At 32.9% G+C, this 243,793-nt stretch overlaps 4 protein-coding genes and 13 long non-coding RNA genes across 42 annotated transcripts; 11 read left to right on the top strand and 6 right to left on the bottom strand.

Moving 5' to 3' along the window:
- The first annotated feature begins 1,433 nt into the window (after positions 1 to 1,433).
- On the top strand, positions 1,434 to 4,688 carry LOC100646849 (glucose dehydrogenase [FAD, quinone]-like). Its single transcript, XM_012318216.3, has 3 exons — positions 1,434 to 1,704; positions 2,080 to 2,250; positions 2,643 to 4,688. Exons 1-3 carry the CDS (start codon positions 1,521 to 1,523, stop codon positions 4,136 to 4,138), a joined length of 1,851 nt encoding a protein of 616 aa, XP_012173606.3. The 5' UTR covers positions 1,434 to 1,520; the 3' UTR covers positions 4,139 to 4,688.
- Positions 4,689 to 11,354: 6,666 nt separating this feature from the next.
- LOC100646970 (glucose dehydrogenase [FAD, quinone]-like) lies at positions 11,355 to 16,215 on the bottom strand. 2 transcript variants are annotated; one of them, XM_003402019.3, is made up of 4 exons: positions 15,904 to 16,215; positions 15,227 to 15,397; positions 13,325 to 14,822; positions 11,355 to 13,073 (listed from the first exon to the last, which is right to left on the bottom strand). In XM_003402019.3, exons 1-4 carry the CDS (start codon positions 16,085 to 16,087, stop codon positions 13,064 to 13,066), a joined length of 1,863 nt encoding a protein of 620 aa, XP_003402067.2. In that variant the 5' UTR covers positions 16,088 to 16,215; the 3' UTR covers positions 11,355 to 13,063. The 2 variants fall into 2 exon arrangements, with proteins under 2 accessions (XP_003402067.2, XP_048269622.1); XM_048413665.1 differs by having other exon boundaries at positions 16,034 to 16,117.
- Positions 16,216 to 16,462: 247 nt separating this feature from the next.
- On the top strand, positions 16,463 to 17,172 carry LOC125386664. The gene is made up of 2 exons (XR_007227012.1): positions 16,463 to 17,046; positions 17,107 to 17,172. It is a non-coding gene; the product is annotated as an uncharacterized LOC125386664 (long non-coding RNA).
- A 200-nt stretch (positions 17,173 to 17,372) lies between these two features.
- LOC125386663 lies at positions 17,373 to 19,797 on the bottom strand. The gene is made up of 5 exons (XR_007227011.1): positions 19,648 to 19,797; positions 18,216 to 18,337; positions 18,069 to 18,138; positions 17,693 to 17,991; positions 17,373 to 17,591 (listed from the first exon to the last, which is right to left on the bottom strand). It is a non-coding gene; the product is annotated as an uncharacterized LOC125386663 (long non-coding RNA).
- Positions 19,798 to 43,161: 23,364 nt separating this feature from the next.
- On the top strand, positions 43,162 to 49,516 carry LOC125386687. Of its 5 annotated transcripts, XR_007227049.1 has the most exons (4): positions 43,626 to 43,789; positions 47,634 to 47,845; positions 48,229 to 48,988; positions 49,404 to 49,516. It is a non-coding gene; the product is annotated as an uncharacterized LOC125386687 (long non-coding RNA). The 5 variants fall into 5 exon arrangements; XR_007227052.1 differs by lacking the exons at positions 43,626 to 43,789; positions 48,229 to 48,988; positions 49,404 to 49,516 and adding an exon at positions 43,162 to 43,555 and having other exon boundaries at positions 47,634 to 47,849; XR_007227050.1 differs by lacking the exons at positions 48,229 to 48,988; positions 49,404 to 49,516 and having other exon boundaries at positions 43,565 to 43,785; positions 47,634 to 47,849.
- Positions 44,728 to 129,686, bottom strand: LOC100647086 (trafficking kinesin-binding protein milt). Of its 8 annotated transcripts, XM_012318190.3 has the most exons (12): positions 129,479 to 129,686; positions 112,703 to 112,807; positions 104,037 to 104,141; positions 54,713 to 54,789; positions 51,526 to 51,901; positions 51,168 to 51,403; positions 50,793 to 50,983; positions 50,474 to 50,698; positions 50,011 to 50,348; positions 49,167 to 49,520; positions 48,807 to 49,006; positions 44,728 to 47,895 (listed from the first exon to the last, which is right to left on the bottom strand). In XM_012318190.3, the coding sequence occupies exons 4-12, from the start codon at positions 54,761 to 54,763 to the stop codon at positions 47,416 to 47,418; spliced, it is 2,451 nt and encodes an 816-aa protein (XP_012173580.2). In that variant the 5' UTR covers positions 54,764 to 54,789; positions 104,037 to 104,141; positions 112,703 to 112,807; positions 129,479 to 129,686; the 3' UTR covers positions 44,728 to 47,415. The 8 variants fall into 8 exon arrangements, with proteins under 8 accessions (XP_012173580.2, XP_012173577.1, XP_012173576.1 ...); XM_012318187.3 differs by lacking the exons at positions 104,037 to 104,141; positions 112,703 to 112,807; positions 129,479 to 129,686 and adding exons at positions 86,913 to 88,071; positions 97,863 to 98,119; XM_012318186.3 differs by lacking the exons at positions 104,037 to 104,141; positions 112,703 to 112,807; positions 129,479 to 129,686 and adding exons at positions 86,913 to 88,071; positions 97,928 to 98,119.
- On the top strand, positions 52,522 to 53,233 carry LOC110120019. Its single transcript, XR_007227060.1, has 2 exons — positions 52,522 to 52,600; positions 52,688 to 53,233. It is a non-coding gene; the product is annotated as an uncharacterized LOC110120019 (long non-coding RNA).
- On the top strand, positions 60,462 to 61,567 carry LOC125386691. The gene is made up of 2 exons (XR_007227059.1): positions 60,462 to 60,600; positions 60,729 to 61,567. It is a non-coding gene; the product is annotated as an uncharacterized LOC125386691 (long non-coding RNA).
- On the top strand, positions 68,184 to 70,313 carry LOC125386693. The gene is made up of 2 exons (XR_007227061.1): positions 68,184 to 68,845; positions 68,919 to 70,313. It is a non-coding gene; the product is annotated as an uncharacterized LOC125386693 (long non-coding RNA).
- On the top strand, positions 71,734 to 73,587 carry LOC125386695. The gene is made up of 2 exons (XR_007227063.1): positions 71,734 to 73,434; positions 73,543 to 73,587. It is a non-coding gene; the product is annotated as an uncharacterized LOC125386695 (long non-coding RNA).
- LOC125386694 lies at positions 75,913 to 77,703 on the bottom strand. Its single transcript, XR_007227062.1, has 2 exons — positions 77,020 to 77,703; positions 75,913 to 76,937 (listed from the first exon to the last, which is right to left on the bottom strand). It is a non-coding gene; the product is annotated as an uncharacterized LOC125386694 (long non-coding RNA).
- Positions 78,947 to 86,323, top strand: LOC105666662. Of its 3 annotated transcripts, none has more exons than XR_001099481.3 (4): positions 78,947 to 79,105; positions 79,200 to 79,405; positions 79,467 to 80,357; positions 80,519 to 86,323. It is a non-coding gene; the product is annotated as an uncharacterized LOC105666662 (long non-coding RNA). The 3 variants fall into 3 exon arrangements; XR_007227053.1 differs by having other exon boundaries at positions 79,200 to 79,746; positions 80,076 to 80,357; XR_002308555.2 differs by having other exon boundaries at positions 79,200 to 80,357.
- Positions 100,636 to 101,973, top strand: LOC110120018. Of its 3 annotated transcripts, none has more exons than XR_002308560.2 (3): positions 100,636 to 100,802; positions 100,952 to 101,117; positions 101,445 to 101,973. It is a non-coding gene; the product is annotated as an uncharacterized LOC110120018 (long non-coding RNA). The 3 variants fall into 3 exon arrangements; XR_002308561.2 differs by having other exon boundaries at positions 100,926 to 101,117; XR_002308559.2 differs by lacking the exon at positions 100,636 to 100,802 and having other exon boundaries at positions 100,816 to 101,117.
- Positions 124,538 to 231,925, top strand: LOC100651778 (zinc finger and BTB domain-containing protein 12). 3 transcript variants are annotated; one of them, XM_048413712.1, is made up of 12 exons: positions 124,549 to 124,966; positions 145,701 to 145,876; positions 147,725 to 147,825; positions 148,850 to 149,391; positions 151,031 to 151,225; positions 151,848 to 152,102; positions 152,376 to 152,511; positions 152,665 to 152,778; positions 185,720 to 185,898; positions 190,727 to 190,946; positions 206,737 to 206,851; positions 207,368 to 208,956. In XM_048413712.1, the coding sequence occupies exons 4-12, from the start codon at positions 149,203 to 149,205 to the stop codon at positions 207,456 to 207,458; spliced, it is 1,494 nt and encodes a 497-aa protein (XP_048269669.1). In that variant the 5' UTR covers positions 124,549 to 124,966; positions 145,701 to 145,876; positions 147,725 to 147,825; positions 148,850 to 149,202; the 3' UTR covers positions 207,459 to 208,956. The 3 variants fall into 3 exon arrangements, with proteins under 3 accessions (XP_003402024.1, XP_048269669.1, XP_020723032.1); XM_020867373.2 differs by lacking the exon at positions 207,368 to 208,956 and adding an exon at positions 214,328 to 231,925 and having other exon boundaries at positions 124,556 to 124,966; XM_003401976.4 differs by lacking the exons at positions 185,720 to 185,898; positions 190,727 to 190,946; positions 206,737 to 206,851; positions 207,368 to 208,956 and adding an exon at positions 155,152 to 158,528 and having other exon boundaries at positions 124,538 to 124,966.
- Positions 171,798 to 173,043, bottom strand: LOC125386689. Its single transcript, XR_007227054.1, has 2 exons — positions 172,941 to 173,043; positions 171,798 to 172,837 (listed from the first exon to the last, which is right to left on the bottom strand). It is a non-coding gene; the product is annotated as an uncharacterized LOC125386689 (long non-coding RNA).
- On the bottom strand, positions 185,613 to 209,025 carry LOC125386690. 3 transcript variants are annotated; one of them, XR_007227057.1, is made up of 5 exons: positions 208,942 to 209,025; positions 208,663 to 208,867; positions 188,448 to 190,608; positions 187,960 to 188,325; positions 185,613 to 186,015 (listed from the first exon to the last, which is right to left on the bottom strand). It is a non-coding gene; the product is annotated as an uncharacterized LOC125386690 (long non-coding RNA). The 3 variants fall into 3 exon arrangements; XR_007227058.1 differs by lacking the exons at positions 208,663 to 208,867; positions 208,942 to 209,025 and having other exon boundaries at positions 188,448 to 188,926; positions 189,100 to 190,733; XR_007227056.1 differs by lacking the exons at positions 208,663 to 208,867; positions 208,942 to 209,025 and having other exon boundaries at positions 188,448 to 190,733.
- On the top strand, positions 192,396 to 206,729 carry LOC100652096. 6 transcript variants are annotated; one of them, XR_007227046.1, is made up of 3 exons: positions 192,396 to 192,724; positions 194,328 to 194,478; positions 206,559 to 206,729. It is a non-coding gene; the product is annotated as an uncharacterized LOC100652096 (long non-coding RNA). The 6 variants fall into 6 exon arrangements; XR_007227047.1 differs by lacking the exons at positions 192,396 to 192,724; positions 206,559 to 206,729 and adding exons at positions 193,642 to 194,174; positions 194,910 to 199,292 and having other exon boundaries at positions 194,328 to 194,831; XR_002308558.2 differs by lacking the exons at positions 192,396 to 192,724; positions 206,559 to 206,729 and adding exons at positions 194,173 to 194,254; positions 194,910 to 199,292 and having other exon boundaries at positions 194,328 to 194,831.
- Positions 231,926 to 243,793: the final 11,868 nt, after the last annotated feature.

The following is a 243,793-nucleotide window of genomic DNA, read 5'->3' as shown; positions in this document are numbered from 1 at the left end:
TAAGACATTCACGTGTATGTTTGCCAATACCCGATAGTTTTATTCGCTATTTGTATACATGTCAAATAGAGAATTGTTTAGAATAGGATACAACTCATCAATTTGGATGATACCGAAACATTTCATCGAAACAAACATTCTGGACAACTATTTACTGCATCTACATACACTGGTCACTAGACATTAATTTTCAAGGTAGAAAGAAATTTATGTTTCGTACGTATTATATAGCAGTTCACTTTACAAATGTTTCTTCTGTAAACAATTTTTCAGTGACGGTAGAATTATTTGTTACATTGTTGACCAATTGAAGATCGGTGAAAGATACAAGAGTCCATATGTCAATAAATTTATCGAGTATTACTTTATGCCAATGGTCATAAATTCAGCCGGAAATATGACCCATTTTTTGTGGTTGTATACAATTAAAAATTGCTATCTCCGCACTAGTGAGTTAAGCTTTTGTCGAAAGATTTGGCCACCTGCCCTAGGACGAATTATAATCGTAATGAAAATTTAATTGAAGTCTTTTGCGACTATCTCGGAAACTACAACCGAGCGGCGTCTATAGGTATAGGAAAGGATTCTTCAGAATGTCAACCTTGATAAAGTGTTTCAAGGTCATCCAAATTGGTGAGGTGTACGTTTTTCTAATTAATTGCCAAAGAGATATTTATTGCACTGTTATTTGTTAGAGATAAGTTGATCAAGAATGTAACAATGAAAACTCCAAAGCTGTCCGAAGGGACAAATGAGGTATCAGTAAATAAGTAAAATATATAAATATACAAATAATTTAAAGAATAGATCTTTTGAGATAAATAGACGTAGAAAATGTAACACGAATGGTTGGGGATTTCCGTATCATTACATGAATATTTACTGAATGTTTGACATGTTCCATATCGATGCTGTTTAAAGAATTTTTTCAGATACGTTCTGATTTAATGGTCGTTTCTAGCACGTTGCGGTATGCTTCTACCTGACGATATCATGATCTCTCTGTGGAAGAGATATAGTGACAGCAACAAAATTTACTGCTCTAATATTCAGCATCGTACGATACCTGTAAATGTCGATTATGTTCAAACTTTTATTCAAATTAGACTGTGTAACGAAAACTGTAGCATGGTTCAAAGGTACAGGTTCCCGTTTTGTTTTTTTTTGTAAGCAAGAATTATAATAGTTTCGCTTGTTAAACATACATGCTTTTATTAATGTTTTGTCAAGAACAAATTTACAAGAACAAATATTTATTCATTTATTTTATTTATCAAGGACGGAATACGAACTAGATAAAATCGTAATACGCGTAAAAATTGAGTACTGTTGTGGAAATTGTCTCGAAATACTTTTCCTAAGTGTCCGTATTAATTGAAAGACGCATTAACATTACCAAATTGTGTTTATTACTTATTATTAATTGCCTGTTATTTCGTCTTATCATGCGAATTAAGATTATTAGAAAGCTATCAATACTTATTATTACAGGTTGATAAGGGAAACCGGAGAAGTACAAAATGGATGTCGTAAACAATATTCTCGGAGGATTGCAATCAAAAACGACCGCATCGGTGCTTTCGGCGCTCGTGAGCGTGTCGTTATATATCGTGTACTTGTTTGTTAATTACTCCGCGAAGAATGTTCCCTCTAAATTATTAATGCCGTCTTACGATTTCATAGTTGTAGGTGCCGGTTCTGCGGGTATGCTTTTTTGATGCTATCGACACAAATTCCATGATAAACCTAATAAAAGTGTGACAGAGACAAACATAACTGTGAGTTTGCGTGGCAGAAAAAATGATTATATCTGTTACATAGTATAGTAATGACGTTGTGCGATCTTGTGCAAATTGGCGTACAAATTTTAACTTCCTATTGCCTACATATAATGACTTTCAAGTATATTTTGTAAACATATTTTAGGTTTATCATAAAATCCGATTTGAAGTATCGACAAATTTTGAATTTGAACTACCAACTTTTGATATAAAAATATTTCACGCATTTAAATAAATTAACCTTTTCTTATGAGGAATGTTGTATAATGTTCCAATCTACCAATTTACGTGATTATAGGAGCTGTCTTGGCGAGTCGTTTGTCCGAGATAGAAGACTGGAACGTACTCCTCTTGGAAGCAGGTGGCGATGGAAGCATAATATATGATGTTCCTATTACTGCCGCCAATCTGCAGCTCTCCGAGATCGACTGGAAATACACAACGGAACCCGGTACAAATTATTGTAGAGGTAATTAATATCTAATAATACTCGTGCATGCATAACATTACATCCTAATAATTATTAATACCAAAATTATCCAATACCTTTATATAAGTGAGGAGAAATTTTCGTTTTCAATATTAATAGAAATATGCATAAATCTTTAGCAAGAATAATACAGATTTTTGCTTAAATAGTTAAATCATTGTATAGATCTATTTAGTTTAACTAATATTGTTTGAATTATACTCATCTATATATGTACATTTACGTAGTAACCCACAAACGTTAACCGGCAAATGACCTTATCGTCGAACGCGAAGAGATATAAACGCAAATTAATCACTATCCAACATTAATAATCGATTACGAATTATTCGCATCGCTTTCATGTACTTAATCGCAAATTCTGTCTATAGCGATGGAGGAGGGTCGTTGCCTGTGGCCACGTGGCAAAGCGATCGGAGGCAGTAGCGTGATAAATTACATGCTCTATATTCGTGGTAACAAAAAAGATTACGACATCTGGGAACAACTAGGCAATCCAGGATGGTCCTACAAGGACGTCTTAACCTATTTCAAAAAATCGGAAGACAATCGGAATCAGAACTACACCAATACTCCGTATCATTCGACGGGAGGTTATCTAACTGTCGACGAATCACAATGGCACACACCATTGGCCGTTGCGTTCCTTCAAGCAGGACGCGAAATGGGTTACGAGAATAGAGACATTAATGGAGAACGGCAAACTGGCTTTATGACTCCTCAGGGAACCATTAGACAAGGAAGCCGGTGCTCCACGGGGAAGGCCTTCCTGCGGCCGGCTAGCGCGCGTACGAATTTACACGTAGCTATGCAAGCACATGTTACGAAAATTTTAATCAATCCGTTGTCAAAGAGAGCTTACGGTGTAGAGTTCTTTAGAGACGGAAGGATGCTGCGCATTCGTGCCAACAAGGAGGTGATAGTTTCCGCAGGAACTATCAACAGTCCTCAGTTACTGATGTTGTCCGGAATAGGACCTGGAGAACACTTAGCGGAACACGGCATACCAGTGGTACAGAATTTAAGTGTAGGTCATAATCTTCAAGACCATGTGATTGTGGGTGGCATTACGTTCTCGATTAATAAAGAAGTATCGTTGGTAGAGAGCAGCTTGTATGATATTCGACATGTGCTGGAATACGCCATATTTGGAGCCGGTCCTTTTACCGCCTTAGGAGGTGTCGAAGGACTAGCTTTTATCAATACTAAATACGCGAATGCCTCCGACGATTTCCCAGATGTGCAACTGCATTTTGCGCCATGGAGTCTGAGCACTAAGGGCACTTTTAGAAAGATTTACGGTCTGAAAAGAGAATACTACGATGCTGTATTTGGTGAGGTTCTTAATAAGGACTCATGGACTGTGTTTCCTACACTTTTAAGACCAAAAAGCAAAGGTATCATAAAGCTTCGAAGCAGCAATCCCTTCGATCATCCGTTGATTTATCCCAACTACTTCGAAAACCCAGAAGATGTGGCGACAATGGTAGAAGGAATTAAGTTTGCAATCGATATGGGTAGAACTGCATCATTCAGACGTTATGGAAGCAAATTATTACGAAAACCATTTCCTAACTGCGTGAATATTCCTATGTATACCGATCCATACTGGGAGTGCATCATCAGATTCCTTACCACGACTCTATTTCATCAGGTGGGTACTTGCAAGATGGGGCCTAATTCGGATCCAACAGCTGTAGTAGACCCTCGGCTTCGAGTTCACGGAGTCACCGGACTTCGAGTCATAGACGGCTCGATTATGCCAAACATAGTCAGTGGTAATCCCAATGCCCCGATTATCATGATCGCAGAGAAGGGTTCCGATATGATAAAAGAGGAATGGCTTAAGAAACGGAGCTCACAGTGAATAATTTTTTTTAAATATTTTAAATAAGTGAGCAGTTTTCACAAATTAGTTTACAGCGACTGCTATTGTTTATCACATAATAGAAATGTATAATTATGAACTCGGAATATATTTTCATGATATATTGCAAATAGCGGAATTCGAGTCAAAATGTAATCATGCTTAATCGAATGAATACCAGGTAAATTATGTTTTAACAAATACAAATTAGTCCGGTAGAATTCTGTTTATCCGAACATATCGAGGAACAAATAGTTAGTAATGTAGCGGTTTAGCAATTTTTGCTGCTACATTCCTTTGATGTTGATATATTGCATTGCAATTGAAACGTATGGTGTGAGAAAAGCATAGCGTCGATGAAGAAAAATTGTTACAGACGTTAAGTACTATATTTTGTAATTTCTTTCCTTCTTCCTTTGGATATGGTTTGTACATACATATTTGATAGAATGCAGTCAATTTTCTGCATAACGCAACAATGTGAATTTACAATATCTGTATGTATGTTTATTACATTGGTACAGACAAAGCAAATCGAATCACTCTGTCTACTTTTATAAATATTAAATTACAGAATGAATTAGAATAAAGTTAGATATGTATTAGAATCGAATTATTATTTACTATAATTCTATTTGTGGTCAACTCTTACATACATTAAACTTATGGCTGATGAAAATGCTGGCAGCATTTTTGTTGATCCCAGAGATTGTTGGTTCTTTTCGACATCTGCATACAAACAGTTGGACCATAGATGTTACAAAATTTCGGCAATTCAACTAGTCGAAAATGAAGAATGAGGAAATTACATTGAAAACTTTGTTCATCAATTATTAGGGCATGTACACATTGTTGTCGATCATACGCTTGCAACCGGCAGCTATTGAATCATTGCTGTATTTGAGCACTCGGTTTCGGCGAACAACGAAGCGCACTGAATCAAATGGAAACGTTGAAAGAACAGGTAATTTTTCTATGGACCAGATATCGTTTAACATTAATATTAGTTGCTCATTAATCAACGAGATAGACACTTCTTTACGGTAAGTGTAGAGTTACATAAGTACAATTCCGCGCGATATTACTGCGACCATATGTCTGTCTTCGTTACTCTTAATTGAGAAAACAGAGAAAGACGCATGATCACAGTGATATCGCGCGGAAAAAGGTTGCTCGTATACAAGGAACTCAACATAATATAGAATTAACTATACAAATCAAAAACAGAAACGATTGATTTATTGCGAAATTATGCAAACGACCGTAGAGTGTCCAAAAGACAATTAATAGATGACATAAAAAAATTAGTTTGTTACAGAAATTAACGATTAAGGCAATGATATTGGCTATAATGCGTGCGATGGATTTTAAGTTAGTCAATAAAAACTTTATTACAAACAGAAAACTGAAAGCTATAATAAACAGAATAATAACAAGGTTTTGCTATAGCATATACGTACACGTATATTTATTTTTATATTAAATTATTTATTTGTAGATGTTATCGTATGAAAACTAATATTTTATTAAAAAATTTTGGCGTCTCGCAGGTTGGAAAGTAATGTAATGCTGCGTAGTCCTGCTTAGTCATCTTAGATTTTTATATATTCGTATCTTTCGTTTTAATTTTATGAACTAATGAAGAAATCAATTTTGAAACGTTTACGTATTTTCTCTTTTCACTGCTAAATTCAATAACTACATTTCTTTTTTTCTCTTCTAAAAAAAAATCACAAAAAGTTATTTTAAAACATTCTAATTCAGGACACCCCCTGAAGTAAGCGGACGATGATTTGAGATTTACTGTATATTATTAATCTTCCGAGCTACACAAGTTGGAATTAAAAATAGCAACAAGAGCTAACATTTCGTATTTCGATAAACAAAACACACATTTCCTCACAAAAGATAAAAAAACACGAGGACTGTCATGTGGTCTTGATGTTAATGTAATCAAATAGCCAAGTTAATTGAAACTCATTTCTGAATCCAATTGAACATTTGTGAGACTATGTTAAACGTCAATTATCAAAACGTTATTTTATAAAGAAAATTCAATTACTACGACAAATTATAAAATATAGTCTGAAATATCGGCTAAGTTTCGCACGTGTTTACCCTTACCAAAGCTATGTAGCATAGGTGACTGTTCACGGAAGTTGCGTCACTCATGTTGCTTCATGTCGTCATATAACGTATATCACCTGTCATATAATGATATTTGCTACTTTAGCAGTCTTGTTAACACATCACCATTAGACTTCACGTTTAGTAATACAAAACCGGTAAAAGTCAAAATTGACGGATTTCAAACTCCGAAATGAAATACCTCAAAAACCATAGCATTAATTTTAGTCATTTTGCATCGTAAATTAATCATTTCATCCAAAGAAATTATGCATAAAATTACATTCTCCTAAGCTTTCTGATTTTTGCAATCTGTATATAGTATGTCTATCTCTACGGAAACCGTCAAATTAATGACTTTGCCGATTTCATAAACAATCCGTATATGTTTGCTTTGTTTGTAAAAGTTTCAGTTATTGTAAACAGTCTCCGCTTACTGTAAGTATTTATAATAGCATAACCGAATTTGGGAACAATATTTTTTTATATTGATCAATCCCCTTTTTCTAGTAATCATACTAGTAAATCTGAGAGATTCAATCAGATATTGATCAAAACTGTTAACATCCATGAAGATTGTTCCAGAGATACCGCCGAAGAAGACCAGTATGATAATAAAGATGATACTAATTCATTTAAACCAAGGTGAAACTGACAGTGAAAGTTCCGGAATACACTAAATGTGGGGAAATACGCTCCTGATCAAAAAGATAGTCCAAGTGGGCTATCTTTGATTTCTCAATAACACGATTTCTCAATAACATGTTTCTCATCTGTAACGTAGAATAAAAAAAACCAACGTGTAGTGAAAAAAGCAAATTCTTGAACTAAAGCAGCAACAGTTATCAGTGGGAAAAAGAAAATAGACGACGTCAGTGATTCGACGACAAATGGGAGGATGAAGCGTGATGGTTTTTACCAGGATTGACAAGTGTCAAGTTCATCAATGGGAGAATGAATAGTGTTCGATACATAAATTTAATCAAAGAACAAATAAATAATCATGTAGTACGCATTTCTGAATCCGATTACATCTTTTAACAAGATAATGCATCTGTACACACATCAAAATTGTTCCAATCATATTTTAATGAAAATAATATATCTGTTTTGCCATGGCCTGCACGTTCCCGGGACCATAATATTATTGAAAATTGCTGGGCAGATTTTACGGCGTATACGCGAATGGAAAGCAGTATCACACATACAAGAATTTGAGGTGTATAGCTCGTAATAGGTACCGCTTGTGTATAAGATTTCTATCTTCATTTGGGTTGGGAGAATGTTCTTCCAACCATCCGGACCACTCCCTTCTATTCCTCTAGAAATCGTGGAAACAGGAATATGAATGCCGGGATTTGAGCCTGAGGCTGGAATGTTCGCAATCAACTACGCTACTCATAACGAATCAATTTTGAAACGTTTAGATAATCTCTTTTTTCTCTGCAGTCTTCAAGATGGCTAAGATAAATTCGAAAAATTCTGAAATACTGAAATACATTAACAACATCTTGTTTATTAATTTTTCATTTAAATCTGTCACAAATGCAACATACTTGATGTCATAATTAATTATGTGAGTCTTGATTGCTAGTGCGTAAAGTAGTAACCGACTTTAAGAAATTTAAGGAGTTAAAAAGTGGCCCATTAAACGCCAGTCTTTTAATTATACCTTGAAGGCGAACCAATAACATTTTTGACGATTAAAAAAATCTCTAATCTTTCGCATGTTTTTAAAGTTTTAGCTGTACTATTTCTTAACTTGATGATAATATCTGTGGCATGAGCACCGACATAAATTATATTTTACATATTAAGTTTTACACATTAATTGTAATTAAATTATATAAATCATATATAAGCACCAATATAACTTCAGAAGGGGTAAATCACTTTGATTGAAAGCATCTACTTCATGCAAATTTTTATTTTCAATCATAACAGTATCATACTAAAAAAATTACCAGCTGTTGACCGCAAAACTCTATGATATTCCATTATCAAACAATGAATTAAAATTTTGCAACTCTGAAACAATGTGCTAATGCATCTAAATATCTGTAACAGAAAATCTAAAAATGCTAGATATGCTTCAGTATACAAACAGTATCTAAACAATTTAAGATCATATTGATTGCCATTAGCAATGACGGAGTGAACTTCATCTACAACAACTTTCACGGCAAATATTCCACATAATGTTCACCATTTTTTCTATATTCATTTGATGCATTCGGCGAATGTTAGCCAACTTGTTCTCGATGATTGAACCGCCTTTTGTCCAGCCATGCCCATCCATTTTTCAGCTTCTTGGGAAACCTGTTACTTCTTTTTACTTCTTGAGAATTATGGAACACTTCTTAAGCAATTTCAGGTTCGATGCAGCGACGATTTGTATTGCGTGAATATTTTTCAGGTGCATCAGTCATATGTATGTGTGTATATTGAATTACACATGGTGAGGTTAACTGATAGAGAAACCAGTGGATTGTAATAGAAAGATGTATTGAAATAAGTATAGTATATGGTAAGTGTAAGTATAAGTACAAAAATGATAAATGAGCGAAATGCAGTACTCAGACAACAAACACAACAAATTACAATTATGCTGCAACTACTTACGAACATGTTAAGTAAAAAATAGAAATGGACACGCTGTAAGTAGCAGCTTAGAACTGCAATGATATAGAACAACAGATCCTCGAAACTAGAACATTTCTGTATGACAATAATATCGTGAGAAAAGTATATAAAATATGTAAAGTATCTTGTATAAGTATACAAGAATATCTCCCCACGTGTTACCCAGCTCTAAAACGAAAGTCGGTTCTCTAGCTATCTGCAATTCTACGGGTGCCGAACATGTTCTGAACGCGTTCGTAGCTTCGACGATCGACATACCACGCAGTCTACGTCTACAAGCTTGAATGAGCTCTTCAGCGATTCAAAACTACTTCGATTTGGCTGCTACGTCATTTGCATTCATCTTCGAAATCACGCTCGAAGATACGAAGGAACCTTTCGACTTTCCATCATCGCATCTTTCTGACGTACTCGTGTTAGGTCTTGTTTGTTCTCTGTAAATGTTTGATACTCTGTAAATCCTACGAAAGCCTCATCGCATCCGTCCGTGTTGTCTCCATCCGACGCTACCACGGTTAATATGGACGCTCCAATTTTCACATTCTGGTCCGCTCGCGTTAAAGTTATGAGATGGATAGGACGTGATAGGTATCAAAGAAACATTCGGAAATGTTTAAACAGTATGTTTATTAACAATGCTCGCTTTCGACACTCTACGTAGAGGTCCCGACTACAATTGACGATTCGCGCTTCTCGGTTACATCTCGAACGATACCGATCGAGTTAAGATAGCGACTAAACAGAGTGCGCGCTACAAGTTAAGATGATGACTGCTCAAGATACGTCGAGGAACTGTGTTTTCTGTGACGATGATGCTGCGAAGGAAAACTGTGATTGGTGTATCTGAGGATACGAGATGACAAGATTCGTTACGGAAAGATTTCGTTCGGAAAGTGAGGGAAATGGTCGTCGTTGTTAATGGGATAATCTACTAGGTTGGTACGTAAGGAAGGATGCTAACCGCTCTGGAGTAAGTTACTAGCAAACATCACATACATAGTCAAATTAGTCAGGAACACGTTCAAGCAACCATCGTTACGATACAAACTAATAGCAATTACTTCCAGATGTCAGCAGTACATGCACCACTGCAACACAAAATGACATTACAAAAATAGAAAGACTATTTTCAATCCTTAGGTGACATATACATTGCACGGGGAGACTTCAATGCAAATCACGCGCTATGGGGCTCAAAAATTAACATATCTTGAGGTAGAATACTAAAAATATATTTAGTAATCTCAACATATTATCCACAGGGAGACCAACATATTGGTCGACAGATCTAAACCAAATACCTGATTTGTTTGATTTTTCAGTTATAAAGAGGCTAAACAATTTAAAAATAACACCCAGTCTTGAGCTTAGTTGATCGTACACTGATATTAATAGAATACATAAGTAAGCCAATACTTTACAGTAATCCAGAGTCGCTTTGCAATTAAACCACCAAATGGTAAATATTTGAAGAACTAATTGAGAGCAAAGTCAACTGCAGTATTGCACTAAAAACAATAGCAACAACAGTAAAACGTAATGTGATTCAGACGAAGATGCGTAAAATACTAGTACTCCAACTAACAAACATTACACCATACCTAATACAACACCACAAGAAATTAGAATCATAATCGATTTTACCATTCTAATCAATGGTAAAATCTTCCCCCAAAAACAATACGTTTAATCACAATAATATTCAATACAATTTTAATCATCCAATACTTCACTAATCTATGGAAGCTGGCACAGATCATAATGTTACCTATGCTAGGCAAAGGCCCACACCAAACTGCATCTTACAGACCAATATCACTATTTCCTATGTTTTCCAAAATTCTAGAGAAAATAATATACGATCGCCAAAAATCAACAATAAAAAAATATATTATATTATTATAACAATAAAGAAAGAAGAATCAATGCCAGATTACCAATTTGGATTCAGAAACAAACACTCCACGATAGAGCAATGCAGAGAAATTTTACTAGCAATAGAAAAGGAACAATACTGTACAGCACATTGAGATTGCATTTCATGGACATTGAGAAAGCATTTGACAAAGTGAACCATGAAAGTTATAAACAATCAAAAAACACTTCCCGGAACAGATCCATCACTTACTCAAATCATACCTAAGCAACAGAACCTTTGTAGTAAAAACAAAGGATGTATTCTCAAGTAAAAGATATCAAGGCAGGAGTACCGCAAGGAAGCGTTTTAGGACCAATATTATACACACTATGCACGGCCGGCATACCAACAGCAAAATAGTAACATTACTACAAGTAACATTACTACTAGTATCAAACAGCAGTAACAATATTACAAGGGCATATCACAAAAATAGAAAAATGGCTACAAGATAAACAAATAAAAGCAAACCTCAATAAATGCAACCATATTACATTTACACTAAGGCAAGTTATATACCTAGGACTCCACTTAAACACACAACTGACATGGAAACAACATACTAAATCGATTATAGACAAAATACGGATAAGAAGAGAACAGATGTACTGGCCGACTAGTCGAAACTGGAAAATAAACAGAGCATAAAATATAAACTAAAAATCTACAAAACTATAATAAAATCAATACGGACGTACCGCTATGGAGGACAGCAGCAATGAGCCACATAAATAAACTAGAGTCGTTACAATCGATGATACTGAGAACAATAGTCAAAAATGAAATCGACAGGTACAGAGAAAAATACAAGGAAAGAACGGCAACACATCCAAATCGAAATTCTCAAAAAAAAGAAAACTAAAGAGAAAACATCCCACTAACCTTGCTAAAGAAATAAAATAGTCATACTCGAAGATGGTATCCCGCTGGGGATAGCCAACCACATGTTATTTAGTAATTAAGTTAGAAAAATTTACCAAATGTCCAGTTGGGCAAATTGTAAAATACAAATTAAAAACAATCTGTACTCTTTATCACCGCAATTATAACACCTTTTATCCTTCACTACATTTTCAGATGGTCTGTATTTCTTGTTGTTTCCGGTTTTGACCGGCTTCGCAGTCGACTTTTGTTCATTGTAAATAACTAATCTTTTCCTTAGCCCCTTGACTGACGTAGTGCCGTATAGTATAGACTTGTTACTCTATTTGTCTATTATTATTTATTATTAGTTTATGATATATTCTACCGCATGACTAGCTATTTCGAGCATGCGGTACATGTAAACCAGGTATGCTTCATCGTTTCTCTTGTTTGTTTTCTCGAGTCTCTGGTGTACTTGCCAACTATTAATTTTCTTTGAGAATTCTTTGGTGGTGGATATTAAACGTGTTGTTTCAAACGATGAAACGAGTTAATACTTGATATGGTCAGATGTATTTAAAATCGTCATAAGTATTGAATACAGAGTTGGTCGTCGTTCGCTCAATGTTACTTGATATACGGATACTATGTAATGATGAATACTCACTATTGAATACTGATTACTAAATACTCGCTATTGTATACTGATTACTGAATACTCACTACTGAATACCGATTATTGATTCTACTAGAGAGCGTATTTCGTTTATTTATACTGGTCGGGGGAGTACCGTCGAGGGATGACTCATGTGCCGCTACACTTTTATTAGTCCTCGCTTCAACTCATGCCAAGCCCTAGGATGGCAGTCGAAACTCGAAAATATTCTTGCTGATCCTTTCAATAGTTTTCTCGCAGAAATTACCTTCTGTGCTTCTGGCCACATGCACGTGTTTGCAATTTCTTCGAACGACTCGAATCATCGATCGACTTTTGTCACCACTAAATGCTTTTAATGCGTCCTCGACGTCCTGAAAACTAAATATTGAACCAACATGTGCTTTTTGATAGTATTTGTCACGATGCTGCTGCGAATCTCGCATGTTTCTCTTGCATTCTCTTACGCGCGGACCATCCTCTTCGACAATCCTGACAACACTCCTTCTCAACTAGCGACTGCCTGTTAATTCCTCTTTCTCCCTTAAGCATCCCTTTGTCTTTCCTCATAGCTCCACCACGTACATGTTCCGCAACCGTCCGCATCCATGGTTACATAAGCCTTTCTTCCGCGTAACTAGTCGATTGAAGGATCAACGACGCATTGATAGGCCGCTCGGCCCATTGAAGTTTCCAGACCCTTTTGACCTGTCGGCACTTAAGCTTTCCTGCAACATGGTTTACCGTTCAACGATATTTCATAGGCAATCTGTCCATGATACTACACTTAGGTTCAGAATTCCAACGACAATGTAAGAAATGAACCAGAAGACATAAAAGTATGTAACAGGTAAAGTCGTACAACTCCTACTTCCTGAAGTGTTTGTTCCTTGATAAGTTCGTAACGCAATATAGAATGTCCACTATGTAATAATCAGTAGCAGCAGCTTTAAGTTAATTTACAAGAACAGCTACTCACTCTGTATCCTTTTTCATCAACCATTCCTCTTTTATCATATCGGAACCCTTCTCTGCGATCATGATAATCGGGGCATTGGGATTACCACTGACTATGTTTGGCATAATCGAGCCGTCTATGACTCGAAGTCCGGTGACTCCGTGAACTCGAAGCCGAGGGTCTACTACAGCTGTTGGATCCGAATTAGGCCCCATCTTGCAAGTACCCACTGGATGATATAGAGACGTGGCATAGAATCTGATCGCGCACTTCCAGTATGGATCGGTATACATAGGAATATTTTTGCAGCCAGGAAATGGATCCGGTATAAATTTGCTTCCATAACGTTTAAATGATGCAGTTTTACTCATCTCGACCGCAAATTTAATTCCTTCTACCAATGTCGCCACATCTTCCGGGTTTTCGAAGTAGTTGGGATAAATTAGCGGATAATGGAAGGGATTGTTGCTTTGAAGTTTGATAACACCTCTACTTTTCGGTCTCACAAGCGTAGGAAGCACGGTCCACAACTCGCTACCGACGTACTTCGCATATAGAGTTTCGAAGAATTCTGAGGACAGACCGTGAAGACTTTTAAAAATTTTGCCGCCGTCGGTGTTCTGACCCAATGACGCAAAATGCAGTTGTATGTCTGGGAAATCGTCCGAGGCATTCGCGTATTTAGTATTGATAAAAGCTAGGCCTTCGACTCCTCCTAAGAGAGTAAATGGACCGGTTCCGAATAAGGCGTATTCTATCAGATATCGAATATCATACAACTGGCTCTGTACCAACGATATTTCTTCATTCAGCAAGAATAGATTGCCTCCCGCAAATACGTGATCTTGAAGATTATGACCCACACTTAAATTTTGAATCACTGGTATGTCGTGTTCCGCTAAGTGTTCTCCAGGTCCTATTCCGGACAACATCATTAACTGAGGACTGTTGATAGATCCTGCGGAAACTATCACCTCCTTGTTGGCAAGAACGCGCTGCGCCCTTTCGTCCTTAATGAACTCTACACCGTAAGCCCTCTTTGATGACGGATCTATTAAAATTTTCGTAACATGTGCGTACATAGCGACGTGTAAATTCTTACGCGCGCTTGCCGGACGCAGGAAGGCCATCCCCGTGGAACACCGCCTCCCCTGTCTAACGGTCCCTTGAGGAAACATAAAGCCAGTTTGCCGTTCTCCATTAACGTCTCTATTCTCGTAACCCATTTCTCGTCCTGCTTGAAGGAACGTCTCGCCCAGTGGACTGTGCCATTGTGATTCGTCGACAGTTAGGTAACCTCCCGTCGAATGATACGGAGTATTGGAGTAGTTCTGATTCCGATTGTCTTCCGATTTTTTGAAATAGGTTAAGACGTCCTTGTAGGACCATCCTGGATTGCCTAGTTGTTCCCAGATGTCGTAATCTTTTTTGTTACCACGAATATAGAGCATGTAATTTATCACGCTACTGCCTCCGATCACTTTGCCACGTGGCCACAAGCAACGACCCTCCTCCATCGCTATAGACAGAATTTGCTATTAAGTACATGAAAGGCGATGTGAATAATTCGTAATCGATTATTAATGTTGGTTGCTGATTGATTTGCGTTTATATCCCTTCGCGTTCGACGATAAGATCATTTGTCGGTTAACGTTTGTGGATTACTACGTAAATGTACATAAACATTCTATATATACATCAGTATAATTCAAACAATATTAGTTAAACTAAATAGATCTATACAATTATTTAACTATTTAAGCAAAAATCTGTATTAATCTTGCTAACGATATATGTATGTTTCTATTAATATTGAAAACGAAAATTTCTCCTCACTCATATAGACGTATTGGGTAATTCTGGTATTAATATTTACTAGGATGTAAAGTTATGCATGCGCTAGTATCATTAGATATTAATCACCTCTACAGTACTTTGTACCGGGTTCCGTTGTGTATTTCCAGTCGATCTCTGTGAGCTGCAGATTGGGGGCAGTAATCGGAATATCATATATAAAGCTTCCATCGCCACCTGCTTCCAAGAGGAGTACGTTCCAGTCTTCTATTTCGGACAACCGACTCGCTACCACGGCTCCTAAAATCGTGTAAATTGGCAGAACATTATGGAACATAAGTAGGGAAACATCATTTTACTTAAATATTAGAAATACTTTTATTTCAAAAATTTGTGTTTAATATCAAATCATCGAGGAAGGAAAAATATTTAGTCCATACCACAAAATGGATTTCGTGATAAACTTAAAATATGTTGCAATAATATATAGTTTATACGATATTTATAATATAATACATATTTAAAACGTATTACAAAATAAACTTAAATTACGTTTATATGCAACAACATAATACGTCATTAATATACTATACAAGAGATAGAGCGACTAAAGGAAAGGTGCATTGATTAGTCATTGATTAGTTATGCATTGCTTCAGATATGTGTATTATTAGATTTATGTGTTACTCTATTATATGGATACTAAAGAGCTCTTTCTTGCGCGCAAACTCACAAGTACGCGCTTTTTTCTCCTTTTTTATTTCATTTATGGTGTAATGTTCTATTGATATTATGAAAAAAGGTACCTGCAGAGCCACCGCCTATGACTATGAAATCGTAAGACGACGATAGTGATTCGGAAGAAAGATTCTCCGAGGAATAATTAACAATCGAAGATATGCAGTATATCGACATGCTTAGAAGAAAGGAAATCACCGATCTGGCTAGGTGTGATTGAATTCCTCCCAGAATATTGCAGATGACATCCATTTTATACGTCTCCGATCTTCTTTACGAAACTGTAACATTAAGATATGATAGGTTACCAATTATCTTTGATAAACTTCTGCCAGTACCCACTTGCGGTAATTTCGCGTGTATACCCACTGACACACAATAAATTCTCTTCAAATGCGTAACAATATATACTACTATGTTTGGGATAGTTCTCGCATATAATGTCATCAGTACTAGAAAGTTAGAATTTCTTAGACTTATAAACGTATCAAGCTATAAATGTATAAAGATATAAATAATTAAAAGAGGCAAAAGCATAAAGAGAAATAGAATTTTATATGTAATAAAACGTGCATGATATCTGTGCGTAACAAACAATTAGTAATATGCACATTTGGGTGATGTTAGCGCATCTTTACATTAGTATCTATAGGATATATATAAGAAAAATATATCGAGACGATTTCGATTCAACTTATATTTAGTTCTCCAAAAAATTGTTCCTGCAAAATTGATCCCCTTCCTTATAAAGAGAAATATCATGATTTTGACAAGTAGAAATGTACTATAGCTGGTAAGTCATGGAAATTAGATCTATAAATATCTACAATTTAATACGAAAGCAGTGAATGTATCGAAGAAACTCGTTGGGCAGCATCCATATGGAAGCTGCTAAGCATTCGGTAATATCGAACATAATGATACGTAAATCTTTACCCGGGCATGATACATTTTTTACGCTAATTTAATTTGAAAGATATATTTATTAATTTATTTATTTGTTTATTATAGTTATTTACTGATATCTAGTTGTTATTTATCGGTTTACCTTTCTCCAACACATAGTAGCAGAATAAATATTCTTTTATGGTAATTATTCCGTAACAGGTACACATCACCGATTTGAATAACATTGAAACACAGTTTCAAGGTGGACATTCTAACCAATATTTTTCTATACCTGTTAACGCCGCTTGGCCTTGGTTTCCAAGGTATTGACAAAAATAGTCAATTACATTTAAGTTATGATAATACTTCCTACTTCCTTCCAGGTGAGCACATTTTCAAATAGACCGAATTAAACAGAACTCACTAGTGTGAGAGATAACTATTTTTAATATTATACGAATACGAAAAAGAAGTTGATTACTGGCTTATGGATTGGGCAATATTAATAACGGATGCCATAAAATAATATTCGATAAACTGACTGATGAATGGAATGCTGCACTTAATACCGACCTTCAATTAGTCGAAAGTGTCGCATATATACCTTTATTTATTGAGAAATTGTTTACAGAGTAAAAGCCTGTAAAATGAATTATTAAATAAAACATATTAAACATAAATTTCTTTGTACCTTGAAAACTAATGTCGAGTGACCGGTGTATGTAGATGCAGTAAAAAGTTGTCCAGAACGTTTGTTTTGATGAAATGTTTCGGTATCATCCAAATTGATGAGTAGTATCCTATTCTAAACAATTCTCTATTTGACATGCACACAAATGGCCAATAAAACTATCAGATATTAGAAAACCTATAACATATACGTGAATGTTATATCTTACGATATAGAAGATCAGAAATAATGGAAAAATCGAATCTTAGCGAAAATGCTGAGATTTTGAGAATACGTACGTGGATTGAACCTCAAACGTAAGAGAGTACACCGACCAAAGGCAAAGCAAGGAGACAAATGCTGCTTTGCCAGCGATCCCTTGAATTCTCAATTCTAATTAACTATTCTGTTTTTATTCATCATTTATCTTATTATCATCTGTTTTATTTATAATTTATATGTAATAAAGGACATATAAATATGCATCAACTAAATATATGCGTGCTTCTTATTTAGGATATATATGCGTTGGAAGTGATTCACATGGAAATAAATCAGTCAAGTATGCGCTAAGAAATATACTGCTCACAAATATCAGCTACAAAATACAACTATTAGTTAAAATAACTCTACATAACGGTTGTATTAAAGAATGTGTTGAATAAATTATGTTACATTTTGAGGAATTCTCCGGATGTGTACTATTTAATTTTGCTATACCTCATAATGTTGCAAATACTTGTACCTGAAAATCAGACAAAGTATGGAGTATAATTGTATCACTTGCTTTTAATGTTTCTGTCTACAGTTTTCGTCACTTACTTTTAACTGTGTTCTCGAGTTCATCAGTGGAAATCGTTCGCGTTCTAGCTTCTGTTAAGTAAATACAAATTGACCGTATCGGCGGAGAGTTGTTTCCAAAATACTTTTATGATGGTAATTGCCTGTGAATACGAAATGAGCACAGCTATAACATAGCTGTCATAAATGTTATTTTTTACAAATTGGCCATGTTGAGATATTATTAGATACCGTAATAATTCTTATAATTTTAACAATCTTTCGGCAAGAGTAAGAGATTTCAAGATTAACTTAATTTTTAGGGTGCAGTACTGTAGCATTTTATTTCAAATACACTTAATAAAAAAGATTAAGGGAGTATCCTGAATTAGAATTTTCTAAAACAGCGTCCTTTTATGATTTTTTTTTTTTTTTTTTTTTAGAAGGAAAAGAAAGAAATAAAGTTATTGAATTTTGAGATATGGTTTTATATATATTTAAGGAATACAAACAAATTTTCTTTAAAGTAAAAAGATATTATAACAGATTTCTAAGCCTATTTTATGGGATGCAGTTTTCAATCGGTGGGAAAGATCCACCTCCTAATTGTTGACTGAAACAAAAAACCAAAAAAGGATTAAATTATTATATATTTTTCTTCTCGATGAACTAAAAAAGTTCGTTAAAAAGTTTATTTAAATAATTGTAATAGCTCCTTAAAGTTTATTTTTTCTTTTTATAAAACACATTTTTTCTATAACCTGCCAAAATTTATAATTTCACACTATTTTTCGCCTTTTTTGTTAGTTCATCGAGAAGAAAAATATATAATAATTTAAGCCTCCTTTGGTTTTTTGTCTTTGTCAAGACTTACGAGGTGGATCTTTCCCAATGATTGAAAACTGCAGCCCATGAAAGAGGCTTAGGAATCTGTTATATTTTTGTTACTTCAAAAAAATCTTTTTTGTATTCGTTAAATATATACAAAATCATACCTCAAAATTCAATAACTTCATTTCTTTCTTTCCCTTCTAAAAAAAATCACAAAAAGACGCTGTTTTAGAACATTCTATTTAAGGACACCCCCTGAAGTAATAGGGCGGTCGTTTGAGAATTACTGTATATTACTAATTTTCCGAGCTACACAAATTGGAATTAAAAATAACAGAAAGAGCTAACATTTCATGCTTCGATAAACAATCACAATATACATACACAATACGCAATATACATCGATAAACAAAACACAAGTTTCCTCACAAAACTTAAAAAACACGAGGACTGTCATGTGACCTCGATGTTAATGTAATCAAGTAGGCAAGTCAATTCAAATTCATTCCAGAATCTAATTGAACGTTTGTGAGACTATGTTAAACGTCAATTATAAAGAAGTTATTTTATAAAGAAAATGCAATTACTACGACAAATTAAAAAATATAGTCTGAAATGTCGGCTGAGTTTCGCACTTGTTTACCATTAATCGCATCAATGCCGCGCTGATTCAATGTAGTCGTTCCGAACGCAAAATTATGTAGTACATCTGTGAAAGGCAGTAATGTGACTGTTTGCTTCACGCAAGTTGCGTCGCTCAACTTGCTTCGTGTCGTCATGTGACGTATATCACCTGCCACATAATGATATTTGCTACTTTAGCAGTCTTGCTAACACATCACCATTAGACTTCACGTTTAGTAATACAAAACCGGTAAAAGTCAAAATTGACGGATTTCAAACTCCGAAATGAAATACCTCAAAAACCATAGCATTAATTTTAGTCATTTTGCATCGTAAATTAATCATTTCATCCAAAGAAATTATGCATAAAATTACATTCTCCTAAGCTTTCTGATTTTTGCAATCTGTATATAGTATGTCTATCTCTACGGAAACCGTCAAATTAATGACTTTGCCGATTTCATAAACAATCCGTATATGTTTGCTTTGTTTGTAAAAGTTTCAGTTATTGTAAACAGTCTCCGCTTACTGTAAGTATTTATAATAGCATAACTGAATTTGGGAACAATATTTTTTTATATTGATCAATCCCCTTTTTCTAGTAATCATACTAGTAAATCTGAGAGATTTAATCAGATATTGATCAAAACTGTTAACATCCATGAAGATTGTTCCAGAGATACCGCCGAAGAAGACCAGTATGATAACAAAGATGATACTAATTCATTTAAACCAAGGTGAAACTGACAGTGAAAGTTCCGGAATACACTGAATGTGGGGAAATACGCTCCTGATCAAAAAGATAGTCCAAGTGGGCTATCTTTGATTTCTCAATAACACGTGTAATGTTTCTCGTCTGTAACGTATAATAAAAAAAAACCAACGTGTAGTGAAAAAAGCAAATTCTTGAACTAAAGCAGCAACAGTTATCAGTGGGAAAAAGAAAATAGACAACGTCAGTGATTCGACGACAAATGGGAGGATGAAGCGTGATGGTTTTTACCAGGATTGACAAGTGTCAAGTTCATCAATGGGAGAATGAATAATGTTCGATACATCAATTTAATCAAAGAACAAATAAATAATCATGTAGTACGCATTTCTGAATCCGATTACATCTTTTAACAAGATAATGCATCTGTACACACATCAAAATTGTTCCAATCATATTTTAATGAAAATAATATATATGTTTTGTCATGGCCTGCACGTTCCCGGGTCTATAATATTATTGAAAATTGCTGGGCAGAACTTGTTTACGGCGTATACGCGAATGGAAAGCAGTATCACATATACAAGAATTTGAGGTGTATAGCTCGTAATAGGTGCCGCTTGTGTATAAGATTTCTATCTTCATTTGGGTTGGGAGAATGTTCTTCCAACCATCCGGACCACTCCCTTCTATTCCTCTAGAAATCGTGAAAACACGACTATGAATGCCGGGATTCGAACCTGGGACTGGAATGTTCGCAAACAACTACGCTACTCATAGCGAATCAATTTTGAAACGTTTAGATATTCTCTTTTTTCTCTGCCGTCTTCAAAATGGCTAAGATAAATTCTAAAAATTCTGAAATACTGAAATACATTAACAATATCTTGTTTATTAATTTTTCATTTAAATCTGTCACAAATGCAACATACTTGATGTCATAATTAATTATGTGAGTCTTGATTGCTATTGTGTAAAGTAGTAAGCGAATTGAAGTATTGCGTGAATATTTTTCAGGTGCATCAGTTATATGTATGTGTATATATTGAATTACACATGGTGAGGTTAACTGATAGAGAAACCAGTGGATTGTAATAGAAAGATGTATTGAAATAAGTGTAGTATATGGTAAGTGTAAGTATAAGTACAAAAATGATAAATGAGCGAAACGCAATACTCAGGCAACAACTACAACAAATTACAATTATGCTACAACTACTTACAAACATGTTAAGTAAAAAATAGAAATGGACACGCTGAAAGTAGCAGCTTAGAACTGCAATGATATAGAACAACAGACCCTCGAAACTAAAACATTTCTGTATGACAATAATATCGTGAGGAAAGTATATAAAATATGTACAGTATCTTGTATAAATATACAAGAATATCTCCCCACGTGTTACCTAGCTCTTCGTCTAAAACGAAAGTCGGTTCTCTAGCTATCTGCAATTCTACGGGTGCCGAACATGTTCTGAACGCGTTCGTAGCTTCGACGATCGACATACCACGCAGTCTACGTCTACAAGCTTGAATGAGCTCTTCAGCAATTCAAAACTACTTCGATTTGACTGCTACACCATTTGCATTCATCTTCGAAATCACGCTCGAAGATACGAAGGAACCTTTCGACGTTTCACCGTCGCCTTTCTGACGTACTCGTGTTAGGTCTTGTTTGTCCGCCTGTTCGCACGATACTCTGTAAATCCTACGAAAACCTCATCGCATCCGTTCGTGTTGTCTCCATCCGACGCTACCGCGATTAATATGGGCGCTCCAATTTTCACATTCCGATCCGCTCGCATTAAAGTTATGAGATGGATAGGAAGTGATAGGTACCAAAGAAACACTCAGAAATGTTTAAACAATATGTTTATATATAATGCTCGCTTTCGACACTCTACGTAGAGGTCCCGACTACAATTGACGATTCGCGCTTCTCGGTTACATCTCGAACGATACCGATCGAGTTAAGATAGCGACTGAGCAGAGTGCGCGCTATAAGTTAAGATAATGACTGCTCAAGGTACGTCGAGAAATTGTGTTTTCTCTGACGATGATGCTGCGGAGGAAAACTGTGATTGGTGTATCTGAGGATACGAGATCGCAGGATTCGTTACAGAAAGTTTTCGTTCGGAAAGTGAGGGAAATGGTCGTCGCTGTTAATGGGATAAATACTAGGTTGATACGTAAGGAAGGATGCTAACTGCCCTGGAGTAAGTTACTAGCAAACATCACATACATAGTCAAATTAGTCAGGAACACGTTCAAGCAACCATCGTTACGATACAAACTAATAGCAATTACTTCCAGATGTCAGCAGTACATGCACCACTGCAACACAAAATGACATTACAAAAATAGGAAGACTATTTTCAATCCTTAGGTGACATATACATTGCACGGGGAGACTTCAATGCAAATCACGCGCTATGGGGCTCAAAAATTAACATATCTTGAGGTAGAATACTAAAAATATATTTAGTAATCTCAACATATTATCCACAGGGAGACCAACATATTGGTCGACAGATCTAAACCAAATACCTGATTTGTTTGATTTTTCAGTTATAAAGAGGCTAAACAATTTAAAAATAACACCCAGTCTTGAGCTTAGTTGATCATACACTGATATTAATAGAATATATAAGTAAGCCAATACTCTACAATAATCCAGAGTCGCTTTGCAATAAAACCACCAAATGGTAAAGATTTAAAGAACTAATTGAGAGCAAAATCAACTGCAGTATTGCACTAAAAACAATAGTAACAACAGTAAAACGTAATGTCATTCGGGCGAAGATGCGTAAAATACTAGTAATCCAACTAACAAACATTACACCATACCTGATACAATACCACAAGAAATTAGAATCATAATCGATTTTACCATTCTAATCAATGGTAAGCTCTTCCCTTAAAAACAATACGTTTAATCACAATGATATTCAATACAATTGTAAGAATGCATAAGTTCCAACTTCCTCTACTCCCTACTCACTCTGTATCCTATTTCATCAACCATTCCTCTTTTATCATATCGGAACCCTTCTCCGCGATCATGATAATCGGGGCATTGGGATTACCATTGACTATGCCTGGCATAATCGAGCCGTGTATGATTCGAAGTCCGGTGACTCCGTAAACTCGAAGCCGAGGGTCTACTACAGCTGTTGGATCCGAATTAGGCCCCATCTTGCAAGCACCCACTGGACTCTGCCATTGTGATTCGTCGACAGTTAAGTAACCTCTCGTCGAATGATACGGAGTCTTGGTATAGTTCTGATTCCGATTGTCTTCCGATTTTTTGAAATAAGTTAAGACGTCCTTGTAGGACCATCCTGGATTGCCTAGTTGTTCCCAGATGTTGTAATCTTTTTTGTTACCACGAATATATAGCATGTGATTTATTACGCTACTGCCTCCGATCTCTTTGCTACGTGGCCATAGGCAACGACCATCCTCCATCGCTGTAGATAAAAATTGGGGTTAAAGTTCATGGAAGACGATGCGAATAGTTCCTAATCGATTATTAATGTTGGTTGGTGATTGATCTAAGTTTATATCTCTTTGCATTCGATGATGAGATCATTTGCCGGTTAACGTCCGTGAGTTACTACGTAAATTTACATAAATACTCTATATATAGATCAGTATAATTCAAACAATATTAGTTAATCTAAATAGGTCTGTACAATTATTTAACTATTTAAGCAAAAATCTGTATTAATCTTGCTAACAATATATGTATGTTTCTATTAATATTGAAAACGAAAATTTCCCCTCACTCATATAGACGTATTGGGTAATTCTAGTATTAATATTTATTAGGATGTAAAGTTATGCATACGCTAGAATCATTAGATATGAATCACCTCTACAGTACTTTGTACCGGGTTCCGTCTTGTATTTTCAGTAAATCGCTATGAGCTTCAAATTGGCGGCAGTAACAGGAAAATCATATATAATGCTTCTATCGCCACCTGCTTCCAAGAAGAGTACATTCCAGTCTTCTATGTCGGACAACCGGCTCGCTACCACGGCTCCTATGATCATGTAAATTGATAGGAAATTATAGAACATAAGTAAGAATACGTCAATCCACTTAAATGTTAGAAGTCCTTTTATTTCAAAAATTTGTCGTTTAGTATCAAATCATCGAGAAACGAAAAATATTTAGTCCATACTAAAAAACGGATTTCGTGATAAACCTAAAATATGTTGCAATAACATATAATTTATACGATATTTATAATGTAAAAAATAATTAGAACGTATTACAAAATAAACGTTAAATTATGTTTACATGCAACAACGTACCACGTCATTAATATACTGTACAAGAGATGGAGTAGCTAAAGGAAAGGTACATTGGATAGTCATTGAATAGTTATGCATTGGTCGAGATATGTGTATTATTAGATTTCTGTGTGCATACGATATAACGTATAACGTTGTATAGTATTACGAAATACCGTATAACGTTATATACAATAACGAAATAACGTATAGCGTGATACACTATTACAAAATAACGTACAACGATATATAGCCTTACGATATAACGCATAACGTTGTATAGTATCACGATATACCGTATAACGTTATATAATATTACGAAATAACCTATAACGTTATATAGCATTACGATATAACGCATATCGCAGTATACTATAACGATATAACGTATAACGTTATATACTATTACAATATAACGTCTAAAGTTATGTAGTATTACGATATAACGTACAACGTTGTATACTATTACGATATAACGTATAACGTAAAGTAGTATACCGTTACAACGTATAACGTTATATACTGTTAGGACATAACGTATAACGTTGTATAGTAATACGATATAACGTATAACGTTATATACCATAACGATATAACGTATAACGTTATGTACAATTACAAAATAACGTATAACGTTGTATACAATTACGATATAACGTATAACGTTCTATACAATTACGATATAACGTATAACGTTATGTGGTATACCGTTACAACGTATAACGTTATATACTATTGCGATACAACGTATAACGTTATATACTATTACGATATAACGTATAACGTTGTAGACTATTACGATATAACGTATAACGTCATGTAGTATACCGTTACAACGTATAACGTAGTATACTATTACGATATAACGTATAACGTTATGTAGTATCCCGTTACAGCGTATAACGATATATACTACTACGATATAACGTATAACGTTATATACTATTACGATATAACGTATAACGTTATATACTAATACAAAATAACGTATAACGTTATATAGCATTATGATACAACGTATAACGTTATATACTATCACGATATAACGTGTAACGTTATATACCATAACGATATAACGTATAACGTTATATACTATTACAAAATAACGTATAACGTTATATAGCATTACGATACAACGTATAACGTTGTATACTATTACGATATAACGTATAACGTTGTAAACTATTACGATAAAACGTATAACGCTGTATTCTATTACGATATAACGTATAACCTTATGTAGTATACCGTTACAACGTATAACGTTATATACTATTATGATATAACGTATAACGTTGTATAGTATTACGATATAACGTATAACGTTGCATACTATTACGATATAACGTATTCCGTTACAACGTATAACGTTATATACTATTACGATATATCGTATAACGTTATGTGCTATTACGATATAACGTATAACGTTGTATACTATTACGATATAACGTATAACGCTATGTAGTACACCGTTACAACGTATAACGTTATGTACTATTACGATATAACGTATAACGTTGTATATTATTGCGATATAACGTATAACGTTATATAATAATACAAAATAACGCGTAACGATATATAGCATTACGATATAACGTATAACGTCATATAATACAGCGATATACCGTGTAACGTTATATACTATTACGAAGTAAAGTATAACGTTATATAGCATTACGATATAACGTATAACGTTATATACTATTACGATATAACGTATATCGCTGTATACAATTACGATGTAACATATAACGTTATGTAGTATAAGGATACAACATATAACATTATACTATTAGGATATAACGTATAACGTTGTATGGTATTGCTATATACCGTATAACGTTATATAATATTACGATATAACGAATTACGTTGTATACTATTACGATATAACGCATAGCGTTATGTAGTATACCGTTACAACGTATAACGTTATGTAGTATATCGTTACAACGTATAACGTTATATACAATTAGGATATAACTTATAACGCTGTATAGTATTTCGATATAGCGTATTACGTTATATACTATAACGACATAACGTATAACGTTATGTACTATTTCAAAATAACGTATAACGTTATACAGCATAACGATATAATGTATAACGTTGTATACTATTACGATATAACGTATAACGTTATATACTATTAGGATATAACGCATAACGTTGTATAGTATTACGATATAACGTATAACGTTGTATACTGTTACGATATAACGTATAAGGATATATAGCATACCGTTACAACGTATAACGTTATATACTATTACGATATAACGTATAACGTTGTATACTATTACGATATTACGTATAACGTTATGTAGTATACCGTTAGAACGTATAACGTTATATACTATTACGATATAACGTATATACTATTATATACTATTACGATATAACGTATAGCGTTGTATACTATTACGATGTAACGTATAACGTTATGTAGTATACCGTTACAGCGTATACTGTTATATACTATTAGGATATAACGTATAACGTCGTATAGTATTACGATATAACTTATAACGCTGTATACTACTACGATATAACGTATAACGATATGCAGTATACCGTTACAACTTATAACGTTATTTACTATTACGATAGAAGGCATAACGTTATATACTATTACGATACACCGTATAACGTTATATAGTATTATTATATAACGTATAACGTTGTGTAGTATTCCGTTACAACGTATAACGTTGTATAGTATTACGATATACCGTATAACGTTATTTAGTATAACGATATAGCGTATATCGTTATATACTATTACAAAATTACGTATAACGTTGTATAGCATTACGATAAAACGTATAACGTAGTATACTATTACGATATAACGTATAACGTTATGTAGTATGCCGTTACAACGTATAACGTTGTATACTATTACGATGTAACGTATAACGTTATGTAGTATACCGTTACAGCGTATACTGTTATATACTATTAGGATATAACGTATAACGTTGTATAGTATTACGATATAACTTATAACGCTGTATACTACTACGATATAACGTATAACGATATGCAGTATACCGTTACAACTTATAACGTTATTTACTATTACGATAGAAGGCATAACGTTATATACTATTACGATATAACGTATAACGTTATATAATATTACGATTTAACGTACATCGTTATATACTATTACGATGTAACGTATAACGTTATGTAGAATACTGTTACAACGTATAACGTTATGTACTATTAGAATATAACGTATAACGTTGTATAGTATTACGATATACCGTATAACGTTATATAGTATAACGATATAGCGTATATCGTTATATACTATTACAAAATTACGTATAACGTTGTATAGCATTACGATAAAACGTGTAACGTAGTATACTATTACGATATAACGTATAACGTTATGTAGTATGCCGTTACAACGTATAACGTTGTATACTATTACGATATAACGTATAACGTTATATACTATTACGATATAACGCATAACGTTGTATAGTATTACGATATTCCGTATAACATTATATACTATAACGATATAACGTATAACGTTATATACTATTAGGATGTAACGTGTAACCTTATATAGTATTATTATATAACGTGTAACGGTATATACTATTAAGATATAACGTATGCCGTTGTATACTATTACGTATAACGTTATGTAGTATACCGTTACAACCTATAACGTTATATACTATTACGATGTAATCTGTAACCTTATATAGTATTATTATATAACGTGTAACGTTATATACTATTACGATATAACGTATGCCGTTGTATACTATTACGATATAACGTATAACGTTATATACTATTACGAAATAACGCATAACGTTATATAGCATTACGATATAACGTATAACGTTGTATACTATTACGATATAACATATAACGTTAAGTAGTATACCGTTACAACATATAACGTTACATACTATTACGATGTAACGTGTAACCTTATATAGTATTATTATATAACGTGTAACGTTATATACTATTACGATATAACGTATATCGTTATATAGTATTACGATATAACGTATAACGTTATGAAGTATACCGTTACAACGTACAATGTTATATACTATTACGATACACCGTATAACGTTATATAGTATTATTATATAACGTATAACGTTGTGTAGTATTCCGTTACAACGTATAACGTTGTATAGTATTACGATATACCGTATAACGTTATATAGTATAACGATATAGCGTATATCGTTATATACTATTACAAAATTACGTATAACGTTGTATAGCATTACGATAAAACGTATAACGTAGTATACTATTACGATATAACGTATAACGTTATGTAGTATGCCGTTACAACGTATAACGTTGTATACTATTACGATGTAACGTATAACGTTATGTAGTATACCGTTACAGCGTATACTGTTATATACTATTAGGATATAACGTACAACGTTGTATAGTATTACGATATAACTTATAACGCTGTATACTACTACGATATAACGTATAACGATATGCAGTATACCGTTACAACTTAAAACGTTATTTACTATTACGATAGAAGGCATAACGTTATATACTATTACGATATAACGTATAACGTTATACAATATTACGATTTAACGTACATCGTTATATACTATTACGATGTAACGTATAACGTTGTGTAGAATACTGTTACAACGTATAACGTTATATACTATTAGAATATAACGTATAACGTTGTATAGTATTACGATATACCGTATAACGTTATATAGTATAACGATATAGCGTATATCGTTATATACTATTACAAAATTACGTATAACGTTGTATAGCATTACGATAAAACGTATAACGTAGTATACTATTACGATATAACGTATAACGTTATGTAGTATGCCGTTACAACGTATAACGTTGTATACTATTACGATATAACGTATAACGTTATATACTATTACGATATAACGCATAACGTTGTATAGAATTACGATATTCCGTATAACATTATATACTATAACGATATAACGTATAACGTTATATACTATTAGGATGTAACGTGTAACCTTATATAGTATTATTACATAACGTGTAACGGTATATACTATTATGATATAACGTATGCCGTTGTATACTATTACGATATAACGTATAACGTTATGTAGTATACCGTTACAACCTATAACGTTATATACTATTACGATGTAATCTGTAACCTTATATAGCATTATAATACAACGTACAACGTTGTATACTATTACGATATAACGTATAACGTTATATACCATAACGATATAGCGTATAACGTTATATACTATTACAAAATAACGTATAACGTTATATAGCATTACGATACAACGTATAACGTTGTATACTATTACGATATAACGTATAACGTTGTAAACTATTACGATAAAACGTATAACGCTGTATTCTATTACGATATAACGTATAACGTTATGAAGTATACCGTTACAACGTACAACGTTATATACTATTACGATACACCCTATAACGTTATATAGTATTATTATATAACGTATAACGTTGTGTAGTATTCCGTTACAACGTATAATGTTGTATAGTATTACGATATACCGTATAACGTTATATAGTATAACGATATAGCGTATATCGTTATATACTATTACCAAATTACGTATAACGTTGTATAGCATTACGATAAAACGTATAACGTAGTATACTATTACGATATAACGTATAACGTTATGTAGTATGCCGTTACAACGTATAACGTTGTATACTATTACGATATAACGTATAACGTTGTATATTATTGTGATATAACGTATAACGTTATATAATAATACAAAATAACGCGTAACGATATATAGCATTACGATATAACGTATAACGTCATATAATACAGCGATATACCGTGTAACGTTATATACTATTACGAAGTAACGTATAACGTTATATAGCATTACGATATAACGTATAACGTTATATACTATTACGATATAACGTATATCGCTGTATACAATTACGATGTAACATATAACGTTATGTAGTATAAGGTAACAACATATAACATTATACTATTAGGATATAACGTATAACGTTGTATGGTATTGCTATATACCGTATAACGTTATACAATATTACGATATAACGAATTACGTTGTATACTATTACGATATAACGCATAGCGTTATGTAGTATACCGTTACAACGTATAACGTTATGTAGTATATCGTTACAACGTATAACGTTATATACAATTAGGATATAACTTATAACGCTGTATAGTATTTCGATATAGCGTATTACGTTATATACTATAACGACATAACGTATAAGGTTATGTACTATTTCAAAATAACGTATAACGTTATACAGCATAACGATATAATGTATAACGTTGTATACTATTACGATATAACGTATAACGTTATATACTATTAGGATATAACGCATAACGTTGTATAGTATTACGATATAACGTATAATATTATATACTATAACGATATAACGTATGACGTTATATACTATTGCAATATAACGTATAACGTTATATAGCATTACGATATAACGTATAACGTTGTATACTATTACGATATAACTTATAACGTTATATACTATAACGATATAACGTATAACGTTATATACTATAACAAAATAACATATACCGTTATGTAGTATTACGATAAAACGTATAACGATGTATACTATTACGATACAACGTGTAACGTTATGTAGTATACCGTTACAACGTATAACGTTATATACTACTACGATATAACGTATATACTATTATATACTATTACGATATAACGTATAGCGTTGTATACTATTACGATGTAACGTATAACGTTATGTAGTATACAGTTACAGCGTATACTGTTATATACTATTAGGATATAACGTATAACATTGTATAGTATTACGATATAACTTATAACGCTGTATACTACTACGATATAACGCATAGCGTTATGTAGTATACCGTTACAACGTATAACGTTATGTAGTATATCGTTACAACGTATAACGTTATATACAATTAGGATATAACTTATAACGCTGTATAGTATTTCGATATAGCGTATTACGTTATATACTATAACGACATAACGTATAAGGTTATGTACTATTTCAAAATAACGTATAACGTTATACAGCATAACGATATAATGTATAACGTTGTATACTATTACGATATAACGTATAACGTTATATACTATTAGGATATAACGCATAACGTTGTATAGTATTACGATATAACGTATAATATTATATACTATAACGATATAACGTATGACGTTATATACTATTGCAATATAACGTATAACGTTATATAGCATTACGATATAACGTATAACGTTGTATACTATTACGATATAACGTATAACGTTATATACTATAACGATATAACGTATAACGTTATATACTATAACAAAATAACATATACCGTTATGTAGTATTACGATAAAACGTATAACGATGTATACTATTACGATACAACGTGTAACGTTATGTAGTATACCGTTACAACGTATAACGTTATATACTACTACGATATAACGTATATACTATTATATACTATTACGATATAACGTATAGCGTTGTATACTATTACGATGTAACGTATAACGTTATGTAGTATACCGTTACAGCGTATACTGATATATACTATTAGGATATAACGTATAACGTTGTATAGTATTACGATATAACTTATAACGCTGTATACTACTACGATATAACGTATAACGATATGCAGTATACCGTTACAACTTATAACGTTATTTACTATTACGATAGAAGGCATAACGTTATATACTATTACGATATAACGTATAACGTTATATAATATTACGATATAACGTACATCGTTATATACTATTACGATGTAACGTATAACGTTATGTAGAATACTGTTACAACGTATAACGTTATATACTATTAGAATATAACGTATAACGTTGTATAGTATTACGATATACCGTATAACGTTATATAGTATAACGATATAGCGTATATCGTTATATACTATTACAAAATTACGTATAACGTTGTGTAGCATTACGATAAAACGTATAACGTAGTATACTATTACGATATAACATATAACGTTAAGTAGTATACCGTTACAACATATAACGTTACATACTATTACGATGTAACGTGTAACCTTATACAGTATTATTATATAACGTGTAACGTTATATACTATTACGATATAACGTATATCGTTATATACTATAGCGATATAACGTATAACGTTATATACTATTAGGATGTAACGTGTAACCTTATATAGTATTATTATATAACGTGTAACGTTATATACTATTACGATATAACGTATGCCGTTGTATACTATTACGATATAACGTATAACGTTATATACTATTACGAAATAACGCATAACGTTATATAGCATTACGATATAACGTATAACGTTGTATACTATTACGATATAACATATAACGTTAAGTAGTATACCGTTACAACATATAACGTTACATACTATTACGATGTAACGTGTAACCTTATACAGTATTATTATATAACGTGTAACGTTATATACTATTACGATATAACGTATATCGTTATATAGTATTACGATATAACGTATAACGTTATGAAATATACCATTACAACGTACAACGTTATATACTATTACGATACACCGTATAACGTTATATAGTATTATTATATAACGTATAACGTTGTGTAGTATTCCGTTACAACGTATAACGTTATATACTATTAGGATATAACATATAACGTTATATAGCGTTACGATATAACGTATAACGTTATATACTATTACGATATAACGTATATTGTTATATATCATTACGATATAACGTATAACGTTATATACTATTACGATATAACGTATAACGCTTTATAGTATTACGATATAACGTATAACGTTATATACTATCACGATATAACGTGTAACGTTATATAGTATTACGATATAACGTATAACGTTATACACTATTTCGTTATAACGTATAACGTTATATACTATTACGATATAACTTATAACGTTATATAGTATTACGCTTATAACGTATATCTTTATATAGTATTACGATATAACGTATAACGTTATTTAGCATTACGATATAACGTATAACGTTGTATACTGTTACGATATAACGTATAAGGATATATAGCATACCGTTACAACGTATAACGTTATATACTATTACGATATAACGTATAACGTTATATAGCATTACGATATAACGTATAACGTTGTATAATATTACGATATTACGTATAACGTTATGTAGTATACCGTTACAACGTATAACGTTATATACTATTACGATATTACGTATAACGTAATTTTTTTTTTGCGTGGGGAGGGGAAAATGCTATTACGCATGCCCAGTGACCCGCATCACTGGGTTATGTGGGAGTCGGTCGGATGTCGTTGCCATACCCACTAAAAACCCCTCCTCCTTCTTCCTCCGCTTAGAGGGCAGACAACCCCGGTAAAACCTGTCGACAGTCATCAGGGTTGTCCTTTCGTGCCCCGTTGTATCTACTTCTTCGGGCAGTTACTGCTCATGTCGTCCTCTCAGCCAGTTCAGAATACTGGGCTGGTCTCCTTCTGCGGTTTTTCGTTGTTTCATATTCTTGCCCTCATTGCTCCGCGTAGTTGTTGTTTCGCTCGTTCTCCTCCTTGCCTCTTCCCAGGCCCTCGCTGTCACCCTCATGTGACACATGACGGTCTTGCAGAATTGCCTGAATTTATTCCAGCTCTCGTCCTTGGCGGTCACCGTGGCGATCAGATTGCCCACGTCTATCTTCCCGCCCAGAGCGTTCTCCAGCTCGATCCTTCTGTCCGTCCACTTCGGGCACGCGAAGAGGGCGTGCTGTGCATCGTCATTCGGGTCTCCACAGTCGAGACAGTTGCTGTCGCTGTCCCTGCCAATCCTTTTCCTATAGACACCGAAGCTCCCATGCCCGGTTAGCAGCTGCATGGTGTGGTGATCGATGTCCATCTTCTTTTTGGTAAATAGCAGCGCACTCGGTATTAGCTTCTTTGTGGTATTTTCTTTTTTGTAGTTGTTCCACTCCTTCTGCCAGTCCTCTTGGGCCTTCTTGCGAATCGCCTCCAGTTCCTCCTTCAGCTTGGAGCCGTCGTCCGTGCCAATCCTGGACCCATGGATCTTGTTCCTCTCGTAGGTCTCTCCGAGCATCTTTATCTTTATGTAAATCGGGAGATTCCCGGTCAACACGCAAAGTGCCGCGTGGGAGACGGTAAGGTATGCCGTCGTTGTTATGCACAGGGCCGTTCGTTGTGCTCGATTCAGCTTTTTCCTGTTCTTATCGGTATTCGCTGCTCTAGCCCACACCTGGTGCTCCGTATGTTACGATGGACTCCCACACATTGTAGTAGAGCCTACGATCCAGGCTGGGCGGCCCGTTGATGTTGGGTAGAATTCCCCTAAGGGCTCCTATTAACTTGTCGGCTCTGTTACACACCATCTCGATATGCGCACCGAACCTCCGACTGGAGTCGATGACGACTCCGAGATATGCGATCGACCGTTTCGATGTCCGAGGAGCCGAACCTGAGTTTCACCACTCTCGGCACTCGCAAGCTTGTGATGAGCATGACCTCCGTCTTTTCCCTCGCCAGGGTGAGCCCGACACTCGTGCACCAATCGTTGGCGATCCTTAGCATCGTGTTGACCTTGACGGAGGCATCTTCGCTCCTCCCGACGGAACATGTGATGGCCAGATCATCCGCGAAGGCGGTTGCTCTGACCATTGGCATGTTGTCGAGTCTCCCGAGCAACCGGTCGTATACCAAGTTCCACAGGAATGGTCCGAGGATGGATCCCTGCGGAACTCCAGCCGCCACCTCGTGCTCCACCGTGCCGTGCTGGTTGCTCACGATGATCCTCCTTCCGGATAGGTAACTGCCGATTAGCCTTTTGACCTTCCATGGCAGCTTCCTCTTGTCAAATTCCTCGTATATGCTCTTCCAGCTGAGCGAACGTATAACGTTATGTAGTATACCGTTACAACGTATAACGTTATATAGTATTACGATATAACGTATAACGTTATGTAGTATACCGTTACAACGTATAACGTTATATACTATTACGATATAACGTATAACGTTGTATAGTATTACGATATAACGCATAACGTTATATACTATTACGATAGAACATGTAACGTTATATAGTGTTACGATATAACGTATAACGTTATATGCTATTACGATATAACGTATAACCTTATATAGTATTATTATATAACGTATAACGTTATATACTATTACGATATAACGTATAACGTTATATACTATTATGCAATAACCTATAACGTTATATAGTATTACGATAAAACGTATAACGTTGTATACTATTACGATATAACGTATAACGTTATGTAGTATACCGTTATAACGTATAACGTTATATACTATTACGATATAACGTATAACGTTGTATAGTATTACGATATAACGTATAACGTTATGTAGCATACCGTTACAACGTATAACGTTATATAATATTGTGATATAACGTATAACGTTTTATACTATTGCGATGTAACGTATAACGTTATATACTATAACGATATAACGTATAACGTTGTATAGTTTTATTATATAATACATAACGTTATATACTATTACGATATAACGTATAACGTTATATACTATTACGAAATAACGTATAACGTTATATAGCATTACGATATAACGTAAAACGTTGTATACTATTAAGATATAACGTATAACGTTATGTAGTATACCGTTATAACGTATAACGTTATATACTATTACGATATAACGATATAACGTCTAACGTTATGAAGTATACCGTTACAACGTATAACGTTATATACTATTACTATATAACGTATAACGTTATATAGTATTATTATATAACGTATTAAGTTGTGTAATATACCGTTACAACGTATAACGTTATATACTATTACGAAATAACGTATATCGTTATATACTATTACGATATAACGTATAACGTTATGTAGTATACCGTTACAACGTCTAACGTTATATACTATTACGATATAACGTATAACGTTATGTAGTATACCGTTACAACGTACAACGTTATATACTATTACGATACAACGTATAACGTTATATAGTATTACGATATAAAGTATAACGTTATGAAGTATACCGTTACAACGTATAACGTTATATAGTATTACGATATACCGTATAACGTTATATAGCGTTACGATATAACGTATAACGTTATATACTATTACGATATAACGTATAACGTTATATACTATTATGCAATAACCTATAACGTTATATAGTATTACGATAAAACGTATAACGTTGTATACTATTACGATATAACGTATAACGTTATGTAGTATACCGTTATAACGTATAACGTTATATACTATTACGAAATAACGTATATCGTTATATACTATTACGATATAACGTATAACGTTATGTAGTATACCGTTACAACGTCTAACGTTATATACTATTACGATATAACGTATAACGTTATGTAGTATACCGTTACAACGTACAACGTTATATACTATTACGATACAACGTATAACGTTATATAGTATTACGATATAAAGTATAACGTTATGAAGTATACCGTTACAACGTATAACGTTATATAGTATTACGATATACCGTATAACGTTATATAGCGTTACGATATAACGTATAACGTTATATACTATTACGATATAACGTATATTGTTATATATCATTACGATATAACGTATAACGTTATATGCTATTACGATATAACGTATAACGTTATATACTATTACGATATAACGTATAACGTTATATGATATTACGATATATCGTATAATGTTATGTAGTATACCGTTACAACGTATAACGTTATTTAGTATACCGTTTCAATGTATAACGTTATCTACTATTACGATATTACGTATAACGTTGTATAGTATTACGATATAACGTATATCGTTATATACGGTTGCGATATAACGTATAACGTTATATACGATTACGATATAACGTATAACGTTATATACTATTACGATAGAACATGTAACGTTATATAGTGTTACGATATAACGTATAACGTTATATACTATTACGATATAACGTATAACGCTTTATAGTATTACGATATAACGTATAACGTTATATACTATCACGATATAACGTGTAACGTTATATAGTATTACGATATAACGTATAACGTTATATAGTATTACGATATAACGTATAACGTTATATACTATTTCGTTATAACGTATAACGTTATATACTATTACGATATAACTTATAACGTTATATAGTATTACGCTTATAACGTATAACGTTATATACTATTACGATATAACGTTATATAATATTATGATATAACGTATAACGTTATGTAGTTTACCGTTACAAAGTATAACGTTGTAATTTCTCAATAACATATGTAATGTTTTTCGTCTGTGACGTATAATAAAAGAAAACAACGTATAGTTAAAAAAAGCAAATTCTTGTACTAAAGCAGCAACAGTTTTCAATGGGAAAAAAAGGGTGACAACGTCTCTTCACATTCGAGCAAGACTGGCTTTGGTAATTAGTACACGCTGGTGAACACGACAAGCCTACTCTTCTACATCCACATTTAATACTACAACCTTTTTTACAATTGCAAAAAATAGTGTTTAGGAGTTTTTCCGGGGCGGGTGGGAGGGTAGTTTGAATCGGTTCAAAGTATTGTCTGTTTACTGTATTGTCTGTATTGGGGTTTAGTTGATTTGCCTAGCCATGTCTGAACTTGATAGAATGCTCGATACAAGTGTTGATGAGCAGAATCCGATGTTGGAGGAAGACAAGATAGTTGTACTTATTTCTTGTTCCGTGTATTTTTTACAAAAGTTAAATATCTATACTCGTCTATACAATCAATTTTCTTTGGAGCTCCATAAACAGCAAGGAGAAAGCGAATTCCTTTTGTGATTATCGTTTGAGGAGAAGAGTCGATTTCTTCAAATACTTTAGCGCAATCAATTAAATCCTTTTTTTCAAATAATTGTAATACTGATGTTTTACCCGTTCTGAACATTGTCTTGGTAATTGTCGACGAAACATATTAATGTTAATTTTCCTGGCTTTTCTGTAATAATAATTCTACTACCATACTTTGCTTCCAGTCGTATTTTTATAGTTCTGTTATCTAAAGCTACATTTTTACTAACATTCTTTAGTTCGTCCAATGTAAACTGCCAATCATCACTACCTTTCTATTGTTGAGGTGGCCGTGAGTGAGTTATAGTTGTTGGGCCTGGTCCGCTGTAATTGTCACTGGGGGTTGTAGATGTCGCTGCCCGGGGTACTGCTGATTTTCCTCCGTTTTTGGTGCGTGGGAGTAAAATCGGACTCCGGTCGCCGGGATTCGAACCCGGGTTCCGAACGTTCGCAACCTAAGACGTTAACCACTGCTTTTTTTTTAACTTTGTTTATTAATTCCAGGATTTTTACATATTTGTTTTTACATGGTTTTTTTCAGAATAAACGCTGAATTCTAATTGTAGGGTGGTACAGGCAAAAGTACCGATACGCGACGGTACGACGTAGCCATGCATTATTACATTTTTTTTTTTTTTTTTTTTACGCCTATTATTGTAAGTTAAATTTAAGCCGCTGTTGCGCTGAGCTTATGTGCGATGTTTTAATTTATGTCCTGAAAGCCTGGACGCAAAAACAGGACAGTTCGCTAGCCTATTAGGGGAGGGATGGGAGGTGATGGACTGGGAGGGAGGGGAGGGGTGTTCTGTGGGATTAGTATAATATTTGTATATCTATTTACATATTTACATATTTACACTTAATTCAGTGAGCGTTGCCGTTCTGTGGGTCTTTATCTTGTTGTTTTTTGTTATGGGTTCCGTATCCACCAATATTTTTTTGTGTTTTTTCTGTGTTTGTCTTCTGTATCCTTTTGGGGGAGGGCCATGTTGTATCTCCACCTAGTGTCTGCAGTACGGCCATCTAGGTTTTCCTCGTATTGAATAGATTTCACTCCTATTTTCCTTTGCATATGATAAATTATGGGTATGTTGTTTTGGTCTTGGAGATAGTTTCTTTCGTCTAGGTATAGAAAGGCTTTGGGGGGGATGTAGCCTGTTAACAGAGTGTTTTTGAAGTATGCGTCGTTTGGGTATAAGCAGCCGAAGATTAGGCTGTTTTCTTTGATCTTCGCGGCTTGCGCGAAGTGGTTTCTTGTTAGTTTTAGGATGTGACAGTCGATGCGGTGGATGTTGGCTAAGTCGTATATTTTTTTGTTTTTTACGTATTTTCTGTATCCGCTGTGTTCTGATCTGTAAATGCTCAGGCAAGCTCTGATGCATTTTCTTTCAAATATGCGAATTTTTTCCATTACTGACGCTGGTATGTTGTACCATATTGGACAGCCGTAGGTTATAATGGGTCTTATTAGCGTTTGGTAGCACATGATTTTTACTTTGCTATCGAGAAGTCTGGAATAAAACAGCCTTTTTGTATTCCAAAAAGCTTTGCTGGCTTTGGAGAGTTGGATTTCGATGTGTTGCTTGTAGTTTAGTTTTTCATCTATATTTACTCCTAGGTATTTTACGCAAGACGTTAACCACTGCGCTGCCGTCGTCCAACACTAGTTAGTGTTGAGTGGTGGTATTTGGCTTGTCGAGTGCCGCCACACTATAAACTTATAAATTTCTTCTATCGCAGAATTTGCTGCTTCATTTTCAGGACGGCCTACTCTATCGCCAGTATTAGGTCTCAGGTAAGATTTGTAACAATTGTCATGATACTTAACCTCAACAGCAACTAAATCATACTCAAAATTAATGCGTGCAGTAACAGCTTTTGATACGTCATCAGAACGGCCCTAAGCTACTGTAAAAGTATTTCACTTAAGCCATTTCATATCTTAGTAATTGTGATTCTTAGGGAGAAAAATATGAGGAACGTTTTTGTAGACAATTTTATGATCTACAACTTTTGTCTGGGCTATATTTTCGATAAAACTTACCGTTTTCAAGAAAAATTCAAAAAATCCGAAAATTTTGACTTTTACCTTGAATAACTTTTTTAGCACGCATGGTATCGATAGGGATTTTTGGTTTTTTTTTTGGTCTCTACCAAAATTTAGCTCCGTTGGAATTTTTGTTCTTTGATCACTATTTTTATGTCTATTTTGACCGGACTATAATGGGTGAAATTGAAATTGCAATTGACGGGACACAGTGGATAAAACTGAAAGCAGGCGGATCTAGGGGTAGGACATCCGTTCGTATGATATTCAAGGATATCGCAGGACCTACTGGCTATGCTAAGAGAAATATTGTCAGGTTATCTGACTAGTGCTTTTGTATTGATAATTGCCAGACATATAATGGAAGACATAAAATATTGCACTGAAACCGAGACATGTCGAGTTTTAAAAAAGACTGGATAATCACAATTGCTAAGTTACGTAATTTTCTAAACAGTATATATGCCTGGGGCACATATGAAGCAAGATCATTGGAAGCTTCCAAAAGATTACATAAATTTATTTACATAAATTCACGTTGTTATCCGAAATATGGAACAGATTTATAAATGATAACCAGGCTTGTTATAATCTATATGAAAATATCTTGATAAATGAATTATTTTCAACGAAAGCCCGATACAGGTTTACGAAATATATGCTTAATAAGCTACATAAATTTGGTCCAAACAAAACATGTTTTGAATGGTTTCCGTTATATGGGGAAAAAGTGAAATTCGGTGGTCAAGGAAAAAAAAACACAAAATGACTTTGTGTTTTCTCCTCACATTTATATAAATCAGAAAACTGCACGCTTCCTGTGTATAAAAGTAAACCTAACGTAAGAGTTCTCCTTCTAAGCACCAAACATACAGATGTACAAGTAGAAGACAATTATAAACGTGTTCCAGAAACCATCACTTTTTATAATAGAACAAAGTTTGGTGTGGACGTGGTCGACCAGATGGCACGCAAATATAATGTAAAAGCAGGGAATTTGGAATGGCCTCTTCAAGTATTTTTCAATATTTTAGATTTGGCAGCAATAAGCGTCTGGATATTATGTAAATATATTATGTAAAAACAAAAAAAAACATTTGCCAAAAATTAAACGCATCATTTCATTTCAACTTTCATTTTCTCATTTCAATGTCAGAAATGCAAAAACATTGCCAAGTGGGCAACTGCAAAGGAAAGAACCAATAATTGTTGTATATATTGCAATAACATCGTATGGGGAAAATGTACAAATAAAATTCAGTATATTTGTAAAAAATACGCTCAATAAATATGATTACCCTATACCGTTAATATTATTGTTATCATTTCCATGATAATTTTAAAAAAAGACTTTTTACTTATTAATAATTTATTTAAATGTAAAGCCTAATATTATTCAATTTAAACTTAATTTGAATAAATCGATTTTTTAAAAAAATTCGTATTTGTGTTTACCCGTCAATTTGACGGGTGCTCGTAAAGATAAGTATGTAAGAAACGCCCGTAAACCTAGCTTCACTGTCCACATGTGCTGAAGTTGCTCTTTGATAGTATCGAAACATGTTCAGAGAATAAGAGATTCATGTTAGCGTTGACGACTGTAATGATACCCGCAGTAAGTTTACATTTCGAATCAGACGCTCAACTACAATTTGTGAGGCAGCCTCTCAGTAACTGTCGCATTTTCTGAATTCATAAAAAACGATCACTGGTTTAAAAAATATTATTTTCTACTGTACTATGCCATTAAACACGAAGAGTTTGTTTTCGTATCCAACTATGATGAATTTATTAAAATGTAATTAAAGAAAATGATATAGACTAGTATAAACTAACCTCTCTATTAGTATATCTGTAACTAGTATTAAGAATTCGACATGTATCATTAAAAAATTTTTTAAAGCTCAATATCTCATTATAATATACAACATATATTCCAATAATTTATAAGAAATACAAGAACACTAATGGATAGGAGAAATTATAAACCACAGACGAGGTTCTGTACCTCAACACAATGCATAAACACGGCATATTGAATTGAAATATATTTTTATCAAATACTTATAATTATAATGTATGTTTTACAATTATAATCGTAAAACATGGTAGATCGAAATAGATCGAAGAAACACTCTTCTTCGTCTTCCTTCTTGCATATCCTTTTTTCTCTCACCCCTATTTCAAAATCTCACAAGAATTCCTATTAACTGAATGACAACTCATAGATACTGGAGACAAACACATGAACTGCTATTACAAAAACGACTTGGCTGTATGAACCAACTTGTCCTCCAACAGATTCATATAAATGAAGTTCTACTGTATTGTAAAATTACTTATTAAGTACGAAAAAAACATTTCATATAAAATTCTAATGTATTATGTGTTACGTCCCATCTTTAACCTCTTGGCCTACACGCCATCTGCCGATCGGCCGCTGTACCATTCATCTGTTCAGCCGCATGCCCGCAAGATGTATACTTCTTATGACATGTATATTTAGGAGCTACAAAAGGAATTGTGAAATAATAAACAACGTTTGAGGACAAATAGTGTTTTTAAGACGTGCTTTAATAATGTTTTTAGACTCGTGGTTTTCATTTATGGCACAAATCCCTTACCACGAGTCTCGCTCGTGGTTATAGGTCAAGGGGTTAAATATTGGTGATCAGTTTTGGAGCCTCCGACCTCGCAGAAGATAATCGACACACGACCTTCAGCAACAGTACAGCATGGCAATTTCTGCTCATAGATTAAAATACGCACATTTTTGCACGTGTGCCTTGAGTGGCATAATGGTTAGGTGAAGTGCAGTGAGCGCACTGTCACCTGTTTCGTCCTCGACTTGCCCGTCCAGGAATGTACAAATTCGACAATTACAGATATCGTAACGCGGTTGCGAGGCAAGTCTGGTAGGTTTTAAAGAGGGGATTTTCCGATGCGTCCAGTAGATAGGTAGATAGGAGAGCAATTAAGGAGAAAAGTGTCGGTAAATTCATTAAGTCGTGACCGTCGGTAACGTGAATTCACAAGTTTCTTGCTACGAGTTGCGCACGTTTCGAATAAGTTGCGCGTGTACGGCAGATATCTGTAAAAAGTAGAAAGATAATAGGTCGGAATTCGTGATTATAAACCTCGAGCAGTACGTAAGTACATTGTGCTTTAACTTAGGACGCGGGTTGAGACAGTAGTCTTTTAACGTAACGATATTACGAGACCGAAAGGAGTGTGTGAATGTGAGTGCATAGCACAGTAACAATGAACGAACGAGCGTCTAGAGTGAGTCGTGCATACCAATTATTATATTTCTTCTTTCTTTCCTTTGGTATCAAAAATAAAAGTGTATTATTGTTCGTCGAATTCAATATCGGATTCATGTTAAAAATGAAGCTCGGTGCCTCTCGTTCGAGTATTCACCCGTGTGGCGTGCTCGCTACCATAATTGTTCGTGCTCGCATGTCACATTAAAGGGCATATAAAGGACATATCTCTAACTCGGTGATAAAAATTTTGGACCAAACATGAGCATCAGAATTCTTACTCGTGGAATCTAATTCAGTAATTAAGATTGGGCCAAAATTGTATATATTAGTTTGTCCGAAAAGTGTCTTTCTTTTACAGACTCCTCTTTTACAACGATGCATCTTTATACAAGAAACCTAATCTGTCGAACGTTGTGATCTTTATTTTGATAGAATAAAATGGATCATACGTAATTCGATAAAATAATATAAAACGGAAAATGTTGTGCATCCGTTATTTTCTTATAAAATGAAAAAAACTTTTCGGACGAGCTAATATCAAAACAGTGTAAGACTTTTTTTTCAATTTAATTTATTAATCTGTATTCCTCTATGTACAAGACTGCGCCTGCTAAATAATCCTTCCTATGATACAAGATAGAGGTCCATTTACTAGTAAAATTGCATTTCACCATCAAACTCACTCAATACATTGCAATCAATTTTTTTAACCATAATAGATTAAAAAAAGAGAGACAAAACGAAAGAACAATTCAGATTATTATTTACAAAAATAATTGATCAATTATCGATCGATTAATCATTGGACAATTCATCTCTGCATTTTTACAAAGGGAAAGAAATACAAATTCAAGATAATCATTCTTTCTTTGTACTGTTTTTAATCAATATAATGAACACAACCTGTGAATTAGGCAATAGATAATTCATTATTAATTATGTACAAGTAATTATTATCGAATAAAGAATTAATGAAGGGACACAAAAATTTTTCGTGGTTATTTCATAATGACAACCCATCAATCAATCGACAAATACGGAATGACTAATTAATTAATCATCGGTACTAATTGTAAGGTCTTTTTGTTAAAGACCGACAGTAGTGACACAATTAACTAATTAATCTTAGATATAATTGATCAATTAACGATAAAATTTCTTAAGCTAATTAAACGAAATTGATACTATTTAAAGCACCTGAAAAATTCTGCTCTTAAAAATTGTGCTCTGCTTAGAAAATTCACTGCGACTTTTACCCTTCTTTTTAAATAGTAATTAGTGTGATCATATTTACTTGTCGCAATCTGAATCATTATGTTATAAATTAATTTTGTTTTATCATGTTATTATATATGAAGTCATTTATATCCATTTACGTGCATTATTGACCTTGCATTTTTTTGGTAACTGTCTCGTTTTTTCTCTTTTTTTGGACACTTTGGCATAAAAGATAAATAAATATATCAAAGTGACGCGGCTGAAACGAATCAATTTTGATTCAAGTAATCTTTAAAATGAAGAATATTGCTCTAACTAAAAAAAAATAATGCACAATATTAAAAAAGATTTCACATAAAAAATATGTTTCGACTATTTCAATGGTAACAAGAAATGTCATTACTGATAAAAATTGCATTGAGTAATGTAACATTTCGTATTACATGATTGCAACGTTCTAAGTCATTTTAAGTATTAACTATAATATGCTATTATTCTCTATACAATGTAAATTAATTCACATAATACACCTTTCTAATACCCATTTGGTTTTCATATACGTGTAAATTATTAATTTCAAATTACTTTTTTTCGCACGCGCCTCTACATTGATATTCACATAACAATGGATACCAAAAATAATCATTTACAAGTTTTTGGTTTGTTCTTCGATTAAGTAACATTTTTCTTTTCCACATATGAATTAGTTATGTACAACAACTCATTTAAAAATTAATCTAATCAACGTAAAATGGCTGCTGTGTAAAATTAAAATATGGAGGTTCTCAATTATTTTCGTAATTACAATATGTCGAAGCGTTGATAAAACGATCATTTAAAAGCTTTAAATTAAACATTTATATAATCGAATGTAATACTGTAATTTTAGGAATACATTACATCATTTTTCATGTAATACCTTTCCATGCAAATATTTAAAAATATTGAGTTATAAATTTATAGTCTAAACAAATAATATTTCAAATATTTCTCAATATTCACGCAGAAGAAGGATTTAGTATCAAAAGTGAAATTTAAAAAGAAAAGCGAAAAAAAAATAGCTAATGTAGGAATGTTAATTTAAATAGTACTGCCCAGCTTCTTCACAATATTTGATACTTCACAATATTTGACAGAAATTATAAATAAGGATACTGTCAATTAGTGTCCAACAATAACATTATAGCACGTACAAAAGGAAAATAACATTAAGTAACATCAGATTCTCAAGCTTGGTACTAAATATGTATCTTTATAATATAAACGGACGTATCATTCTGTTCTTTATAAAATAGTACTATAAAATAAAAGCATATTCAATTTACTTCCAATTTTAATCCTTTGCGCTCGAGAGGCGACTTTCGGTCTCTGCGGAGTTTCGTGCGGCAACTCGAGTGACGAGTGAGAGGCGACAATACCTATTTATGCTAGATTTCGACATATCCAATTAATGAAGGCGCAGTATTAGTTCGTAAATAGGTTCTTTAGCTCTTTATATTTTTTGCTAGGAAGTGTAAAGTATTACACTTTAAAATGGGGATAAAATATTTAATCCCAAATCCTTTCGAAACTATGATTCTATCAATGTCTCCGATTCGGATTCGACGATCATGGCAAAAGTATTATAGTTTCGAAGTCCTAAAAAATGGTTTTCAGAAGTGAAATTAGCTCAAATGAAGATGAACTTGATTTTGAGCTATTGAGAAATGAGATCAATTGTATTCAAGAATGCACCTTGGTGAATACTTCATAAATTACGATACAAAGAAATACAGAAATTAATTATTACAAAATCATATTTTCAAAGATGTAAATATATATATATATTATTAGAATATAATGTTTTTGTACGTCAATTAGTGTATAAAATCATTTTACACTAGCAGTACACTAGCACGTGTCACGTATGCGCTAAATCATCTCGAATTGCTACTTCGCCCGACTGCAAAGTCCTTGAGCGCAAAGAGTTAATATTAGAACGCATAATTAATAGTACATAAGCACGTATATGATACTTAACTTCGTTCCTTTTTCTTCTTTTTTCTTCTTTTTTTTTTTTTTTTTTTGATACATTAAAAATTAAATTTTGTGTTCTCTTTAGCTACATCGTAAAATGTCTGTGAATAAAATTGAGATTTTTATCGACATTTTTTGATAAAACAACTGTGATACAGATGAAATGAAGTAAATTGTTCATTTTATCACCGCTCCGACAATCGTATATTATGTTCTGTTAAAAACTTATCTGGCTTTCCCTTTATAATTTAGTCAATACTCAATAAACAATGGTTTCAAAGTAATCCACCCTTTCGTCCAAACAGCAGCGAGCTAATACTTCCCAAAGCGGATTGCGCAGGAGATTCTTTTGCAGCCGTAACAGGGACTGCAGCAGATGTAACCTGTCCGAGATCAGATCTCATGGCCTTAGCACAAGTTCTTCTTTGTCTAGATTCCCTGTTTGGTATAGACTCATCTTGTTTTTTGTCAATTATGTTTCGTTTTGTTGTAGAGGAATCACTAGCAGTGGAAGAAGGTGAAAGTTTCTCTTGATTCCCACTCATGGAGTTTCTCAGGAAAGTTAACTGAGCCATGGGGCTTACAGTACCATGCCTGGCATATAAAGAACCTTGTAACACTAATGGGGAGAAAGATGAACCATACGTTGAAGCCATTATTGTGTCAATGCCTATTCTTTCAAGTTTCTCAACTAAACGGATACTGGTAAGAGCTTTTTTATCTGATCTGGATAATTCGGGTCGTTTTCTCTTTGCCTGTTGGAAAATACAAGAAATATTAGAATAAATCAAATTCATAAAATAATATATAATGAAGATAAAACAATAATTACAGAGAATAAAATGTATTTGATATAAAGAAATAGTAACAATTTCCCGTTCTACTACCTTATTTTTTTAAGGTTAAATACTTCTAAAACTATTTGATTAAGAAATAAGTCATTTTTAAGTGTTAAATTAATTCATCTTATATGTTATAGAAACAATTCTCTTAAAGGTTTCTAATTCCTTCTTTCAATATTTAATCATTCATCAAATTTAAAATAAATTAATAATGCCCTTTCTAATGTAAATTCCTTTTATTTTCAGGAAACAATCTACTATAATAATTTGTTACGCTTTTGTATTTAAATACCTAATTTTTAATTAGCAAATGATTGTTAACGATCAATTAAAGATCTGAATTTGAATTATAAATAAGAGAACTATCATTTATATATTGATAAACAGAATATGCTTTCTATCCTTAACAACAAAACAGTAATATTATTTTTAATAATATAATCAAACTAATAATTCCTCATTTTTATGACAATTGTTCATCAATATGTGGAGGAAAATTTATTTAGTTAAATATCGAGAAAATTTTATTGACATTCCACGCTTTTCAATATTCACATAAATATGTGAAATGATGTCATGATTAAGATCAAAGTTCTTCAACTAATTAGAATATTTTACAATGCTTATCAAAATTAGAAAAAGTCAATTAAATGTATTTTATAAAATTAATATTTTTTATGTATTTTATAGAAATATATGTTGTGCGTAAATGCGAGCTGCCAATACAATATATCCGAACTTCATTATCAAATCATATTGAATATAACTGTAATTTTGTCACATTAAAACTCCAGATGTTTTTGTTTCTAAATGTTTATACATACCTGAGTTTCTCCACCGAATGTTCTCTTTAACAATTCAGCTCCACTGGATAATAACCCTAAAGAAAGTCTACCTTCTGGAGTTGGTGTACTAGATCGACTATCTGGAGGACTAGCATCAGGACTATTACAAGGTGTTGCAGTGGGCGTATAATTCCTCTCTCCACTCGGCGTTAATGAAGAAGGTGATACAGCTTTTATACCTATTTGAAAATATTGATTAAATTTATTAAATTTTTTTACTAACGAGTTTTTCTAATAACTGAATTAGATTCTAGTAGTAGTAGAAAATGTAACTTGTATAACTCTTGTATTATTTTTATAAATTAGATAAAATATTTTCAATGTCAAAACAGAAAGTACCTCTTTCGTTTAACATTTTTGCAAGTCCAAGGGTTGTTGAAAATGTTGAAGTTGAAGTTGAATTTTTTCTGCTTAACGTGCTTGGAGTACTCATACCAGAATTTAAAGCACTACTAGGTGCTGTTTCAACAGTACTATCCACAATACTTGGAGTGACATTTCTGTGATCATCAGGATGAAGAACAGTACTATTGGTAAACGTATATATGGAACCTGTATCTTGAAAAATTTTTCCAGGGTTAGTGTATTCTTCATCTTCTTCAAGATCGCTTAAAGTGAAAGTAACTAGGCCTAAATCCTCCAGGCCTCGACCTCCTCTTGTTTTTACTCCTGGCCGTTCTTCTAAAAGACCACCTAAAAATAAAACAGTGATTTAATTAAATATGTTTATATTCACATTCTGTGATATTAGGTCATCCCATAAGTTCATGCCGACTTTTGTGTATACATTTCATGTGTCGATTTATAAACATACGGCGATAAAGGACCATTGCACTTGAAAAATGGGAAGAAGTTGTACAACGAGAGGGGGATTACATTTTTTCATGAAACTGAAAGGTATGTAAACAATCTTAACATATACAACCGCTCGAAAAATGGAACGAACTTATGGGATGACCTAATAATTTTATTTCTCAAGAAGTGTAATTTAATTATATACAATAACGTGGTAAATAAAATACTGGTAAATATAATATTTCTCATTGTATTCTTGCAAGAGGCAAGGCTATTGTATGTATATTATCTATAACTGTTATAATATATTATACATATACTGTTATTAAAATATATTACTAAAATATATTTTCTTAAATAATTTTAATAAAGGATCATACAAAATTACCTAGTGTAGGTGTAGCTAATCGAGTCCAATGATGTAAAGTTTGAGAACCTTCAATAGGTTTCACTATTTGTAACTTTTCAGGAACTCTCCAAGTATTTCCACCATAGCCACTTAAATTTCCACTACTTCCCGTAGACATAATACTGTCTGGAGTTCTACAACCATGAGGTACGGAAGTGGAAGGTGAATGCATTCCAGCATCATAGTCATAACTATATCCTGTTCCAGTGCTGAGACAAGCACGCCTTGTAAGAACTTCTGCAGGTGTTAATCTACGGAGTGCTACTTCCAAATCTGCTGCACCAGGAGCACCTGGCACTCCTATTTTTTGTGGACCTCTAAAATTTTTAGAACATATTTACTGATTTGTTTTATAAATCAGTATTCAAGGAAATGACTATTAGCCAAATTGAAAACTTCTTATTTTATATATTGTCAAAAAGGCTAATAAATATAAACTTACGGATAATCTTCAAACTCTTCTGAATCGCTATGTGCAGTGGAATCCACACCAGGAATTGATGCCACAGGTCGAGGCTGACCACAACTCATTCGTGGTCCAGTAGAACTGCTTGATAGAGTTGATACTGTCATTGAACCTATTCGTGGGAATTGATTTGCATCAGCTGGATAAGATGTATTTCTTGATGCACTCCTCACTGTTTCAAAAACTTTCTTATATGTTGGTCTGTGTCCAATATCAAGAATATAAATTAATACTTTTCTTCAATGAATGATAGCAAAATGAAAAATGTGAATGTGAAATGAAACAAAACACATACATCCTATCTGCAATGATGCCAGAATCCAAACTGAATTCAGAATAAAGCGATGATTCCAATTCTGAAGCAATGGAGTCTGCTTGTGGAACAGCACCCATCGAAGGGAACAAAGAGCCTCCCCTAACAGTTGGCATACCTCTGTGTCTTTGTTTTCGTAATTGTTCTTGAGTTTCCGTCAATAAATTTATCACCTTATAGCATAAAATATTTTGAAAAAATGTATTATTGCTTAAAATACTTTAATATAATTTAAGATTATCATCTAGCCTAGTTCTATTTAGCATAAAAATATTTTTTAAACTTATTCTCCTAGTATAAAAAAAAAGATAGTTAGTGAACAGTAGTATGGTAACATAGAACTGTCTGAGAATATACCTCAGCATATCGTTCTTTGAATTCAGCCAACTCGTTCGCCAGAGTGTTTTGATTATCCTTGGTGATGTGCAAAGTAGCGCTCATTTCATCATGCTCAGCCATCAACTGCGCCAATCTCAGTTCTGTTTCAGCCAGTTTTGCTGTCAAATTGACAATTTGTTCGTGTTGCAATCGATTTTCATCCTTCTGTTTATCAAGCTCTTCCGACATTCCTTGTACCATCATATTTGCACTTGCTACATACAAAATAATCTATTTACTAATAGAATTTTAAACTTCAATTAATACGAACTTTAAACATTCTTATGGAATTCACAAGTTTTTATTTAAAAATTTTAACAAACATTCATCGACTAACCGAGTTGAGCAGTAATATCTTTGACAAGTTCTGCTTCTTGTTCTTCCGAATTCTCGGCATCGTGCATCAATTTCGCGAATTCAGTTCTTAATTGCTTATTTTCATCCTCGAGGCAGCTGATCTTTTTCTGCATCATGTCAAGGTTGATACTGCGAAGTCCGGTGGGCGAACCGGCTTCGGAACTTGATTCTTCAACATCATTTGTTAATATTTGGATTAATTCTGTCTTTTTTGCGAGTTCGTGCGTGAGTTGGGTAATTTTTTCATTGGCTTCCTTTAAATCGGTCTCTAAACTGGTAACTGTGACTTCGAGTTTTTGATTGTGCGATAGAAGTTCTTTACCGATACGTGCGGTTAGTTCCAAGTCCTTTTCTTTCTACAAATTAATTATTCACTTAACATTTAACGAACACGACAAATAATAATTCAATAATTTACAAAGTGTGATTAACAAATACCCCGATTGATTGTGTTAAAAGCAGTCTTTATTAGATATTGATACAAGCAATTAATTCCTTTCAAAATATTCCCTTTTTGAGGTTATACACTTATGACAACGTTTCTGTCATTGATTTTCCAAACGAATCTTTCGAAATACGTCTCAGACGCGTTATTATATTCCTTCAATATATTTAAACATCGTACATTGCTTACTCCGTGAGGAGTGTTCTTTTAGCAACGTTTTTTTTTAGCGAAACGTAGTTCTATAGTTAAACAGTTATCTTATTCATCTGACATGACTTCCTGCAGTTTCTGGCTCTTTCCACAATTGAAAGTATTACCAAAAGAACGAAGATTGGACGACATTGAGACAATAAAGGCGAATACAATGAAATATCTGAACAGTATTCCGAAAGATTAGAAAATCATCAATGGGAGAATTTGGCATAAATATCTAACAAAGTTTGCCTTTAACATAACAAGTTCGGATATTTTTTTCATCACATCTTAAATTGTAGCATAATAAGCTTTATTTTAATTTTGTTCTATTTTCTACAGAGAAATTTTTGCGAGTAAGAATAAATTATACATCGTTAGAGGCGTGCGGAATCGTGTCGAGACTTAGCTGAAACAAGTTATATCTCTATTCTTTTAATATCCTATCTAGCATTTTTTTATTTTTTCAGTTATGTTGAAATATTTCTACGTGTTTACGTTTTAGGTAAAGTTATACACGCTGATAGGAAATACTGAGGAGGTATTTTAAATTGAGTGAAGACCAGGATGACACAAACAAAATGATAAAACTTTAATTTTCTTCAGTGTCTGATAAAAAAGCGAATGGTATGTGTCAGTATCTTTTGCAGCAACCGTGCAAGGTGATTCATAAATGTATGTCCATACTTCAGGTGATGAATCTACACATTAAAATAAATTTTTAAAAAAAGGGCGTATGAACGTATGTCCTATGTAAGTACTTTTAGTTTTCGAGATATGGATTCCTCATGTTTTAACATACGTTACTGCACTTTTACCTTTCAGCATCTAGAAAATTGTAACGAGCTAGCTAGAATAGAATACTGGCTACCTAAAATTTTATTTTATTTATATCAATTGATATTGTTTCGCACATGTTGCACTCTGGCTGAACAGCTTGCAAGTTGGTTACAATATAAACTTTGAATTTACTCACAAGACAACTAACAAAGTTAACTTCGACGAATATGTTATCTGTTTTGCTTTTATAATAAACAACAGATTTACTGGATGACAACCTTGATATTTGTTAGATTCCCAACGAATAGATTTGATACTTGCTAGAGTGATAGATGCTAAATGTAGCAGTTAGCATAACAGATGACGGACCAAACTATACTGTAGATATTGTGGAGTGACGAATCTCAGGGAGGTTTTTTTCAAGATTCGCAAAAATTTGAAGAATAGGCAATGCTGTTGGGAGTAACACGTAGGTTGGAGAATTTTCAAGTTACTCGAACTTAAAGAGGTGGCGGAAAAGGACGATGATTGGTTACAGGAAAGTTGGTGAAAATGAACTCTGTCTACTGGTCATCCTCAGTTAGCGATTGACGTGGGTCGACGTGCGTGACGTCCGTGTAATCAGTTAACGGTTCACAAGTGATGAAGTCATAAAGCGTGTGGGTCTCGAAAACATATTGATTTGTAGAATATATTTTCTATAAATTTTTAGTCATCGGGGCCACAGCTGCAGAAGACAAACCCATTGGATTTATAATCCTATTATTGCACAGCAACAGCACACTTGAGACGAAAATGACTCGACTTGAAAAAGAATGTTTCCCAGAAGAAAGGCTACTTTTCTACATAATTAAATCAAATTTATGAAAAAGAAGAATAATGCTTATAAAACAGTTTTAAATGTATTTTTCCCTCATTTTTAGATTCTGACCCTGGAAAACTATCAAACTACTACTAACCATCATTGTAAGCAGAACGTAACTTATAATGAGACGCATTTATAGAATAACGTCATCTTTACGAATACAGTCATTTTTTCAATTTTTATAAAAAAGAGTCAATGACGAAAAAGGAATTTGTTAAAACATTCTGATTATGAATAACTGTTATAAATGATCGAAATATTTGTAGTTACTGATAATCATAGGTGATCAATCAATCAAATTAAAATCATTATAGGTGAGACTATTTTTTTCTTTCTTTTCTTTCGTTTATCTACCATTATCCATAACGGAATGTTTGTTGAATGACCATTATCGATGACAGGAAAAAATTCTGTCATGGAAAATGATTAGCGACAACAAGCAACAAATTCTTTTATATATAATAACTATGACTATGTGCAAACAAAAAAAGATTCTCTTATCGATATTGATCACCAGTAACTAAAAAAAAATTCTCTTACACACAATGGTTATCGGTAATCAAAAACATTCTGTTCATTTATTTTATACTAATTCTTATGCTGCAACTTTTAGTCATTTTGGTTACAACTGTTAGAGTCTTTGAACATTTTGTTTAGCTATTCCATATCTTGGAAATTAAAGTACGTAGGACATATGTTTACATAACGTTTTTTACTTATTTTAATATGTAGATCCATTTCCTGAAGTATGAACATGCATTTCTGAATCACCTTGTATATTTATATGCCGAATTGAGTCTCGAGATCCCATTACGAATACGAGTTCGTAATCCCTGGATCCTGCACACCCCTATATATATATTGCATATCAGCAGTCATATTTACCTCCTCCAGAAGCCTTGTAACTGCTTCTATGTCATTATAGGTCTTGGTCATTTGGCTCACCCGGTTGCTACATAAAACTGAAATGAGAAATAATCGTCTCTGTAATAATTTATAAAAGAAATAGCATTTAAGAGTAAATGATTAGAAAAAATAGTACAATCTAATGTGATATAATAGTACAACCAGCATATTATATAATAAAGAAGCAATAACTAAACAATGAAATAGAATAATTGTACAAGCAATGCGAGTAATAAATCATAAGGCAATAATAAGAAATTAATATATATATAATATTCTAGAAAAGCTAAATGCATTTGTAATGATACATTCGTTGTTTAAGTCATACATGGTATAAAGAGAAATTTAAATTTTGTGTATACCAAATACTTCCTGTTTATGAGTCAGTAAGAACCTGTTATATGAGTTAATGTTTCTATAAACATTTGCAATGATATTCATTGTCTAATTTTATACACAGTGTGAACAAACATTAATATTTTGTGTACATCAAATTCTCCCTATTTATGAATCAATAAAAGCCTGTTACACGAGTTAGAATTTCTTTGATCAATATTTTGTATATGAGATATAAATAACACTGCTATTTAAAATGCTATGTCACGAACAATAAGATTAATTATATCACAAAAAGTGATTCCTAAAATTTAGTTTAGAATTTTAGATACATGGCTGGCTATCCGCACATGTATTTAAATATTGAGTTTATATTTATTGTTTTTGTTATTGGTGAATATACAAATGTTTTATACGTATTCGACAATGCAAATGAATGAAAAATATATTATGTTGTTCGTAATAACTTTTTAATTACCCAAATATCTCCATTATTTTTAATAACACATAAAATGTAATTAAAGAAAGCGTAGAGTTTGTAGAAAACATTTTATGGTCAACAGTTTTCACAACTCTATTCTTTCTTCACTTTTTAATAAAACTGTAGATTTAATTATACGCTTTTAATTACCAGTTTCTATGAAATTTTATTTCGCTGGTATGTGAACTCCTTTATTACCTCTAATTCTTTCTTCTCCTCCCATTTCCAACTCATTTCCTTTGCTCTGCCACTTTCATTTTAAAAGATCATGATCGCTTTTAATTACCCAGATGACAATTTACTTTTCTTTTCTTTGATTTACTAAAATTTCTGTATTCAACATATATTTTTTATTAGACAATATAAATTAGACAATATCATCAATATTTGCAATTTGCACAGCTTCTACATAATAAATAGCATTTTTCATTGAATCTCCTAGATTTTAAGCAAATAGTAAATCTTTTATTTTCGCTAGCCTGAAGTTCTTTTTCGTTGTTTTCAGTATAATGAACCTATTTAGTACAACTTTCCTTTTTTTGTTTCAGCGAAAGTACTTTACATATCGTTATACACGTAGAAAACATAATACAGTAGATTCAATCTGTGCAAAAAAGAAACAGAAAAAGAGAAAAAGAGTATACATTTTTCATAAGAAAATGAAGAAAAGGTGTTTGGCGTCAAGTTATTCAACGAGCTTACAAGGATAAACCGAATATCGAACGATCGGAATGCTGACGTTCAGACGTGCTATTTTTGGAAATAGCTTCAGTTAAAAATGCTGGAATCAATTATTCTAAGAGTCAAGAAGTAGAATCTATTCTACCACAGCAACTTCTGTATCTCTGTAGAGCACGTGTACTGCTAGCGTCTTCGTTCTTTATATTTTATATTTTCACCTAAATCTTTCTTTGATTCGATGCAGAATTTTGACTTATTTTTGACTTATTTAATTACTATGTTACGAACAATAGGATTAATTGTACCACAAAAAATAATTCCTAAAATCTCTTTTTGCATTTTCCTAGAAGAAGATTTTCTTTTCTAACATAGTATCCTAACATAGTAGATCTTAAAATCTACTCGACCAATTGGTTTAAAATTTGATGTGCACTTTCAGCCCGCGTATCACTGTAGCTTGAATTAGAATAAATTTAGTACTTTTCCTTCTTCTTCTTCTTTTTTTTTTTTTTACCCCCAAAAGTTGAAAAGATATGAGAAAAATTAATAATCAAACTTCATAGGATTGAGTTAACAGAAATATCATGTAACATGCTTTTTGTGTTTGTCGGAATATCCACTACAATCTCGTGAAAAAGACATATGATCCTATTTATGTTACCCAAGGTGACCTTGGTTTCGATATAGAAAGAAAGTATTTTCGCAATTTTTTTATTGTCGTTTATAGTACACTCGACATCGGTAAAGTACGTAATAAAAATTAATGTTTATTTAAATGGAAACCAGTTATCAATAAATGTCAAAGAAATTTCTCAAAAAGTGAAGTGATTAAAAAAAATTTTTTTTCTATCAGTAACTATTATCAGTAACCATACATAACCATAAAAAATATTTTTAACTATCGCCAACCAATGTCCACGACAAACATTGTTCTGCTCATATTCGACTACTGTCTATTGTTATAATATTAATTAATATTAATAATAAAATTAATATTGATGACGATTAGTATATTGATACTACAATATATTTTATTATCGCTATTATAAATATCTAATATACATATAAATATCTGTTATATACAAGTGTATATAATAATATGTGTAATAAATATCTATTTCTTGTTGCATATTTTTCATATCACTTTTCGAATTAATAACACATGTGCAAGTTCCATAATTCATTCACTTATGTTATCAATGAATATGTAAAATTAATATCAGTAATGCTGATAATAATTGACGGTAGTTGAATGTAACCAGAAATTATTTTTGTATATTTCGATAATGGTTATCGATAATGATCATTGGTAATCAAGAACATTTCCAGTCATTTATATTGATATACTCGTAACCACAATTACATTTCCGCCATTGATAATGATTACCGACAATCAAGACAAAAATTTTCCGTTTATAATGATTATTCGTAACCACAATTATTTCATTAAAGATATTAACTTTTACACCACAACCTTTCAAATTTGTCTTATAACATTTACGATGTCTGATCATGAGTGTTATTCCTATTCACACCAATTTAGCACCTGGTATTGTGTGATAAGAGAGCATGATCTTATCGAAAACAAATGGATTGGATCGATTTAAGAAAACTTTTAAAGAAATGGGTTCACAATAACAACGATAGCACGATATCGCGAGGAGAGGAGTTGCAATGATGCATTGTCTTCTCTGTAGCAAGTTGCTTTCATCACTTGAGAAATGAGAACACAAACACGATATTATAAAATTTAATGTAGTTACATAGCAGCGAATTGTTGTTATTTCTGTATTTAGAGGTAGCATCATAATAGTTATTATTTTATTCTTTGGATAAATCTATCACACCGTTCTGAGCTGAAAAACCTTTGTTGCACTTTCTTACATGAACTAGGGATAAAAACAAAAGAACATCTTAAACCTATCGATTAAATCTATCGATTGTATCTAGAACTATCTTCTAGTTACTATTTATTGTAACTAGCGCATCTGCCTATGGATGGCGAGCGCGAACTCCCGTCATTTTCAACGCGAATATATTTACAAGAATATGAGTAATTATAAAATAATGGAAATATTGATTTTAGAGCCAATTTGTCATTAAAAATATATATTTTTTTCTTTCTAAATAAATAATTTTTCTTTTTAGACATCTACGAAGAATGTGTTCGTAATTGGTTTTATAGAGCTTTTATGAACGCAAGGAGAAAGCAAATGAATAAAAAATTACCGAATTACACTTGAATTTTTTCTATGAATCAGTTAACAGAAGAATTATGCTTTTCATTCTACTCTTATTTTACTTTCGAATAGCAAATTTCATTCAGTTGCATTAATTAGTCGGAAACATTCGTATCAAGTTTGAAATAATATACTGTTTCAAAGTTTAAGCTATACAGTGAACAGATAATTAAGGCCGTCAATGAATTTCTTTTTCAAGTTACAAAATATAATCATCAACATAAGAACCGATATATAGGGTGTCTCATTTTAACACCATTTCATTCTCTATGTTTTTCTATCCGAAAATTTCATCGCGAATCTTCTTTTGTTTCTTTCTATAATATGCATTACACAGAGAGTATCAAATAATAGGTAAGCTGTTGTTTTTAGAAAGTGACGCATCATATTATTTATGTAACTGGTAATAAACAGTTTACGAACGCTAAACTGTCACGTCACCAATATGTAGTGATAAAATGATACAGTTAACGAGATGTAACATGTGTAAGAGAATATTGTATTACTCTACTCCCTATATTGCGTGTTATAAGTACAGATATACTCGTATAATATTACAATGTATATGACGACGTATTATACGATACAAGAAACAGTACAACAAACGACAACAAAAAATATCAACGGTGGATTAAATGATTTCCAGGGGAGGTGTAAATAAATTTCACAGTGGTTATTTATTATTATATATAATTGTTACATACTCTTCGTATTTATTGACAAAATATAATTTACAACTGAAGGGTCAATGGAAGAAAGGAGGAATGTCAAATCTAACGAATTTTGGGTTTAACATTTTTTGTTGCTATGTGTGCACTTTATTTGTGTCGCATTATGAATAAAAATTTTCCCAGTTTTATAGTAGTTTTAAGAAATTCACTTGTACAGCCAGAAATGAATACTTTTCATTTCTTATAGTTTAACGTGTTACATATTACTCAAAGTTACAAGTAAAAGTTGCAAAAGATGTAGAATAAAATGAAAAATAAAAAGATATAGTGATTTTGATGTGTGAGAATATAAGGGCTGACGGAAATATGGGAAAAGATTGAAAGAATGTAGAAAGCAGGCACATCAAAATGGACCCACATAGAGCACCCCTAACTATATTTTGCGATCGCGTAATTATGCAGAAAAGGGAGCCTAAATTACAATTTGTCGTTATATTATATATTAGAATTTTTTCGAATATATTGTAGAAGGTCCCGAGTAACGTGTATTATACTTTGTCGAGACATGCGATGATCGTGGTTCAAAAGTTATGGCAAAAAAAAATGGCAATTGTTAGGTTACGTTGACTCCAATATAAATGATTAAAAATTAAATTATAGCCATATGCATTCGCATAGGGTTGCGATCCTAATAGTGGTAAGGTATATAGTTAGGCTAGGTTAGGTTAAATTAGATTCCATTGGCGGCTGGGGCCGAGTCACTTAGACGTATCACAGAATCTGACCTAACCTAACATTTAAACCACGATCGTTGCACGCACGGTGTAATATATGAAGTATTCTTTCTGGTGGTTTGTGATTATTTTCTAATAGTTCTCTGACTAGATTGCATCAAAGCAGAAAGGACATATATATATGCTAATACCAACTTTAAAAGTTGTATTATTACTACAATCTCGTTAACGCAAAAGTACATACCTTTCTGACAAAGATGTCTCTAGCTACAGTCAGAGGAACTACCAACTGACCGTCACAAAACACCGACAGGATGGAAGTGCTTCGTCGGAACACCTTATATATTACACGGTCTTATGCCTCGGACAAAGTGCATATTACTCAAGACTAAGGATGCCACACGATTCCCTTAATTCGGCGATAACATGATATCACGTTATCCCTACTGCCATTCTACAGCTACGTCGCTTGTGTCACATGACATGAATATCATCTCACGTTTCTCAGCGTCGCGTGTACCAATATTGTCCCCCACTCTTCCATTTATCTACGGCATGAGTCACGACGTCACTAGTTCACCGACTATACTACTTCCCCCACTACCTGAGGGACTTTTTCCCTTAATTCCCTTGATCTGGTAACGCTGCTCAGGACCAGGGTTTCCGGAGGGGTTCCTCGCACAAGCAGAGGTCGTCAACCGCCACTTTCGATACAACCATAAAGGTAAAAACTCGCGTATTGGTTGAGAAGTCACATATACAAAGAAGATCATATTGCTATGTAACAGTGGCAGTAGTAGTAGAGGGATTAAGTGGTATAAGTGAGGAATTTTACCTGGTTACTTTGCTTAGGACGGTCTCCTCTACAAAATATTCGAAATTCGACAAAATCAAAGTTAAGGCTTCCTTCTCTGCATAATTACCGGGGATTGGAATCGAGCAGAACGAAACTGGGAATGTTAGCCAGAAAAAGTACCAGAATATACATCTTGGCAATTGAAAGGATCGAGGAAGGCAGATGCCCTAACATCTGCTCAACAAAGAAAAAAAAATATTCGGAATGGTTGACCCTCGGAATGGGACAAGCAACTGCTTGGAGCCCTCAACGAAGTAGGGGATGGGGAGATGGGCAAGCTGCCATCGCCTGAGCAGGAGTACAAAGAGCTGGGAAATAAAAGATGAATTATGCAAGAGGATAGAGCGTGTTATTCGAGAAGATTGAAGCAGAGTCGACATACTACAGTGAATACCGGTTAAGAAAGAAAAAAGTGGCGGTCGAAAAATACTGAATGAAAAATGGAGTCGTAGGGGCAGTGGACAAAGACTTAGAGGCCAGGGCTACACGAGCGTTGAGCCGGTGCTGTGTTGCGTAGCTACATACATGCACGCTAAATGTTCTACAAGGCTCACGCGTGTGTGCGTGCGGTTCTACAACGCAGGGTCGATCTAACACTCGTGTAGCCCCGATCTTAGGTGCGAAAACGTTGGGGGGACAAGACGGTATGCTGAGTAAAAGAACCTAAAGCATAGGTTGTGGGAGCTGGAGGAAGAGAGTTTTCGTCACATGTAACTATGCAACGGAATGCAGGGAAGCGGGGCAAGGAGGCAGAGATTTGGATGCGGGACATGATGGGAAATGACGAATGAAAGGAGGATATGAATGATGTATTACAAGGAAGATTGGTGAGAGAGTTGAATATGTAGTATATATATATAGGATGTGTAGTGTATAGTAGAATATTTGAACAATTAGCAAGAGAATTGATTACCACTACAGATTAGTTGTAGATATAGGTTTTACATTTATGATGTAAAAGTAACATAGATTATTATCCAGAAATTATAATGTATGGGTGGAGAAATGAATATACCATACACATGTATATGAGCAAATATATGAAGTTATAACATTATACGTATATTAAAAAATAAATCTTCGTTTTCTGAGAAATGCTAAAACTTGACATTCCCCCTTCTCCTTGTCGATCCTTTATTTTTAATGCACAAGAACTGTTATATATTAAATTCCTATTTAATGTAAATATATCTGATTTGTAGATTATATGTAAACGTTGCTAATAAATAATAACTATATTAAGATTGTATACTAGTATAGAATATTATTTGTATTATAGGTAGTAGTTTTAAGCTTGGTTCAGTTCCCTGTTTAGTGTAGTTTAATTTTAGTTTTCTAAGCAAGACAAAATAAGCTTCTTCTTCAAGGTCCTTGGGGCGAAAATTAAAGTATAATAATAACGATAATAGGATAGTTGTTTACTAATAATTTCCAGAGCCTCTGAGAGATAAGTAAATTAATTGTTTATCGCATTAAAGATATTAACGAATTAATAATACATCTTATGCATACAGAACAAAATTTGAGCTAAGAATTAAATAGAGATTTTGAACTATTCTTACAGTTATACTGTATTTAGCAAGAAAATAACATACTTCTGTTAGATTTATGTAAGTGTATTTTGTAAAAGCCAGAAACAAATGTTCAACTTTTTGAAGTGTTTTAAAGTGCTCGGCTTATTATAAAAATTAAACGATTAATTATAAGAAAAAACCAACAATCCTTGCTATATATATACTAGTGCTTCAATCAAACAGCGTGCAATAAATTCGTGTTAATCAGCACTGCCTGTGATTTAAAGATTTGCGAATAGAATAATGAAACTGAAAAGTCGTATGGACTGATGAATATTTATAATACAATAATTACAATTAAGATTATGATACTCATAACTAGGAAACGTTACTGTTTCGGTACTAAAATTTCAAAACGCAAATAGACACAAAGATCTTACGATAAACAGAAATTGCATAATTAATACTGACATAAATTTGATTCGCCAACGAAAAGAAAGATAAGAATAAAACAAAAGCTTGCTTTTTAAACTTTCAAATAATATGAAATCGATAAATAATACACGATAAATAATTGGCATATTCGATTAAATTCAAATCTAATTCTAATATTCCTTTAACAAATGTTCCTCGTAGTTGAAAATAAAACATTGAATAATTAGAAGGATTTACATTCGAATGAATAATTAAACAAATTGTAATATACATACATATGTTATGCTTCTAAGATAATACAAATATTAGATGTTTTAATGTTCTACACGTTCCTAGCCATTTTTAATAATGTAACAAAACAGTTGTTAAACCAATTTATCGCACTGACTATACAACATAAAATAATAAAAAGCGCATCGACAATAATATTCTCCAATATATAATCCGATGTATATTAAATTTTTCAAACGAAATTATAATACATTTTTTCGGTAAATATTCACAGAAACAGAGTCACCTCCGATTTACATAATTTTTTAATATGTTATCAAGATCATCGATCAACTTTAGTAGTATGGTGAAGATCTTAGTCAATTATCAAAAAAAGTTTGCATAAAAGTACAATAACTTTCCGGACACCATATACGTTTAATGGAATGTAAATAACCGAGACCTTTTTCTTAGATAACCCAAACCTCACTCAAACTTGTTTGTGATGAACTTTCTACCTTGAGCGCCACCTAGATTTACTCGAAAACTGGATCACCATGTGGAAAATTGAAATCAATGAGGTTAGGTTAAACCCTAACAGTTTCTCCTCAAGGAAAGGGTAATGGCCACTCTTTGTTAATAGCATAAAAATACCGGAACTATCATCAGTACAATATTTAGATCTTCACTTGGACAATAAATTCAATTGGAAGCAACATATAATCGTGAAAGGAAAGCAAGTAGATCTTAAGATGCAAAAATACATACTGGATACTTGGCAGAAAGTCGAGATTATCACTGGAAGATAAAATACTTAATTATAGAACAATAACAAGTCCGCGTATGGACTTCTGGTATCGAGCTACCAAGTCAGGGTTAGGTTATCGGTAATCGAAAGCATTTGGTCGGTTTATAACGGTTGTTCGTAACCAGAATATTTAAAAATTATTTTTTCTTTTCAATCACTTCCTTTTATTTCTCTAGAAATTTTTTTAAAAATTCATTGATTTTCCATTTGGTTTTCTATTTAAACGAAAATTACTCCTCTGTCAATGACTTTTTTCAGAAAAATTCTAAGGATAACTGTTACTTTTGACTGGAAAAGCAGTGGCCAGTTGACCTGAAATGAGGTATAGGTATGTTAGGATGGAGAGATAGGTTATCATGGACCTAAGGCTCTAACCCACCAAACCAGTCTATGCAATAGAAGCCTATAGAATTCTAAAGGAGTGGAACAAAAATTCTGATGGGTTTCTAATCTGATCTAACTCAAATCTATTTTTAAGTCCATCAGAATTTTGTCTTCCTTCCTTCAGAATTTTTCTCAGAGTGTAGATACAAGCTTTTACTTACTGATACTACTACATCAAAATACAACATAATTTATAAACATTTTCTGATAATAGCTTTTAATATACAGCGACCTTAACTAAAACCTTCACAACGCTACTTAGAGTGACGATTTTGACAAATCAAACTAAAAAATCATCGGAATTGGGGAGCCCTTTTCGTAAATATTTATCTTTTTTTTATAATATAGAGAGAATTAAGACAGACTATGGTATATATAAAATATCGTATTCTCATTTACAGAATATATCGTTTATGAAGGAAACAACTAAAGTTTGTAAATTATACGTACTATAAAACCACAGAAAGTACAAAATAATTCAGCACTGTGATTCTTACAAACGTTCACAGAGTACACGAAATATGTTGTGATCTATGAGCTTTTTACACTTTCTTCGATCCTCTGGCATTGTACTTCATAGTAGCATATTCGCTACTAAGAAAGAAACTGACATAGCAATTACATTTTATTCAGTTAAATTCATTTTCAATGTTTTCTTCTAATATTGTACAAATTTCTTAGCTACCACTTTGTGTTCCCGCACGAACACAAATTTTTTACTGATTATTCTTTATCACGATAAAATAATCACAATATCAGAATAAAAATAAAACATGGTAAAGGATTAAAAACTCGTCCAGATCGTTAAAAATAACGTCCAGTACATATGTGTATATAATATAACGTATAACTAAATATAAATACATACAAAACGTGATAAAATTTGTGATACAAACGACAACAGAATACATGTATCTTCCTCATACAAAGCTTTCGCTTTCAAACGAATAGCAAAGGCTATCGAGTGTGAAATTTGATCCGGTACGTCTACCTGAACGCCATCAGTATGATTGCGAACTAACTAGTCTTCTATTGGTATTTATGGACTCTACGACTTTACTGTATGACTCGACCGTTCAATTAAAAATACAAGGTGAAGTCGTACAGAACACATGTCCCAACCATACGTGCTTACATATTCATTCATTGATTATTCATGTGCGGTTCGACATTTCTAACCGTGTAAAGTTAGAACATGCGTAAGATAAAGTACGTGTCACGGCATTTGGAACTGAATGGTTATCAATTGTGTAAAATCTTATACGTTTCTTTTTATTTTATTTATTTAAACGATTATCGTCGCATCGACATCTCAATCATTAGCGACGTGTCCTCTTGTTTAGCTTACGCTTAGATGAAATCGTAGATAAGTTTGAGAAGGTCTCAACTTTCTTTGTATTATGGAAGGAATCGTTTGACGATTTGCGAAGTTTCATCTGATTTCGTGAGATATCAGTTTCTTAAAAAAAAAAAGTCAATAAGCGCCAAGGGTCAGAAAGCATTGGTACGTGTTGCAGTGAGGTGTTCTTTTTAGGAGGAATTGGCGAGCAAGTCTCGCGTGACCAACACATCTTTTAAAACGATTTGGTTTGTTCTATCCAAGGATCTTCCCACCATGTTGGGAAGAAGTCGTTTGAATTATCGCTCGGTTTAGTTGTAGTTTCAGTTTACAAAATGATTGTGTAAAGTCTTTTAATAAGGTGATTACGAAGCAAAATCTCTTCCTCCTCTAATCCTCTAAACCTCTAATCAGATAATATAGAAAATTGTAGAACAAATCCGCAAATATCAAATCTTTTATTTCACCAGAATTTTGTTGATAAAAGATTGCGCCAAAAATTGTTTATGTGATATCGCAGTTGTTGACGATTATAAATGTTATGAAATTTCAAGCGTAGTACTTTTTTTATTTATCAATGTATAAACTATTTAGTGTGAAAGTGCAAACTAAAGATCCTCTGGACATCTGATATTTGTACAATGATGAGATAGATGATACGCAAGTGTGCTTTGTCTTGCAAGTATGAATAGAAACCTATGTATATGTTTATAGATAGATAAGTCGAATCGAGGTAAATGCGCATTTATTGAATCAAATTTCTAAGTTATTCTTCTTGAAGAGGGAAGAAGCTTTGTACGTAAACAAAATTTCTTTTACTAATTCTACTTATCTCTTCCTGAGAAACCATTGGTCTCGTTCATATCACAAATATCCCTTTATATATACGTACATGAAGAACTTAGAATTCAAAAGATACACGAACATGTGCACGTACAATAAATAATATTAAATAAACAAAATACAATAAATAAATAACGCGAAATAAGACAAAAGACACAGAGAATATGAAATACAAAAATTCTCAGAGAGTAATATTTTCCAAAGAAAAGATCTCGGCTTTAGTGTGGTGTCCGAACTGCAAAATATTCAGCGTGAAGTCGTTGAAGCTGAAGATGAGGGTCGTTTTTATGCAAATAAAGTGTACAAAATTTCGGCCAAATCTGTTGGTGCGTCAAATTCTGGCGGATTTTGGCGAGAGCTTCCTTAAAATTTTCTCTTAACTGCAGAATTTAGTTTTAAAAGTCCCTTACAGTGTGCGTAATTAACAGAAATCTAAAATTGTGCACTGTTATTTCTTTTGTTCACCCAACTTTATGTACATTCTTATATCATCTGATTAATCAATTTCTCAAGTTTTATTCTTTTAATTATATACTCAAAAATATGAATTTCCATAAAATTTCTCAGCCTAATGATCGGGGTCCTATGTGGATTTCTAAAGTTGAGACCTCTGTCGGTGAAACGTTCACAACACTGGAACCTACCACAGCAGTCGAAATGGCTGCTTCTACAATTCTATTTTAAAATTCCTACTTTACGTTACATCCCCCCCCCCCTGCAACGATGTAACGACTTTTGTAGTCATAACTAAAGGAATAATATAATGATCTTTTTTTATATATTCAAAATGTTACTTATACCAATACCAGCGAAAATGACTAGTTCTACAATTTTATAAACGTGGCAACCCTCGTTTAGGGATTATAGTCCTAGATGGATTAATAATAAATACCAAAGAGTATACTACATAAAGTGGAACTCTTCCTATAAGAGAATGAAAAATCACTAAATCTAAAAATATTCTATTATTACGTATTTTTTAAAGACCAGTCGTTTGGTTTTGGTAGAAATAGCTTCGTCTTAATTGTAGATGGCTCTAACGATAAAGACGACTTAGCCAATGGCGCGCGCCACAGCGAGCTATATGCTTCCATCGCGCATTTTTCCAAGTATCCAGGACTAATATTCATTTACTTAAAAAACAAAGAAGTCTAAAAATTATTTAAGTGGTCAATTATATTTTGCGGTAATGATTTTATTTAACGATTTCATATATTGTTCATACGAAACGTCCAATTGAACTGTACTTTATAAAAGTAGAAAAGGTGGCGCAATTAATTGGCAACAATACCAGGTAAACAATAACTGATAATAACAACAAAAAAAAAAAGAAAAAGAAAACCTGTTGCTAAAGTGAAAAAGGGAGATCTCCTCGTTCAGTCACGCAGCGGTGTTTTTCAAAGAGGGGAGGAGATCTCCTTATTGGGTTGGCCAAGTGTTAACTGTCGGTGGCTCTAACGATAAAGACAACTTGTTAAGACGATGAAAAACGACCCTCGCTTTCGGCTTTAGCGGCACAAAGTACCCTCGTAAAGAGACACGTTCGGACCGATAAACTTTACGGTCCGGACACTATACTAAGCCCAAGGTCTCGAAGGAAGTGTAAAATTAGAAGCTTTTGAATGCTTTGGTACCGCGAGTCCTGCTACAGTGAGATTGCTCTTTCACCCCTTTCATCCTGGGGTATAAGTACACAAGGTCATGAGCAAAGGGCAAAGAAACAAATAGGAAATGTGAAATGTGACCGTGGCACGCGAATGAGTCACGAACGTTCGAGAGGAGGAGAGGCCGTGGTGACGCGCCTTCTCGTCATCTCGGTCTTCGACCAACCGGATGCTGCGCATTCACCGTCAATTTCTCATTCAGCGTTTCTAATATACTGTTCAAAATAACGGAAAAACCTTATGATCCAGTCGCTTTATATCCTAAGTGTGCACAGTTTTATACTATAACAGGAAACTGTGGCGCATTGATAAGATAATTTACATATTACGACATTTCTGTTACGGCCAAGAAATTTTTTCCTGTAGCAAGAATCTCAAACACGCGCGGATAATACGAGTTTCGAGTGTCAGCGTGTTTTACTTCTGACGAATATTGTCGCGTTACGAGTACAGTAAATAGCTTCCTGATTCGTTGCAGTTCGAGCAACGCGTATGAAACGTTTGGATAATAATACGTTGAGACAGCAGGTCTTTGGATACTGCAGTTTTTGCTATACCAAAGTTTCCTAACCCTCGGTTGTCGTCATGGGTCATAGTGATCCACAGTTTTACTTTGGGCAAAGATATCTTCAAAGCGTAGCTTATGTGTATTATTAAATGTATTATCTATTACTAATTTGTAGTGTTCTTTTATAACATCTGATGATCATGTTGCAAAGAATCCCATTAGCTTGTGTCTGGCGATTCTCTAAAGTTTGTAATGGGATAGGCTGACCCAAGTGTGATAAAAGCATATTTTTTGCTGCAATCAAACAGATTTTATTTCTGTGCAAACTTTTCATAGAAATTCTCGTGCATGAACTACAGGAGGAATTGAGTGACATGGCTATTATATCTTCGTAATACCTAAATCTGTGTGCGTATAATTAAAATATAAAATTTTGGTATGTTTTGTGCAGGAATGAATTGACTTTTTTATATAATTGCAGCAGATTCTTTCTATTTACAAACAGCTCGTCCTCAACGTGTCAGATAATGTAAATGTCATTTTTGAAACGTGCACTAGAAAAATATTTTTTCCCACGTCTTTAGCATAAGGATAGAAAAGGTACAGTATTTCATCACAAAAATGTTTTTTTTTCTAAACTTAATGTTAGAGATCTTTTTCTCGAAAATAATGTCACTTCGTTAACCTTCTTTTGTTATTTAAACACATATTCTAGAATGTTCAAACTATATTCCCAAATTTGTTCGATTCAATATCATTACTATTCTTCGAACAGCAGCTGCTCGAAGATTGATCCGGGTCTGACTGACCTAATGTGACAAGCGCGTTTCATGAGCCAATGTGACACCGAGGGTTCAACTACGACAATCCTCTACGAAGAAAATATACAATAAGATTTGTTCATTTCCGGTTTAGTTTTCGAGAAAAACGAGTTTGGAAATAAATTAAATTTGACCAATTCCGGACTAGATGGGACTAAATAATTGATATTCTACGTCATTCTATGCGCGGAAATAAGTCGATAACTTAGAACAAAATATCCCTCTGTTCCCGAGAAAAAATTAAATTAAAAGGTTATATAATTAAATTAAAAGATTATATTAAAAGCCTCAAACCGAATATCATCTGATTAATTAGTTCCTCGATTTTTGTTAATATAAGAATTCATGTAAAGTTGAACGAACAAAAGAAATAACGACGAGTGTACAATTTTAAATTATTTTTATATTGGGTTGGCAACTAAGTTGCCTAAGTTGCAACTAACCCAACCTAACCTCAATACATTTTGAAACCGGTCACCCGACCGGACCTGTTACTGTAAATTAAACACGTTCAAACCTTATTTTCTTGAGAACGAAGCCTCAAATAGAAGAATTTTATTCTACGTTTTAGACTAATTTTCACAAGTAGAACCAGCTGTCGATTGTTTAGTGGTCGTCTAACCCGCAATAAGCCACGTTTTAACTATTGGGTTGGCAACTAAGTGATTGCGGATTTTGTCAATGCCACCTAATGGCAACATCCGCAATCACTTAGTTGCTAACCCAATAGCTAACTCGATAAATTTTCGAACTCGAATTTTTCGAGAACTGAGCCGAGAACGAACAAATTTGTAAAATCTGTAAAATCTGATTCCACGTGTTCCATTCGTGCGAATTCTGTATCAAAGCACCGGCGCATCACACACTGATTAATTTCGTATTTTGAACAGTGTATCAGCTACTTACGTTACAGGCGAGGATTTGCGAAACTCGAAGGGAAGTGTAATGCAAGAACTGAAAAGGAAAAAGAAGCTCAAGCCATTTCAACTGATCCCGGCAATTTGAGAATTACTGACAGGAAACGCAGGTGCAAGATGGCTCCGTCGGCGAGGAAGCCAACAGGAAAATTGGTGTATGCAATCCGGTGCAATCGGAACATCCCCAGCAAGGCGCGGGTATCCTAGAGGAGCTGGGACAGTTTCCATCCAGGAAACCTTCGTTTTCCAACAAATCCTCGTTCGACGGTCTGATGTCTTCGTCGTATTCGTAAGGGTCATCCTCTTGGGGATCCTGTAGCTCCTGGTCGGAAGATTCTTCCGGTTCCAGGAGCGTATTGTTCGAAATGCTTCTCTCTTCCTCCGCCAGGATCGGCCAGGAACCCAGGGAGGATCGGGAGCAATGGCTGATTCGTTAGCTGTATTTATTAATTAATGCAATTTTCCTCCAGGACCTTCTCTCTTTCTACTTTCTTATTCTTTTCGAAACGTCTATCTTAACTACGTCTTGCTGCCTCATACAATTCTCGCTTCTATTCTGAACGTTACAAAGTCTGTACATAAATTTGAATTTCGCATCTGTGTTCGCTGTTAACGTTCAACGCCGGACTGTATCATTTTACGATCATGTTTCGAAAGAAGTTCGCGACTGTGCGTCGATAAGCAAGTGTCCTTTTAAGTTTGTTATCGCCATTGGTAAAAAAGACAGTGGAAACAGATCTGCATTTTGAAGTGAATTTTTATTAAAGTTGGGGTTATTATGTTACATTCGCTAAAATGAAATCAATGTCGTAATTACGACAATTTATTCTATTTAACATTTGCATTGTAAATGCTCTTTTTTTCTTCCGTTTAATAAGCCTTGTGAGATATGTACAGCTTACATGCGCAATTAGCGTACATTGCTAATTGGACAGCGTTGTGAACACTTGTCGATATTCCAATTGCTGGATTACGTAACATAGCGAGAAAAGTTTCGTGAGATAAATAGGAACTGTAGAGTGCAATTTGATCACCGTGTGACTGTCTGAGGGTTCGCTGGAAGTTGTAAACACTTTCGGCTAAGAAATATACGTGTTTTACTTATTGACCTAAGCTTCATTTTTTCCCTTTCTACGAAATCTTACAAAATATTGAGAATGTCACAATATTTCCTTCGATATCGTCGTAACAAAAGGTTGGACTTCAGAATAAGGTACAATGTGTACGATGCTGTACACAATTTAATAATCTTCATTATAACTAGTTTTTCAATCACTTTTTATTCCTCGTTGTTTGTAATGGTAACGATCGTTTAAAGTTCACGAGCAATGCTTGTCATAGAAATAAAGAAAACAAATATATGCTTTAACATTCTATGTTTAATTAGTTTCCTATCAAATATTTATATATGTATATACGCACATACATTGTAAATATTTGTTTCTATAGAAATAATTAAATTTGAAATGTGGGAGCAAAATTATTATTATTATTAATATATATATAATATATATAATTTATATAAAATACAGTATATATATAGATGTATATTTTATGTTTATATTATGTTACATATACATATATATATATTGTATTTTATATAAAAAATATTGATTGATCGAGTGATAATATTATACATTAACTTTTTCCCTGTCAATTGCCACCAGCTATCTGCTATATTACTGAACGATAACAATAAACAATTAAAGAAGAAACTTGCCGCAACGCGCGAGTATCGAACGTTAGTGAACTTTATGATGGAAATATTCAAATCTTGATATCAGCTATCGTCGATAACTGTAACAAGTTCTGAGAAGAAAAAAATGTACGCGAATATAAATTTTGCATACGCAAACGGTTACATAAATGTTGTAAGAGTTCAACAGTTTATTCGTAAGATTGGTAATATTTCATTGCGAAGCAAAAAGACGGAGAATGTCATCAACGGAAATAACATTCCAAGAACTATTACTGCTGCTACTGACAATAATCCAACGTGGATAGAAAAACAAATATCGCATAATTCAGCAAGTGCAATTGTCTTCGGGGTCTACGCTGTACACCTGATGCACTGCCGACATGCTGACCAGCTACTGCAACTACTTGATGAACATCCACAGATGATGCAGCAATTCTAGTCACCGATAAATATCCTAAGGTTGGATCGACATCATTGTAGCAACACAAACCAAGTCAGTGGAAAACAGAAGTAAATACTGACAAATAGGCAGGTCACGTTTACCTTGAATTTACCATAATCACGTTGCACTTATATCCGAAAATCAACTGGTTGACTATTTTGGGTCACATCTTGACCGCAAAGTAACATGGAACCAGCAAACGACAAAGAGACCCAGCAAATTCGATTCAGGAGGAAAGCAATGTTCTAGTTAACCGGTGGACGTTCTAAGTTCAGCATAGAGGCATAGTTACTTGTACATAAGCGCATTATGAAATCAATCCTGGCAGTCAATCATAGAGCACGAAAGCGAAAAGCCTATACAGCAAAGTTTGAAGCTCTTCAGCCAGGACCAAGCCAAGAGAAACGATAGAATTCGTGAAAATCTGTAGACAAACTGTGTTACAGTTTGCAGGTAGCGTGCCTGTGCAGCCAGTACAGTTCAAGACTAAAGGACCATCCCATCTTGGTAGCCAGAGATCTATGCTCACGCAATCAGCCTCGCAAAGTCCGGAGAGAACATCTTGGTGGCTTTCTACATCGACCAGTTACAACGACAACAAATTGTAGGTGAGAAACAGTTACGTATTGACACGAATGAAATATAATTTCGTACGGACGCCATCCAAAGGGATAGCTGTACACTTCCCGAATGTCTGTGTCGTGAATGAGTTTTGAACAGACTGTGAAGACTCTAGGATACTAGAAAAAGAAAAAGGAGGAGATTCAACAAGTCATTCTAATCGTGACCACGTTACTTGATTCAAATGAAAAAAAAATGGCAAAGGAGGTAGATGCAAACCATTTTGAAATCTTATGGTCATTGGTGACCCAAAAACAAACGATGATCGAGAGACCTCGTGATATTGCTTCTGACGTTGGTTTGGAAAAAAATCGAACATGCAAAACACGTGTCGAAGGAAAGAACGAGATGTAAAAGACGAAATGACGCTGACCCTTCGATGGTCATCTGCAAGACTCGCTCCTTATTATTCCGTGCAAGCTAACGATGTGTTAGTGCAAGATGAAGTTGACGTGGAATTACCAAGGAAACTACGAGAGTTGGCGAACGGATGCAAGGTGAATTTTGACACGGTACCAATAGTTGCGGTCAGCTTATTGCGTTCATACGCGACTTTTCTATTTCCTAACCCCAACTATTTTTTTCTTTTCTTTTTTTTAACGTAGAGAAATCCTCATGGACACTCTGCTGCTGCGACGACAGCAGAGTAGTGTCCGACAAAAAAGTTACGAGTCGAGTCATATTGACCAGGCTGTCACTGCAATCCCACTCCTAGGCACGACCCCACTACTGCCCGCCATAGAGACAACCTAACCTCAACATAACTCCAACCTAACCTCAACGATCGTCATCTTTTGAACGTTATTAGGCGAGTGATTATTCTCGATCGTATTATATCTGGAATATTATCATCTGGCCAATCTCTTAATTAGTCCCGATGTAACATTTGGGACAAGATGGGACATTTCGGTGGACGCTAACTTTTAGATAAAATGGACGTACGAATGGAGGACAGAGCGACAATGTTGGATTGGAGAATGAACGCGGATGGCTGTTGAAGTAACTGCACGGAAGCAATGGGCTGTCGTAAAGCAGTTGCAGCTTTTAATGTCCTGAAAACTGCATTGGACAGGAAGGTGGGTTCCTGTCGAGCAAGTCCTCGACAGTTGTTGAGGACTAGTTTAGAACCTTCCCAAAGTGTATTTTCACTGGAGGAGGAGGAAGCATTAGTATTTCATTTGAGAGAAATGGAGGATCTATTATTTGGTTAACAACAATTAACAGCAATTTGTGCACCCCATTGTGCATTTTCTCTTTTTCATGTCAAGTTTTGAAAGTTTATTTTAAGATATTTCTATATTGGTGCTAGACACAACATTTTTTGTGAATACAACACCAGTGGTGCATATAGTATTTTAGAATAATTCTTTCTGTAGCGTTCTCATCTTGTCTTTCCTCTGAATTTCCTGGATTGAAACATGAAACTTCTGCAAATGTTCACTTTTCAAACACTAGGACAATTTTATGACAGCAAGTTATTTCATAGAGTCACGAAAAACCAGTTTAAGAGTGCACTTACAAGTTTATTAATTTTGAAGTCTGCGACAATGTTGAAAATTGCTTAAGCAATTGGGAAAATGCAGAGAATTAGAAAATACGTAGACAGAAATTATTTTGTCTAAATACGAGACATTTTAAAGAAACCATGTTTGATCAAAATTTTATTGTCAAAAATGAACCACCAATTGAGCGATATAAAAATTGTGTAAAAATAAAAAATTTCTATTCTCTTATCAAAAATGTCCCTTCTAATAACACTTATTCTCCTTGTAATTCGATGTCCAACATTCAAAGTCATTTGTCATGAACAAGCTAAACCATATATTATCATTCATAAATTGCGGTTAGCACACGAAGATTTATTCCTCTTACCATTGTCAATATTTCAAGAGTAATTTCTTTTAAAAAGTGTAAAAATCGTGACTCTTCTTAATAAGACTTGAAAATTGCTTGCAAATTTTCCGAGTGCAGAAACGAGTGACGATGAGAACACACGAGACATATCTACACGATGTGTTGCTGTTTATAAATTATAAATAAGCATTGTTGAAAGTCAACAGAATAATAATCCGTTTGTTCTGTCCTCCGCTGAAAAGAATACAAATATAAATACTGTTGCGTAAGAATGCAATAAGAAATATTGCAATTTGACTTTTCATCAATAGGATTTTATCAAAAATGAAATCTTGGATATCCTCATTTCGTGTTTGATGAGTCATTAATAACACAATAATAGTCTTCTACAAGCTTTCGTTTATCGCAGTCTTATCTAGGTACCCTCAGAGATTTTCCTCATTTTAGATTCTCATTTAAGTTTACTTAAGCAGAAGACTTTTAGTTTTAGCATTATTTGTGTAAAGTAATACGTATATTGATTTCACTTGTTCTTCTTTGGTTATTAATAGTACTCCGGCATATTCCGTTATAATGTGCAATCTGCACGTTCAGCACTGTGGAAATTTGTATAATAGGTACTGTTTGCTTTCTAGTTGGCAATTACCGCATATCGTACATTTTGCTGTTTCTATAATCCTATGAAACATGTTATATTTACCGACATTTACCGGTTAAGCTAATTTCTTCCTATCCAATTAGCCTAAGCTGCTCTATATTATTTATACGTGTTGGTAACTGTAACTGGATATAATCTTCACGTTTGCGTGTCCGCAGCTACTTCGATTCTCTTGTACATCGGATCGAATTTCAAGATTCTGTGTTTGTCCTCTGGTATAAGCTTCTCTCTTATCTCCTCTGGAATGTTTGGTGTGGTTTGGTGGGAGGGGTTACTAACTTCAAACAATTCTCTAAATCATAGCAAGCGAACGTCTTTCGAAACATTATCGTAAAAAATTGCATTACGTAATAGAGAACTTTGCATAATATATACTCTGTCGATAAGGAATCGAGCAGCTTTTCTTTACCTGTATCGTTTGAAACGTTTCCATATTTCCCAATGTTAATTATTTTCTATAAACTTAAGCTTGAGAGCAACAAAAAGTACGCACTGTCTGAGCTTTTTAAACTGTTAAATTTTTAGTAAAATTGTGACATAAACTACTGGCATTTATTTCGGACATGAAACTCGATACTATGTTTTAAACACGATAGTGGCAAGCTTTATGAAGGCCCTGGAAGTGTTATAAAATATACTTGGACGTTTTACATTCTTGTTAAAAAAATATTCTATATACAGGACACTAATGGCCATTGAATAATTTAAAAACAAGAAGTTGTATCAACTGAACAAGCAACAACGCAAATATGGAGAATTGTTATCGTTTGAAAGTATGGGTAAGAGGGGGAAAACAGAAGTTTCAAAAGTTATGCTATAAGACTTATTCAATTAAAACAACGTGGTTACGAATAATCATGATAAACAATAAAAATCTTTTTGCTTATCAACCAAAACGATTTTTAAAACAAAATTCGGGTTATCGACAATTGGTAATGGTAACGAAAAATCCCGTCATCGATAATAATTATCGGTACCTAAAAAAAGTTCCATCTTTGATAATGGTTATCAATAGCCAAAAAGAAATCCGCCAAAAATAACGGTTATTAGTCACCAAAGAAATTTATGATGGTTATCGGTAGCAAAAAAATTATATCGTTGATAATTGTTATCAACGATTAAAAGATGCTTTCTTACATAATAGATATCAGTAACCAAAATTATAATTGTTATGAGTAACCAAAAAACCTCAGTCATGAAAAATGGTCATTGGTAACTAAAAATAACTCCGTCACGAATAATAGTTATCGACAACCAAAAAATGATTCTGCCATAATGGTAGTCGGCAACAAAAAATATTTCACGTAGGTAATGGTAATCGGTAACCAAAAATATTAGAATCATATATAAGGGGTTATTCGTAAGTAGAATACTTGAAAATTAATATTGTTTAATCGTTTAATATTTTGAAAAATTTCTTTGATACTTAGTGTTCACTGTGTCCTATGACAACAGAAGTTACCAGTATGCCAGCCTCCCCCCTCCCCCCTATAAAAATTGTAAAAATAAATGTTATTTTTGATCTCTGATTACGGTTAATTTATAGTGCAACAATTAAAAATAAAATTACCAAAAGTTCTGACGTAACACCTTAGGTAGAGACGTCGCAGGTGATTATTGATTTTTCCACGCGGTAAAGCTTGCATAAGAGTATGCACTGGAGTGATAAACCGAGACTACGCGACTCTCGTCATTTATTTATAGGAACAAAGATGTGACTACATGTCGACAAACTACATGTACTTGCATCGTTAACTTTGCACTTTATCAGTAGGCTGACGTTCCTCGACATTAATTACGAAAGTTGAACCTACTTTATGCGTTTAATTTTAAGTAATCAATACGACGCATATATAATAAGAATATTCGTTTAAAAAATGTTGAAATTATTAGATATTATACGACGCACCGGTTGGAGTATTTCTTGTAAAATTCTCGTAAATAATGATACGAAATGACCGGTCTCAGAATAACCACGTGGCAATATGCATCAATCTAAAACGTTGCATAATGTATCAAAGATATACATGAACGATTGACCTCCAAAATAATCTCTTACTGTTCTTCGCAATCCATTAAACATGATTCTAGTTATAATGTAAAAACAGTGAACCTTGTGTTTCATTCGTGTTTTTAATCCTAAGATATCCAAATCGAATTCCACGTAACGTTCCAATAACAAAGAAACATTACTACAATGTTTCTTTCATATTGTTTTGTTATATATTCCGCATACCTATGATAGGCAGAGAAAAAATCAAAATAATAGCAGAGTCGTAAAAGCAATTATAAATAATGAGAAATGCAAACAAAATATTTAGAGATAATAATTTAAATATAAATTGTAGTGTTAGGGATATTTTATATATAATTATCTTAAACAGATAAACTTGAACACAATTAAGTCTATTTGAAATAATACTATAATAATTGCTTGAAATCGTTCTAAAACATTAATTTATCAAATTATAGTTGTTAACTTCCGTATTTTATATAAATAATAGATAACACATTGCACGTTAATTTAATTAAGTAATACAATTATAGAAATAAATAGAATGGAAGAATTAATAATTATAGTATAATAAAATATTATGGAACAGAATACTCTTTAATCCATGGATAAGATTTAAACAAACAATAGATTTTAATTAATTTCGATTTCTTAACAAGTTTTGATTTTCATTAGAATTGTCGTATAGTTCTAATTTTTAAACTATATATAATTATAAAGTAGTTGAGAAAATTTCGAGCAAAACATAGCACAGACTATAAATAAACTGTGATTTCTTATTAGCGAAGAAGAAGAAAAAAATAAACAAAGGGGTTAAAGTTTCGAGATTTTAAAAATGGCGTCATGTCTCGAGGGTTGACCAGCAACGTTGGGAAAATGAAAAAAAAGGAAGTAATACAGTAGTCGTTATCTATATATGGAATAATCTACCTGATTATTATTTATCTACACATGAATATATCATTTCGAAATTTTGTAATATTTCGTTTATGATTCAATCGAATTTGAAATTTCAAAATTATCGTCCAAGTATATTTTACGATAAAGTACGTTGGGAAAATGAAGAACAAAAAGTGAAGAGGAGATTTGCTTATAATCACATGTTGATCACTCGATGTAATTAGTTGTGTTTCAAAATAAATACTTACCATTCAGCACATTAATTTTCTGCCTCTGACGTCAGAGGTTGTACCGGGCACATTTCACTGATCTTCTTGAAGTTCTCAAATTTTAACAATTAATTGTTTATATAGACACTAATTGACACAACAAACAGTGATCGATGATTCACGCACGTGAAAGAAAGAGAATATTACTTCTTATTATTAGAAAACATGAAGGTAGCGTGAAACGAAACAAACGACAAAATTACTCCGGCGCCATGACGCATAGCTGTCAGAGCAAGCTGCGCGGGCAAAGATGCGTATAAATACGGTTGAGAGGGAAATTTAAATCCTAGAAAATTCCTAGGGAAATAATTCGACGTAAGTATTAGATGGATCTGGTTTTTGTGAAGCAATTAAGGTAAAGCAATTACTTGACAATTTGCTTGGTCTCCGATCCTTTTCAAATTCCCATATATTGAAAAGCTTCTTAAAAGTTAAAATATTATTTTAAAAAAGTATCACAAACAATTCTAATTGTAAGTACTTTTAATTTTATATCGAAACTAAATTTAAACCTAACCTAAAACAGGCTACTACTAAAATATTAATTTGTTATTTGTTATTTCATAGATATACAAAATTTTGCCCAACACTGCCTACCAGTAACAGCAGCAATGCGATTATCGGATTTTCTAAATCCATGACCTAAGTTCATTTATTACGGAGTTGTCTCGCAACTTTCCGATAAGCGTTGACTTGTTAAAACGAAACTATATTTCCTACGATCTTTGTGACTGCATTTAATTCATCTACAATATTTCGTCATTTTTCAATATGTTAGTTCATATGTTCACATATCACACATATAATACATATATTACAATACTTTGATTACAGAAGGAGGAGCAACTAAAAACTACTAACAGACCTCAGAAGCAAGGTCAAACTGGTTTGTTATATATAATAGAAACAGAATACTGTTTTTATGTGTATATATTATATGTATTACTTAGCGCTTTCACTATCACCGTTTAAGGAAAAAGTCACTGTTCATAGCTCAACATTCAAAATTTTTAAATTTTACATAATGTGACATATTTTTACATATATAGTAATAAAAGCTGCCAAGTAGACAACGCGATTTTTAGAATCGCACACATATGTGTAACGCTGAGCTGTGAGTAGATTGCTTCTTCTACAAACCACTTGTCACACATATCTAGATATGTAAGGTATTGTATTGTTACCTATTTAACACACACGATACTACTGAGACAAAGTCAATATACGAGTTTCGACGACGGACTCAATAAGGACGGAAACCTCCATGTTTACATTTTTCTGTCGACCGTTCGAGAGATTTGCGAGTGTTGTGTTACAATGTCTCATGTTAGACGTGTGGCTATTTGCACAAAATTTGATATTCTATGTATTCCAAACAATTTTATGTACAATCTTTGTCAATCGAGAAGAAAAGTTTAAAATAAGTGAAACAATGTGTTGCAGTGTCGGATTAATGATAATTTGGCGTTGTTATAATATATAGAAATGGTATCTTAAACGAAAATAAATAAGATTTATCCTAAAGAAAATTGAAACACAATATACGTAGCATACGGTCACGAACGAGAATATTGGCACACTGTTAAAGGGTGAATAACTTTTTTTAAATTGGATTAAACGATTTGAGCCTTTTTGAGAAGTGAGGAGGATTAGTTTATCAGATGATGTGGAAAAAGATCTTTGAAAAAATTGCAGTTGATCGGAATCGCAAAGGAAATAGTGAAGGTAATTTCTTACAACATTTTATCTGAATTTCTAAGGAAAATTTGTATATAGTATAAACATGTAGTGTATCACATGTGTGACGCGTGGTAGCGAGAAGGTAATAAGCAATAGTAACATAGATCTAACAATAATCGTTACAAAGTAAATAATATGTTAATTAGGCTGTATGGAGGAGTTCAACAGCTGCGATGATGGAAATTTGGAGAATGGGAATGTAAGTTTGGAGGAGATTACAAAAGACATATTTAAGACATATTTAACGTCATGGTGAAGAGTATAATGAAATATGGGGGACAGAAGAAAAAAGAGAAATAGAAGCAGTACAAGAAAGGTATCTAAGAGCAGTATTAGTGACTGGAGAGGTGCACACCTACAGTAGGATATTTAGACAAGAAACGAAGACGGAGAAAATACTTCTGGGGTCAGGAGAAAGGTACATAAAATATGGAGATATGAAGAAGAGATTAGAAGATCAGAAAACTCACTACTTGAGGAGTGCAGAAGGGTCATTGATAGGGAAAAATGAAATAACATGAGCCATAGAATAGCAAGAGAGAGATTTAAAGGAAAATAGGAACGAGCAGATGGGAAATGGAAAACAGAAATAATCTTTCGTTTATTACATATACATGTAAGTGTGATTTAAACTATATCATGTTTAATCTCATTTTAATCAGAAGAATGTCGCAAATGCGTGGGTATAAGATTAAATTCGAGAAAATCGAAAATAAACAAGTTCCATCATCGTCTCACGGATAATTAGTGATTTTTCATAGACCATTGAATACAATAGATCAGGTTACGCTACTCAACGTCGAGCTCCGTGCTGTGTTGAAGCGAACAACATTAGAACCGATGACGGCCTATCAATTAGGAAGAAAGAAAGTATGTACCTACGAAAGGAAGGGAAAGTCAAGAAGATAAAGATAACAAAGTTAGGTTCGGATTAGGGAACGAGTGGAGGATGAGTAAACTCCGGATGAGGAGAAGAAGGAATGCGGTATATATGGGAAGGGGGAGGGAATAGGAGAACACGTTATAGCGCAATGTGAATATACAACAATGGGTGAACGAACAGAGATTCTTATCGAATAAGAGGCTAATGGAATAGGATGGATGAAGAAGGTGACGGATAAAAGAGGATGAGTAAATGAATCCCAACAGGGAACAGGAGTCTATAATACATTTTGGTCAACATCGAGCGAACAGTATAATATGATTCTAAAGTCCCTGTAGATCATTTTACTACACGCGGATTATAGATTACATCGCAGTAAGGGAAGACGACGTAATGTTGAAGACAAGAAGCGTGTTAGGCGTTTGGAATTTTTTTTACTATTGTTCATCCTTGTCCTTAATTACTTCGCTTTGTTGTAATAAGTACTGAAATAAAATGTATTACTACGACGTAGTATAACCTACAAACCGATTTATCTCGAAATGTGCTAAATGTGCTCTAGACCTGTATTACAGGTTGGTATTCAAATATTGGAGATATAAAGATGTTTACTGATGCAAACTGAATGAGACATAAAATGGAATTATGTAGGATATTTAGGATGCAATTACACGTAATAATATGCAAAAGCGATTCAATGTATCCCGGGAGGGTTTTGAAATGAAAAATAAGCGTAATGTAAAATGGAAATAAGTAGAGCTTCCTTATTCAGAACACAGCATTTTCCAGTAACGAATGACTTTTCCCTTTCAAATATGTACATATTTTATTATTGCCCGTACAAAATGTATTCTTTCCCTTATTCGATCGAATGGATTTTGATTATAAGAACTTAGTACGAAAGTAATATCGTTCCATCTGTCGAGACAATATACGACATATTTAAAAACCTCAAAGCTGCAGTAGGTACAACAGAATTGGTAAATGTACATGATGCTGGGAAAATCACAATCGCGAATATTAAAAAACAAAGACATGATACTGATTTCAATTATTTGAAGCACGTAGATCCTTCGAGTGCTGGCAACGGTAGGATAACCTCAAATATACTGATGCAATGAGATGGTTTCGTTACGATAAAGACGATAATAACGATGATTTTATACAAAGGGAGACAGCAAACGAAAGTGTCTTCTCATACCGATGCATTCGTGGTATTCGAAAAGGAGCTTCGAACGTTCGAAGTAGAAAAAGAACGTGGCTTTATGAAGTTCCTTATGTTCAATGAATTATGCGACTTGGCAGGCAAAAAATTAGTAAGGTTATATAATAAATATAATAAAATATAATAATATAAAATATACTAAATATAATAAAAGGTAATAAGGATCCATAAAGATTCAATTGATCCTAATTCGTATTTGAATAAGTGAAATTTCATATGAGAAAAGTAATTGTTCCATTATCCAAATACTTCATGATTCGAACAGTTTCGTCTTGCTGTTCGTTCGGATAAGGAAGGTTTCTACTTTGTAATTATCAACAAATGGCTATTCAATTTCAAAGTTTTAGTGGACCAGATGTTCAACACACTAAATAAATACTACTACTACTACTACTATTAGTACTACTATATTACAGTACCTGAGTAATATTAATTCTGAAAAGAGATGGATAGATATCTGGAATATAATTTTTAGAATTTCTTAACTATAGTCCGATAACGATTAAAAAAGAAAGCGTGGAACAAATAATTTCTTCGTAATGTTTCTGTGAACTGACTGAACGTGATAAATAACAAATGATTACTGATAAAAATTATGTATATCATCGTTTTTACAATTAGTCAGTTGATTAATCTTTTGTTGCCATAGTATTACAAGATTTAGACGTTTCTCCAACTGCAATCAATTACCAAACTTAATGGGACAAGTAATCCGTCCAGTTTATTAATTTCAGCATTTGCCGCAGCGAGCGTTGCACAATTTGATAAGTAGAAGATAAGAAACGTCAAAGAAGTCTCTTTCAAAGTCACTTTCAAATTCTTCGAACTGAATTCTTAATTTCGTATTATAAAAAATTATTAATTTCGTATTTTCCTAATAACTTTTCCCGCATTTCCAACGATTTCGTGTTTACTTTAAATTTCCTATTGGAACAAAACTCGCTTATTTTCCAATGCAGTATTTTTCGAAAGATCAGATCCGCGATTGGAAATTTTTCTACCCTAATTGCGACACAGTATTTTCATTTCCTGTATATGTCAATTATATCTAATCACATATTTATGAAATACCAAGCTTGTAATGGGCGAAAGTATAACGCAAGAAAAATAATAAAATACAAAAAAAAAAAAAGAAATTTTATTCCAAGTCAAACCGACAACCTTCGATTAACATTCTTTTAACGATACATAATTAGCTTTTAATCAGAAGAAATTTTTTTCAAGTTTCTCCTGGACTATGTTAATTTCGTTATCGATGATCTGTACAAAGTGACACTCGTATCTGGAGGGATCTTGAATATCGCTTGATACAGCCTCTGTTTCACTGATCGTACTCGATCAACGAATTCCGAACAGAGAAATTAAAGCGGCGACGAAACGAAGGCAAATGAAAGTAGACCGTCATCGATTTAAAAACGACAAGATCGAAATCGCGCTTCCTTTCTTCGTGCATTCGATACATGAAAGTAACGTGACTTCCTCAGTCGTTAAGAAAGAAAACTTTCGCGATACGAATATCGGTCTGCTTGTTCCTAAAAGGAATCTGTTTTGAATGGTATATAAACCGTATAAGCGTATACGATTACTGACATTAACATTTGGACATTCTTTGAAACAGAATAACATCTTTTACAATTCAACCAGACGACTTGTTTTTTTTAGGAAGGGAGGATTTTATTAATATAAAGAGAAGATTGGTACTGCAAGTATATATTTTTTAAATATGCTTGCATTAATATTCGAAGTCTTCCCATCAAATTAGAAAAAATTTTCTTTTTTAATTCGATTTATAATTAAAAAATCAAGAAATTTGTAGACGTGCTTATCGCTGGATAAAACGGTTCTAGGTTTGATAATGACAAATATCAATTTCATAATTTCGTATTGTACGAAGGAAAAAGAAAAGAAAGGAAGAGAAAAGAAAGAGAAGAATAATGTAATCACATGGCAAATAATGAAGATTGTAAAGAATAAAATTGCTGCAGTTTGACTCATCTATGACGTTGTAATTAACATGCACCTTATCAAGTGCGAAAAAATATTCGGATATTCTTCAGAGAGTGAAGTGTATTTATAAAAAGAATGGCAAATCTAAAATTAAACTAAACTACCATTAAGAGACATTCAGAAAGCCATCGTTCTATATATATATATATATATATATATATATATATATATATATATATATATATATATAATGCTATCTTTTACATTTCGCATTCGTCCCCGTCACTTTTTTGTATTTAGAGAGATATCTGTATAGCCGAGCTATTAATATCCAATTTCGTAAATGGCGAGATCGACTAATCGATATTATAAAGCGGAGCTTCCTCGTTTACGGGTCGTGACCCCATGTGGGGTCGTGTAACAGAATTATGGGACGGGGGAAATTTTTGCAACTGCTACACACCAGAGAAATAAAAATGTCAATGACCTGTCAGCAAAGGACGAAGAAGAATTTACCATATTATTAATCGACATGGGTATAAAACAGAATTTTCAACAATTTTTAAAATGATCTTGAACACGCTTATGATATTTTATATTACATATATAATAATGTGATTCAACAACTCTGTTTAAATAATATCTGATGCTAAGTAAATTGGTCAAATGTATTAGTATTCAGTCATATTATCACAATAATTTACAATACTAATAATGTGCTGCAAATATATTATTAATATTAATGCAACTATTCAAATTTGTTAACGTTCGACAAAGTTATTTGAATAATATTTCATGCTAAATAGATCCCGCAAATTTATCAGTAATGTTTAATACATAGTACTATTCAAATTTGCTTACGTCCAACAACTCTATTTGAATAATATCTGATGCAATTAGTATTTACCTACACTATAACAAAATCCTATTAATAATATTAATGTACTAGTATTATTAGTAGTGTTAATACCATTAATTAAATTTGTTAATGTTCAGAAAGTATATTTGAAATAATGTCTGATATTAAGATATAGATCCCTCAAGGGGATCAATTAGTATTCACCTACACTGGAAAAAAAATCTATTAACAATACTAATGCTATCTCTCAAATATATTAGTAATGTTAATACTATTATTCAAATCTGTCTCAGATTCAACAACTCTACTTGAATTATATCTGATACTATATAAAACCCTTAACTGTATTAGTATTCAGCTATACTATCACAAAAATCTATATAGTTTATATACTAATAATATTCGCCAAATATATTAGTAATAGTAATACTATCACTCAAATTTTTTAACGCTAAGCAGTTCTATTCGAATAATATCTAATAATAAAGCAGATCCCTCAAATCTACTAGTTTGTATTCAGTCATACTATTACAAAAATCTATAATAGTAGTAATATCCTTCAAATATATTAGTATTCAACGTTATTATTATTATTCAAATTTGTTAATAATCTGAATATTAAATTCTCGCCTGAATTATGTAATAAAAATTGTAAATGAGTAATTAATAATAACATGAAAAAATGGCGTCTTTATTATCGACAGTTGTAAAATGAAAATATCGATTAACTCTGAGAAACATTGAACATACTCTGTTATATCAAATATTCAGCCAGAATTTAATTCTTTATGCAAAAATAAACAAGCACATCTGTTTCACCGATATGCAAATTTAATTCTGCTCTAATAGCTGATAATAAATGATACAATTATAAATGTAACAAAGAATTGTTTCAAATTAAATTTCTCTAATTTATTCTCGATTAATGTTCTATTTGTACAGGGTGGACAATATATAACTGACCAATTTCAAAGTCCCGCCATTCCGAGACGATGCATCATCTCCTGTTCAGCTTTAACAATCGTATCATAGACGTACGACAAAATAATCATCGAGCGTTACACAGTTCAAGAGCGGTGAAAAATTGTCAAAAAACTTTATCAAAGTAATTCGTCGATAATGATGACCTCACGCAAATTACTCTGCCGGTATCTTCCGGTCATCAAAGATCGCCTGATTCTATTGCAGTGGGTTCCTTCTTATGAGGTTATCTCAAAAGTAAAGCGCATGTCGATAAACAAAAGCCAATCGAGCAGCTAAAAGATGCTATTCGAGAAGCGACAGCGAACATAACTTTCGAAACGTGCGAAGATGTAACGAAAAATACGACTGACAGGGCTGACTTTGTACAGCGTCCGAAGGCAAACATCTTTTTCATATCATGATTCCATATATGATTTCCAAATATTAATAAATGACTCGTATTAAAAAATACTGTTGTTTTTTTCTTCGTCTAAAAGTTATCGACAGTGAGGATCAGTCGGTCATATATCGTCCGCCCTACATATCTATCTTATGTACCTTCTTATGTACAAAACTGTGGCTGCGTAACATTCTCTCGACATAAAATGGGTTGGCAAATGGGAAAAGTTTAAGAAGCGCTGTCATAAACCATTCATATCCTACCTCGATTAAGGAGCAATGTTCTGATAACTCTGATATATATCTTGCCGTATTTCGTTTTGGCAACGTGAAACAGAAAGTCTGACACGATTCCATCGCCTTCGTGTATATCGGTCTCCGCCAAAACCTCTTTCAGCGCCTCCACCCGTTCTTCCGGCGTACTTTCGTCATACGACGACAATTTGTTCTCCAGGCATTCGACCACGCTGAAGTCTTCCCAGAACTCGGGCGGATCAGTTTCGGGCTTCCTGGAAGATTCGGTATCCAGAAAACCAGAGATGTCCAACCCTGCGTAAGACACGTCCAATGCCAAATTCGCGAATGTGGGAGTTTGGGCTAAAGGGGAACTGGCTTGCAATTTCCACTGATGATTCTCACGATCTCTCGACTTGCAGCGACTTTGCGAGTCGCCTGTCCCTATGGAACTCGCTCGGTTGTTAGTCCGAGAAAGTTCCTTCGAGTCCGAGAAAAAATATTCATTCATTTTCTGTGAATTGCTTGCTTCCGGTCGCCAGAAGTATTTTTCCTTTAAATCTGCCGACAGATTTTCGTTTATCCCCAATAACAGCTGCCTGTCCTCGCTGTTTTTCGACGAGACCGCTTTCAAATTCCAAACGGCCTGTAAATCACGATGTTCCGCGACGTTTCCCTTTGTTTTCCACGCAAGATTTCCTGCTTCGCCGTCGATACATTCCGAGCAACTTTCGCTGCTCCTTGGAAGAAAACCATCGTGAGAAACTTGAATTGTCTGCCAAGACGAGTCTTTCTGGGAATCCGTCTCCGCCGCGCTCTGGGAATATTTTGTTGGCTCACCGATTCTTCCTCGCACGCCAACTCCCGACAAATTTTCAACCGGCTCTCGATCCAACACATTTTGAACTGTGTCAATCGTTCTCGAAGAATGGCCTACCTTCCTTTGACCTTGATAGCTTGCTTCTGCACATGAAGCACCGTCTAACTTACGCTCAAATTTCCCAGACACTCGCGGATCGTGCTCGTTGCTCATGTCCCATAATCGGATTTTCGATCTTAAGAAGATCGAAATTTACGTACCGCTGTTCATGAGATCACCTTATCCCAACACTATCTTTCCATTTGTCTCTTTCTCGTCGACACAGCTTCGCCTCGTTGGTTCATTTATTTAATTCTGCACTCTACAACACTGTTACGAATGATGTTCGAATCGTATGACGAATTTTCGTGAATTAATGCCAATGGTAATTTCGAGAGTGCGCTACAAGAAGCAGTTAGGTTTTAAGGATTGCTGTTTTATGCTGGCATATGCTTGGGTGGACGTGAAATGTGTGACGTTGACAAGAGCATGGAAAAAAACTAATGAACTGCCTTGACGGCACCACACAGGACGAAATGGAAGATAATATTACGACAGATGTAGAAGATGCATACAATACCGAGAATATAACGGCAATAATGGCATTCCTCAACACTTTGAAATATTTGAGGCGATAGAAACATAGTTGAGATGATCGAAGGCACAAAGGGCACTTCATCGAATTGAATCTGCTAAAAAAAGTTGTATGATTTAGCAATTAAATTTTTGATCGAATCATATTTAATTTCATTATTTGTATTGCTATTATTATAATTTATATTCTTCTTTTTAATAAGTAGGATAAACATGAATTTGCGAAGATGAACATCCTTCTATTTAATTTCGTTATTTGTACTGATATTATTACAATTTATATTCTTTTTTTAAATACATAGAACAAAGATGGACATGCTTTTCTTTAATTTCATTATTTGTATTGCTATTATTAATATCTATGTATTTTGAAACACATACATAAAGATGAATATCAAGAAGGTAACTCTTTTATTATTCGAAAATCTTTGTCCCCCAACAATTCAGATAACCGAGATTCTACTCGAATTAATTTTTACAAACATGGAATATCTTAATTGGATTCTTGCTGGCACAAGATCATTAAACCTAATGGCAGATATATTTTGACTCAATGAAGATTATAATACAGCAATGGGAAAGAAAGTGGAGACGAACAGCGTCCTCTCACATTGAAAACATCAGTGACTCGTTCTTCCAAAAATACGACATAACCCCCTCACTACTCAGAAGAGACCAAGTCGCTATTACTCGCATCTGAATAGACGACACAAAAGTCTCCCACTTGCATCGATTGACAAAGGACGCAGCTCCCGTTGAAGAATGCGGAGAATGCAACGTATCAGTCATTTTATTTTATCCTGCCTGGAGTGGTATAACACACGTCGTTCATAAACTGAAACCGTGTATTAGAGACAATGGTAACAAAGAAAAAATCAACGATCTGTAAAGACCAATTAAAGAAAGCAAGATAATTAATGTGATACTTTAAGCATATCTGCCTTCGTCGCTAATAATCTTGCAGTAATGCAACGTTAAATTTATATATATAAAATTTTATGAAATTAAAATTACCATACCAGACTGGTCCTTTGTCATTTAAAATATGGCGCCCTTATGTATGTTTGCATAGATTTGTTTATGAAACTATATATTATAAAGAGAGATAACTTAAAAGTTAAATTAACACCTAAGCTATTTTATAATCTGATTGGCTAATGTGTTATTAGAAACGCGTCTCCTATTGGGCGATCAGATCGCCCCCTGTTGGTTGATACAAATGGTAATTGCGTAGCCACAGTCTCAATGGCAACGTACTCTACGGCGAGCGTTTATACAGCAGGTCGCCACACATAATTGAAGATTAATTATGGTTAAAGAAAAAATTAAATGAAGAATATACAATAAAATTTCCTCATATGACGCTTCACTTCTGAGAAAATCGAGTTTGAAAAGTTGCCAAGTATACTTTAACTTGGTTAAGACTAGGTGTGAGTAAACAGTCAGCACAAGGTTATTATACACGTGAAAATAAACAAAAAATGTTGAATAATATTTTCCCGTTTAAGGCATCATTTTCAAGGAACTAAAGTTTGATGGAAATAATGTTTAATTACGAACTGGTTTGATACAGACGCATGAAACATCTTCAAATGTATTTTTCTCAAAAGATAAAAAGAAAAAAAAACGAAGCGCATTATGAAAAAAATCTATTCTGTACTTTTTGCTTATTTTCACATGAAGTTTAAGCTCCTGTCGATTGTTTACTCTTGTTCAGTCTGGAATTATTTAAATTTAAAAATACTTGTTAAATTTTCAAACTCGGTTTTCTCCAAAACGAAGCCTCGGATGGAAAAATGTTATATCAAATGTTCTCTTTTTTTTCACGTAGAATCGCCCCTTGCTCGGTTGTATTACGATTTCCACCTCACGTGTGTATAGAAAACAAGACTATAGTTTTGCAAATATATCGTTCTTATCGACCATGTCATGTTGCGTGACCTAACAACTAATACTATTATTTCGTACCTGTGCAAAACTACTTGGAACTAAAATACCTTGTACTACCTATTTCATTGTTTTATCAAAATAAATAAAGCGTGCACGTATATCTCATCAAAAGATATTGATGTACAATTGAAAGCATATCACGGTGCTGTTTACAAAAATCATTTAGATCGTATCGATAAGAATATAAATACTCGGAACTTTCAATACGTGCGATTGACTAACTGATATCAGCTACATAAATGCCGATAAACTGACCACATTGTTATGGACCAATTATGTATATCTCTACGATCAGAAATTATAATTGTCCATCATGAAATTAATGCTAATGTTAATAAGAAAATGTAACCATGAAACAACGATAGAATTTATACTTTATACTTAGCATTTATTAATCAATTTCAATTTGACTAATATAGTTGGCTAGGGAACTGCCTTATCGATAGAGAACTAAAAGCAGAGCGGATGTTCAAAGCGTTCGCCATGAAATTCGCAAACATAGACACGTTTCATACAAAATATCAAACGTGTTTAAATATACTGAGATTATATTATTGTAATTAGTCTGTGAATTTTTATAGATCTATGGGAAACTTAGAGGTCTGAAAAGCAACTTCTTTTTATCGTTAATATCGAATATAAACATTTTTCTCTACTTTGGTGCACAAATGTGAGACGAACCTTCAATTTTATTTCCATAATTGTATTGTGTTCATTATATGAATTAATTGTATTGTATTGTATGTATTCATTACAATTGTATTCATTACATGAATTAATTGCAGTGTATTAATTGTATCCATTTTATTTCCATTGTATTCACAAATAAAAATTTGCATAAATATCCTCGGTCGAATTATGATAATATATTTTCAATGTACATATTTATGATACAAATTTACAGTATCAGATAAAATTAGACGGTATTAAACTAAAATGTGTTAATATTAAACTAAATTACGTGTCAGTAATGTGCGTATTAACAATATAAGTTTGAATAATTTTCCTCCTGCACCCAAATTTCTATCCATCATTTTTTAAACCCGCTGTAGCTACAATAAATTACAGACGTCCGCATATTTTCTGGAATTTCATCAACGAGATAAGAGGTTGAAATCAAAAATAAAACATTGCATGATTGATGATCATTGCTTGGCAGCTAATAACGAGTAAAAATTAATCAAAAAATATAATATCACAGTTTTTTACGATGATCATCGATAGCAAATTTTACAATTAATTTTAATACGTCTCTTATACTTTTCTACGATCCTAAGAACGAGCGAACATCGACTGTTATAGCACAAAATTTCCGTGCACGCTGATTAAATTATATGCATTAATTAAATCGCTGGCAATAAATTGGTGTGAAAGAGCCGCACCATAGTTCCGAAAACAATAAACCATTATACGTATCGCATTTTCTTTTCCTATTCCATTTAGCTGACGAATTATTTCTATGAGAAAGCGTTGAACTATTCAAGAGGGGACGTGTCTAAAGAATTACATGGTTTTTCTTTAACAAGGAAAGCTTAATTCATCGTCTAATTGATTGTTGCACAATCCTCTGAGAAAATCGGCTACAAGACTTGAGAAATTCCTTTTCCCTGATAAGTCGCGAATTCAGCCACGGACTAACTGGTTGCTTGCTTCACTCAGATTTACGCAGGCTGTCTCAACTGAATGAGATCACCCAGGTATCTGACTTATCTACGATTGTATGAAAAAAACCTCTCAGGGCAAAGTTAAATTATTTGCCGTTATGAATCTCGTTCATCACGTGAATTTAACGTAAAACTATCAGTATACATATCTTAGTAATTATATAGAATAATTACACTGTATAGAACTATAGAAAAAGATATATTTATAATTATAGATAAATATATATATATAATTATAAATAAATATATATAATGTAATATAATTATAAATATTATATATATAATTATATTTACTATAAAAAAAATATAGCAAGACCCTCCCTTACTAAGGAAGAGGTGGGATGAGGTGGACATTTTTGTTTCGCACAAGACATAACAAAAATTAAAAGACCATTCAACTTCTAATCGATAACACTGACAAGCTATCGTCAACGATCGTTTAAATGTTTACGTAGCTTATCTTTTGCTTCTTAATGAAAAGTATTTTGTGTCTCTCATAAATTATCCGTATTGTATGGGACGGTGTAATAAAAGAGGGCAATAGTAATATGTTATTTGATTAATCCATTTCTCAATTTTTGTTAATGTAAAAATTTATATAAAGTTAGATGAACGAAAGACATAACAATGAATGTACAATTTTAAATGAAATGTTGAAACCGGTCATTTGAACGGGCCTGGTAAGGTTAGTGTTAATATTATCTCTAGACATCAAAATCATAATATTATGATCAAACTTAAGTGAAACTTACTATATCTGTGTAACGAGCAAGAGTAATCATGAAATTGAAGAAGAAGAAATAAACGATAAAAAATATAGTATAATTCTGAAATTTAATCAGAACGTAATTTAACGTAAATATATAATATTAGTTAAAAAGCGAAACTAAAAACCAACGGTAAAACCTATAAGACTAAACAATATTAATTAACGTGAATAATAAATTCATAAACCTTTTTATTCTGTAAATATGCCAACGATATTGAAAATGTACGGAAAAATTGGAAGAGTATTAAACGAATGATATCGGGCACCTCATATGTTATATATCATTCTTCCATAAGCACCCGTTCCCATGTAGCATTAAAGAAATTCGTCGCTAATAACAATACTTTGCGAAAGATTTCGACGAAATAACAAAAATTGTATCTCTGATATACAAAGAATTTAATCCGATTCAGTAATATGTTACTGCTATCTTTGAAACAACAAGCACTTGAAATTGCACGCAATATAGCACATAGCAGGCGAACGCGAACAAAGAATTTGTGCTGTATTACGGCGATCGTGTCATAGTCAGGCCATCGGATAGATTAAACAAATAAATGTGTATTTCAGAAAACTTGTCATAGCCTCGGGAGAAGCTTTTACCAGAGAGCTTGATAAACGATGTTTTGCTATGGAATTAAAGATCAACGTAACATTTATTTTATATATATGACATGGCGTCTTTGACGAATATGGTTAGCGTGGATCTGTGACATTTTATTCGAAGAATATCGTCGATGTTGCGAACGTTGCATACAAAGAGTGTTTAGATAGTTGCTGTTAGGGTAATAAATCAATTAGGATACTGAAAGTGGACAATGTGCAATATTCACATAATTCATATAATATGTAATAAAAGAAGAACGACTTAACGAAAATATAAATGGGGTATACATGGTATAAATACAAGGAATGAAAGGAAGACATTACACATACACTTATTTTAAAAATTAGGAAATACAATAATCCCCTGGAAATTACTGTATATTTGTTTTTATCTTCTGAAATATATTGAATGGAACTAAACATACCCATAAAGGGATAGCAGACCGTACACGAACATACAATAAGTTTTAACGTTATATATCTAAAACCAGGAGTGAAACTTGCTGGTGGTAATGTAACGAGGTTGGTTGTCGGGTTGGTAGCCCTGGTCTGCTAATACACATGAGAGAAACAACAACAAATTCGTGAATCGCGATATCTTATAAACGCGTATATCGCCATTTGCAAAGGAAAAAATGGCAACGCGACAATGACCTGAAACGTTGAATTAATGAAAGCATTTCTTTTGCAACAGAATGTTGATATAATTAAGTGGATAGGTAATCTCCTGACTGGAACCTAATTGAACATTTGTGGGATTGCACGTTAGACGTCAATTGGGAAATTAAATTATACTTAATTAGAAATAAAAGGTAGTTAACACAAAAAGCTACAAAATCATGATGTAATATACCGACTGGGGTTTACGTTCGATTAATTGAATTAATGCCACACAGATGGCATGCAATCATCAAACCCAAGGGTTGCCCAATGCCTTTCTACATTACTTTTTATTTAGGTTTTGTTAGAAATGGTTATATAATTCAAACAAGGCATGTTTCTTAACTTTTGTCGCTAGGTTTTATCTTGTTCTTTCGATATCAATATTAACTGCAGATGTTACGAGAGTATAATCGACAAACAACGATATTATAATTTCATGTATGGACTGCTCTCCCTTTATCGTATTTTTAATTCCAATCATTATCAATGTATCTAGGAAGATAAAAGATATACAGGAATTTCCAAGCAATGGTTACGTTTTTTTAATTTCTGCCAAGTGTACATACAAGAGTAAAAAAAAAGTCCTTAGACGCAAGGTCAGAGGCTAACAATAAACATCGAATTTTATATCGTTAATTCTACATGCATAACTGGTGCTACAAAATAAAAAAGATATCGTCGCCAGACGAATTTTCAATGTCTCTCTTTCAAATTATAACAAACGCACGTTGGGGTGGTCTTGAGAAGAATTCATCAAACACGTGATTGGTTCTCATGCGGCAAAACACGAAAACCGAAATGCAGATCACGACAGTCTCTTCATTAAAGAATTAACAAACCAGCCAAAAAGTACAAGGAAGACTCAAGAAAAATATTGGCAGAAGTTATTATTGTTGAATAATAATTCGCGGTTGAACAGTCAAAAGACAGTATCCCAGCTTAGTGAATTTAGCATGCCCAAATGTCAATTATTGCAAGAAATGAACGTTTATCCACGTCTGTCCAACTATTTGAGAATTTTCCATTGTCTACCCCCCAAGAAAAATTTTTAGAAATTTTCATTTAGCAATAAATCTAACAGCTGCACCGCTAATTTTTTCATCGATTCTTAAGTGAGATACAATTGTCTTAAATCACTGAAAAAATTCATACTGCATTCATGTCAGATTTTAAAATATTTAATATTTTAAATATAAATAAAGATTTTTAAAGCTCATACGCTCCGACTTCTAATTTTTATAATACTTTGGTCTAATATTCGCAACGTAAAAAGTTATAAAGTGAATTTTCGAAACTAAAGTAATATTTATAGTTTTAATAATAATTATTTTAATTACAATAATTATTTGTGGTTTCGATAATAATTATTTTATTATAGCGAGAAGCATCACCGCATTTTCATACTTGTCGATAAGATTAAAACCAAACGAGAATTAATCGCAGAGTATTACTACACGCGCGAAAGTGGTCGTCCGACTGTTGGCTGTTGCAAGTCACATGATAAAAATTGCATAGTTCCTTGAATATGGTCAATATTATCGGATTCATATACATATGCAATCCTCACATACATAATGCATCACCATTTTCACGGATCAAAATCAAGAAAGATAAATGTCGTTGTAGCAGGTGTTCTTTAAATATATCGTACGCCATATTGAATCGGCCATTATGAATCTTCCAAATCTAAGTTCAAATTCGTTGCTAACAGTCGACAAAATCTCTGGGAACGATCCTTTAAACTATCAGACTGACGTAAAAGTTCGTACGTCGAAACGTATGAGTTGACACGTTAATGGATTTTCAGATCTTTAACCTCTCATGTCTCAGAAACTAATTGTCAGCTCCATTTGAAAATTTATTGTGGTAGATGTTTCACCATAAGGGATTATCGACACGAAATACAGTTCTAAAATTCGGGGGCACGAAATAGATGACTTTTTGGGTCAGTTTTTGCAATACAGAAAAAAAAGGTTTATCATCCCACGTTTTTCCTATATAGCTAATGTTTTAGATATGCTGAATCTAAATGAATGGAAACACCTTTTATTTAAATGTTATTAAACACGTGTTCATCAAATATAATTGACGTGAAAGCAAGAATTTTATTCTCACGATAGAACGTAATGACTTCTTATTACAATGACCATTAAAGTGTTCCTTACAAAAAAAAGTACTTAAACGCGGAAAATAATCGGAGCGCAAGAATAGCCGTTGATTAATGCAGGTTTGGATACGTTATATTTCTATTTAAGCTCTGAAATCACGAAAACGACCTCCATGTTCGCCAACCATTCACACAAATTATACGATCGTTAATTTTATTAAGAAATTATTCCATTGATTCAGAAAGAGTTAAGCAATAAAACACAATAAAATATCAATATAATGCAGTAACTAAGAGCTCATTCTAAGAATATAATATAGTGTAAGAAATTAGGGATAAGAAGGCAACAACCTCCTTGTAATAGGCTGTGATGGGCCTAAAGTACAGATAAAATTACTATTGTTATATTCTTTTGACGATTAATTTGTTCGACGAATAGCCCGTAGTTTTATTTTTACGATAATAAGGAATCGAAAAATTGTATTTAACTTTTATCACATTTACTTGCAAAATGAAATGATTCCCGTTAATCTCATTAACGTGGGTTAGTCACTGTTCTCAAATTGTTTGTACAATAACAACCACAATATGCACATATCTATCAATTGCATACCAATATACATATAACAATTGTGTACATATTCGACATTAAACAATGAATCCAGAATAAATTCATATATTTCTGTCAAGTTTTATACAACAAATAATTTTCAATTGCTATTAACAGCAAGGATCTTTGAAATCTATCACGTTATCAACGACATGTTTATAAAGATAAAACGATATTATACAGTTATGTAATAACGATATGCAAAAGTTATATCACATTTGGATAATGTTAAATAACGAAAGATATAAAGCATTATTTTAACAGTACAAAACACGATAGAGTATCGTGAAGTTAGTATATAACCTGAAAAGCAGTACATATTTAAAATCTAATCGATGCGAGTTCCAATTTAATTTAACCCAATCCCATTATAACTAATGATATTCGTAAATATAAATGTATCCCATGCGAATCATTTTAATTTTTGTCGTGAAACTTGAAGAAAATATGTTATTCTTTAAACCTAACCTCACTTCATCCGAGTACGCATGCTTTGAAAGGCATATCTACATTCTCAAGTATCTTTTAATAATTATAAAATTAACTTTTAGAATGAATATCTTTACTGTTTTACAAAACATCAATTAATTTGCTATAAATAAGGTGCAATTTAATCTATCTCCACAATTAAGCAAAGAAATTATTTTCTAAGAATCATTTTAACCTAACCTAATCGAAAGGGCAGTAGATTTCCAAACATTCCAATCTATTAAACATTGACTAACTTTAAATTAACCAATTTAAATTAAAGAAATATTCTACAGTTTTACTTATCTCTCACACAAAGTATTAAATTAGAAATTCTAAGTAAGAATTTTATGACAAAGCATGTTTATTACGGAAACGTAACGTTTATTGTTCCGGTGTTCAATATTAGCAATCACTTTCTTAAAAGCAGTAAATGAATATATGATATGTAAATACTGCAGTAAGCTGCACTGCATTCAGATTAGTGTCAGGCTTCGCATACGAAACAATACATGAAACACATAATAAAATATTAGATCAAATTTTAATTCCGATTATATTGCGAAAATTATAAATGAGCGAACTGTCGAATTTTCACTGTGGCATTAATTCACGAGTAATAGCTACGAATCATTCATCGTGTGAATGAAATTTTCATCCAAGATTATATAAAACGTTATGCGTATGTACATCGTAGAGAGTTAGGAAAAAGCTATGCGTGTAGATGATGAAAAATATGTGAAATAAAAGTTCACCATAGCACCACTTCACTTATAATTGCCACATCTTAAGATTTAGTTCACTGCACTAGACCACTTTTCTTTGATAAACACTAACTGATAGGAATACGTCAGCTTGCCAAAAGATTAGATGAGTTCTTTTACATACAATATCGACGGAAAATAGACGCGCACAACGTCCTTCCAACGTGGAGGACGAGCGGCGACTAAAGTACATCATATAGAATTTCCAGCAGCACTGCCGGGTCGAGCGCTCTGATTGGTCGAGCACTCTTCCGGGCGGCTCTTACGATTGGATATCCGACAAAAGAGCGCCTAATTGCATGTGACTTGTTATCACGGAGACGTAAAACGATATTTTAAATAAAGAACAAATGTATTTAGAAGTACCTATTCAAAGTATTTTCGTTGTGAATATCCTTTTAGCAAAATTAATGTATCACGCGAATCAAATTGCAAAACAAAATATTAGTATATAGAGTATTTTCATAATAATAACTGGAACAGGCTATAACTCCGTCGCAAGTGAAGATAGAGAAAAGTCGTAGAGAAAAAGTTTGCACTGTTTAACACGCTCTATCATACTACCGTGCTAGTTTTTCTCGCATATACACCGGTTGCAGTCGCAAAGCGTGTTGCACACTTTTTTCAAACGAGTCTCTGTAATTTTTTATAAACCATTCGATGCATTCTTAATATCCAGAAAGTATTAACGTACTTGGATCGATGAACGATACAAATTTGAAAGATATCTCAATTCTAATTCCACCAAATTTGATATATCAAAAATAAGTCCATTTCTCGACCCAAGTACCTCGATACTTTTTTGCAGAGAATGAAACAACACATCGAATGATGTATAAAAAAAATATGTTCCATTGAGAGAAAAAAAATAGAGATGACCTTGAAATCTTTGATACGCCTCGCTTCCACAAACACGTGTAATTTTTCCTAATAAAAATTTGTTCTATCTTCTACGTTTCAACGCTATAGCTCGTTCTAATTCTTAGAAACACCTAATAAGCTGTGTAATATATCTGAGTAATATACTACTCTCATATATCTAAATAGAGATATTTGAGTGATCGCAAAGAACGTATAAAACTTGTAAAAAGTTAATTTGATAAAAGTATTTAGATAACGATTTATGAATAAGATTGAGATACGAACTTATTGATAAAACTGCACGTATAATGCTAGAAAACACAAGACCATAATTCTTTGTGTACATCTGTGATAATGAATTATTCATTGCGCTTTAAATCGCTCATAATCTTATGATATAAATAACTATTTACCTTTGTATATGAATTATTAAATATGTACCTACATCGACTCTTTTCGCTCAAATGTGTTATACGTCTTAGTAAATGAAAGGAATTAAAATAATCTTTAATTTTGAAATATAGCGAAGCAAAGATTAAATATAGAAATGAAGCAAGCTACAAAATTCGTAAAGCTGAGAGATAAGCTGAGAGGGGGTTCGAACATCGCACATTTCCCGATAAACACGTGAAACAGCGAATTCTTTAAATAATTCGGCCGTACGTACGAAAGCAAAACTAGCGAAAATAAGATGCTCAAGGGGAGAAATCAATCGCTAATGACGACGTCCAAGGAGCATTATCGAGCAAATTAACGATAACGAGCGAACGATAAAGATAGAATTTTATCGATGAAATTGTTAGCTTATCGATGAAAAAAAAATACGCTAACTAACAATAAGTTCTAAACATGATTTACGAAGACGATAAACAATCTGCAATTTCCTGTGCGAAATTCGAGGGCGAAATATTTGAGGATTAATAGTTGACGCACAGTTCCCTCGTCGTAAGTTCTTCTTAGCGCTGCAAGAGAATTCCGAGAAAAATAGCGCGCACAATTTTACTTTCTCAGGTCTTTTTCAGTTAAAAACCCATTGTTACGTAGCTCTTGAAAAGTGCTGCTTTAAAAGATGCTACGTATCTCATTTTCTTCGTACATTGTCCGTAGGACGATCAATTTCTTAAAAAAAAAATCGCCATCATCGTGCGACATCGGTAAGTCCCATAAACAGAGTGGTCCAGCTGTAACTTCATCGTCTGTAACATGTCGCTTGTTTTTCATGATAATTAAAAATTATTTCACGTACATGTAGAATGATTTCGAAGGGAACATAACTTGCAGCGACTAAACTTTTGGTAGATGAATGCGTAAAGGACATACGAAGGTCACCGATGCTTTTTTCTATGGGATCACGTGTGTTCTTAAAACGCTGGTCGATCCAGCTGAACATCAAAAAGTACTATTTATAAGTAAAAGTAGTATTTATGTCGAAAAACTATCTTATTTGTTAGGTACTATTATTATTTATTTACTATTATTTAATATATATTATACTATTATATTATATTTATTTAGCATTGTATTATTTATTAGTTCAGTAGATATTTTTACTTTAATTTGTCATACTTAACGTATGACAGACAAAGATAGTCTCTCCTTGCCAAATCTTCACAAATTAAATTTTAATTGTCTGCTATTTTTAAAATTGATATTTTTTCCATATAACAATATATATCGTATAAGATAAAATACTATAAATGTACTAAATACTACGCAATATTATACCTAATATGGAACTATAATGGTATTTTTAAAAATCTCCCAAACGAATATCTCTCGAACGCCTACAGATGATCTCACTCAATCGCTTTGTTATCGTACACTTTGTGGTTCATCGGTCGAGCGAACGTATAACGTCGTAGCATGATCGTTTTACCTTGTCGGTGTTCGAAAACTTTCAATGCTGTGTAAATTTGACGTGTTTCTTCTTTTTTTCCTTTTCGTATTTCTTATTATTTTACTATACTTATTTGTGCTTCTCGTTGCTGCTCACATACGAACTGAAGTAAGTATAAGCTGAACATCGTGTTTCCAACTTCGTGTAATTCCAAATATGGCCACCCAGTAGCGGTGCAATTACGCAATATTCCATATTTGCATCGCTTTCTTTCTAAGTTATTTTATTTAGAGGAACATCAGGATGCTCTGTTGCAGCATTAGGAAAAATCAACAAGAAAGAAAGTCATGAGAAGAAGGTGGCTCGAGCCATAAAAATCAGTGGAGAAAAAAAAATGGGGTATCTGAAAGCAGCAAACTACTTTCAAGTGGACAAGAAGCTGCTGTGCTGCAGTCCAGTTTGATACTTGCATTTACGACTACTGTAAGGATCTATTTCTTAATGTGGTTCTTTTAAAATGTGATTTTATTACCAAAAAAGAATAAAGTAGGGCGAGAATAAAACTATTCTTTGTTTGTTTACCATGAAAATGTAGTACCTTGTGTCAATATCATATCTTTGAGTACATGTTCCATATTAGATATAATTTCTGTCTTTTTTAAGGTTAGTTCGAGAGAGAAACTTGTTTATAGCGTTATGAGTATAAAGTAACCTTAAAATAAACGTAAATATACGAATAACCGTAGGAAGCTTTCTTTGTTGTGATTTATTTTCCAAGAATAACATTCGAAATATGATATGGTATTGCAGGTTTGACTAATTTACTTTTTTATCGGGAACGACAAGATGGATCGATTGCTGCAGGGCTTCTTAAACTATGAGTCGTAATCCTATATAGGATCGTGTAACAGAGTTACGAGGTCGTGAAACTTTCATAACTGTCGCACATCGGTGAACTAAAAAATGTCAATCATCTGTCACAGAAGATCAAGTGATTAATCGACATAAGTATACAACAGTATTCTTTAAAAAAATAGTTTGAATGTATTTTTGCTTGGAATAAACACAGAACTTCCAATAATTTATAAAATGTCCTTAAACACACACTCATGATTATTTTATGCTAGGTATCTACTGCAGAAGGACAACATCATCGTTGACGATTGCAAAATGAAAATATAGATTAACTCTGAAAAACATTGAACGTACTCTGTTGTATCAGATATTCAACCAGAATTTAATTCTTTATGCAAAAATAAACAAGCACATCTGTTTCACCGATATGCAAATTTAATTCTGCTCTAATAGCTGATAATAAATGACACAATTATAAATGTAACAAAGAATTGTTTCAAATTAAATTTCTCTAATTTATTGTCGATTAATGTTCTATTTGTACAGGGTGGACAATATATAACTGACCAATTTCAAAGTCCCGTCATTCCGAAACGATGCATCATCTCCTGTTCCGCTATAACAATCGTATCATGGACGTATGAAAAAATAATCATCGAGCGTTACACAGTTCGAGAGCGGGAAAAAATTGTCAAAACACTTTATCGAAATAATTCATCGATAATGATGATCACACGCAAATTACTCTGCCGGTATCTTCCGGTCATCAAAGATCGCCTGATTCTATTACAGCGGGTTTCTTGTTACGAGGTTATCTCAAAAGTAAAACGCATGTCGATAAACGAAAGCCAATCGAGCAGCTAAAAGATGCTATTCGAGAAACGACAGTGAACATAACTTTCGAAACGTGCGAAGATGTAACGAAAAATACTACTGACAGGGCTGACTTTGTACAGCGTCCGAAGGCAAACATCTTTCTTATATCGTGATGTTATACATGATTTTCAGATATTAATAAATGACTCGTATTAAAAAAAACTGTTGTCTTTTAGTTCGTTTAGAAGTTATCGACAGTAAGAATCAGTCAGTTATATATCGTCCATTCTGTATATTTAAGTTATATACTTTTTATGTGTATAAGTTGTCTTACCTCGCCCTGTTACACTTAATTACTCGTTTATTTGCGACAATACAAGAGAATGTTTTGGACGAAAGTTGCATGGTACTGTGCTTTTGTCTATCTGATCTTATGATGAACTTGAGACGTATAGCTAAGGTGGCATAAAAAATTTTAAATAGGTGCCTTCATTTTTCATTAGGTACTCTCGTAGCTGATATTCAGACGTGTTGAAAAAGATGCAAACTTGTGTCCTCCGCATTTGTATCGAGATATAAACTTTTAATTTCGACATACAAGAAATTCGATACTAGGAAATTAGCTGAATGTGTCTGCTCGAAATGAATTGACTGTTTTGGATATATTACAAAACTGCAATCTTGTGTTTCGATGATGCCACATCAGTGACAGTATTATGAAAATCTTTATGCGTGATCGTAGTGTACACTAGGTAACGTTAATGCGTGTGGCGCATTGAATTTTAGCACGTTTATGCCAGCGTGTACCACCGGTGGCTCACACTTGAATGTTTCATCAGACGGTGCACACCAGTAAAAATGTGGTTCGTTTAGTAACTAGAAAAAAATTGCCATTTGGTTGAAAATTTAAACAATGGAAATTTAACGTATATTAATTGAAAAAAGTAGGATTTATGTAAAAATATAACAATTCAATATTATTAACTTATTATAAAAATGAATACGAGCCCCGCCCCACGATAAGAAACACAAATAGCAGCGCTGGCGTGAACATGTTAGAGTCCGCATCCCGATTGTGTTGGATTGCACGAAACACACGAGTTTTTGATGTTTTGAAAACATCTGAATGTCGGCTAAGAGCACACGTAATAAAAGACAGAGGTACGCGTTTACAAACTTTAACGTCGCCTTTACAAGACGCTTCAAGATCGTCGTAAGGTTAAATAAATAAAAGCACTCGATACCAAACAAGTTTTGCCTGAGACATTTTTCTGTATCATCGCACATAAGAGAGTAATTAAGGATGACAGAGTTAAGTGGGACACCCTATATAACTGGGGTGACGTGAAATATTTCCTGGCAAAATGGAGTTGCGAATGGGAGAAGTTTAAAAAGTGCTGAATTTGTGTATTGAAAAATTCATGATTCCATGAAAAAAAAAAAAAAAAGAAAGGGACATCGGTGACCTTCATACGTCCTCTACGCGTTCATCTAGGACAAAGCTAATCATACCAAATTACGTCCCCCTCGAAAGCATTCAACTTGTACCTGAAACATTTTTTTTCTTAATATTATCAAAATCGAGCGATATATTCCAGGTGATAAAGTTAGGTGGACCACCCTGTATAAGAAACGATGTAACACTTACCAATATAAAGCGATTTGCCTAACGTTTAGCGTAGAGAAGCAGAAAAGACGGTAATGAAAGAATTGATAGAAACAATTACTTACTGAAATAATTGAGAGTCTCCCGGATTTGCTCCGGTGACAATTTTAAGTCAACGTCTATTGATTTTAGGGCCGGTGAAGGGATGAACCAATCCGCGTTCTCGTATCCTATAAACAATAAATAACATCAGTCATACGAATATTTATAAAATAACTACCTGTAACGCGTAAATATATTTGGCGACAAGAAAAAGAAATTAGCAATTACAATTAGAGTATTTTATACAAATTCACATATTTGAGAACATAATCGAGAAAGTAGAATCTAGGTAGAAAATTGATTTAGCTACCAAGTATTATAGAAAGAACTGTACTTCGAATATTTTAATGCAAATTGCCTTATCCTTATCGATTCATGCAAACATCTCTCAAGCTACACATTATTCGAAAAAGTGTCTCAAATAAAACATACTTTGTTTCCGGTAGGCTATTTTGTGATAGCCACGAATCTTATGTAGGTGGACGCACCCTCGACATTTCATGGTAACCTTCGTTTTTTTTTTAAATACAACTATACATTTTTTATAACCACTCGGTGTATTTTTTAGTTCTCTACAAAAAAGTATCCAGGTATATGGGTGGAAAAACGACCAGTTCAAAAGATATTGTAACTTTAATCTTGTGAAGCTTACCGTACACCCACAATTTGACAAAGTTAACGTTGAAACATCTTTTAAACCAAGCATTTTCCGATACAAGTACCTTAATACTTTCTTATAGAGAATTAAAAACTGCATACGATGGTGTATAAAAAAATGTACAGTTCCATTCACAGAAACAAAGATCACTTGAAGATCTCGAGAACGTCTGGACAAATCTGGTGGCCATCACAAGACGTCCCATTTAAAACACGACGTGTTTTATCCACTAATGGGTCACTTTTTCGGATAATACACAGTTTGAGAAATGTTTGGCTCGATGAAAATGAGACACCCTATACATCTTTTTACATTATACACATTCTGCGTAATTTTGCACTTTCAAATTTTCTATAAATGTGTAAGAATCTGGAGCCTAATTATAGTAAACGAGAGAGGTAAAACACACGCATACTCATACACGTGTGTATAATAAAAATATTTTGTTTTTATTTGGATTTTTTGGTTGCGTCAAAACATTTGGATCATTAGCAGCCAACGTTACTTACACAACAGACATTACGTAAGGTTACAAGTCGGAACATTACAGATTGTGTTAAATTAAATGGAAAAATATTGATTCTTTTTGGAAACTTCAATTTTTTCGCGTTGTCATAATAAATGTTCGTATTACTTCGTGAATAAAAATGATTTATTCTAAATAGGGTATCATAATAATACTACTCGTAACAATAAAACACATTCGAGTGAAATGACAATGGTAATTATTTGTTTGCACTGATGATGTTTTTCGTCACTTTTGTAAACATGTATAATTTATTAAATTTATTGTAAACACGTATACTTTATGTATTTGGTTGCCCCAAAAGTTTATTTCGTTTTATATTTAGATGCACTACATTTTCTGCTTTATATTATTTGTATTATTTTATAATTATATTATAATATAATTGTATTACATCATATTATATGTAATATTATTTTTATTTATATTATTTGTTTTTCTATTATTATTTTATCGAATATTCTATTGGAACAATGTGGATCATACATAATTCAATGAAACAATACGAAACGAGAAATGTAGTGCATCCATTATTTCCTCATAAAACGAAAGAAACATTCGGGACAAGCCAATATAATAAAATTGCAAGTTCACCCTCAATTTACAGAATTTACGTGTAAGCGAAGTAATTAACGCTGTGTAAAAATAGGCCGGCTAAATTAGATTTATATACAAGTCTGAAAGACGATTTGCAAGTGTTACAATGTAATAGATTTGATGCGTAAAAGTGTACGTTTTTACAAACACATTAACAGCGAAAAATAGAAAATTCATGGCAGAATACATTTTATATATTTTTCTATACACCGACGTCGTCGATCTTGTTATCAAAATTACATCTCATATTTTTCTATGCACTCTTTCAGAAATACTATTACGTCCAAATTATCGAACCATATAGTTTACATGGTCTTTGAAACAGAATTGCCTATTTTATCTTTGACGAAGACTTTGTAATAATTAAGTTCAGCTTATGCGCCATCATAAAGTTTCAAAAGTAAATTACACTACTAGCACGTATAGTTCTTGATAATGTGCGTATGATAATGACATCTACGGCGTGTACTTGTTTCAGCGTGCAGAGTGTCCTATAATTTTGCTGTATAGACTCTATGAGCGCGCTCTGTACGTAGAAATACGATGAAAAGGTCTCGTGACAAAATGTTCGTAAAATGCTTCATTAAGAACATATAAAATATAATAAAATAAGGGACAAGATAATACTAATATTGTATCAATATTAATACTATCTTAATAATACTAATATTCTTAATAGCATACACGTGTATCACAACGAGTTAATTAGGAAAATCGACACTGTAATTGTAGAAACTAGAAAAAATTCCAACGAAATTTAATCCACAACAGATTCGATAAACCTACGTACTAAAATGTACCTACGTCGGTACAAGGTATTTTGTGATGTTTTTAACGTTTTACTATGTCGATAACATGTTTCCTATCGATAAGGTCACGCGACGCTTCGAAATGGAAACGTGAGAACGTAAATACAGGGCCGGACCGAACAACATGTGAAATCTCCTCGCGACGACACTCCTCGTGGAAAAATACGACAAAAATGTGCCACAGAATTTTTCACTCTCCGGTTAGTTTAGGAGAAAATCGAGTTCGAAAATTTGTCAAGTATACTCGACATGCAGAGGTCTCAATAATCGACAGAAGGTCATTCTACGTGTGAAAGGAAGTGGAAAACGTGAAATGAAATTTGTTCACAGGACGCTTCGTTTCAGAGAAAAATAAATTTGTAGATACACCAGTTTCCTTGAAAGTAGAACGAAACCACAAACAGGAAAATTTTATTCCACATTTTCAATTTATTTTCGCACGTCCAACGACCTCCGGTCGATTATTTGGTTCTAGCTTATCTGAAATTAGCCATGTTCCGGTCTACTTGATAAATTTTCAAACTCGATTTCCTGCGGAACTAAGCCGAGAAGAAAAATTTCTACGCTATATTTTCCCCCCTGTTTTTCCACAAGGAATCACGCCGTGCCAACTTTTATGTTATTCGATCGATTTTATATGTAACTTGCGAATAATACATCAAGTACGTATGGGCTTTTTGTTGGATTTGTTTTACTTTTGTTTTCACCAAGTTTATTTACGTGAATTCAGACGATCACTATTATTGCCAATATTATTCTCAATACTCGAGATTCCACACATTGCATTGACAATATACAGAGTGTGACAGGAAATGTGGGGCTTTCTTTGACATTTAAAATCAATGGAGGAAATTCCTGTAGACATGTGCTCCATCTGTCTTCGTTTATGAGATACAACGACGTTTGTAAATCTATATGATAATTAACCTATGGAACATGTTGAAATACCGAGGCTGAGAATAGAGCAAATTCTTCGACAAAATCAGTGAACACCAGCAACCTTACAGAGTGCAGCCGGATGCATGACAAGACATATACAGTTTTACCTTGAAATGCAAAGTGGTCATTTCAAGCATCTTCTGTGAATCTAATTAGATGACACAACATCAGAATAGAAAATTCGTTACATCTCATAAACGAAGACAGACAGAACATGTGTTTATACGAACTACTTTGCTTGCTTTTGGAAGCGCGATCAGCTCCAGAAGTGGATGCCACATGTTCTGTCGTACTCTGCACATTGATCATCTAGAGAGTGTACAGGGTATTTCTTACGCACGACGATCTGGAAAAACTGAAATGCTAATGATAATATCGATCGTTTGGACGCTCCTTAACACGTCGAATGCCACGCCAGTTTTATTGGGTTGGCAACTAAGTGATTGCGGATATTGTCAATACCATCTAATGACAAAATCCGCGATCACTTAGTTGCCAGCCCAATACAAGGTTTGATTGTGGGGCCACAATGAATTTTTTATTATGCGATACATATAATGTTGAAATATTACGTACAAGAGATATGTTACGGTGTATAATCATCATTAATGAATTTATCTCACTGGGGTCACCGGTGACCCCCATCACGCTGTAGTGCAATTTCCCTCGATTCACTTATTTTTCGCGATTGTCAATTATCTCATATTGTTCCTTCGCGTTGCTAAATAATTGTTCTATGTTGCTACGTCCCGGGACCTACTATAAACCATAATCAATCCCTCGGTCATACTTATTCGGACCCACAATAATACTAAAAAACCGTCACAAGATTTAGCATTTTTAACTTTACTCTCAAGGCCCTTAATTGCCATCAAACATCTTTCAAGTGGAAACGTTGCTTAGAGTTATCGTTCATTAAGGTAAAACACGGAAAAGGCGGGTTTTCCCATGTTCGACAGCCACTAGTGGGGGGTGCACATAATAGATGTATATTTCATGTATAAATAAAACTATTTTTACATGTTTTATACTACACTAATTTCGTCACACCATTGTAGTAACGATGGTAATAATACAAAATTTACAACTATTGACATTTGTCCAAATTATGTATTTCTACTAATCTTGGTGCGTGGGTCACCGGTGACCCACGTGGCATTCAACGTGTTAACCGTTTGATTTCCAGGAAAAAAGTTTGTTATTTTATAAGATACATCTACATTATTATACATGCGTGCTATTTGTTTATAAATATTTCAACTTTTCTTCGATAAAAATTACTGAGAAGATAACAATGAAATACGAAACACCGTCAGTCGTTCAAACGTTCCGGCACTTTTCGACACAAAATCTGAACAGCACTGCTTGGGGCTCAAATGGTTAATCGATTCGCAACCGATGACGTACCGCTACGTCAAAATCAAATTAGGTGGTTGTCACCGACGACGTAGCAGTACGTCAAGCTCCGAGTGAGATATTTTCGCCGGCCATATGCCGCTAGTACTAAATCTTCACTTTGACATATTTTTATCAGGGCTCTAATTGCATGACCTGTTTCTTATAACGACAACAGTGAACCTGACGATGGATCTGTATCAGAGGAACATACATATGCAACCTGATCGTACGTAATCTGTCATATTCAATGGGCCACATTCAGTGAAAATAGAATAGAAAGTGGAATTGTTGATGCAAGTGAAGAGAATCTTGTGACGAACAATGTGGCGTCAAAAATGAAAAAATGAGAAGTGGACATCAGTGGATATCGTATAGCGTAGAACAGGAGGACACATGGGAATGTTAAATAGAATAAATATTTCAAGAAATAGAAATGGAAAGATCGGAAGAAATTAATATACTATCGCTAAATGATAAACGAGGGCTCGTGACAAAATAATTAGACACTCGAGGCGGATGCAGAAATAGCACAAGTCTTATTAGACACACCGAGCGACTTGACACGTTACGTTCATCTACTGTATGCAGTTTCAGTCAGTTCGACACTGCAGCGAACTGGTTGCGAATGGGATAAAACACAGTAGAGAAATTTGTACAAAAAGATACAGGCCACCCTGTATGACACTTCTCTTGCATTAGATTGGAACCTGCATTAGTCGAATGTTCCATTCGAATTCGAACATTCCACTATCCAAAGGTTCAATTAGCGGAATATTCTTTGCTTGTGTGGCAAAAGACACTTAGGTGTGTTTTCTGTAATTTTATGTTACTTTCCTATTACTTTGATACGAAGCTAATGTTGTGCGCGTTAATATCTCGTGTCTAATGACATCAAAGAGGAAACGTGTGGTAAGAAACGTGGAAAGGAAAGAAGATATACATGAGAAATTAAAAAAAGGCGTGGAAGTGCCGGAAAAGTTGCAGAAATTTACGACCTTAGAAGGTTGATAATTAACGACGTGAAAAACAGAAACGTGTAATTAAAAATTTCTCAGATGTTCCGACAAGTAGGAAAACATTAATCCATATGAAAAATAAATATCTATGCTGTGCTGTTTTATAATAATTGTGGTAAATCAGCAATAAAGGAATACCAGTATCTAGATATATATTCTGAGAAAAAGTTTCGGAATTTCGATAAATATTACCTTCCACTGATAAGTCGAATAAGTCTTCGTGCTGAGAAAAAGAAGATCACAGTGAAAGCAGAAGACGACGCCTTCTTGTTTTAGATTGTTTATGGCGTTGGAGAGAGGAATCGTAGATGGTTTGAGACACGAATAGAATATAATTCAAAGCAGTGCAATGTATTGGCTTGAACAGAAAGTTCGTTTCGTTTTTCGTGGCGAGATGGACCTCAGTTTAAACAACGGCTATCAGCCTCAATTTGATTGGTCGAAATTGGTATTGATTAATTAACAGTGTTGAGTGTAAAACAAGCATTTTCCGATGTCTTTTCTTTGTTGGCCAGGCATCAGTTCAAACATAGTTCATGAAAATCCAAGAATTTAAAGAATAGCTTTTAATTACAAGTCAATTGATTTGCCCGATGTTGATGATCAATTGATAGTCAACTGTTGAGTATAAAACAAACATTTTCCGAAGTCCTTGATTTTTGATGACCTGCCATCAATTCAAACATAGTTCATCAAGACAATGCAAAAATTTAAGCAATAGCTTTTAACCACAATTCAATTGATTTTCCCGATATTGATGATTAATTGATAGTCAACTGTTGAATGTTAAAGAAACATTTTCCGATATCTTTTTTTGGTTTTGTTGGCCAGGCACCAGTTTAAACATAGTTCACGAAAATCCAAAAGTTTAAAGAATAGCTTTTAATTACAAGTCAATTGATTTACCCGATGTTGATGATTAATTGATAGTCAACTGTTGAATGTTAAACAAATATTTTCCGATATCTTTTTTTGGTTTTTTGGCCAGGCACCAGTTCAAACATAGTTTATGAAAATCCAAGAGTTTAAAGAATAGCTTTTAATTACAATTCAATTGATTTACCCGATGTTGATGATTAATTGATAGTCAACTGTTGAGTGTTAAACAAACATTTTACGATCTTTTTTTGGTTTCTTGGCCAGGCACCAGTTCAAACATAGTCCATGAAAATCCAAGAATTTAAAGAATAGCTTTTAATCACAATTCAATTGATTTACCCGATGTTGATGATTAATTGATAGTTAACTGTTGAATGTTAAACAAACATTTCCCGATATCTTTTTTTTTTATTGGCCTGCTATCAATTCAAACATAGTTCATTAAAACAATGCAAAAGTTTAAATAGGTTTTAACCACAATTTAATTAATGTAACCCGATATTGATGATTAATTGATAGTCAACTGTTGAATGTTAAACAAACATTTCCCGATATCTTTTTTTGGTTTTGTTGGCCAGGCACCAGTTCAAACATAGTTCATGAAAATCCAAGAGTTTAAAGAATAGCTTTTAATTACAAGTCAATTGATTTACCCGATGTTGATGATTAATTGATAGTCAACTGTTGAGTGTAAAGCAAACATTTTCCGATATCTTTTTTTGGTTTCGTTGGCCAGGCACCAGTTCAAACATAGTTCATCAAGACAATGCAAAAGTTTAAGCAATAGCTTTTAATCACAAGTCAATTGATTTACCCGATGTTGATGATTAATTGATAGTCAACTGTTGAATGTTAAACAAACATTTTCCGATATCTTTTTTTGGTTTTGTTGGCCAGGCACCAGTTTAAACATAGTTTACGAAAATCCAAAAGTTTAAAGAATAGCTTTTAATTACAAGTCAATTGATTTACCCGATATTGATGATCAATTGAACTGTTGAGTGTAAAACAAACATTTTCCGAAGTCCTTGATTTTTGATGGCCTGGAGATTTGAAGCATGCTTCGCCGAGGCGACGGACAACTATATGTGTTAAACGTCACACGACAAATATTGATGCAACTCGAATGGGGTGTTCTGCACCATCTACCATATTCTCGCGATTTTACACGTTCAGATTATCATTTACCCGCTCGTTACAAAACTACCTTCGACAATAAAAGCTCGTGTTCTTTGGAAGACTGGAAAAACAAATTGGGGCTATTCTTTTTCTCAGAAGACTAAGCAATTCTATGCCAATGGAACAGCGAAGTTATCAAAAGAATGACGAAAAGACATCGAAAGGAATGCCGCATATATCGATCGAAAATGGTAGACGTAAAAGAGAAAACACGTCCTGCAGTTTGGCCGTAAAAACTAGACGAACTTTCCATTGAAGCCAATATCAACAAAATTCGTTACACCATTAAAGAAGATGTAAAATCCATAAATAATTAAATTCATTTAATTAAATTACATTCAATTGTGATTATAATTTAATTAATTCAATAATTTATAATAATTCAAAAAATGTATTACATTCACTTTATATCCTGTTCTTTCTCATTTTGATGATTTTGAAATACAGAATGATAATGATAAAAACAGATGCTGTTTTGTATCATTCGTTTCTATATCGTAGAATTCTCTCATCTACTGACTAAATTAGGATACTCGAGGTTCCATCGTACTTCCATTTTTCTTTATGTATTTACATTTACATTTAATGTGATAAATTATATTTATGTGCAATGAATTATGTCTATATATAAAAAATTAATTATAAAATAAAATTATGTCTATATATAAAAATATGTGTTCATATTTACCTTGAAATTGAGTGAGAGTATCGGCTCGCAGGCGGTATCGAGGTATCTGTTCTTCTAGCAAACTGATGATCTCAACTTCTGGCAGTTCAGCTCCACTGCATACCTCTACAATAGAGTTAATTTCGTATTCATATTTTACTCTTATTAATTCATCAAATCACTTCTAACAGTTATACTTAACATTTACATTGAACAACCAATTAAATTGTAAGAAATCCTCCTAAAATTTTACCTCTCACTTACTGTACACCTTATTTATAGCAATTTGTGTTCCCTATCACAGTATCATTGGAGTGTTAAAAATCATGGCAGTGTAAGTCAAGAGATTCTGAGAATTAGAATTTAGCATTTCAAATCTTACAAACATCATATTCTCCTAATTAACGACGTTATAGTTTTACTTTCTTCCATGATACGTTTTCGTGCTCTGAGAACGTACGATAAATTTCTGGTAACAACAATGAACGTTGCACGCTATTTTACGAAGAAACCAGGGAATTGACTTACACCGCTACGATCCTCAGTCATCCAATATGTTACGTGCAAGTTTCTGATAAAGCTGAATAATTAATTATCACTTAACATTTAAAACTATGTAAAACAATGTAATTTAGCAATTTCTACGTATCTATTATTACAAATAAAATATAGTATACTCTATATGATTTTCTAGTAGATTTACACATTTAAGATTTGCTTCGAACGAAATTATTTTCTGTAGCTTCTGCAATGCATATCTGCTTGCAAGTCTCAGACGTTTTGCACGTGTTTTACAATGTGTTTATGAAATGAATTGCATGGAATTTTCTCTCGAAAAGTAATTACGACAATGCAGCTGGAAAGTATGTATTTTCTATACGATCCTCTTAATTTCTCATAGCGGGATCATCGAACCGTGACACGTATGCTTACAAAGACAGGGTCTAATATGCTGATCTAATACGACAAGACCTAACAAGCTACGCCTAATTGGTGTGGCATTACTCGAAAAAGTGTTCTCAAATTTGTCTTCTTATGAATTATTCCATCAGATTGTTTGAGATAAGCGATAAAGAAATAAAAAAAAAAAAAAAAAGGAAAGAAAAGGAAAAAAAGGGAACATTATCGTAGTTAATTATCTTAATCGTCAGCAGTGAAGTTTATTAATTACTAAATTATCCAAGTTCGTTAAATTGAAAGCATGTGATATATATATGGCGAAAGAAATCAAATTGCGTTGTAATAGAACAATTCTCATTGTCTAACGATCACTATGAGAAACACTGATGTAATCGATTCTACTGCATACTGTCAAGCTAAATTAACTAGAAATACAAAACCACTTATACCAACACTCAATCTGATAGGCAATCATGCTTGCTGGCAATAATGCACGCATTTAATAGAGTGCACGATTTCTTCAGTGATTTTTTTTATTCGTATATAAAGCAAGATTGTTTTTCAATACGGTTTAGCAATTAGAATAGAAAGACATTTTTTAATTCTGTCTCGGTGAAATTTTTGTTGTTAAATTGGGATTATAATTAGATGATACGTTTGAATAATTGAACTACTCTATATATGTATTTGTTGATAATTTGGAAGAAATGAAGTGAATTTAAGAGAAGATCAGGTGCAGAGACTTCTAGGTAGAAAAGAAACATTTTTCTTCTATAATTTAAGTTCATGTAATTGTGATTATTTAAGTTTAGTTATGTTATATTTCTTTGTACAGTATCAAAAAATACCAAAGCAAATTTCTAAATTTCAAATGAATCTGAAAATTTTCAAATTTCGAATAAGTCTGAACATTTTCAAGTTTCACATAAGCTTGAACATTTTCAAATTTCGAATAAGTTTGAACATTTTCAAGTTTCAAGTAAGTTTGAACATTTTCAAACTTCAAGTAAGCTTGAACACATTCAAGTTTCAAATATGCAGGAACATTTTCAAATTTCAAATAGGTTTGTGCGTTTTCAAGTTTCAAATAAGTTTGAGCATTTTCAAATTTCAAGTAAGTTTGAGTCTTTTCAAGTTTCAGGTAAGTTTGAACATTTTCAAATTTCAAATAAGCTTAAACACTTTCAAATTTCGAGCAAATTTGAACATTTTCAAATTTCTAGTAAGTTTGTGCATTTTCACATTTCAAATAAGCTTGAACATTTTCAAATTTCAAATAAGCTGGAACATTTTCAAGTTTCAAGTAAGTTTGTGCATTTTAACATTTCAAATAAGCTTGAACATTTTCAAATTTCAAATAAGCTGGAACATTTTCAAGTTTCAAGTAAGTTTGTGCATTTTCACATTTCAAATAAGCTTGAACATTTTCAAATTTCAAATAAGCTGGAACATTTTCAAATTTCAAATAAACTGAAACATTTTCAAATTTCAAATGAGCTGGACATTTTCAAATTTCAAATAAGTAAAAATTTCTACATTTCCGATAAAGGGTGACAAAAAAAATTGCCCGTCTTTTGTCTCACGATTTTGGGACGGAACATAGTGCCTAATGATGAAATGAAATTGTCAAGTTGAATTGACTATTAATTTGTCAGACACAGGAAGTTAAAAACATGAAAATTCATTAACCACATCAGTTCATCATACGCTTCGACCTACAGGCTTCTATATTTAAGAAATTGTTGCCAGATCTTTAGTCGATTGCTAACAACGAACTCGAATTTAGATTTTCAAAATTCACAATGACCCATTCAACATAACGATCCAAATAATATGCCAAAAAATGTCCTAATATTCATAAAGCTTTCATTCAGAGAACTCTGATGTTAAAAAGTTATAAAGGAAGTCTTCAAACTTAAAGTAATATTTAATAACAATAATAATTTTAATGGTAATTACTTTACTTATAATAATTGCTTACTATTTTAATAATGATTTATTTTATTATAACGGAAAACTTGTTTGAAACAGCTTGTTTGAAAATTATACTTGTCGGTAAAGTTAAAACCACACGAATACTAATCACAGAATATTACTACACACGCTAAGGTGATAACTTTCCGACTGTTGGCTATTGCCGTCACATTATACCAATTGTACGGTTCCTTGGATATGGCAATATTATGTGATTCATGTACATACCCAATCCTCATATACGTAACGTATCCATCGTCATTTCCAAGGAACAAAATCAAGAAAAATAAATAACCTTGTAGCAGGTGTTTTTTTTTAAATATATCACCCGCTACATTGAATCGGTCATATGAATTTTGTAAACCTAAGTTCAAATTCGTTGTAAGCAATCGGCAAAACCTCTGGCAATAATCTTGTCAATTATCAGACTGACATAAACGTACGTCGAAACGTATGAGCTGTCGCGTTAATGAATTTTCATATTGTATTACCTGCCGTATCTCTCCGAAACGAATTGTCAGCTCAGCTTGAAAACTTGTTGCGATTGATATTCCATCGTAAAGTACGATTTGATACAAAATTCTGATCCACTCTTTGAAAATTTCAATTTATTTCTTTTAACAATCGATCGAATGTATCGTCATAAATTAGTAACATAATAATTTTCTTATCAAAATTAGTAATATGATCAAATAGGTTTTTGTATGCGTAAATATTATTTTTGTTTGCTTATTATGTTGTAATAATATATTGTACGGTTATCTGCTGGTTGGCTCAACAGAGCCAATTGTAAACGTAAAACGTTTCCTTACAAAGTTATAACAATAATACCGAAACTATAAGTGATTGGTTTCTTGTCTTATTCTGCATGGAAACGGATGTGAATTTTGTATTTATTAGAACAACAACTTCAGTAAACATAACCAATCGATCGAACGAGAATCCAGTTACTTATAATTTTCGTATTGTTGTTGTCACTTTGTGATAAAACGTTTACGATCTTACGTTCGTATAACACTTTTTCATATTTTTGATCGTACAATTTGGCGGGATAAAAATGAGACACCTTGTATATATTTTTTGTGAACATAACCTATTACCACACATTTCTACGTAAAAGAAGTTATTAATTTGGCGGGATAAAAATGAGACACCTTGTATATATTTTTTGTGAACATAACCTATTACCACACATTTCTACGTAAAAGAAGTTATTAATTACTTTTCATTTCCTCTAGCGAAGCTAAATGCGAGGAATTGTAAAGTTAGAATTATTTCTATTCGCAAATATTTTTACATATTTCTAGAGATACTTTGGTATACACATTTATGAGATATTTAAATACATATTCCAAAAAGATTGTAACGCTGGTATAAGTATACAACTTTCTACAAGATGCTTTAGTAATTGCTAATACAGACGCTATACGAGAAACATGATTTACGTTAATTAATTGTAATAAATGTCAAATTGCATTTTTTTCAGATTTACTAATACATATACTACGATATATTAAATATGGCATTGTTTCCCATTTCTAGGCAATGTGTACAAATTTGATTGTATATGAAAAACTGATTTTAATATATACGTTACATTTATTAAACATTTCCCTCGAGGAATTAATCGTGAATACCATGGAATGAATAAAAAAAGAAAAAACTTATTGAACATATATTTTCAATAATTTCAGAAAAATTATATATACGTGATTCATCAATAACAGTTAATTGAAAATTTTATATATGTAAATACGTATTCTTTTATCGATCGTACTTTAAATATCAAATCAACGTCATGCCATGTAAGAGTCATACGTAGCTAGTATTCATTTCCTATTTGTTGAAAAGTATTTTAAGTGTGTTATTTCTCAAGGAAAATTATTTAAAGATACAAAATTATATAATCGAAGGGAAGCTCTTCATTTCCCGACAAACGAAAATAAGCGTTTAAGTCGTAAAATACTTTGACTTTTGAAAACAGTACAGGTTTATATAATGTTGCCGGTGCTGCCACCTAGCAGCGTGAGCAAGATACAAAGCAAAATACAAAGTCGGTTTCTGTCGATAATAAAGTTCTATTCACATTATGTACATAGATAATCGTGAATCGAGATTTAACGAAACAAAATACACAGCTCAGAATTGTATAAAGCAATACGGTTTGAACGTAAATTAAAAAGTGGAAAGAATGCCTGGTGAAGAATCGTACCGTTTCTCCATTTGTTAAGAATGCTTTCCTTCTTTTCCAGGAATTTTTTAAGTTTCGCAGGGCCACTGGGCCGACTAGACTCAGCACTTCTTAAGTACATAATCCTTAATTCTAACTCATTTTAAACACGAACCTCTCTATCTTTCTGAACACTATCACTTCGATGCTTAATTATGTTTACAATATTTTTTCACTCGTGTAATATTATTGTTCACTTATCCACATGTATTTATTGTCAGTGGATACGTAGCTTTAATTTCTTTTTATGTATATATTACAACCTGTTAGATATGCTTTATATTTGGCACATAAAGTGCATGACTACGTAAACACCAAATAAAAAGCTTTACGATACCGAACGAGTTTACAATCTTATTTTTCGGTATCAAGAAGTGCAAAAAGGAAGAAAATAAAGGAGAAACCGAGAAAAATGACCAACAGATGTTCGTAATGTCAATGTAATTGACTTTTCGCAGTCGATATAACGTTACGAACGTTCCAGTGACATTATGCTGCATTGAAAGAGGCGATGAGCACACGTCTTTTATGCCATATCTTTAATTTATTTATACGGTAATTGTTATTTATAATTTCACAAGACACTTCTTCTAGTCGAAAAATGTAACGTCAAAATTTCTCACGTAATTTATGATATCACCAATAGTTAAATTTGCAACGAGTTCTTATTAAATAGTAGAATTGGTGAAATTGAAATTCTGCAGAGTGAAGGAAACGATCAGACGGATTCGCGAGACGAGTGAGAACTTAGTGCTCGAACAGACCGAACAAAATAGCACAAATCTATTGGCTCGTGGCCAATCTTGTTTCTTTACGAACCCTGAATAGGTTGATCGAAAAATATCGATTTCTATAAATTTTACTCGCTATCATCATTTTTTTATTATCTCGCACCTCGCAGTAATTCCATTTCGCTAACGGTCGAATTTACCGAAATTTACCGGCTAAAATAAAAACCTGGCGAATCGGGTCGACGAATTTTTAGGCTCTAAAACCGATAACGTTCCCACGAGATAAATATAATTTTTGCAAATAACTATTTCTACAGCGACTCGTATACTTTTCATTTCGCTTCAATATTACGAATTTTTGTATTGTTCAAATAATTTTCATTTAATTCTAATGAAGTTTGCGAGCTAAAGAACAGAACGCTGTTCTGGGAAAATTCGATTCTGCGAATCTTTCGTAACATCTTTTCCTCGTTTTCCGGCACATCTACGCGATAGATCGATGGACATAGAAAATTGTGAAAATCTTCAAATCGGTCCACGTTAATTAATTTACCATTAATTAATTTACCAGCTTGTTATCGATGGACTGCGGAATCTTATGAAAAATAAAAATACCAAAATAAATAAGACGCACGTAACATTGCAAAAACAGACAGAGCATCCAAATAACATTACAACATAGTACTTCTTATACTCAACAGGAAAATAAAATGTCTGCCTAGGTTCTACCATTTTAATCGTGCTCGTGAAAATATGAACTTGCATAAAGATCCGTAATCTACTTATCGATATTATATTCAGCGTTAGACAAATGAACGCTAAAGTAGGAGAGCGTAAAATGACCGACCCTTTATAGGTCGGTTATTTTTAGAGCCACGCAACGAAGTACGTTAGTTATTTCGGCATCACCGTCAGAATCGTAAAATTATCTCGTCAGCTGATTCGAAACACCGTATACCTGGTTCAAATGCTTGCAGCACTGCTTAGGTGAATGGTCGTCCTAACTTACGTCAGTGGGCGAATTTAAATGTTCCAGCTACATCGAAAACCAGAAACTACACTTATCAAATATGGCGCATAAGTGTGAAGCAAATATGTCAGTACTATCACAATCGCGTTAAATCTAAAGCTTTGCCTGATAGAGAAGATTTTAGACGATCGATACCATTGGCAATATTATTTTGAAGCAATTTATATATTTATAGTATTTTTATTACAGCTCGCAATGAAGCAAATGTGTGGAGATTTTAATTGAAATAAATAAATAAATAAAGTAGTTTTATTTCCATTGGCTGTAGCTTCTTTCTTCTCGTCGTTTCATTGGGTTGAACGATAAGATCGTTTCGTTTTTACGGCCAAACCGAAGCGTATCTTGTTTCCCGTACGTCTATTGTTTACCATCGACGTACGCGTTTAACCTTTCGATGACTTTTCGTTATTCCATTGTGACGTCGTTATTTCATTGGCGTATAATCGCTCGGTTCCCCAAAACGGACGAGTTCTAATCGTCGAGTTAGTTTTGTAACGAGCGCAATGAGTAATAGCGCGGCGTGGAAGATCGCGAGAATATGGTAGATGGGGTAGAACATCCTATTTAAGTTGCACGGATATTTGTCGCGTGACGTTTGACACGTGTAGTCTTATGTTGTGAACTTATGTGGTGAAGCATGTTTGAGCTGGTGTCACGAGAAAGAAATATTTGGGAAAATGTTTGTTTTATACTTTACAGTTAACTGTTAACTAATCTTCGATAGACCAGATTAGAGCAATTAAATCGAGGTTGACAGCCATTATTTAAACTCTTACGTTGCCTTGGTGAATCATGTTTGAACTTGTGCCAGGTCAACAAGAAACAAGTACTTCCGAAAATGCTTGTTTTCCACTCTACAGTCTACTGTTAACTGATCATGTATGATACAATTAAGTTAAACCGAGGTTAACAGCCATTGTTTAAGGTTAGGTTCATCTGGCTACGAAAAACGGAATGAACTTTCTGTTCAACCCAATACGATATTTTTATTTATTTAATGGTTGATAGAATAATTGGTATTGTTTGAAATTTTCTGTAGCTTTTGTGGATTATTTTAGTTTAAGTGGCCTGTATCAAGTTGGCCCTCGATTTTCTAAATTTTAAACTTTTCATTGTTGTTTCAAACTGCTCCACATGTTTGCTTCAAAGAAATAATTAATCATCTGCTTCTAAAGGTTTCAGGAACAACGCCAAAAAAGTGAATTCTTAACCAACCCATTTTTTAATAATGGAATATTTAAAAATTGCTATAGATTGTTCTATTTGTTCTGAACATTGTTCCATTGTTCCATTAGGAAATAATTTAATGAAACTGTACCCATAGGACAATGGACATTTCTCTCCAGTTTGACAAAAATATATATAAATATATATAGAGTAATATTGTATAATATACAATAAATTGCATAACATGTATTGTACAGTGCAATGTACTTGTACAATATATATTATACAGAGTAATATATATAATACATATTATATTATATATTTTATTATATTACATATTATATTATATATATATATATATTATTACTTTATATTGTATATATTATACAAGTAACAAAGTAAAATAACTAAGAATAAAATGTTTAGCATGATACAATAATTAGCAATTTACAATAAATTGTATAACATGTATTGCACAGTACAATGTACTTGTACAATATACATTATACACAGTGATATATATAATACATACTATATGTAACATTATTACTTTGTATAGTATATATCGTATAAGTAAGAAAGTAAAATATCTAAGAACAAAATGTTTAGCATGATACAATAATTAACAATTTACAATAAATTGTATAATATGTATTGTACAAGTAACAAAGTAAAATAACTAAGAGGAACTAAACGTTTAGCTTTATTAATTATTTAGCTGACAGGATTAAGGTACCTCATAATACATGTAAGCAGCGTACACAAACAGGTAGAGAAGAAGAAAAAAAGTGTAAAATTGAAGATGAAGAAGGATTTCTCAGCACAATTTTCCCTTTCCACGTAAATATACAAGACAATACCAAACGCATGAACTACATACACACAATACAAATAAAGGACATATTGCACATTGACTGAGTAACAATAACAGTACGTTGAGCAGCAATTGTAGAAACTACACAAAAGCGGAAACAAGTAGAGAAACAGTTTAATGTAGGCATACAGTGCCCTGAATAATTATGAACTCAATCCTATCGTTCGTAATATTAAAACAAACGTTGAGGAAACTATTTTGACAAAACAAATTTATATAATTTTATATTATAATAAAAACCAAAACGAAAGATACAAGAAAGAAAAACTTTCTTCTTTTCAAGTCCGGTAAAAATGAAATTTCCTCTGGAAATTGTATTTTTAATTGTAAAAGAAATATAAACTCAATGTAAATTTTCTTATGTCCTCGTTAGATTTCTTTTTACTTTTTCTCTTTTTTGTTTCTATTTTATTCCTTTATTTTTTATTGCTTTTATTAATCTGTTATATAATGTTTCGTTTTGAATAAATTTCACGTCCACACGGATTTTATTTGTTTTTTAAGTTCAACAATATTTTTTATAGCTACTTCTCCTGATCATAAACTTCTCTCGCTAGAATTCCACACAGGTTGTCGATAACGTTTAGATGGGCAGAATCGATGCTGGCCATGGCAATAATTCTATTCAGAAATCTCGAAGCCACTTTTTTATATTCGCGGCTATACGAATAGCAACGTCGTTTATTTGAAAAATTATTTTTTCGTTCTCTATCTCAGTTATCAAAGGCAATAATTCGCCATGTAACATCTCCCAATATCCTTTACTTTACTATTTACGAAAACAATTTCTCTCAACTACGATGTCCATATCCACACACGATATGTTTTCTTCTTCTTCTTTTTAATGTTATGAAATAAGGCAAGAAATATATTTGATTCTATAATTATTCACAGCACAGTATATTTCCATACTGTATATGTCCAGCAGGGTGTCATGGAACTGACGCACAAACCGACAGGAGGTAAATCCATATGAAAAAATAAGTCGAAGAAATGGAACGACGTGTTTTCTACGAAGCTTCATTTTCGAGAAGATCCAGTTTGCAAATTTATGTATAATCAAGTATAATTAAACGTGGCTAATTACGCATTGGACAGGAGTAAATAATCGGTAGGAAGTTGTTGTACGAGCGAAAATAAGTCAAAAATGTAGAATGAAGTTTTTGCACCAGACGCTTCGTTTCCGAGGAAAATAAATCAAAAGCTTGATGGTAGACGTGCGCTAGTCCAGTTCTTAATTAAACGTGTTCATACTGTATTTTCTTCAGAATGAAGCCTTAAACGAAACCACTTCATTTCATATTTTGCACTTATTTCCGCACCTACTCCGTGCATTTGCTTCCACGTTGATAAAATGATCCTAAAAAATTACGAATCTGGTCCATATTTATGAAACCATTCAAATTAAACAAAGAATATGGCAAAAGTAACAATCGATATCGCGGAGATAAGATAACGGCAATAGCGGGAAGCAAACCAGGACGTTAACTATGCTATTTATAGTAATAGAGAAAGATATTTAGTAATATAGGTGCGAGGAGAGACAGAGATCTCGTAATTCGAAACTTCCATTTAAAATACACGGGTAACCTGATAGGTTTTCAAACTCATTATTCTCGAAAACGAAGCGTCGAACAAAAAAATGTTATTCTCCTTTCTCGACTTATTTTTTATTTTTCCACCTAGAATCGCCACCCGACCGCTCGTACCACGCTTTCGGAGACACTCTGTGTATTATTACATATTTCTCCATAAGACTGACACAAAAGACAAAGCTAAACAGCAACATGTACACAAATACTATATATTAGTATAAATACAAACACTATTACATATCACACGCAACACACACTATACGAAATTCTTATCGATGTAGCTAAAAACTAACACCAAGTAAATGATCGTTAAAAAAGAAAAAAAAGGGAAAAAGTCTAAAAGAAAGACGAAAAAATGTTATTCTACATTTCTTTCCTATTTTTTCGCAAGGGATCGTTCCTCACCGTTCGTTTGACGTACATATATATATATATAACGTATATATAGTTAAATGTAGGTACAATAGCAAATAACAGAAAGCTTAAAATTGATATACTGTGGATTTTAGTAACTTTTGTTACCGAACATTTCCTGCCATATCGATAACGATCATCTATTCTGCAGTATACGTACACTGTACTTATTTGTTGCTCTTATTAGTCGACTGCGGATGTTTACGTGTCTTCGCAGGAAATTTAAGATCCCAAAAATCTCGACAGTGCGTATAATACGTAAGAACATACGCAATATTTAAAACGGAGCACCTACTGTGATATTCGATAGACGAAACAAATTTCCATTTAGTTTCCGTTTCTTTAATTATCCCGATAAAAATGTGAATATTGCATGAACATGCACAGCCTGCTAGTTACATATAAATTCATCTCGCAAAATTATGTCGTTTTATGTTTTTTACTTTCTAAACTTTCTTTTGCCCGTCACATGATAAATATATAAATAATATTATAAAAATATCACAAAAACATTTTTATCGATCGATCAATGGTATTCAAAAGTTGCAAACGTTTATCGTTACCGATAACAGGTAACCGTGAATTTACAGCACTAAATTAATTTCATATCGATTGATTTCGAATTGGCTACGGTTATTTCACTCGAATTATTTTCCTATTTTATTGATTTAGAAGACGAAGTTCTCACTTAGTTGCAATGGCTCCACCGATTTTCTATAGGAATATTCTACAGGAAACAGGAAGCTTCGCAAATCTCGTTTATTCTTCTTAAACGAGGAAAATTATTCGTTTATGCTAGTTCGATGTCGAAATGCCTCTATGGAACGATGACTGTAACGAAGAAGTGGTAGACGATGACAACGGCAACAATGATGATGATGATGATGATGATGATGATGACGATGATGATGATGATGAGGAGGATAATGATGATGGTGATGATGATGATAATGATGATGATGATCGTAACGATAATGATGATGATAATGACCGAGAGAAGTAATCATCATTTGCCGGCGGTGAATGTCGTTTGCCATGGAGGTTCGCAGACCACCATAAAATACTCGTTCTCGAGAACAGAGGGGATAGTTGCTTCTTTGAGTTCAAGAAGATTAGAGCACTTCTTTCATGCATGAATCGCACCCGAGAACTCCTCATCGAACGTGGAAACTTCATCTGCTCGGATGAATTCAGTGATTGTATTAGAGTGCTGAAAGTGTTTACGCGGGAAACGGTCGCGAAGAATCTGTCGGAAAACTAATTATCGAACCCGTGACATTCGCTTCCGCGAATTCTAACTTACTCTGTGACTTGTGAACATTGCGTCATTCGTAAAGTTGCATCTGTACTGTTCGTAATTGAGAACGCAGGTAAGTGGTTGACACACACGTCGCTAACAGGATTTCCATTACCCAGGATATTAGGTGCTAACGACTAATTTCCATGAGAAATCCGTTTGTATACTGTACGACGTCACGCGTGCTTTACGTGAATTATCGTGCAAATTTGATCCGCCAGTTTTCATTCGTATTTGGCATTCGAATCGATACGTATTCTACAGTCTATTACGTAGTAGCATTTTCGGTAACTATGGGACAAGCCATAGCGTTCAGACGGTAGAAGATTAATTTTTTCTTCACTGAAAATTAATTTTAATCGAGGAAAAAAAATTTCGTTAGCAAAGATTGTATGATTTCGAGTGATGCGTCACGTGGTGCGTGTGTCTTTTCCGAAAGCAGAGGCGTTTGAAGGATTTCAAGGACATCTGTCTTGTTCTTTTTTTTTTTTTTTTTTTCTTGGATGAAACTATATATTTTATCGTACGCCGTTTGATACGTTTGTCATTTCCTACAAAAATGTATTCAGGCTAATTTAAGAAATATTTGAATCGTAATCTTGTATGAGGAACAAGGAAAAATGCAAAGTAGAATGCTTGTGTTTCCGCTTTTTTAATCTCATGGAAACTAAATCTAACGAAATTAGAATTGAAATATTTTTCGAGCTAAGCATCCTTCGACCCAAGTAGCTTCATATTTCTTGAGAATTAAAAAATGCATCGAATAAAATTAAAATAAAAAATTAGCGAGTTTCGGTTAAAAAAATGAGCGTAATGGAACTTCGCAAGTTTTTTCTCAAACTTTTTTTGGTGCAAAGTTATAGTTATATTGTTTCCGTATGCCAGGAACACCTTGTATACAGTACGTTCTGTGTAACCGAGAACGTTCAAATATTCGGAAAAATACGAAAAGATGTTCCGAACAAAGGCTATACAGTATCAAGGCAGACACACTGTGCTTTTATTCACTTAACCGGTGACATTGAAATATAATACTAAAATAGAATATTGACATTTGAGTATAATATTGAAATTAAAATATAATATTAAAAGTAAAATTTTTCATTCAAAGATCATCATTTTTGTTACATATTCTTATAGCTGACTTACAGACGTTTTCAAAACACTGGACACTCGTGTCTTTTGCATCACCCGTTATCGAGATATGAATTTTAAAATTCGATGTGCCGCCGGCATTAACGTTACCGATGCACACCACGCGGCGCATAAACACGTTTCTCGTAACACTGCTACTGGCACGGTATTGACGAAACACAAGATTGCGATTTTCTAATGTGACCAAAGTAGTCGATCAATTCTCAGACTCGGTTACTTTATGTAATTGCTCGTATCGAATTTCTTACATGTTGAATTTAAAAGATTATTTGTTTCCACAGTTTAATTGTTTATCTTGCAATGTTTCGAAAACATCTGAGTGTCCGCTACGAGAATACGTAGTAAAAAATGGGGTATCCGTTTACGAATTTTAATGTCGCGTTTACACAACGTTTCAAGGTCGCTGCAAGATATGTGACCCTCGATGTTATGTAAGTTTTGTCCGAAACATTTTTCGTATCACTAGTATTTTTCCAGATACTTGAGGATCTCCGATTAAACCGAACATTATTGTAGGTGGTGTGTGTTATATGTAGCGTATTATTCGGTACCCGAATTCATACGCATTATGAATACATTTGTATCATAAAAACGCGTTGCCAGGTTAAGAGTATACAGTTACATTAATATTCGGATACAGCACTATCTCTGTATCTTGTTGCTTTGTATAATAAAGAACGATTTAAATACCTAGTCACTTATTCTTCCAAAAATGTGAATCATTTATTGTAGGTTGAAAATCAGACAATATAATTGTCATAAGACAAATCTTAAAAGTTGTGGTATAAGAGTTAATATTTTTAATTAAAGAAATATTTAATACGAATAACCATTACAAATGATAAAGATTTGTTGGATAACCGGCAATAATTATCGATCGCGGCAATTTAATTTTAGTTACCGATAACCAATGTCGATAACCTGAATCGATAATGAAACATATTTTTCGTTACCATCAAGCAATGCCCACGATAAAAATTTTGTTTAGTTACATTCGACTATCGTCAATTGTTATTAATATCACCGATAATTAGTACATATTCATTAACAGCATAGAAAAGACATATATTTTACTAAGCAAAACTTTATTCCTTTTCTCAATGTAAAACTTAAATATATTCTATTACAAAAAAAAAAAACACGATACAAGGAATATGATAAAAGACATTGTAGTACAATATTTTTATTAACACTTGTATTAATATACTAATTAGTATTAATGTTAATAATAACTGACAATAGTCGAATGTAAGGAGACAAAATTTTTATTGTAGACATTAATTGGTGGTAATTAAAAAAAATTCAGGTCATTTATATTGGTCACTAACAATCAAAATCAAATTTTCGTCATCAATAATGTTTACTGGTAGTCAAAAGAAATTCTATCATTCATAATAATTATTCCTAATCAGAAAAATTAAAAATTAATATTTTTTGTTCATTTAATTGTTTTATTGAGATTTGTCGATAACCGGCTTTCGTTCAAATAAAAATTGATTTTTGCTCGATGACATTTTTCCAAAAAATATTTAAGATGGCTGTTATTTTGGATCTCTGTTGAAAATACGTGAACAAGAAGTTGTCATACAACAATTGTTGAATACCGATAGATTCGAGGGAGCATAATATCATAGTACCAGCTATTATTTTTATATAGAACACATATCAGGTGTTATCCTGATTAATATTCATAAAAGAATATTTTTTAAATTTATATCCTGATTAATTAATATTTAAATTTATTTCCTGATTAAAATTAATATTTAAAATCAGTAGATCAGTCGATGAATTGTGTAAATTTTAATATAAATTTTTAAAGAAATAATTAAATTGAAATATTTGTTGACTTCCGAAAAAAATGGCAAGTATTGCTCGCATATCATTAGTTTTTCATTAATTTATATATTTTACTAATATTCACGTGTTATTGATGTACTAATGTACTATATTAACTATAGCGTCCAAGTATTTATGAGCGTTAATATATATGTAAGTACAGTAGCTCACAAAAGTATTTAAATACCTGCAGAAACTTGTTGCATGTATACTTTTACGAATATGTTTGTATGTTATACAAAAACATCTTGAAATTTTATTAACACTATAATTGGACACGATTATTCCCAAATTGTAATATTTAAAATTTGAAACTTGAATCTGAGAATATATATTATATAGATGTTACAATATATCTACTACAAGCATATATGTATTTGTATATTAATAGACGACAGCATTCTTCATATTAATAAGTCACGATATTTAATGCCATCATCTTTAGCAATAACTATGTGTATGTTTAAGACCACTGCTGTATACTAACTCTCTACTATTAACGAGTGTATGCTTGCAGTAAATGTTTTGTAACTTCTATATACATTTCCAGATTCGTTTCAGATTTTATCAATGTGCAACAATTATGGGACTTAGAGATGGAAGGATGCATAGAATGCACGTCCCATGCAAAACAATATGTATTTGCTCATAAGAATATAAATTTGCATAAATTCTGCAATTCTCTAGTAATTATAGGTGGTATTCTGAATTCAAGATCATCTCAAGGTCATAGTATAGCAGGCCATTCAATTCGTCTTAATGTCAACTACTACTCAAAACATATGATGCCACTAAACAAAGTCCAGGTGACCTTAACTTTTCAATGAAAAAATTTTTTTTAGAAATTCTTGATATCCAAATTGGACTAAAGACTACCTTTTGTTTTAAACATGTTCCTGGCTTATTATGGAAAATGCCCCCAAAAAATAGCGGTTCATCTTGCAGGGTACATAGCAGTTTAAATGAATTGAGAAAGGTGTGTGTGTATGTTAGTAACAAGTTTCAATTCATTTAATAATAATAAAAAGAAGTTGGTTACCTAATTTTAGTTTTATCCCACATTTTATCAATTTTTTCAACTAACAAGAAACTTGAAAAAAGGCATGATTCTAGGCATGATTCATTCTAGCAAACAGCAACATTATCTACTTACTACAACAGCTATTCGCGTTGATCATAGCGCATTATTGATAATGATTGTGTAAAAGAAAAGAAGATATCGTTGAAACAATAGTTTCTTAAGATGGTCAATATGTGAGCGTCGATAAAAGGACGTAAAAACACCACTAAGCGAATTCAATGTTTATTGATAAAAGATCTTCCGATAAAGAATTGTTAAAGTTATAAAAAATGAGGGAAAACCAAAAGACAAAAAAAGATGGAGATAGCGAAGATAAGTATGTACAGTCGGTCACAAAAGTGTACGTACATCCTTTAAAACAAATCAAACAGACCAAACAACTTGAGTCTTTTGAAGAAGTTAGAAGGATTAGCTTACTAGACGACGTGTAAAGAAAATTTTGAGAAAAATGCAATTGGTTGGAATTGCGAGGAGAATAGTAGAGGTTGGTCTTTACAATTTTTGCTCACTCACCAGTGATGGTTTCGACATCCTTGGTTATCGGTGGAGGAGGAGTAAGAGGACCTGATATTCTGTTCCTTGGTGACCGAAGAGCCTGTAGGGCAGCCCTTGCTGTAGGCGAGACTTTCGATCGAATCGAAGCCTCGGGCCCCTTGGGAGCCGCATCCTCCACGGCGGCCAGCTTGGACGCTGTGGCGACGAAGGGTATCGCCTCACCTTCCTTCACGGACAACCACACATGCGAAGAAACAAATTAAATAATAAATAATTACGTCACTTATTTTCGACAACATTCAACAAACAGCGAATAATTTGAAATTCTTTAAAAATGGTGACAGACAGGTCGACTAAGACCCACTGTCCACGAAAGAGTCGTATCAAAGAAGCGTAGACATAACCTTATTAAGTCCACACTATCAGACAATTTTCCATAGACACGTGTCGCAGCCAAATAAAATCTGTGTTTCATGGAAAATCCGCAGAAAAATAGATTTTTATTGGCTGTGTCACACGTCTATGGAAAATTGTCTGATAGTGTAGACTTAGCTTCAAACGAGACGATACGCTTATGCCGATGTTCAAACTACGAAGTGTACATACATTTTGTAACATTAATAAAATGTCGGGCAACGAGAAAGACGCTTTCATCCTGAATCACTAGAACTGTCGTTTTACTAGATGCTTCAACGTTTAGCCACTGACTGAGAATGTTAAAGCCAGACTTGACGAAAACCCTGTCGTTTCGTGCATATTGTTTTACAACACGATATATACAGGTATATACACGTCTTGAAACTTCCCTGGTGGTGGATCTTACAGTTATGTAGCGACCTGTGTTTCTGCAGCCCGCCACCAGGGGCGTTGCTGCAGAGTAGTCAAAACGATAGGGGACAAGAGGTTATAATTTTTTGTCTCCTAAAACGAAGTTTAATCATAAATAGAATTGTTTATGGATAAATAGCGTATACCCATTTATAAAGTATTATAAAAACTATAAAATATTCATTGGATTATTTCCAGCACGTGTTACTTTGTTGAGATTGTTGACTACTCGAAATCAACTGTGTATGGTGGACAATACAAGAAACTTTCTGTCCTCAAATCTGAAACTACCCCCACCACGGAAGTTGCAGGGCCTGCTTATACCATACGGTTTTACAATAACCACTGCATGCGTACTTACTGTCTACCTACATCAACGCGCCTAATGTACATTTATGAAACAATGCTTTATGGTCAGTGGACATAAGGTGGTAGATTTTCGGGTAGCGAGGAATTTTATTTAATTCCTTTGTACAAAGATCGACTAAGTGATTGATTGGCAAGGAGTGCCAGATATAGAACCCTAATTGGTCAGAAAATCTATAAAATTGTATTCAGTGGTCGATTCAATACAGCTAGAGAGATCGGGCTGGTTCAGAACTGAACCGATAGTATGAACGCGTTTCTCAATTTACCATCAGTCAACCCGTAATTTTTCGAGTGTTGTTGCGGCGCACAGTAGACCAAACAGCGATTTTTTATGAACTAATTCTCAGTTTTCTTACATTTCTAAAGTCCAATAGATCTTTAGATGAAATACCATTTATCTATGAGAAAGATACCATTGAACTGAAAAGTAAGTAATAAGAAGCGATTATAGTCTTCCCTTTTTATTGACTCTATGATTAACTTACAATTAGTTTCTTTAAATACTCAGTAAATTATTATATAATTTTGATCGATTAGCACGTAGATATTGTCCTATTGGACGATACCCGGGCTTGCGTCTGTCCTAGCAATACTGACTTATTGTGTCGTGATCAGATCCTCCGGATGTGTTTTTCCCAACCTTCGAGCTAAATTCAATATGTACAGGTTTCTGGCTAAGCTATCTGCATTGCTTTCGAGTCGAGTTTTATATTTCTTTGTAAAACATTCTGTTCCCTCTTCGACTGTTTTAATACCTAAACCTATCCTAAGGTCACCATTACGAACATACCCCGGACCATTTGCAAATATTCTAAGTATTATCGAACGCGTTGAACTCATAGTGTGAATACCCATAATCAAAATCATAGGATAGTAATTTGACCCGTCCAAGATCGAACCGAGAGTGGACTAATATTCTTTCTAGGAATCGTTTCCGGGCTAACATCAGAGTGAGGTCGGATCGTTACTCATAATGGGAATATCTACAGTCAAACTCGAAATGGGGTAACAGTTTGACAAAACCGAGAACGAATATCTAATATTTAATATCGTTAAAAGTAACAGAGATATCGCTTTGTAACAGAATTAGATCAACACTACACGAGTGTTAGCTACAACACTGAATGTACCACAGGACTCGTGTGCAGTTGCATTTCTACAACGCAGGTCACGCATGACAGTATCGGTCCAACGGTCGTGTAGCCTGTATATTTGAGAATGTACTGTTAAATTTTGAAGGAGAAATTTCAAGTATTGTGTCATCAGAATGTACAACCATTTATGTATTTTCAACACCCCTAGCGGTAAATGACCATTTCGAGTCCCTGACCGTAGCAGGTTTGTTGCTTACCCCTATACCTACTTCTGTCTTTTGTACTATCCTGTTACGAAACCCTAGAGTCGGAACTGTTACTCAATGCATTTAATCTTCACAAGTTTAGTGAACTTATTTGATATAAAACTTTAACACGTTGAATGTCATGGGGGTCACCGGTGACCCGCGCACCAAGATTAGTAGAAATACATAATTTGGACAAATGTCAATAGTTATAAATTTTATATTATTACCATCGTTACTACAGTGGTGTGACGAAATTAATACAGTATAAAACATATAAAAATAGTTTTATTTATACATGAAATATACATCTTTTACGTGCACCCTTTACCAATGGCTGTCGAACATGGGAAAAACCCGCTTTTTCCGTGTTTTACCTTAATGAACAATAACTCTAAGCATCGTTTCCACTTGAAAGGTGTTTGATGGCAATTAAAGGCCTTGAGAGTAAAGTTAAAAATGCTAAATCTTGTAACGGTTTTTTAGGATTATTAATCCGAATAAGTATGACCGAGGGATGGATTATGGTTTATGATAGGTCCTGGGACGTAGCAACATAGAACAATTATTTAGCAACGCGAAGAAACAATATGAGATAATTGATAATGGCAAAAAATAAGTGAATCGAGCGAAATTGCACTACAGCGCGATGGGGGTCATTAGTGACCCCAGTGAGATAAATTCATTAATGATGATTATACACCGTAACATATCTCTTGTACGTAATATTTCAACATTATATGTATCGCATAATAAAAAATCTATCGTGACGTCATAGCCAAACCTTGTAAAACTGGCGTGACATTCAACGTGTTAAACGTGTCTTCCACAAAAAGGATTTTTATCATCTGGCGTAGATAAAATCTCAAAATGTACATGGCCCTGGTCGCTCTAAAATCTTTACAGGATATTGCACATACTACTAGCTCTCATCACACAGATGAGGCGCGTTTCATGAGAGAATGTGATGAAAGCTAATTTTTGACTTGACAGACAACGAAAATGTAAGCAGAGGGAAATCTCCTTACATACGCGCCGATGATTATGAAAATTGTGTAAGTCTACAACTTAAAGATAACTTGAACTTTTACTTTATTTCATGTTACAATATACATTACAATAATATGCAAGAATTTCTGCATGAAAAGCAATTAACTTAAGTCACGTTCATAGTCACTGACACGTATGTCTATTACACCGAAACTTTTGTCTCTGAAAGAATTAGATTACTCAATAAAAGGTTAAATCCCAACAATATGTTTGATCCACTTTGGAAGCATTATTTTTCTTTTATGTTTGCCGCGTCAGGGATTGTATCATATCTCTATCATAACCAGCAATATAGCATGTTCCAAGATGAACAGAATGAGACCTACACGAACCTTCTTTCTCATTTGTAATATTTCCTGCACCATTTTTAGAAAAACCCCTTTTCAGGAAAGTTTTACCTTTACTTCTTCCTAGAAAAAAAATGTCCCACATTGTGCTGCATTAAGAACTGTATTCTCGAATAGCCAAAGGTGCATGTATACTACCGAATGAAGTAAAAATCATTTGCTCCTAGCTGATTCTTTTTGTGGTTAGTGTCGAAGATTATCGTAAATGGTAAAGTAATGGTAATTACGCAACAAACTGTTCGCTGACATGCATGGAAATTTCAAAACGGCACATGACAATAATAAATCAATTGTTCTGTACATACGACAGAAATTTCCACTGTTATACCTTCACACCTCTTCGGACAATCTTGGTAAAAAACACTTCAGAATTGCTGATACCTTTTATTTTAATGACTAACCAGTTATTAACAATTCAAACGTTAACTACTTAATGAGATAAGTCTTGTTGCGCAGTTGTCGAAACATAGCTATAAAATCACTTTTGTAATCTGTTGTACAATAGTCAATAGGATATCGTGCATCCTGGTTACATCTATCTGCTGTAATACCGGGTACTCGCGCCTTTTTCGGTACTTGCAGTGAGCTGGTACCTACATTATTCACTTTAATATTCGGACACATTTGAAGGTAATTCTTAGGTAAACCTCAAAATTCAAGATTAAACCTCAAATTTCAAATTTCGAGCGGAATTAATTTGGAGCTCAAGAGACCCTCGTGTAAAATCTGAAATCGATTTATCACATAATTATCGAGAAATTGTTAGTAAAAGTCGAGGCGTTGTCATCGCACAGTGATGAAAAGGCAAGGATTTTAGTTTTACTTTTCCTTCGAAAATGGAAAACCTGTATCCAAGAACCATGCCAAAATTGGCAGAAAATTATATCCAAATGTGACGAAGTGAATTGTTCTATTTCTGTAGAACTGTCCAGATGCTTTTTACTTGAATACTAATGAAAAACACAGATTTACGTAGAAATCCTTCAGAAGCTACGCAATGCAGCCGATGTGGCAACGTCTCACAATGCGTATGTTTAGACGTTTGACTGAAATACACCAATTTCTTTAGTTAAAGCTAATTCTGTGAAAAAGATAGTTCTTTAGAAAAGATACAATGTATAATTGTTTCAAATTCATATTAAGTCTGAACCGTGTATTAGTTTATTATCCGAAATTTGGAGATAAGACATTAAATAATATAATACCAATCTCAATTTATTTATTACTGTCAAATAATTTTCTCAAGTTTAACGAATTTTATTTTATAATTATTAAGTCTTTAATCTTTTTTTTTTGGTAATTCTAACTAATTTCTCTTTCTTGTCTTTTTTTTTCATGATGACAATTCCATTCTGACATCCGCGGCGACGTTGCCAGGCCTGCTGTTTCAATTAACTACGCTAGTCAATTTAACATTCTATTTTCGTACTGCAATTATTTATATTAACATTTAACTTTTTAAAATAAATATAAATGATGTCAAAAATTATTATTATTTTTATAATATTATTATTAGTAGTAGTAGTAGTAATAGTAGTACTAGTAGCAGTAGTTGTAGTAGAGTAGTAGTAGTTTCTGCTCGGATTTTTCTTTTTCACAAATTTCATTTTTTTTATGTTTGTTTCACACCAATTTATGTACAATTATAAGTAATAGTGTAAGTACTGTATATATATATTATAAGTAATAATGTAACCAATCTATATACAGAGGTGTAAACATCAGTGACCACGATTTTTCCGATAAAAAATAATTTATAATAATAATAAATAATTCCGATAATAAATAATTCTGATAAAAATTAATCAGCTTCCAACCGACTACAAATTGCAATACCAAGAATTAAAAAAAAAAAAAGAGGTTTCAGCTCGATGAAAAGACGAAGTCACATCCATTGTTCCAAATGGAACAATACATTTTTTTACACATCATTCGATGGATTTTTTAATTCTCCGTGAAAAGGTGTGAAGGTACTTGGATCGAAAAATAATTAGTTTGAAAAATATTTTAACTTCAACCTTGTAAAATTTGTCGTATAAAACACGAGGACAGATAGCGTAATACTTCGTTATTTTTATATTTCTCCTCGCAAACTAAAATTTCCTTTTCAAATATGATGAACATATACACATGCACGGGAAGAATATAAATGTGTGTACGTATGTGAGTATGTTGTGCTCCAGTTTTTGTGGGAGGAGAGTTGCTTTGCAACTAGGCGGTCAGTAGGTGTCCCCCACGTTGATCGAGGGAACACTGTACTAAGTCTAAAAATGATATGCAATTTAGCAGGAAAAAATGTCAGAAAAATTAGAAGAACAGAAATGATTAAAACATACATATGTAATACGTGTAATACATATTTGTAAGAAATTTTACTAAGATTTAATTTTACTAATTTTTATTAAGAATATTGTAAATTACATATTTGTAAGAAATTCTAATTTTTCTTGTAGAATTTAATTAGACGTGAGTCGTTCGATTATTCGAAAAATTCGATTATCCGATCATCGTGAACGCAATTAGTTCGGACAATCGTGTTGTACCGCATTTCGAAACACAGGTGGTAAAAGGGCGTAAACCTGTTTCGTCACACTATTTCGCGAAACGCGCCACTGTAGCACCGGTACCAAAATTATATTTTTTTATGTTAATATTTAATCGTCCTTTTGGTTTTTAAATTACCAAAAAAAAAGAAACGAAATTACGAAATTTGCAATTTAAGCAACCGCGGTTTTGCCGATTTTCGACATGAATTATTCATTTTGATACGGACGATGACGATAAATATGCTGGTTAAGAATCTTCTTGATTTTTTCCTTTTAGTCCTCCTCGCCAGCCCCAATCACTAACCAACCAACCGGTGAGATAAGATTTTTAAACGCGCGTTTATTGCAAGATGAAAACAAGAAACGATCAATTAAAACACTTTGCAAAATTGCTATGTTCGAGTACAACAAAGGAAAGATCGTTACGTTAGACGTACAATGCGTCATTTAAAATGAAATTCACAATTATGAAATATTGCATCGTTCACAGACGAATGATATCTTTTAATAATAAGGTCTAATATCTAAAATCTTCAGACAGAATCTTCTTTCCTAACTGTATTCAATAAATGCAGTGTTTTATCAAATATCTACTGAAAATATTTATTTGATTTTTGTATTCTGTTGACCTTGAATTCAATCATATCATAAATCATAATGCAATATAATGTGAAGAAATTAATATACAATATAATATAAAGGATACATTAATATAAAATAATATAAAAATCTATTCAGACTATAACAGAATACAACGATCTAACAGCAGTTGAAACTTCTATTTCTCTCATAAATCTACACCTCACGAGACAAATACTGCGAACTAGTGACGTGAATATGTTTATTAGTTCATAAAAAAACACATTAGAATAGTAGGATAACGATTTTATATAGCGTTATATGGTGATGTGGTTATACAGAGTGACTCAGCTTAATGGAATCATCTAAATATCTGCTTCACGTATTGTTGCATGAAAAAGCTTTTCAGGGCGAAATTAGGCTATTTCAAGGGGCACGTGTAACGGTGAAAAGAATTCTTCAAGTTCGTTTCTTTTCTAGGAGACTTCGAGGTCATCGGTATTTTTCTTTCTTTTAATAGAACTTTGTACATTTTTTTTACACCAATCTATGTGATTTTTTATTCTCCATAGCAGGGCTTGTTAAATTATGGGTCCAGACTCCATATGAGGTTGCGTAACAGAATTATGGGATCGTGGAAATTTCTGCAACTGCCCCATACCAGTGAAATGAATATTGATCACCTTAAATTAATCAATCAAAGAGTGAAGAATTCACAAAGTTGTTTAATCGACACAGGTATGAAACTGCAGCTTTTTAAAAAATCGTTAAAATGGTATTATTATACTAATAATAATACTACAATGATAAAAAGATTCTAAACACACATAACATTTTATACTACGTATCTGTTGCAAAACAAAGTCTTCGTCATTGAGGACTATACAACCGAAATATCAATTACCTCTGAGAAACGTTGAAGATGCTCTGTTGTGTAGGATCTTTACTACAATTAATTTATTTACAATAAATGGATTAAACAGATGTTGGTTAAACAGAAAACGATGGTCGTCTAACGTGAACTATATACAACAACGTACTATAATTTAGACAATTAAATGGTTAATTTGCAACTCTCGTCACCACGGATCCAACGCTCTATCTTACGCGGACCACACTCTCTCGACAACGCAAGCAACACTATCTTCCTGACTTCTCGATTCTCACTCTTTGACTTCTCAACTAACTCTCTCACGGTTAATTCGTCTTTCTCCCTTAGCATCCCTTTGTTTTTTGTCTTAGCTCCACCACGCACGTGTTCCGCAACCGCTCGTGGCCAGGGTCACGACCTATCGGCACTTCGCCTTTCTCGCGACATTGTTTATAGTTCACTCGATATCTCTTAGGCCTTTGGTCCACGAATACAGTTATATCAAATATCCAGCCAAAATTTGATTCTTTATGCGAAAATAAATAAACATGTTTATCTCGATATGCAAATTTAATTTTGTCTTACTAAATGGTAATAAACGATACAATTATAAATATGACAAAGGATTGCTTAAGATTAAACTTCTTTGATTTATTATCGATTAATGATTTATTTGTATATTTATTTTATATACCTTTTCATGCATATGAATTTGGTTGAGTAAAATTTTTACGGAAGAAATTTAAACGAAACAATATATATATAAACAAAATATAAGATATGATATAAATAAAAATAAGAGATTCTAATTAAAAAGCAGACACATAAACCATTTTTACACCTTTTGCATTCTGCAAGTATTTTCCTTCAAACAATTTGTGTTATCGTTAAATAGAAAACGAAGATTTCTTGGGCGATTGCGTTACATTCAAAAATATTTCCAGCCGAATTTCATCAAATGCGGAGTACGAAACACAAAAAACCGAAAGATAAACACAGCCACGTTGTACAAAATCAAGGTCAAAATATCTCTTGAAAATTAAGTATCTTCAGAAAAAAGTAAATACCATCTAAAAAATACCGATGACCACGAAATCTCTTAAAAAAAAAAAAAAACCTGTGAGAAAGTCCAACTCTTACACGTGACGCCTGAAGTAGCGTAACTTTGTACTGAGAAGTTCTTCCTACAGCAATAAATGAAGCAAACATTTAGGTGATCCCATTCAGCTGAGCCACCCTGTACGTATATTGTTATACAGTAAATAAACAAAATAAAAATCTAAAGAACAAAGGTGTAATATTTTTCCTTGTCCGACGGATCACGTACCTGGAAAACGTATCACGAGTCTATAAATTTACATATAAATTCTTACGATCAAGGTATCAATTACAAGCTGGCAATATATAAATCAATGTTTAAGTAAGATTATTTCTGAAAAGAGATTCCGCTAACAGAGCAAATAGTTTTATTATCAGTCGTACATCAGTTGCAATATACGTAATCAATTGCAATAATGATAATAATATGATAATAATAATAATTGAATAATGTTTAAGTAAGATTATTTTAGAAAAGAGATTCCGCTAACAGAGCAACTAGTTTTATTAACAGTCGTACATCAGTTGCAATATACGTAATCGACTGCAATAATGACCAATCATCGAAATCAGTCTCGGCAAATTATCGCGTTCCTATCCGATATGAAGTTTTAACGAATGAAAATTTATTTCGTTTAGTACGAACGTTGATAAAGAGATTGGATAAAAATTTCTTCTTCCCTTCTCCTTATTTTCTACCATATCGTATTTTTTTAATCTCCTTGTACCGTGTTATTATCTTTGTCAATAGAAATAATTTTTATTGTAATGTGTATTCATGTTGCATTTATATTTACTATTTTAATTTCATAGAGCATTTTTATATATTTCTATTTTATAGCGCGAACAAAAATTGTACAAGTTCGATTACCATAGAATTACGCTGGAAATTCTTCTTAGAAATTTCTCGCCAGCGAAGTAAAAACAGAAGATTAATAATACACGTACAATAGAATACAGTCGAACATCCAGTAGCCGAGGATCTATTATCCGAATATTCCACTATTCGTATATTCTACTATCGAAACGTTCCATTAGCAGAACAAATCTTTCGCTTGTGCCCATCGCTACTATGTGTCCTTTCTATAATTTCATATTATTTTCCTATTACCTTAATACGAAGGTAATATTGCACGCGTTAATATCTCGCGTCTAATGGCATCAAAGAGGAAACGTGTCGTAACGAACGACGAAAGGAAAGAAAAGATGCCTGAACAGTTGGAAAAAGATATGGAAGTGTTGCAAGAATTGTAAAAATCTACAACGTTCGAAGATCTATAATTAATAATGTGAAAGACGGAAACATGTAATTGAAAATTACTCAGGTGTTTCAAGTAGTAAGATAACTCTAATGCGTTTGAAAAATAAATTTGACAACGACAATAAACCAGCAATAAAGAACTGCCAGTATCTTGATATGTCTTGTGCGATAAAGTTTTGAAATTTGGATGGATATCAATTATCAAGGTTTTAAATCTTCACACTGAAGAAAGGGAAGGTTACGGTGAAAACAATGATGAGAACCTTCTTATTTTGAGATGTTTATGGCATCAGATGGTTTGAAGCACAAAGAGAATATGATTCAACCTATAGTTCAGTGTATGATTGTAAAATTTGATTTAACAATAATGAAGATGCAGAGTCCATAAATAATTTAAAAAGTATTACGTTTATATTGTGTCCTGTTCTCTGTAATTATTCTTCTATTATTGGTTTCAAAATATAAAGTAATAATTGTAAAAGGAGACGCTAATTACAGACTTAATTTAATTGAAATTAATTCCACAGGTTCCATTGCACCACGTAAATAATGAAATCTATTTCTTTTTCTTTTAAATAGGTGGAAAGATTAAAAAGAAATTTGAAAGAACTCACGATATCTTCAAGTTAATTATAAAGCATAGTTAAACGATAAAAATGGCATCATTTGCCATTTCAAGTTTCTAAGATGTTGGCGCTATTTCTCGTGACACTGATACTCACGAAGTAAACACTAGCAACTGCAAGCTAAAACCAAGCAAGGACGAAACGTTACTGGAATGTACAAAAGAACGAATTCAAGCTATTAATATACATACAGAAAAGTGTATACGCGCTGTATCCAGTGAACTGTATTCAGTCACTAAGTTCACGTGTCTCATGTTTCCATTAAAGGGAAACCTACTACCATTTGTAAAAAACATACAAGATATTCTAATATTCTTAATACGTAGACTGCCACGGAAATTTTATATTATATATATTTTGTCCTGGAAGTCGCATGGATTGAAACATGCCAGACATCCGAAATAACATTTAGATATTTCAAAGATTTTTTTGCAAAAGTCATTGAGTGAGAATTAAATTTTATTTAAATGTAAGTAAGTTATCGGTAAAACTGAAAGAAATTTCTCAAAATATTGAATGACTACAAAATATTATCCTTTAATTGTTTTGTTTACGAATAACCATTATGGATAATTACAACGTTTCTTGCCTGTTAGTAACTGTTATCGATAAAGGACATTTAATTTTGGTCATTAGTAACCGATACAAAGGGGAATTTTTTTTTTTTTTAGTTACCAGCAATTGATGAAAAGAATTTTGTTTTGGTTACGGATAACCATTACCTATGGCAAAAACTTTTTTTAGTTACATTCTACTATTATGAATTGTTATTAATATCACTGATAAAATTAGTATTCATTAACGACATAAAGCAACATAATCATAAAACTTATTTATTAATTATGAAAATGTACGAAACAAAGAATAAGACAAGAAAGATTGTAGTACAATATTTTTATTCACACTTGTATTAACATTGTACTACAATATACCTTTTATCCTATTTTTTGTTTCATATACTTTCATGCCCTTTTTTGCTCAATAAAATGTATAGCTTTCATAATTAATATTATTAATATTTTTATTTTATTTTTTATATTGTCAATGAATGTATACTAATTATTATCAATAATGCTAATAACAATAAACGATAGTAGAATAGAAGTGGAAGAAATTGTTACCGTGGATAATGGTTATCGGTAACCAAAATAAAATTTAGATCATCGATAATGGTGATTGGTAACCAAAATTAAATTTCGTCGATAATTTTTATTTGTAACCAAAATAAAATTCCCGTCATCGATAATAATTGCCGACAATGAAAAAAATTTCAATTATTTATAATGGTAATTTGTAAAGAAAATAAAATTCGTGTCGTTGATAATTTGTTACTGGTAACTAAAAAACATTCCAATCATTTATATTGGCATTTGGTAACCAAAATTAAATTTCCGTCATCAATAATGATTACCGGTTATCAAAAAAATTTTAACAATTTATAATGGTTATTCGTGATCAAAATTTTGTTAATTAATTTTAATTAATTCTTGTAACATAATTTTTAAAAATTTGTCTTACAGTAATTGTGATTTCTGAAATATATCATATCATAACATCTAATTTTTGCGAAATATTGTATTGTATTTGCGCATCTTTTTTCTGACGATGTTATTGAAGTCATTCATATCGTTGCAAATTTTTTAATCCGTAAAATTTACGAAAAATTGAATAGAACTTGCATCACCAGAGACCACCGTAGCACTCAACGTGTTAAATACAAGGAATTGGAAAATTTTCTGGAATTATGTTTAATTACATTCATTTCAAGTATCATTTCAAATGATTTTCAGAATTACAACTACTGTATCATCGGTTATATATCTAACAAATGTTCATATGTACATACATCGTAATATCTCGGCAATCTTATCTATTTTGAGAAGATTCTATTGATTAAATGCAATTACTTTGCAGAAACTAAATTCACATATATTATATAACTATAATTGAATTTATGAATATACTATAAGTCGTCTATCATTTTTATAAATAAGCTTTATTATTTCTCTCTTATATTAGAATGATTATCATTCACTGGAAAAATTGACAGAGATATCCATCAATCAAGATATTTGAAAGAGTCAATAATTTATCACCATATAAAATATTGAGGAAAGTTTTTATTTGATTTTATCGTTGATACGTTATCACACTGCGATAAGAACAAAATAAGCAAATATGAACTTTCTTTCGGCATCGTGTTAAATAGCACGTAACACAATATGTATATCTAATATGCATATATTCTATCCTAATCTTTCAAGTAGTTATCAAGAAAAGTAGATTAACATGCAGTTACGACCCTTGGTCAAGAAAAGTATCTTAAAAGCACAACTAAAGTGCAAATGAAATTTTATACGTTACGTTATATTTGTATTTCTACGTTTGCTGAATTTCAATATAAACAAATCGTCAGCATTATACTATGTTCGAGACGTTTGAAAAATCGCTACTACGTATAATGGATTAATGTATTATTATTTTTATCCATAGATCGATCTAATTCTCCAATTTGTGACGCTCAGAATACGCCGCGATATAGGACAATTTTATTAGTTTCCATATCTGTCGATATCAAATTACATATATTTTACCGACGCTTACAGCATTATGAATTGACAGACTTCAGCCTGTCAATTCTCTTGTGTCATAGAACAAACGAAAGATAGTACCTATGAAAATTGGAAGGTTGAAGACAGTCATTGAAACAAAGTGTATGAGAAACGAATATAAAAATGAAAGTGACAGGAGAAACGATTCTCCAATTATTTTGAGTAGTTTGTACCGCTGTAGGTACCATATGTAGCTGGCTTTTGCAGCTGTTTCTTTTATACAAGTGAGATCACTAAAGAAGACCAGTTTAAAACTTCTATGTAGCCTTTGCTATTAGACTCATTACGATTATATATTTACAGTTAATCTACATCCATTTAAACAAATCCTAAAGAAAGACCTTAGCACTGCTTACGTCATAGAATAAATAAAATGTGGCACGTACTCATGCCTATGAAAATTGAAAAAGTGTACGAGGAATAAATATAAAAATGAATGTAGCTGATGTTTGCAGCTGTCTGCAGCTGTTTCTCTTATAGAGAGGACACCACCAAACATCTGTTTAATACTTCCTCTATATGAACTTTACAAATTTTATCTCAATTGTATTTACAATTGATCCATATCCATTTTAACAAATCCTAAAGAAACATCAGTGCTTCAACACACATAGAATAAAATAGAATTAACAATCTGCTTATGCCATAGAATAATAAATCTCCCACAGAATAATAATACATGAAATACCTATGAAAATTGAAAGATAAAAAGAAAAGAAATATTGAAACAAAGCGTACGAGAAATGTCAGGGAAAAACGATCCTCTAATTGCTTTGAGCAGTATCTATTGCTACAGATACCGGATGTAGCTGGTGTTCGCAGCCGTGTCATTTATACAAATGACATCACTAAAGAGGATCTGTTCAAAACTTCTATGCAAACTTTACAAATTTTATTCCGATTATATTTGCAATTGATCTGTATTCCTTTGAATTTCATTTATATTATTATGAATTATTACATTAAATATTGTTATATTAAATTTCATAACATTAATTTTAAAACGTAAAGAAAAACACCAATGATTGTTCAACCATACGATATAAAAAATTGTGTAAAACTTATTTATCAAAACGTTATTTTTAACGTACATTGATTTTCTCACAATTTCTTTGAAATTTCGACGATTTCGATATTTATGTATTATTATTCATATATCTATATCTATTATCTGTACAACGATTCATTTTTCAGTTAGACCAGTTTTACTTAAAATATTTATCTTCAAAGTTAGTAGTAAAATGGTTAGAAGAATCTTTTTTAGAAAGAAACGTGTGTTTTATTTTTAGAGGTTATTGTCACACTACAGATATCTTAATATGTTTCATTTAGCAGGAGTAAGAAGCATTCGTCGTATTTCACGCTGCGACGTTTCGTGTAAAATGAATTTGTATTATTTTCAGGCATGAATAAAAACTTACAAGAGTAGATTCGCCGACTGATCGTGAAAGGCTATTTGCCTTCGTTCCCAAACTACGCTGAAAGACTCCATCGTAAGTCAATTCAGCGTTATCCTTTTCGCAAGTGGAATTTTGAGGTTTTAAAATACGTCTGGCGGAATTTCGCCTTGCTTCCGCGAATGCAATCCCTCTAAGCAACATTTGTTTGAAAACAATTGTGAACTATCACCTCCAAGAATATTTTTCTCGGCACGTACGCCTGACTCCCGACATAAAAATCAGTGTTTGCAGTTTCTCCAGATATGCTTATCGTTATACCGAGAGAAAATTCTTTTAATACCGAGTAACGATAACGACGAATTAAAAATATACAAAAAATCCTTCAGACAGGAAGTAAAGCCTTTTTCATTTCAAACTATTCAAAAGTATGAATTAATAAGTACCAATTCCGTATATGTAAATATGGTATTAAAAAGGATTTTACGTTCAACACGTAATTGCAGACTTAAAAATTATTCTTTCTATAATCGTGAATATTTCTGTAAAAACAATTTCGACTTTAACACAAAGTTACAAATCGAAATAAATTTCCAGGGACTTCTAAACTTTCACTCAAATCTCACTTGAAACTGAATATTTATCTTAAAGGAGTGTCACAGAATAAAACGAACACAGATATCGGAATCGTTTTGGACGAATAACTCGTCAACTTCTAAATAACTTCTGAACACCTCAATCCTCGCATAAGAGAATGTCTTTTTCCTCCGCTCTCGTTATCACTTGTCCCGAGCCGATAACAACTGTACAATCATATTCAAAAGTCTGTCAATTTTTTAACACCTATCCGTATAACAATGATTATATTAACTTTCCTTATAATTTAATAAAATTAGGAATTTGCGGATACAATTCAAAGAATAATTAAGGTTAAACCTTCGTAAAAAGGGTGTGGAGTTGAAGTAAGATTCAAAGAATGAATTAAACATTTCAGAATAAAAGTTTTAAAAAGATATTTAGAGAATATATCAGAAATAAAAAAAGGAAATAAGGCATAAAAAGATTATAAAATAATTTTATATAGCAGAATCAGAAATAAAGTTATGATATGTTAAGGAACATATGTATAAGTGATGAACTATAACAAAATAAAAATCAGTGAAATAACACAAGACAATTTTATAACATTAATGTAGATTAGTCTAAAATGAAATTATAAACTCTTCGTAGTGTTATTAACATGAATACAAGATGAAATATATATAAATAATAATTTCAAATTACAAACTAACATAACTCGGTTTATTTTTCTTTCAGAGACTGTACTATCCTAATACTAAGACAATTATCTCTATTCAGATTAAAATAACCGTTGTCTGATATGGCATAACAGTTGAGCTAATTTATTGGTGGCTAATAGTACATTTAACTGTTGAGGAACTGTAATTTGTCTACAATATTAATCGGATTAAGACTTCTTAATTTATCAGAAGGTAAGAAACATTTCTATAATTATTATTGATTTCTTTAATTATTCATGAAATTAATTATATACTAATTAATATATTATAGCAATGCAATAAAGAATTTTAATATATAAATGATTAATATCCAACCAAAACAAATTTTAGTAATGATAATTCCGAAAAATAAGCTGTCTCAGTATTAAAATTATACGTTAATTAAAACAACATTTAATGAAACCAGATCATTTAAGTACTCAATAATTTATCTCATAACTTTACTTAATGGTTTAAGGTTATATAATCAGTTTATAAGTTTAGTTCATTTAGGAACTCACCGTGACGTAGTATAAAATTTTTGGTTTCCAATAAGGAAACCACGATGATCACCAAAACAACACACTGTATAAGTTCTGCAAACATAAAAGAAATCATATAATTATTTTAACACGGAGTTGTTTTAAGTTCTTCTTATTAAAACATAATATAATATGAAAATATAAATTAATTATTCTTAAAATTCACTTATTCTTAGGTTTACATTTCCATATACACATATATAACTTGAAAAGAAAAGAGAAAAACATTTTAAATCAATGAAAAAAAACAATAAAACATGGAAATATATAAATTATTTAAATATAAAATGCATTTATCAATTTAATAACTGAGTAATAAAATTTTTAAATCTATATAATTAGACTTATCATTATAATTATAATTATATATACTATATCAAAATATTTAAATAATGTCAAATAATATCAACATGATAACTAAAACTATTTTTTTTAAATAAAACCAGAAGCAATACATAGCAGTCTTTAACTTAAAAACAGAAGTTACAATAAAATTAATAAGAAAATGTCACATATATTTTAATTTTGTAAATTATGTTTTTTTCTCAACTTTTATGTGATTATAATACTAATGTAATAGTATCTAATATAAATTCACTGTTGTACATTAAATAAACTAAATATTAATTTACACACACTGTTAAGTTCAGACTTTATAGAATATTTTATAATATAGTAAGAAGAGAAAGCAGACAATACCTCTGTTTCCACTATTTTCTCAACCTTTTGTTTTAACTATATTTAAGAACAATAATACTTTGAAACTGGACTACTAACAAATTGATTTTAAATTGCTTTACATTTAAAAACATAAAAGAACATTCTATTTAATGATACTTATTTCATTTCATAAAATTTAAGATTATATAATATAAACAAGAAATATTAATTACATTTCACTGACATTAAATAAAATTTTAAAAAGTGTATTTTGAAGGTTAACTTAATGAAGGTTACGATTAACTTTTGTTCATTAGATATAAATTTTAATAGAAAAATCAGAATATTTCCCCCTTTTAAAAGCTCAGTAATCCTAATAAAAATCTCATGTGTTTAACAAGCAATTAGTTATACTGGTTACTCAGGAAAACGAAATTCGAGGACAATGTATCGATTGAGTCGCCCGCAGTAACCTTTCAAAACGAGGTTAAAAACAATAATCATTATTTTTCCATCGAATTTCACTACTGAATGTATTAATTTCTTCTTGTTTAAATGTTGGTGACTGAATCTTTGAGAAATGAAAATGATACACTGAAAATACATGAAAATATAATAAAAAACAGAGAAGATTGACTCACCTGTCTTTTTGACATTTTTTACTTGCGTCACATAACTGTCAGTTTTCCGTAATTATCATGTTTTTATACAATTTTTCTCACATATACCGCGATAGTGTGACGAAAAAATTTTAAAAAAGTTATTTTGTGAACAAAATTCGGGCGTCCATGACAGCCCGAAACTGTTCGAAGCTATGAAGACGATCATATAATGGGTGGTAAAATTTGGTTTAATTTAGAATACGACGGGAGTTGGAGAAACTATCTGCAATCACGGAAATATTTTCTACATTCTCTTACAATACAAATTCAAAGTTTTCACTTTTCGGAAATATGGAATGTAAGTATAAATATAATTATACATTTTATACCATAATTTTATAGAATTTAAATTAGAATATTATTGCGCAATTTAAATTTACGAATTTTATTTGTTTGCTACTTTCTTCACTGTGATCACAATTTGGTTTTAAAAACAGTAAGTGTTCAAATTTTAATAATGTAAACATATTTTTCAAAGTATTTAATAATTACATATTCGTACAATTTTGGAATGTATTATAAAACTATGCAATGAAATGACTCATTTAAAAGATATATCAGTATTAACAGATTAACAATTTTATTTTCGTTAAAAATGTTTTAACCGTATAAGCACGTGCAATTAGAAATATTGTTTCGTAAATTTGAAATTCTTTGTTAAGTCTATATAATATGATCTATGAACTGATGTAAGATTTATATATATAATCAGAATTACAAAAAAAAAAAAATTAAAAATAGTATTGACGTGAACACATTATTTTTAAAAATAGTACCAGATAGTACCATAAAATATTAAATTTAATATGAAAATTACTAGACGTTAATCTAATATTTTTAAAGTAATTGAAAATCGTATAAGATATTATGTTTTTTTTTTAATTTTTCAGTTTTGTATTCTAATATTAAAGGCATTAGTACTAGTATTAAGTACTATAGATTTTTTGAAAGTTATGATTTCATTACTTACAAACATACGTTGATGTTACTGTATGAAAAGAAAAGAAAGAAATGACAAGATTATGGAAATCTCTAGATACATTTCTAGTGACTTAATAAGATTAAATGTCTTTTGTAGGAAAAATAAAAATTTTGTTGAATTTATTAGTTGAAATGTAGTGAGCAATGACGCTTTTTATGCGTCTATCTAGTCAAAATAGGTATAATATAAAAATGTAAAGGTATTTGTAAAAAGTACTATACATGAAATATGTATTTCATTTATCTCTTAATGTTGGTAAGCCGTCTATCGATTCTCCCCACGTACACACCTCCTCTTCAGTCATCGATTGCACTTTTTGCACCTGCCATTTTTTTTCCAGAGTAATGAGAGCCTCATCTCAAACCAGTAGCACGAGGGTGCAGTAAAACAGGCCTGACCTGCGAAACCACCCTCACCCTCTTCGTCTCAATGAATCTTTCATATTCAATATCTTTCGAAAATTTTTGAAGTGTCTCCTGCAAGAAAGAAAGACAGAGAAAGATACACTTGAGAAGTCAAAGTGTGGAACGAAGGAAGAATAACGCTGCCATCAGTAAGAAAGAAAAAGAGGAAAAAAGACAGAAGTAGAAGAAGGTGAAAGTAAGAGAGAGACGGACAGAGGGTGGGTGGTGGGGGGCTCTCGGTTTAAGAGAGAGGGAGAGAGAGGAGGTCGAAGGGAGTCGAGCGAGGAGAATGACGGATAGCCAGCAGCAGTTTTGCTTGCGTTGGAACAACTTTCAAGCTAATATCACCAGCCAATTCGAGGCCCTCAGGGATGACGAGGACTTCGTTGATGTCACCTTAGCCTGCGATGGTAGGCGTCTCCAGGCGCACAAGGTTGTCCTCTCCGCGTGCAGCCCTTACTTCAAGGAGTTGTTCAAGGTTAGAAAACCTTCCCCGCCTTGCTTCTCTCAGTGCTAGTTCCTCGATGTTCCCCCCTCCCTTCACCTTAACCCATCATTCTTACCTTCTTTGAGACTCATGCTTTGCTTTAGATATGGTCGAATCGAAATTAGAGTTCTTATTCATAATTCTCCTGTATATGTCGTGATACTATGTCGTAATGTTCCTATATATCTTCATATATAGTTTGCATGGGAATAGTTTTCCCTTGATGTTATTTATTTTTCAATATCTGATGATTAGTTAGATTGACTTCAGCATAGCTAATTTTATACAAATCCTACATAAATTGTTCAAATTCAATACATTATTTATATAATTACTAACAACAATTATGATAAGAAAAGTATAAAATAAAAATCTAGTTAGGAATACAATTCTTTGGTAGTAAGCAATATATGATTTGAATTTTAGTACTTTTGATGTAAGTGCTAACATATTTATGATATTTATAGAATAAATTTATTCTTATATTAACCAAAAGACCGTCATCTAAAAAGTTATTACATTACACAAAGTTTTAACATTATTTTAGCATTATTTACTTACAATTTAAAGTTTATATTTTACATTAAAATAAAAATGAAAAGCTATATTTTGTTTTATATCTTATATTTTCCTTTATAGTTTGCCATATGTTGAATTTATTTATGTAACTTTATTATATTAAATAAATTGTATAATACTTTCTTTGGTTTAGTTTGGTTTAGTCAAGAATTTGTCAATTTTGTTGCTTTTAGACATTCAAATATAAATTACTTTTTTATTTCTAAAACTTGGATCTATTAAAAGAAAAAAATAATAACATTATATTGGTATACAAGTGTTGATTCTAATACCTTGCGTGAAATAAGGAGAAATTTGCTAATGATAATATAAATAGTAAATAAGTATATGAAAATTAAATGTAGATTATATTACGTTAAATGATTATGAAATATTGAAATTTTTGAAAGACACAATATTTAATTACAAAAATTTGTACATCACATAAGATTGAGATACAGAATAGTAGTACTTCGTAATTTTCATATGAAGATATAACAAACCAAGAATAATAGTTTTGATTAATTGTTCATTGTGTTTTATTCTTTGTATCGCTATGTCTTTTATCTCCATATTCTTTAACCAACATTAAATCTGTAAACGTATTAAAAATTTTTATTCATATATATGTCAAGATATTTTAAGTTAAAACTGACTGATGTTTTACTATAATTTGAATGATCTAAGTTATGTTAAAGTTGTACCTTAAAAGAAATTAATTGAGAAATAATATATGATAACTACAATAATTCTAACAATAAGTAATGATATTTTATACATATTATATAGATAAATTTTTGAAATAAGAAATCTTCAGTTCCAGAAAATGCTAGTACCAATTCTATTTAAAATTTAATGATCATTTTATTGGAAACATTAGTACTATTTGCACTTTTAGTTTTTATAAATATTGCTTTTATTGTCAAATACTATAAGTTGTTATGTAGTATTTGCTTATTACATATATTTTCAATTTATATCTATAATTCTTTATTTGTATTGATTTACTTAATAATAGTTTTGTGATAAAATTAAATATAAAAATAAAAATAAATATGATGTGTATTTATAGACAAATCCATGCAAGCATCCAATAATATTTATGCGAGATGTGGAGTTTGAACACCTGCAGTCACTTTTGGAGTTCATGTATGCTGGAGAGGTTAACATATCTCAAGCAGAATTACCTACATTTTTAAGAACTGCTGAGTCTCTGCAAATCCGTGGCCTCACTGACTCTCAAAATAATCAGCACAACAACGAAAAGGTATGTTCTACAAATTTTTTGGATGTTATATATTGCGCACATTGTTCTTAATATAAGTAATTTGAGATTCTTAAACTAATATTAGTGGTATTTACTTTTATTACCTCTTTCTTCAAAGGGTTTGAGAGACTCTGTATCCCTCAACCTTACAGTATCCTTAAACTACCTTATCAAATACTTTAGTTTCTACAACCCTATTATCTAATCGCTTTATTGACTATACTACTTTTTACCATTTAAGATTCTATAGGCTTGGAGTGTTTCCAGAACTTCCATTTCCTCTTATCTTCTATTTCATGCCAACTATGACTTTACTTATTTATTTTGCTTTCATAACTCTTTTTCTAATGTTAATGCTAATTACTTAATACAATATTATATTAAAGAAGGTGATTTCGATACATTAATACTAAGTTTGCCTAAATAGTAAAATTATTTTATTTATTATGTAAAATTATATAAAATATATGTAAAGTTCATATAAAGTTCATAGAAATATTACTGTGCCAATAATTCACAAGAATATGTGAACAAAAAATTATTGTGCTACAATTGTTATGACATTAAAATAATTACTTATTTCTTTTAAAATACTTATTTAATTTAAATTTGTCATTTTTAGCATTTGAAGACAAACAACATACATGCATCAAATGGCCGTGGGCTGATCTCACCAAATTTGGAGGAGGACCGTAGCAAAACTCCACCAACTTCAAGTCCTCCACCATTAAAAAGGCTGTGCAAACGAAGTGATTCGCCTCAAATATCTAGTCCAGTACCAGCTCCGGCGGCCTGTGCAACTGGAACGCCACGCACACGGCCATTAATTGAGCCACAGGTTCAACTTGACTGTTATAAAGATCTCGATATTGTTGAGGTTAGTTCATTTTTTATTATAGTTTTATATTCATTATTTAAAGATATATTTTTTAATATACTTGTATAAGCATTCTTGTATAAGCATATAACGAATACAAGTTTCGACAAATTTTGGAAATACATGAAATAAAAATGCTAAATTTATTTTTCACAATTTTGTGATAACTTTTTTAGTGTAATAAATAAATGTATATCATTAATGAAAGGTGATCAGTATTAGAATAAATCTCAGTTTTTAGGAAAAATAATCATAATAATTTTTGTGTTTTAGCCAAAAATAGAATTACCAGAATATGGAAGCGATGATGATTGTTCTCCAAAGCAGGAGGTCAACACACTGCCAAGTGGTTTTCTTAGCCTTGATGGTGGCATGGAAGTTTTGCCATCTTATCCACCTTCCTATCAAGGTAATTACACAGTGTGTGTATGTTGTGTATGCATTAATATATTAGTATTTAATTTATTTAGAATAATTATTTAAAATTTGCATCATTTCTACAATTTCATAAAGATCATAAAATACATTTTTTACCTTTCTATAATAATTTACATTTTTGTAGGTGGAGGAGCAGGAGGAGGAGGAGGAGGTGGAGGAGGGGGTGGTGGATCACTAGAAGGTGGGATGCCAGGACCATCTCATGCTGGTAATACGGAATTAAATCAAGAACAACAAGGTAAGTGATCGTCCGTCCCAACCCTAATTTTTTGGTAGTTGCGAGCACCATTACAAACAGCAACAACCTAGCCGATCATGTCGGACAGAATTTTTTGGATGCGAATATAAAGATGGAAGGAGAAGGAGAGCCTCGGTTTGAAATGGTAAGCTCGTGTAGCTCGGTAGCTCTTGCTAGGCGGTAGGAGAGAAAGGGAAAGAAAGGAAACAAAAGGAATGTGTGTATGTAAGAACGAAAGTGAGAAACAAACATTAAGAGAGACAGGATGTAAGGAAGACAGAGTGAAGAATGTGTAGATGAGTGTGGGAGAGGGAGAGAGAAAGGTAAAGAAGAGACATTTGACACTCGGAGGCGATTTTCTGATTTTATCCAGGGGAGTGCAGTTTGCGGCTGTTGTGTGAGAAAGTCAGCTGCGTGTACATATATACTCGAGCTCTCTACCTGTCTATATTATTTGCCAGAATTGGAGGTGATACTAAAACATTATAATAAATTTTATGTATATTAATTGTTACAAAAAGAGAACATTATACAGTTTGTGTTACTTTTGATTTTAGTTAAAAATTATAATTTATTTTTTATATTAAGTTTAAAATTGTTTTATATTTACTTAAAATTGTAAATATAATTATTATAAGTTCAAGCAATGAGAACTGAGAAAATGAGGGAAGAAAAGAAGAATTTTAAATAGTTAAATGTAAAATCCCTCCGTCTGGTAAAATTGCCTGTCCGTTGCTTCTATGTTTTCCGTTATTGTCTTTCAGAAGCTACGCCAATTGGAAATATTGGATAATTTTAATTTATGATTTTTATTTCCTTAAAATTCTTTAAATTATAATAGTTTAGAGTATATCATCCAATAAAATATTAAATCAATTAAGATAAAATATTGATAAAATTTGAATTTATTTTAATTTACAGTCAGTGTTTATTATTTTACATTATAAGTTTTTAATATTTTATATTTCATCTAATTGGCGTCGTTTTTCTGTGTACTCATAAATATCCCATGGCAGAACACCCTAACTTGAAATATATAGCGAAACTGTTGCTTGATGCTAAATTTTGTTATAAGCTTCTTGGTTAAGGTCAGTGTTTAAGTACGATGTTGTAATTAAAAAAAGATTAATATCTCTGGCTTCACTAATCAAATTATGTAGCAATATAAGGTTTATAATATAATAAGTGATTAATTGCCAAAAAAATTCGGTTGCTATTAATTTTGAAATTTTCATATAAATTCTCAATGTATGATTATATTTCTGTTATTTTTCATTTTAATTATAATACTTCTTGTTTAGATAAACTATTCAAATTTAAATGGTATTTATTTTTATTACTGTAAAATTAAATTAAAATTATTTACAATGTAGAATGCAGAACAAGTAAAGAAAAAAAATATTATGCATATTATAATCGCAAAAATTATTTGTTTTTATTTATCGTTATTGTTTTAACAGTGATAATAACAGCAACTATATACAATTATATATCAATAAGATTTATACGTGTCAAGCGAAAATTTGTAGACGTAAAAGGGTGTTATTGTCAAGAAACATTGTATAATAATCTTGGAGGATGCAGCGCGAGCTCTCACGCCTCATGTCCCAATAACACACGCTTACCATTTGTCTCCGATGTGTGCGCGTTAATAAACGCGCGATATCGTTGTACGCACGACAGGTAGTAATAGGATCAACCAATATATTTTTCCTTAATTTTTATAAAACAAACAAGTTATCTTTTATTCACTAATAAATATATAAATGAAATATATGAAATCATACATATACAAATTCAGGAAATATTATTTTGATTTGTTACTTGATTTGTTATGCTCTTGATTATTTTGTTGTAAGAACTTTGAACTATTACCAATGAATAGAATATAAAATCAAATTATTTGACTCATTTACTTAAGATTAGAGGTGGTAGTTTTCAATGTTGCAATTGAATATTGAAATCTAACCACATTAATATTTTTATACTCAAAATAAAATGTTATATAATAGTAATTGAGGGGTTGAGAAAATGGCACTTATTGAAGTGTTTTTATCTTTTTGGAGAGCAGATATAATAATTTTGGTATAAACATTTACATAATTTGTGTAGAAGGAATTGTATAAAAAATAATATAATCATAATACATAAAAATTGATATTAAGAACTCTAAGAATGATCCTATTGCTAAATTAGAAAGAGTATATAATAGTCGTGTGGCTAGGGTTTCTTAGCTGGTTGTTGCTGTCCGGTGGTGGCTGGCAAATCGGAGACCCCACCCATAAATCCATTCAATAAAACAAAACAAAAAAAATTAACTCCCATCTCCGTGCTGCCTCTACCGGGTTAGAGCAAGTTGTGTGTGTGTTGCAGCTGACCTACGCAAACTGCACTCGCTGGACCCACGCCCCTGTCCTGTCTGCAACCGCATGTACAGTAACTTGTCGAACCTACGTCAGCACATGCGCCTGATCCACAACCCTCAGAGTGTCACATGCCCCCTCTGTAACAAGCCATTCAAGACCAAGCTCTACCTGAAACGCCACCTGGTCAGCTTCCATGAGCTCAGCGTGGCAGACAGGCATCGTCAAGAAGAAATCTACCAACAGCAACAGCCTAAAGCGCAACAACAGACTGGAGCGCAAACTCATCTACAAATCCAGGCACAACAAACAGATAATGTTAAATCCTTTTCTACGCCCAGAGTTTCTATGGAAGAGGGCACAGCTACAGTAACTCTGGAAAACAAATCAAGAGTATTCCAAGATGGTGCTTATGAGGTCAATCAGACCAATGCCGAATCTAAGCACTTTCAGAGCAGCATGATGCAATTTGATGCTGCATACCACTAATGCGCCTTAGTTTCTTCGGCCCATTTGTGATAGCTTTTTGGTTGAGTAGGCTTAATGCCAGTAATTTTTGGCAACCATAAACTCCAGATGGAGATTAATATAGTCTTTTGAAGACAGATTAAGGTGCAGTGAAGAGATTAAGGGTGTGTGCTGTGATGGAGAGCATTAAGAATTTTTAGAATTCTCAACATTGGATATTTTTATATAAGATTACTTATCAACCACTCTATTCTTCATAGCAAGTGCTTAAATTTAGAATTTCGTGTTATTTTTAATTGGTATAAAGTAACCATATCTTGCTTTTATTTTTTTGTATAAAAATATAATTCAAAGATTTCGTATTTATTTATAATAAGTGATATAGTAGTAACAATTATTAAAAGTCTTTAGAGTATGATACAAGTATGAACGAATGGAATGAAATTTTAAATATTAATCAGTGAACAATGATATTTTTTAGTTTTAAATATTTTATTTCTTTTCTTTTTAATTTATTCTATTTTTATTATTTGTTTTATCATAAGTATCAAATTATTTTTTTATTGTTTTCTTAATTATATTTTTCTAATATATAAAAGTAACAGATTATATAATGCATATGCAACATATTTTTGGAAACATTGATAAATTTATTACATGTAAAAGAATATAAAGTTTTTAAGTTTTGAATAATAATGTTTATTAAAGTATGAATATTATTTTTAAAACTAAGTGCATTAAAAATTCAGGGTCTCTTTATTAGAGCTTAATAAAGAAATTATTTATTAACATATATATTAATAACTAAGTAAATAATATTAATATATTAATATATAATATAGTATTAATATATTAATATATAAGTTACTAGTACAGCTTAATAAAAGCACAGAAGTATTGAAAAATATATAGAAATATTAGGAAGCAAAAATTGACAACAGAACTTGAATTTAAAATTTATATTCTATATGTAAACAGTATTCTTAATTTGTTCAGTACAGCAATATTCTTTTATCATTTTTTTTACAGCAAAAAGAGGTTTTTCTTTTGCTACTAATAATAGTAAGATTCATTTTTTTTAGCTACAAATCATTCGCAACTGAAACTTAAAAATTCTGCTCTAAAGATTTTTAACGAAACGACTACTAAAATTAGCTTCTGAGCTATCCATCATATAGCACTTTGCTCCATAGAATAATCTTTTCACAGTGTCTTACAATAACTAATGAAACAATAGTCCTCCGAAGGACAATTCGCAAAAGGTGCCGTGCCTATTCGTCGTAAGGAAATGCGAGAATATTCCTTAAACAAAAGAAGAAACAAGAGAGAAATCACAAATAACCGCCGCAAGTGGAACAGCCATCCCACCTCGTACTGATTATTCCGCGAGCCAGGATAACTTGTTGTTTTATTTGATGCTATACAGTGTTATACAGACTACAGATATTTACAACGATATTATATTCTTACAGAGGATTATATTTACTTTATCGATTGCGTCACACGACTGGGTGACACGCACAGAAACTCCCAGGATGACGTACGAACATATTATAATATATTTTTCACCGCATAGCAGTTTAACGGTGCAATAGACAGCCAACCGATTTTACAGCTCAAACAGATTTACAGAGGATTTATTATTGACAGTTATCGATGGGAAACCACCGTGATGCAGCAGATTGAATTTAATATATTATAAGAGGCCTGTGCCCGAGATGGCTTTTCTTGCTAATTTTTTTATACGCTCTAATGTGATATTACAGAGCTGAATTTATCACTTTTCTCCATAGTTTTAGCAAATTACGTATAATCCAACTTCTTTGGAATTTCGTTTAATTCTTTGAAATTACTTTTTAACATCACCATAAAACATTGCATTTCTGTATTTTACTTGCTGTCGTTTACTACATTGACCAATTATTTTTAATGGTATTGATTTTTGAAATATTGGTTTCTCCATTAAGTGAATTTCTCGTAAACAGTATTATTATTTTTATTATTCTCATTTTGTCTTTGTTAAACAATGATACATTTGGAACTTTAACGTATTGATATTATAAATTAACTATATTCTTAGAAAACATATATTACTAATTTAGAAATAATGGAATAGTTTGTCCCAAGTGATTTATAGAGTATTATTTTATAAAATGTATTGCTTTATCGACCAGCAATTTATTATTTAATAACGTTAATCATATATTTTACAATCTTTAATCAATCTTTTTAGACCAAGTTGAATTTTTTTCTTTTTTATTAATGCTTTATTATATGATAAAGCTTTATAGTGATAACAATTTATAAATATTTTATTATCTTAGTAAATGCGTTTAGTAGATATCTAGTAGGTGATTTTTGAAAATACTTCTATGCAAACTGATTTTATTAACACGTTAAGTTACTGGTTAACATAAGTGACATGTATAATTTATTAAGTGACACTAATTTTTATACATGTGTTAAATTTGTTTGTCAGCATCTTAAAGTATGTAGACATTATGATACATAGAAGGTGAAGTATTTTATATTTTATTTCGGTATTACAGGATATTTAGTTTTCCTAGAACTTGTACGATATTCTGTATGTATTATTTCAAGAGAAAAGAGGAAAGATAAAGCCATCTCAGTCACCGCCGAACTCCATAGCCATAGTACCACACAGTACAACTCAGGATCTTTTATATTATATTTTACAGATGACAATAGTTCCGTGAGCGCGATGTTCTCGACAAATGTTTCACTATATACTTTACGTTAGAGTCTAAAATTTCCATCAATTTCATAGTTATTCAAATTATTATTACCTAAGTAGTAATTTTCGAAATTCTCCATCTTCTTTCTTTTCTACCAACCAGATCATCATTTCAATTTTGTTCTTTCCTTTTATTTCTTATTTCATTGACTTAAACATTAAAATATTTAATTATTGAATTTAAATATCGAATTTTCAAATATCGAGATCTTTTTTCTTTTTTTTTTTTTAATCTTCTTAACTCCTTACATGTTGCTTGTGTAATTATAAGATTGTTGGAAGTTTTACGATAGACTCCGAGTTCGAGGAAAGTGGAAACGTTTCTCGAGTTGATCGCGCCATTCACACAGGCTCCTTACCTCACGATTTACAATCAAATCACAGATGCAGCTATATATTATTATAATAAGTATATTTACATACCGTTTTACAATAGTGCCGGGGTCGCAACGACTGCGACGAATCAAATTTTTTAAAAACGCCAGACTCATTAACCACGAAAGAGATAGGAAAACAAACTAATTCCGATATTTTCGTCTCGCACGTGGACGGTTTTCATTTCCTTATTGTTACGCACTTTTTCCGAAGGTTTTTCTATTCGTTTTTTAACGCGTGGAACAGAGAGCTTCGTGCCCAGCGCATAGTTTTTACTGACTCTAAGATTAGAATATAAATGTTGCATATCATGTTATTAAGATTGTTGTACAGACAGCCTGTTGCAAGCCTCGGTCTACGGTTCCTCCACTAACACTATACTACTTCGATTCTTCTTCAACATTTTATTCATTCGTTTCTTACATCTTCTTAACGATTATATATCTTTTGATCGTCATACGATCTAATCTCGCTATTGATTTATTTTTTCTGTTAGATCATAGCTCGCTATAGACATTTAATCAACAGAATTCTCATTTATTTTCTTGTAGCAATTTTCTTATAGACTCAGAGGAGAAACTGTTCCAGTTTCAATTTCCAGAAAGTAACTAAATGATTAAATATCGTTTAGCTATGAAATTTAGATACATTCCATTAATTGAATATCGTTTGTAGAAAACACTGTGAGTGTCAGAATGGAAAACACTTGGAATTTTTTTACTGAAAAATGTTCTATCTACCAATGAGGAAGTGCAATGTCTCTTTCTAAATTGTTATCAATAATGCTGAAAGGTGACGTGACAACCTCATCTCTATACAAAAACATATGAATGCTAATGAACAGCAGATAATTGTTTCCTAGCTTTTGTTATGCCATCTGCCTTCATTCAATTGAATGGAACATTGAGTTTCCTAGAAGATACACTTCTCTTTTTCATGAATTTGAACTATATTAATACTGTAAGTTCTCTCTTCCCCCCAAGAATCTGTTGCTTGGCACTTGCAATGTTTTCCACGAGCACTCGTCGATTAGATGATACAGTAAAGTCTCCATAAAAGCTGAGAATTGGCGAAAAGAAAAAAAGGAAAGGGCAACTCGACTTATTCGTAGCTGTATGGTGTTCATTTCAGCGAATGACAAGCAGGAAAATGTGTAGGATCTCAATAACTTTCAAGTAGAGTTGGTGTGGATTTATGCAAATTCATATTTTTTAACCAACCTAATGAAACACTTATTTCAATTGCTAAATATTATGACGCTATACTTTGGGTATCTCGCATATTTTTCCATATTATACGCTTTCCAATTGAACTATAATTGCGTAAGAACCAGCAGTCTACTTATGAGATGCCTGGGTGAGAAACATCACCACCAGGCACATGAGATAATTCTCTTTCAAAACTTAGTTATTTCTCTCCACAGTTTGTCCTATTGGACATTCGGTGAATTCTTCCATATTCTTTATAAATTATCACCTGGATGACTATTCCCAGAAAGGAAACATGTCATCTTGCATCATCTCATGAGATTAGCAGGTCAGAAGGATGCTTGTTTTTTAATCTTCGTTTAATCTTGGCTTTGTGGGCCTGCAGGGTTAGTTGATTAGGACGCTGTGCGACTCTTTTCTCACGCTTCGTTCCATTTCTCTTAATTTCTTTTTGGATCGTTGGTAGCCTAATTGGCTGTTTCCTTAGACTTCCGCTGCTGAGACACTGCGCTGCATTCGCAACTGTTCTCAGTGCGGTTGATTGCAATGGTTCAGCCACGTGCTTTATCACTGTTCTTGTCCACAGAGATGAGATAGCTGAGAGTACAGCTATCGCTACTCGGATGCTTGCTATGTTTCACTCGAGTACCCTACTCGTGTCACAGGCGTTCACAATGTTTCTCGCTATTTGTTTTTGGTAGACAATGAAACGATCATTTTAAAGTAGACATTTTTAGCTCTGTACGGAAATGCCAACGAATCAACATTCTCGAGTAGTATGCTGTTAGGCTATACGTTGATGATATTGTTAGCTGTTGGAACTACACGTTGAGAGCTTGCAACTTGTATACACAAGTACATCTTAGCAGCTTTAGCTAATGTGTTTTCAACAGCTGGAAATGTGTGGAAATGTTGAAGCCAGCCAGTTTACCTGCTGAGAACGCTAACTTGTTGGTATTTCGGTACAAAAATGAAGATATTTAATTTAGATATTCGATTTATTCAGAAATATAAATTCTTCGAAATATCGTAAACATCGAATGACACGAGTAGAGTATTCAAGTATTTTTCTGATTGCGAGTATCCGGGTACCTAATTGGTCGGATAGGACTCGAGTAAATTTTTGTTTTATATTTTGAGATAGTCAATTATCTCTTTTTTATTATTTTTTTTTTATTTTGAGATAGTCAATGATTGCCTTTTCAAGTATAAGAGAAGCTGATATAATAGAAAAGTAATTTTCTTTATCTCGAGACAGAACCTCTTGAGATGGAAGTCGGTAATTGGCCTTTTCACGTAAAAGAGAAATTCCAAGGTAACACGATGCGATTGGCGAGAAATTTAAAACGAAGAAGCTTCGTCGTGGCGCTAGTGTCGTCTCGCTGAAACGAAGACGAAACAGATCTTCAACGCTAGGTTTACTCACATTTCCTATATATTCCTATCTCTACGCATCGATTTGACGTATAAACAAAATCATAAATGTAGTAGCTTAATGGGTCTTAGAGGAAAGGACAAGTAATGATGTTTTGATTTAATTAATAATATTCGAAGCAACGAAATGATTACAATGCTATCGTACGTCTTATTTTCATACGCGGCTTTCGACTTCCCGATTCACACTCTCCGGCTTCTACACTCGCTCGCTCTCGCTTCTCAACTCACACTCTGCACACCTTTTGCATCCGTCCTCTCCGGCACCTCAACCAGCACTGCCCTTAGCGTCTCTTTGTCTTTTCCCGTCATTCGAGACACGTGTCCCGAAATGCCCGTGGCCAGGGTCACGCAGGCCCTTTCCACGAAACTATCCACTTAAAAAGAAGATCGACGACACATTGACGTACCCGACGATGTCGCGGCTCTCGCGACATTGTTTATGGTTCGGCCGATATCTTAGGCCTTTTGGCCCCGATACTACATAAATTTTCTTTAAAAAAAGATAACAATATAATTATACGCTGTTAATTTATAAACGGAACCATGAGATATACATTTGCATAGAATTTATAATGTTCAACATTATATATCGTCACATTTATTCCGCGCATCTTTTGTCTGTACGTAAACCTTCCGATCTTCTCTTCTTTGATCAAACTTTTATCAAGTCGAAGAATTTGCGTGAATTCATCTGTTGGCATTGTGGTCGAGAAGAAAGCGACTGGCCATTTCCTGCACCACAAATAGAGAGCTTTTAGTGACTTTGCTTCGTATGTTGCCCGAGCTTACAAAATCGCAATAAAAGCAACTAACTTAGCCATTGAAATTGTCCAATCACTTTTTAGCACACCACGTGTCTCTGTTTCGGTGCAACATTTTTTATGTTGCAACATGTTTTTGTCGATTATCAAGTGGAACTGCTGACGCCATCTGTCGCCACATTCCTTGTTGCGTATCTGGTAAAACCAACAATGTCCTTGAATATTCTGATAAGTGGTCTACCACTAGATCCGCCTGTTTGCAATTTCTTCCAAGTTGTTCCATCGACCGCAGTTTCAGTATCACGAACCACGTTCAAATTTCGCACGATCTGGGAATGTTCGCGTGATTCTCCGACTCGGAATCGCATCGGAGACGACTCGAAATCCCGAGAATCTTCTCCTTCGGTTTTATCTCAAGACTCCTCTGTTTTGTTGCTCTCGTCTGATTCAAAAATCTGAAATTCAGCCTCGTTTCGAGATACTTCGTCTTCATCCTCTTCACAGCTGGCGTGTCAGAGCACTGCTCGCGTACACTGACCATCTTTTGCGTGATGTTGTCTCCTCTCCTATTGGGTTGGCAACTAAGTGATTGCGGATTTTGTCATTAAGTGGTAGTGACAAAATCCGCAATCACTTAGTTGCCAAGTCAAAAGACATATTCGGAGTTTGTGAAAATTTCAAGCAACAAATAATAAATTCACAATGATTCGCGACTACACGATCATTTTACTGATACTGAAAATGCACTAGTAGCTCGGAAAACGTCTTCATACTGCGACTGCAATAGGTTGCGCGATTTTTGCAACTACGCGACTCATATACCGAGTTCCGTTTCTTCTTCTGAGGCTTATTGCCCTGTTCTGCCTGAGGTTCTCCAAGGTGAATACACAAGGTGAAACAGCATTTCATCCATTCGAGATTTGAGAAATTTTTTTTTGAGAAATTTTGTCGCAAGTATGTTCACTTCCGGCGTTCACTTTTGCCAACAGTTGGCTCGTGTATGGCATTCATATTTCTAATTATATTATTATATTATATTGGTAAATTATTATTAATATTATTCAATTATATTATTATATTTCTAAGCCAATTTACCAACTTACTTTACGATTATGTTAAATCGACGCGTATGCGCAGAGATAGGTACACCAGGTAGAGAACTTGGAAACTGGAAAGCTTCGAGGAAAATGAATTTCCATGTATATTCGTCTCGTTGAATGGATAGAAGTCGATAGAAACCGTAGAACAAGAACGTACACGGTTTGTGTAATTTTCCTCGTGAAATTCGAAATGCGTCAAAAGGACGCGCGTTCCGTGAAATTAGCGTCGAAGAGAAGTTGACGCGTCACGTTACTCGCGTCGAAGGTTCAAAGGGGAATTCCGCCATTGGTGGGGTTAAGCAAGCAGCAATTAAACGGCAGCTACTTGCGAGCAATTATGGAGTCTTTACTGTTAGTCCAATTCAATTAATCGATATTTTTACTTCGTTTGTTAATAACATCGAGTGTCTTGAGTTTTTCGATCTAAAACACATCTGCCAGAAACTTTCGATTCACTTTGTTGCAACGTATAATACGATGATTCGTCGAAAGTGTAAACTGTAAATATTTTTCCTACATTATCAGTTTCTTGTGTTCTTTTTTATTGGGATATAATTTTCTCTTGTTTAATTGAAATATTACATCATACGATTCGATACCTTTCGATTCACTTTGTTTTGCAACGTATAATACGATGATTCGTCGAAAGTGTAAACTGTAAATATTTTTCCTACATTATCAGTTTCTTGTGTTCTTCTTTATTCGGATATAATTTTCTCTTGTTTAATTGAAATATTACATCATACGATTCGATACCTTTCGTTCGAGTCACTTTGTTGCAACGTATAATACGATGATTCGTCGAAAGTGTAAACTGTAAATATTTTTCTTACATTATCAGCTTCTTGTGTTCTTCTAAATTGAAATATCACCTTATACGATTCGATTTGATAGATTTTGATGAAAATATTAGTTGGAAAAGATCGATAATATTTCCATTGCAGAAATATTACACGGTCTTTGTTTCAGGACAGAGGATCAGTTGTGGTAGCAATTTGATTATTTGTTTACAGAATAATCGATCGATTGGCTCCCTAGACCGAGATTCATGTTCATATACATATATCATACACACACATACAGCACATAGGCAGAATGAAACAGCGAGCCACAGAGATAGAATACATAGAACGAGTAAAGCAAAGAAACTGAGAATCGATGATTTGAGACAAAAAAGGAAACGAAACGAAGCAGACAATTACAGGGAAGTCATTTTTCTAACTCGCAATCTTTCGCTGGGCATTAAAAGTGATATTAACGATCAGCCGATTAGTTGATTGATTGATTAATTGATTAATTAAGACATTCCAATAGACAATGCAGTTTTTCCATTTTTCCTAAACAAAGAGAAAGGGAAACAAAGAAAAAAACCGCCGAATAATCAACAAATTACTACGGAAAAAAGTTAACGGCAAAACCGAAGAAATTACAGGAAAATTCGTTATCCGGGAAACGTCAAAAGTCTGGAGAAAGCACCTTTTCGCACCATTCATTCCCCGTGTTTCTTTTTCAAACGGTTTATTTGATCGGTGGGCGATTTGAAAATTGGAAAGTTGAGATGCTTGTTCGAGTTCGAGGAGCGAACATGACAAATCCGAAGTGGAAAAAGAAAAAAAGAAAGAAAAGAAAGGAAAAAGAAAAAGATGGGGAAACGTCGGGCTAGAAATTAGAAATATTTTTGAAACTTGAAAGGGTCAAGGAATCTGGGATTTAGAAAGTTGGGCAAATTTTCTATTACCGGCGAGGTAATAACTTAGAGCAAACTAATGAAATTGTCTTGATCCAGATAGGTTTAAGGTTGCGATCATTTCACGAAATTTTACTATGCAGGTTTCTATTCGAAAGCCGTGAACTTTCTAATTTTCGATTCAACTAGATTTCCTTTTATCAGTCGAAGAAACAAAAGAGTATAGTCAGAGATTCGACGAGTAGCTACGGATGTTAACATTCCCGTTTTTTCATTAATATCCATTCGTTTCGTTTATTATTTATTTTCCCCGTTATTTATTCCGAATGTTACTAACGACCATTCGAAATGTTCGCAGGATGCATTGGGACGAGTTTTTCCCATTCAATTTTTAAGTTTCTCTTCGTTCTTGTCCTATCTGACTCCTTTTGTTTTCGAAGGAAAGTGCATTCGCTTAGTTGTTGTACATATTGTAAATTACAGCGATTCGTGTACTCGACAGCTAGTAATTAACCATAGTGTTAGGGCTTAGGGTTAACGAAAAGAGGAAGGAGATTGGTTTCTCGTTCGGAACGCTATATAGTTTTTCTATTTGGAAAAGGATGGTAGTTAGCTTGTTTAATTATTCATAAGGATAAAATCTAGTCAAATTGAAGTTTTACGAAGAATTTACGAGGTTCGACAAAATTTCTCTGACGTGTCAAAAAAAGGAAGTTACGTTGCTTGTCGAGTTAAGCTGCTTGCTGAAGCGTCAAGCGCTTGAAACTGAACTCTACGCTCAAACTAAAGTATACGATAACAGGGAAATTAATTAAATAAGGCAAGTTAAAACTGCTCTCTTTTCAAGAATTACAATTTCTCTTTAACCTCATGATGTTTCGATAATTTTGCAAAATTCTGATCGGCTCATTTTGGCAGGTTGGTCAATGTAAACGCGTCGATGGCTTGCTGGAAAATTTGAAAGCTTCTCTTGAAATATTGCGAGCAGCGAAGCTTAATGTAAAAAGGCAGCTGGCAAAAGTTAAATTTGCATCGAATGAAATACAGTGGAACCTGCAGTATTCGAATTAGCGGAGAGAATTTTGATAACATCAAATATTATATTATCATACGAATGAATAATCCAATCTTTTCGATGAAATTCAAAAAATTATACTTAAAAAACGATACCGCTAATTGTTCGATTATTTTTCAATTGAAACCATTGAAGCATTTGTCGTTGCTTCCTATAGCGATCAATCAAGCAAACGATGAATTCCATCAGGAAAAGTGTTGTCTTTAGACGCGTTATATCGTCCAATTATATTCTGTTTATGCCTCAAATCGTCTAATTAAGAGATCTTTCTCTAATGTCATAAACATTTGCAAATAAGGAGGCTTTTGTCGTCTTCAGTTTCACTGTAATCTTCCTTTTCTCAATACGAGGACTTGAAACGTTGATGATATGAATTATCCAAATACCAAAACATCTTCATACGTTACATATTAGCGTCTCTTTGTTGCTGATTTATTAGCATTACTATACAACAGAGCATAGATATTTATTTTTCAAGTTCATCGAAGTTTTTCTACTTCTCAAAACACTCACGTTTTTGGTTTTCATTATATCAATTATATTACAATCAATTTATATTATATTAATTGTACATCTCTTAACGTTGTAAACGTTCGTGATTTTTGCAACATCTCCACACTTTTTTCTGACTTCACTAGCAGCTTTCTTTCCTCTTGAACGCTCAGTGCAACGCTCAGGCGTTTGCCCTCTGACTAATTTGCTCGCTACACACAAGATATTCATTTTTTATTATTTAATTTATTATTTAAACATTTTCATATCACTTTCCTGTATACTTATATATATATTGTTCCAGTATATCAAAAGTATTGTTCCATGAACAGTACTTCTCTGCTTTACTATTATATATCCTGTCTACAACTTCATATCATTTTCCTGTATACTTATATATATGCATTCAAAGGTATTGTTCCATGTATCGTTTCAGTATACTTTACTATCAAAAGTATTGTTCCATAAACAATACTTCTGTCCTTCACTATTATACATCCTGTCTACAATTTCATATCAATTTTCTGTATACTTATATATATACTTCCAAAAGTATTGTTCCAGTATACTGTACTATCAAAAGTATTGTTCCATGAACAATACTTCTGTCCTACACTATTATACATCCTGTCTACAACTTCATATCATTTTTCTGTATACTTATATACATATAGATACTTTCAAAAGTATTGTTCATGGAACAATATTTCTATCCTTCACTATTATACATCCTGTCTACAACTTCATATCATTTTCCTGTATACTTATATATATGCTTTCAAAGGTATTGTTCCATGTATCGTTCCAGTATACTTTACTATCAAAAGTATTGTTCCATAACAATACTTCTGTCCTTCACTATTATACATCCTGTCTACAATTTCATATCAATTTTCTGTATACTTATACATATACTTCCAGAAGTATTGTTCCAGTATACTCTACTATCAAAAGTATTGTTCCATGAACAATACTTCTGTCCTTCACTATTATATATGTATATATACCGTCAAAAGTATTGTCCCATGTATCGTTCCAGTATACTCTACTATCAAAAGTATTGTTCCATTATATATGTATATATAAGTTCTTGGAACAATACTTTTGAAAGTGGAACATTTGAGTGACTTTTGATTTTTTTTCCATTTATGTCATCCTCGAGTCTTTACGATTTGTTTGCACGTGAACATTCGACAAATTGGACTGATGATGTCGTTGGTGACATTACACGTAATGGGCAAATTATTGGACTGATATTTGCATAATTCTTGTATTTGGATAAAAATATTTGCATGGATGTTAGGGTGCTGCAGGTTCTACCGTGTGTTCGATAAGAAGCAACTGATTAAACGACGATAGTCGAGTGTGCTTGCTCTTTAACCCTTTGCATTCAGAATTTCATTTCAATTTCGTTAGTAGCAGCTGCCAACGCTTTTAAGCGTTTTATTTGAAATTTACTTTAACTAAAAACTAAGACAATTTAAATAGATAAAGGAAGAAAGAAATTCACTTAAAACTTGTATTTAAGTGAATTTCTTTCTTCCTTTATTTATTTAAATTGTCTTAGTTTTTAGTTAAAGTGTTACACAATTAAAGTTTAGTAAATTTAAAAATTAGAAAACACAACAATAGTGTGAATAAAACTGGTATTTAAGTGTATGATATATCTTGAAACAATTTCCAGGATGTAATTCTCCTTTTTTTTTTGCACGTTTCACAAAAAGAAGGTGGCACTGAAAGAATGTCGACCGAGACTCGACAACGGAGCTCCTGAGATAAAAACTGATGTCGAGTCACACTCGACACACGAGTGCAAAGGGTTGAGAATACAAACTTGTACATAGCGTTTTCGGATAGTTTTACCTGACAATTCCGAGAACAGTCTGATGAGCTCTCGGATTGGTTAGTTGATCGATGCAAATGCTGATGGTTTGCTGGAAAATTTGGAAAATTTGAGAGACCAAATAGCCAAGCTTATTGTAAAAAGGCAGCAGGTTCATGGTAGATTCGTTGAATGTATAACGCACGTTTATTATTATTTTCTTTTTTTGACACAAAGCGTAGAACCGAGGGGAAAGAGAAACTTAAGGTGAAACTAGGTGATATACTAAACGAACAGATAAATTTTGCAATACGAGAATGAGAATTACTGTATGATGAATTTCGTAGGTAAGAGAAGTATAGTTCACTGAAATTGCGACCGTACAACTTACTAATTATGAATATTACGTATTAAAAATTAATCTTATATCTCTTCGTTCTTTCCTATCTCTTCTTCTTCTTCTTTAAAATATGTACGTCTATCATTCTTGTATCTAACGTAAGGAATTTTCTACTTGATAGCGTACTCAAACGACCAGTATTTCACTATATTTTTTAATAGTGATTTTTATAACTGTAAAGGTGAGGTAGTCGATAGTGCAATCTTTCGAGCGTAAGTGTAGTTAGTGCATCAGTATTAAAGTGAAGGCATAGGGATATATGCAACTTTCGTGCAATTTTCTATAATTACGTGTTTTTTTTTTCTTTAATTTTTACGTGAAATTATCGATGATGTGATTCTTAGAGCTTCTTTTAATTAAACGTGTACGCGAACTGTACGAAAACAATTGATAGATCGAATAATGCTGTGAGTCCTGTGTTAGTTAAACGTTCGATTGGAAATGTGATTTCTTTTTCTTTTTTTTTTTTTGTCTTAGTCTTAATTACTCCTCTCGTTCTAATTAGTTTTTATATTTAGCGAAGTTAGGATGATAAATGATCGAATTACGAAAATATAGATTGCATTTGCCGATTAGGTTCGCGATTTCCTAATGAGAAACAGGATACGAACATAGAGCATTAAAAATGACTATTATTAATTGCTGTCATTCAAAAATAGATTACTTTCTGTGAAAAGAATCTTCAATTAAATTAATCCAGAAAATTTGCTATTTAAATCACGATTTATATTTCTGATCATTTGTTAATGATTCACTTTAGTTATTAATTACGTGGAATGGGTAAAAACCCAATAAATATAATGGAGTAATTTTGCGAAATTTCTTTCCGTGAAAGATGTGTAATTACATCTCGAATTCTAATTTAAAATTCAGGTCTTTCAATTATGGGAAACATCTCCCTCCCCCCCCTCTCTCTCTCTCTCACTCTCTCTTACTCTCTCTTTCTTGATTATACAATGGATTTCAATTACGAATACAATCTACTGAAATATTTTCATCTTAATGAAATTTCTAATTTCATTCTTTATCATGGTAAATCGTATTTATAGTTTAGTACGATTCGAAGGAATATCATAATTAGCTTTAAATTAGACGTGTAAATATTTCTCTTGAATTATCAGTCTTGCTATGGTTTTCGTTTATTCAAATATATATTTCATTTGAATATAACTTCTAAAAAGAAAAAAAAAAAAAACAAGTTGATATGAACCATTTTACTATGAGATAAAGCACTAAATAAATAAGATACCTATCTATTGATATTTATCTAAAAGTAAAGTAAAAATTATCTGGCTAATAGCCGAGCTGTATATTATTGCTTTCTGCGTTGGATAAGAGCCCGGTTGCTAATTTCAGTGAAAAGTAAGTCGCCGAACGAGAATCCAAAGTAATACAAATCACATAATGCAACGTTTTTTGCAAATCTACTTGGATCAAACCCTTTTCACTTTCTTTCCACAAAAAGTGAGACAGGTTTCGCGTGAAAGCGAAAAATCCTAATCGCAGACATTTTCACGAGAAACATTCTGACAAATATTATCGGAAATTGCTTTTGCAAAAAGTGTACATCGTTGCTCCGTAAACATTCTCCACTGGCAACTCTCTCAGACAATTGAACGAAGTTGCGCTTCTTTGCAAAACATTAAATCTCCTCGCAACTTTTTTTTAGCGATTTTTAATGCAAACATTAAAGCAGAACATTTTTCCAATAAATAGAGATTATCGTTCGGAGTTCTTTTTGGAACAGAACGCACGGTATGTGGAGATTTTTGGGTATCGAAAGGAGAAGCAATTTTTGGGCTACTAATTTTTGCAAAAGTCACGCGATGAATGTAACGAGAAGCGAGGGAAAAATTGGAATTTTTGATAAAGGCAGAAGTATGTTTCTCCCGAAAATAGAGGATGCCACTGATAAAGAAATTGATGATACTATTATTACTATTAATAATATTCTTTATTCTTAATAATAAAGAAATTAACGAAGACTATTATGTTCAAATGTTTGTCAGGTTTCTGCAGAAATGTATGACTTTAGCGTGAGAACTAGGGGGAAGTGTCTTGCAGGAAGATTAAGAACATTTAGATTTTAGAACATTCGCAAAGAAACTGAAGAAAGTTAGAATTGCAATTTTTTTGCAACTACGTATTCAGAGGGGAACGCTGAATATTCAATTTTAAGCCTTTGACAATTTTGCAGGAGTCGTTGCAAATATTGTAATCCCGGATTTTTGCAAAAAATTGCAAACATTAGACGCAAAAGTTTTTACCGAAAAGTCATAAGAATTAGATTGTAGGATTTTTACGAGAAACACGAATAATAATAAACAGGTTTGTAGATTTTTTGCAAAACGAAAATAAAGGAGAAGTATTGTTCAATAACCACGGGAATTGTCACGTTCAATTTCTGTGGAGATTCAAATGGGGAATTATCGGGTACAAAAATGATTTTAACGGCAATGTGACATTCCAGATAGAAATATTTTTCAAAAATGCGAAATTGACCTTTTCTTTGCAAGAAATCTATGAAACGAATTCGTTCGAATAATTAAAGAAATTAAAGAATTCCGTAAATTACGCGCTCGTATTTGTATTTCTAAAATTTCTACAAGGAGTGAACAATATGAAGTGAAGAGAAATGAAGGAATTGGAATTGAAATTTTTTATGTATTTTCTCATTCAGAACAAAACATTGCATGTACATAGAGGAAATACACTCCGAGTGGATTTTCTTCGGATTTTCTCGCTTCTGATGTAGAAATTTTTCACGCTTTAATCTAAGGAAATTTATTTATTAGAATCTATTATTATAAACTGTCCCGAGTGACATAGCGTAGGTATATAAAAATAAGAATGATTCATAACTATTCACATGAACGACTGAATAATCGATTCCTTTCCTTTCTTCGCTATACTAATGTGAATGACAAATGAAGATACAATTTTGTACTTAGGAGTCTGTCTAGACAGATAATTGCGGTGTATCTACCGAAATCAACTACTATTCCTTGTATGTACCGTTAATTTTAATTTCAAGAAACGAACATGTATGTGCTTGTAAACGAATAATTTTTTTATCTAAACGTGTAGTTTGCTTTGAATTCATCGTAGTTGCTTATCAATCGTGTTACGCAGAACAGATGAGTCAGAATACGTGTGAAGCGCGGCAGAAGCTGATTTAGCACGCTAAAATAAGAAGAAAAGTTTATGTAAAAATATGATTTTGTTTTGGAGTAACAGTAGTTTCTACCAGCAATCTTCCAATGAGTGTTTTAAAGCGGCTATTTTTAAATTACGTAGAACACCTTTTCCTTCTTCCTCCTCCAAACGATTTCCCTCCTTTTCCGCAGTTTCTACTTGCAATTAACCCGTGGCTGCCTCCTTTTCCTTCCTACTGAGGATATTCCGCTTTAGCCACCGTTCTATGTATTTTTATCCACGTTTTCTTCTTACTTTTTCATAGAGAATCAGCTCATGCTTGCGTGCTATTGGACCTTTGTACAGCAAAGTTGTATAACGCGTTAAAAAAAGACGCGTTACACAACACTTCTGTGTAACACGTTATACAATTATGTTACATATGCAGCAAGTTACATGTTACACAGCGAGCGCCGATACACTTTGTAATATCAAAGGAGATCACATTGCTAGGCACACTGAGAACGTTGTTACATATGTATGTAGCTGTTCACAGGGTGTATTAATGCAGCAGCGACTGCTTCAACACGCTAAAGTAAGAAGAAAAGTCCGCGTGAACGTATATACCTGATATGACCTAGTTTTCGAGTGACAGCTTCTTTTATATTGTAATGGTCGCTTACCTATGTTCAGACTGATTGCTCCAAGTAATCAGAGATACAGCTCACATAGAAGCATGAATGCATCGCGTCATATATCGTCGAAATTGCCCAACTGTTTACGCGGACTTGTCGGCAACTTTGGTCGTCACGCTGACGAAGAATTTCAGCACTGTCGATTGAAGTTTTACGAACAAAAGATTTTTAACGTCTCAGAACTAATAATCGAATGGATTCAGGTCCGGAAAGCGAGTTGGTCAGGGAATAAGACCATTCGCCAGGAAATTGTCGATCTAAGCAATGCCTAGCGTTGCGAATTAACCTGCAATTCGAAATTCTTATTTTGGTGTACTGTATCCTTTGGTTTATTACAACCTTTGTCATAGTTGTCACATGACTCGTGACTCACTGACATGTCAACTGACCTACATTGTATATTACTTTGTGAGCTGACATTTAAGAACTTCTCCAGGTTTATCTTGAAACTCACTGTTTTAGGTTATGTTTTATACTTGCTATGGTGAAAGCGATGTCTCTGATTAGCCAGTCATTGGAAGCCCGTTCTCATTGGTCCAGTCGGGACCGGATGATCAGAAGACGGTTCCCATTGGTCGATCAGAGGCACCGATTGGTCCATAAAGAATGTGCACATAACCTAAAATGCCAGGTTTTAGAATATCCAGTGAACGAAATGTAAACAGTACATAAAATCATCGATAATTCTAAGAGATCAACTACGATGAATTCAGAAAACCGTTATGGGTGTCCTAAATCAGTTAATTTGCTTGAAACTTTGTAATTTATTTTAAAGTATGACATTGTAGCTTTCATCGTAGTATTATTTTATTACTTTCTGTCTAACTTCGTAAACCGATACGTGATAAATAGGAGATAAGTATTAGCTTATTAAAGTACTAATAAGTGCATTTTTCATTGCATTTTTAGTGTTGTCTCTTTCAGAGTTGATCATTGCCCATTTACTTGTAGCACAAACACTCTGAATCTTTACGATTTGTTTCGATCGTAACAGAAATGTGGATATTCGAAGAATGTGTCGTACAATATTTTACTAAGTAATTGCTGTATAATTGAAGAATTAAGACGAGCAATTATCTGTACAGATTGAACTACGAGATAAGAACAGAGAGCAACAACTGTATGGATCTTTTGCAGTTCGATGTAACGTTTTGTTTATCGCTGCGAGACGCAGAAGCTGCGTGTATTTTTCTACGTTATTTTGCAAACGTAATTTATAGAAAGCATTATGTTCGAGAGTGCGAAGTGTCGACGAGTAAAACGTTTTGTATTCCACATAATTGTAAACAATAAATAATTAAGCTTCTGTGAGTTTGCCAGAATAGAAATGGAAACGTATTAAACGTCAATCCTTCTTTGTATACGAATTAATTATTTATTGTTGAAGGTAACGGATGTGAATTAAGTTTAAACTGCAAATTGTTTAAAAAATCGATCGACAAAGTTCCTTTCTCGATTCTCCATGAAATCGCTTAGCTAACTAATTGATCGTTTCTTTGGTTAATTGATTAACCGAGAAAAATGATTACCGCGATACTTAACAAAGTGTTTGATTAAATGATTGTCCGATCGAACGTCGTTTATTCGGAACGAGTTTCACATGTCCGCGAATTTTCTGTATAAAATTCTGTCAAACGCGCTCTAACGAAACACTCAAATGTTTCTGCGTTATTTTCAGTTCCTATCTTATTTAATTCTTCGATCTTATTCTTTAAGTTGACAATCGCGAACGTAAACGATCGTTTTTTTTTTTTTTAATTCGACTTTACCACGATTTTTATATGCTTACATTTATTTCTGAAAGCCAGACGAGTGTAGATATTTTTAGTTAACGATTGATTATATCACTAATCTACCAATAATTACTCCGTAAGTCTTTTTTTCTAATAAAATATGTGAATATTTGTTGGATGATTCTTTCTTACACGATCAATATTTTCCTAATTTACCGTGTGCATTTCAAATCTCACGACGTTACACATTCGAAATATTAGGAAAACGTTTCAAATCATATTTTATAGAATGAAAATCAGGTTTAAGAAGCAATATGGCCAAAAGTTTCTTTTTCGCACTTTAATCAAGATCGATATCATTTAAGAATACTGTTCAATCCTCCATGGACAAATCTAGCTTTTGCAATAGAATGTTCCCTCATGTATTCATTGCTATCGTCGCATAATTCTATTCTTGTGTTTCCAATTGTGTCCTGCACAATTACGCAAAACGGAGAATTGGGGAGACACGGGAAGGCTGGGAAAAAATTGCCTCAAAATTTATTTCTTGATATTTTGATCTTATTAATTGATCTGTAAAAAATATAAACGTACTATCAATATCTGTTTATGGAAATATCGTGAAATAAGCTTTCGAAACTTGACACGGAAAGTGCAAAAGAAAAAATAATTTTAAAGACAGTGACAGTGTCTTGTAAAGAGATAGGGTGGGACGCACCTGTTGTTCCAAAGGTTTCCTTCTTTTTCCAAGGAAATAAATGTGCAACATTTTTCGTTTTATAATATTTTTTTATCGAATTATCCTGTTCCAATAGAACAAATTACGTGTGATCCATTTTCTTCTATAATTCAATAAAATAGTATAAAACAAAGAATGTTGTGCATCTAACATTTCCTTATTAAACGAAAGAAGCTTTTGGAACAACCTAATGTTTGGGTGTGTTCATTGCTGTTAGACCAAATAATAGGCTCTCCATTTCTTTTAAATGAAATACTAATCCTTCCACGAAAACACAGTTTGGAAGGGTTCTATTAACTGAGAATATTCTCGAGATAGACCCAGGTCTCTGTGCAATGTGGTTTTGAGAATATCAAAGGCTACAGCTGCTTTACCATAGCAGCTATTTCTTTTGTACAATTGCTTCCACTTTGTCGCTCTGTCTTTCTTTTGTACGTACATTACAATTGCAGAAGTACAGAAATTTTATGTAAAAAATTTAATTTGCTTACGAACAACGTTCATAGCTTAAATAGCTTAAGCAATTGGCCGCTTGATAATATTCCAGACATTCGATCGAGAACAGTCACTTACCTATTGATGTTCAAACGATAGTACAAGATAAGATCGGGATCGTTAGAAATAGAAAAATGGTCGGTGGACGCACGAGGGCGTCATCAACTCACTGTAATTATCGGTGTCGCGCAAAAGTCTGTGTGCTTTCATCATTTCAGGAAGCACAGCGATGCGAAATAAACGGCAGTCCCACCTTGCCCCATATTCTTCTTTTTTCTTATTGTATCGACGTTCTTTGCAGAGTGGCAATTTGTAAACAATTTTTTAACAATTTTTAAAGAGTTAATGTTGGTACATAGTTAATTCGAAACAATATTTCAAATTAATATATTTCGAACGAAATATATCGAACACATGGAGGATTCAATTGTAGACACACTTGACAATTTCGATCAAATTCGAAGAAATTTTGCGTGTCGACAAAATCGTTTTACATGCGTCTGGATATAAAACTTGAAATGAGATTAAGTCAGAAAAATTATTGTAACTACCATAATCGATACATTCTCAACACGAGTAAGAGGGTACTTTAAAAAAAAATAGAAAAAAAAGGAAATGATTTCTGCAAGGAAGAATATTTTATTTCTTTGCGTAGGAATATTCGCTACAAAATTTATTGCTTCCATAAAGCATCATCCAACAACTAGTTAAAAGAACGAGCAACCTGCCAGCAAATTTATCGATTAATCGTCTACGTAACGATGTTAAGTACTTGTACTTTCGTTTCAAACTTTTACAAGATCAAGCTCCTTTTCTCGAATGTAAACGTAAAAACAAGACTTAGAGAAACAGCTCTCTGAACGATGGACAGCTGGTTTCGAAGAAGTAACGATAGATATTTAATATAGGTAATCACCGGGCTCGGGATATCGACACAGATGCACGCGCAACTACGTAAATGTGTTTACAATTTCTGATGATTTGGAACCGGTGTGTTTGTATCGATATTCCGATCCACGTTAACTGTATGCGACCTTTTAATTGTCAGCGCGAAGATATCAATGAATAAAGATATTCAAATTTGTACGTCAGCTTCGATATAGTTATTTCACGTTTCACGTTTCGATTATTTAGCCGGTCAGAAGCTCGTCGAGAGCTCGAGCAACGATTCATGTTTATTATTTACGCGCCTTGATTTCAGTTTTGTCAAGTCTGCTTCGCATCTTCTTGCGAAAGCGCCAATTTCCGCGCAGTCATTCAGCCAGATTTATCGATCGGGCTAGAAATTTCAGCCGCGTTATGGCTCGTAGTTAAGGTTTCAATTTTCAGTTGAATGTTTTACACGCGTACGCTTGCCAATGATCAACACTTTACCGGCCGATAGCCGATTAACCCTTTGAGTGCTGACTACTCGCGGCCTATGTCGTCCGTACGGACGGCGCGCGTCTAGCGCTGACGATCGCTGTGGACGGAATACTTTTTCGTTAGACTGAACTCTGTTGATTGACTGTTCAAAGCGAAAATCGTAATAAGTTATAGTAATTCTTTTGCACGAGATTAAATGATTCAAGAGCGTTATCTTTTAGTTATTTTTAATTATTTATTATAAACATTGAAATTTACAGTTAACTAGAATTTGGATAATAAACTAGAAAACAATAAACTAGAAAACTAAATTTAGTAAATATAACACAAGTTAATAATTTAATTGTGTGTGAAAAATTCAGTGCTTGAGAAAACTAAAAAAACCAGATGTAGAGTTTTCTTACAAGTGGTGACCACTTCAACAATAACGAGCCACTATTGGCATTTGTTTACTGCCGTAAGCAATGCATTTATATTTATTTCACACAAACGCAATAGTATTACTTCTGCGTAGGTGTTCGGAAAAATTGAAAAACCCATACATGCGTCCTTAGCCCATGCCGGGCACTTACAGAAAGCGCATATATATGTTCTTAGTCCACACCGATAGCTTTCGCCAGACACCTATATGCGCCCACAGCACTTAAAGGATTAATCGGTTGTTTGTCGCCGACGCTTACCGACCGATAGCCTATTAATTGGCTTTTTGTCGCCGACGCATACCGACCGATAGCCTATTAATCGGCCTTTTGTCGCCGACGCTCTTTTTCATTATTCGAACAGTAATTTGTTATTTAGTACTAAGGTACCTTGCTCAGTTGCGTCAGTTGCGTTGCTTTCTAAGCTCGCACAATTTTATACCAATTTGAAAAACGTATCGTTGGCGATGAACGAAAAGAATGGTATTGGAGAGACTAAACTAAAACAGAGCCGGCGCCAGGGAGAATCTGCGCCTAAGTTGCCGGTCGGACGTGCGTATGCTGTTGAACCGCTAGCGGTCAGTAAAGTGTTAAGTAACAAGTGCTTTACTTGAAGGCTTCTTTTTAAACAGCGACGATCAATTTAATGCTTGAAACAAGCAAAGTATATTTATGAAACGTCAGCTTAGATTTAGACATTTCTTTCCATTTGTTAGGAAAATTTTCAGATATTTCTATTCCAGTCAACAGGTTGTTAGAAATGTTTGCGAAATATTATCCAGATATTTGTAAGCACGTGTCCCTTCAAACTCACGTTACATTTCATCCCACACTTCGTGTAATTACACGAAATATTGATCGAATTATGTCACCGTAAATACTACCTCGTTGCTTGTAAATCGCCTTCAAAATTTTATTTTAATAATTTAGCCTAATTTTTATTACCTCCTAGTTATCATATAAAAATGTCAACATTATTTTGATCGACTTACAACAACATCGATGCGTTGTTGTGAACAAATTTCCCAGTTAAAAGTCGATTAACCATGAAATTCTAGTAAAATCGACAAACTTTGCGTGTCTCTACGATTTTGCAAACGTATCGTCCCGTTTCGATTTTATTTTAATTTTAAGTTCCGCAGCGTAAAGCGTTCAGCATGAAGATCTCCTCCCTCAGCGAAGATTATTTAAACACGAGACGAACATTCGTTAGAAACAAACGAATTTCTATCAGCTTTATTTAATAAATATTATCTTTCGAAAGTTGTAGACGCGAGCAAGCAGATATATGTGTTTTATCGAGAAACCTGTAATTTTCCGCAATCGATTAGCCGATTGAACGCGAAACATCACAGGACTTGCTGTTACAAGCGAAGCGTACTTTTTCAACGATAATTACAGGCAAACGTTCTTCCCAACTTTCTCTTTCTCTTCTCCTCGTCGCTCTTTAATTACGATAGAAGAAGAACCTCCTTCTTATTGGTCTTCTGAATTTCACCCCTTTTTCCAATTAAACAGATCTCCCCTCTTTTTTGTTTTAAATGTATTTGCTGCCAGTTTGTCATTTCAAATCCGAGGATCTGGAGAAATACGTTGATGGACGAGTTACACAGACTGGCACAGTGACAATTTCTATTATATCTGTTTATTATTTCGCGTTAATTGGCCTTAACGGAAGCTTAAAAAGTGCGAGCGAAAGGAGCTGCACTGAGACATTGAATGGCTGAGAACTGCACAGTTTGTGGTACGAGAGCGAGCTCGCCAAACATTCGCATAGAATCTGTTTATCGTACATAATGCTATCGAAAGTACGAAAACGAAAACACGTGGGAATGTGTTCAACATTTTCAGATTTCAAACTGTCGTGTGATCGTCAGATGATTTTGGTCCACGAGTGTCACATCCGTGCAATTTGCAAGTGCGTTTTACGGCTCTTGCGATTCGATTGGCTGATCGAATTGAACGACTTCCGGTTAGATTTTGCGACAGCTGGAACTCGCGAGTTGATTGATCAGTTCGATCAGCCAACTGGAACGTCGCTTGGTAAAAATGGAAACAACGGGGCCAGGGACCCTCAGTTTCAGGTCTGCGCTGAAGAAGCAGACTGCGATGTCCAGGAAACGTTGGCACGAAATGCAAGTGCAACAGCTACGCGATTGTTATAAAAAAGAACAACATTATGGCTGTTTTATTATTTATTCAGTTAGTGAAAATGGTAGGTACAGATATGTCCGAACGATGGGGCTGCCAGGTTATCTAAGAAAGGAAGACCTAGAGACCTAGAGTTAACAGAACAAGTAGAGTGTAGAATTTTGGAAAAATTGGGATAGTAGATACTGAGGATAGGAGAAAGGCAGAAGGTGTAATCTGTGCGTGGATAGATTAGGAGGAGCCTGTTGTACTCTTAACGACTGCAGTCAGTTGAGAGAAACGAGACATTCGCTTACCAAGCACGTGGTCAGGCAAGCAGGAGATCAGCAGTTGAGCTGAGGAGCCGATTTACACGAGTCGTTGTTGACACAGATCTTCATGTGTCAGTAAAAGTCACGATAGTTGCTGTTGTGACAGCGTAGGACGAAGCAAGCTCAACATCATGACAAAAAGAGTCTAATATTCACGACGAAGGTCGTATCATTTAGTATCATGAGTGTGAAAATCACATCATCAAATTTAGGTCATATCTACACGTGACTCTAAGTCGTGACTTTGAAGTCACGAGGCTGAAAGTTAGAACAGTACATTGTGTTGCTGCCTGTCTGCCTCTTAGAGAGGAGCTTCGTGACTTTGTACCATGTGCAAACGTACTGTCACATTGAACTGTCACGTGAAAATGTACCTTTGGGTCCAGTTTCGGGTTTACGATACGGTATTTCTGAAGCTTGCGAATATGCTTCTGTTCCAATCACGTGAGTTTGTTTACCTTTACTAACTCGATTCGTTGGATGGAGTTCAGAGCACATGACAAAGGACTGCAGCAAAAGCGAAAGAGGTGTCAGGCTGGAAGACGTAGTAAACGAAAGATGGGATAGGAGAATTGTAGAATGGCTCGAGAGGCTGCAGATTCTGTAGACTAGTAAAAAGTAGATCAAGGAGAGTTTTGAGCAAACGAGCAAAGGTATAATAAAAGGGCAATTAGTCTTGGAGTAGGTTTTAATCAGTATGAATGGGACAAAGAGAATGAGTGAATCAAAGTGCTTGGGTGAGGTAGCTTTGTAAATATAGGCACAGTAGAACCTCAGTTATCTGAACTAATTGGGAGAATAAAGATGTTTGGATAAAGGAATTTTTAGATGATAGGGCAGTTAATTCCCTCATGTTCAAGAAGAAGTTCATCTTTGTTCTAGATATCTGAAAAAAGGACGTACATGTTAATAATAGTGATATAAATAATAAAATTAGATGGGAATTTCATTTTTGAAGATTCATCTTCGTTCTGTGTATTTTAAAAAAGGATATGTATACTAATAATAACAGTACGAATAATGAGATTAAATAGAAAGGTGTTTATCTTAGCAAGTTTATCTTTGTTTTGTATGTTTCAAGAAAGAACAAGAATATTGATAATAGCAATACAAATAATAAAATTAAATAGGAAGGTGTTTATCTTAGCAAGTACATCTTTGTTTTATCTATTTCAAGAAAGAATATAAATATTAATAATAATAATACAAATAATAAAATTAAATAGAAAGGTGTTCATCTTAGCAATTACATCTTTGTTTTATCTATTTCAAGAAAGAATGTAAATATTAATAATAGTAATACAGATAATAAAATTAAATAGAAAGGTGTTCATCTTAGCAAGTACATCTTTGTTTTATCTATTTCAAGAAAGAATGTAAATATTAATAATAGCAATACAAATAATAAGAATTAAATAGAAAGGTGTTCATCTTAGCAAGTACATCTTTGTTTTATCTATTTCAAGAAAGAATGTAAATATTAATAATAGCAATACAAATAATAAGAATTAAATAGAAAGGTGTTCATCTTAGCAAGTACATCTTTGTTTTATCTATTTCAAGAAAGAATGTAAATATTAATAATAGCAATACAAATAATAAGAATTAAATAGAAAGGTGTTCATCTTAGCAAGTACATCTTTGTTTTGTATGTTTCAAGAAAGAACATGAATATTGATAATAGTAATACAAATGATAAAATTAAATAGAAAGGTGTTCATTTTAGCAAGTACATTTTTGTTTTACATATTTCAAGAAAGAATGTAAATGTTAATAATACCAATACAAATAATGAAATTAAATAGAAAGGTGTTCATCTTAGCAAAATCATCTTTGTTCCATATATCTCAAGAAAGAACATAAATATTAATAACAGCAATACAAATAATGAAATTGAATATGATATTGAAGATATACAATCTTTTATAATTAATTGACATATTTATTTATTTATATATATTAATATTAAATAAAATAAGTAATATGTCTGATAGAAGATATATTTTGATAAAATATTAATATATATTTATTACATACTATTACTAACTATTTTATAATATATATAATAAGCTTTTAAACTAATAGAAATATTAATATCCTATAAATAAATTTTTACATAAAATATTCTAATTTTTAATAAAAATTAAATATTTATTTTAAATAAATTATATATTTTTTCTTTAATATCAACTATATTGCTACTTTTTATTTTAATAAATTCATCAAGAATTTATATCCAATGATTATCTATAGAAATATTAATTAACAATATAAATATAATCAAATCAAATTTATATAATCAAAACATTTTTATAAAATATATAATCAAAATATATTTATAATATATAATCAAATTTCTTTCCATATGTGTACATAAATGTTTAACGAAGCTAGTCTGTAGTCGACTAACCTACAAATGTTTCATGTACAGGACGTAGCAAAATATGGGGCACAAAGCGATTGAAAGTTGTTGAACCGGAAACGTAGAACGACAATTTTAATACGAGGCTCAATCTCCGCGAGAAAAATGAGTTCTTATCGTATTCGTATAATAAGAATTTCGTAAACATGGCTGCCATCAAAGAGCAAAATTGAGGTTATAATTGTTACGTTTGAGACACGGAAATTATCGACCGATCTGTTTATATATATATCGTAATTTTATGAGCATAATTCTGTGTTTAAGCTGTATTCCTTTTCTACAAGATAAATATTTGTGTTTGTTTGTATCTCAAAATCAGACTCACTTATCGACGTGTATTATACCGATAACGATATTGCATTTAGCTTTTCGTTTGTTTGCGTTTCGAGTAATTTATCATGATGCGCCTGTATTTTGAAAATTATGAAAGCATTTTATTTCGCATTTTTCGCTTATTCCTGCAGGTAGAATAACTTGCTGCTGATTATTCGAATTTATGCAAATAGGAATGAGCGAAGCACGTGTGTATACGTTATGCGTACTTATAAAAATTTCAAACTCCAGTTTCACGGAAATGACGCCTCGTATTAAAAATTCACCTCCTACATTTTCAATTTACCTTTACTTCTTGTACCACATTTTTCGATATTTTTAAATATTCATTACGCGGGCTTGGCCATTATTTAAATAAAACATTTAAGAAACGATTATTTTAGTGATACATTTAGTGATATTTAGCGATTTAATATTTGAGTAGATATTATTTCGAGATAATTATGCGCCAGTTTATTCGAACGAGCAAATAATTTTTGTTTAAAAGAATCTTAAAATTTACTATTCACTATTTCACTATTTAACTATTCACTATTCACTATTTAACTATTAAATATAATTTTTTAATTGTTTTCCATACTTCGTATTTGGATAAATGTTTCTTGAAATATTGTCTTAAATAATTTCTCATCCAACATTGTCAACTGCGTCAGGAATGCTGATTTTGCTGTCTTATAGGTCACACAAACTTAATAAATAATTAATATTAAATATTAATTTAAGTAAATAATAAAAGAAATATTAATAATAGAAGGATGATTGTTACACGTATAATTATATACACATTTCAGAGACTAAATATTCCTACATTATAAAGTAATTCACGATTATGCGGTTCATAACTCAACTGTGTGCAAAAGATAATATTTTTAATTAATGTTAGAATACAAATTATTTATTCTATCGAAGATAGAAAATTACTCGAAAATCAGTTATTTGATTTGAACATAAAATAAAGTTGTTTCCCTTATGTTGTTTCTAAGATGCAAATAATGAAGTAAATGAAATGTTAGGTTAGCAACTAAGTGATTGCGGATTTTTCAATACCATCTAATGACAAAATCCGCAACCACTTAGTTGCCAACACAATAGCTTATTATTTTGGTGATTTTTACGCAGCTACGAAAAATATGAAAACGCAAAAATATGTAAAATGCGCATGTCAAAAATATATGAATATTCAGTTAGTAAAATTTTTGCTTAGTTTTTTTAGTTGTGTTCATAACTAAAAAATTGCATATGTAAATATCGGGTCCGATTGAAATGCTGACGCAGATTTTACTGACGCCAGAGCAACGATAACTTTGACTGACAACCACTGTGATGAATGTATTAACCGATAACAACAATAGTCGACATAAAGTACAACCAGATTTTTACTGCTCGAGCCAAGTACGAGTTTGGTTGAACGCAGCGTTTTTTAAACCTTCTCCTTTCGTGGCTCCATTTCGTCCGGGAAAATTTTAGTATACGTGATGTAGTACAAAATAAATATACAAACGAGCAATTAATGGATAATAAATCAAAAAAGTTGAATTTGAAACAATGCCTGTTATATTTCTGATTTTATCACTTAATAGCACTTATTAGGACAAAACTAAATTTGTTTGTTTAATTTTGATAAATATGTTTGTTTATTTTTGGATAAAAAATTAAATCTTGGCCAAATATTTGATATAACAGAGCATTTTCAAAGTTTCTCACGGTTAATAGAAATTTTGATTTCACAATCGTCAATGACGAGAACGTCGTTTTACGATAAACATGTAGCATAAAATGTTATAAATGTGTGTTAAGACTATTGTAGAAATTGTTGCAGGTTCTGTTCTAATTCCAAGTCAAAATTCATTTAAATGATTTTTTAAAAGCTTGTGTTTTATATCTATGTCGATTAACAATCAGATGAATCCTTGATCCTTTAATGACAGATGATTGACATTTTTAATCTCACTGGTATGTGACAGATACAAAAATTGTCATAGCCTCATAATTCTGTTCAACCTATAGTTTAAAAAACTCTGGTTCAGAATATTGTTCCAATCTGTGTTCTGGCTTTGCCAAAACATTTGCTACGTGTGTGATGGTATTAGTTGATAAAGAACCGGTTTTATACTATAATTAACATAATTGTCTTTGCTAACCGATACGATCATACATTTCGTAGATGTACGAGAAAGCTAGAAAATAGACTAACACAATACTTGTATTTTAATCGAATTTGCTACAAGCAATTGGCAAGTTTTGTGTCGATCATTGACAGTTCTTAATACATACCGTCATCGGTTGAAGTTACTGTCAGCCAAAGTTGTTGTAGATCAAGTCCGTGAACTGTGAATTGTTGTTGGTGAAAACAGTGTCGATGACTTCAGTGGGACGCCAATAATTCACTGGCATCGGACACTTGATCGACATCAGACAGTTAATCAACTGTAGACATTTGATCGACAACAAATACTTTATCAATAGCAGACACCTGATTAATGTCAGACTCTTGGTCGATACCAGGCATTTGATCGACACCAGACTTGATCGATACCAGGCTCTTGATAGATACCAGGCATTTGCTCGACGCCAGACTTGATTGATACCAGGTTCTTGATAGATACCGGGCATTTGCACGACGCCAAACCTGATCGATATCAGACTTGAACGATACCAGGCACTTGATCGACACCAGACTTGATCAATACCAGACTTGAACGACACCAGACTTGATCAATACCAGGCACTTGATCGACGACAGTACTGATCAATAATGATCGAGGTACATACTCTTTAAGTGGACAAGGCTAGATCGTAGCTTGCTGTAAACAATTGGTTAAATTCTGTATCGATCATTGTTGTTGTCGGTTAACGCTGTCGTCGATTAAACCTGTTGTTGGTCAGAGTGGTTGTCAATCAAATGTGGTGCCGGTGAATTGGTAAAAGCAGTGTCGATCAAATCTGGATCAGTAGTTTCAATAGGACCTTACTAAATATCCACAGTCTACTCATTATTTAAAATTGTTGTTTTCTATCTTCGTTTCAAAGAAATCTTGCCCGAATCTGTAATGTACTCTATAACAGCGTTTGCTAAAATAAGAAATTCATAGGTTCGAAATAAAGAAATTTTATTGGATCTTATATATATATATATATATGTATATCTATATTGAGAGAACATAACATTTGAGAAACGCTATATGAAAATACTTGTTCAGGTCGAAGGGTACGCCGCGGCAGGCCGCGGCTTGGAACAAGGGGTGGAAAACATGGATCCCCGTCTGTACAGGGTAATTCGCCATCGAGGAGTGAATGGTTACCCTTGGATATGAGAACTACACCTCCTGCTGCGATGCCTGCTTTCCGTGGTTTCGAGGAGTCCTCTTCCGACGGCGTGGTAAATTTCCATTGTTCTTATATTTTTTCTCCTCGTTCATTTCATTTAAGCTCGCATCATTCATTCAACCCAGTCTCAGCCCAGACTTTTTATACGACTGCAGTAATTTCAAATGACCTATGGAAATTAATAAAATAAATTAAAGATATGGAATATTGGAGATTTCGTTTTTAGAGAAGTATTCATTCTTTTATCTGGAAGAGTCCTAGTTCATGTGTTCGAGCATGTGTTTTCGTATAACGACACTACTTACGTCGTCTCATAGAGAGGCGATGTTGCGCCTATCACTGACATGTTTCACTTACGTGCACTCAGCACGTGTTCATTTATTGGTTGGCAACTTAGTTGCTAACTTATATAATACATACATACGTATTTCGATAGAAAAATGGTAACCACGCTAAAAAGAAAATAAATTCCACGGTAAATTTCCGTTGAACACTGGAAAACCCATTTAAACCCTTTGAGTGCTGAATACTCGCGGCCTATGCCGTCCATACGGACGGCGCGCGTCTAGCGCTGACGATCGCTGTGGACGGAATACTTTTTCGTTAGACTGAATTCTGTTGATTGACTATTCAAAGCGCAAATCGTAGTAAGTTATGGTAATTCTTTTGCACGAGATTAAATGATTCAAGAGCGTTATTTTTTAGTTACTTTTAATTATTTATTATAAACATTGAAATTTACAGTTAACTAGAATTTGGGTAATAAACTAGAACACAATAAACTAGAAAACTAAATTTAGTAAATATAACACAAGTTAATAATTTAGTTGTGTGTGAAAAATTCAGTGCTTGGGAAAACTAAAAAAACCAGATGTAGAGTTTTCTTACAAGTGGTGACCACTTCAACAATAACGAGCCACTATTGGCATTTGTTTACTGCTGTAAGGAATGCATTTATATTTATTTCACACAAACGCAATAGTATTACTTCCGCGTAGGTGTTCGGAAAAATGGAAAAACCCATACATGCGTCCTTAGCCCATGCCGGGCACTTACAGAAAACGCATATATAAGTCCTTAGTCCACGCCGATAGCTTTCGTCAGACACCTATATGCGCCCACAGCACTCAAAGGGTTAACGATAAATCACGCGAATTTCCTCATTTAACTTGCCTCTCGAAAACTTTCGTACACTTTCGAACACAACGATCGACCGCGTTCATCAACAGATTTTTAAGTGAAATTGAAACGCGAATATGCTTGTCTTTTCTTTTCTACAAAATATCTTGCACTGTCGGTTTTATTAATTATTTGCCAAGATTATTACGTATTGGGTAAAGTTACATACAGCGTGTCCGGTTTATCTCCGAATAATTTATATAATCCTATATATTAGATATTATTAATTATACAGAAATGTATTAAATATATATAGAAATATTTACATAAATTATATAATAATATCTTCGAATAATAATTGTCCTGAAATATTCCGAAAAATATAAATTGTACAGCAAGATGTTCCAGACGAAAGTTGCAGGACATCGACAACTCTCTTGTATTCGACCTTGAAACCTGGTGCAAAAGACACGAGTCTATAATGTTTCGAAAACGTCTGAATACCAGTTACAAGAAAACGTACTAAAAGATAAAGCTATCCATTGGACAATTTTAACGTGTCTTTCGCAGAGAGATTCAAGGTCACTACAAGGTCAAATATACAAGACTATATAGTATATTCTCCTCGATATCGTGGAATATTCGTTTGAAAAGTTTTTTTCATGTCTTTATCAATTACATCTTTCGAGATAAACTGAACACGCTGTGTATTTTCATAAAATTTTCAAAGACATTCCCTTCCGTTTAAACGACTGTCTTTCTTCTAAACCTGTTAACCAGAAAAGCCAACCTGTTACCTGATTTGCGAATATTCTTAACGTAATTTGTTCACTTAAGAGTATCCCTTTTCTGAAATAATTCAACTAGTTTTTTTATGAAAACGTTGTCGTCACATATGCGACGTAAAGGAATTAATTTACCTACATTAATGCAGCGTCAAGAAGAATATCTAATTAGCGCATAATCTGGCTAGCATAATATACGTGCAAATTACCGTGTCGTTTTCCTCCTTCGCTTTGCTCCTGTTTATTTTCACTGAATCTTTTTCTGCGCTTGCTAATTGTTAATATCATACGCCCTGGGGCTGTTTTACTCCAAATTATTCCAGAAATTATTTTCTTTTTTATCATTCTTAATTAAAGGCAGTTCCCTGTCCTCCACATTCTTTTCTCATCCGCTTGTCTTAAAGAGCTGTAATAATTTATTGATTCAAGTTGCTCGAGTCTCGCGTTCGTGTCTTTGCATCCTCTAACACTTTGAAATACTAATTTTCTTCAACTTCTTGCGTCCGCATCTGCGCCGATGACGTCGGAAGCGAATCGAGTGAAATATTTGTCATGCAAAACCTTGCTGCGTATTACTGCACCGTAGATTCATGTAACGTAGAACAAATGAAAAATTCCACTTTATTCAATTTTACACCATTTTCATAGTCGTCTGCACACTTATTGATCTAACTGTGCAGACTTTATATCTTCTTACGTTCTTATCGTTCACAGCAATTTATCTACTTTCACAGTTGTTTACTCTGTATTTATTTACTGTACATTATTTACTGTTTGTGCTTGTTCTCGTTGGGCCATGGTTCTTGCACTTACATATTTATTCCTTCACTCAATACGTGTTTATTTTCTCCTTAGTTTTCTATTTATTGTTACCTTTAACACTTCCGCTACGGCGGAGTTGGCCAGCAAACGGTTAAACCGGAAATTCTTCTGTACACTATCGCTCGGAAATATCTGGATAGTTTGGTAGGTTGCTGATAACAGTACAACTTTATTAATTCTCCAGTTACGTTTTAAATTAAATTATTAATTCTACAGTTACCGAGTCGGGCGAATTGTTCATTCATTATTCGAATTGTTTCAAATAAATATTTATCCAAGACTATCGGAATTAATTCATAGTAGTGGAGTATTTTGTCAGTGAAGTAATTATCCGTGATCAATTGTTTCATACATCTATTCGAATAATGACCGCAGAATTATTCGAGTAATAGGAATAATCGTTTGTACAAGTATATATAGACACTGGTACAATTCTTACTGTTAATTTGCCAAACGAATAATTTACCATTTTATGAAATAATTTACGATAAAATTATAAATAAACAACATATAATTTTTACACGAACCGCAACAGCAGACGGAATATCAAACACGTGATTGTCTGTCATTTGAAAATTTCGTGAACCCAATATTAGAACCCTTTGTTCTTCTTATTAAATAATTTGAATATAGGTAGCTTTGCCGTACTCGAGACGAAATCTCTGCCAACTGCGTGTAATGTTGTAGTTAAATTATGTGGAATACTTTCGAGCGATAGTAGCTACGCCTTTTAATAGATAGAGCGAAGAAAAGTTTGGTGGTATTTAAATAAACTGTAAATTAAATGTTAAATCAATATTATGAAAATGTATAACTAACAAACGAATCTGTTTTCAACCGATTCACTCAGCGATCAAATTGATTATTTCCGTCGAAATTTGGTCGAGTAATTAAACATGAATTAATTACGTATTTTGATATCGAAGTTAAGGAATTTTTGAATTACACTTTCTGTACAAAAATTTATTTTTAGTCGTTGCAAGAAGATTATAAAAGTTAATAATCGTGTGATTAATGTGAAACGGTCATTCGATTATATAAAACGTTCTGATTAATTCAGCACGCTTTAATTAATTGAACATTTGTGCCAGATCCATTATAATTTCGTAGGCAAGCTTCCATAGCGAAAGGATTAATACAGTGTTCTCTGGGTGAGGATATCGGTTATCACTTTGAGGTAGCGTAACCTTCACATCCCATTAAGATGTTAATTTATTAAACAAGACAGACCTAATTAATGCTCTATTTATCTTCACATCTTTCAAGGATCAAAATAGGTATGACGTTGGCTCAAAATTATTCCTTCCTCCCTTTTCTTAAAGAATTCGTATTTAACACTAGTAGATTAACTTTCTATTATATTATTTATTAGTTATTCACTTCAGCACTTCAGGAAGGCAGAAAACTAAAAAGAAAGAAGAGAGTATGAAAAGACTTTAATATACTGCAATGGTAAATAATTTTTTCACAAAAAGTTTCGATGAGTACTATATTTTATAGTTTCTCACTGTCTGATAGAACCTGACACATAATATAAATTAATTATTTATACAAATGTAATTATCTCCTGAAACATAGTGTCCATATTAGTGTATTATATACATACATTAAAAATATACAAATTCCATTGAATCTTGAAAAAAACATGTTTAAGAAGAAAGCGAATACTTGTCATACGGTTTCCTGCCTTCGTATGGAGCTCAAGGTCACGGGAATAGGCATCATACCATTTCACTGGAATAATATTAATACTGTTTCCTTTTTTTAAACGAGATTGAAAATTTGAACTTTGAACAGCTTTTCTAGGTGGAATATTTCACTGTCGCTAAATTAACTTAGAGGACACTGTATTTTGCTACTCACTATATTTATCTGTATCTGAAAATTCTATTACGTTCCTTTGAAACTTTCTCTTCCTTAAGATATGTTTTAATTTCTTCCTCGTTTTAATACAAAAGCATCATTCTTTTTTAGATCAGCATCTGTGATTCGCAACACCTACATGCATTTTTGACTCACGCGCAAAACTCAAGCACCTGTAATATATATGTTACTATATGTATTATTTTTCTACCTATTTTCCTGGATTAGAAATTTGCATAAACATGTTGGCTTTCTTTTTCTTTTAAACTTTGACAAACATGTGTTCGGCAGGTGCACTTGGGAGAGGGAATAGCAGTGTGTGAGGAACAACTAAGGGCTGTGAAATGGAGCGATTACAGAAAATTGACCCGTGGTCTGGCTGCAATTTTGTTCAGCCCCACCGAGTTGGCCACCTGCTCGGTCACAGGACAACGATGGAGCCGAGCTGGAACTGCCACTGAGAGACCAGTGAAACCTGCGCTAGATAAGGCCAAAGTACAGGCTATTATATGTAAGTAGCAGCTACTTTTTCTTAATGTATATATTATACAAACTACTCTTGACCATTGCTGGATTTATTAGGTTGGTATGTTCTCGAACAAGATTATGATCATACGTATTGTACAAGAACAAGAAATATAGATCTCATTGATTATAGTTACACAGGTCAGGTTCCATTGAAATCACCGACGCTGTCTTCGCGGATCACAATTCACCGACACCAGACCTGCTGGAATTGACCGACAATATTAACATGGAAAAATATAACAATAAGAGACGATTGTTACTTATGCATGTAGTTTTATCGCTGCAAGAAATTGACGGCTGGCTGCCTTGTGGCTGCCGGATTGAAAACGCTAACTGAAAGTCAAGACAGAGCAGAAGCTGGTGGCTAACAGACAAATAAATTTTGGTTTGATTTTCATTAATGTACGGTAAGCACGAGTGTAGTTTTAATGCAAGTCAATACGAAATTTATGGTCTGTGTTAGCTTTGGGCTAGTATTCTTAATCTGAACGTCACAAAGCAGCCGGCTATCAATTATTTGCTGCAATACACCTACATGCTTAAGTAAAAAGTTCTCTCTTATTTCTTCGTGCTAATACTGCCAATCAGTTAAAGCTGAAATCTGGTATCTCTGTGAATTATGGTCCGTGAAAATGGTGTCAGTGATTTTAATGGACCATAGAGCCATCCTTTCTCACACCATAAAACTGTCTATAAAAACAAAAATTCGTGAAACGTACGAACTTTGTTGTTGTGCGCAACTATCAGCTTGAATCGTTTAGGAGCCACATTGATCAGCTACATAAATTTGAAAGCAGAAAAAGGCGAGGTTAGGGACACTATCTTTGAAATTTATCTCATGAGTTGCTATTATTTCTGTCCGTAATTATTTATAAAGAGGCAACTCACGTATGATACGGATGACCTTGAAATATATTGTCAAGATTATAATTCTGAACAACTTTTTCCTCATATATGTTACCATCGCGTGGCTTCAATCTAATTTAGTTGATACCTATCTAATCTAATCTATAACCCATTAGTATATCTTTCATTATTATATTATTATATTTTTCTTTCATTATACTAAGAGTGATTAGCATCAATGAGTTAAATTTAGGTTGGGTTATATAATATGTTGTCAAGATCATCACTCTGAACAACTTTTCCTTATATACGTTACCGCTGCTCGGCTTTAGTTTGGTATTGTTTTATTTGGTTTGACTTTTATTATACATACAGAAAAACGCAAAAACGTATAAAGATATTTTCTTAACAGACCAAGAAATACTCTGTTTGGTAATAATTTAATATTTCCAATCTTAGTCTCTTCCAAGAAAGAGTGTCTCTCATAAGACTCACTTTATTGTAACCTCGTTCTCAATACACGTGCAGCCATCCCTCCGTCGCATCGTGCAGTGCAGCCACCTATGGGACATCTGAATTACTTTGTACATTTAGTTTGGCAAATATTAATCTAACCAAACTTATAACCTATTAATTTATCTTTTTTTATTTGTATTAAGGACGATTAACAGCAATGAGTTAAGTTTAGATTGAGCTATGTAAAAATACGGTCACTCATATGGTAGGGTGTGAAGTGTAATGGAAACTAAATGGAATTGAAGATTTTTGTGAATATCCGAATAGGCTGAGCGGTGGTTACATGTGTAGCTGAAAGCTGTTCCGAATGATAAGCTTAACAACATATCTAAAGATTATCGTAATCGGTGTTATCGAATCATCGAGTCATCCTCTTGAAATAAATGATTCAGGTAGCAGGTAAGTGATTTGTCATTAAGCGATGGAAATAGTAAACAAAACACAAAACCAAGTAGGCTACAAACGATAAGATATTGACTGGAATTAAAGTTATAACCATTAACATAGCGTAACTACCACGACGACGTACATTTCTAACTACATACAGCCAGTGTAAAAAGTATTCGTAATTAATTTCAACAAAAATATTGTAGAACATCATTCACGAACAAAGTTTTCTATATGAATATGTATATATTCTTATTAGTCTGCAGAATAATTTTCATAAACAACTATGGGATATCTATGTTAACAAACGTCTAAAAAATGAATAAATCTTACTTAATATCTAAAACAGGGAATCACTAGATTTAATTATTTCAATACTTAAGGAGTTTTCTTTTAATTTTATTACAGCTTTTCCAAATTGACGAGTACTCCCCTCGAAATATTTTTCCATTCTTCTAAAATAGTTCTCTTTAAATAATTTCTCTATGAAATACGGTGAATCGATATTTATCGTCTTAGATGATCCCCTATATTTTCAATAACGTTTATATCTGCGGGTCGTGGAGATGGTTTCAAGCGTTTCCAAACATCAAACAAGATCCACGCTCTCGCGTATTAGTAGCATTATGCTTTAAATTTTTATTTTGCATCACGATGAAATTGTTTTACAAACCCACTTTTTTCTGCATTTTGATACAGATCATCTGTTCAAATATCTACGTACATTTTATTCTACGAAGCGGTAACTTTACGAATATCTATTACGCTACATATTTATTAATATCTTCACAATTGGAACATGTATCGCACATTTTTCTTTTTTGAAAAATATTCTGAGGACTTGTAAGAATACATACATATCCCTTACTCTCATTTTGTTTTTGTTTTTTTTGTTACTAAACGATGTTCTGCAATAATTTTGTTAAAGTTAAGTATGAATATTTGAATGAATATTTTTATATGAATATTTTTTACACTGACTGTACAGACGCTGTCAAGGCGTGTCGTGAAATCTAAACAGTGTTCCACGACCGTCATCGCTATTGCACGATCGTAAACTTCGACAGATGTAGATCGTGTAACTGTTCGTATGCGTTTTAACATTACGAATGTCTCGTAACGTCCCTTGAATTGGCGCTTCTGTGAATAGAGAGCATGCTTCCAAAGGTGGAGCGAGATAGAGCGGACAAAGTACTATTCTCGCCCATATGCTCTGCCTCACCAGCCATCTTCTCTTCTCTGCACTATGTTTTTATTGAGATACTGTATATGTAATGTGACGAGCGGCACTCATGGTGTCATGTTCGGGCCATATCAATCGCGCCAGTGGCAATCCGATTTTCAAAACAAATACAAACGATGTTAAAAATTATTATTATTATTTCTATAGTAAATTTACCACCGTTATGTTCATCATTTATTTATCTTTATATTTATCACGAACTCCAGTTTGACTTACGTAGTAAGCTAAGGACCTAATGCGTTGTTATCTCGTTATTCGATCTCGTATAGGATCTATATCCATAAAATCTAACCATAATAGTCGTAACTTATAATTTTTTTATACTTTGTATATTTTTTTTAACGTTTATCATAAAGTAAATCTTTATTACAGCATCGTACGAATAACGTGTCAATTTCTACTAAGCTTACGGGAGTTGCTCGTTTGTGTTCGTCTGACTGCACCAGTCAAGTTTATTGCATCAGTAAAACATCTCGTTCATAACGATGATTCTCTATTTGTTTTAAACAGTGTAATCATTCACGTAAGTAATTATATTTCTTCATAATGTCAGGACACGAATAACCTCTGTATTTCTGTAGCTTATCTGTTTTTCAAATGTTAATTCTGTTTAACTATTCAATTGGCCATTATTCTGTCTACTGTTTTTGATCACAACGGACTCACAAAGCATTTGCGAGGAAATCGACAGCGTTGCCGAACTACGTACAAAGGCTTTTCTGTTTCTACGTAATAATGCAAAGATTGCACATTGTACGAATCGTTTGAGAAGATTCAGCTTTTCGAATGGAAGCTTCTTATGCAAGATGGATCGTAATTCGTGGCACAAGCAGAACGAGAGGAGTGATATGGTTAAAAATAAGGCGAAACTTGAGAGTAAGGAAATTACGTTATAAACGCGTGCCAGAAGAATAGTCCATTTCAATTTTAATCGAACTCGCTTTATTGTTTCAGTTGAAACGTTCCCTCGCATATTGGTAGAATGCTAACAGATTGTCGAGACAATCTCTACCATGACACGGACTCTCTCCCCCTCTCAATGTCTCAATTAAAACAACAGACCAAATTTTATTTATTACGTTCGTTGTGTTCATCACCAAGCTCGAAGAATTAATTAATAATTAAGTATTGACAGCGAATAAGCCAAATAAGCGAGGACTGTGGCCTAAAAAGCAGAGGAAGTTACAATAGCAGTCTGTGATGAAATCCGTGAGGCTAATCACGTGTCATTCAGCGGATCTTCAAACGCGTTTCTCTCGAAAGCGAAGCCGCCAACTTAATCTTGTTATTTCTAATTCACTTTCATTCTGGGCCATAGAATTTTCCTTGCTCTGCTTCTATCATGTTTGCTGATGCAGGATGTATATTCTGCATTTTCCTTCCATATTATTTCTTATACACAGACAGCACAGGTTCTTATCTCTTTCCATCTCATATGTAATTCTTGCCATCTTACTGTTTTAAAGCTGTCTATTTGCTAATCGGCTTTTCCGTACTCTTGTTTGATAAATTTTTCGCCATGGAGACAGTCCATGTCTCCGTCTTCGTCAAATTAAATATATTTAAGACATAATCTTCTTTCTTGTAACGTTAATGAGTTTGTTCGCACTCAACAACAATTTTTTTTTCTTTTTTGGACTACAGACTGACTAACAATCTATCTCTTTCTTTCGCAATTTTTCTTGTGCAGATTTAGACAGATAAATTTAATTTTGAAATTGTTTTATTTTCGACTTCCTTCGATATTGGGTTCATGTTCGGATAGAGTTTAATTCTCGGTTGTCGTTATGGGTCCTGGTGACCTACAGTTTTACTTTAGAAAGAGATATCTTCAAGATATTCGCTTATAATTGCATTATGTGCACAGTATTATTAGTTTGAAGTGTTTCTTATAATCTCTGACGATTATACCGCTAAAACTCTCGTCAGTCGCGTACTGAATGTCGTGGCAACTCTCCACAGTTAGTAATGGGTCATGTTGATCCAGGTGTGACAAAAGCGTATTCTTTGCTCAGATCGAACATATTTTATTTATGTGCAAATTTTCCATACAGATTCTTGTGCATTCACTGTGGAGGAACTCTTTTCAAATCTTTCTTATTTACTTTTAAAATATATAAATCTACCTATCTATAAATAAAATACAGAATGTTTGTAGCTTTGACTTGACTTTTTCATATAATTGTCTCGGTTTTCTTATTCGAAAACTGCTTTTCTTCGACATGTCAAATAAATATCTTCTTTGAAGCATGCACTAGGAAACTACTTTTTCCCCTAGAGCACCACATCTCGAAAGCATCATCGTAGATGTTTAGCGAGGGAAGCATAAAGAAGTTACCGCATAACTTTTCATAAAAATATCTTTCTTCCAAACTTGCAGGTAAAAAGATTTTTTTAAAGAACAAACGTTGTTTGTTAACCTTTCTTTTGCCAAAAAATATTCTAGGACGTTTAAACTACCCTCAAATTTTGTCTATCCAATATCACTGTTATTTTTCATTAAACAGCATTTACTTGAGGATTGAAAAGGGCCCCAGTGTCTGAAATAAGAGTCGATTTATTATCATTTATTATCATTAAAAGAACAAATTTCAGTTCAGCAGTAAGATCATCATCTTGTGGAATAATACATTTCCTCCGGTGGCAGTACTTTTACGTAAACAGTACGCAATTCTGAATGGCACAGTCTTGAATAGGCTAATTAAAAATGGCACCATAATATTACCAGAATATCCATAATATAATCGCAACAACGCTATCATATTATAAGCAGACTAATATAAAATTTTCAGAAACAAAAATCTATGTACGTTTCGTGCTGGCAAGTGGATGTTGAAATATTTCAATTTCGGATTAAAATAGACTTACAAAGTTTTCCAAAGGTTGCGTAACAACTTTATCGTGCGATTTCGTGTTGCGAAAAATGTTAGATAATAAAGAAGAGATTAGAGGGTATAAAGTCTGCGAGATGAAAAACAGAAATAGAAAGCAAACGATTTAACTCTTGAGAATTTCATTGCACGTGCCTATTGAGATTTTGTAATGTAAAATAACAGCGTGACTAATTGTTAAATGATAAGATATTTCGCTGATTTCAGCTGGAATTGATGTGTTATTGGATGACGGTACAAAGACGTTAAATTGAAATCGAGTCTTGAAAAGTACCATATTTTCAAACGAAATGGCAAAATGTTTGATTACGTTGGAATTATAGGCACTTTACGAGCACTTAACGCAGCTAATGTGTTTTTCTTGCGCATCATGCTGTATCACACTATATATTCATGTGCATATCCAACAAATCAGAATTCCAATACTCATAAACCGAACAGAAACGTTATCGAGAATAAAAAAATTTGCACGAATAAATGTGAAAATATTACTAAGTTACTATTGGGTTGGCAACTAAGTGATTGCAGATTTTGTCATTAGGTGGTATTGATAAAATACGCAATCACTTATTTGCCAATCCAATATATCTCGCTGTATTAATAAGAGATGATCTTTGCCACTAATTGTTACGTTTAAGACTACTATTCACGCTGTATACTGATTTTCTACTAATTGCAAGTGCATATTTGTCTTGTAATTTCTGTATACATTCTTTGATTGCTTTCAAACGTTACTACATTTAGATTAAAAAAAAAAAAACAATATAGAGCTAATGAAATTTCAAAAAGTTTCATATAATGCACATAATATATTCATAAAAGAGTTCTATGGAAAATGTTGGAATATTTTCATAAACCACAGCGTATCGTGTTATTTGAAACAATGAAACTAAATTTAAATTTGTTCGTTGGAAAATTGCTAACACTTAATGAGTGAAATTTCCGAGCTTATTAACTCAAGAATGATAACGAATCTGGTCATAAAAGATATGTATATGCTAATAGAAATATTATTTTTGATCATACGTAATACGCACGTGAGGTCATGAGCATAAACCGAAGAAACGTTTTAAGGAGTAAAACGAATTAGAGGAAGAAAAAGAGGAAATTGGGGAATTTGAATTTCGATAAAATTTCGCGAAACAATTGAATCTATTGGAACAAAACAACACATAGGAAAAGGAACGTAAAATGCGTGTATCAAGAACTATTATAAACACAGGATATCCGAGAATAGAGCGGTGACTACTCTCGACGATGTCTAAACATTTACTTGGACTGAAAATAGTTCGTTCAGGAATTGGAATTTCAGTCTATAAAACAACTCTTCTTAGAAAAATCTAGTTGCCGTACGTCAATCTATTTTCTCCCGAACTGTATAAATATCGAAATAAGCGAACGAAACGGTGTAACGTTAAGGCTTGTTTTCTCCTTTATTCTTAAATAGCTTGATTTTAAGCAGTGCCTAAATATTTAAAATATTATAAAAGATTCAGCAGTAAAATCAGATATTAGAATATGTATACGAATTTTCTTCCAACATGAAATAATGGAAGAAAAAGTTCTGGCAATATGGTAATGTTAAAAAAGATTTCAATTTCATATATTGCTATTCAATGTTATACATACATATATATATATAATTGTACAATATGCATATTTCAATATCTATTTGAATATACGTTTCAATATGTATATTTGGGTATATATTTCAATATGTATATTTGAGTATATATTTCAGTGTATATAACTGAATGTATATTTTAATATGTGTACTTCAATATATATTTCAATATGTGCATTTCAATATATATTCCAATATGTATATTTGGGTATATATTTCAATATGTATATTTGAGTGTATATTTCAGTGTATATAACTGAATGTATATTTTAATATGTGCATTTCAATATATATTCCAATATGTATGTTTGAATATCTATTTGAATGTATATCTCAATATGTATATTTGAATATATATTTCAATGTGTATATTTCAATATATATTTCAGTACATATAATTGAATATATATTTCAATATGTGTATCTCAATGTATATTTCAATATGTATTTGAATGTATATTTCAATATTTGGTTAGTAATTAACATGGACTATTGTCCTAACAGCTACAACCAAAATGACTAAAAGTTGCTGTGTAACGATTAGTAGATTAGATTAGTAGTAGATTAGTAGAGTTTGACTGACTTTGGTTACGAATAACCGTTATAGATCAAAATTTGTTTGGTTACCGACACCATCATAGATGAGAGAACTTCTTTTTGGTTGCCCATAGCCATTATGTATTAGAGGGAAAAATGAGAAAGGGAGAGAAAAATAATATTTCCTTTTGGTTGACGATTCATAAAAGTGTTAAGGACAACTGTTATTTTTGAGGTATCAAAATAAAAGAAAATGGTCTTACACCACTTTCAAAATAAACGGTCCATATGGTAATTATTATTTTTCTTTTATAGTTTTATTATATTTATTATATATGCATTATATTTTGCATATATTTGCATATATGTGGATAAAAATTGCTTGAGGAGAAATATGTAACGTCTGGATCGATATGAACCAGCCAAATCTCTTTAGATACACAAAACCTCAGGTTCTTATAATGTTAAAAGTATAAACTTAGTTTCATTTTCCTAAAATTTTCTCAGTTTTTTCAATCGCAATAGTAAAGACCATTATATGATCGAATTAATAATTTTTCGACTGATATTTTTACATAGAATTACTAGGACACCCTGTACACGTACTAAACGAAGGTTTCGCATTTCCTATAGTGTGCAACTACCATATTTCGTCAGTCGTTCTTTTGCCTTTCCATAACGCCATCTGATACTTTGTAACGTACAACGATTACACAAGCATTTTGACAAATTGCAAATCTTTTGTGAACAGAAATGCTACACGTTTCTCATCGGAACAATGCGGTGCATGTCAGTTCTATAATTGAGAAAAAAATAGTGAAAGAATAAAATTCGACGTACTCTATACATATATTCACTTGAATTGGCACCATCTGGTTTCCAACTATCGTTGTAAAGTGTTACCAATGAAAAAAAGTTCTGTCGATGAAAAAATTGTCCCGTATTACCGAAGTAAAAAAGATTTTGCACAGATAGAATTGTAAACTGTAATAATAATGAGAATATTATATTATAATATTTAATATATAATAATGAGAATAATAACATTGAGAAAATTGTAAATTGTTATTTTGCAATAGCATCTTGCACTGCATTGTAAAGTGGAATTTGTACTGCGTCTCAAATAACGGTAGAATCGTTCTTGCAATTCTTATATACGCACAACACGACATATTCTGATTGGAGGTACTTCAAGATAGAATAAATGACTAAAATTATTAAAAATATAGACACTAAGTTATTGTTACAATTTCATTTCATTGCGTCCTGTATATTCTTATAATAATGTTAATTCAATGGAATTAGCACCCACACGTTACCTTTAGCAGCTGAAGCAATTTTCTGGATGTCCTACATGACAAATTACAAGAATCTACTATGGATTATTTGAAAAAAAAAAGAAAAAGAAAAAGAAATCGTATCCCAAGTTCAGTCTTTCTATAATAAAATGTTCTGTACATGAATATGCTAGCTATATTTATGAAACAAAAATTAACTATACTGGATGTTTCAAAATATGTAGGAGATATGTGCAGGGTCGATCCTAGACATTAAAAAGATAAAAAGATTTAGATACAAAAATGTTGTTTGAAGTTTATCTCCCAAGTTATGAACAATTTTATGCAACAATTTTATCCAATTAGTTGCAGCAACCCAATGAATTAGCTGACTGGCCAATCGTTCACAGACATGCGATCGCAGTCAATCCGCATACGTTTTTCACGGAAAATCCATAGCAAAATGTATGTAGTGTGTACATTGTAATGCATTATCTGACGATATCATGCAGACAATGACGGAAAGTGTACACAACTGCAGAGTAACGTTACCAGATTGAGGGATGTAAGGGAAAAGTTCCTCCGGTGGTGGGGAAAGTAGTATAGTTGATGAACTAGTGACGTCGTGACGCATACTGTAGACAAATGCAGATGGTAGGATAATTTCGTAGGCGGAACGCGGGAAACGTAAGACGAAATTCATGTCACGTAATGCAAGCGACGTGGCAATGGGGTTGGTGACGTCATGTTATCGTTAAATTAAGGGAACCGTCTAGCAACACTGTTACAGAGTTGCCAGGTGTAAGGAAGACGCAACGTCAAGTAGACCTACACTAGTAGACCTATTTCACTTAACTTGACCATCCTAAATATCTGGCTTATTTTTTATGCTAGGCAAAAATATCAGAAGAAAAGAACAATGGATTCGAAGGGGCAAATGTGGTGGTAGGCAGAAAATTTTCTCAAGGCCACTTTTTTCACGATTTCAAAGTCATCGAAGTATCTTTAAACGGGACTACATACGTTCATTACGACAGTCTTATAGCTCATAAAAAAAGAAATTCAACAATGTGCAATATGTTGACCTTTATGCGGCCTTCAATGAGAAAATCATGTTTGTATGGAGAGAGGGTTAAGATAAGATTTGTATGTTTCAGTGTAGAATATTTATTTCAGAAGGTGCTCAAAATGTGCACCATAAATTCCAACACACTTTTGGAGACGACAAATGAATGATTTCTCTACATTTTCAAGTATCTCTGTACTATACTCTACATGATAGATAAGCTACTGATTGTAAAGCAATAATCGCGTTGATATGATGCTTGTAAACATACTTCAAACGATAAAAGAAGAATACGAACGTCGTTTATAAGCACCAGGAATAATTACACGGCTTACAGGAATAATTACACTGTTGCAATGAAATTGAGATTCTTTCATTTACCGTCCCCGAAATCATTGGCATTGAAAATATTGGTATTGAAATTAATAGCAAACATTTCATGATTTTCCCATTGAAGGTTACTCGAAGGTCAACATATTTCAAATCATTGAATTTGTCTTTTTATGAGATATAAGACTGCTGTGATGGAAATATGTAATCTCGTGTAGAAATACTTCGACGACCTTGCAATCTCGGAATAAAAAAATTATCATGAGAAAAATTTTTTGTCCATCACCGTGTTTACGCCTTCCAACCGAATATTCTCTTTCTCTGGTATTTCTTTCTACTGTAAAAAATAAACAAGATATTTAAGATGGTGAGGTTAGGTGAAATACACTATATAGAAACACACTAATGCGACTCATGCACACCATGCGGTGGATTATAGTACTAATCGGTAATTTCGAAGCACGTGGAACGTAGACGCGTCTATGAACGTGTTTTTGAGTTCATGGGTGTGTTACAGACAATTGCCTGTCAGTATGAACTAGGCTTAAGTGAAATAGAGAGAAAACCTCGTCAGTTGATTCATTAACCAACTACTTGCGTATTGTTTTATCAAAGTTCCAAGACGAGTAAGAAATTAAACAAGACAAATATTTACTACTTTTCCACCGGTATAATTTCAAAATGATTATATTTTGTAAAATTGAAATGTTTTTGTTAACGAGGATATGCTGACCATTATGTTCATTAGTTTCTTCCTTTAATACTTATTCCTTGCAGTATTTGTTGTGTGTATAGTTGCAGAATTGGAAAAATTGTATTAATTGTGGATACTTTAGTATTACAAGCATTGACAATAGCATTGCTAGACTTCTCACTGCTATTAAAAACTCGGATATAGGGAATGATCCAAGTAGGATGTATCTTTAATTTAAGAGTTTCTTGAATTATAGAGGGATTATAAAATGAATGTAGTTTCTTTTTCTAATGATCATCTTCTTGAAATTGAATTTTAATATTTTACAAATAACTACTGTTACGTTATAAATAGACAGCGATAACAAATTCGTGCGCTCTTAAAAGAAGCAAAATTTCAGCTGTCATTAAAAATGTTATAAATAAATCCATCATTTCAGAAACAACAGAAATATTGCGAGATAAATGCTTCTCTGTTTTAATAGTTGAAATCACAAACATATCCGATAAGGCAATTTTATGTTTTTTAATTCGTTATGCTCACAAAGAATAGGTACACGGGATTTAATTATCGGATTTGATTGGAATTATAAAATGTACAGCGGAAGATTCTTGTACGAACGTTTTCTATATCTCTGAACAAAATACAGTTAGTCTATAAATAATATCGTTGACGTATGCGTTGACAATGCGAATCTAATTTCTAGTTTATTAAGAGACAATGATGAAATTTCTGTCTTCGGACGAAATATCTGTGCAATATACTTTTTTATTCGAAGCGTTGTTTTCCAGAAAAACTGAATTTGAAAATTTATCAAGTATACTTAAACTTGGCTAATTTAATTAGGCGTAAGTAAATAATCGAAAAGAGGTTATTCTATACGCGTAGGTAAGTTAAAAATGTGGAATAAAATTTTTCCATTTACGGTACGATTTTAACCTGGTTTTCAAGAAAATAGGGTTTAGACGTGTTTAGTCAAGAATTGGCCTACTACGCGCGTATGATAAATTATCGCACTCATTTTTCTCGAGAACAAATCGTCTTGGGGAAAATATTTTGCCCTCTATTTCTTACTTATTCTCACGTGTAGAATAACTTTCTGTCGATTATTTGTTCCTGTCCAGTCCAGATTTAGCTATGTATGTTCAAGCATGCTTGATAAATTTTCAAACTCGATTTTCTTAAACACCAAGACTGGGACAAAGAATTTTATTCTATGTTTCCAAGTTGCTTTTGCTCATAAAATAGCCCCTTAGTCGATTAATCACGTTATGCAGCACGTCCTGTGTATATTTTTGTTTAATAATTATTCAATTATCATTTGTTACTTTTACAATAAGTATGATCTGTCCTTTTTTGGAGAAACATTATTTCATGTTATTAAACATATTATCATTATTAAACATTATTATTTAAATTGTGCTATAATTTGATATTATATCATATTATTATTATTATATCGTATCGTTGTTTACATTATATATCTATATATAATATTATATTTATAATATAATTATATTATATATTATATTATAAATATTATACTATATACATTATATATATCATATAATATAAATAACTATACGATATAATAATAATAATATAATGTATGAATATTATGATATAATATTATATTATATTAATAATATAATAAATATAATAATATCGATATATTAATATAATATTATGTTTATAATAATATATTATATATAATATATATTTAATATTTATAAAATTTATATTCTAAATATTAATATATTATTACTAATATTGATATTATGTAATATATATAAATGTGATATAATATAATATTATATTTATAATATTACTTATAATATTATATTATATATATTTAATATTTATAAAATTTACATTTTAGATATTAAAATATTATTGATAATATTGATATTATATAATATGTATGGATATGATATAGTATAAATAACGATACGATAAAGTAATAATATGACATGATATTAAGGTATAGCACAATTTAAATAATAATGTCACATAATAAAAAAATTATATAATATATATAATATAATAGTTAATATATATATATGTGTGTTATTCTCATATTATATCATATTAACTGTATTATATCAGATTTTTGAGCTTTTCGTTTTGTAGTTATGAGATGCAGTAAAAATCGATTCGCAGAATATATACCGGGTGTCCCGGTACTGATAGTACAATCGAGGAGCAGAGGGATGTACATGAAAAGATGTCTAGAATATAGAATACATTTTTTTACGTTTGGCGCTTCGTTCCCGACAAAATTGACTGTGAAACTTTGATTGCTATATGTAAATTTTGATAGTGCACCGATTAGATACGAGAAAACCACCAGCAGGAGATTATTCTACTTGCGAAAATATTTGTTCATTTAAAACATCGTTTTCAAAGAAATAGAGTTTGTCCGGTATGCACGTATTTGATCAATTTTCAAATTTTATTTTTTCGGAAACGAAACTTTCTATGGGAAAGTTTTTTCTTACATTTTTGACCTACTTTCAGTTGGATAACTTGCTGTCAATTATTCGTTTCTGTCCCGCTCGAAATTAATCGAGTTCGACTACACTTGACAAACTTTCAGGATCGATCTTCTCGAAACCGAAGTGTCGTATGAAACAAAACAATTTTATTCCGCATTTTCAATTCGCTTTTTCACGTAAAATCACCTTCTCGCTGATTGTACCACCAATACCAGGACACCCGGTATATCATATCCATGAGCACCGTCTATGTACAGTGGAAACTCCAGTATTCGAATTAATGGAAAGCTATAACTGATCAAATGAGGAATTATTCGGATAACAGTAGTATCTTTTCATAATTATTTAAGGAAATTGCACTTGCTTAGTTGTTGTATATATCCTAAATTACAGCTGCTCGAGTACTCGAGAGCTTGTAATTAACTGTAAGGTTAAGCTTAAGGTTAGCCACAAGAGGAGATTGGTTTCTCAACAGTATAGTAAACAGTATAGTTTCTTTATATCGAAAAGAACGATAATTAGCTGGTTTCATTATTCGTGAGAATAAAATCTAGACAAATTGAAGATTTACGAAGAATTTACGAGATTTAAAAAAGAAAATTATCATCTGTTGTCAATTAGTCATATCCATTGAGCAAATTTAATAAATCAACAGCGCATCTTTGTTCGCCATTTTCTGCTCTTTAATAAATAAATCAGAGCAGTGTTTTAAACACCTCAACGCAGAAATTAAAGTATACAATAACAAGGAACCAGGAATCCTAACAGTTATAATCAAGACGACTAAAAGTTGCAGTATAAGAGCTAATAGATAATTTTAACTGATTTTGGTTATGAATAATCGTTATGAATAACCAAATTATTATTGGTTACCGATAACCACTATCGGCGACAGAATTTTTTTGGTTACCGATAATCGTTATTGTGACAATTTTTTTTGGTTACCCATAATCATTATACATAAGAAAATTGTTTTTGGCTGTCGATAACCATTATCCGTAAGATAGTCCTTATTTAGTAACCAGTAACTAATATTTGTGACGGAATTCTTTTTGTTTACTGGTAACTATTATCGACGACAGAATATTTTTGGTTACCGATAACTGTTATTATGACTATTTCGTTTTGGTTGCACGTAATCGTTATATTATATAAGAAAATTGTTTTTAGTTGTCGATAACCATTATCCGTAACATAGTTCTTCTTTATTTTTGTTACCATTGACTATTATTCGTGACGGAATTTTTTTCAGTTACCGATAACCTCTATCGATGACGTGACATTTCTTTTTGGTTACCGGTAACTGTCATCAGCAACGGAATGTTCTCTTCGACATCGTCAGTTGTTAACATTAATGATATCTAGTATCTAGCCTAAAGGCATTCAAAGTAGATTCTCTATTCGTTTTTTACATGCAACTTTCTGAGCTCGTTAAACGGGTAGAACAGATATATTCACTTCAGTTAATTGCTCGCTCGGTATGCCAAGTAGCCAAAAAGGAATCTCTCATCGATAATAGTTATCGATAAGCAAAAAAAGAAAAAATTCTCTCCTTGTTAATGATTATCGGTAACCAAAAACATTGTGATCGTTTATAACGGTTGTTCGTAAGCAAAATCAGTTGAAATAATCTGCTGATTCTTATATATGCAATTTGTTTCATTTCGATTATAACTGTTATGGTCCCAGGTTCCAAGTGAACGTAGACGTCCTACTTTTGGAGTGGCAATTCTGTCCACGAAGGGCATAAAGTAAAACGAATGGAGGAATGAATGAAATATTGGTTGAATCCAGTGATGATCAGTAGAATCGCAGTATCTAATTTTCCACACCTGATGAAAATACATTTTTCATTGAAATTTTAAAGCCTACGTGACATCGAGGTTTCCCACAGTCGACGTGAGCAGCGTGAAGCAAGTGTTGGCTTACAAGTGCAAGGAGAACTCGACGGCACTCAAGATGAAATCTATTAGATACATTTGGTGAGTCCAATTTAATTTCCGATTCATCCTCTCGTATTTTTTTTTCTTTTTTAATCTTTCTTTCGATCGTAAACCGAGACTTTCAGTTATTGCACTTCATCAACGAGAACTTGCTAAATTTTCATTCGAGTGTCATCGACGTTTGAAATTAAATGAAGATTTGCTTTTTGCATGACAATTATACAAATCCATGATGTTGAAATAGGTATAGAAAATCGTGCAGTTTTATTTACTGGCGAAAAGTATTTTCTATTAATTATATATTTGCGAATATCGTTAATAGTATTAATTCCCTACGATTCTGAATCATTAATCGTTATAATAGATTAAACCAGAAATTATGGTAGATTAAACCAGTAATGGTTTAAAAAACTGCTGTGACAAAAAGAACGCTGTGCGTTTGCATTTAAAAGTGGTATTTAAATCGTTTGCGAGGTTTAATACCCAATAAATGAAAATGTAAATTCTGGCACTTTTTGCCTCTTCCTCATATTTGCATAAAATTGTTTCTTTCAGCCTGCGAGGCGCTTTGACTTTTAAATTAAAGATTCTGGGCATAAACAAATGTTTTCCATTACTGAAAGATACGCAGCATTTACTACTTTAATGTTCCGCAGAATTTTAAAGACGTTCCCTTATTCAAATCGAAATAATAATCTTTCTAATAAACTGGCAGTTACAAACTTTTATTATGTCTTCAGATACACAATTTATATTTATATTACTTTTTGAGTGTACTCACTGAACGTGGTACATATATACAGTCCTAACCTAAAATTTTGTTAAGATGAAGAGTTATTCTATTTAACATTTTGGTTATAATATTGAGTATAAATATGTTGTAAATAGAAGTAGTATAATTAAAGTTATTGTGGTATTTCATTTTTCTAAAACGATATCCGATCAATACTTGTTTGTTTCTATTCTATGTGTTACGTAACGTTAATTAGAAATTTTCTTATGTAATAACTGATGGCCATATAGCAGACACACGACACAAGTATACCTGAACAGTGTTAAGCCGGTTACACACGTAACTATATACTTTATATACTAGTATACATATACAAAATTTCACAAGTATACACGAGCGTGTGTATGATGATATTGCATAAGTATTTTCATTGAGAAATAGAAATATGTTTAAACATCTATACTTGTACAATTCGTGTGTGCACAGGTGTACTTTAAGCCGGTTGTACATGTAACTGCACATTTGAGCGGTGCACGTGTACGAATTTACTGCACAACTATACCTGATGGCCATATAGTTTTCACACAACACAACTATACCTGAATAGTATTAAACCGGCTACACACGTACATAACTGCATATTTGAGCGATATACATGTACAAATTTACTGCACAAATATACATGAGTGTGTATATTTTAATATTACACAAGTATTTGAACTGTACAAGTGACATGAAAATGTTAGAACTTATATTGAGAGACTTAGTAGAGGGGTGACTTAGATTTTAACCCTCTGGTGGTGAGATTGCAAACTACTGAAAGTAGTCTAGTCAATTAGCTGGTTTATTTATATTTCAAACACTCAATAGCTTTTAACAATTTCAAACTTGTTTAATATTCTATGAAGTAGTCTTTTTTTCTTTTCAAGTAATCTTTGTTAATATACTAAGTTCTGTGTTAATCGAAGAGCTTGGAGACTAACTGATGGAATTGTAGTGTTCTTTAAACGACGTATGCGACTATTTAGAAGGAAAAATTTAAATAAATTTCCTACACGACTTCTTAAAATTCATGAATTTTATGTCCAATTCTATTTATGATTGCAATAATACTTACTTGATGGAACAAAATCTTCTTTTTGTAAAGTATAATGAGCATATTCTTATAGATAATGATACACTTTTGTTCATTGTTATAATTTTAACCCATGCACTGAAGCGGTCAATAATTTCCTCTTGACTTATTTATTTTTTCGTAGGTAGTAGATTTTCGGTTCGCCGAAGAAAATGATAAAAACGGACAGCGTCATTTTTACATACAACTGTACACACAACAATATATATTATTTTCATTTCTTTCTAGAAGAAGTTTCATTATGTAACTTCTTATAATTACATAAATAATTACACGACTGTTGTTATACTGATCAATTCGCAGGCATTAAAACGAATTTAAAGCACGTTCTTTACAACGTGTCCCTTTAAATATTGGTCATTATATAGGTGACAGATTCTCGATCTATTCTCGGTAGTTCAATTTTCTGCTACTAGTTGGCGTATCGAAATTCTCAGTTTCCTAATCGTGTATTACCACTACAGTGAATTTTGCCTATAATGTACGTGCCTGATTGCGCATGCGTCGATATTTGTTGCCAACCTAACCGAATCCAAACCTAGTTCTTATCTTTTATTTCTAGTTAATATAAAGGTAAATTAAGCGACGTGGCAAACATGTTGCCTATGCTCGTAGCTATGTCACAGATAGTCACGTACCTATGGGCATAATTCTTTCTTACGCACTAAATTTATACACGTACACCGCTCAAGTATACAGTTACGTGCATGGTCGATTTGGCTGCACTGGAGTATTTAGGCCTACGTCTATTGGGTCGTGTAATACAACACGAGAAAGCTTATGAGTACAGGAATCCAACATTGGTCACAGCTGCTGCAAATGTAAACGTTCTATTCTATTTGTATAAACTCGCTATTTAGAAAATATGGGTTAAAATATGTAAACCTGTCAGTAGAATAGTCTCTGAGCCAAACCTAACATGATCTGACAATGTAACCAAACTCTACAGTAATATTATAGTAAGACCCATATGAAAACCAACGATGTTTGCTACCATGAAGTATCATCTAACACACAGGGAAACATGTGCGATCGATGACTATTTGTCACAGTGAATTTACCTTTCAGTCGTGTGTGATCTTTCTTGAAGTTTGGTGGCGAGATTGTGTTAGAAGTTTGCAATTCTCTCTTGACTTCTCCCCTGTCTTCTCTCTCACTCTCTCTTTCTCTCTCGCCTAAGCATATTTGTTTCTCCTTCACCTTTTCATTACAATTTGTCTTGTTCCATCTTTGGTAATTCTCTTTTATCATTTGTGATTTGGTATCATGCTAATATTAATCCTCCATAGGATGTTGCTTCACGACTGTTGCTTCTCCATAATGTACTTGAATCCATGGGATGCTACCTACTCGTTTTCTGTTAATTTTATTATTCGTGTGCTTTTATATTCTTCCTTTGTATTTTTTAATACAGTTTACTACCTCCTCGGACAGAGTTGGTATTTTTCTCTCATTCTCATTTCTGATCCACATGTACATAGTAACGAATACACTTAAATGAAATAAACTTTCTGCAAGAAGAATGCATTTTTTTATCGCAATTTGACCTATATTTTCTGAATGGGATGTTCGCTGCTAGGGTGGGATGACCTTGACCACCTTTATTGGATTCCTCTGCTCGTGAGTTTTCCAGCTTGTTGGAAATTGGTTGGTGTATCGTATGGTCCAATAGAACTATAAATTATAGTACTGCCGGTTTAATAAGTCCATCAATTGAGTTAAAAGAAAAAGTGCAAAACCTTTTGTTTGCTACGTTGCTGATCCTGTAACGGGTAACTGTACGTTCTTAGGAAACGTTTCTGCACGTTGATCTACGTATTTACGTAGATCCTTTCCTTTTTCCAATAATATTTTCATCATGATGCTTATTTATGGTATTTTATGATTCGCATATTTTTTGAAAATACAGTCATGAAAGGAAGCTTCACTTAAATATCGTATAATATCCGATCATAAATGATAAAGAGGAAGAGGGAAGCAAATCAAAAATAGAAATCAACTTTTTGAAAATAATGCAACGAGATTGTTAAATAATTATTCGACAGTATTAAAAAGAAATAATAAAATAACATAAAATATCCTTACCTCAATTAAAAAACAAAAAATTTAGATTCCTTCCGTAGATGGTCTGAAATTTTTGCACGTACCGTATGTTTGTATAATATCAACTTGTATAGTAGCATAATTAAATTTACCTGTAATAATGAAATTGTTAATTTTCAATGGAAGCAAGTTGAATTAAAAATGAGAATCGCAATTTTATTTCCCAGTGAATGGAGAAACTCAACAGCGACATTAATTTAAATTAACGCATTATATGCATTCGATATTTAAACCATGAAAAATGAATTATTGTACTTGACAATTTCGTATTTTTCTGTTTTTTATTTTAGAATTTGATTGTATATTAATAAAAGTAATAACTGAATTTAGCAGAAGCAGTTACGATAAACAAGTTAATTTAAATGATTTATAACAATAGCTATTCTTTTAATTCACTCATGAAATATTTATTTAATTTATTTAATTCACTTTATAAAATAAGCATAAGATTTGCTGATATAAAAATATGAATTTTCTTTTGTTATAATTCTTTAGAAATATTATAATTATAAATATTCCAAAGATTCCGGGAAAATAACATTTTTTTCGAATCATTCCGAAAAATAAATCAAATTTTCAATGTACCGGACCTAAGGGGTACTTAATCATCCATCTGCTTACTGGGTCGTTCTCGACCAGCAATTTTAAGTCATTTTTCATTCTCGCCACATTTCTGTTTCAATTTTACTTTGTTTAAAAAGACTGAGGTAAACGAGGTAACAGTAAAAACTACTGGATGATGTTTTAGAAGCTTGAAAGTGTCTTCAGAAGCTTTTTTGGATCTTATAAAACATAAAAATTTAATAAAAAAAATTGCATGGACATAAATGACCCATCATGGAGATGAAGTCAATAAAGTCAAGGTGAAAGATAAATATATCGTTATTTATATTAAATAATACAAAAAAATCCTATTAGCTTTTCTTACTTTATTGTTATTCACGTTGACTGACCGTTTAAATTACGTTTATTTTCCCTTGAGAAATCAATAGTTAATTTTCCACTACATATCACTACATTCCACTACATTTCCAATTATATTTACCAATGAATGCAATTATTGTCGCTGAACGATTTGCTTACACATGTGTTTACACGCGTTTCTGTAAAAGACAGGTTAATACGATAATTTCTATATTATTAGTTGATTATCGTAAATAGGCATCAAGTGAAACAAGAAAAATTAACGTTTCCTAAGAGCCCACTTTTCAATGAAAAATTAGTATTCCTTGCAATTAAAAATTTTGTACACATTCAACTAATAGCACAAACGTTAGATACATGAAATGCCCAAGACTGTTATATCATGTTCTATTGCAGCAATTAAGAAATTTATACGCTATTATACTATTTCCATTCAGAAATTTTGTGAAACTTCGTTAAAAGAGATTTCCGTCATGCAGACATTCAGCTGTCTCATTTATACGTTCTTCAGACTGTAACGTTAATATTTCATTACATACGTTTAAGAACACTTTAAAACGATAGGTACACGTTTTAATTGGGTTCAATAATCGCATCCGATCATTCAGAGGAAGTTGTAGTTAAGACTGTTCCTCCTTTCTGATTAATCGTAAGCTTTTTAAAATTAATTCCTACGTATCGCTCGTGATACAGTTAACTAATTTCATTAAGGAATCTTGTGCAGTAATTAGTCTAGCATCCAACGATTTTAATTGCAACGAAGAATGCTTTGAAACAAATCGCATTAATCACGCTTGTATTACGGACAACATGAAGTACTTGCATATACTGGGTGTTTCATGATAAATGGGCAACATTTGGGGAACAAATTCAGCACCCCCCAAAAAAGAAAAATATAAAAAGATAAAAAAAGATTCGTATTGACATATCGCAGTGTGTTATACTGTACAATATATACAATGGATTGGTAAAAAGATTGTCCAAGAATTTAAGGGCTTATAGTACTCACCAGGAGTACTTTTTATTTATTTAAAATTTTAGTAGGTGCTGATTAATTTCAAGTATTCTCATAATTGACCAGTTAACTGTTAAGTCATTATTCACACTATATACAATTTTTTAATTTTTATTTGTTCGTTTTATTTCGTCTTGGCGTCTAAATATTCAAAACATCTTGAAATTTACAAATATATTTTAATTTTCGCAAAAATTGCAATTTAAACAATTGTAACCACTTTTTACACATGACGAGTATACTCGTCGTAACAGAAAATATTTGCGATTTCCTCATGACGAATATACTCGTCGAAAACAGCTAACTGGTTAAAAATCCAATAGAGATAGATGCACTGAAATACAAGGTAGTTATTTTTAGCATCTCCTACGAAGGTAATTTGATACGAAATGACAGAATGTTAAACTCGCTATATTTCGTAAACAGGAACTCAAAATTTCTAGTTTTTGAATTATTGGTACAGGAAAAGCAATTGTTTCTTGCATGTACTTTCCACTGGTAGAGACCTATAAGTGAACTTTAAAAATTCACCACGTGAGGGCAGTTGTGTCGCTATTGCATCATCACAAAACTATAACAGATTAATACTGAAAAATACAAACAGAAGCTATCCAATCACCCAAATACTTTCACAAACGATACACAGCCGACCTATCCTGAGGAGATTAATTAAAAAACATCGGAACGATTCAACGATTTAAGAAACAGTAAGGGAAACATATAACTATAAATTGTAAATTAGTACAAATTGTGAGGTTATGCAATGATATATCGTACTATTCTTTACATTTAATACTACATATGTATAATAGGAAATAATTAATATTCGAGTACATTAGTCTTCGCATTTCCCACCTACGTTTCACGTATACCAACCTCCAAACTTAAAAATAATTCCACAAAAATACATTATATGAAATTGTCGAATGTCCCCAAGACAAATTGCCATTTTTACAAAGAATATATAGGAGAGAATAACAATTCGGAACATTCAAACTCGTGTTCCCTAAAATCGTGACTTTCGAGTGATATTATTGCTATATTATAGTAAATGACTGATATGTTGATATATTATATATATATTGGTATTGTTGGTATATTTTTCTGTTGCTGTGTCGAATTAGGTGCTGAATCCGCCCCTTAAATATCGCCAATTTATTACGAAACACCGTGTATATAATCTTTACGTATTTCATGAATGTTTTTTATATATGTTTCTTAATACCATAATCTTTTATAATATAGGTATCTACACTGCCGACCATAAGTACGTATTAAGACACATACTCGTTATATTTATTGGGAAATTAACTAAATTTACCTTATGAGACACGCGAATAACAAAATTTATGATAATATAACTGAAAAATAAAATCTGTAATAAGCAGTCAATTTATACTTATGAAATTTCAATATTTAAATAATTTATATTTATGAAATTTAAATATCAGCAGCTGTCCTAACATGTATACACGTACTTAAGGCCGGCAGTGCACAATAAACAATTTTACACAAATCTTTCATTAGATATATGTATATGAAAGGATACCAAAACAGGAAAAGGAAAAGGAGGAGTCTGGAAGGGTTGATAATATTTGTTCGCAGTGAGAGACAGGAAACAGAAAGATCACCAAGGGCAAATCCCGAAGATAAGTGAGAGGTGGTAGAAGTGCGTTGAACGTGCAGCCATAATCGAACAACTTCGCAACGTTCAATCGAATCTGGGGACTTCTTACGGCTTGCGACTGGTTAGTCTTCTTGCTTCGTCCTCTCTCGGCATCGACATCTTGAAAATTACTATTTTCGATTAAGTTGGCTCGCCGTTTAATATGGCCGTGGCTAATATGCCACATAACCACTGAATTACACGAAGGACTCGCTATTGTTAAAGAGTTCAAGAACTTGAAGGAATCAATGCTGCCGTGTTAATTCAAATAGGTGTATCTGTTCGAAAGGTGATTTTGAGAAAAGTATCTTTCAACAGTTAACAACCAGCCATCGATTTCACATACGTCCGGGATATGAACTGTTATGTCTTCAGTTTTAACGCAGATACGACTTTCTTATTTGCTATACATACAGGGAAACTACTTTTCTGCTGTCTGACAGCAATGACTTGATTTAAGCGGAAGTTGCAGATATGCCATTTTGACGTAACAAAGGCAGAATGCCAAGTCGAGTTACTTCGTAGATTGATATTTTACCTTCAATGAAACAATGCCGAGACTATTTGGACAGTTAAAGCCGTTATAGGATGAATTCGTTGATTGCTTCAGAATATCAGATTATTCTGGTACATGATGTAGTTCAATTACGCGAAGAATGGAAAAATCTTCGAAGGTAAGGGAAGAACGTCTGTTCGAGAAAGAACGTGACGTCTTAAATCGCGTAATTTCCAAATTTCCGTAATTTGGATCATGTCAAGGTTGTCCTTATGCCTTAAACCGCCGTGTTTTAAATTAGCACCGCTAGGATCGGTTGAAAATCATACGAATCGATGATATTACCTTCGTAAAGAATTATTCAAAGGAAACGTACATTCGTTTAAAAAAAAATAATTAAAAACATCCGACTATCGTTATTAATAATTAATAACCGAGCCTTAAATTTATCAACTCCAATTTCTGAGCGTTGAATACAATTCGTAAACAAAGAGCTGATAAAATGTAAATAAAATAACGAAAAGTATCGTGAACTTAAAAAAGAAAAAGAAACATCTAACCCAACAGCGAGATGCTTTTAAAGGGAAAAGCGAACGCGGCCTACTTGATAGAAAAATCATCTTCGAAACGGATTTAAAAAAAAAAAATCGATCTTAATAACGAAAGAAATCGTAATAAATCATATAACTTGTATAGGATCAATAATTAGAAATGAACAAAAAAAAGAAACGAAGTAATTTCGTTAGTAATAAACACGATCGTTTATTATAAACGAAAGACAATTTTGTTTATAATTCGCGAACGAACGTAGTGGTAGTAGCAACCTCTTAGGATGGAATTCAATGAAATACAGTAGAACCTCGGTTGTCCGGACTAATCGAAGGATAAGTATGTTCGAATAATAGAATAATTACTTTCCTGATGTTCATCCTCGAAAAGGTGTTCATCTTTGAACGTTCATATTTGTCCTATATGTTTCAAGAAAGAACATAAATTATATCAATGTCGATACAAGTAATGAAATTAAATACGAAGATGTTCGTCTTTGAAAACTCACCTTTGCTCTATATATTTCAAAAATGTAAATAAATATTGGGTTGACCAATAAGTAATATTGTACTTTTTGTACAAAAAGATAGTCACTTTGTGTTTTTATTGAGAAATTTTATTCGGCAACGTAGTGGCCGTTTTGGTCCACAGACCAAATTTTGCCATCGTGTGGACAATAGTTCCACTCTTCCAAAACTCATCTTTTTCTGCAAGGAACATGGACACGTACATTTTGCAGGCCCTCAAAGAACCAACATTTTTATCACCGAATTTTATAAAGATCTGAACAAATGACGATTTAAGGATATTATGTGAGAGAAGAGATGAAAAGGTGTCAGAGAACATCCCAATTGAATTGCCTCAGTTTTTGTCGAGTTTGCGACGAGACGTGTGGTCTCTCATCGTCGTGGTGAAAAATGACTTCTTTTCTATTCGCTATTCCTGGCCATTTCTCCTCGACATTCGCCTTTAGCCGGTCCAATTGATTACAACATTTCGTAGAATTTATAGTGTGCTAGGTGCTCACTATTCCCTTGCAATCCCATCATACGCACCGTTTGATCTTCTCAGACTATAAAATTGGACTTAGACGTTGTTAATGCCATTGATCTCGGATTAGTCCAATGCCTTTTCCGTGCAACATTATTCTAGGTGACCCATTTCTCATCAACTGTGAGAATCCACTTTAGAAATGGCTCATTTTCCTAACATTTCAACAGCGAATCGCAAGCCAACATTCTATCCGCTATGTTTCTTTCTGGCAATTTGCGCGGAACCTAAATGCCATATGAGCCGTTTAATGCAAAAATAGTGTAAGTTGATTGAAAAAAGTTGATTACCAAATAACGAGGGACAAAGTAAAATTTCTGTGAGGCTGATTTTCATATATTCTTCTATCCATCGAGAAACTAACGAAGACACACATACACCATTTCCTGACAAAATAGAATGAAGGTTATGCTTTCGAGCTGTACTGTTACATTAAATAGGCAAAAGATTAATTTACACTATTACAAGTTGATGTAAGTGATTTCAAACGTTAGATTCCGCTTCTTTCAACATCTCAGTAATCTGTCTGCTTATCAACAGTCGATAATTTGTCATTATCATCTTCGACGGATGTACCAGGCTGTTTCTCATCGCATACCGTGAAATCTCCACTACGAAATCTCATAAACAACCATTTGCATCACTTTTACACTTACAGCATCACCATCGTGCACATTGCAAATCTTTTTTGTCGTTTGTGCGGTGCTTTTTAACGATACAGTTTACTCAATTATACGTCTTTTCGTCAGAGGCGCCATCAGCTGATTTGTGACCCGATTTGTGAGGTTAGGGACACTGCATCGTTGCTCGAAGACAACAGAGCGCCAAGTGGCGTGAAAACACGACGTTATTTATTGGCCAATCTAATAACAGCAATATCGATACTGAAATTAAATATGATCTGTTTAGCTGTTAAATCACGTAGCTGTTTTAGCAGATTTCATTCGGCAAAGTTACATTTCTTTTCTGCATATATTATGTGTAAGAACTCAAATGCTACAAAACGTCAAGGAATATCATTATTGCCATTATATTCGCTTCTCAATTAATTCGTTATTCGAAGCACACGTAACATCAGCACAATAGCCATTCGAAGAAAGTTCATCGCGTTGAAACCATTCTATTAATTCGGGGCTGTTACAATAACCGAAACCTGGTACTGTGTTCAGTGCAGAAAGAGTCTCTTCTACGTCTGTCGTAATATTATCTTACACTTCTTCCTATATGGTGTCTTCACTAAGTAATTCACTAGTTTTCTCTATGCTGTTCTCAGTGTCACACATCTGATGCCCAACCAAGCATATACCATCGCATAACTGCAATCTTGTAAACCTAACTGCTTGTGAAGTTGCATCATATTTTCGCCAGTAGTGTCGTTGCTCGTTGACAAAAATTCTTGTAAAGGATTGAACGTTGTATATGCTAAATGTGTCGGGTAATGGAACGTACGGGTAATAGAAAATTCGGATGACAGGAGTTCGGATGATCGAGGTTCTACTGTAATTAGGATGATAAGGGCGCAGTTTGGATTAACTAATTCTTAGTTAACTTTCTTTGCGAAGATAATTGTAACAGAGGTTATGTTTCTTTCTAACGTAACATTCAAAGAACGTACAACACGCAGTCGAAAAGTGTGGTGTTAATCGATTTCAGATTGAACGAAAGAGGAAAAATTACCTGCTAAAGTAGCAAGCTGTTCAATAGAAAATATGTCTCTTTAATTACTTACATGAATTTTTATATCTTTATTAATTTACATTTTTCAAACGTAAACGAGGTAGATATAACGATCGAATTCCAATTTTTTATTGCGTGATATTGACAAAATATTTGATCGTAAAATTGAAACATTTTTTTTAACAGATATTATGATATGCTTGAATTTTGCAGTTCAATTTTTGACCAATCTTTTTCTGGGATATTGTCTGAATTAATAGAATTTTTAAACTCACAAGTTATGGGCCAAGTTATGCAGAAAGCCATCAGTCATCGATGATCTGCACTCGAGTTTTAGTTTCAGGATTTTAACTTTAAAAATATGGCTTTATCTCTGTTGAATATATTTTATTTCCTGTTGTTGTTTTACCATTTTACCATTTTCAATGGCTTATTTAGTAGCATAGTTAATATATGGTTTGGAAGTTTTCTGCTGAATAATTATAAGCCTAAAATGGAACTATGGCTACGGTAGTTTTAATAATCGTACAGTTGTAAGAGTTGTTTTATGAGTTGGTAATCTTTTGCAAAGTGAGATTCACAAAATTATGGAATCCGTGATGCGTTTAACTAATCTTGTTGTCATTTCAAGGACTGCCAGGTTTCTGCGTAACTTAGCCTAATCGCATCGTCGTCTGTTCCTTAATTTGACAAATTATTATTTTAGTATTTTAGCAAATTGTAGTTTTTCCTCGCCTGTCGATAAACGTACCAAGGGGTAATCGTAACAAGACGTTGATTACTATTTTTTCGTCAGATTTTACTAGAAATTCTCCATCTGTGTAAACTGAATAACGAAAAATGTAAAACAAAAGGGACAACTACCCGGGATGTGAGGGTAGCAATTTTCGTATAGGAAAACGCCTAAAGTTTAAACAAGTAAATAGATAAATAAACCGAAAAATTAAAGAAATGAAGAATATATATATATATACATACATATAAATATAAATGAAAATAAATAAACAAACAAATAAATTCATATGTGCGTATGTGTGCGTATACAGAGATACGTATATGTATACAAATGCATACGCACGCATATAATTATATTGAATTATTATTAACGAGAATAGATGAGAACTTATATATTATTTGTTGGGAGAGCATATATTATACGATATTTAATATATTTAGGATATTTATTTGTTGATTTGGTGATAATATATATATATATATATATAACATAGAAAAATATATATATATATACATAAATAGGTAAATAATTTTTACAAGGCCTATGACAGGTTGAAACAAATGAGACATGGTATTTCAACGGGGAAAAATCGATTGATCACTTTCGCGGTTTTAATCCGGATTATTTTAACTTTACCGCTTAATTCGTTGTTTTAATCTGAAGCAATTAGAAACTCGAATTAAATAATAACATTTGATGTATATACAAAGTTGCGCAGTATCCTTCTCCTTATCGAGATCGATTCGTCTTTATTTTCTAATAACCTAACCTCAACCTAACCTCAATCTATTCTCTAATTTCTGTTATACAGCTTAGGTTGAAAATGAAATTGATCATGGAATTAATAAAAAATTGTTATTTTATCGAATTTCTAGTTTACTTACAGTGTCGAGCAAAACTTTGTTTAACTATTGAGCAGTGTATAGAAAATACTGTTCGAATTGCGAGTAAGTTCTAATAACCTAACCTCAACCTAACCTCAATCTATTCTCTGATTTCTGTTATACAGCTTAGGTTGAAAATGAAATTGATCATGGAATTAATAAAAAATTGTTATTTTATCGAATTTGTAGTTTACTTACAGTGTCGAGCAAAACTTTGTTTAACTATTGAGCAGTGTATAGAAAATGCTGTTCGAATTGCGAGTAAGAATGAAATTTCTTAGAAAATAGAAGTCATTTGAACAATGCGAGAAACAATTTGTCTATTATTTCTTATTTACCAATGAAATTTTATTTTTAGTTTGCATTTAACTGCACGATAAATGATAATATATAAATAAATAATTTTCGCTTCTTACTTTGTCCACTTGCTTCTGAAACTACTCGCCCTTCAAACTAATTATTAAAAAGCCTGTTTAATTTTGTCACAACTAACGAACATGATTAAAAATTACAAACTGTCGTTTACAGTAATGTTATATTTGTTAATAAAAATAAATAAAAATAACGAATACAATTGTACCTGTAAATAACAATTAACTTGATTACTTTAAACAATGCATTTAGAATTGTCCAAATAACAAATAATTTATCTCTGTTTTTCATTCGGACTTTCAAATAAACAATGCCTTTGTAAATAATTATTTACGTCAAGATTTATTCAACGATGCTCAACATTGTTTGCAAACGAACAATTAACGAAATGTGTAATTAATTGTTGTTCGATCGATCGGTATCGTTAAGCAAAGCCTATGGCAAAACGTCGATTAACTTAATTGCGAGGCCTAACAGATAGAAATTTTAAACTATTAATGGAAAATATTTCGTTCTATAGTTGAGTGATTCCATCATCGGATTTCGATAATCCTCATGGGAAAACAATTTATTTGAAAGATGAATCGATCTCGATAAATCGTTTCCAACGTGAAATTATTTCTTAACTGTTTTATTTAAAAACCAGAGGTGAAAATACATCTCGTGTTAGCTATGGTTTTGTCGGAAGTTTGTTAAAAAAAAAATTCTTTCGGACACGGCATTAATCGAGCGAGTGCTCGATTTACTCCACTTTCTACGGTTTCACATGTTTATTAATTTTTTGTTGTCATCGAAAATGATAGGTGATTTTAAACTGATATGTATATAAATGTTTTGTTAAAATGTTATTATCAGTTATATATGTAGATGAATGGAATTTCATAATTTTATTTAAACGTTAGAGGCGTTGTGTAAACATTTAGAGAAAATATATTAGTTCGTTACGAGTCTGTTAATTTTATCGATGTCCGATTTCTTTAGCTGCAGTTAGAAAGAATATTCAACATTTGCATTATTCATAGTCGTTTTATTATATATTAATATATATATATATACATATATAAATATACATTAATTTAATGAAATATATCGATCGATCGTGTTGTGTAAGTGAAGAGGAATATCGATGATAAAATATTTGGGAGGAAATTTTACACGTAAGAAAATGAATCTAGCAATAAATTTTCTAAATTAGCGGTTAGTGATTGAAATTACCGTGGAAGGTTCGCAACTTTGATCGTTCTCGGATGTCTGTATGTACTGCGACTGAAAATTATCGATGGGAATAATTTTCTTTCATTAACGAAAGTTGCCCGTAGAATCAGATGTACATCGGTTGTCGATTAAAAACCAGTTTCGAGCAATAAGATTTTGTATACAATTTATACAAAAATTTAGAAACGATTTTACCGAAACTGAATAAAACAAAATTGTTCGCGTTGTAAATTCGTACAGTCGGAAACAAAAATAAAAAAAAGAAAAAAAAAAAGAAAAAATAAGTGGACAAGTGGTAAAAATGATTATCAATAAGGTTGAAAATAGCATTGATCTTACATATATTTATATACGATTTATATAAACACCTGCCTAATTTATATAATATACCTACATACATGCATGTATATATGTACACATAAGTATACATGAATGATCTAATCGATGATCGAAATCGTTATATATATTTTCAGGAGAACAAAATCTTTTAATAAATTGTCAGCCAATTGTTGGAGAACAAAAATAATAGTAGAATTTACTGCACTGTTTCTCACTGAAATCTTTCTCAGTACTTTTTGGACACACCCGGTATTAAACGCTATTCAGAAGAACAAAAAAAAAGAGAAAAAAAAAGAAGAAGATATATATAGATATATTACAAAACACTAACAGGTAATATAGATACATAGCTACCACTGCAAATTGGTCAGGGGTACTGCACGTTACTAGAAATTCTGTTTAGAATATTCTGCATATAAAATATACCTGCAATTTGTGAAGTTTCTTATTTATGAAGTTATAATGTCTACCAAAACTTTTTAATAATTTTTACCAAATGTATTCTATCATATCGCTTATCCAATGGAATCTCAGCATCCAATGAACTCCATAAGTTGCAAATTGAATTACTTGAAGCCTTGTTGACAGCCACTTAAGCAATTGAATATTTGAATCTTGAGGAAGCTTTTTACTTTCCTTGGCAGTATGTCTGGGATCATTTTTTTATTGTAGGATGAACACTTGTTTGAGACCAATTCTTAAGCCTATCACTTTTAAATTTTCTTTTATTATATCAGTGTACTTATGTGCATTCATGGCTATATTTATAGATACTAAAGCATCAATTTGATATGTCATGAGAAATTCCTTTATACCAGCGCTCCTTAAACTTTCTCCATTCTCATTTTGTCTGGACAAATTTGACACCATCACTGTTGTGTACACAAAAATGTATACAAAGTAAATATACAAAAATGAAACATTAATCGATGAATCAAAGAAGTTTAATTTCAAATGAAAATTTACATTATATTATATTATATTTATTTTATATTTATATTACATTAAACATAAATTTAATTTAGAAGTTCTTTTTGATTGTTCTAAATTAAATTAAAGTTCTTTTTGATCGTTTATTTTTATATGAAGAATTAAATCTTGGCTAGATATTCGGATATAGCAAAACATTTTCACCACCCCATAATTCCCTTACTCAACTATATACACGGTGGTGATCTATACTTTAAGATCTGCTCTAGTTCTATCAATGATGTACAGTTGCATTATTGGTGCAACAATTGTTGAATTTGTTGAATTCCTAACTAGATTTTGTTTTCCAATTGCCTGTACACAAATTTTCACCACCCCATAATTCAGACGGTTGGTCTTACAATTTAAGAAGTCCTGGTCTGCACCATTGATGATCTACAATTTTTAATTTTAATTAAATTAAATTCATTAAATAGTTCTCTACTACTGCAACACAAATTGACATTCATTAGTGTCACACAATATCATTTTTTCCAGGAAGATATCAATATCTTTTTTACCAAAAGACAGACACAGAATGGGACATGGTTTGCAAAATACCAGATCTCTCAGCCTTCCATTCTACATCACATCTTTCTGATATTACAATCCTACTTAGTATACTACATATTCTCCTGTTGTTTGGACTTCACTTTGGTACACCACTTTTGTCCCTAACATCCTTCTACTTATGTCTAAACCTATGTCTAAATCTACATATTAGATCCTGTTAATCTGAACCATTCTAAACCAAACTACTCTGATCTGCACACTTTATTGTTAGATCAGGCACTTCTCTTGTTCTGTACCTTGTTCTTTATCGTCCTACCCAATCTTCCTATCTTATTTTCTTAATCAGCTCACAAATGCTTCTTTTTCTTCTTCATTCAATAATTCTTCTATATTGCACTCATCTTTTGTATTTCACTTCTATCTTCCCACTTCCACGTTCTTGTGCAGACTCCAATCAGTGCTTCAAGATGACCAAGTTTCTCCCATGTAAAATACACCTTGTTTTCTCTTCAGTTTTGCAAAAGCTGTTATTCGCCTCAACATTCTGGCATCTCCCTCTTGCGACCAGCTGTTGAACTGTTGGCTCATTCCTCGTCCTTTTCTACCAGATAGGTAGACACGTGGTAGGTTTACACCATCGTTTTTCTTTCAAACACTGTTCCACTAAACTGCTTTCTCTATTTTGACGTTCCTGTATATTTCTGTTATTAACACGACTTACGTGTAATTCAACTTTATTTCACCTTCGTCCAGCAGTCTTCGTCGAAGGTATATTTCTGTTTTTCCTGCAATTTTTCAATTTCATGATCTTTTTCTGCGATAGCACATCGTCTTTATCAAATAGTACGCAATAATATAGGTTTTTATATTTTTTTGACTATGCCTTTTTGGTACACTATGTATATTTTGAAGCAATTATATGGTCACTTAATTGATTACAACGATCAGAAGCAACAAAATCTTGAACCTGCAATTAAAATCTCGCCATTTTTGGCATCATAGTATTATTTGAGAAATAATCCTATTGTTGCAAAGAATTTTATTTGAACTAATAGACTTGATCAACCGACCACATTTAAGAATCACTTACGTTTGATGTCCTGAATAACGGAACCGGAAATGTCCTCTTAATGGACTATCTTATTTGTCAAGCACGATTTTCCAGTCTACTTACTCGCCATTCTTCTGCTTGTACGTTTATATTTATTATAGGTTTATTAATTTGTTATTGATTAAGAGGATATATTATAAATCAGATTTAAATATGTAAGATTAATACTATTTTAATGGAGCTTTATCGAACACCGTTTCTCCCATTTGTCCACTTTTGTTCCTGACCGTATATTTACTTGCCGTTAGATTTTTAAATAATAAATTTTTCCAAATCGTTTCGATATTGTCTGACAGTTGCTTTCGATTTGAACTTGATTAATTATTAAACGATTCGATCGATTTCGGCGTGCATTTCGTTTCCTCAATCAACGTTCACGTAACTCGTGAAGGAGCGATTATTTTCTATCGTTAGAGTTCTAATTGTTACACTTCTGATTAGTTGTTTTTTATAAGGCGAAATAATTTGTAAATAAAATAATAATAATAAATAAGGAGAAGAATAATAAGAATAATAATTAGGAGTAACGAAAGACAGAAACTTTTGTGATGGATGGTTACGTTAGTAACGGATAATTAACAAATAATTAATTAGGCTGAACTTTATTTAACCAGATCAAGGATTATTGATTTTGTTTCTTGCAATCTTGTAGTTTTCGTCCTGTAGAATCTGAAAATGCAGTTTTAAGGCGCGGCAGCCACTAGTTCAAAAGTTATGACTGTGTAAAACCGAGAATTTTTAGGTTATTCTATACCTTGCTTTGACGCCATATTGACTTCTATACACGATTCGTCCAATGAGTGTCGCTGGCTGTGAATAAATGCACGTGATTGGTGGCCATCTTGTGGCGGGATTTTGAATCATGGGTATTGGATTATTTATTAATTGGGTTATTTATCAATTAAGTTCGGGTTATTCTTTAAGTTCGTCGTCCATTTAATAGCACAACAGTGACGTGACGACATTCAGCTGCTCATACGTCTTCAACACGTGAGAGTCACACCTATCGTCCCTTTTACAAACTGTCGAAATTTACCAGCATAGTAGCATTGTACCTTTATAAAGGGAAAGATAATAGAAAAAGAGGAAGAAAATTCTGGGCACACAGAAGTTTGAAATTACGAAGAAGCGACGGTGAATTTGATGCACTGTATATGTAAACAGATAATTGGAGATGTAAAAAAATCGCTATTCTCAAATATCAAATATCAACGGCACGATACCATATATTATTAAAAAAAAAAAAATAAAAAAAAAAAATAGAAAATGTTATACAAAAACAAAATACAAAATACAAAAGTAGCAATTAACATCCGTAGAAAAATTGACAGTACGTCTAAGGCACATGCAGGACAATAAAATCATATTTACGATATTTATAATATACATAAAATTAAACTAACTGGAGTAATTATGGATCTTGAACTGATTAAATAAATAATTATAAAAAATTCAAATGATTAAGCTAACCTTGTTCGCTACCAACGCGTTATCAGCAGTAAACCTAACCTAATTCAGATTACTATCGAGATGATAGGGAGAACCGTCGATGCTGTGCTGTTGTCGTTAAATGGACAAACTACTATTGAAAAATGTAAAATATGTAAATTATGTGAATGCTAAATGCTAGTCTGATGCTGTTAGATAAGCGACGATTTTTGTACATAGGATTGGGCTGGGATCATTGTTACTAAAGTAGAAAATTTTGTATTTCACTGATCTTCTTAAAAAACAGTATTTAAATGGGAAGGGTCAAAAATGTATTAGTTTCCTCCAAAAAAAAACAAAAAAAAATTAATCTTCGACGAAATTCAATTGAATCCTCATCAGTGCAGGCCAATTGGTTGAGGAACCGAAGCAACATGGCGTCAATAAAAGGACGTGCAAAATACTTTTGCAATGCTGATAATTTGTTATCCAATAAGATTTCTCGCCTTAAAACTCGTATTTATCGAATTCTTCGCGTGGAAAATAGCCAGTAAGCAAAAGAAGAAAAGTCAACAATCGTCGATCCTGCGAAATAAAGTTCAGCCGTTAATTAACCTCTCTCGGTAAGCTTTAATTATTGTTAATTATTGAATATTAGGTAACCGATAAATTAGTCATTGATCAACGAGCTAATTTACTTAGGGCAGAGAATTCATGGGACTTTTATTCTAGAGAAAATAGAATTCGCGCAGAGACGAATGTGTTAGCCAGCTGGCGAGCTATTCCTTGTGATTTGAATGGGGAATAACGGGCTGGCTGATCGTATGGTTAAGCAGTTACCGAAAATATCTTCTCTCTGCTCTGTGTCCGCCGTGCAACCATAGGCCACATACGCATAGATGCACACTAACAATTGGTCGGCAAGATTAAATAAACAAATAACAATCTGGATTCCGTGAAAACGCGATTCTATCAGAGCGGTGGGTCGATACTGGGAATCACCGAAGGCAACGGTTTTAATTAATCGGTTTTCGTCGGCCGAAATACTCGAACGTAAATTCAAAACTCGATCGAACATAATTGAAAGTAAAAACTGAAATGTTTCTCGACTATAGTTTAGAAATTTATTAATGAATTTTAAATTATCGAGAGAATGTTGGAAAGGCGGAGGGGAGGGGGAAATATAACTTTTTTTCGACCTGACAGGTAGAAAACGCGCGATTGTTTCTTGTTGAATAAAAGGGCAAAAAAAAAAATGCCGAGGGAAAAATTGGGAAATGGGGCGTGTGTGCGTGTGTGAGAGGAACAACAAGAAATTTATAAAGATATACGAATAATCTAGATACCAGATAACGAGATGACATACTCCATGCCTTACATAGAATTATCTAAGCCTAAGTAGATGTATCTATATAATTAGTCATATTAATTGAGGTAAATTACGAGAACGTCATGGTCAACAAAGAATCGAGAAATCGAGCATGTGCACAAATCAGTTTCCGGGGATAGATCTTCGAAATTAGAAGTTTTATCTTCTTTCCTTTCCCAAGTGTTTTCTTCATATTTAACAGAATAGCTAATTGATGTTGTAACGTATCACGTTTCGTTAACAAATATGTCTATATACTTTTTATTTTTTCTTCTTTTTTTCCCTTTTCATATGATTTAAGATGGATATCAGAAAGATCGGGAGTGTTGAAGTTTGCACGAGCTGGGTTGTCGCTATTCACACTGTTACACTTAGCACGGATCCGTTTAATGCAGATTGAAGCTTCTGAGAAACAGCCTCGTCCAGAAGTGAAATTCCGACGTTTCGCCGGCTTTGCAGCTTGTTTCCTCAAGGCTGAAGTGGAATTTACACGGTTTCACTTTGGAGGAACACGGCCGATGAACGCTGCTTTCATCCTCGAATGAGTCACTGATGGAAACAAGTTCATCTGCGATGTTTACCCAAAGTGAAACAGTGTAAATTCGGCTTAAGTGTAAAGGCCCATATACACTTGCAACATGTTGCATGCATCGCGTCTTAAGTTTCACGACACGTGTTACAATTATGTAATTAAGTCTCAACAGATAGACATCAGAAGCAACTTGTATCGATACAGGAACCCAACCAACAACACAATAATCCAATCTTAGTTGGCGACCATAACCTTATTATTAACATCTGCGATGTTCCCCCAAAGTGCAACAGTGTAAATTCGGCTTAAGTATAAAGGCCCATATACATTTGCAACATGTTGCATGCATCGAGTCTTAAGTTTCACGACACGTGTTACGATTATGTAATTAAGTCTCAACAGATAGACATCAGAAGCAACTTGTATCGATACAGGAACCCAACCAACAACACAATAATCCAATCTTAGTTGGCGACCATAACCTTATTGGGACACGAGTTTCAACGTGTAGAGGGCATCACCGATTTAATTTACTTAATTTACAGCAGATTCATTATCATCGTACTTTTGGCTGAACTTTATCCAATAGATGTTGAGAAACAGGGTGATCCATACGCAAATAATTCCTATAATCGATCGGTTCGTTCGTTTTTAGTTCCATCAACAACGCGAGGTTAGGAAACCTGTTTCTTTCAATTGGATTTTTGAGTTCCTATCTTTTTACAACGAACAGACCTCCTATTGTCGATAACGATACTGGAGTTGGAAAATAATCAGACACGTTGAAACACGCGTTGCAACATTGGCATCAGGCTATAAATTGAGAAGAACCGACAATGTAGAGGCGAACTGAAACTGAACAGATTTCGTGAAACCTAGACGTCGACGTATCGAAACATGTTTCAACGTGAATTTTAACGGTGTGGATAGCGATAGAAGGAATTGTAAAAGAAAAGAATATTACTTATTGCTGTTTTGCAATTTTTTACAAATTTCTATCGTATCGTACGAGCTACGTACATAATTAATTCTGACTGATTAATTCTGATTCTAATTAAATGTATATTCGAAATTGAAAATAATCGCAGGATGTTTCGAATGAGAAGAAAAACGAACTTTATCTCGAAGTTAACGAGAAAAGGGACGATGAGAAGGGTTGTGATTTAAAACTCGTGTGATCGTTTAGAGGAATATTTTCATCGACGATTTACCATAAACAAGTGCACGATAGTTGAAAATATTTATATACCTTTAGACTCCAATTGTTACTTATAAAAAGAATCGTCGATGGGAGGTTTCGGTAAACGAGCGAATTGGTCAATGTGATCCGCGGGTTCGTTGTTGACCGAGCATTTTTCTTAATGAACTTACATCCCTAATTAGAGTGGAAAGTGGCGCTGATTAACTGGACATCACCTCGGAAATTGAAAACTCGGTGGATTCTAAATTTTGTTCGTACGGTGTTTGTCGATAGAGCTAAGATTCTCGTAAACATCCGCGAAAAGAGATGTATATTTTCTCTTCGAGCGTTTATATTAAACTTCGTCGATTTCTCTTTCACATCGTATATTTTCAATTTTAACTTGATCCATTAGTTGTGTACATTTCTAAAACCGAATGACTTAACAACTTCCTGAATAGCGTCGTTGGCAATAAAAATTAATAAATCTGTCGAACGTGAAAATAAAGCGTTTGTAAAATATAATCGTGGCAAAGTTTCCGCGGTAAATTAAATTCGTCGCAAGCGAATCGATAAATTAATACACCTCTTATCGGTTAATTACGGATTATCGAACGCGATGTATAAGTGATGCGTTAATAAATATATTCCTTAAAATACTGATTTATTTCCCCAAAGAAAAACTTCTATATAGTTACCGTGTGATAAAACAGATAGAGATAATAAATATTTATTAACTATAACATTGTTTATTTATACGAAGGAAATATTTTGAAATCCTATTCTTTAATCATTAATTTATTTCTTTATTATTAATTCAAGTTCTCTGATATACTTAATCGCAAATAACATACGAATGCGTGATCGAGACAAGTCACTAGTATGGAAATAACATTGAAAGAAACAATTTTTTTTTTATTTATTTATAAATAGATGAACATATATGATATAGTTGACCGGGAACGAACAATTTATGAATTTTTTTTATCGTTTATTCTGTCGAATGTCAGGGTATATGAAATTGATTGAAAATTGAGAAACTATTGTCGATGACTTATTTATTCCCCTCGAATAATTAAGTGATCGTGAAAAAATTCTCTTTTGCCCTAAATCTTTGAATTTGAACGTTTCTTTCTTAATGACGAAATGCGATTTGATTACTATCGAAGAACTAAATCTACTACTATTCATCTTTATCGATAAGAATACTATTATTTAAGTAAAGGATATGTAGACATTCTGGAAATGGTTGTTCACTCGCATGTATATCCGTATAAGTTGATTGCATATACCGGTGCTTCTCAGCCACGTGATAAAACCAATTTTGTGTTTGAAATTCTTACAGTAATATTCAATTTCCATCTGAATCGTTGGTTGAGAAACGCTAGCTCGACTCCTCTCCATTTTACTGCTACCGTATTCTCTTACTTCTGGTAGCAATGGAAAATAACAAATTTCCCAAAGAAATTGTATGATTCGATGAAAAGTTAGGTAAAACTGTTGTTTAGGGGACCCAGGATATATGTTATCAAGATCATCTGTCATGAGTGGCCTTCAAAAGATTTTAGACATTGCTCGTTGTTCCTTAAAAAATTACGAGGTAAAAATTGCGGGTCTATGATACTTTGGTTCGCATTGATTAAGGTTAGAGTTAAGTTAAAATGCTCAAACCTGACCTAAACCCAGTTATGACAACGTAATTAAGAGACTCGTAGTAATTCTCACGGTTTACCCACGCTTTTGTTAATTTCTCCATGTTGACCCTGGCATTTTTGCGTTTCTTTCTCTGACACGAAAGAAATTTAGGTTAGGTGATGGCTCAAACTGCGCAGCCATTAATGACATTCCTAACCTAAATCTAAACAGAACTTTAAATATGGGAATATTAGTATAAAACATGTATATACATTGTATATACATATACAGCTAAAATGTGTACTCACTATTGAAAAATATAAGTTTTACTTACGAAAGCTATTTTATTAGTAGTTTTTTAACGAACAACGAGACGCGATTAGAACTTTTCAGAGGTCACCGAAGAGGATTACCTTGATAACACATCGTTCTTTCGCTGCAACAATGACATGGAGTTATTGGTACAGAAAAAACAGTTGTTTCCTGTACTTTGTGCTGGTGGACTTGGAGAACTCACCGCGCGAAGGCAGCTGTGTCGCATCACCACGACATTATAGCAGTTCGGGACATTCAAATCTAAAATTCTGATTTTTAGGTTATGTCATTGTTTGCAGCAAACGAACGATATGTGAAGGACAAGATCATTGAAGATGAACTGCCAGATAGCAGTTTTACCAGAGCTAAAGTTATAAAATTGCGTAAAAAAATAGAATTGGTTTGAACGACGGAAATTGTAGCGATATTCAGAGAAACTGAATGGAGTCGAAATATTTGCGTCATATGGGTGAACTGAGAAGCTTTATTTGCCGACAATTGGTCAAATATTTCCATCAAGTTTAGTTTGATATTGTATATGTTGAAGCTACTGTGAATTAAAGTGTAAACAGTTACCTAGAAATTCTACGGGCTATCGACGATAGAATTAAACTGCCAATCTATGTTGCAAAATATTTCGTGCATATAAGTCTATGATAATCTGTACAACGAAACGATGTGATTCTAATAATTACATTAGGCGGAGAATATTTTGCAAGATGTGGCAGTAGATCGAGATATTGTATCTTTCAAACAAATTTGTGTATTCATCCGTGTTTTTTTTTTTTTTTCTATTTCTATCGTCGAAACGGCGATACGAAGCGCTTTTGGACTTATCCGCATAAAAATTGTAAAAGCTGATGGATAAGAGGAATACGGGACGTAAGAGTTGATTTACGTAAGAGAAGAAATAATGAAATTGAAGTGATGGCGATACCGATGGTCTTCTCTCGAAAGCTAAAAATGTAAAAGAAATAGGTACCGAGAGGAGCGCCCGCGGTTGTGATAAGCTACTAGCTAAGTTACGATTAGTAGATTTACTAATTGATTAATTAGATGATCGTCCTAACCGGTTAGTGCGGCTTCATTGTCCTGATTTGTTGTTTGTCATTTCCTTTATTCTTTCCTGTGTTATTTTTAATAAATTCACGGATTATTTTGTTTAAATGCCTGTCTGTTTATTTATTTATCCCCTTTTATCGTTCCTTTTTAATACCCTTAAACGTGTGCGACGATACACTTGTGTTAAAACAAATACAGTAGAACTCCGTTTACATGAACCTATCGGAGAAGAAATTAGTTTATATAACCAGGTCGTTGATATGGTAGGAATCCACCATTTCTCCCTACCATCTATGATTTTTCGTTCAGTTAATAGGAATATTCATATAAGAGGATTCCACGAAACATACGCTCTCGAATACGTAATAATATTGCAAATCTGTATCGACTGCGATACGTGGAAGTGTGTCACATAACACGTGCCTCTGCCGTTTATATCCTAAAGGCGCGTATACACTGACACAGTTCGTCCACATACATTGTCCGCCGATAATTATCAATAGATGTATGGAGACTGATCTACGATTGGAAATTTGTTGGAAATGGAACACACAAATTGTGGAAATCTATCTTTGTACAAATATAATCATCACCAGGTCCTTGCAAGTCCCTTTCGACAACGAAGATGGGTACCCTAAACTTTGTAAATCCTGATTTTTAAATAATAAATACATACCTATGTACTGTTCCGGGGCTGGATATCATAAAAATATAAATAATTAATGTTATAACGACGAACAAAATTTTCTACCGTAAAATACCACAATTGTCTGTCAGAATTGTTCTCCGATTTGAAACGCAAATTGTAAATACGCGTCTGCGGATAAACATCTGCCAGTGTGGTCTAGACTTTAGGTTAAACGCGCACCAGCGACAATTTGTCACGCGATAGTCTTCGCTTACGAGAAGGGCATTCGTTTATACGGACGTGCGCGCATTTGACGACACGACCGCAGAACTTTTCCGTTAGTACAAGAAGGAGAAATGAAACTTTTGATTGATGCGACTGAGAGTGACAAATTGTGGCTAATGCAGACCTAGCCTTATTGGTAGATATTTATATGAGGCCCGATGCAGACGAGCGACATTTTTCGGCGCGATGTCGCTGTGATCGTATATCTGTCTTCGTTGTCTTTGGCGGAAAAAATTGGACAAACAAAAGAAAACACACGATCGCACTGACATCGCGCGGACAAAGGTCTAAGTGGATTGACACTCGGCGACAGTTCAGATGAATAGGAGCTCAACTAAAGTTCAGATAACCAGGCAGTGCTAAAATTTCGTTCATATAAACGGAGTTCCATTGTAGTTAGTGTAGTTCTTGGTGAAAATGGCGAAAATGGGTTTTGCCTCATTTACAAGAGAACTTTCGACTTGTGGAAAAGGGGCGAACGTGGATTCGGAAACTTCTCAGTTGAAATACGCGAAGATTATCGACAATAATTTTGTAAAGTAATTCCCTACAAATTGAGGAAGGAGCAGTTAACGATCTACTGAAAGCGGGAAGTTCTTTAAAGGTTTTTTTGTCCTCGATCGTTTTCTTTCTTTTTTTGTTTTTGAATAAATAATGGCGCAACAGTAACAGCAGTATTAAAACTAGGAAACACATCGAATTTCCAGATAATAAACGTTAAGCATACTTAAATGAAACAAATTATGTGAAGGATAAAATTTAAACGTATATATGTACCTACTACATCTACATACGCGTTAGGGTAATCACACCTAATACGATTAAGTAACTGCACCTAATATGATAGAGCAACTGCATCTGATTTGAGGTTAGGTTGGTTTTAGTTTCCCAGAAAAAAAACATGCTTTTCTTCGATGAAATTAACGTCAAAGCACGACGAAGTTTATACACATTCGTAAGTTAACAGCTTTTTTATCAACTGCGTGTGTACAATTTATTAAATAATGATATCTAGCACTAATTATAGCCATTTATATATTTTTTGAAGGTGAATACACCCATTGATGTATTACATCGTCATTTATTATCTTGCTCTGTTAAATCTGAAGGATATATATTTGAAGGAAGTGGTGCCTTTTTAACCTTTTCTGTTTCTCGGAGATCTCCAGGAAATGCGTTGCGAGCTGATTGTTTTTTTTTTTATTTTATTTTTTTATTTATTTATTGAAATCCACAATTTGTCCAATTTGGACATTTGGTGGAATTTTTTAACAGTTAAATTAGCATGTTGGTGGCTATCCCCAGCGGGGTACCATCCTCGTGTTTGCTAGGTTATGTCCTTTATAAGGTCTGCTGGGTGCTTCCTTTTTAGTCTTCTGTCCATGTTTATGGTTTTGTACGTTTCCACAGCTAGCCGGTTTAGGTGTGTTGCTATTCTTGATTTGTATTTTTCTGAGTATCTGCTAATTTCTTCCTTGACCGTTGGGATTCCCAGGTCCCTCCGTATGTCTTCGTTTCTGACGTACCAAGGTCCGTTTACTATTGTTCTAAGGATTTTAGCCTATATTACCTCTATTTTGTTTATATGGCTCATTGCTGCCGCCCCCCATAATGGTATTCTGTACGTCCAGATTGGTTTTATGATCGTTTTATATATTTTTAATTTATTTTCTATGCTTAATTTGGATTTTCGGCTTGTTAGCCAGCGAGCCGATTGTAGCAATGAGCTTGCAGTGGCGGTTAACATCATTTGCCAAGTTATGTGACTTCTTTCTTTATGGAAATTCCTTGTGAGAATATCAGTTTCGTTGTTGATTTGGCGATTTGAAACATACTAATCTGCATTCGTAATGACTCTTAGCTTTCTAATATCTTGCCTGCTGTGAGTAATTTTAAAGTTAGAGTCAGAGGCGGTGTCCCACAGAGTTGGCTGGCTGTTAATAGCTAACTACGCAAAAGTAAGTGTCTTGAAGTCAAGGTAGAGAATTTAAAAAATATAGTTTAAGAAAAAGTTTAAGAAAATGGCACCTAACATGGGACAGCTAGGAAAGTAAAGGAATCTGAGAAAGCTTTTATTTCCCTATGAGAAATAAACATTTATTTAAATCAACAAGACAAACAAACATCTTCCATCTTTTTTAACTTACATTATATTAATTTTCTTTGTCTTCTACGTGTTGAACACGGGGAGGACGTAGCCGAGGTACATCGTTCGTCGTCCCAATAAAAACAACGAAAAAGCTAAACCCACTTTCCATTATCGTCGCCTCTTTTGTAATCTTTGACACCTAATACGTGTAATCCGTGCCACGAGTAACAGTATTACTTACTGTTGATTTTCATGATAAGTTTACTGTTCCATATTACGCACGTGCTCTACATTGGGCACACATGTATTACGTCCGAAAACTAATCATTACACTAGGAAGCAGACGAATTTCATGGTAAATTTCGTTTGAAGAAACACGTTTCTTTTTTCATTTTCTTGCAGTAGAAGATTTTACTATTTAATTCACCCCTCAAGAGATTTCATACGCTTTCGAGTACTGATATAATCAACTTGGATTGGACGACAGATTTCCAAGCGAAGCTGAGATGCTTGTTCTCTTCCCTTTGATGAAATATTTTACGTTTTGCTGACTGATGTCGCTAGTTACTCGACCAGATATTACAGTGTGTTCCATATTAGGCGCTGCTTGCATATTAGGTACAGTTACTATATTCCATACAGGACAGGATTTACGCGTGTCGTATGTAGTATTACGTTTCATATACATCATGTCAATATGGCGTCAACATGCTATGAGAGGCCAACTTATCATAACAAATACTGTTGTTGTTCGTTCCCGCCATAAACGCTGTACTCGTGTTTACGATAGAATTATTTGCCAGGCGTTCGAATCGAATTTCATTTTTGAGAAACGAGCACGTTTACGATATCAGATTTTACACATTTGCATAATTTCCGTCTATTCGTTGAACGAACGAAAAGTACGTTTAGGAGAAAACGATTATTCTCCGATGAAAAACAAATTCCCCTCGACGAATTTTGGGATAAGCAATTTGGGATTGCGCACGTTTAACGATAAAAATAGAATTAAAAATAGGAATAATAAAAATCGAATATAATTCGACTGATAAAAATGATGGATTTATGCATTCGTGAAAAAATCGGTTGGCTTCGTTTCGAACGTGCTGTCGCGACATCTACCGACGCAAATGGAATCAAATGGCTACGAAAGACGAACAATTCGGGTTTATGTTTTACAGGTACGAGGAAAATATTAACGTTTTCATTACGTTTAATTTAACAGAGTTCATCGTGTTTTTCATCCTATCCGTGGATTATAAATTCGAATGGATTTAATTAAAGAAATTTAATTAAATTTTCATTTGATTTTGTTTTAATTAAATTTCGGATATATTTAATTAAAGGAAGTAGCTGATTTTAGTACACACAGCAACAGTGAAAAATTCCTCAGATCTTAAAGGTTCAATTCAGGATCTTAAAGGCAATTAAACAACACAAACGAGTTCCTTGACGAACCACTATATTGTGACAATGTGCGCGAAGAAATAGAACCTTTCGTCGTCAAGAATATCGATTTTCGTATGCATAGCCTAATACCGAGAACCGTGTGAGACTTCAACGCTGTAGGAAGAACGATTAACCTGCCAAACAATATGAACAGTGTGTTAAATTCAAAGGAAAGTTAATAAATCTTACTCGATTTCAGTCCGAAGCAAGACTGTGCTAAAGATTACAATTTTAAATAATTACGTTATTTGGATTAAAATTAGCGAGAAAAAGAAAAATAAGAAATTTGAACAAAACAGTATATCAAAGTTATACCAAGAACATGGAATGTATATGTATCTACATATATATACACGTGCATATAAAAGTTCAGATATATTATACAGTTTATATAATACTAATAAAAATGATCTGTCTATTGTTCCCAATTACACGCAAAAATAATTATAGCGCATGAACGACTTTGCAGATTAGAAAGGAAAATTGTAATCAAAAAATTCTGTCGAAATAATGCAGTGAGGGACAAAAGAAAGTTTATAGGATAAGCAGACAATAATAAGACAAGAGATGTTAGAATCTTAGAAAAAAAGTTCTAATTGATAGGAATAATTAGATTCGTAAAGGAAAGATTTTAGGAAAATTGGTTGTAATTGACAGGAAAAATGAGTTGATTAAAACACTACAATTTTAGAAAACGAAGTTATAATTGATAGGAGTACTTAAGTCATTCAAACGCTATAGTTTTGAAAAAAGAAGTTAGAATTAACAGAATTAATTAAATTGTTAAAAGACTACTAACATAGATGTATCCTAATGTACCAATGTGGTAAAAAATGTTCAGTGCATCAAACTTACTATCAACATAGTTGTTGTAGTTACATATACTATACTTATATAATGTAGTTATTATTTTGAACTATACTTCAGCCACCACTATATACGCTACATCTTTATATGAATTTACAAATTTCTCATACAAAAATGTTTCAAAATATATAAATTTAATTTCGTCTGCTTGTCGCTACTACTGTTATGGTGTTCTATTGATACACGGTACTTTTGACATCGAGTAATCTGTTAGATCGTTCTTGTTATAATTGAAATGACCCAATTCTGACTAAAAGTTCCAGTATCTGTCATTTTATCGGAAACAACATTTATCAATCAAAGCATGAGTCTATTAAATACCCATTGATCGTCATATATATATCTCCTTAAAAATTCTGCGCTTTTGGATGCAAGAAAAGCCTCGGCAGCGTTACTTAAATTGTACGTATTGATTTATTAAATTTTATATTTATACATCAACTAACAAAAAATACAGTATTGGGGTTAGTATAGTATTTAAGTCCACAGATATTTGGTCACACGATACATCGTTGGGAAGCTCATGAGCAAAGCAGTTCAACATGAATGGCCACAGCTACCGCGAATATCCCATTCAGAAAGTATAAACTGAAATGTGGAAACATTAGCTTAAATGTGGGCAAAATTTATTTGATGCAATTCTGTATACGGATACAACATTACTGTTATATAATATTATAGCAACAACCGCACAAAAATCAGCGATATTTGGCATCATGAAGCATCTAACAGTTGGCGCAAAATGTCCATCGACGAATATTTGTGTCCATAAATGAATTGCTGTCAGTCATACGTGGCATGATCTTCCTCTAATTTTGATGGCGAGTCTGTTAAAAATTTGCAATTTTCTCTTCTCCTTTTTTTTGTATAAAAAGTATACCCTAACCTAACTCCAACATAACCTCAACCTAACATCAACCCTCTACATGTGAAATGACAAATGTACCTAAATGAAATTTGCGAAAGGAACGTGTTTTTTGAATCGTATGCTATTATTTTAACCTATATTTGCTGAATGGGAGACTTGCAGTAGTCGTGACTAGCTTTGCTAGACTCCTCTGCTCATTAGCTTCTTAATGGTGGGTCGTATGATCCAATAGGCGTGGGCCTATAGAATATAGTGCTGCGCAGTCTGGTATAAAAATGGATCTTTTAATTGTACGCGAAGGAAACCTATAACGTTCATTAATCATCGTGAAGAATCCATTTATCTTATTCTTTCTTCCATGAAGGCTCGTAAATGATGAGAGACTGTTATATACTGCGAACTTAATTTACGTACACCATTTAATCATACAATGACGTATATTAGACACGATTAAAGTGTTTAGACTATCATCGGTAACTTCCTTCGATCGCTTGTGATTCATTTTTGGTGTTTGTATCTTCTTATTCAACCTCTCTCGCCAATAACAAATTGCACGTTCATTTATCGTAATTTTTGTACGAAATCCTTTATAAGCTCGTGCTTTTTGCTCATTATAATATTGTAATATTCTATTTAGCGATACGTCTAACCATTATGCACTATATTCTGTAGTGCAGCACTGTATTCTCTAGGTCCACGCCTATTGGGTCGTACGACCCATCATTGGGAAGCTGATGAGCAGAGAAGATTTCGTAAGAATTTATATCGTTAAGAATTTGGCCATTTCACACGCAACGAACTAGTATTTATAATAATTACTAATTTATAGAGTTCAAAGTATAGTAAAAAGCTACAATCAATTATGATCACTTTCCTCGCAATCAAACGAAGTTTTGATTGTATAGGTTAATCTGTATAGTATACACTGATGTGCTGAAAATCGTGGTACAATAGAAATCGTACAAACTGAAAATCATATGCAAAAGTGAGTCGAAAATGTAATCAGTTTTTCGTACAACGTTTTCGAGAAAATCGACTATGAAGTTCCATTAAGTATGCGTATGCACGAAACTTTGGCTTGTACCAGAGAATAAAGAGATACAAGAAATTCGTTCAATCGACTCTCGTTATCTCTTACTTTTCGTCCGATTTTGTCGATAATAGAAGTTTATACCATAAAATCTCAGTTAGTTCATCTTCGTATACGTATTGTAAAAAAAGAACATAAATATTAATAATAGCAAAACAAGTAATAATATTCAATAAAATGCTGTTTATCTTAGGAAATTCGTCTTTGTTCTATGTATTATATTAATAACAGGAATTTAAATAATAAAGTTAGATAAAGAGCTGTTCATCTTAGGAAATACATCTTTGTTCTATGTATTTCAAAAAAGAAAATAAATATTGATAATAGCAACACAAGTAATAAAATTAAATAAAAAAGATGTTCACCTTAGAAACTTCATCTTTGTTCTATGTATTTCAAAAAAGAACATAAATATTAATGATAGCAACACAAGTAATAAAATTAAATAAGAAGCTGTTCATCACATCACATTCGATCTCCGCTTTTAATTTATTGGCTATAACTTTGCAACATTGTTTATTGAGGTCCCATTGATATTGCCAACACCGATTTCGTCGGCAACAATTCTCCGACACCAGACTGGATCGACAACAATGATAGTCGACACAGAGTTTAACTAATTGCAGAGTTTGGTTTAGAGTTCACAGCACATATTATATCAGTGCGCGTCCCAACTTTGTCCACCTAAGGAACATGTATCTCGATCATTATTGTTCGGTTGACAGTATCAGTTAATATTGACGTCGGATAACATTGTTGTCGCCGAAATTATCATCGTTGAATTGTAATCGTATGAAAACAGTGTCAGTGAAATCCATGTCGGTGATTTCTCAATGGAATCCATTCATTGCAGAGGTTTAAAGCAACCAGGACTTGTCAAAATTATAAGAATAAATAAAAATATCTTTAGCAATATCATCTTTGTTTCTAATGACCAGGAACTGGATGAGTATGAAGAAACAACAATAAAACACTACAGTGAAATTTTTTTATTTCTTCCGATGAATATGTACTTGTACAATCGATAAACCTTTAAGATCTTGGGTCATTTTGTCGAATATTTTGTATGTTAATTATATCAGATTAATTATATTAATTATTAATTATTTAATTTAATAATCTAATAATTAATTAATTAGATTAGATTAATTATATTAGGCCTGCCCTATCCTACAACATTAATGATCATACAATCCGTCACTGAGGATCTTTATTTTTCTGTACATGTGAACTTGTCTTGCATATTGCTCCATTCACAATGTGCCACCCTTTATCTTTCACCATTTTCAACATTGTCTCTCCTTCTCCATTTCTTCCTGTTGTGCTTTGAATTTTTTCTCATGCGTTTATCTTCTGATTCTCACCTGTACACAGTTCCATCTCTTCCTATTCTTCAATTGAAATCCTGTTCTATAATTCAAGTCAGCACCTTGTCTTTAGTTCAGACGTTTTACAACTTCTTTTCTACTCTCATTTTTCTGCCTACAAGTTCTTGTACTTCATGATTTCATTCGTCTATTAGTTGCCAGTCTGTTCTTTTATTCCTATTTATAATAGGAATTTTTATTATCTCATATATTGTTTCATATTATTCTTATTATTTACTATAACTCCTATCTATAATAGGATTATTCCCTCAGCATGTCCTTTCTTTCCTATCTTCACCCTTAGCTCCTCCTTAGTTTCACCTTTGTTCCCCCACCTAGACCTTGCAATTGTCTTTCTGTCTTTACTCTTCATCCTTCCTTCTGGCTACTTTGGCCTTTGCTCCCTCCAAATTCTTCTGTACGTATGTCATTGCGTCTAGACTCTTCCACTTTCCACCATCTTTACCTCGTGGGTTCTTTTTATCTTTGATCCATGGGATGGAAATTATCTTCTTTAAACTCTGTCATCTCTCCACTTCCATCCATGTTTCTATCAAATCTTCAAAGTCTTCAAGTTTCTGTCAAACTAATAAAACCTCTGTATAAAATCTCCAAACCTGCTGTCCTTTTCCTCTGTTCCTGTGTGGCAGAACGATAACCTGCATTCTCTTTCCTTTCCCTATTTCTTACCTTTTCTAGCTCTCTCTGCACTCCATACGTTCCCTCTTTCTTCATTTTCTTCCCTTTCCACTCTCTTCTTTTCATCTGTCTTTCTTGGTCCCCGAGGCTACTTCAGAAAGATCTTCCTATAACAGTTACACGAATTGTTCGTCTTTATGCCATTTGAACCAACAATTTAGATCCTCGAAGAACGTTTTATCTAAAATATTTGCCAGATCTTTCGATTGATTCTGCTTGAAGGACGTGCAGTTGTGTATAGGTGCAGCGCTTTCTGCCAAGTTACAGAGGACATGGAACACGGTGATGTTTTAACACGTTTTCTCTTTTCTTTTTTTCTTATTGCTTTTCTACGTTCGAGAGATATTTACCGGTACGTGCTTGAAACGCGGACATTTTTCGAAGCAACGGTATATACAGTTCAAGTGTATCTTTGAACATTTCAACGTTCAATGCTTCTAAAAACTAACGTTGAAAGATTTTAAAGCCACGTTCAATCGACAGATTCTTAGCAGTGTTAGACGAACGTCGGATCGTTTTACACTGTGATCCTTGTTCATCCTTAATATTAATATACGTCAATAACTTTAATATCTTCTGTTCTATGATTTAGACGGTTCTTGAGGCTTTATTATTTGATCAAAATCTTACCTGTTTAATATCGATGGTTAAAAATTATATTGAAATGTTATTAACGCAAACTGACCATAGCTTGTCCGATGTTATTAGAATGTTCTGTAATACAGCGTCTATAACGTAAGAAGCTTTTTCGTACCATCGTGTCATTCAGCGCCATTTCTCACAATATCCCAAGTCAATGCACGAAACAACAGCAATAAAGATGATTCTTAAGCGGTCATTATTCGATATTGTTAATGATAGTTATACAAATAAATCGAGCTGTGAACATCGGAGGGAATTAACGAGTCGAGAAATCGCTCGCTTCGTTTTAACTTGAGAAAATTTCTTAACGCTGGTATCTGGGGAAAAGATTATTTTTTCATTATTTAAATAATCGAGAATAGTATTGACTCGCGTAACAATAAAATATAAGATATCGTTTCGGGAATTTCCTCTCGCTGTTCGTCTTTGCAAAAATTATAGTTCTTCTGGCGTCTTTCGATGGGAAAAAGCGTCGAGAACTTTCCATTCCGCGGTCTAAATCAGCAACGTGTTGTTGGAAACGCCAGTTCTCGCTTAAAGTACAAGTAAAAGCGAGCGAGAGGTTAGGATGTTTCCGACGTCAGGGCGATCGTTGCTAAACAGTTGTGTTGCGTTTCGTATTTTGCCACATCGTCGAAACGGTGAGAGTGGCAGCACTAGAAAGGGCAAAGAAGAACGATAATTTGCAGGGCTCGAGAAATGATCGTTCAACACGATAATACCAGGTAATTGTGATAAAAGTATAAGAAAAGCGTGAGGCAGAGAAAAAGGCAAAGATTACCAATATTAATTAGTTAATTAATGAACACATAGCGAAGTAGATAATTTTTTTAGATGATCAAGAAAATAAATTACAGGGAATATTTATACATACGCGTGCGTACAGGAAAAAAAAAATATATATATATATATTATAGTTGCACGCGTGCATGTGTAAAGTAAATGAAACGTGACGAGAATTTTATCCACGAAACAGACAAGTGATTAATATATAATTGATTTAAGGGCTGTATTAACCGACACACAATTAGAAAACGATAGAGAGATATACAGTATGATTAATTAATGAAACATTAGAATAACTATTATACCAATTAATTAATTGGATGCATACATTATGCGTGTATACATTAACAGCAGCAACGTATGTACTTGTACACATAAATAATAATACAATATTATTATTACAATTATTATTATATATTATACATATAAATATATTATATTGTATACACATTAGTGAATGTTCAATGTTGAAATAAAATGCATATACGTTGTTTACACCATATACGTCTATTTGCTCGCCTATTGTTTCATTCCCTCGAACGTACAACTTTTACGTTGCTTTGTTACGTTCGTCTTTCCAGTCCAGTTCCTGCATCCATCGGTCCATACGATCCAGTTCAATTCAATCCAGTAGTGGATCGTAATTGGAGTAACGCGAACAATGTTTTCATTCCAGTACAGTAACGTAATTCCGGTAAGTATTCCCAACGACTGGGTCGAAAGAGCATTTTTCAATCCAGCAAACGTAACATTTCAATGTTTCTGAAATGAAATTCTGAATTCTGAACTCTGGAATGAAATGAAATGAAAAACGCTATAACAGTTTTCGAATAACACGGACGTTGACCGATTTCCAGTCGAACGACTGGAATGTAATCGTTCGATCCAGCGACTGGATTAAGGCAAAGCCAGCTTTACTTTTTGGATTATATGTTGGACATTAGTAGGTAAGTAACTATTGTCAGTGATATTATGATATGAATATTATTAACTAGGAAATTTTTAAAGGTACTCATTCGTATTTTATTCTTTATAGGGACGTAGAATATAATTTTATGAATATCTACAATTTTTCGAAAGTGTAATATGTTGAGAGGGGTTTGCTTAAAAAGAATAATGAAAATAAATATCGTAGAAGAAAGTGTCGTAAATAATTATAAGCGCTTTTACTTTAATATTTTTTTACTTTTATATTTTACTTTC

Source organism: Bombus terrestris, chromosome 17 (genome assembly GCF_910591885.1).
Source record: "Bombus terrestris chromosome 17, iyBomTerr1.2, whole genome shotgun sequence".
Lineage (NCBI taxonomy): Eukaryota > Metazoa > Arthropoda > Insecta > Hymenoptera > Apidae > Bombus > Bombus terrestris.
This window is presented reverse-complemented; position numbering and strand designations above follow the sequence as displayed.

What these genes read in the sequence shown, in the direction of transcription:
- LOC100647086 (XM_012318187.3), bottom strand. Translation starts at nt 87,915, where the DNA reads ATGAGCAACGAGCACGATCCGCGAGTGTCTGGGAAATTTGAGCGTAAG. An exon ending in AACATTGCTCCTTAATCGAG is followed by an intron (nt 54,790 to 86,912) that starts GTAGGATATGAA and finishes TTCTCATTTCAG; the next exon opens with TTTTATGTAGCAACCGGGTG. An exon ending in TTACAAGGCTTCTGGAGGAG is followed by an intron (nt 51,902 to 54,712) that starts GTAAATATGACT and finishes ATTAATTTGTAG; the next exon opens with AAAGAAAAGGACTTGGAACT.
- LOC100646849 (XM_012318216.3), top strand. Translation starts at nt 1,521, where the DNA reads ATGGATGTCGTAAACAATATTCTCGGAGGATTGCAATCAAAAACGACC. An exon ending in TGTAGGTGCCGGTTCTGCGG is followed by an intron (nt 1,705 to 2,079) that starts GTATGCTTTTTT and finishes ACGTGATTATAG; the next exon opens with GAGCTGTCTTGGCGAGTCGT. An exon ending in CGGTACAAATTATTGTAGAG is followed by an intron (nt 2,251 to 2,642) that starts GTAATTAATATC and finishes TTCTGTCTATAG; the next exon opens with CGATGGAGGAGGGTCGTTGC.
- LOC100651778 (XM_048413712.1), top strand. Translation starts at nt 149,203, where the DNA reads ATGACGGATAGCCAGCAGCAGTTTTGCTTGCGTTGGAACAACTTTCAA. An exon ending in AGTCCTCTTCCGACGGCGTG is followed by an intron (nt 185,899 to 190,726) that starts GTAAATTTCCAT and finishes TGTGTTCGGCAG; the next exon opens with GTGCACTTGGGAGAGGGAAT. An exon ending in CAAAGTACAGGCTATTATAT is followed by an intron (nt 190,947 to 206,736) that starts GTAAGTAGCAGC and finishes GAAATTTTAAAG; the next exon opens with CCTACGTGACATCGAGGTTT.
- LOC100646970 (XM_003402019.3), bottom strand. Translation starts at nt 16,087, where the DNA reads ATGGATGTCATCTGCAATATTCTGGGAGGAATTCAATCACACCTAGCC. An exon ending in CATAGGCGGTGGCTCTGCAG is followed by an intron (nt 15,398 to 15,903) that starts GTACCTTTTTTC and finishes ACACGATTTTAG; the next exon opens with GAGCCGTGGTAGCGAGTCGG. An exon ending in CGGTACAAAGTACTGTAGAG is followed by an intron (nt 14,823 to 15,226) that starts GTGATTAATATC and finishes TTCTGTCTATAG; the next exon opens with CGATGGAGGAGGGTCGTTGC.